Genomic DNA, 245,138 nt, shown 5'->3' with positions numbered 1-245,138 from the left:
CACAATAGTGAGTGAGTTGCCGAGCTCTGAGGAGTTCTTCACTGTGTTAGTTGTCATTCGTTGTCACTACCAGACGTACCCAGGAGGGGGATCAGTAGTCCCGACGTACACAGTTGTCACAATAGTGAGTGAGTTGCCGAGCTCTGAGGAGTTCTGTACTGTGTTAGTTGTCACTCGTTGTCGCTACCAGACGTACCCAGGAGGGGGATCAGTAGTCCCGACGTACACAGTTGTCACAATAGTGAGTGAGTTGCCGAGCTCTGAGGAGTTCTTCACTGTGTTAGTTGTCACTCGTTGTCACTACCAGACGTACCCAGGAGGGGGATCAGTAGTCCCGACATACACAGTTGTCACAATAGTGAGTGAGTTGCCGAGCTCTGAGGAGTTCTTCACTGTGTTAGTTGTCATTCGTTGTCACTACCAGACGTACCCAGGAGGGAGATCAGTAGTCCCGACGTACACAGTTCTCACAATAGTGAGTGAGTTGCCGAGCTCTGAGGAGTTCTTCACTGTGTTAGTTGTCATTCGTTGTCACTACCAGACGTACCCAGGAGGGAGATCAGTAGTCCCGACGTACACAGTTCTCACAATAGTGAGTGAGTTGCCGAGCTCTGAGGAGTTCTTCACTGTGTTAGTTGTCATTCGTTGTCACTACCAGGCGTACCGGTCTGGGCAATATGGCGACTACGCGTTAAAACGAACAGTTGCCAATTACGGTGAATTAACAAAACTTGCTCAATTTAACATGTGTTAATTACACATTACACTTTGTAATTAGTGATTTACAAAATATAGCAATTAAGCTCCATAATGTGGCCAATGCCGAATTTGGGGACCACACGGTCAAGAATAAAAGCTAAGATGGCAATTTAGCAACAAATTTGCCATTCATACTATTCTTAAATTTACATAGTACAATTACAATTACATTATACGTGTATCTATCTTGTACAAACAATCGGTTGTAATCGTATTACAAGTTTCTGAGTTATAAGTTTTCAAAATGGAGTTAGGTTAAAATTGCCAAAAAGCGATATTTTTCGTTGTTATCGATATAAAAACTGAAATTTGTTGTTAGTAAGTAGTTTTATTTTTAGAAATGCAGAAATAAACTAGCTCAATTTTAATCTCACTCCCATTGTTGTGGCTTTATGATGTGTGGGTCATCTTTCAAATTCAGATATCTGCACTTTTGCAATTCAAGTTTTAACTTTGGTCTTCCTTTGCGATTAACTTAAACTTAACTATTTTGTTCAATACTTTTTTAATTTTAATACTAAATTTTGTTTTATTCAAAAATACTTCTTATAAACTGTATTTATTACAGAAGATTTTCATTATCCCTGTATAAGCTTAATTGGTAGTAAAGTGGTGTGATGTAAATTGTATTCACTTTCACCTGATGTTTGCCCTCCTTTATTAGTTCATAAGTACCTTAATTAATAACTAACTTAAAATAATTTTAGGACCTACTATTAAAAGAAAACTTTTAAGTGTTTCGGACTTCCTCCAGAGAGGATTTCTGGGTGCGCCACTGAGGTTGCCAAAAGTAAGGAATAAGTGAATGCAACAAGAATCAAGAAGTGTCAAGAATTTTATTTGCAAAAAATATACACATTCTTGGCTCCCAACAATCTACAAATAATTTATCGTTGGGTACCCATGTTTACTGTAAATCTTATAAATAGAAATACTTACTAATTAACAAAAAGAAAAGCGAACACGCTTCTGGCGTAAGTGTCTGTAGCTATTAACAAAGGAAAGTAAAACTAGACTAGAGATCAAGCAATTTTAAAAAATTATATGAATTACAAAATAGTATTATATATATATATATATATATATATATATATATATATATAATATAGCACATGTATTATACATATATTATAGCACATGAACATATAGCAAAAGTCAATTCGACTTCAGAGCTAACAATTTTGTACATTCGTACCTCATCAGGATCACACTCAAACATATAATTCGACAATCATGCATCATTCATCCATTTGCCAATTCTCCACCTACAGAACCGAAGTCAATCAGTGATCTCCCAGTCAAATGCCAAAAACTCGGTAATATTATAAAATGTTTGTGAAGCTAAAGAGTGTTCCAAACAAGTTATTAGCACATAGGGTGTCACGGCATTCTTTGAAAAATTAGGCAGCTTGTTGATAAAATGAACACTTGCCTGTGAGGGTAGATGTTCATAAACCACCGTTATGTGTTTACGAGTCTGGTAGTTTCCTCGGCCTCTGGTTTCATACGAATGAATATCTGCTATAAGTATATATATAATATAATATATATAATATAATATAATATATATAATATGCTATAAGTAACATATTAAGAATAATATAGACATATTTGTACCATTATTGTACTGTAATCACAAAAGTTTCTTGAACAGGGAGTATTCCTGATGAGTTTAAAATTGCTGTAATTTTACGTGTGTATAAGAACGGGTATGACACTGATGTCCCATAATTAGCCCAATATCGCTTATCAATAACATAGCTAAGATATTTTATAATATTTTATATTTTAACTAAAGACTTTAACTTATTCTTTAACAATCAATTTGGTTTTTGACCTGGTACCGGTACTGACTTGGCATTAGAACAACATATAAGCTGCATCGTAAATTCAATCATTGCTCATAAATAAAATTCTTGTTATTTATTTAGAAAAAGGGAGCGGAAGGCTCAGGCCTTGTTGATTCTAATTTGAAATATGTATTAATATCATCGTTATATATCTAATATTATAATTTATATAATATATTTGGCCAAAACATGAAGGAAAATAAATTATTCTTTATTATACGAAACAATTTATGACAAGTGAATTTAGATGTCCAATTGTTTATGTCTTGGTTTGAGAGTAGAATGTGTTACGACATCATCCATTATAATGGCACCATATTATAACCTATGGTAATGTGTCAACGGCATTGCTTACTCATAATTTATAGTATTCGGCGTATAGATAGAGTAAACTATTTGACAATGATAATAGTATTACTTTATTCACATGTCTACTCATAATATTAGTCATTATTTACAATTTCAAGCAACGTAAAGTGTGTAAGGCTTAACTTTGTAACAATATTTAAATGTTAGTAATTCTTTAGGATTGATTAAATAATTTGGGAATAATGTAAATCAGTGAATTTTTCCCATAAGTATTACGAGGGAAATATTTTATAAACTCGTATAAAATCTTCGGAGTTTATATTTTTATTTTTCGAAATCTATATCATGTTTTTGAGTTTGCTAATTTAAAAGATTTAGATAAAAGGTATTAATTATGTTTGATATAAAAAGTTGTTTGGGATTAAAGGTATTTATTTATTTAGCAAAAGGCTATCGGAAATTTAGAAATTGTGTTGTAATTGAGAAAAAATGCCATTTGAGATTTCTTTGCAAACTATACATGAAAGCTGTACCCCCTAACTCAAGTCCGTACTACAGCAAAGATTATACATAATTAATATATAAGCAGAAGGATATTGCTTAAGTACTAGAGTTTGCTAATTATAACTTTTAAACTTTTACCCAGATCGTTTAAATTTAATCCTCATTTCAATTTGTGATCCATAGCGATACCCAAATAATTGGTTTATGTGGTCACTTTTAGACTTTGGCAAAAATAACTATCTTCATTGTGGTTAAATAATCAAACACAGTCTTAGCCCTCAACTACTGAACATCGATCAGGATGATAAATCAGTTGAAGTACATGTGGAATATATATGTCATGGAACGGAGAGACAGTGTAGAGTACTTGATTGCAATTTCTTTAAATGTTCGCAAACCTCACACATGGTATGGGAAGCTTTTCACTATGTCAGAGTTTACAATAATCAGTAATCTAATAGTCCATATTTAATATGAACATTTTTCATAATTTGTATTTTCATTACTTAAATCTAACTAGGACAATTGTGACGCGACATAAAATATGTGTAGCTTGTATGTGTATCTAAGAAAAACTAAGCATTTAAGTCATATTCTTATATAGAATTTTATTTATGTTTGGACTCTATGATTAGTCCTCTAAAATATCCAACTAGGTTTCAAAACAGTAGTTGTGCACTGTAGCTATAGTTTAGTACATAGTTTTGAATATAAAATTAAAATTAGAGCTCAGTAAAAAACATAACAAAAGTTTAATTACAATTCCTCATACAGAATCAGATGACATGGCTTCGTTGTTGGAGTGGTATACTCTCTGGTTCCGGGGTAGGTGCAGGGGGAGCCCAGCGCTGTCTCTCTCCTGAGGCGAATGCCCAGTAGAAGAGTGCCGCAAAGAGATGGACAGCGATGATTGTGTAGAAAGTGTACTGCCACTGCAACACACTCTACAATTAAGGAAACTGGGCCTAAACAAACCCTCGATATGTTATAATGAAAAATTGTCATTTAGAAGGAAACTGACGAAAGTTTTGATATTAAATTGGTGACAAGACATTTCAAGGATGAAAAAATATTGGAAGGCTGCTTATTTTGGTTATTTAGGCAAAAATAACAGTTTTTCTGTAAACACATACAAGGCAGTAAAAGGACCAGCAATGGGGTCCTGAACCCCAAATTTTTAATCATTTTGTTACTTTTTGCATACTATTGTTAATATTTCAATAATTCAGTATTGCTGAGATATACTGCTGAAAAATCCTTCTTAAAATTAAAACGGGTCAAGAACCTTTTATGAAACAAAATGGGGAATGAGCTGTTGACTGCACATACCTTACTTTCGATGTACTATGTGAAAATATCAGTCGTCTTTATCCCCCAAAATAATGTTTCCTAGCTATGTTCTTGAATATATGACAATAATTTTCCTTAGTCATTATTACTTCTTGACCAAATTTACCCTTAAAACAAATCCTTAGATACTGTATAACATTTGATTATTACATCCTATAATCAAGAAGCGGGCATATCAGATCACACAACCCTATTGACTACAGCACAATTTAAATACATGACATTCCCTCTATTCAACGAAAGTTCAAGAAAGACAACATTATGTTTATACATTGAAGGCACTGCTTGAAAATGAACATTAGAACGATTTATATGAAATCCAAAATGTAGATTTGCGTATAATACCTTCCTAGCAACACTCATAATGGCTATGAATTCTACTTGCGCCATGGTGAGTACATACTCAAATTCAAAGTCAAAACAAAACTCATTTATAGACAAACAAGCACTTGAGCTTAAGGCAGAATATCTCAAATGTCTGAATAAACACTAGCCTACAAGCACTCATCAAAATAAGGTAAAAATATTCAAAGCTAAAAAGGACTATGATCTTCGACTGAAAATGCTAAGGCAGCAGGGGTCAGCATATTGCACTTAAAAAATCTAATAATAAAAGTAAGTCCATTTGGCAGATAATAAATTCAAAAAAACATAACAATAAACAGCAGAAAACTCAACTAAATCCTGAAGTAAAAACAGGGAAATAACCAACCCAAGGAAAGTGGCAGGTCACTTCAACCATTTGAATTTGATTGCCTTAGGTATAACTTAAATTTTAACAAATTTGATAACCTGGGTATCAAGGGTCCTGGTCTAAACAACGCGGCCAATTGATCGAAGCCAAACATTATCGAAAGAGGACTAATTCATACTATAAGGTCCAAGCTACTTGCTTTAACCAGAGGTGTACCTCAAGGGTCTGTCCTTGGCCCTGTGATGTTTATTTTATTCAAAAACAATATGCCGCAATAGATGGACTCTGTCATACGCTTATGTATGCAGATGACACCCTTCTGTCTTCAGGGAATTCTGCTGGCCAACTGGCAGTAAGCTCATACATACAGTATACGATGTTGATGGAAAAACAACTTACCCCAAACAGCTGACCTCCATGACTACCGCACTAGACATGCTGCAGACTACCATCTAACAACACACCATCTCCAGCTGTCCCAAAAGAAACATTCATATGCAAGCCAGAAGCTGTTCAACCTACTACTGCCAGAAATGAAGATTCGCACGAGAAAAAAGCTAAAGAAACTTCTGAATGAATGGCTTACTCCCAGACTCTTCTACACAATGGAAGAATACCTGCACTGGAAAGAATAAAAGAAGAAAAAGCTTGCAGTTTAATTGTACAAACACAACTATATGTTATTTTGTGTAAAGATTATTATTGTAAGTATTAAAAATAGATATGAAATTATTGTAAAATGACGCTACATATCTCTCAAAGATATTATAGAGCTAATAATAAAAGAGATGATAATATGTTTTATATATGTATATATATATATATATATATATATATATATATTATCAATTGTCAAAGTATTAGTGGAGCTGAACACTTTAACCACCACCATTACTTTGAAGTTCTTTTATTATTTGATCCTATCTTCTTTATTTAAAGTTTAATCATCTTTCCTCATTATTTATACATTTCTTATTACTCTTGAATAATAGTTTGAAATTTTTGCAAATACTTCTGTTTTACACATAACACATCAGATGGGAAGGTTTGATATACTTGTACAGTATATTCAGTTTAACACCACTCTCTTAGTGCAGTGTTTGAAATCAGGAAGTCTAGTCTACGACAGCCTCATTTCAGACGCTGCACAAAAATGAAGGTAAACTGGAGCTAAGCTCAATATGCATACTTCTATTTTATCTAATTCTATTGCATTGGTTAGTTTTGTAACCTATGATCTACTACGGCCAAGATTTCACATACCCTGACATTTCGTATTCCTAATGTGACAAACTGGTGTAGATGTTGAACTTGTAGTTTTCCTCGTTTAGCAAATGTAACTTCCATGTAAATCGAAAGAATTAAGTGATAGTTATAAAAGAATTATAGTTATAACGTTATAAAAATGGTAAAACCTAAATTACACTAATGTTTTATTCTTGCTTCTGAACTTCTTAAATTTACATTTTATTGGTTTGGTCCTCTAAAGTTATATACACTATTTTATTTGTATTACAATAATGTATGCTTCAATAAAAATTATCATGAAAAAGGATATAGAGAGGATAACTAACCCCATCTCTTATGAAGTAGATAATAACGCTAGGACTCAGAAAGGCTAGAATGCTTGCAAATGTATTGGAAAATCCCATTAGAACACTGGCATGCTGAGGTGCTATGTCCAGGTGATTTACACTGAAACACAAGCACAACTATTAGATTTGTGAACAATAACCCACTAAGTTTTAAAAATATAATATCTTCTTGCTCTTCTTACAACTAAAAATAGAAAATAAGACTTTGGACAATACATTCCTCTATCATGGCCACATCTTACACTAAATGTATACTAGTAAGTTTAGTCTCTTACACTGGCTGAGATAGTACGTGAAGAGATAGAGTAGAATTATCAATCTTGATCAGAGTACCCTGTGATACAGTAACAGACAGAATCTGCTATCTATCTGTATCTGAAGAGACAAAACAGCTTCATTAATTAGATCCACTAAATTTTCGCAAAGAAACTAAGAACATAGCGCAGAGATGACTCTACACTACCTTAGCTATAGAGGTGGGAACAGTTACTGTAGAAATCCAAGAAAAATAGTTCTCTATTAGTATTCACGAAGAAAACCCCTCTCATGAATGGGAAATGTATGAGAACCGACCAACAGCTAACTTAGACTAACAAATGTGCAAATTGTATATCAATAAATGTATTTATTTTTTTACTGTCTACTGTCCCGAACATAATAATATCTACTTAGACAGAAAATCAGTGCTGATCCAGGTATCAGATTTCACTGACACGGATCTAACAATTGTACCTATGCTACCCGACAATGATAAACTTTCTATCTGGTCTTAGCTCCCCCCTTGCGATAGCTAGATTAAGCAAAGATGTAGATGTCTTAATTAGTAGTAAAGCTGTTTTGACATTTCTTTGTCTGTTTAGATACAGATAGACAACAGATTCCAGATGCCACGATGTACCCATATAAAAATTGAGACCTCTGTTAGAGTACCATCTCACCCAGCGTATAAGGTGACTAATCAAATCTTTAATTGCTCGTCACAATTACACATTGTATGGCAAACGTCAGAATTAATTATAAATTTAAAACTCGCATACCACATTACCACCACGTCCAAACTTACATAATTTTCATGCATTCCAGTCTCATTCATTCATCGCCAATCTCAACCCACTTTCAGCGCTGGAGTCAGTCATCGAATTGGGCGGTCTCCCAGTTAAACGCCATAAACTCGTCAACGCTGTAGAATGCATTTGACACCAGGAAGCGCTTAAGACGAGCTTTTGACGCCTTGGGCGTTTGGGCGTTTGTAATACAATTTGGCAAACTGTTGATGAAATGAACACCTGCCTGCGAAGGCAAGTGCTCATAAACCACCGTTCTGTGTCTTCCAGTACGGTAGTTATCTCTGCCTCTAGTCTCATACCCGTGTATGTCACGTCCCCTGGTTAGGGCACATTTAGACAAACAGAACCAAGATGTTTCTAAAATGTAGAGACTGGGCAAAGTCAACAGTTGCAAAGTTTTGAATGCTGTCCTGCACGACTCTCTGAAATTCAACTTTGCGATGATACGAATAGCTTTTTTTTGCAATTTGAACACCCTCAGGAAATTATTGCCTGTACAGGCCCCCCCACAACACCACTCCATAGGAAAGGTGAGAGTGAATTAGCCTATAATATGCCGCAATCAATACCTGACTGGGGCAGTACCGGGCCAAGGACCTCAAAACATATATTCCTGAGGACAGTTTGGCGCACACATGGTCAATGTGATTATTCCATGTCAACCCTCGATCGAGGAGTATTCCAAGGAATTTTGAGGAGTAGACTTCTTCCAATATGGAATCTGCCAACATGACGGCTGACCCACATTGGGAGTCCGTTGGACGCAGTGTGAAATTCAACACGTTGGATTTCGAAGAATTCGTTTGAAGGTTGAGGCTATTGAAATATTGCACACAATTGTTGATATCTACGAAGGATTGTAGCTCCAAACCTTCTTGTGTGTTATCTCTGAAACAGAGAGTCGTGTCATCAGCATACTGCACAATTTTACCATGCAGCAGCGATGAATGTACGTCGTTGACGTATATCAGGAAAAGGATTGGACTGAGTATAGAGCCCTGAGGGACTCCATAACTCAGTTGAATTGGTTTAGAAAATTGGTTTGAGATCTGAACCACTTGACTTCTCTGACTTAAAAATGATTTAAGCCATAAGAGCGGCACACCTCGGATGCCATGAGAATGTAATGTGTCAAGCAGTATTTCACGGTCAACGCAGTCGAATGCTTTAGAAAGGTCCAGGAACACACTTAATGTGTGATCCTGACGTTCTAGACCCTCTACAACCATATCAACCAGACTCACCACTGCGTCTATCGTCGATTTATTTTTCCTGAATCCAAATTGGTGTTCAGAAAGCTGGTTGTTTTTATTTAAGAAATAAAGCATTCTCGTTAGAAAGAGTTTTTCAAATATTTTGCTCAATACAGGCAAAATTGAGACGGGCCGATAGTTATTTATTGAACAGGAGTTTTCTTTCTTGAAAATTGGATGCACTTTTGCAATTTTTAGGAGAGAGGGAAAAACTCCTGAGTTAAAAGACAAATTGATCAATTGAGTCAGTGGTTTCACGATATACTTAGAGCATTGTTTTATTAACCACATGGATCTCGATTCTAGATCATTCGATTTTTTAGCTGGGAATTGTTGAATGATTTTATCGAGCTCTTCCTCAACTACAGGAGTCAGAGCCATTGAGGCTGTTGGACTCTGTCTACGCGTGGGATTCCCCTGTGGCAGCGATGGACGAGGGCCCCGTCCACAAGCAACAGACGCAAAAAATCCGTTAAACTCGTCGGCAACCCTAGAGGCATCGCTCACAAGGGTGTCCCCAATTTTGACTGTGATTTGCTTGGATTCTTGATGTTTATTGTTAATGATGCCCCATACAGTTTTAGAAACGTTTTTTGAAGAAGTAATTGATTTTGAGACATCATACGATTTTGCAGCTTGGATCACCTTCCTGTAAATTTTTTTATAATTTCGAAAAAAGATTTTGAACTGTTCATTGGCAGTTTTTCTGTTTATTTCGGAGAAAAACTTGAGTTTTTCTCTCGACACCAGAATGCCTTTAGTGACCCAAGTATTATTTACCTTCTTTGGACGAGGTTTGATCGTTTTTGTAGGGCAGCAGGTGTTGAGATGGAAATTCAAACATTCATTGAAAATTTGAAACTGCTGCTCTACTGGGTGTGAAGAATTTAGAAAATTCCACTTTTCTTTTGAAAGGGAAGCGTTGAGGAGAGCAATATTTTCTGGCCTCGTGTCTCTTATTGTTTTGGTAATTCTTGGTTCTCTCTCGATTTGTTTTCCACTAATGATAGCCTCTTGGCCATAGTGGTCTGAGATAGCTGTGTTGACCACCGATACTGTGACATTTTCAACGTTTGTGATGATGTTATCAATAGCCGACTGTGTTGTAGCCGTCACTCTCGTTGGAGTTTTGACCAACAGTTCAAGGCCAAATGACCTCAGCAGATCGACTAGTCGCTTGGTGGATGGATGGTTGCTGTCCATCGCATCCACGTTGAGATCGCCCATCAAGACGTAATCGTATTGATGGTTAGTCAGGTCAGTGAGTAACACTTCGAATTTTGAAAAAAACTTATCTTCATTTCCACTGGGAGACCTGTAAATCCCTATCACAATTAATGTTGACCTGTTAGTTTGTACTTTGATCCCAACTGCTTCGAAATCTTTCGCGGTCGTTTCTTTGATTGTAAATTTTGTAAAAACTAAATTTTGTCTCAGAAAAATTGCTACACCACCTCCTTTGGAGGTCTGGCGACAGTACGCTTCTGCCAAGTTGTAATTTGGAATTTTGCATAGTTCAAGGTTTTCGTTGTTAAAACCGTTCTCGGTTACAACGAGTATATCTGATTTCAGCTCCTCACACATCAGCTGAATTTCATCCAATTTGTTGGTTACGTACTGGGCGTTTTGGTGGAGTAGTCTTAGGGAACCTTGAACATGTAATTTTTGATTTGTCTGATTTTGCCGATTTTGGTCTGTCAATTTAGTCCTTTGCTGTAAAGTGGGCCCCCTAAAAAAACTGAATTTTCTTTTAAGTTAGTAGAGCCTCCTATGATCTGCAGAATGTCTGGATTGGGGGAGCGTCTCATGGCGTCCGCGTAGGAGACATCCTGTATGCTAGCTGGCCGTTGAGGGGTGGTCGCCGACTCTTCTCGGGCAGCAGCGGGCGTTGGCATGTTGGAGGTGGAAGCAGCCGCTGCGCGAGGATTCCCCCAGAGTCGCGGCTGCGCCTTCATTTTTGATTCTTGAGTGGCTGGACTCATCGCCGCCACGATCATCCCAGCCAGTAACTGCTTGCCCCGCCAGGAGAGATGTTGGCCGTGTCTCGTGAAATACCTACGGCTGATGTCATCGAAGTTTAACACTCTAATATTGTGTCTAACAGCCAGTTCCTCAATGTAGGCATTCACGAGAACGGTCTGATAGTGGACAGGGTGGGTCGGGTCCAGATCGTAACGATGCGGCAGTGTGGTGAGGATGATCTCGGTGCTGGAAGATCCAGCAGCGATGTACCTCTCCAGATGGCGGTAAATATTTCGCTGCCCGCCGACCGCCAGGTCGTTAGTGCCGGCGATCAGCACCTCGCAGCAGGGCCGGGGCTCAGATGCCGTTCGAGCTGGTCTCACAATATCCAGAAACCGGCCGCCGGGTACACAGACGTCGCTCACCGCGGTTGCAGGGCCGAGCTGTTTCCTCACAAGTCCAGCGATGTGGCGAGCGTGGCTGTCCCCTCGAACAGTTATGGACTTGAACTGTACGTTGCGTGTAGGGGTTTTTGGAGCTTGCCATGATTTTTTTGACGTTTTTGGAAAGTTAGTTGGGTAATTTTGATTTTTTTTCATTTTAGAAAAAGATTCACTTTTTTGTTGAGTTTCATTTTTGGTTGGGGGGCAAATAAATTTATTTTGAACCGGTACCGGGTATTTGGGCTTCCTCTTCTTCACTTCTGTCCAACTGTAGTTCTCTTTGAGATCAGCGCACTCACAAGTTTTCAGCTGCTGCTTGAGACTCTGGTTCTCCGCCTCCAAGACCTCTATTGTTGTCCTCAATCTGTCGAGAAGGTCAGCTCGCTCACACGTGGCAGCGGATGGCTGTTCCGGCAGGTCGCACTGCACTCCGAACTCCACAGAAACGGGTGGGCTGAGGAGCAGCTCGCACTGCACTCCGCGGTCCGAAGTCAAGGGAGCATGAGTCGTCTGGTCGTCGCGGGACGAGGTGTCGACAGGGAAAATCTGGTCCGTGAACTGCAGTAGGCGGGTGTCGGATTCAATAGTATGATCTAGGAGACCCTGGAACTCTTTGTTAAGGCGTTCTATCTCCTTTTTTAGTCTTGCGATCTCTGGTGCTGCATCCTCAGGTGTTGTTTCAGGGGTCGGTTCGGGTTCCGTAGAGACAGACGCAGGTGGAAAGGCGGTGAGTGAGGTGGCGGGGTCCGGGCCGGGCGTGGAGCAGGCGGGCGCGGGCGTCGTCCGTGTGTCGGGGGGACGCGGTGGACGCAATACGGGGCTTAAGTAAAGGCGAAGAGAGGGTTCGCATAGTGACTTGATGATCCCCACTGTGCTTTTCGTTACAAACCGTCACTCTCGTTATGTTCTCATCAGTTCTGATTGATGCTCCGCAACTTTTCCCTAGACACCGCCATGATATTTCGCCGTTTTTTAGAGTCCGTTGTTGCCTAAATTTGATATTGTTGTATACAATACAAGGTCTACCAGTTTTGGTTTTTTCGATTAAGAAAGACATTGTTGAAATGAATAAATAAATAAATTAGGTAATAAATAAAGAAGTTAATAATAAATACGTTAATAAATAAATTATTCAATAAAATAATGTAGTCAACAGATAAATTTGTCAATAACTAAATTATTAAAATAAATCAGTCAACAACAATAATAATAACAACAACAACTAGTAAACTCAATTCTAAACACATTTCTGGATAAGGAGATCTGAAGAAAAAACATATCTAGATCTCCTCATGAAGTAGTTTCTATGGATGGAAAAGTAAGAGAGTTACGTTAGCCAAATGCCTTCTGACAATACAACCCAATTATCCAATCGCTGTAAAAAAAAGAGCACATGTGATCAGGCTGTGCACTTTGTCATGTGTTCAGCCACCCTTAGCTTAGGCAATAAGGAGTCAGATATATACGTGTTTATTTTGAGCTTCTTGAAACTACAAATATAAAAATATACTGGAATATTAAATAAAATTTTTAAAATCTAATTATACCTATTTTAACAATGTTTTTTAATACAAGTAATGGTCACAATTCTTTATATTACTTTTTAAAATAAACTAGATCATAGTTAGGTGTTAGTTTAGGTATCAGCCTGAGAGAGGGATCATATTGTGCAGATTTTTAAACAAGCATTACTGATTTTTTTCGTATTACTGGACAATTAAAAATATACCAAAGATTGCTGTTATTTATTCTCTTAATTTGTCCTAGACAATATATTTTTGGTAGGATTTAGTGTTTATTTGAAACTCTTGGAATCCAGAATTTAGAAAGCTTATCTCACTTTGTAAACAACAAGAAACGACTCATTTATCTCAATATTAGTTTTTTTAATACTATTTACTTGCTTACTCTATCAATGACTGATAACAGTTGATGTTGTCCTAAAGAAATTGATATAGCTAGTCAGTAATTAGTTACCTGAAGGCAGCCCAGGCGAACGCTGACAGCCCTAAGGCCAGTATCAGACACACTAACGTACCGTTGACGGAGTTTAAGTTTCGTGCAAGCAAAATCAGTATCGCCTGACTTATGAAGGTACTACAGATGAAAGTTTTCCGCACCTATAACAAGAAGAAACCTATTATGTAGTCTTAATAGTAGAAATGAAAGATGGAGCTCCCAGGCCAATTTAACACTAACCCATGCATAAATATAAGCACAAGTTCATTTGAAAACACATACAATGTGGTGTAATATGTATAAGAAAAATAAACATCCACAAACCATCAAAATTGAACTTTTACCTAAATTTAAAATTTTATATAAAATTGAATAAAGTTGTGGGTGCTTGGCCAACCTTTTACGTATTCAAATAAACATTTAATTTGATTGAGATGGGTTACAATAACGGTCGATTAGCTAAGTCGAATAAGGCGTCCGAGGTTGTAATGACCTGGCCCGCTGTGCCACCCTATCATTGTGCTTTGTCTTCACTTGCAAATTTGTATCTCAAAATATTAACGTAATATGTAGAATGTATTCAACATATAACTCTGGTATATTGTGTGCATATGGATATGTTTTCATACTGCGTACTGTATGGAGACTGTTTGCAAACACTTTGAATAAAAGGTTGTCTGTGGTTCTGTAGACACAATACAATGTTATATGTTAACCAACCAATTAAAATAAATGGACACAATATACATCTCAACTCTGTGTTTGTGGAACTTTTGTAATATTACATATAGTTCATGGTTAAGTATAACTTACATTGCACTAAAAATATTAATAATGGAAAACAAAGAAATCAGAAAAACTGATTTTTTCCCAATGCGGAAAAATAAAATGATAAATATTTACATCACCAAAAAAAGATAACATTGTTTCATTAAAACCATCTTATCTCAAGAAAACAATTTTAAAAATTGCCAAATTTGTCATCTAAAATACAACATAAACATATTAAATATTGATATAGAAAAATCTTCGATCAAAATACCAAAACTTAGCAATAAATTGGCCCAGATACAGCTTCTTCTTGATGACCAAATATTCACTAAACCTTGCTCCTCAACGGTCAGCTTCCATTGGTAATAATGCTGTTCCTGCCTCTAACAGCTCTACACTCATCAGAAAATAATAAATTCAATGAACACTCGAATAAAAATTAAAAAAAGAAACCATTATAAAAATAATCAGTTAGTTTCTTTAGTAACAGCCATGGATGTAACACCTCCTTGTAAAAGAATCTGGCTCTATTCTTGCACAATAAAACCATGAATGGTACTCCTTTAGGTGAAACGGTGAAAGTATTAAAAAAAGAATCGGCAACAATAAGGACAATGACCACATTTTTATCATAGGATGTACAAACTATGTGTCTAGTTTTAGTAATGAGTGCGACTTAGTGACAGTGTCTCTGTCCCTGGTACCAACATTCTGATCTATACCATCCCAACCAGATTTTACTTTACTCCTTTTTCAAAAGAAAACAGTTTCATAGACGGTTCAATTTTAAAATATTAAGGTTTTTTAACTTAAAAAGATTTTAAAGGTCTAGACTTGGGTAAAAAAGATCCTAGAAGATTAAAAAAGGGAAAGCCTTAACTTGTAGAGAGATAAGATTCATGGTTAAATCATGGGTGAACCGAGAGCTCGATGGAGGTATCTCGGAACATGGGACTTTTGCCGGGACTTTGTCTAAGTGAGCACTGGACGTGATTGATCAAGCAGTTTATCTTTCAGTCAGTGGCTACTATGATTTATCATAATTTTGTGGTATTGCTTATAAAGTAAAATGTTCCCTTCTAGTGTTTCCCTTTAACGAATAATAGAATTCTTCTCTCAGAGGATTTAAACAGTAATATTCTTCAATCGTAACGAGACTCTTTTTCATTCCTTGAAATTTTGAAAAAGTTTGAAAAGAAGGATCTTGCCTGAATAATATTATCACCAATTTTCATTGCCCTTACTTCAAGCTATATTTTATCTTATGTTGCTCCTACAAGTTCTTCTGACCATGAAGATCAAATAACAACTTTTTTCACAGATGAGTTTAAATCTACTAAAAAAAAAAAAAACTCTTCTTACATGAAAATACACTAATAATAACAAAGCGATTCTTCAAAAGAAAACGTTTTTCTAGGAACATTAGTTGAGAAAAAATTTCTAAATTTAATGAGATGCTCATAAACTTTTTAATTTGCCATTTCTTATTGTAAATAAAATTCTGCATGGTCATGGGAGGCCATGGTGGTCATGCCACAAGTAATTATTTTACTTGAATAAAATCACAAGATATTTTCAGATTTCCAATTTCTCTTTAAAGGAGTCTTTCTCTGAACTCTATTATTCTCACTCATCTTTTTAATGGTTCTAAGTGAAGGGATATTTCAATCTGATCTAAAGCTGACCAATATCATACCTTTACCAAAAGTTCGTAAAACGTTAGTTCCAAATTCCTGCAGACCAATAACCATAATCCTACTATTGGATTTGAAAAGATCATGCATTGAAAAGTTTAAAATTTCCAGGAAATTAATAAAATGTTAACCCACACTGGGTACAGCAAAACCTAGTCTACTGCAGAGGACGACTTTTGGAGTTGGGGGATTCCCTAAGTGTTAATGGCAGTTCAGCCTAGACATAAGGGCGTAGTACCTCTGCCCGTTTTGACTGGATAGGCTGGTACAGAGCTGGCCTCCTCTTAGCCATCACGAATACCCTGTCACCACGTAAACAAGTGTAAAGATCCTTTTATGAGTATTGTAATGACAGGTTTCTCAGCTTCTTGCCAAAACAATCTTTAAAAACTTTTAATATTATATCGATTTTTACTATATCAGTTATATGTTATAATTTAAAATAGTTTATATATTTAAGGTTAAAAAATTCAAGTAACAAAAAGAATTAAATCTAAATTCTTTTATAATGTTATTCCTTATCTATAAATATGCATAATATATTTCAAGTTTCTCGAAACGTCGAAATTTCAACATTTTACAATTACTAGCAAATACTTGTGTGAATTTGAAAACAGAAGTATAACTTTTGAAGCTTCTTAATAGGATGAAGAATCAGTGACCTTTGAAATGAATTTTTGCCCAGTACGGTGTTGCAACAGTAGTCTGGCGGTTTGTATCTGAGAAATGAGCAGGCATCGGCCACGGTTAGTTAATAAAACCTTGTTTAATGAAATCTGTGTTAAAAATTAAACTTTTTAAATGGCGATTTACTAAATTACAATAAAAGATATCAACTTTAAGAGCTCCATTTAATGTGACCAAATCCGACTTTCTTGAACCGCTCAGTCAAGTGCACAAGTTAAGATGGTAATGTAACAACAAGCGCTTTAAAAGTATCAAACCACATTTCAAAAACAGTGCATTTTTACCTGTCTTGTACATTATGGAAATTTGGTCTTAATCTGATCTCAAGTTTCGGAGTTATGAATTTTTTGAGTTACAGTTTGGTTGTAAAATATTAAAAACCATTACCTTTTTGTTACTACTAACATAACTAAAAGTTATTATTTGTAAATAAATTGTTTTATATGTTTAAATGCAGAAATAAACAATATTAATTAAAATTAAATCCCGTAACTTCTTATAGTTATTTTGAGATGAACGTTCAAACACGAGTATCTGTACTTTTTGATCCGATAGTAAAGCGATTCGCGGTGAGACTAAATAAATTATGCTTAAACATTAGTTTTAACGCAACGACTCGACCTTCTATAATTTTTACGCCCCTACAATTTTTCCACCCGGGGCAAACGACCCTCTCCTACCCTCTAGCTGCGGCTCTGCCTACGGGACCGGCTAGTATTGGGCCTCAGGGACCATCGCATACAAAAGAGACTTTTGGAGAAGGAGAACATCACATATGATAAAGCTGTACAGCTCGCAACTTATATGAAGTTTGTGGATAAAATAGCAACAAAAATGGCAATAAACTGCGGAAGACGACTTCAGCACTTGCAGTTACACGCCTGGGATATCGCAGAGCAGCACAGCCCGACATTTGCAGCCAACAACGCGCAGGCAGTGACGTAATCACATGTTAGAGCTGTCAGTGGTGTGGGAACTATTCCAGCTTTCAATGTCAGTATCGTGAATAGAATCTTCATTGTTCCAATTAAAAAAGACATGTATAGAAAGCGAGCAGAACCGCAGCAGTTCAGTCCAGTTAATAACTTGTAAAACAATTGTTGTATAATCAATTTCCACAAGTATTCACTGATGATATAGACTGCTTTAAAGACAATCCGGTTTAACTTAAACTTAAACCTGACGCGGTATTATAAACCTACTAGCTGTTACCCGCGGCTTCGCACGCAATCTTAGAACCAAAGTCCTTATATAACTTAGTAAAAGCAATTATAATGTAATATGATGGGAGTCCTATAACAATTTTAAAACGTAAGTAGTCATACATCAGGTAGATATTATTTAAGTTCGTGGTAAATAGTATCAAAGTTTAACTTAATTATTATAGCATGTTTGGCACGTGTAGGAGCATTTCTGCCCCTAATTAATTATATACATAACGTCACAGTTGAATCTGTCTTGTCATCCCGATCAAGAAAACACAAATCTCAGATCACACAGGTCTCTGAATCTTACTTCGGTCAAAAAGCGTATATTTCCAGTCCTTGTCATATATTTCAGGTCTAAGATATTTCCTGTACTATAGTAGAGTTTGCCTTATTGTTCTGACGAAGAAGAAATGTATGTATATATATATATATATATATATATATATATATATATATATATATATACTTACGTAGGACCGAGATGCCTACTTCGGTTAAATAGTGCCTACTTAAGACCATTTAAACTCACTTACCTACTATGTCACAGGTTAGCTTGCCATATTGCCTCGATAAAATGTTATATACGTTCGATTATTTATTTCTCGGAAATCCACTTTGGTCAAAATCGTGTTGACATAGTTGAGTTTTTTTTGTCATGATGAATAAAATACACACATAAGTAGGACTGAAAAGCCTATCACGACCTAGGGGAGAGTCCTACCTACTTACTATGTACTTTCGGTATAAGAGGGAAATTCTTTTTAAGGTTTTGCAACTTTCCAAAATAATCGTTTTAAAGTTTTGCGTTACACTTGTTTTTTGGACTGTAGCCAGGGAAAGGATGAATCGTTGAGGCATATTAGTATTCATTTCTCTGTTTTTCCACATATTACATACCGTATATTATTACATGATATTACTATATTTTACATTGTTAAAATGTAATATCATAATGTCAAGGAAGCCCACTAATTTAAAGGAACTTATGTGAAAACATTCATAACTTTGTTCATTAAGATTAGTTTTATAACAGTATTTAATGCATTAGATGATTTTAATTCGTCACTGACGCAATCTGGAGTAAAATTAATGTTTTATTATGTTATATTAATGTTTTATTTATTATCTGCATTACACTACCGATCAAGCACTGTTTACTTATTATTGATAAAATTCAAATTTAAACAGATGTTTCAGAAAGTTTGTCGAACTATAGCTGTCAAAATAGGTTTCGTTCTTATCATAACATTCGAATGTAAACAAACTAAATTTTCAATTTTAATTCGACTCTATTTGTTGAAATGAATGCGTTATGGGTGGTAAAAAGCACTCTAAATGTTAATTCAGACCAAAAGCTATACCTGTTCCAAATTTCAGCGCAATCCGTATAGCAGTTTCAGCCTGATTCCAGAACAAACCTAGAAACATCCAAACATTCAAACTTTCGATTTTTAATGTTAGTGGGATAACCGAACTGGCGCGTTTATAACAAGTCAGTGTGTAGTAGAACTAACGGTCAGCTGAGATTATTTTTCGACTGTAAAGTCTCAATTAATTAATTTTTAGAGATGGACAGACATCATTTACCTAGGATTGAGGAATTTTTTCTAGTTTACAGACTGGTGAGAGATTTTCAAAAATATATCTCTCCCAAACTTATCAGCAGTTGAGGTTAGATGACCAATGTACACAGAATTGTACAATCAGTACTCAAAAAGATTTGTTTGTGTCCAACTGATTATGTTCAGGTATATAATCTGATCATAATATATTTCAATGAACCATTGAAAAAAACCCTAAAAGGAATACCTGGTTGTCTTTATATTTAAAACAGTTTTGAGGTGTTTAAATTTGATCGCAAGGTCAATAACACCGTTGCTGGTTGGTTTGTTATTGTTTGTATTTTAGCAGGGTGTGGTCATCGCGCTTGGCTCATCTCTGCCTTTTCCGTCACCGCTCGGAGTCGAGATAGCCTTTGCAACTCTGACCTTGTAGCAAGTTCTGTAGAAGGCGGTGTTGCCAGATCGCCCTTAAGCGCCACTGTTAGATTATTTTCAGACTAATGATATATCATCTAAGCCTACTGGATTCTGTAGTCTTATCAATTGGTCTACATGACGATTCCTTTTCAAACCAACAAAAACCTTAACAAAATTGCATATGTCGCTAGACTTAATTGTTGAATCACTCACTGTCACTACTACCTATTTTCCTTAACCCTAAAGCACTTATCTAAAATCAGATGGTCTAACATCAGAATGCTTTGTAACGCCACTATAATTTTACATTAGTTCGTTTTGGTTACACAATATTAATTTTCACGTTAGGTCTAATTAAATATGATCTAAATTTTAATGGTCTACCCAAAAACAGCTGTACTAAGGTTTTATTTGTTGTTTCATATAGTGGTTTCTATAAATGACTTCTGACAAAAATTAGCTAATACTAAATTTACGGTACTATATTGTAAAGCATGTATAAGCTTAAGCTTATCAGGTCTGACTGCTCTTTTTGAAAAACCATTCGATTTAGGTTGAGTATGGAGGGGATAGAGAATGCTTAATACCATTTTAGTGAAATGTTCTTAAATTCAAAACTAATAAATGGAGATTAGTTATTGCTCATATTATGGTCAACCAAGCCGAATCTAGCAAATATTACAGTGTTCACTATTATTTCCACAACCTTACTGTATACTACTCAATATGTATGGCACTATCTGGATATAATTTTACAGGATATAAAAAACATTTAAGAATAAATATTATTTCAAATGAACTGGAAATTTTAAAAACCATTTTTTTTTTATTCTTTGATACATAATAAATGAGATATAACTATTCCTTTTCCAAAACTTGAACAGTTACCGCCTTGAAATCATAGGACATCCAGAACTGTGACAATATTATTCATAATTACCTGTATCTAACATAATGTTTTTAAAACTTGTCATTCTGTATCTAATTTTAAAAATAATTGAGTTATTTTTTCACAAATGCAAATAGCTGATACTTTAAAACAGTCTTAATCAATAAACTTTCAAATTATACTACCATAAATATAATTATAACAACAAATTATCGAGCTTAACTAAAAAAACAATGTGCAAAATACAAAGTCCCCGTACAAAATTTAGTTCGGATCTATTACAAAACTTTTGGTTGTTATCGTGTTCACAATTATTTCCTCAATGTCGTTATATACTACTTAAAACCTTGTACAGCTGCAACATAAAACTCTCACAAAATCAAAAATAATAAAGAAAACTTAATTTATTATAAACAAACTACGAATTCTAGATCAGCTTTTGCTTTGCTATATTATTTCCAAACTAAGATGTAATATAAAGATATATATACAGAGTATAACTCAAATACATCGACAAACTTCAGAAGATTGTTCGTGAGGTCAAAACAAACCAAAATGTTTCTATAAACGTTCTATGTTCCTAAAATGCAATGTTTTCCATCCGTCCGTCTGTTTGTGTTTTTACATTAAAATGTTTTTCTAAACAACCAATAAAGGTAGAAAGTTAAAATTTTCAACATATGCTTATCTAGTAAAGATCATCAATTTTTTTAATTGAAAATTTTTAGTCAACAAAATTCAAAACGGCGTCTTGTTAAAATCTTTGATGATGCATTTCTTAAAAACTACTTCCTGTATAACAAATATACTAAAATTTAAAAATTATATAATTGTTATTCTAAAACAAACGGCACCTCATTTGGTGAAGTTGTTCAAAAGATAAATAAGTCATAGTATTTGTCTTAACCTAATAACATTCATATTTACAAGTTTCAGAAAATTCAAGTATTCTACAAAAGTTAAGAAAATTTAACAAAAATAGCTCACCATCAAAAAGAGTTTTAAGCTGTCATTACTATGAAATACGAAACACTTAACAGTACAGCAATTATTTCAAATCTTAGAGATCACTTTACAACAAATGTTCTACATGCCTTCCAATTGCTGCGATGCATGCATTAACACGTCTTGATTGCAGAGTTCTTTCGAGTATTCCTGGTGTATTCTTTACGGTGTTACAAGCTGCAGTGTTACGCTATAAAAGGTCATCGCTAGTGTTAACTGGTCGGTCTTTCATAAACTAGAACTTTCAAATGACCCCAAATAAAGAAATCGGTTGGATTCAGATCAGACGAAATTTTGAAGTTTTTTCCCAAGTTTCCAAGTATTTTTCTTTTTCCGAGAATTTGGGCAGTGAAAGAAAAGTTATTTTGGGTTAAAAAAATTACACACGATAATTATTATTATATTTGAAAAACTATATTGTAACAAACAATCTGCATGACTCAACTTTCATGGTTTAAACAAATGAATGTGCTTTCATGTTAAGATACAGCTGATTAGGACAGCAATGAAGTCAGATAAGCAAGTTATTTCCTTGTTTATTTTTTATAAGATCTCAATTGTTACTTTCACTTGTAGAAATATAATTATTCAATTGTTCAGCTTATTCTATTTAAGATGGCAGATTAGCCATCAAGCTGATATGACATTTATGTATGGAAAGGTTAACGGTAATAGTCGTCTAGCGTCCCGTCTGTATTACGAATAATTTCCAAATCGACAACAACCTACCCATTCAACATTTGCTGCTGTTTTCCACCGAATTCAGAAGACTGGAACTTTGTTACCTTCTACTGCAGACCGAGGTGTACAGAGACAGCACAGAATTCCTGATTTGGAAGAAAACGAGTAGAGAAAGATCAAGGTATAAGTACTAGGCAGTTAAGAGCAATATTTAACGTAGAACACATGACAGTATGGCGAGTTCTACATGAACATGTAATATCCGCACCATTATCAGCGTGTACAAGCTCTTTGCTCTGCTGACTTTCCATTACGTTTGCAGTTTTGCAAATAGTTTTATCAGCAAGCTAAAAACCTCGACTTTACATCATTAGGTTTGTACTCAGATAGAATAACCAAATACCACAATATGCATCAATGGGCTGATGAAAACCCACACGCCAATGAACAACAGCTTAGAATAATTGTTTGGGCGGGCATCATCGGAGGCTGTTTATCAGGTCATTTTGTATTAACTGACAGACTAAATGGTGAAAACTACATACATTTCTTACAACACGATTTGTCAGGAATTTTAGATGATGCTCCCTTGGGTGTGAAAAAGCACTGTTGGTTTATGCATGATGGAACTCCCTCGCATTTTAGACTCGATGTCACACACTTTCTGGACCAAACTTATGAGGAAAGATAGACAGGCAGAGGGGGGTCTGTTTTCTTCCTTTAGGATCATTTGAAAGCTATAGTATATTAAAGACCGGTTAACACTAGGGATGACCTTTACAGCGTATCACTGCATCCTATAACACTTTAAATATTACATCAGGTATACTCGAAAGAACTCGTCAATCAATGACCAGACGCGTTAATGCAAAATTTTAATGTAAAAATACAAACAGGCGGACAGAGGGAAAACAATGCATTTTAGGACATATATTTATAGAATCTTTTTTGTTTGTTTGGACTTATTGGACTTCGAAGACCTCCTGAAGTCAGTGTATTTCAGTTACGCTCTGTATAAATATCTTTTTGCTTATGGTGGGTAGTTTGGGGTTCTAGAGGCCTTGTATAAAATGCACAAAATATCTCCTGGAAATTAAATAATTAGGGTGATTAGAAATCATTTTTCAATAAAAACCTTCTCCATATATTGAACACTGAACTGTTTGTATGCAAGCATTGTCAAGGCTTAATATCTCTTCATAACAACATTCTTATGTTTATATGCTTACTCGAATCAAAAACTGATCATTTTTAAATTATCAATGTGATACAAAATAAATAAACTGCAGAAAGACAAATTATGTTTAATATTGTTGGGGCTTTCCCAAATTACGTAGGAACAATACTATATATCTGAATTTTCCTAAGCACTGAGGATTATTATATTTCCCACCAAATATTATAATTGTCAGATTAATTAAAAGAATTATATTCATTCTGGCTTTAACACTTTTATTTCAGCCTAAGGATAATTGGACCAAGCTTAAACCCTCGACTGCTTCAACTTTGACGACGGTATAAAATACTGTTCCAGAGTAAAACTTACAACAAAATACGAGCAACACAAACTTTCCAGTTACTTGTGTGGTAGTGAGCACTTCTGTGTTCCTCAACCAGTCAGCCAATGTTCCAGCGACCGGCATCAGGACAGCTATCAGTAGATAAGGCAGGGACGACAAGAATCCGGTTCTATCTAACCGGTAGTTGTATGTATCTGTAACCAAAAGCGTTGTCTACTTTATAAGTAATAAATTTCTCATTCACAATCACTATTCTAATGAAAAATATCATGATCATTAAACTATTACTACAATCACAACTTTGATAACAATATAGTTATCTCTAAGGCTCGAAGGTTGATATAAAGTTTAAGATCTCTTAAAAACAACATATAATACCTTTTTTTCATTTTACCCCAATAATGTTTATAGGTATTCTTAATTGTACTTATAAGTATGCAACTAGACAAGTACTGACAACAAGGAGACTGATTTGAACTCATTTCGGGTTTTTGTTTTGGAATTGCATTATATACTGTATGCATCTAATCATTTTGAATCTGTTTATATCTTGTTCTCTATATGACCTTCTTTTTAATGGATTACGTATTACAAATAATACTGCCCAATATGGCAACTTGTTCATATACCGTCTCATTTTTAATAATAATGCTAAATAACCGAAATCATTTTATACGTTAAACGTCTAAGTATAACACGAAAAGTATGAAGGTTTCGCAATTTTTCTAAAAAGATTATTTCAATAAAAAAACGCAATAAGAAAATGCATAGCACCGTGCACCCCATCGGGCGCACAACAGTTGTGAAAGATCGTGTATACTAGTGGTGAACGTGTTAAAAGAACCATATTTAATTACTTCTTTAATATTAATTTCTATTTAGGATCTAATTGAACAGCGCAGCCAACTACGATAATTTCTTTACTTGGGTCATTCAAGTCTAAGGTCAAGTCTAAGAAATTGCCAATCGGCCCTAGCTTTGTCTGTTTAAATAAATTAGTTTTTATTTCATTTAATGTACATCAGTAATACAACCTTGGTTGAAGGTTGTTTTTTTATAATAATTGTTCATAATAAATCGTTCAACTTGAATATAATTGTATAGTGAATACATTTACTAAATACAGCTAGTTAATAAAGTTGATACCTCTCATATACATCGGCAACACAATGGACAGTGAAATGAAGCCATAGCTCACGCAGGTGTGAGCCACAACTATGGCCCATACAGGCATCGACGTGACGAACTTGTCCCAAGGATAGATAATCTGTATAACAGTCAAATGTTGCTCTATTTCTTAGAAAATTCTGTAAGGGTCCATAAATATTTTACTAAACAAATAGTTGTTAGATATATATATACATTTACCTTGCTTTCTGACAGTAAGGTTTAGACCCAAGACCCTGTAATTCAATGCTTTGGAATTAAAAGTTGTTTCGGGATTATGAGTTTTAGAATAAACATCTCTCATTTAAAAACTGCTATTTTAAAAGTGCTTATGTACTTCTGTAGGAAGGTAATTTGTTAAAATACAACCATTAACAGACACAGTAGTGAGTTAGACATAGTAAAGATATAAACATCATGAGTAGCCATCTGAAGACATGTTGTTCTAGTATGTGTTGGACACACCGAGGGTCAGGTCTGAGGCGACAAATGCAATGTCAGGCTATACCTACATTTTCAATTTGGATCAGTGTGTTTGCAGATTTTAAAAACAACACTTTCTGTTCTTTATGGCACTGCATTCTAGTGACAATTGTATGATGTAATACATCAACTGCTGTCAAAATTTAGCATTGTTGTTGCCTCTTTTATTGAGGTTGCTAATATGTGCTGTGTGTTATGTGCTTTGTGTAAGGTGCAAACCTGTCACACAGGAGAATTGTACGTTCACAATATTCAATAATATTATAATTTTTAAACCAAAACAAATGTATGGACGGCATTAAAATTAGGTAGAAAATTCTCTAAAGAGGAAGACCTTACAAAAAGGTAAGCAAGCACCTGTGTTGCAACAGAAATGAGACGCCATTGTATTTTCTATGGTGCAAACCTGTCACACAGGAGAATTGTACGTTCACAATATTCAATAATATTATAATTTTTAAACCAAAACAAATGTATGGACGGCATTAAAATTAGGTAGAAAATTCTCTAAAGAGGAAGACCTTACAAAAAGGTAAGCAAGCACCTGTGTTGCAACAGAAATGAGACGCCATTGTATTTTCTATGGTGCAAACCTGTCACACAGGAGAATTGTACGTTCACAATATTCAATAATATTATAATTTTTAAACCAAAACAAATGTATGGACGGCATTAAAATTAGGTAGAAAATTCTCTAAAGAGGAAGACCTTACAAAAAGGTAAGCAAGCACCTGTCTTGGAACAGAAATGAGACGCCATAACAGTTTCTATTGTTGTATACCCTTTAATGCTGGCGACACACTTAAGATTAATACAAAAATTAATTGAAATTAACATTTTTAAAATTAACAAATAAATTACATGCAATTCACTAATTGGTAAATTGTAACAATTTGAGTGCTGGTTAATAAATTAAAAACAAGAAGCATTCCACAATAAAAGGATAAACAATAACAGGATTCGCGCAACAGTCATTGCTGTGATAGCATGCAAATTCCAAGTCTCTAAGAAATGTCATTCCTCAAATGTCCTGTGAACAGAGAGAGTCGGAATGACAAACAAACAGAAAAGAAATGTGATCAACTCCCCCTCCAAGCTATGTAGAAATGTGAACAACTCTCCCTCCAAGCTATGTAGAAATGTGAAAAACTCTCCCTCCAAGCACTGTAGAAATGTGAACAACTCTCCCTCCAAGCTATGTAGAAATGTGAACAACTCTCCCTCCAAGATATGTAGAAATGTGAACAACTCTCCCTACAAGCTATGTAGAAATGAAGAATAATGCAAAATTTAAAGTCTATAGATGATTGAGCTGTGTTTAAAATATCATACGGATAATTAAGTACATGTGCTACTATGTTACTTATTAAAGTGCCATACGATTTTACTTTATGTACTACGTTATTTATTATTCGAATTTCTCGTTGTTATCATGGTTACGTAAAGTCAATGTAAAAAGGTTCTCTAATGCTCAGCAAATTTACAGTAAAGACACACCACGTTTAAACTCGATGTAGAAGCTTCATGCAAAATTTCAAGTACATAGGTCAAATCGTTCTCAAGATATTATGCAAACAGACACATAGACAGAAATAAAACTTGTTCAATTCTTCAAGTGATTGTCTTCACCAATAAGAAACAATACCTACATGTTTAGGAATAGAGTCATTAGGTCCACAATCAAGATTATCTCTAAGGTACTTTAGTTCCTCTGTGGAGATGTGAGGGTCGTCTTCCGGTTTGTCCTTCACCACAGTCCACCAAACAGCAAACCATATAAACCCGAGTATACCTACAAACATTAAACATTATCATAAATAGGTATGAATAGTAATTTGAATAATATCATTCTAGTGTTTTAGAATCCTAATGTAAGACACTCTATAAACTAAGAATTATGGTAAATATGATCCGGTTAAAATTTTGTATGTTTATGATACATACTTTCAATAGAGTAGAATGTCGCCTCACTCAGACAAGTACATTTTTGGATATTTTTTTAATCAGCTATAAAGTCAATAATTTTGCTATTAATAAAATCTTACACTAGTTTTTAGTTGTGTATAACACTGTTACCTTGTTAAATGGCCATCTTAATTATGTCAAAATTCGAAATAAAATTTGAAATTATGTCCTAGATTTCTTGTTTGTCGCGATTTATCAACCTTCATGCTCAATTACAGGACCTCTCTTGTATCTATTATACAAGACAGATCTGAACATCGGCTACTTTCTCATACCAATGTGGCATGAGTGGAAGGACTATCTGGGTCCTTAAAACAACCAAAATTTTAGATTTCCTGGTTCACTGATACAAATTCATGTGGCTGAGCTAGAGAACCCTTTTAGTCAGCAATTCTCTGGATTTGCTTTGTTTCAGATTTTATATATGCAGGATTCCAAACCTACCCTTGAAATTGGTGGACTTAAAAACGAAAGGAATGTCAGTTGTTGAACTCACCTGTAATGTGAAAGATAATCGTCCAACCTAGGGTATTGGCGATTAGGCGGCAAACTGGGGGGTTGACTACGATACTAAAATAGCTGCCCGAGAAGGCGATGGTAACCAGGCGAGCCCGCTCCTGGGGAGGCGCCCATCGAGACCAGACGGCGATAATACTCGGATATGTGACACCCTGTCACAGGCAAGAAGATTAGTTCACAGGCGATTATAGAAACTCTTTATAAGAGACTAAAAACCAATTGAATGTGCAACTATGAAATAATATGAAAAATAAGGTATCTTAGTTTATTGTCTTATAAGCTTGTGAGGGGCGACCTGAAATGAGTGAATCAGAGCCCAAGCAGAGGAATTTCACTTGGTGATTGCTGAACTTACCGCACTTCTAGAATATTTTCTACAAGATTTCTAAGATTTTATAATTGGAGTGTTACAAATTAGCTGATAAAACATAGTATCGTATAACCTGACAGGACGTAACATCTTCAATTCTTTGCTATGTTATTGCCCTTAAAATCAATAAATGTATTACTAAAATAAGAGGAACCAATGTTCTAAGTTAAAAATCTCTAGAATGTTTCTATCAAGGATTATTGCACAGAAGGACAGACATACAATTACTCATTTTGTAAAAAATTCTATACAGCGAGAGTCAGACCACGATGATCTTTAGTGACTAATCTGAAAAAACCTACCTTGTTCGTTTTAACAAAACGCCTTATTACGACCTCAAAGAATTCAGGACTGTAATTTTTAGCACCAGCAAATATCCCAAAATAGGACTCTTTGGAGGGATAGAGCTCAATTTCTAAGAATTTTCAAATTAAAAGTAAGTCGAGAAGTACCTCATTTTAATTCAGTGCAAAAATAAGTTTTAAAAATTTACGTTCTTGTATGCAGGTTGGTTCAAAATGTCAAATTCGTACCGTTTCACTATGTTTTTTTCTACTGTTACCTCGTTAAAATTTTAGCAAATCCTGATTTTTAATCAAGGTACGGTACCAAAAAGTACTCTTTTTTAAATATTTTACAGTTTTGGGCCTTGATGCATAAACCGTGTTTTAACCTTCCTCACAGTATTAGTCCATGTACGTTAGCTGAGGGTCTAGGGGGATAGTTGTCGAGTCCATCTCTCTCAATAAATTTTAAGGATAATTCTCATCCAGAGTTTGCCGCACCGCTTCAGAGTAGTGAGCGATGCCCCATCGTGAATAAACCACATTTCTTGGATAGTTTGTTCAGGAATATTCAACGATAATTGATGAGGAAGTTGTATATACAGTTAAAGTGTCCTTAGAAAAAGGAACGGCAAAAAAATTTGTTACCAATAATAACGCATCAAGTATTGAAAGACCAATACCGTTGCTTGTGTACCTCTCAAAAAAGGAATTTTTTAGTTAAATATACTTTATATAAAATGTATTTCTTTCAGAATATTTTTATTATCCCTGTATAAGTTTCCTGGTGATTAACAGTAGAGTGGTTTTGCCCTCTTTTTATTAGTTCAGAAGTACTATAAAATGACCATTCTGAAACCTAATATTTCAACATTTTCTCAGGGGAGCCCGATTCTCCCTTATGATATCGGGGCTTTCCATACTTCTGACTCCCCGGGTGTTCTAAACACCCTCCAGGGAGGATTTCAACTAGGTTTATGTACACTAATATATGCCAAATTATGAAATTGTTAAGGGAAATGTTGGGGATTACACAACAGACATTACCAACAAACTAATAACAATCTTCAATACATGAAATGATCTATCCTGACGTACCATAAAGAGACCCTGAATGACTCTGCTGGCTATCACCCAGTTGGCCGTGCCTCCATGGACCACAATAGGCATAACAAGAGAAAACAGTGCTGTGAAGGCCACCCCCGCACCGAACACTCCACTGCCACCCAGACAGGCACCTAGCCACCCTCCTAGAATCTGAGAGGCGACATATCCGTAGAAGGAGGAGCTCACGACATGTGATACCACCTGCATTTCAAAGTCGAGGTTTCTTTTCTGAAAACATAAACACACAAAAGGAAAATGAAATGCGTTTCTGTATAACGTAGTACAGAATTGTGTCAACGCTTGGGTCATTATTGTTATGTAATAACTATAACACACATTAAATGGTTACTTTGTTGTACAGTTCTTCTCCAAAATTATTAAAACTATTAGAAAACTTACTAATTTAAATTGAATACGAATATTTAAATGATTTTTGTGCTACAATAATACGGAAACACGCGGTATTTTAATACATTTTCATCCTCACACACCCTCCATTGTTTCATCATTAATCAGACATAAAATAAATTTTGGATCGTTGCCGCATACGTTTTAAAAGTGAATTACAACACCGATAATAAACTTGTCTGTTAGCTGTCAGGAGAACCATTTTTATTGCAATAAGAAATGTTTTAATGCTCTTAAAGAGCCCTTTGGAATGAAACCTGAGTATCTGTCAAGAAACTAATATAAGTAGTGTACGGTTCTTTATATTAAACTAAAATGCGTACGGAAGATTAGAAAACTAACATTCTCGCAATATAAATCCGGGCATAAGATGACTAGATATCTTACCATTTATTTCTCAATCCAAATCTATCACAACAGCGATTTTCAGCAACTGTAATGCAACTTATATCTCGATCCAAAGCTGTATACGAAACTTGTATTTTGATCTAAGGCGAAGAATCCTATTCCACTCTGTTTTTCTTTATTTTTTTTTTCTTTAAACACAACATTGATATAACCGATTTTGATAATCGGTTATATCAATAACACAATAACTAATAAAATTAATAAAATCGGACAATCCATCCCCTATTTTTTACACTTTTGTTACCACACAACTAAACATGTAAAAAATAACAATAGCAATCTAACTTCGGCAGTCGTATTTTGTTTAAAAAGGCCATGAAACATAATATGAAAAGCTTATCGTTTAAAGATTTTCCTGGGGTTTGTATTTTTAAATATTTCTACCCTCCTCCTCAGATGTGATGGCTCATGGCTCACCTCCACAACTGTTCCGTTGTCTAGGGTAACTTTGTAGGGAGTTGTCATGGGATCAATAGCGTTGACGAAGGACCACCTGAGATTGTCCATGATGAAGATCCCAAGGAACGCGAGGACTGTCACTAGGTGACGTCTTCTGAAACCCGTAGGCCTGCAACACAATATAAGGACAAATCGTAAAAGTGAAGAATATTACTGCAGAATTGTTAGTTTCAATTTGACGATACTGCTCGTTCAGATAATGCAGTTATAGGAATATAACTTCAATATAAAATATAAATTTAATCACAAGCTTAGATGACTAAATGTTGGTATTTTCACTTTTCCAAAATACAGAGTTGTCATAAAATAATGGCGAGGTTTCAGTAATTCGTGGAAAGATAGGAAAACTTCTGGATGTTATTTTGGTATCTCTGGAAGCCTCCAACCCAATATTTTGTTCATAGGCTATTCTAACCTCAAAATTAGTCCCTGTATTGTTGTTCCATGAGATTGGTTAGTTACTACGTTTTCGGATAAAGATAAAGCAAGGTGTGTATTACTGTTGGCTGAATTTAAATCCGTAATTTTAGTTCAACGTGCGTTCTGGCTTGAATTTGGAAGAGATCCACCACACAAAAATATCATAACAGGTTGTTTTAAACAATTCGAATAAACTGGATCAGTTAAGAAACAGAATCAACTGGCATACAAGGTGTATCAGACGAAACGGTTGAACTACTAAACAATCGGCAATTAGAAGTCCTGGGCAGTTCATACCTCGTAAAGGCGTTTAGGTATTCCGAAAACAACAGTCCATAATGTTTTACATAAAAAAATTAAAATTACACGGTTATAATAGAATTATGTATCTTGTTTACCAAGTATTGCTTTCATAAGCTAGATTAACTCGAAAACACTCATCAATTTCATTTCCAACAAGATGGTGCTTCCCCACACTTCGGTTCATTGGTCACGGACGATTTGAACGAAACATTTGAATATCGATGGATATCCAGGCGTGACAAATTGTGATTTTTTTTCTTGAGGGGGTACATCAACAGCGTTGTTTTTTCACAAAAATTAGCGATCTGAACCATTTAAAACACAGGATTAATGAAGCAATAACAACCATAACCGAAGAAATGTTAACACATGTTTGGAGAGAAGTTTAGTACCAAGATGAATAAACAATATTAACTGTAAGTAATTCGGATTTTATATATACCATGTTCGAAACCACACTATTCTTTTATAATAATTTTTTACAGTAAGTAGTATCAATCCCCATTCATCGTGAATCGAAGATCAACCCTAGAAAACATGTGGACATACCTCCTCTGCTCTTAAGCAGCTCACGAACCCCGGATTAATGTTTGATAAGGATTGGCAGGCTTGATTTTAGGGTGGCAAAACTGTATTATTTTATATCCAAATCAAAAATTAACGAGGTAATAAAGTAATGATAATACGTTATATTATATTGCTCAAGAATCATGCCATTGCAGGGTTGTCTGAACGAGGGCGGCGCGCGCATTAAAACGTCAATAGATTTGTGTATGTTGTTCTAGATGTTCTAGCGCCGCATACCACGCTAATATTTTTGGATCACAAAGTATAGATATCCGAGTTTGCACAAAACTACGCACTAATTAATTAATGTACATTAACGGGAAGTTACATTAAAATTCAACTTGTTTATTTCTGTGTTAAGACGCACAAAGCAGAAAATGTAATAGGAATGAATTTCACTTTTTATTTTGATAACTGAGAAAAACGTTACCGATTTTTGGCGCTTTTCAACTAAAATCCAACTTTCAAATCTCATAACTCGGAACCTTGTGATTCGATTACAAGTATACAATTATTTAAAAATAGTTTAAAAGTGTAGTGTTTTTGTGTATGTAATTTTAAGATTTTAAAGCATACAAATACAAGCTGTTATCAAATTACTTTCTGAACTTCTGTATTCTTGACCGGGTGGTTAAAAAAATTCGGCGTTGGTCAAGTTATGGAGCTCTTAAAGTTACAGCTGGACCAGTACTCAGTATTTGCGAGGCCCGGAAAGGATATTCAACCGGACCCTCGTAAAATAAACTGAAAAACCGGTCAAACTGAGTCCATATATATTAAATTGAATTTACTTGAATGTTTTAACACTTACACGTTCTGTGTTTATACCGTTGCAAGTGTATTTGTTTCTTCGATAAACACTTAATCGTTATTCAATTTTCACATAACAACGTAATCTGAGTATATTCATATCTACTGAAAATGCTACCTTACCTCAATTCAAATACAGTTGGTAGCAAATACACTTTTGCTTATGGACTCTTTCATTTTTATTTACCTCGTTGAAAAAGTTACTTGAATCTTTAGCAGATAGCGTAGCTACACATTGCGTTTGGTTCCGATTTGGCTCTGATACGACCAGTGCTCACATATGCGGCCCCAGCATGGTACCACCTCACCTGCAAAACCGCAAGGAGGCAGTTGCTTGCTGTCCAGAGCGTGTGTCTCCGGCGGGCCACTGAGTCGCCTTGGTTCGTGAGGAACACCGTAGTCAGGGCTTCGTCTAACGTCCCTACCATCAGGAGCTTCGTAGAAGGCCTGACATCGAGCCTTGAGGAAGCTGCAGAGTCCTCATCGTGGGATCACATCCGTGAGCTTCGCGCCTAGGAGATCCCCCAACTGCGTCTTCCCATGGATGACTGATGACATCGACTACAACTTCGACTGCACCACGACACTTCACCCCACTGACAGGTAGCGAAAGCTACTAGGGCTTTGACCCTCGAGACACAAGGCAAAAGCCTAACCGGCAGAGGCCTTGAAAGATGTGGGGGATCCACCTCCCCACAGACACAGCGACTTGGACTTGGACTTGGTTCCGATTTACAATTTGTTCGTAACAGTTAATAGTATGTGTTTTTATCATTATGTCGTGACATAAACAGGATGATATCAGTATACGTACATACTGACAAGACAGTAAATAGCCCTCATAGGACACCTGAGTGTTAAGAAGGTAGTAAAGCATCTTCGTATCATTGTGAAGTTCTAGATTTTAATGTCAAGAGCGAGATCTCAGATGTAATAATAAAAAGGCAAAGAAAAAATGCACCAAACAAAAGCACATAAAGATAAACCTAAGTTTTCAAACTAACTCCGGAAGAATTAACTATTCTGGTATAAAATCTCAACACAGACAAGGTAACCCTTCGGAAAAATTATCTAGTCTACTATAATATCTCGGTCAAATTCATTTTGGATTTTTTTAAGTATTCACAGGTTGTAAATGTCACTTTGCCGACTAAAGCAAAAAACCGAAATGTAAAATCTAATGAACTCATTATTAATAGGTTCAAAACCAGAGATGGAAAGCAAATTGCAGCTCGCTTTAGTACGTTTTGTAGTAAATATATATAAAACGGTATTTTAATATTGAAACAATGATAAACGTGTAAAGCATTATTGTTACAAATTATAACTAACACAATTTTAAAAGTAATCATGTGTGGATAACTTTTTTAGTATTTTGTAAAAAATCTGGTGTTTGTAAAAAAAAATTATGGTTGCCTGTAAAGTCGGTTTTACGGGCGAAGATTTTACGTGACAACGTCTTTTTCTCGGTAGAATATTTATTGATATGAATATTATTAAATTGCACAATAGGAACAAGGAATTGAATGAAAATAAGAATTGCACAAATTTTAACTATAGAAATATATTTTGTTTACTAAAACATTGTACATAATTTGAAATTAATTAAAATTTTTTATTGTAAATGGTAAAGTTGAATAAAACATTTACTAAAATTGGAATTTGAAATTCTTGCTAAACACAGTTAAATTCTAACTCCGCGCGTGGTGATTGGTCGGTTTAGTTCGTTTGTTTGGTCGCACTGTTATGACAGGTTAGAGGTTATAATTTGTTATTTTAAATGTTTGACTAGCAATACGCGCTGTTTCTTCTCAATCGACTGAATTACGATTGATTGCAGAGTGATTTAAACTAATAATTTACTTAACACGATCAACATTTGTCAATAGTATGACATAACCTATAAACTCAGTTTCTCAACTTTTGTGTCAATCTAACAATTAATCAATCAATCATAGTTTACGATAATGAAATATCAGTGTACAATTATTTACCTTTATTGTTGTAGTTGTTGTAAATGACGAATCTAAGCACTCCACATTTTCACGAATAAACATAGTTATCTGCTTTATCCCGTGCGGCGGACCCACAGTTATATGCTTTATCCCGTGCGGATCCCGTGCGGCGGACCCACTGGACGGGCATCGTAACGTTACCGGGCGTTACACTTTTTCATGAGTGACTCCGAGCCGCAACCTAATTTAAGACGTTGTCACGTCAAAAATATGTTTCAAAAATATTTTATTGATTAAAAATAGTTAACCAAAGAACACTGAAAATAAAGATTTAAAACTCCTGTATCATCTATGCTTTTACACATTGTATTTTACATATTCCGGATGAAATTCTTGAATAAAATGTGTCTACCGGATGGTTCAAATAGTCGAAATCGAATATAACTTTTAAACGATTTTCTATAGTATTTAATTTTAATCGCCTTTAGCAAATTAATAATTTCTTATTCACACCATGTCTCTAAGAGCATAATTAATTTTATATTTTTCACTCCTTCAGAATTTTGATAAATATTACTACCCTTTTTGTATGAATTTTGAGATTTTATTCAAAAAGAAAAAATATCCCCTAATTAGTCAATACGTAGAGTTGCGGTGATTGAGGGAAATCTATTACCAAAGGCAGTGGTTACTGGTAAATTTATGTGGGATATTTGACAGGTAAAACTTAGCGGTTTTGGTACATGGACTTGATTATGGCTACAAATATTATAATAATGTGTGCAAACCTTAGTAATCAAGGCAGGTACATAATACATGAGATATACTTTTTAAACAATTATGCTGATTAAGATGGTTTTTAATACTATTTCACGCAAATCAACAAGCATTGTGTTTCCATTGAATAGACCTTTAAAATGACAAGTCAGAAGAGATGGGTTGCTATTTGAAATTTTAAAGCTGCCCCCTTCTACCCCTCTTTGAAAAGGAGAGTGAAATTTGTGTTACCCTCAGAAAAATCAAAAACATTAATTTAATAAGACTGTTAAAGGTTGTACATTGATATCTCAATCCGTTTGTAGTATATCCAGGCGTATCAGGACTTAATTTATACCCTTAGATGTAAGGGGTTGTTTGCACATAACTTTTGTCGTCCTAAAGATGTTTTGTTCATGTCATTGTGTTACTTTTTAATTTACCTTTCAAATGACATGTCACAAGATAGGGGTTGCAATTTAAAAATTCAAAGTGATCCCCCTCTACCCCCTTTTAAAAAGGGGAGGGAATATTTGTATCATTCAAAAATCAAAAAAGTATGTATAATGAAATTTTACATCGATATTTCGATTCGATTGGAATATAGCCAGTAGTATCAGGACATAATTTTCACCCTGTATATAAATGCATTGTTATAATATTAATTACACTATTTTCTACACTAAAAGCAAATTAGTTGTCAGGGATTCATTTTTCCCTCGCACAATGTAGTGTGTCAATACCCCAACTGGCCCCCGATGGTGCGACTAGTGTACAACTCTGGGCAATGTTTGCAACTGTTAATTTGAATAAACTTACGAGAAAGAATTTGAAATTTTTATGTATTTATGGTGATAAACACGAATCTAATGTTTATATATTTTGAAACCGAGAAGCGGGACTATTTTTATTGTGCGAGATATCATGCCTATTGTGATCTTTGCGTTACTGAAGTTGATAAGAACCATTACGGTTCACTAAATCCTTGAAAAATAACTTATGATGCCTCAACTCTATATGGACTCATGGTTGTATATTGTTGTTAACCCGAGGTTCTACATATAATTTCATATTGAAAATATATGTATCAGATTTATAAAAATATTCATTAACTTGTTTTTTCTTAGACCAATCTGTAATCATTTGAATATATACGCCTGAAATAGTAATATAATTTTGTAACCAGTTTCTGTAAGTTTCACAATATATGTATTTTATTAAAAATATTATCTACATTGTTGTAGAGTTATTTGGAGGTTGTCTCGTATAAGGATTTGAAGTAACACAAAATTTGCATAGTGTTATATTAAAATTAGGATTTTATATTTTGATAGGGGAGGCTTAGGCGGAAACAATTATTTTGAAATACTCACATAGAGAATTTGTACCATACCTGTTTATTTACAAACTATTGTATTTTTATATTATTGTAATTTACAAGTTATCAGTAAAATAACAAGTTCAATTGGTTCAGCTTGTAGAGTGAGGGTCATATCATAATAAATGTCACACTTATAAAGTTTAATTATGTCCACTTTGACTAGATATAGGTACAATTGCACTATTTTTCATGAGAAATACGTCAATTTTGTATATTTAATAAATATGTTCCCTGTTAGCACGTAAGACTGATAAGACAAACTTGTTCTCAGGTCTACCTAATAAAAAAGTATTTTTGTCATCTTTCGAGTTTGGATATTATACTTTAGAATACAATTCAGGTAAACTATAAATACATATAATTTACCCTGTACTAACTTGTTACGTCTAAAACAGACAATATGAAAAGGATGTATAGATTGGAGTGTTAATTCGCAATTTAAATGTAGAACATGGAAAATTACATTAAACTATTACTTGTATAACATATTTTATATTTTACTTCGATAAATTCAATGGGCCTGTTTGATTCATCAGGTCGTTTTCTTCTGGCTCATCACAGATTATTTCCAGCAATCCACAGGGAAGTTTCCTCACTTTGAGGCTGAACTGTGGTCTAATGTGAGTGATATAGAGGTCCGATAAGATCTGAATATCGTGTAATATGTTTTAGTTTGAAGTTACACGATTAATCTTGCAAGATCGCATATCTGAACTTCTACCTCCTTGTGCCCAGAGTGACCAAAGAAAACTCAAAAAGGATGAATTGTGGGGTGAAAAAGAAGGACAATAAACCAAAAAGGAGGACAGTATTAAATATTCTTGCTGAAACTTTTAATTTAAAATAATTAAACAAAACACGCTCATTACTAATTACAGTAGTACTGTATTCTTTGTAATGCAAATAACAAACAAATTTGTTTTTTTTTACATATAAATCGAAAAATAAAGGAATCTATATTATTAAAGTGTATAGAAGGATAAAAGTATTATTTGAGGATATAATTTTGTATGTGGCAAGAGTTTGAATTAATTATTGTTAGGATTTTCTTTAATTATTGTACCTGGTTTTAGCCCATAATTATATTAAAGACTTTGTGATATAATCGGACATAATTCGTTGCTGATTCATTACATTATTAGTAAGCTATACTAACATACATACATGAGAAATTATCACTGTAACATAAAAGTATATTACGTATTATAAAAATTAACCTATCATTAATAATACATCATTATAATATAAAGGGGTAATAGCCCCTTATGTAGCTGAGTGGATAGAAGCAACAGTGAGTGAGTGAAACTCTAGACAACACTCAACATACAATTGAATCTAACAGTAGTTCACATTCCATGGCATTACGTGTGCGCTAACAGTAGTTCACATTCCATGGCATTACGTGTGCGCTGCAATAACTTTCAATGGCCTATCTCAGAACTTAGAACATCGGAAGAAATTTGTTAATGTGATACTACTATTTTCGAAGATTTAAGCGTTTCCCAAAAACCGGACATTGTACATAATTTTCAAAAGCCGGAAGGACAAACATTAAAAAGAAGGACATGTCCTCCTAAAGTCGGACGTCCGGTCATCCGCTTGTGCCTTCTCTGATAAAGTTCCAGTGATAACTATGGAACTTTCTATTATTTTAGCTCAGTGAATCAATACTTTATACATGGTTGGAGTTATGTAGTACCAACCGGACAGATTAAGCAACAATTTAGATGTCTCTTTCGCATATTGTGCAATCTTCTATATTGTGCTCACCTTCTGGCCACAAGATTTTACTTGCGTTATCACTGCTTTTAGTTCTGCAGTTAATTTGAGCTTACTCAAACATTTTCTAACCGAATTTCCGTCATTGATTAGCATCGCCTTGATTCACAACTTTTTAACTCGGTTAAAAATGTTTCTGTACTTTTTTTTTATTTCTTCATTTGTTTTTAATCCTTTGTAGTTCCAGATCTTTTTTTCAAATCCATTTTGTATCAAACACGTAGAAGACACTAAAAATAGAGGATCTTTGCATGTAGTAGAAATATTCCGTACCTGAAGTACTCTTTGTTGGAGAGTTGTCTCCACTGGTTCCTAACTGTTCATTTTTTGATTAGGTGTTTCAGGTATAACAATATTTTTGATGAAGTATTCTGTAAGACAACATTACATATTTTCCCATCGGTCATTGTCATGTTTAATTCTTGGTTTATACGCATAGGCTGTGCTCGAGTTGGAGTCAGATTCCTAATTTCATCTTCTGTGCGTTTAATTTCTTTCTAAATTACGTCCGAATGTTCCTTGCAAAACGTGTACCTGACAAAAGAATTCCAAAGAGGAAGGTTGGGGTTCCCCATACAACAATTTATAAGCGGAATCAAATAGCACCATTTTGTCATAAATACTGCAGTATCATCTTCTATTGTACTTTGGATCGAGGAAGTAAATTGTTGCCTGTATATGATCTGATTAGAAGAACCAATGTATCCCAATTTAGTGATTAGTGCCAAGTCTTATCTTTTAACCGTAATTAGAAATTATTGAGAGTATTTTAGATCTAAACGTACTTAAAGGGAAATGCTTGCTTCCTTTTTCTCTATATGCATTTTTTGTCTGGGTAGCAATCTAATTTAGCTCTATGAATTTGATAGTATGAAGGAAAAATATATAAATCTTTTCCTCCAATGTTTTAGTTCCCAAAATATTATACTGTTACTTTGAGATGATGAGCAAGGAAATAGGGCCAAGACCTTTTCTTTTCATAACGCTAGTTCGCAGCACTTCTTATCCTAACCCTTCAAATTCACCATTGCCGCATAAAGCAACTCTTTCCCGAATTATTGCTTATAATATCCACCAATCACCTAAGTTTGTGTCTTTCACTACACATTCCTTGAAGTGGTTTAAGTTCTCGATCGTACGATCATAATGCCATCAGATTATCTTCAGGACAGAGGAATTACATTCCTAGTCAATCACGCCGTGTTTTCCTTAAATGAGAACAAACAGAATCTACTTCAGTATATCACCTTACTGACAGCAATAAAAGTTGGTCGTTCGTCGAATGGATCGGACAAGATTATTTATCAGCTATGAACGTGTTAATGCATTTATGACTCCAGAAATAAAATTTCATTCCGTTGAATAATTATTTCCTACTCAATTAACCTTAATAAATAGATGAATAATCATAAATGTTTGTACTTCGAGGACAAGTAATTTGTATTATGTATCTTAATAATAACCACAGTTACAAATTTTATAGGATTTTTATACATTCTTTCTAATAAAAAATTATAAATTAGGTGTTGCTTTATCACTTATATTTTCCATTTCTTAGAAACTATAGATCCCATTCTTACAGTTATTAGGATCAGATTTTACAACCTACGTCCGACGTTGACCTACTGATATTTTCTGTATACAAAAGTGTCCTTAACCAGTAAGACAAACTGTTTACCTATTATTAAGATGGATTAAATAATAGTAAATAGTAAAATAGTAGATTAAATTTTATGTTATAGCATTACAATTAGTTCTAATTCTAATATTATTTTAATATTCCATTTCCCTCAAAAATCTATTTCCTGCATGCTTATATCTCATTAATATTAAACTCCTAAAATGGACGCCTTAAGAAGTACTCTCTTTTCTATACTTAATTTGAATTGCACTTGTACTAATTACAAGATTTAATTAAAGAATCAACTTACCCGCGGCGCGGAAGGTTATCCATGGTGCGCGAACAGACACCGACTGACTTGTAGTCGGACGCTCAGAGATAGGCTGTGTGTAACTTATTAGTGTCAGTAACAGTGTTATCCAGTTGGAACCTATTAACCAGAGAACGTGCTATCAGGAACACCCTGTTATTTCATAACAGCTGGGCTCTACTGTTCAGCCGACAACGCACTGGAAATAGTCAAATTAATACGTTCTAACTGGAGTTTTCGTTTTTATAGCACTTTGTAACCAGTAACAAATAATAACCGAGGCGATTTCGTGCAAGCAATGAAGCTAAGAACGGACTAGTTCTGACCACGCCCTCTTAGTATTAGGTTACTGACAAACCAATAACGTGGAGGAGGGAGCAGATAATTAAATACACCGATTTATTTGTCATAATAAAAACCACATTGTACAACATTTTCTGAAGTTTTTGTGAAATAAGTTATGAAATAATTTTATGAAAAAATATCTTATTTCTAAAACAGTTAATATTATGTCATTAATAAAAATGAATTTACTTTGTGTTCTAGACTAATGGATGAAAAGGATTGTGTAGGTATTTAAGTCGCTTAATCATAAAAAGCCCTTTGTAAATATAAATAATGTATTTTGTAATATAGAAAACATTGCATATAATAATATATATTGTGCAATGATATAAAAAGAACTGATTGTTTATTTAAATTACAATTTCCAAATTCCAATTTAAAATGTTAAAAAATATTCATGAGGGGTTTTTTATTACATTTTCTTGAGTTTACGTCATCGTAAATTAATGTACAACTTTTTAACTTTTAATGCGGTTCATATTATATACCGTACTTAAAAAAACGTGTTTAGTTTGTGTTCTAAGTGAATATGTGTATGACCTCAAATATTTACATTTAATCTGAAGTAGTTTATTTTTGTAACTAATAGCATTAGTTCTTGGTCAGTTACTAACACCATGATTCTAATACTGAACAATATAACTGTGTTAAGTCTATCGATAAGTTATTGGTACATCAATGATAGCCTACTAGGCCTGCTTGTAACCTGCTATCATGGTAACAATATTACTAAAACCTAATACCAACTGACTACGTCATATTGGTTATAGGTTATTGAAAAGTAACGGTTTCTCGTCTCTTGGTCGCTTCACCGTCACTTGCGCATGCCGCTTACACGCCAAGGCCACGCCATACCGGGCCGTGCAGTGTCACCAGACGTACCCAGGAGGGGGATCAGTACACAGTTGTCACAATAGTGAGTGAGTTGCCGAGCTCTGAGGAGTTCTTCACTGTGTTAGTTGTCATTCGTTGTCACTACCAGACGTACCCAGGAGGGGGATCAGTAGTCCCGACGTACACAGTTGTCACAATAGTGAGTGAGTTGCCGAGCTCTGAGGAGTTCTTCACTGTGTTAGTTGTCATTCGTTGTCACTACCAGACGTACCCAGGAGGGGGATCAGTAGTCCCGACGTACACAGTTGTCACAATAGTGAGTGAGTTGCCGAGCTCTGAGGAGTTCTTCACTGTGTTAGTTGTCATTCGTTCTCACTACCAGACGTACCCAGGAGGGGGATCAGTAGTCCCGACGTACACAGTTGTCACAATAGTGAGTGAGTTGCCGAGCTCTGAGGAGTTCTTCACTGTGTTAGTTGTCATTCGTTGTCACTACCAGACGTACCCAGGAGGGGGATCAGTAGTCCCGACGTACACAGTTGTCACAATAGTGAGTGAGTTGCCGAGCTCTGAGGAGTTCTTCACTGTGTTAGTTGTCATTCGTTGTCACTACCAGACGTACCCAGGAGGGGGATCAGTAGTCCCGACGTACACAGTTGTCACAATAGTGAGTGAGTTGCCGAGCTCTGAGGAGTTCTTCACTGTGTTAGTTGTCATTCGTTGTCACTACCAGACGTACCCAGGAGGGGGATCAGTAGTCCCGACGTACACAGTTGTCACAATAGTGAGTGAGTTGCCGAGCTCTGAGGAGGTCTTCACTGTGTTAGTTGTCATTCGTTGTCACTACCAGACGTACCCAGGAGGGGGATCAGTAGTCCCGACGTACACAGTTGTCACAATAGTGAGTGAGTTGCCGAGCTTTGAGGAGTTCTTCACTGTGTTAGTTGTCACTTCAAGGCGTACAGTACCGTTCTGCGCAATATAATGAATACCCGTTAAAACGAACAGTTACCAATCGCGGTGAATTAACAAAACTTGCTCAATTTAATGTGTGTTAATTACACATTACACTTTGTAATTAGTGATTTACAAAATATAGTAATTAAGCTCCATAATGTGGCAAATACCGAATTTTGTGGATCACACAGTCAAGAATAAAAGCTAAGATGGCAATTTAGCAACAAATTTGCCATCCATACTATTCTTAAATTTACATAGCACAATTACAATTACATTATACGTGTATCTATCTTGTACAAACAATCGGTTGTAATCGGATTACAAGTTTCTCAGTTATAAGTTTTCAAAATGGAGTTAGGTTAAAAATGGCCAAAAACCTATATTTTTTCAATGTTACCGATATAAAAACTGAAATTTATTGTTAGTAAGTAGTTTTATATGTAGAAATGCAGAAATAAACTAGCTAAATTTTAACCTCACTCCCATTATTGTAGCTCTCTGAGGTTTGGGTCATGTATCAAATTCAGATATCTGTACTTTTGTAATTCGTTTTAACTTTGGTCTTCCTTTGCGATTTGAACTTAACTATTTTGTTCAATATTCTTTTAATGTTAATATAAAATTTTGTTTTTTTTTTTCAAATATACTTCATATACACTGTATTTATTATACTTCTGGATGCGCCACTGAGCGCCATAGTATTTAACAGTTTGAAACACATAAAGAATATAAAGTATATTGACATAATCTTCAGTCAGGAAACACGTTCATTAACTGATTCATCGAAATCCAAGTTTAAAATCACTCAAATCGCTAATTTATATTAGGTTGTCAAAAGCAAGGCATGAGTTAATGCATCAAGAATCAACAAGTGTTAAGAGTTTTATTTGGAAAAAAACATACACATCTTTGGCTCCCAACAATTCACAAATAATTTATCGTTGGGTACCCATCTTTACTGTACGTCTTCTAAATATAAATAATTACTAATTAACAATAAGAAAAGCGAACACGCTTCTGGCGTAAGTGTTTGTAACTATAAACAAAGGAAAGTACAACTAGACTAGAGATAAAAGAATTTTAAAAAATTGCGTGAATTACAAAATGGTATTATCTATCGTAAATATATAATAGCACAAGTATATATAGCAAAACTCAATTCGAATTCAGAGCTAAAACTTTGTACATTCTTACCACATCAAGATCACACTCAAACATATAATTCAACAATCATGCATCATTCATCCATTTGCCAATTCTCCACCTACAGCACCGAAGTCAATCGGTGATCTCCCAGTCAAATGACAAAAACATTATAAAATGTTTCTGAAGCTAAAGATCGTACCAAACGAGTTATTAGCACATAGGGTGGCACGGCATTCTTTGAAAAATTAGGCAGCTTGTTGATGAAATGAACACCTGCCTGTGAGTGAGATGTTCATAAACCACCGTTATGTGTTTACCAGTCCAGTAGTTTCCTCGGAAACTGGTCTCATACGAATGAATATCTTGGCCAGCTGTCATGGCACAATTAAACTTACAGAACAGAGTTGTTCCGAAAATGTAGAGACTTGGCAGAGTCAACAGCCGAAATGTTTTGAAGGTTTAGAAGAATGTCTAGAAAACTCTCTGATATTCAAATGAGCTATTATTCGAATCTCTTGTTTCTGCAATTTGAACACTCTCGTCAACTGGTTATTTGCAAAGGCACCTGACAATATCACTCCGTAGGTAAGGTGGAGGGTAAATCAATCCATAGTACGCCGTCATCAGAACCTGAGTTGGGCAATACTTAGCTTAAGACCTCAAGACATAAATGCTTGATGAGAATTTGGCGCAAACATCTACTGTAACATCTATTAGAATATTTACACACACACACACACACACACACACACACACACACACAACACACACACACACACACACACACACACACACACACACACACACACACACACACACAACGCGCAAACACACACATGTGCATGTGATTTAGTTGAAACAGATATTTATAGAATAGTACATATGGGAAAAATAAGAGTAGTTATGGATTGGATGCTATAGGTAACATATTAAGAATAATACAGATATATTTGTACCATTATTGTACTGTAATCACAAAAGTTTCTTGAACAGGGAGTATTTCCTGGTGAGTTTAAAATTGCTGTAGTTGTACGTGTGTATAAGAACGGGTATGACACTGATGTCCCATCATTAAGCCCAATATTGCTTATCAATAACATAGCAAAGATATTTTATATTTTAACTAAAGACTTTAACTTATTCTTTAACAACCAATTTGGTTTTTTACCTGGTAACGGAACTGACTTGAAATTAGAACAACATATAAGCTGCATCGTACATTCAATCATTGCTCATAAATAAAATTCTTGTTATTTATTTAGAAATAGGGAGCGGAAGGCTCAGGCCTTGTTGACTCTAATTTGAAATAGGTAATTAATTATATGATCATTATACATCTTATCTTATAATTTATATAAGATATTTGGCCAAAACATGAAGGAAAATAAATTATTCTTTATTATACGAAACAATAATGGCAAGTGAATTTAGATGTCCAATTATTTATGTCTTGGTTTGAGAGTACAATGTAATACGGCATCAGGCATTATGATGGCATCATATTACAACCTATGGTAATGTGTCAACGGCATGGCTTACTCATAATTTATAGTATTCGGCGTATGGATAGAGTAAACTATTTGACAATGATAATAATATTACTTTATTCACATGTCTACTCATAATATTAGTCATTATTTACAATTTCAAGCAACGTAAAGTGTGTAAGGCTTAACTTTGTAACAATTTTTAAATTTTTTTTTTGGATTTTATAATTTTTATTTTCAAATTTATAGCATGTTTTTAAATTTTCTGATTTTAAAGATTCAGATAAATGTTATTTATTAATTATTTTCAGTATAAAAAGTTGTTTGAAGTAACCCCCTAACTCAAGTCCGTACTACATCTAAGATTATAAATTACCTAGAGTGTTGAACAGGTAAGGGTATTTCTTAAGTACTAGAGCTTCCTAAATATAGCTTATAACCTTTTACCCAGATCGTTTATATGCAATCCCCATTTCAGTTTGTGATCCATAGTGATATCAAAATAATTTGTTTATGTAGCCACTTTTAGACTTTGGCAAACATATTCATTGTGGTTAAATAATCAAACACAGTCTTAGCCCTCAGCTACTGGTGGTCGATCAGGATGATAAATCAGTTGAAGCACATGTGGAATATATATGTCATGGAACGGAGGGACAGTGTGGAGTACTGGATTGCAATTTCTCTAAATATTCGTAAACCTCACTCATGGTATGGGAAGCTTTACACTTTGTCAGAGTTTACAGTATTCGGTAATCTATTATTCCATACGTAATGAACATTTTTCATATTTCATATTTTTATTATTTAAATCTAACTAGGACAATTATGACATGACATAAAATCTGTATAGCTTGTATGTGCATGTACGAAAAATTAAGCATTTTAGCATATTTTTATATAGTACTTTATTTATGTTTGGACTTTTTGTTCAGTTCTCTATTATATTCAACTAGGTTTCAAAACAGTAGTTGTGCACTGCAGCTATTGTTTTTTAGTACATAGTTTGGAATTATAATTCAGTAAAAAAATAACCAACAGTTTAATTACAACTCATCATACAGATTCAGACGATATGGCTTCTTTGTGGGCGTGATAGGCTCTCTGATTCTGGGGTAGGTGCAGGGGGAGCCCAGCGCTGTCTCTCTCCTGAAGCGAATGCCCAGTACAAGAGTGCCGCAATGAGATGGACAGCGATGATTATGTAGAACGTGTACTTCCACTGCAACACACTCTACAATTAAGGAAACTGGGCCTACACAAGCGCTCGATGTGTTCCTATGAAAAAATTACATTTAAAGTGAACTAAACAAATGTTTGACATGAAATTTGTGATGAGACATTTAAAGGATGAAGGAGTATTGGGAGGTTGTTTATTTAGGTTATTTGGGCAAGAATAACAGTTTATCTGTATATACGAGTACATACATGCAAGTCAACAAGGGGACCAGCAAGGGGGTCTTTAGTTCCCCAAACGTTTATTCTTTATCAATTACTTCTTAGCAAACTAAAATTAATATTTTAATAATTCAGTATAACTGAGATGTACTCCTGAAAGATCCTTCTCAAAATTAAAACGGGTCAAGAACTTTTTGAGATAAAAAATGGGGAATGAGCTGTTGACTGAACTTGCCTTACTTTCTGCCTGCTATGGGAAAATATCAATAGTCTTTATCCCCCCCCCCCCACAAAATAATGTGTCCCAGCTACGTTCTTGCATATATGAGAATCATTTCCTTTATCATTATTACCTCTTGACCAAGATTTTGTTGACTTCTTGTGAGAACTGTTTCCTGCTATTCCAACCCTTAGATATTGTTTGACATTTGATTATTACCTTCTATAATCCAAAATCGGGCATATCAGATCACACAGCCCAATTGACTACAGCACAGTTTTAAATACATGACATTCGCTCTATGAGTTATTTTCAACAACAGTTCAAGAAATAAAACATTACGGTTATACATTGAAGGCACTACTTGAAAATGAAGATTGGAACAATTTATAAGAAATCCAAAATGTTGATGATGTATATGATACCTTAATAGCAACACTGACGATGGCCATTGATGCTGCTGGCCCCATGGTGAGAACAAATTCAATCCAAGTCAAAACAGAACAAAATTTATAGACAAAGAAGCACTTTACCTTAATTCAAATGTCTGAATAAACATCAGCTTACTAGCACTGATCAAAATAAGGCAAAAACAATCAAAACCAAAAAGGACAATGATTTTCGACTGAAAATGCTAAGGCAGAAGGCGTTAGGGGATTCCACTAAAAAATCTTATAAATAAAAATGAAGGGCGAAATGTGTTGGTAAGCACTAATCTCGATAACGGCTGGACCAATTCGGTTAATTTTTTTTTGTAAAATGTCCAGTGAAATCCGAGGAAGGTTTTTATGAAGAAAAAGTTAAGAAAAGTTACCTGGAATGGTTTGGAATTCAGAGAAAATTTTAGTTTTTACGTTTTATAGTTCATATTAAACTGGCACTAAACAGTTATTGACAGCCATAGTTTGACAAACTTTCTGAAACATCTGTTTACATTTAAATTTTATCAATAAGAAGTAAACAGTGCTTGATCGGTAGTGTAATGCAGATAGTCAATAAAACATTAATTTATACATTTTACTCCAGATTGCGCCAGTGACGAATTAAAAATCATCTAATGCGTTAAATACTGTTATAACACTAACCTTAATGAACAAATTTATTAATGTTTTAATATAAGTTACTTTAAACTGGTGGGCTTCCTTGACATTATGATATTACATTTTAACAATGGCTTATGGAAAAACAGAGAAATGAATACTAACATTGTTTCATTCTTTCCCTGGCTACAGTCCCAAAAACAAGTGCAACACAAAAGTTTAATAACGATTATTTGGAATGTTGCATAACCTTAATAAGGATTTTCCTCTGATACCGAAAGTACATAAGAAGTAAGGAGGACTTCCCCCTAGGTCGTAATAGGCTTTTCAGTCCTACTTATGTGTGTATTTTCTTTATCAGGACAAGACAAACTCAACTATGTCAACACGATTTTGACCAAAATAGAATTCCGAGAACTAGATAATCTAACGTATATAGTATTTCCATCGAGGCAATGTGGCAAGCTAAACTGTGACATAGTAGGTAAGTGCATTAAACGGTCTGAAGTAGGCACTTTTTAACCGAAGTAGGCATCTCGGTCCTACGTAAGTATATATATTTTTTCTTCGTCATAACAACAAGGCAAACTCTACTATGATACTGGAAATATCTTAGACCTGAAATATATGACAAGGACTTGAAATATACGCCTTTTGACCGAAGTAAGTTTCCGAGACCTGTATGATCCGAGGTTTGTGTTTTCTTGATCGGGATGACAAGGCAGATTCAGCTTTGACGTTATCTATATAATTAATTAGACATGCTCCTACACGTGCCAATCATGATATAATAATGAAGTTAAACTCTAATAAAATTTACCATGAACTTAAATAATATCTACCTGATGTATAACTACTTACGTTTTAAAATTTTTATAGGACTCCCATCACATTACATCATAATTGCTTTTACTAAGTAATATAAGTATTTCGGTTCTCAAGATTTCGTGCGAAGCCGCGGGTAACAGCTAGTTTAATAATAAATGTATTGCTGTGTAGCAAATAATAAATTCTGAAAGAAAAACAATAAACAGCTGAAAACTCAACTAACTCTGGAAGTGGATAATAGGGAAATATGCAACCCAAGAGAAGTGGCAGAGCACTTCAACCATTTCTTCACTAACGAATCGGTTAATACATTTGCCAACAATACAAATCACATAAAAATAGCCATTAACATACAAGTACAAGCTATAAAAATTCACATCACACATCTGCCACACACTGACATAGAAGAAATTCAAAGTATAATCAAGAGCTTCAAGGCCGAAACCTCAACAGGAGTGAATAGAGTCTCATCAAAGTTATTAAAACAATGATATGAAACTCTTACATCAACTCTGATTTTCATAACCGATATGTTACTAATATCAGGAAAATCCCCAATGGCCTTTAAACTGGCTAAATTATATCCTAAGTTCAAAAGCGGAAGTCCAAAGCAAACCAATAACTACAAACCAATCTTAATCTTCTCCAAAGTGATTGAATGAGTTGTCTTTAAGAGATTGATGGATCATTTTGAGTGACATAAGTTACTGATGACAAGACAATATGCTTTCTTAAAAGGATGATCAAGTACTACTGCAATAATTGAACTTGCAGACTTTATAATTGACCACCTTGAGAAAGGAGAACTAGCTACAGGAATTATGTTTGATTTTAGTATTTTATTGCCTCGGCCATAACTTAATTTTAATCAAACTTTACAACCTGAGTATCAAAGGCCCTTACTCTAAACAACGCAGCATTGATCGAAGTCAAACATACAGAAAGAGGCCTAACTCATTAATACTATAAGATCCAAGTCAATTGCTATAAACAGAGGTGTACCTTAAGCATCTGTCCTTGGCCCTGTGATCTTTATTTTATTCAAAAACAACATGCCGCAATACCTGGATGGACTCTGTCATACGCTTATGTAAGCAGGTGACACCACCCTTATATCTTCAGGGAATTCTGCTGACCAACTTGCAGTAAGCTCATATCTGTATGACGCCCCATAGCTGGGATATTCAGAAGCAAGTGATGAGAATCCTAAAATTCCTGGGATCAAGAAACACCTGCAGGAATCTTTTACAGCCTTCGTAATTATAACGTTGATATCCTTCTATATCCAGGAAGTTATATCGGATGTTAATGGGAAAAAACATACCTCGAGCAGCTGACCTCCATGACTAACGCACTACACATGCTACATACTACCAGCACACCATCTCATTCTGTACCAAAAGAATGGTCATATGTAGGTCAGAAGCTGTTCAACCTACTACTACCAGAAATGAAGATTCTCATGAGAAATAATCTAAAGAAATCACTGAATGAATGGCTGACTTCCAGACTCTTCTACGCAATGGAAGAATACCTGCACTGGAAAGATTAAAAGAAGAAAAATCTTGCAGTTTAACTGTATAAACACAACTATATTTACTTTTGTGTAAAAATTATTATTGAAAATGTTACAAACAGATATGAAACAATTGTAAATTGACGCTACATATTTCTCAAAGATATTATATTAAAGAGGTGTTTCGAAAATGTAGACTTGGCAAAGTCAACAGCCGAAAATATTTGAAGACTTTTCTACAAAACTCTTTGAAATTCAAATGAGCTATTATTTGAATCACTTGCTTCTGCAATTTGAACACTCTCGTCAACTGGTTATTTGCACAGGCACCCCACAATATCACTCCGTAGGTAAGGTGGGGGGTTAATCAATCCATAGTACGCCGTCATCAGAACCTGAGTTGGGCAATACTTAGCTTAAGACCTCAAGATATAAATGCTTGAGGATAATTTGGTGAAAACATGGTATATATATAAAATCAATAGTCTAAGTAATAGTGGCGGTGAACACTTTAACCACTATCATAATTTAGGATTGACATAAGGAAAGTGATTTTAATTCTGGGCTTACATGACTGGTATCATGATTGCCATCTAGGTTTTACAGTTCTCACCACAATTAAAACATTTTTGTCATAGGGTAATTAAAATCTTGAAATATTTCAGCCTCCCTGTGGTGAACCAGTCCAGAGATATAAAAACAAAACTGACAGAATCACACATTTCCTTTTCATAGTTCGGTTGAAGGGCAGGGCTGTACCTTTATTAATTGAAGATTAAACAATAAAAAACAATATGAGAATACAGTGATCAGTGATCAACATTGTTTTTATCTCAGGTTATCAGTTTTTTTTATATTTGATGCTATCTTCTTTATTTACAGTTTAATCATCTTTCTTCATTATTTCACTTTTCTTATTACCCTTGAATAATAGTTGGAATTTTTGTAATTCTGTTTCACACATAACATATCTATGATGGGTGGTTTGATTTAATGTGAATATTGAGTTTAACACCGTTCTCTTAGTACAGTGTTTGAAATCAAACCAGAAGTCTAGTCTACGACAGCGTCATTTCAGACACTGCACTAAGAGGAAGGTAAACTGGAGCTAAACTCAACATCAATACTTCTTTTTTATCAAATTCTATTACATTAATTAGTTTTGTAACCTATATTCTACTATGGCCAAGATTTCACATACCCTGACGTTTCGAATTCCTAATAGGACAAACTGGTATAGATGTTGAACTTGTGGTTTTCCCCGTTTAGCAAATGTAACTAACATATAAATGGAAAAGTTTTAACTTTTCTATTTTAAAAGAATTACTTACGTTATAGCATTCTAAAAATGGTAAAACCTAAATTACACTTTTGTTTTATTTTTGCTTCTGTACTTGATATATTCACATTCTTCTATTGGTTTGGTCTACTAAATTTATATAAACCATTTTATATGCTTTACAATAATGTATGCTTAAATCAAAATAATCATGAAATATGATATATAGAGGATAACTAACCCCATTACGCATGAAGAAGATAACAAGACTGGGACCCAGAAAGCCTGCAACACTTGCAAATGTATTGGAAAATCCCATTAGAGCACTGGCATGCTGAGGCGCTATGTCCAGGTGATTTACACTGAAACGGAAGCACAACTATTAGATTTGAGAACAACTATCCACAAGTTAAAAAATATATAATATCTTCTTGCTCTTCTTACAACTAAAAATAAATAATAAGATTGTGGACACTATATTCCTCTATCATGGCCACATCTTACACTAAATTTACACTAGCAAGTTTAGTCTTCTACACTGGCTGAGATGGTACTGGAAGAGATAGAGCAGAACTATCAATCTTGATCAATACGCTGTAACACAGATGGAATCTGCTATCCATCTGTATCTGAAGAGACAAAACAGCTTCATTAGTTAGGTAAACCAAACTTTCGCAAAGGAACTAAGAACATAGCACAGAGATGACTCCTACACTGCCTTAGGTATAACTTAGGTGGGAACAGTTATGATTTTAAATGGGAACAATCACTGTAGAAAATAGTTAGATCTCTATTAGGGTTCAGGAAGAAAAACCCTCTAGTGAATGGAAAATGTTGGAGAACCGACCAACAGCTATCTTAGGATGACAACTGTGTAAATTGTATATCAACAAATGTATTCTCTATTTTCCTACTGTCTAATGTACGGAAAAAATCAGTGCTGATCCATATATGAGATTTCACTGACACGGATCTAACAATTGTACCTATGCTACCCGACATTGATTAACCTTCCATCTGGTCGTAGCTCCCTCTTGCAATAGCTTGATTGAACAAAGACGTAGATACTCCAAGTAGTGAAGCTGTTTAGACATTCGTTTGTTTCTTCAGATACAGATAGACAACAGATTACAGATGCCACGGTGTACCCAGATGAAAATTGAGACCTCTGTTCTTCGAGTGCCATCTCACCCAGCGCGAGTGACTAGTAAACTCAATTATAAACACATTTCTGGATAAGGAGATCTGAAGAAACAACATATCTAGATCTTCTCATGAAGTAGTTTCTATTAAAGGAAAGGTAAGAGAGTTACGTTAATTAAATGCCTTCTGACTACACAACCCAATTATCCAACCACTGTAAAAAAACACGTGTGATAAGGCTGTGCACTGTGTTGTGTGTTAAGCCACCCTTAGCCTAGGCAATAAGTAGTCAGATATATACGTGTTTATGTTGAGCTTCTTGAAGCTGCACATACGTAAATATACTGGAATATTAAATACTCCCGTAATAAAAGTTTTAAAAGGACTTATTATATTTTGATATTGTTATTTTAATAAAAGTCCAGAGTACTAGTCACAATTCATTGTATGATTCTTTTTATTAAGCTATATTGTAGTTAGGTATATCCACCTGAGGGAGGGATCAGATTGTGCAGATTTTGAAACGTAGCGTTACTACTTTTCCCGTATCACTGGACAATGGAAAATGTACCAAAAATTGCTGTTATCTTATCTCTTACTTTGCCGTAGACAATATATTTTTTGCAGCATTTAGTGTTTGGAATCCAGTGTTTTGGAACTCTTGGAATCCAGAATTTTTAAAGCCTATCTCACTGTGCAAACCACAAGAAACAACTCGTTTATCTCAATATGATAGAGGTATTCGTTTTTTTAATACTTATCATCATTTACGCTATCAATGACTGATGACAGTTGTTGTGCTAAAGAAGTAGACGCAGCTAGTCAATAATTAGTTACCTGCAGGCAGCCCAGACGAACGCTGACAGTCCTATGACCAGTACCAGACACACTAACGTACCGTTGACGGAGTTTATGTGGAATGCAAGCAAAATCAATATCGCCTGAATTATGAAGGTACTACAGATGAAAGTTTTCCGCACCTATAACAAGAAGAAACCTTTTATGTAGTCTTAATTGTAGTAGAAATGAAAGATGGAATTCCCAGGCCAATTTAACACTAACCTATGCATAAATATTAGCACAAGTTCATTTGAAAACACATACAATGTGGCGTACTATTTGTAATAAAAATAAACTTTCATAAACAATCAACATTAAACTTATATCTAAATTTAAAATCTTCTTTAAAATTGAATAAAGTTATCGGTGCTTGGCCAAACTTTTACTTATTAAACATAATTTGATTGAGATGAGTTACAATAACAGTCGATTAGTTAAGTCAAATAAGGCATCCAAGTTTGTAATGACCTGGCCTGCCGTGCCGCCGCCCTATCATTGTGCTTTGTCTTCACTTGCAAATTTGTATCTCATAATATTAACATAATATGTAGAATGTATTCAACACATTGGACTAAACAAAACTAATAATGGAAGAAAAAGCAATCAGGAAAAGTGATTTTTCTCTCAATGCGGAAAAATAAATTATACAACTTTATAACAACAAAAAATAAAGATAAAATTATTTGCAGCTTTTAATTTCTCCTGAGTTCAAGGCGTACTAAACTTCTAGTGCCGTCACAGTAATCTTATCCCTGAAAGTAAATCTAGACTGGCCTTGGAATTTATTTCTAATAGCAGTAAGCCTGTTAAGGCAACTTTGGAGATCATTAATAGCTAAAAACCTAAAATAAAGGTTTTCAAAGGGGTGTAAACCAAAGATTTAGAAAGAGATATATTACTGATCCTTTCCTGATTGTCTTCTATCTTAATAATACTTTCCTGCACTACGCATTCTCAACAACAACCCTCTGTCTTTTCAAATACATGCCAGTCTCTATATTTTAATGTTATCAACAATGACATCCCACAAGCAAAACAAATCAAAAGATATTTTCAGATTTCCAAGTTCTCTTTGAAAGGAGTTTTTCTCTGAACTCTCTCTTATTCTCACTCGCATTACACTTTGTAATGCATCTAAGTGAAGGGATATTTCAATCTGATCTAAAGCTAACCAAAATCATACCTTTAGCAAAAGGTCGTAAAAAGCTATATTCAAATTCCTGCAGACCAATAGCCCTAATCCTACTTTTTCCAGAGGTATTTGAAAAGATCATGCATTGAAGAGTATATAATTTCTTGAAAATTAATAAAATTTTAACCCACACTGGGTCCAGCAAAACCTGTCATTTAAATAAGGACAATTCTATGGATTTCCAGGAGCGGGAAAACATTGGGGAACAAGAGAAGATCGACCGGTCTAGTCTACTGCAGAGGATGGCTGTTGGAGTTGGAGGGATTCCTTAAGTGTTAAAGGCATTTAACAGCCTAGACATTACCTCTGCCCGTTTTGACTGGAACGGCTGGTACAGAGCTGGCCTCCTCTTAGCCATCACGAATATCCTGTCACCACGTAAGCAAGCGTAAAGATCCTTTTATGACTAATTGCAATTACAGGTTTCTCAGATTCTTGTCAAAAAAATCTAAAAAAATGTTAATATTATATCGATTTGTATTATATCAATTATATGGTATAATTTAAAATATTTTATATATTTAAGGTTAAAATCTTAAGTAACATAAAAAATTAAATCTGAATTTTTTTAAAATTTTATTCTTTATCTATAAATATGCATAAAATATATCAAGTTTCTCGAAATATCAACATTTTATCTTGATAGGATAAAGCATCAGTGAACTTTAAAATAAATTTGTGTTGTGTTATTTTTATTGCCCAGTGAGGTGTTGCAACAGTGTGGTCTGGCGGATTGTATCTTAAAAATGAGCAGGCACCTGCCTGTAATTAATAAAACCTTATTTAATGGTATCTGTGTTGAAAATTACACTTTTTAAATGGCGATTTACAAAATTACAAGCAAAATATATCGAGCTCCATTTAATGTGATCAAACCTGACTTTCTTGAACCGCTCAGTCAAGAGTACAAGTTAAGATGGTAATGTAACAACAAACGCTTTAATATAAGTATAAAACCACGTATTAAAACCAGTACATTTTTACCTATCTTGTACTGTATGGAAATTTGGTCTTAATCTGATCTCAAGTTTCCGAGTTATGAATTTTTGAAGTTACAGTTTTGTTGGGAAGTACTAAAAACCGTTACCTTTTCGTTATCACTGACATAACCAGAAGTTCAGAAATTCAGAAACAAACAATATAGTTAAAATTAACTTCCGTAAATTCTTCTGGTTATGTTGTGATGAACGTTCAAACACGGGTATCTGTACTTTTTGATCCGATAGTAAAAAACGTATTCGCGCGGAGACTAAATTATGCGAAAACGCAACGACTCGATCTTCTACAATTTTTCCGGCCATGGCGAACGACCCCCTTCTCCCCTCTAGCTGCGGCTCTACCTACGGGACCGGCTAGTATCGTGCCTCAGGGACCATCGCATACAAAAGAGACTTTTGGAGAAGGAGAACATCACATATAAAAAATCTGTGTAGCTCGCAACTTCTATGAAGTTTGTGGAGAAAGTAGCAACCCAATGACAATAAACTCCGGAAGACGACTTTAGCACCTGCAGTGTCTCACGCCTAGGACATCGCAGAGCAGCACAGCCCGACAATTGCAGCCAACAACGAGCAGGCAACGACGCAATCGCAATGTTAGAGCTGTCAGTGGTGTGGGAACTATTCCAGCTTTCAATGTCAGTATCGTGAATACAATCTTAATTATTCCAATTAAAAAGGGACATGTATAGAAAGTGAGCATAACCTCAGCAGATCAGTACAGTTAATAACTTAGTAAAACAATTGTATAATTAATTTCATTAATATTCACTGATGACATAGCCTGCTTTACAGGCGATCCAGTAAAACTTAAACTTAAACCTGACGCGTTATTTACGTATTATGAACTTAGAACTTTGCCTTTCTCTCTGAAAAGTAAGGTAGAAACCGAATTGGCACGTTTAGAACAAGTCAGTGGGCAGTAGAACTAACGGTCAGCTGAGATTATGTTTCGACTATACAGTCGCAATTAATTAATTTTTAGGGATAGACAGACATCCCTTACCTAGTATTGAGGATTTTTTTCTAGTTTACAGAACAGTGAAAGATTTTCAAAAATATATCTCTCCTAAGCTTATCAGCACTTGAGGTTATATAATCAAAGTAACCAGTATTGTACAATCAGTACTCACAAAGGTTTGTTTGTGTCCAACTGATTATCTTAAGGTATAACATCTGATCATGGTATATTTCAAAGAACCATTGAACAAACCCTAGAAGGAATACTTGGTGTGACAGTGTTCCTGGACGACTTTCTTGTAATAGAACAAAGTTATTCGGAGCATATGGGTAGATTAAAACAAGCTTGTAAGAGACTAGAGGATAGTGGATTTAGAATTATGACAAAAATGTAGATTTTTTGTGATAGCCTGGAGTATTTGGGTTTTGCAATTAGTAACAAGGCATAGAGACTTCGCCAGAGTCAAGGTAATATTGACTGCACAGAACCAAAAGATGAAACTCAGTTTAAGGGGTTCCTTGGTTTAGTTAATTACTACGCACCAAAATATCAACAATACTCAGAGCCATCTACATGTTGAATATGTAAGGAATTTAGCATGTAGTAAATCATTTGAAGAGGTAAAAAATCACTTTGTTCATATCAGGTACTAGATCATTTTGCACCTGATTCGAAGGTAATCTTGATCTAGCGCATTTGGTATTGCGACTGTGCTCAGCCAAATTCAAAAAGATTGGAAGGAAAGGTATATTACCTTTGACAGAGAGATGATGCTGAAAAATAATACTGACTAAAGGTAAAGAAGCTCTTGGCATTGTGTATGGTGTTAAAATGTTTAACCAATATTTATATAGCATCACTTTTTTGCTAAATACGACCATAAATCGTCCGTATCTTATAACCAAGCTTGTATCCTCGGTCAAACAAGGGCTACCAGCTTTCGATGGTAGTAGATTTTGCACTGCATTGGTTGTAGGGCTTAAATATATAGGCTACTCCGAATTAACTGATTTAATTAGCTTTGGGCGCGGGGACACCTGTGGTTACTGGATATCTGTAGTATCAGCCAACATCAACACACAGCATAATAAGCAGTTATTTATATTATAAGATAACACACTTAAAATATTTTATTACACCCTTAGAATATTTTGTAACCAAGGTGTATAAATTACTAAACACGTGTGGAACATATAATATAACAGCTATTATATGGAACAGTAAAACCATACATATACTTGTCATAAGTTGTTAAATACCTTGTTATCAAAAAGACTGGCTTGATTGTGGCTTTACAAAATTAGAATATTTTGTAATCAAGGTGTATGAATTACTAAACACGTGTGGAACATTTTAATATAACAGCTATTATATGGAACAGTGAAACCATACATATACTTGTCATAAGTTGTTAAATACCTTGTTATCAAAAAGACTGGCTTGATTATGGCTTTACAAAATTAGAATATTTTGTAATCAAGGTGTATGAATTACTAAACACGTATGGAACATATAATATAACAGCTATTATATGGAACAGTGAAACCATACATATACTTGTCATAAGTTGTTAATTACCTTGTTATCAAAAAGACTGGCTTGATTATGGCTTTACAAAATTAGAATATTTTGTAATCAAGGTGTATGAATTACTAAACACGTGTGGAACATATAATATAACAGCTATTATATGGAACAGTAAAACCATACATATACTTGTCATAAGTTGTTAATTACCTTGTTATCAAAAAGACTAGCTTGATTATGGCTCTGCAAAATCGTAAAGGGTAAACATCTTTTCGGAGTTGTCTGTATATTTAAAACAGTAGTGAGGTGTTTACATTTGATCGCAAGGTCAATGACAACGTTACTGGTTGGTTTGTTATTGTTTGTATTTAAGCAGGGTGTGGTCGTCGCGCTCGACTCATCTCGGCTATTTCCGTCACCTCTCGGAGTCCAGATAGCCTACGCGATTCTGACCTTGTAGCAAGTTTGGTAGAAGGCGGTGTTGCCAGATCGCCCTTAAGCGCCACTGTTAGATTATTTTCAGTCTGACTGACTAATGATATATCATCTAAGCCTACTGGATTTTGTAGTCTCTGTAGTCTACGTGACGGTTCCTTTTCAAACCAGACTTAACAAAATTGTATATGTCGCTAGACTTAATTGTTGAGTCACTCACTGTCACTTCTACCCATTTTTCCTTACCCCTAAAACATTTATCTAAAACCAAATGGTCTAACACCAAAATGCTTTGTAACACCACTATAATTTTACATTTTGTTTTTGTTTTTGTTTTTGTTACAAAATATTAATTTTTACGTAAGGTCTAATTATATAATATAATCTAAATTTTAATGATCTACCAAATACAGCTGTACTCGGGTTTCATTTATGGTTTCATATAGTGTGTTTCTATAATTGTGTTCTAAGAAAAATTAGCTAATACTAAATTTGCAGTACTTTGTCAGTTCTGACTGCTCTTTTAGCCAATCCATTCGATTTTGGTGAATATGGAGGGGATAGAGAATGCTTATTACCATTTTTTAGTGAAATGTTCTTGAATTCAAAACTAGTAATGGAGATCTAATATTGCTCATATTATGATCAACCAAACTGAATCTAGCAAATATTAGAGAGTTCACTATTATTTCCACAGTTTTACTATATACTACTCAATATGTATGGCCACTATATGAAAATTTTACAGTATATAAAAAAACGTTTAAGAATTAACATTATTGGCAATGAACTGGAAAGTCTAAAAAACTTTTTTGTTTTATTCTTTGATACGTAATAAATGAGATATAACCATTTCTTTTCCAAAATTTGAACAGTTACAGCCTTGAAATCTTAGGACATCAAGAACTGTGATAATTATATTCATAATTACCCGTATCTAACATAATCTTTTTTAAACTTGTCATTTTGTGTCTAATTTTAAATAAAATTGAGTTAATTTTTTCATAAATGCAAAGAGCTGATATTATAAAACAGTCTTAACCAATTAACTTTCAAATTATACTATCATAAATATATAAAATTATAACAACAAATTAACGAACTTAACTAAAATCAATGTGCAAAATACTGTCCCCGTACAAAGTTTAGTTCGGACCTATTACAAAACTTTTAGTTGTTCAACTTGTTCACAATTATTTCCTCAATGTCTTTATATACTACTTAAAACTTCATACTGCTGCAAAAATTAAAATTCTAGATCAGCTTTTTTCCTATATTATGCCAAACTAAGGTGTAATATAAAGATATATATACCTTCAGGAGGTTGTTCGTAAGGTTAAAACAAACCAAAAAGTTCTTATAAATGTATGTCCTAAAATGCATTGTTTTTCATCCGTCCGTCTGTTTGTGTTTGACATTAATTTTTTTCTAAACAACCATTAAAGGTAGAAAGTTAAAATTTCCAACATATGCTAATCTAAAAATCGTCAATTTAAAAAAAAAATTTAAAAAAGGAAGACTTGTAAAAATTTTTGATGTTTGAATTTCTTAAAAACTACTTCCTGTACACAAATGTACTAGAATCTTAAATATTATAAATTTTATTCTAAGACAAACGGTACCTCATTTGTTGAAATCGCCTAAAAGATAAAAACAGTTGTGGTTTGTATTAACCTTGTAACATTCATATTTACAAGTTTTTCCAAGTTTCAGAAAATTTATTCTACAAGTGTAAAGAAATTTTAACAAAAATATCTCACCATCAAAAAGAGTTTTAAGCTGCCATTACTAAAAAATACGAAAAAACTAAACAGTTCAGTAGTTGTTTCAAAACCTTAGGAATCTCTTTACAACAAATGTTTGACTTGCCTTCCATTTCTTGTGATGAATGCATTAACATGACTGGTCATTGATTGCGGAGTTTTTTCGGGTATTCCTGGTGTATTCCTTACACCAGTGTTACAGGCTGGAGTTATACGCTGTAAAAGTTCATCCCTGGTGTTAACTGGTCTTTCATAAACTAGGACTTTCAAAGGAAGAAATCGGTTGGATTCAGGCGAAGTTTTGAAGTTTTTCCAGTTTTAAACAATTAAAGTTTTTTCATGTTTCAAAAGTTGATGTAAGTATTTGGGCAGTAAAAAAAGTTATTTTGAGTTTAAACAAATTAAACACGATTATTATTATTACATTTGAAAAACGATATTGTAACAAACCATCTGCATGATTCAACTTTCATGATTTTAAACAACTGAATCTGCTTTCATGTTAAGACACAGCTGATTATAACAGCAATGAAGTCAGATAAGTAAGTTATTTCCTTGTTTATTTTTGACCAGATATCATCTGTTACAGCGTCTCATCATAACAACATTCTCATGTTTATATACTTACTCAAATCAAAAACTTAACATTTTAAAATCATCAATGAGATTTAAAATAAATGAAACGCAGACTTGTAGAAACATTAATTATTAGTCAATAGTGAAATTATTCTATTTAAGATGGCAGGTTATCCATTTAACCTTCAAGCTGACATGATATTTATTTATAGAAAGGCTAACGGTGATAGTCGTCTAGCATCCTGTTTGTATTACGAATCATTTCCGATTCGAAAACAACCTACCCATTCAACATTTGCTACTGTTTACTTCAAGGAGACTGGCACTTTGTTACTTTCTACTGCAGACCGAGGTGTAGAGATAGCGTAGAACTCCTGATTTGGAAGAGGGCATTTTACAGCGAGCAGAGTAAGATCAAGGTATAAGTACTAGACAGTTAGTTAGTAGCATTACTCAATGGAGAACACATATGCTATTTCCGTACCATTATCAGCGTGTACAAGCCCTTTGTCCTGCTGACGTTCCATTACGTTTGCAGTTTTGCCAATGGTTTTATCAGCAAGCTGACAACCCTGGCTTTACATCATTAATTTGTACTCAGGTGAAGCTTGTTTTAATCGACATTGAATAACCAACTACCACAATATGCATCAATGGGCTGATAAAAACCCACACGACATTCACGAAGGGAGACATTAACAGAAGTTTTAAGTAAATGTTTGGGAGGGCATCATTGGAGACTGCTTATCAGGCCCTTTTGTATTGTATTGTATTGTCCTGACAGACTAAATGGTGAAAACTACAGACATTTCAACAAAACGATTTTCCAGGATTTTTAGATGATGTTCCCTTGAGTGTGAAAAAGCACTATTGGTTTATGCATGATGGAGCTCCCCCGCATTTTAGACTGAATATCAGACACGTTCTGGACCAAACTTATGGGGAAAGATGGGCAGTGAGATCATGGCCGCCTCGGTCGCCTGATCTGAATCAAACCGATTTGTTCCTTTGGGGTCATTTGAAAGTTCTAGTTAATGAAAGACCAGTTAACACCAGGGATGAACTTTTACAGCGTATCACTCCAGCCTGTAACACTGGTGTAAGGAATACACCAGGAATACTCGAAAAAAACTCGGCAATCAATGACCAGTCATGTTAATGCATTCATCACAAGAAATGGAAGGCATGTCGAACATTTGTTGTAAAGTGATCACTAAGGTTTTGAAACAATTACTGTACTGTTAAGTTGTTCTGTATTTTTTAGTAATGACAGCTTAAAACTCTTTTTGATGGTGAGATATTTTTGTTAAAATTTCTTCACACTTGTAGAATATGTTAATTTTCTGAAACTTGGAAAAACTTGTAAATATCATATACTAGGTTAAGAAAAATGCCACAAATGTGTTATCTCTTGAGCGATTTCAACAAACCGTTTGTTTTAGAACAGAATTTAACTTTTTAATTTTATTATATTATAGAAGTTCATCATCAAATATTTTAACAAACCGAATTTTGTTGATTAAAATTTTCAATTTTTTAAATTGACATTCTTTACTAGATTGGCATGTGTTGAAAATTTAAACTTTCTACTTGTTGTTTAGAAAAAATAATTTAAAGTAAAAACACTAACAGACGGACAGACGGAAAACAATGCATTTTAGGACATACACTTTTGGTTTGTTTAGAGTTTTTGGACTTCAGGAACCTCTGGTGTATTTCAGATACATCCTGTATAAATATCTTTTTGTTTATGGTGGATGGTTTTAGGTTCTGGGAGCCTTGGAGAAAATACAAAAAATCTCCCAAAAATTCAATAATTACAGTGATTAGAAATAATTTTTCAATAAAAACATTCTCCATATACTGAACACACATTACGCAAGTGCTGACAAGGCTCAATGTCTCATCATAACAACATTCTCGTGTTTATATACTTACTCGAATCAAAAACTTAACATTTTAAAATCATCAATGAGATTAAAAATAAATGAAAGGTGGAAAGAGAAAGTATATTTAATATAATTGGGGTTTACCAAAACTACGTTGGAACAAAACTAGATAGCGGTATCTAAATTTTCCCACCAAATCTTATAATAGTCAGAGTAATTAAAAAAAATTAATATGACCATTCATTCTGTCTTTGACAGTTTTATTTCAGAGCCCAATAATATTTGGACCGAGCTTAAACCCTCTACTGCTTCAACTTTGACTACGGTATAAAATACTGTTTCAGAGTAAAACTTATAACAAAATACGAGCAACACAAAGTTTCCAGTTTACTTGTGTGGTAGTGAGCACTTCTGAGTTCCTCAACCAGTCAGCCAACGTTCCAGCGACCGGCATCAGGACAGCCAACACTAGATACGGCAGTAACGACATAAGTCCGGTTCTACTAGTATCTAACTGGTAGTTGTATGTATCTGTAACCAAAGGCGTTGTCAACTTTATAAGTAATAAATTTCTCATCACAATCACTATTCTATTGAAAAATATCATGATCATTAAAACTATTACTACAATCATAACTTTGATAACAATATAGTTATCTCCAAGGATCGAAGGTTGATATAAAGTTTAAGATCTCTTATAAACAACGTAATACCATACATTTTATACTTTTATCCTATAATGTGTATAGGTATTCTTAATTAATTGTACTTATAAGTATGCAACTAGGCAAGTTCTAACAAGCAGATTCATTTGAACTCATTTCGGTTTTTTGTTTTGGCATTGCATTAAATATGCATATAATTATTGTGAAATTGTGTCTATCTTGTTCTCCATATGACCTTTTTTTGGATTACGTATTACAATTAATTCTGCCCTATATGGCAATATGCTCTGATCCACAAACATGTGGGCTCCCATAAATTTATTTCCAGTTTTGCACAAGTATAATTGATTTCATCAAAATAATTTGTATTGATTCAAAACTTCAACAATAATATTATTGTATTGAAGTAGTATGTATTTACTCCTACATCTGTTTATGTTTGGAGCTTTTACAAAATTAATTTATCACAGTTAATATCAAATTCCAAATGTCCCTTCTGAAAATATAGGGTTTTGTATTTTAAAACGTTTACGACGATGGCTTATTTCTGGACTTTTTCATATACCGTCTCATTTTCAATAATAATAGCAAACAACCGTAATAATTTTATACATGAAACGTCTAAGTATGAAGGTATCGCAATTCTTCATAAAAGATTATTTCAATAAAAAACGCAATAAGAAACTGCATAGCAACGTGCACCCCATCGAGCGTACGACAGTTGTGAAAGATCACGTGTACTAGACGTGAACGTGTTAACAACCATATTTAATTATTGCTTGAATATTAATTCCTTCAGTCTTCTATTAAATTGTGTTTATATTTATAATTTTACAGGTTAAGTATGAGTAATTTCCATGTGGCTTTGTCTGTTTAAATAAATTCGTTTTTATTTCATTTAATGTACATCAGTAGTACAACCTTGGTTGAAGGTTGTGTTTTTTTTCTACTAAATCGTCCTACTTTAATAGTAATTATAGTAAGTTAAGTTACTAATTACAGCTAGTTAATAAAGTTGATACCTCTCAAGAACATTGGCACTCCAACAACCAGTGAAATGAAGCCAAAGCTCATGCAGGTGTGAGCCACAACTATGGAAAATACAGGCAACGATGTGACGAACTTGTCCCAAGGATATATGATCTGTATAACAGTCCAATTTTTCAGTCTATAGCTCTATTTTTATAATTTTTTTAAGGTGTCCATAAATATTTTACTAAACAATAGAAACAAATAGTTGTTAGATATATATACACTTTTTATAAATTTATCTTGTTTTCTGACAGAAAGGTTTAGTCCCAAGACACCGTAACTCAATGCTTCGGAATTAAAAGTAGCTTCGGGATGAGGTGTTTTAGCTTAAAAATCTTTATTTAAAAACTGCGACAAAATGCAATGTCAGGCCATACCTAAATTTTCTATTCGGCTCTGTGTGTTTGCAGGTTTTAAAAACTACACTTTCTGTTCCTTATGACACTGTATTCTAGTGACAATTGTATGATGTAATACATCAACTGCTGTCAAAATTTAGCATTGCTGTTGCCTCTTTTATTGAGGTTGCTAATATGTGCTGAGTGTTATGTGCTTTGTATAAGGTGCAAACCTGTTACACAGGAGAAATTTATGATCACAATATTCAATATTATTATAATTTTTAAACCAAAATAAAGGTACAGACTGCATTTAAAATGAGGCAGAAAATACTCTAATGAGGAAAACCTTAAACAAATGTACGCAAGCATCTGTGTTGCAACAGAAATGAGATGCCATAACAGTTTCTATTATTTTATACTATTTAATGCTAGCGACACATTTGAGATTAATACAAAATATAATTAAAAATTACATTTTTAATTACATTCAATTCACTATATTGTAAATTGGTACAACTTGAGTGCTGGTTAACAAATTTAAAAAAAGAAGCATGTGAGAAACAATACCACATGTAGCGCAACAGGCATTGCTGAGATTGCATGCAAGTTCAAAGTATATAGCAAATTTTATCACATGTTCTGTAAAACGATAGAGAGGGAAAGATAACCATACAGAAAAGAAATGTGTGGTTCTCCCTACAAGCTGTGTAGAAATGAAGTATCATGCAAAATGTAAATGATTTAGATGATTGAGATGTTTTTAAAATATCATACGGATAATTGAGCTACACGTGATACTTTGTTACTTCTTAAAATGCCATGTGATTATATTCTGTTTACTATTCATTATTCGATTTTCTCGTTATCACCCTCATTCCCATAAGACCAGTTTGAAAATGTTTATACTAATGCTCAGGCAAATCCCATGGATTGACATATATCAAGATTTATCTCGATGTAGAAGCTTCATGCAAAATTTCAAGTACATAGGTCAGTTTGTTCTTAAGATATTATGGAAACAGTTTCATAGACAGAAATAAAATTTATTCAGCTCTTCAAGTGATAGGCTTCACTAATAAGAAACAATACCATTACCTACATGTTTAGGAATAGAGTCGTTAGGTCCACAATCAAGATTGTCTCTAAGGTACTTTAGTTCCTCTGTGGAGATGTGAGGGTCGTCTTCAGGTTTGTCCTTCACCACAGTCCACCAAACAGCACACCATATTAACCCGAGTATACCTACAAACATTAAATATTATCATGAATACGTATGACTAGTAATTTGAATATCATTCTAGTGTTTTATAATCCTAATGTAAGACACTCTACTAAACTAATAATTATGGTAAATACAATGTACGGTCAGGTGCAAATGTAGTATGTTTGTGATACATACTTTGAATACAGTACGATTGTCTTCACTCAGACAAATACATTTTTTAATATATTTTTAACCAACTATTAAGTTAATACTTTTGCTATTAATAAAAACTTACACTGGTTTTTGGTTGTATATAACATTGAATCTTGTTAAATATTCATCTTAATTATGTCAAAATTTAAAAAATAAAAGTATAAATTATGTCCTAGATTTTTTTGTTTGTCATGATATATCAACCTTTAGTCTCAATTCCAGGACCTCTGTATCCATTATATATATATATATAAACTGTCTGCAATAACTATATTTTGACTTTGAATAAAACAAATCCACAACTATTATTCTTTGACAATATCTGAACATTGGGTAGTATCTCATAACAATGTGGCATGAGTGGAATCTGTCTCCTTACAACAACCAAAACTTCAGTCTTCCTGGTTCACTGAAACAAATTCATATGGCTGAGCCAGAGAACTCATTTAGTTAACAAGTCTCTGGATTTGTTTTGTTTCAGGTTTTAAATAGGTAGGATTCCAAACCTACCTTAGAAAATGGGTGGACTTAAAAAACGAAAGGAACGTAGTTGTTGAACTCACCTGTGGTATAGAAGATAAACGGCCAGCCAAGGGTATTGGCGATGAAGCGACAAACTGGGGGGCTGACTACGACACTAAAATAGCTGCCTGAGAAGGCGATGGTAACCAGCCGAGCCCGCTCCTGGGGAGGCGCCCATCGAGACCAGACGGCGATAATACTCGGGTAAGTGACACCCTGATACAAGCATGAAGATTAGTTCACAGGCGATTATAGAAACTCCTTTGAGAATAATTACAACTAATTGAATGTACAACTCTGAAATAATATAAAACAAACATGTGTTTATTGTCTTATACACCTTTTAGGGGCTGACTGGAATGAGTGAACCAGAGCCCAAGCAGGAGAATTTCACTTGGTGATTACTGAAATTATCGCACTTCCAGATTAGTTTCTACAAGATTTCTTAGTTTTTCTAATTGGAGTGTTTGAAAGACAAAATAAGGTGATACAACATAGGATCGTAGAACCTAACAGAACGTAATATTTTCACGACAGATCTTTGCAAGTTACTGCCCTTTGGCCTTAAAATCAATAAATTTCTTCCTTAAATAAGGGGAATATATATTAAGTTTAAAATCTCTAGAATGTTTCTATCAAGAATTACGGCACAGAGGAAGAGACGTGTAATTACACAATTTTAATAAACACATTTTGTAAAAAAATCTATACAGCTTGGGGCAGACCACGATGTTCTTTAGTGACTAATCTGAGAAACCTACCTTGTTCGGTTTAACAAAACCCCTTATTATGACCCCAAAGAATTCAGGACAGTAATTTCAAGTATTTTCAAATGTAAAAGTAAATCGAGACGTACCTCATTTTAATTCAGTGAAAAAATAAGTTTTGAAAATTTACGTTTTTGTATGCAGGGTGGTTCAAAATTTTAAATTTGTACCGTTTCGCCATTTTTTCTACTTTTACCTCGTTAAAAGTTTAGCAGATCCAAATTTCTAATGGAGGTTACTAAAAAAGTACTCTTTTTTAAATATGATACAGTTATATATGGACAATTTCCATGTTTAAAACTTACTTTTAACTATGGATATTTAAAACCCGTAAAATCTAGGAAACCAAATAATAACGTATGGTTTTCATTACGCCTATCAACCAATAGCTCTCATAAAAACTAACATTTTTATATTTAAATTTTCTCTTTATCTTGGAAGGTTGAGAAATGCCATCATAAATTCGAATTTTCATGACATCATGTTGCATTAACACGTTTTGAACTCCTATATTTGTCGTAGGTGAATTAATTTTGTAATTTTTCTTTTTTTTAATTTTTCTCCGTTAGATGCTGTAATTTAAGTATTTATTATTCCTATAGTTCACTAGGTTCTATTTCAGTGCAAAATTATGTTACTCAACTGGCCTTTACAGATGTTCGAACTGTAATCCATTGCTTTCCATCCATACTCCTGACTACCCGTATGTTTTAGACACCCTACATGAACTTCTGAGTGCGCTACTGAGCAAATGTGTGATTTATACACATTATTGGTGCCGATCTCGTAATACCCTCACTAGGTTTATATACACTGAGTTATGCCAAATTATGAAATTATTTAGGAACATTTTGGGGATTAAACTTCAAACTTTATCGACAAATTAATAACAGTTTTCAATACATAAACTAATATATCCTGACATACCTCAAAGAGACCCTGAATGACTCTGATGGCTATCAGTAGGTTGACCACGCCTGTGTTGACCACAAAAGGCATAACAAGAGAAAACAGTGCTGTGAAGGCCACCCCCACACCGAATACTCGACTGCCACCCAGACAGGCACCTAGCCACCCTCCTAGAATCTGAGTGGCGCCAAATCCGTAGAAGGAGGAACTCATGACATGTGATACCACCCGCATTTCAAAGTTGAAGCTTACTTTCTGAAATCATATCACACAAAAGGATATTTATAAGTTAGCACATAATAGTGTCAACGATTGGGTCGATATTGTTATGGAATGTTTCATAACAATATCACACATTAAATGGTTACTTTATTGAACAGTTCCTTCTACAAAATATTAAAAACTTTTAGAAAATTTACTAATTTAAATAGAATACAAATATTCCAACGATTTTTGTGATACAATAATGTGGAAACACACAGTACTTTAATAAATTTACATCCTTTCACCCTCCACTGTTGCATCATCTATCAGAAATAAAATCATGGATTGTTGCCACATAAGTTTTAAAATTTAATTACAATTTCAATAATAAACTTTTGTGTTAGCTGTCAGGAGAACCATTTTTATTGCAATAAGAAATGTTTTTCAATGCTCTTAAATAACCCTTTAGAATGAAACCTGAGTATCTCTCTCTAAGAGACCAGTACCTAGTGTACGGTCCTTTATATTAAACTAAAATGCGTAAGGAAGGTAATACATGTAGGTAATATATGCCAACTAACAATCCCGAAATATAAATCCGGATAAAAGAGGACCAGTGCCTATGTTACAATTTATTTCTTAATGTGAATATTATCCAGCAAACAATCTTGTACCGGTAATGTAAATCTGGAAAAATAGGTTCAGTGCCTTTCTTACATATATTTATATCTCAATATGAAGATTAGCCAATTAACAATCCCGCAATCTAAATCCATAGCTATCGCGGAACTTATATCTCGATCCAAACATGTATATGAAATTTGTATTTTGATCTAAGGCTCATACAGCGAAGATTCCTGTTCCACTTTTACTCTGTTTTTTTATTTATCATTAAACACCTATATTGATAAACCCGATTTTTATAAAGGACAAATCAGTAAAATCGGACATACCATCCCCTATTTTTTACACTTTTGTTACCACACAATTATGCATGTCAAAAATAACAATAGCAATCCAACTTTGGCAGTCCTATTTCGTTTAACAAGACCACGAAACATAATTTGAAATGTTTAACATTTAAAGATTTCCCTATGATTTGTATTTTTAAATATCTCTACCCTCCTCCTCCTCTTCTCTAAGAAAAGAATCATGTCACACACATTTAATTTCCTACTTCAACATAGGACACTACTAAATAGTATCTCCATCACTGGTTGTGATGCCAGATGGCTCACCTCCACAACTGTTCCGTTGTCCAGGGTGACATTGTAGGGAGTGGTCATGGGTTCAATAGCGTCGACGAAGTTCGACCTGAGACTGTTCAAGGTGAAGAACCCCAGGAACGCTAGGAATGTCACTAGGTGACGTCTTCTTAAACCCGTAGGCCTGCAACACAATATAAGGACAAATCGTAAAAGTGAAGAATATTACTGGAGAATTGTTAGTTTCAATTGGACGATACTACTCGTTCAGATAATGCAGTTATAGGAATATAACTTCAATATAAAATATAAATTTAATCACAAGCTTAGATGACTAAACGTTAGTATTTTCACTTTTCCAAAATACAGAGTTGCCATAAAATAATGGCGAGGTTTCAGTAATTCGTGGGAAGATAGGACTGGACGATACTGCTCGTTCAGTTAATGCAGTTAGAGTAAAATAACTTCGATATAAAAAAATAACTTCAATCAAATAAGCTTAGATGACTAAACGTTGGTATTTTCACTGTTCCAAAATACAGGGTTGTCATAATGAATGGCGAGGTTTCAGTAATTGTTATTCATAGGTAATAGGAAGAGAGTAGGGACATTTCTAGATGTTATATTGGTATCTCTGGGAGCCTCCAACCCAATAGCTTGTTTATAGGCTATTCTAACCTCAAAATTAGTTCTTGTATTGTTGTTGCTGTGAGTTTAGTGAGTGACTACGTTCTCGGATAAAGATAAAGCGAAGCGTGTTTTATTGTTAGCTGAATTAAAATCTGTTATTTTTTAGTTCAACATCTGCGTTCCGACGTGAATTTGGAAGAGATCCACCACACAAAAAACATTACAGGTTGGTTTAAACGATTCGAATAAACTGGATCTGTTAAGAAACAGAAATCAACTGGCATACGAGGTGTACCAGACGAAAAGGTTGAACTATTAAACAATAGGCAATTAGTGGTCCTGGGCAGTCCATCCCTCGTCGAAGCGTTGAATTACGTATTCCAAAAACAACAGTTCACAAACCGTTCATAAAAAAAACTCAAATTACACGCTTATAAAATCCAGATATTGCAGGTATTAAAACCCAATGATTGTGTGAATCATTACAATTTCGTTGTGGAAATGTTGGCTAGAATAAGTGGAAACTAATCATTTTTATATGATATAATTTGTACAGACAAGACTACTTTTCATGTGAATGGATGTGTTAACAGATACAATTTACGAATATGGGGCTCTTAAAACCCACGCGTAATTGTTGGGAAACAACGTGATTCGCCTAAAGTTAATGTTCGGTGTGGTGTGATGAAAAATCGCGTAATGGGGCCTTTCTTCTTAGCTGACATGTTAACCAATTATTGTTTTCCTCAGCTGCATGAACTCGAAAATATTCGTCAACTTCATTTCTAACAAGATGGTGCTTCTCCACACTTTAGTGCATTGGACACGGACGCTTTGAACGAAATATTTGAAGCTCGATGGATAGGCCGGCAAGGACCTATGCTGTGGCCTCCAAGGAGTCCAGATCTGACACCTTGTGATGTTTTCTCGTGGGGTTACATCAAAAGCGTCGTATATCCACAAAAATTCGCGACCTGAACCACTTAAAACACAGGATTAATGAAGCAATAACAACCATAACCGAATAAATGTTAACAAATGCTAGGAGAAAAGTTGCGTATCGTTTGGAAATTCGTCGAGCAACTAAGGGCGCACATATTGCAATTTATCAACTTTGTAAAAAAAACTGTTTGAGACTACAAATTAGATGAATAAACAACATTAACTGTAAGTAATTTGGATTTTCTACATACTATGTTCGAAACCGCACCATTCTTTTGTAATAAGCCTGTATATCAAGCAGTATCAATCCTCAAATCATCGTAAATCGAAGATCAACCCTAGAAAACATGGGGACATATCTCCTCCGCTCCTAAGCGGCTCACGAACCTTGGATTAACACTTGATCAGGATCAAAATAGGCATTCGCAAGCTTGATTTGGAGGGTGGCAAAAATTTATTATTTTATATCCATAATAAAATACTACAAAAGTGTTAAAATAATTATAATATGTTATGTTATATTACTCAAGAATGCCATTGCAAGGTTGTCTGAAAGAGGGCGGCGCGCTCATCTAAATGTAAATAGGTTTGTATATGTTGTTCTAGATGTTCTAGCGCCGGGGCCGCACACCTCTCTAATACTTTCGGATCACAAAGTGTAGATACCCGAGTTTGCACAGTAACTACGCACTAATTAGTGAATGTATATTAACAAGAAGTTACATTACAATTCAACTTGTTTATTTCTGTGTTAAGACGTACAAAGCATAAAATGTAAAAGGAATCACTTTCACTTTTTATTTCAATAACAGAGAAAAACGTTGCCGGTTTTTGGCGCTTTTCAACTAAAATGCAACTTTCAAAACCCATAACTTGGAACCTTTTGATTCGATTACGATTAAACTTTTATTAAAATAAAAGGTTAAAAGTGTAGTGTTTGTATGTATGTAATTTTAAGATTTTCAAGCATACGAATACAAGCTGTTATCAAATTACTTTCTGAACTTCTATTCTTGACTGGGTGGTCCAGAAAATTTAGCGTTGGTCAAGTTATGGAGCTCTTAAGGTTACAACCAGAGCCCTACTCAGCTTTGGCGAGGCCCAGTAAAGATATTCGGCCGGGCACCGTCATGTATTGTACCGCCACCCAAACCGTACAATTATGGCTCGGGGGCCCGTGCCCCGGTAAAATTATTCGAAAACCCAGTCAAACCGGGCCTGGTTACAGCTCTTATTTTGGTAGGCCAACGCTGCGGGTTTTTCATTGGTCCACATTTATTAAATTAAATTTACTTTAATTTTTAATTCTAACAAGTTCTGTGTTTATCCCGTTGAAACATTGAATTCTTTTCTTCGATGAACACTTAATCATTATTCAATCTTCACATAATGAGTATATTCATATCTACAGAAAAGGCTACCTAACCTCAATGTTTTCTACTGACCACACTATTGAAGAACTAGGACATAGATAGTGTGGTACCAAGAGGGACTGCTGTATGACATCTAACTCTCAGAGAAGTGGCAGGGTCGTTTGACCCCAATCAGGAGCTGGTCATGGTTCAATTACAACTGGCAGCGAATAGGCTTTTTAATTATGGACTCTTTAATTTGTATTTACCTCCTTTAAATAGTTACTCGAATCTCTGGCAGATAGCGTAGCTACATATTGCGTTTGGTTCCGTTTTACAATTTGTTCGTAACAGTTAATATTATGTGTTTTTATCCGTAAATGGTTATATAATTTGAAGAAATTCTGTGTGTGTTTTATTTTTTATTTGTCTGTTTATATAACTTAAAATTAATTCTGCAGTGTATTCATTAAATATGGTCTTTACCGTTGAAGAAACAAGATCGGGCAAACCGTGTATAGCTGTAGACCAATACAAATTTAGAGAATCAAATGTTACAATTCATGGAATGGGTAAAGGTGGACCTGTTGCGTAGCTATGTCTACCAAGGAACTGACAAGACAGTAAAATTAATAGCCCTGATAGGACACCTAAGTGTTATGAAGGTAGTAAAGCATCTTCAGAACATTGTGAAGTTTTAGATTTTAATGTCTAGAGAGAGAAAAAATGCACCAAACAAATGTACATAAAGGCAAACCTAAGTTTACAAGATAACTCTTCGGAAAACATCTAGTCTGGTATAATCTCTCTAACAGACTTCGCATTGTTTACAAGCAATAGTATAACTGTCCCGGAATCTTATATTTTGTTATCCCAAGCGCAAAGCCAACTCATCGAACTACAGGAACATCTAGAAAAGATTTGCACACCTCAATTGATTTGGAGGATAAATTCAATTAGAAAGTACCGATCAAAATCGCGCCAGCAAGAACAAGTAACCAAGAAATAAGTGCTGCGAGACAAAGGAACTCACTGGACCTGTTTGTCTACTTCTCTTGTTACAATATAACAAGGCATCTCGACCACAGGGCTGGTCTGAACTTGAGACCATCGATGCTCGGGATATACAAGAGCACTAGCCACGAGGCCCAACGACTATCTGTGCCCTCACGAACTCATGGAAACTGGGAGATACAGTGTTGTCAACAAACATCAAACGCTGAATGTGAAGGAAACAGGATTCTTCCGGACATTTGCCATCGTTCAGTAACATTAACAGTAATAGTAACAGTAATCAGTAACAGTATATCAGTGTTACTGATTTCTTGTTTCACTGAACGATGGCAAATGTCCGGAAAATCCTGTTGCCTTCACAATCCTTCCATCGTCAAAAATAACCTTTAAACAAAGATCTGAATTTGAGTTGTATATGCTGCACAACATGGCGCTTCTGTTACATTTAATTGGTAATAATTTCATTCCTTCATTTTATTTCAGAACAAATTCTATATTGACAAAATCTACAGAAAAAATCTATGGCGGGTATCAATTCCGGAATATGCACGAGTGCTGCGGGCGAGCGAACTTCCTGAAGCTGTTGGTCTACAGTCGTGAGGGTGACAGTCTATCATGGCGACACCTGGACTCTATGGCGGGTCTCAACTCGGGACATGCACGAGTGCTGCGGGTAAGGGAACGCCCTGAAGCTTAAAACTACAAAAATGGTGCTTGAGAACCATTTCAAAAGTGAACGGTAGAACTTTCTGTAAAAAACTATTCTCGGAGTTTATTTTTATAACGTTTCCTGGACCGTCTGTACGGGGTACGATTGCTATACGTGTTTCTAATCACATTACGAACTATTTTTCTAAAATGAAGGTTTTCACTTGTACCCTACAAGAGGGAGGAGGCAGCTTACAGTGACGGCTTACTACACACGTAGTTACGAAAAAAGGACCATTCAGTTATACCTATGCTTCAAAATTTTAATAAATTGTTAATTTTAATAACGGGATAAAATTGTATACGAACCACCTGATTTAAAAAAAAATACATTAAGTGACTATCTTATAAAGAAATGTCTTTTTGACATAAATATATTAAATTTGATGCCTTAACATTCCTCTTATATCACAAAGTTTATTATTATTTAGTTTGACATTTTACTGTTTCTGATTACTGAATTTTATTTAAAGTTATGCGAATTTTATTATACAAAACTATTATTGCCGTGTTCCATCGTACTTCGTGTAGTACATACTTTGCAATGAACGAATAAAAGATTATTAATTATTATTAAAGTCATTATTCTGGGCGTGAAATGTTATAAACTACTCTTATTTATTTAATTTTTAAAGCCTGTTTTATTAAACATATTTTGTTCATTTACCGTGACTCATTGACACACGCAAACCACGGCTGTGGTTAAACATTTAATACAATTAAAACAGGGCTGTGGTTATTAAAACATGGTGGAGTTGTAACGATACTGCTCAGCCCGCTTCCGCCTAGCATTGCAATAGGCCGTAATAATACTGTTGTTTTAATATATATGACAGTTTCTTTCGAGGGCTTAGGACCATCGGCAGGTTTAAAAACTAGTTTCTTGCTAATTCAATTATTTACAATATACACTTTTCATCTTTTCCTTTTGCAGTGCTCTGCATTAAATCAGTCTAAGTTTTGTTTAAGTAGTTCGCGATTTTGCACACAGGTAAGCTTAAGAAACGGCCTTTTAAATAAGCTAAAGGTCAAGTATTAAATTCAAGGGGAGGCTTTTTAAAACCAACATTTTTGTCACTGTAGTTATTGTTGTCTATAATCCTAGGGCAATAGATAATTCTTATTTTAAAATCCTGCTTTTTTATTTTTATACTTAATTGTGTAAAATTCAGAACTAAGAGATGATTTTATTGAAGAAATCTCATGATATTTAGTAGACAACCACGAAGTAAAACATATGTTAGTTATACTCGTATGATAAAGATAGCGAGGTACCTTTTGTATGATTTATATATTTATATCTGCCAGATAATACGGGGGTGGCTGGTGGATGATGGGAAGATGCGGATAGGGATGGGAGACGTATAAACTCTGAAGGCTCAGGGGCGCACAATTATTAAATGCGGGCATGTGTATTTGATCCTGACCACAGAAAACTACTTCACTAGATCGGTTCAGGATCAAATATAAATGGTTAAGGGATTATCCTTAGGATTATACATGACTTCACAAGTATATGACTAAGGTAGTCATGATCTAACAGTTGATTTCAGCAATTTGGCTTGAGGAAAGTGGGATAGTTTGGAAATAAACTCCGCCGAGTCTGCCTCATTTTCATTTTTAATTCCTGCCAAGATGACAGTGATGATAAACATGATTTTGGTACGAAATACAATGTATAAAACAGTGCTGGAGTAGTTGAGGGTTGGATTATTCGTTGTTTCTGTCTCTGTATAATGTATGTTAATAATAGCGTAACATTCGATAAAACTTTCACCTTTATGACAAAAGTGTAGGAAATTTATTTCTCGGATTAATTGTATTGCAAATAAAGACAAGTTTTACGGTGTATGTCTAAATAAGAGTTCCCGAGACCAAATCTTTAAATTTTAAAAGTAAACCTGTAATGTATGGTACATGTTTTAAAATCTCCTGTAAGAAGAACCATTTTGTGAATTTGTTGAACTTTGTGATTTTGTGTATTCAACCTTTCAAAAATATAAAAATACTAGGTTTTACAACAAATACACCATTTTCTACACCTTTGAAAACTAAATTTAACAGTAATATTATATTTATCAGAAATGAATTTCCTTTAGTGCCACACATTCATATACGTTACCAAAACTGTCCTGTATATACTGTATATATATTTTGAAAAAGTGGAAATTTATAACATCTAAAGAAATTTCAATAAAAGGGCGGTATCTCTTTTTACGCGTATCTCTTAAATTTTCAAAGGAAAGGATCGCATTTAAACTGTTTTTCATAAAATATATAAAACTTTATTTTAATATTGAAAAATATAAACGTTTACAGCATTATTGCTACAAATGATAACCAACACATTTTTTAAAGTAAGCCTAACTATGTGTGTCATGTGAACATGATTTTTTATGGACCAAAATATATTTAAAATAAGGGTTTCCTATATTCTCTGTGCTTTTTCGAATAATATAACAAAATATGAAACATGCCGCACGAACTTCTTATTAAAGTGTTTCTACCGGTTGGTAGCCCCCACAAACGTTGAAAAGGTTCAATTAGCCTTAAAATATAATTTCTAAATAATCTTCTATGGTATTTGATTTGAATTGTTCTTGAAAATAAGTATTTTCCCATTCTTACGACGTTTCTAAATGCATAATAATTCAATAGCTGTTTCACTGCTTCAGAAGTTAAAAAGAAATTGTTACCAAATTTGTATGAATTCCGCCATTTTCACTCAACAAAATAATGGCCTATCTAATTAGTCAAAGTTGCACTGATTGAGAAAAATTTACTGTCAAAGGCAGTGGCCGCTTATAAGTTATGTAGGATTTTTACGGGAAAAAACTTGATAATTAGGCAACAAATTTCGTAGACTTTGTATACATTGTTTATATATTTTATAAACCAAGAAAATTTGCAGATTTTGATTCATCACTGATGACTTCCACTCTTTGGAACCTACATAATCTATTCATACAGGTTTTGGGATCAGATTTTGAAACCTGATCAACGGCGTTGGCCTACTTACTGTGGCTCGACAGTTGCATCTTGTCTCACTCACATGTGGACTCATTGCCAACCTCACGAAAAGAAATTCCCTTGTTTTCCCGTATCAGTAAGTCAGGACTAAGATAGTTCCGAGATAAGATATTAAGGTTCTCTGATTTGGTCTCGAGCTCCTAAAGCTGATATTTAGTATGCGAATAGTTTTTTTTTCTCTGAAGTACCACAGGATTTACATTTTCTGTATAAAAAAGTTTCCTTATCCAGTAAGTCAAACTGTTTATATTAAGATGGATTAAGTAATAGTAAATATATAAAAGTGTTATTAAAGTTTACATTATGCCGTTACAATATGTTCTGATCCTAATATTATTGCAATATCCTATTACCATCAGAATATAATATTATTCCAGCACGATTGTCTCGTTAATATTAAATTTCTAGAATAGACGGGTTAAGAAATACTCTTCTTTCTATACTATGAGAGTTAAATTGCACTTATACAAATGAGAAGAACCAACTTACCCGCGGCGAGGAAGGTTATCCATGGCGCGCGAACAAACACCAACTGTACACTTGTTGTCGGTCGCTCAGAGATGGGCGGTGTGTTACGTATTGTGTCAGCAACAGGGTTATCCAGTGGTAACGTACTGCCCAGATAACGTGCTACCAGCAACACCCGCTTATTTCAGTAACAGGTAGGTTGTATTGTTCCGCCGATACCGCACTGGTAAAAGTCTAATTAAAACGTTCTAACTGGTTTTTAAATTATTGGGACATCAACGACACTGTCTGCTGGTACCTGCTATCATGGAACCAGACTACTGGAACCTAATACCAACTGACCACGTTATTTTGGTATGGGTTTATAGAATAGTAACGGTTTCTCATCGCATTTCGCATTTCTGTCACGTGCCCATGCTCCATAGACGCCAAGGCCACGACATACCGGGCCGTACTGCGCACGCCTCGCAGTGTTACCAGAGGTACGACAATCGTTGTAAGAGTACGACAATTCTATGCACCGGTACAATATTTAGATAGGACAAGTAATCTGCGAGCCGGCTGGCCGCCAGATAAGAGATTAAGCGAAGGAGAGGGGCGTATTTTCAAAGAACATCGGAGCTTGATTTATATTAAAACAAAAGTTGTTTCGATAGTTCAGTTCTTTTAAAATCAATCCAAGAATGACAACACGTAGGCGAGGTCACTGTCCCGTGGATGGCTAGTACAGCCTTGACCAAGCGTACAGAACGTTTGGCCTATCTGTACGATAGTCATTAGTTGACCATACCATTAGTCAATACATTATCACACCTTAAAGGTATTTTGTACCAATTTAAACAAAGAGTGAGGCACAAAGGTTGTTAAAACTGATGGAATCAGCAGTAGCAGTGCACTAACAGTGCAATAAAGTGTCGATGTAGATAATAGCAAGATATAGTTTAAACTACCTCTCTGTATTTCATTTAGTAATTTACTTGGTATTTTGTTAGTGCTTGTTCTGTAAATTAAACTGACATTGTTGCATCTTCTGCATCTGAATAAAAGAAACCAAAACGTAACGTAATTTATAATAAAAATATAACGTAGCTTTTCCTAAAATGTAAATGGTAGGATACTTTTATCCGAAAGTACGATATTTTCGCAGTTGGTAATGATCGAGTTTTGAAATTTGGCAACACTGCGCTGGCGCCACGCCGCGCTGGACTGTCGCTATGCGTACGCACGCACATCACTGCTGCCTGCGGCCGCCACGGCCACTCACTATCAATAGTTGAATAACACAGTTGAGTAATTAAAGCAAACTGGGAGATTATGTCTTGACGACGCAAGGACTATTAGCATATTCTTAGATGCTTTTAAAGACTTTTTAGAGCAAAAATCTTTTAAAGCATCTAAGAATATGTTAGTTCTGTTAGTAGCATAGAAAATTAGTAGTCGTTGTTGTAAGAAAAAGATAATGAACATTGTACTGACAGTAAGCCTATGACTAAGGTTTTTACCATTCCAACAGTAGCCTAATAATATATTTTTCTGAACATTGACCCTTCATTTGTTCAAACGTGGCAAAACTAACTCACAAGAGTAGATAATCTTTTGCAAGGTGGCATCGTTTTCACCATCTACTGTCATTTTCTCTTCTTGCCCCAAATACCTTCTTAGTTATGTTTAATTAAATAACTTTATGACTTCCAGATATCAGGTAAGTATTCAGATAGAAACATAATTTAAGTATGAGCACTCATACACAGAAGTAAAAGTCGCTCGTCGTCAGGATATAATATTTAATGAACTTAATTTTCTCCATTAGCGCTTGGCGGCAGGTGTCCAGAATATTAGGATGAGCTTCAGGAAAGGATTAATTGCAAGCAAAAAATGTCATTCTATCTATGCACATGAATTTTGACTCATGCTTGCACGGAGAACTTCTATAACATATCTCCTGGAAGACAAATTAGTACTTGGTGACAGAAAGCCAACGCCAAAAATATATCAGCCACACAATGTTATGAGAGATATACATAGGGAGGCAGATTATCCGTCCGCGATGTATAGCGGCACAACCGAGAAATCTACCTTCTTCGTTTTAACGAAAACCCCATATTTCGACCTCAAAGAATTCGGGAAGATAATGTTTACACCCAAAATACCCCAAAATGCACTTTGGAGTGGAGAGGTAGGGTCATTTTTGAAAGATTTGCAAATGTAAATGTATGCCGAGTCGTACCTCACTTTAATGGATGAAGAATGGCATCAAAAATACTAATTCTCATGACGTTTTGTTGCATTTAGTACGGTTTAGTAAGACCTTTGCCTAGGGCATTTCAAAGTGTCCACCACTTGTTTTTAAAACACTTTCCATATAATGAGAGATACCGTATTAACAAAATGCGAATTCCTGTCAAATTTAAACGTGATTACGATATATCTACTACCTGCAATGGAATTGTTTGATAAGAAACCAAATAGCAATGCCAGCTACGTTTTAACCTGCGCAATTAATGTAAACACGTGTTTTAAAGTTCACGGTACTGTATGGACAAACATATTTTCATATGTATATTTTATAGACAAATCGGTACTTTTGTATTATTCCGCGACCACTACTTTTGGAAGAGTTTTTGTTATCAGGGACCTAAAACCATACATTATTAGAAATAGCAGACTTTAATTGACTTAGTAGATAGGGACAGCGTGGAGGCTTCCTCGCCGACATCGCTTCCTTTTGGAAGGCAGAAAACAAGAAGAACCGATCGTCATCATGACATGTGATTTTCATAGTAGTCAAATAAAGTTTTTTCTTTCCAAAGTACTGACAAATCATATGAATTTTACTACTTTTAAAATCCATTTAGTTTGTCGACATATTTAAATATGTAATAAAATGAATTGACCCAAAAATTTGCCCTCCTTACTTTACCAAATTAAAATTGTTGATAGCCTTATTTGTTTACTATTCGAGGTGTCGGCGAGAGTGTGAGTATAGATCATTTGCTTTTCATAGAAGGCAATTAATTGTTTCTATCAGCTGACGCTGCTAGTCGTGATGTCTGGACTGTTAGCTTCAAGCAAATCAAGGGTCATTCAAGGGCGATACTGTTATTTTTGAACTATGTTAATTACATCCAAGCTAATTTTGCTGTTCACGTCACATAATGTATGATACAAATGTGATTTTGAGTGCGAGAATTTAATTTTCTAGAGGATCCCTTCGAGAGAGAATGGTAAACCGGCCTCAATGTTTTTAAATTTTATTTTGTGCATACTATAAGAACGGACAGGGACACATAAATAATTCGTTTTTTCTTGAATTGTTTCCAAAACATTTATTAAGAATATAAGAATTGTTTTTTTATTTCAATAGCAACATCAACAAATTTCTTGGGTTAATTCATTATTTAGTAGGTCTACGAGTACTTTTGCTATTTTGTGCAACCATATTTTAGGTAATTTAAATTTATGTCTCTGCTCCAACAGCAAAGTGTACTTTATCAATTAATTTGTTTTTATAATCTTAGGAAAGCATTTCATTGGTTCTGGTGACTCTAAAAATATCTTGACTTATTTTCTTTAATGGCTCCAAATAGGAGGATGTTATACATTTCAACATTTTTGTCTCTTTTTTATATATGTCCACAATTTGTTTTCCGAAACTACTGAACTTTATATATACACCGTACTTATTTAAGTACTTTTATGGATTTGTAGAAGGATAAAAAAATTTCCCTTTTCAAAGGGGAGTTGAAATTTTCAAATTGCAATACCTTGCAATATGCCCTTTAAGGTCAATTAAAAAGAAACACAATGACACTAAGAAAACATGTCTATGGGATTTCTATCAAAACTTATAGGCAAATAACGCTAACAAATAATAATCTTTAAGGACAATGCCCCTGTCTTGTGCATATAACAAGATAGGGGTTGCAATTTGAAAATTTAAGGTTAGTTAGTCCCTTTGAAAGGGGGGGGAATTTGTTTTCCCTCCAAAAAATCCAGAAAAGTGTTTTAGTAAGTATTGTGAAGATTGTACATTGATATTTCAATCTGTTTCGAATATATACAGGTATGTCAGGACTTAATTACACCCTGTAAATATTCAGATGGCTGCTCCAGAAACATGCGACTATAGTTTTGTAGGATTGAACAATTATCTGTCCAGTAAATCAATTTGGAAGCTTTTCTACATCTAAAACCTTATGGAGAAGCTAGACAAAGTAAATTGCAGACGTGACTGTTTTCAATTACCACAAATTACCTTAGAAATAGAAGGAAACATCACATTTTTGTGTTTGCCCTTGAGCGACAGGACAGGACAGGATTGAGTACAGGGATTGGAATTTTCCATATCACCATAAGTTACCTCGGAGTTGCTGTGGGAAGTTCCCTAGTCTACGTCTGTATACCAGAAAACGCCCCTCCTGGATCTCATTGAATTATAACATGGAGCTATGAGACAGAATAAGTTGCTGAGAAGTGCTTCTTTCAATAACTATTACCCACCTTACACATATATTCGAAGGAACATATGGTAGTTTGTAGTCACTGTCTGATGTAACGTGTCTTTTGGAGTCTATCCAGGAGCTTTGAGTGTGGAGATTTGAGCTCTTAAAATCACTAAAAATAACATCAGAGCTGGACACGGAGCAACATGGACCAACATGGAATATGTTGCCAAAGTGTGTTTTTCTAGCTATTAATTTTTGTTTTAATTGTATTCATAATATATACATGTACCCATTTAATACACTGAATATTGTCATACAAAGTATCATTTTATTAGCACATTTATTCCTACAATAAACAAAAGTTACAATGATTACCTCCTCACAACAAGAGTCTGAAATATCAACAGTCCTTCAGTGGTTAAAAAATAACTCGTCAATATTATAAATAAAAGCTCTTTTATAATACCTTTAACGGGTTTTTAATTCATGAAAATTTGATTCATGTTGAATGTTAAAGGCCACATTGGTATAAAACATCTCTAATGAAAAATGTATTTTTGACATACAATTCACGGTTATGTTTTTGCATGTATAATTTTGTATTTATTTCTTGAATAACCATACCATTATACATGGTTGTATACAATCTTTAAAATGTTTTTAAAGTTTTCTTTTACACACAGAATAGTTGAAACACATAAAGGCTACATAAAATATACAGGCATAATATTCAATCAAAAAAAAAAAAACTTTAACTGATACATTGAAATTCAGGTTTAAAATTACTGTACAATTTCATGTTTTTAGAATCTTAAAATTGAGTTCACATTTTTATTCTAGGTTGCCTTTGCCAAAAGCACGGAATAAGTGAATCCATGCAAAATAAACAGCTTGTATGCATCATTCATACTTCCGTACTAGATAATGCCTCCTATGTTAAGGCTCTTATCCAAGTTACAACAACAGATTTATATGCTGAGTAGGAATTTAATGTCATTGACTATGGTTGATTGACTACAGTAATGCTAGGCAAGAATTACGTTCTTTAATGTTTTCGAATGGCACTTGTTGAAGTTCATGAGAAATATATATTTGATTGAAACAGAGAACGGTATTAAATACAGAGATTGCAATTCCTTTATATGTTCATAAACCTCACACATGGCATGGGAAAGCTTTTCACTTTCTCACAGATTTAAATGTCAATCCATTAAACAATAATGTAGCCAGGAAATTTTTTTTTGGGGGGGGAGGTCAAGACAATTGTGTCCAAAGTGGACAGAAAGTAAGGCCTCATTTTGTTCCTTAAAAAGTTCTTGACTCGTAGCTGTGTTGAGAACGCTCTTTCAGCAGTACATGTCAGTAATACTGAATTATTTAAAAAATAGTAATCGTTTACATAAAAAGTTATTGAAACAATGAAAAATTGGGGGTTCTGGACCGCTTGGACCCCCTTGCTGGCTATACGTCCTTGCCATTAGAAACTCTGACATAACATGGACAACATTACGGAAAAAGTCAAAGTACATTGCCTTAACTAAATGAATCCCCCACTAAAAATTGGGATGTCCTCCTACTAAATAAAGTCACTAAACGTTAGGTTCTTGTTCCTGAATATCTTAAACTTAGGTTAATCTATTTTCCTAATTACAGGAGAGAGTAGGCCTACATTCAACATGGGCCACTAAAAATATAAAAAATAATAGTTTTTAATACAAGAGAGCCGATGGGCGAGTGGTCTCAGACGTTGGACTTTGAGTCTGAGTTAGAGATAGCGCAGGAATCCTGTCTGTGACGTTGCACTTTTTATCAGTACCATCGACCTTGTACTGTATTGACTCTCCCCCTTATTCTGTTTGATAAGATCCTCGCAGTTATATAAAGGTAGTTATAGATAAGTTAGTTATAGATAAGGTAGAAAGAAGTTATATAAAACAAGTTTAAAAGAATGTAGTTTTCTTAGAATATGGTCTTGTGAATTAATTGATGTAATTTAATCATTCGCTGACTAGACAAATTAAATACATGTAATTATAATTAATAATTTCATTGAGGGTTAAATTTCTTGTAGGTATATATAAACGTATTTTATAATAGTGAATTTAATTGTACATTCACTACATAATGGCTAACACAGTGTACCTATCAATATTCAACTAATTAATTTGTTATTGCTAGTTGTAAAGTATTAAATATTACACATTCATCTAGTAAGAATGCAAAATAGAAAATATCTATACTATGTATAGCTTTAAAATAGTTGTGAATTACATGCGTCTAAAAAATTGCATCACAAACTGGTTTTCTCAAATTAGAATTACTTAAACTTTATAGTTTTCTTGAGTTTATTACAGTTTTTTAGATTGATTTCAGTTTAATTTAAAATTTGTATTATTGTTGTTAAGTTATGATATTTGACATTCATGTTGTAAAATAAGAAACAACGTTTAATATTAGTTTACTAACTAGGACAATTTTATTTCATGACATAAAAAATGTATAGCTTGTGTGTGTGAGTGTGTGTGTATAAAAAACTAAGCGTTTGAGTCATATTTTTATACGGAGTTGGGCAAAATTGTGGGACCGGCTGTATATCCCTGGAATGGCATTCTCTTCAAATACCAAATCCAGTACACTATAACAACTAAAAAATTGCTTTTTTAGGTATCGAGTGATGGGGCGTACCATATGAAATTTTGGGGTTACCCCTATATCCCCCATTTTTAAAAAAAAAGGACAAAGTCCCAAAGGTAATTAAAAAGCATTTTTTGTTGTTATAGTGTGCTGAATTTGGTATTTGTAAAGAATGCCGTTCCAGGGATATGCAGTCGTTTCCACACTTTTGCCCAACCCTGTATAGTATTTTATATATGTTTGGACTCTAAGACCAGTCCTCTAAAATATCCAATTAGGATTCAAAAGAGCAATTGTGCACTATAGGTATTGTTTAGCACATAGTTTTGATTATAAAATAGGAATTAGAGTTCAGTAACAAACATATCCAACAGTTTAATTACAATTCATCATACAGAATCAAATGACATGGCTTCGTTGTGGGCGTGATAGAGTGTCAGCTGCAGGGAGGTCGACCTTGGCCCACTGCTGCCTCTCACCTGAAGCGAATATCCAGTAGAAGAGTGCCCCCACGAGGTAGACAACGATGGTCACGTTGAACACAAACTGCCACTGGTCCACACTCTACAGTATAACACACAATATTCTAAGAGTACAATTGGAGAAACTTGGACTCAATTCAGTCCTGATTTCTGAAGGAGGCCACCAAAAATCTTTTAAGTTTATCGTTATCATTACTGTAACTGGTAATTTTCCAATCCAAAAAAATAAAATGTTTGGAAAGAAATTTACTTATAGGCTCAATGTTTAATTCATAAAGTTGTTATTTTTGTATTTTACGGATACAACATAAGGTGATTAAGTTTTTTCTTATAAAAATATTCTTTTTCAAAATCTCAGAGGGATCATGGCCCCCATCCTCATCCTCACATCCTCAATTTGATCTTTTTTATTAAATGTCTCGTATATTTCACACTGTCGTAGTGTGCCGCAAAAGATAATATTTTTAATTAAAAATTAAATTTCCATTCCAATATAATATTTAATGTAATCCTCAGTTGTGATCAACCTGGATCAGGTGTTTTTACCGTCACTGCTGATAATGTTGTGTGCAGTGCAGAGGTGTACAGGGGAAAACCTGTAGGACCTGTGCACGTGTGGGAATACGAACTTTTAATATTTCTTTGTGAAATGAGTGCTTGTTTGTTGTACACTCATATTATGTGTGTTATATGATTTTAAATGCAAGAACAAAGCCATTCAGCAGATCCTATTTTATTCTGTAGTCTGATGATGGAATGATTTCGGAAACATGTAACTTTTGACGACACCTTATGGTTGTTTTTGGATTTCACTGAGGTAAGAATACCTAATTAATTGTCTACTTAATCCAAAAGGGACACTACCAGTGAATTCAAAATTCTGTTTTACACATTACGGAGATATGGTGGGAAGGGTTGATTCAATGTGAATGTTGAGTTTAGCTTCAGTTCACCGTTTTTGTAGTGCTGTGTCTGAAATTAGACCATAAATAAAGTCTGTGGCACCATCAGATTACAGACTCTACTATAAGAAGAAGGTGAATTAGAGCTAAACTCAACATTCATACTTCTGTTGCTTTATTGAATTCTATTGTGCATTTAGGTTTGTAATCTATGTTCTACTATGGCTGAGTTATCTCTTACATTAGACGTCTTGTATGCCTAATGTGACTAACAGGTGTAAATGCTGAGTGTGTAGTTTCCCAGTGTAGCAAATAAATGTAACTTCCCGTATAAATGGAAAAGTTTAAGTAATAGTTATATAAGAAGTACTTTTTATGTTAAAGCATCCTAAAAATGATAAAACCTAAATTATTCTTTTGTTTTATTCTTACATTCAAATTTTTGTGATTTGGTCTACAAAAGTTATATAAAATGTTTTATATGTTTTACAATAATACATGCTTAAATTATAATAATCATAAAGTAGTAGAGAGGATAACTAACCCCTTCTCTGATAATGTAGCTGATAAAATATGGACCCAGAAGACCTGTAACACATGCAAATGTGTTGGAAAGTCCCATTAGAACACTGGCATGCTGAGGCGCTATGTCCAGGTGGTTTACACTGAAACACAAGGACAACTATTAGTTTTGTGACCAACAATCCACAAGTTGAAAAATATAAGATCTACTCGCTCTTCTTACAATAAAAATAAATAATACCACTTCGGACACAACATTTGTCTCTCATAGGCACGAGTTACATTAAATTATAAAACTAATTCTCAAGGGAGGATGATAAACCTTCTGTCTGGTCTTATCTTCCTTGCGATAGCTTGATTGAACAAAGAGTAGATACTCAGTAAAGTTGTATATACATTGGTTCATCTCTTCAGATACAGTCTATCAGCAGATTTCAGTTATCACTTTGTCACAGTGTACCCAGGTGATATTGTGACCTCTACTCTTTCTTCGAGTACCATCTCACCCAGTGTAGAAAGTGAATAGAAAATCAATTACTCTCACACTTCTTCCCAAGTAGATCTGATAGACATACAACATATCTAAATCTCCTCATGAAGCAGTTACTTTTAAAGGAAAGGTAAGACAGTTACGTTATTCAAACACCTTCTGTTGATACAACCCAATTATCCAACCACTGTAAGAAAAGAACACATGCGATCAGGCTGTGCACTGTGTCATGTGTTTATCCACACTTAACGTAGGAAACAAGGGTTCAGAGGGAGGGGAAGGCTATCTACTTCACCACCACTCTGGTAGGCTACTAACACTTTTATATTGCATTGTTTTGGCCTTTTAGAAAATTGTGTAATATTTTACCATCTGGAATTGTTTACATTACTGAATGCTGAACATTATATAAATGGAGGTTGAAACAGTCACCACCTTCAAGTGAAAAAACTGTAAAATATTTAACAAATTAAATGATTTCTGATATGAAGGACATTGAACAATGTAGTTATTATGTAATAACTACAGCTTTGACAATGCTCTTAGAGGTACTGCCAGTACAACTAAGTATAGATGCTAAACTCTTCAAGTTGAGAATGGAATACATACTTACCTCTTTACAAAACTATATACAATACTGTTGTGGCCAAAATAATAATATTTTAATGTATCATTTCGAAAAGAACTAATGGTCAAAACAGTAAAATTTTCACTAAAAGAAAAAACTACTTATCTTAGCGGTTTTAAAAAGTCAATATGATTTTCTTTCTAATTTATTATACTATACATAGAATGAGGACTAATAGAGTCTTAAAATAAGGTTTTTTCTAAAGGTGTGCTATATTAATAACTCGTATTTATTTTTATTTTCTTGAAGCTCCTCCTATGTAAATATACTAGACTTTGAAATATACTCAAATAACATCCAAAAAACAAACAAATTCTATTTTGATATTATTACTTTCAGTACAGTCCAGAGTAAAGTCACAATTCTTTACTAATTTATTTATATTAGCCTAGATTGTAGTAGAAATATCCACCATGAAACTGCTTCAAAAATGTAGCCAATAGGGTGTTTGTTCAAATTGGTATCATCTTTTATAAATGTACGTCTCTGTCACTTGAAGAATATAGAAACATCACAATGTCGAGTAAGAGATGGGCCGGTGGTAAATGTGTTTCTCTTGACATTACATCTGGTCCTGAAAGAGAAACTGTGGAAATAAATGAAGATGTGGCTCAGGAACAGGAAACCCAAAGTGGGATAATAAAACCTTTGAATGAAGATCTAGGAAAAACCAATGAGGAAATAAGAAGAATCCAAAACCATATCATACAACTGAAAATTTACTACCAGTACTTAGAAACCCATGAGAGTGTTAGAACAGAAACTTTATAAACATAACACTACAATAAACAATAAGTCTTCTAACTGAACACTTCCAAACCAAACCAAGTTTACTTGAATCATACATTTCCTGCTATAAAGTCTATACCAAACTGCAATAGTACAATAATAGGAAACAAAAATGGAGCTTTGAAAAATGTAAAAATAATGATTGGACCTTTTCCCTGGCCGTGAAAGGGAAAAAACGCTGCAGCTTAAAACTTAACGATCATCATTAAAAGGCAAGTCAAATTTTATCACCTTACCATTTGAAGTACTCACAGTTGATGGATCTGAGGAATTACTCGTAAGTGAGACTCTAAGTGAAGTTGACTCAGACAATTCAGATAATGTGGGTAAAATACTTATCTGTGCAGATAGTCATGGGTGACACTTGGCTTGGTATTTAAATGCAACACCCATGAAGCTGTAGGTTTTGTTAGGCCAGGAGGATGGGCAAAAGAGGTCCTAAACTGTAAAATTATCGAGGGTGAAAATCTTCAGCAGGGTGATGTGTGGGACAAATAACGTGGCTAAACATGAAGCTCAACAGGTAATAGTCAATATATTTACTTTCAACAAGGTTAAAAAGGACATTATTTTGGTAGATCTGTTAAACAGGTATGACCTAATGGAGTGGTCTTGTGTGAACAAAGAAGTAAAAAAGACTAATTCACATCTCAAAGAACTTAGTGAAAAGTACTCTAATGTCACTGTGGTGGAATCAAGTAAAGCTGACAGACATTTGCATACTCGTCAGGGCGTACACTTCAACATGAGAGGGAAGAGGTGGCTTGCCAAACTCATAGCTGAGGCAGTCACTACCCATAAGGACTCACAACAGCCTCATAGTCTGAGCAATGAATAACCTTCTCCTCCAGGCACTGATTTTCCATCAGGAAACTTCTCACTCCAGACCTCCGGCCAACAGAAATAGAAAAATCAATAAAGCCTCTTCTTGGTATATTTACTTTGAATATCCAGTCCATTAGAAATAAATTTGATGTATTTTGTATTTTTAAGTAGTATTAAATGTGATATTTTGCCACTAAATGAGTATTTGCTCTACGAAGAAGAATATTCTATATATACCTACCACAGAATTATGTAATCACAAGGATTTACTGTAGGCAGAAATTAAAAAATATAGGTACTGTTATGTTCATAGAGAAATGTACTGAATTTAATTATAAAAATTTAGATCAATTTTTTTCTGACAGTGATTTTGAAGTTACAGCTGTTACCCTGCCTAAAATTAATTCAATAATTGCCATATTGTATTGTGCACCAAATTCCAATACATCTGTATTTACAATAGATTAGAAACTTTTTTATTGTATTTAAATGAAAAATACAATAACTTTCATTACGCAATCAAACCAGATTTTGACATAAATAGAGGACAAAATACAGGAGATACTCAATTATGTTTTAATCTGTTATGATCATTAAACACGCATTGGTTTTCTGAAGAGCCAACAAGAGGGATGCATGTTTAGATAACATAGTTACAAACATTGCTAGAGTTCAGCTGGACTGTCATATTATAATAGAGCCTCACACATCCGATCATGTAGGAGTATTTGTTAGGTTTCAAACATTTGTTTTTGATGATAGGTGAAAGATAACTAAAAATATGACATGGAAGTACTAGAGCAGTTTTAAATTGGAGAGAAAATACATCACAAATAAACTGGATGTAGCATAGTAAGTTCGCACTATAGAAGATGCAAATGACTTCTTAAATTTAATATTGATAAATTCTTTTGAAGAAAGCTGTAAAATTACGGAACTAAAATTAAGAAGTTCTAATAGATTGAATATAAAATGGTTCACTCCAGAGCTGAAAAGATTTAAAGAATATGTAATTACTTTATATATAGGTTTAATAACAATATAAATACAACTAATGACATTGATTATAGAAATGATTATTTATGGGCTAAAAGATTATATAGGAAGAGAATAACTCATGTTAATAAAATAGTAAATAATTACATTTCATTGATGTTCATAAAGAATTGGATATAAATAAAGTAAATGAAATATGGATGCCTTAGAACTGGTAAAAAACTATGTTTTAAATTGAAATATTAGCTTTAATAATATTATTTTCATGTAAAATGTAATTCAAACAAATGATATAATGAAATATGTATCTATATTTATCTTAGTTCATCTAAAAGCCAAGACTGCTATGGGTTTTCTAATTACGCTATTACAAGTATAATTGATTTAATTGTTGAAACACTAACATAATTATTTAATATGGTGTTAGATCAGGGGTTACATCCAAAAACACAGGTAACAAAAGTAACTCCAATCTACAAAAAAGATAATAAGTTAAGTCCATCTAACTACATACCTATATCCTTACTATCTATTTTGAGAAAAATAATGCTTTCTTTAAATTTTAAAATTTATAAAGATGTTAAAGAAGTTGTTAGGAATACATCTGGATAGTAAACTTGGTTGGGACCATCATACAGGTCATCATACCTGTATTGAACAATTATGTAAGATATTGTCAAGAGTTGTCTATCTATTACGTAAATTAAGAAATTACATTAACTTAGACATGCTAATTTCAAGATACATGCCCATGTATCTATGGGTAATGAGAAATGTACCACAGATTCTTGTTAAATTTTCTCTTACTTTGTTGAAGACAATATATATTTGGCAATATTTAGAGGTAATGATAATTAAAATCCAAAATTTTGATAGCCTCTCTCACAATCACAAGAAACAACTCAATGATCCCAATATGACAGAGTAATTAGTTTCATAAATACTATTTACTTGATTACGCTATCAATGAATGATTTCTAACAGTTGATGTTGTGCTAAGGATGTTGATACAGCTTGTCAGTAATTAGTTACCTGAAGGCAGCCCAGGCAAATGCTGACAGCCCTGTGGCCATTATCTGACACAATAATGCACCGTTAGCAGAGTGTAAGTGTCCTGCAAGGAACAGTAATATCGCCTGACTTATGAAGGCACCACAGTTGAAAACTTTCCGCACCTATAACAAGAAGAAACCTATTACGTAGTCTTAATAGAAGAAATGAAAAATGGAGTGCTCAGGCCAAGTTTTACACTGACCCATAAAGCAGACATAATATCACATTTTCATTATAAAATACACACAATTTTGCTTGCTGTGTATAAAAAACCTTCTAAAGCCATTAAAATTAAGCTTTTACTTAAATTTAAAATTTCCAGCAATATTTTAAAGTCAAAAGTATGAAATGTTTTAAGAAATACTGTATAAAAAGTATTACTCAGAGACAAAATATTCCTTCCATCTTAGTAGGAAGAAAGAAAGATTTACCATGGCTGTCATCTCAAAATGTCAAACCAAAGGAGCATTATTAGTTTAGACCTTTAATTCATATAACTCTGATGACACAATGCCTCTCAAGGTTGGCATGTAATATGTAAATATAATTAAAGTTGTTTGTAATTGCTTAATTACTCTATAGAAAGTGTCAATTTTGATTAACATTGTGAAATACTGATATAGAAATTTTGTGGAAATGTGAATAGCTGCAATCTTGAATCCTTCTATAGACTAGCTAACAAACCTATGCAAGCAATATGTAAGTACTATCTTGTATCAAACTTAATTTGATACCACTATAGTACATTACATATCATTGCAAGCCTGGTCGTATGGGCAGTTACCGCACCCCACTTCGCCCTTCACCTTGCAGTGTTGCCACATTGTCATATCAATTGTTCTCAGTATGAAGCATCACGACGATTTCTCGCTTCATTCTGGTTGTTTACATCTGATATGTTCTTGGTGTTCAATTATTTTATATGTTTTTGTTTTATTATTATTTATGCTCACATTCTGTGTAAGCATTAATTTTAATTGTGAAAGTAAAGGATTCAAGTAGATGAGAAATAAATATGAACTGTAACAATCAATTAATTGTTGAAATCAATTGATTATTCCATCATTAGCTAAGTTAATCTTTTGTTACAGCTGGCAACACCGCACCACAAGCCAGGCTTTCATTGATATGTCTCGTAATAGAAATTATGGCAATTACAGTGTTCACTATTATTTTTTCAATGTTACTATATACTACTCAAAATGTATGGTCATTATCTGAAAAGTTCACAAGTTATAAATATTCCTTTCCGCTCAGTCATAAAGGAACAATAACCCTCAATGTTGGCATGTTAATTTAATCATAACGATTCAAGACTAAAACCTTACAAGAAGTAAAACTTATAGTAAAATACGAGCAACACAAAGTTTCCAGTTTACTTGTGTAGTAGTGAGCACTTCTGTGTTCCTCAACCAGTCAGCCAATGTTCCAGCAACCGGCATGAGGACAGCCATCAACAGATGCGGCAGGAACGATATGAGCCCGGTTCTATCTATCTCGTAGTTGTAGGCATCTGTAAACAAAGGCATTGTCAACTATAACTAATCAGTCTCACATTTACAAACACTACTATTTACTATTTAAAAATTGTGTGGTCATTAAATTATCACTACAAATATAACTTTGGTAATGGTCTAGATATCTCCAAGGTTCAATCAAATATAAAACCATGGATAATACTATAAATAGTGCCACTTCACACCTATAATTTGTATAGGTATTCTTAATTTTATTGTACTTATAAGTATGCAACCAGAAAAAGTCCTGGCAACAAGCAGACTGATTTGAACTCTTTTTGGTTTTTTATTTTGGCAATTTTCATTAAATATACATCGAAAAGTTTCGAACTTGTTCTATCTTGGTCTCAATATGACCTTCTTTTTTTGGATGATGTATTACAAAATATACTGCCCAATATGGCAATATGCTCTTACCCTCAAACACGTTAGCTCCCTCTCAATTTTATTTCCAGTTTTGCAGGAGTGTAATTAATTTCTTCATTTAAAGAATTCATATTTATTAAAAAATTCAACAATGTTACTATTGTATTGGAGTAGTATGTATTTACTCTTACATGTGCGTATGTTTGGTGTTTTGATATATTAATTTGTCATAGCAAATATCCTTTATGAAAATATAGGGCTTTGTATTTTAAGAGAATCATATTTAATTATTTCTTTAATATTTATTTCTTTAGTCTTGTATCCAATTACAATAGCACCTCGATTATCTAACTTTGGATCATCCAACTCCCCAGGTCATCTGACCATTTCTATCTGCACTTTTAGCTGAGCGGCGTGCCAGTGTTATCTGTTGTTAGTTTGTTTTCCTGTCACAACAAACAGACATCTGCAGTCTTTTCCATTGTCAAGCCCCAAGTTTTTATATTTTGTTCAGCCAATGATGATGCTGCTAAAGAGATTGTTAAAGAGTTTGAAAATCTTCTGTCAGAAAATAAAATTGTAGCAGATTAACTCTCTACCATTGATAATTACTAAAAGACAGACAGGCCTGTGCTACAGGTAGCAACACCAGTGGTGATCTCAAAATGCTGTTGTTTGTCATCCGCAAGTCTAAAATGCCTAGTGCTTTTATAAACATTAATACATCAGAATTACCAGTTTACTGCTTGGATGGATTTTTATTTGTTCAAAATATTGTTTTTTACAAATTTTTACCAGCTGTAGTAAAGTACTTCAATTCAAAAAAATCTGAAAGTTTGTGATGCTTTGTTATTGGACAATGCACCAAGTCACCTCTCTGAGTCTCAACTTAATCGTAGTGACTTTAAAGCTATGATTTTGTCTCCCCACATGACTCCATTGATACAACCAAAGGACCGGGGTATTATTGAGTGTTTCAAAAGACTATACAGAAGGAAATATGTCAGTGAATTGTTAGAGAAAACAGAAGAGGGTTGTAATCCTTTTGAAGCAATGGCAAGCCAAAACATTAAGTATACAATTTATACAGTGCTCAAGCTGCTTGGGAAGATGTTAAGATAACCACTTTAAAAAAATCGTGGAAGAAGGTTTGTCCAAGTCCAAACTAGATACCAGAAACTGCAGACATTCCCTAGTCAGACACTACGCAATTTGTCCGTGATCTGAAATCCACTCAAAGTGATATCCAATCTTCTGACATTGACAAATGATTGGCTGATGCGGACATAACCAGTGTTACAAATTAAAATCTTGCAGATGAGCATATCATTGGCATCATAGTGCAACAAGTTAGTGCAGAAGAAGAGTCACAGAAGAAGAGAAAGAGGAAGACAAAAAGATTAGCCATACTGCAGGAATGCCTTCGAGACTGTCCCAAAGTATTAGGAACAACAACTGCCATGGACGTTATGTGGGCAAAGAAGGGGTGTGGTGCAGCACCCAAGGTTTAAAAATTCAAACAAAACAAATTTAAAACTTTTACAAGTAGTTTAGCATGATTTAAACAATTTTTAATTGTTTACTCATAACTTAAACACATTTTGATTCCTTATGCATATTCTTAAGTTACAGTACTGTATTTTTTATTTGAATACATTGTTTGTATCATTGTAAATGACTTATTCTCTCCTAAATATCCAACTATCTTGCAGACCATCCAGTAGATCATGGATAATCGAGGTGTGCTACTGTATGTTTCTATTTTTATTTCTACAGATTAAGTCTAAGAAATTGCCATGTGGCTCTAGCTTTACCTATTTAAATACAAAAATTTCATTTCATTGAGTTTACATCACTAATACAAACTTGGTTGAAGGTGTTTGTTATTTTCATCATTAAAAACTAAATTGTCTACTTTAATAATATTATTATAGTGAATCCATTTACTAAATACAGCTATTTAATAAAGGTGATACCTCTCATGAACATCGGCAGCTCAACGACCAGTATAATGAGGCTCCAACTCATGCAGATGTGAGCCACAACTATGGCCCATACAGGCATCGACATGACGAACTTGTCCCAAGGATAGATAATCTGCATAACAGTCAAATGTTCAATTCCTAAAAAAAATGTTTTTTAAGGAGTCCATAAACTATATTTTAATAAAAACATTTTAATTAGATCTTCATATTTTTATACACTTGTCTCGCTTTCTGATATTAAGGTTTAGATCCAACTCCCCTTAGTTCAATGCTTTGGAACTACGAGTAGTTTTGGGATGGGGAATTTTAGAATAAACATCTCTCATTTCAAAACTGTTGTTTAAAAGTGTTTATGGGCAACTATAGGAAGGAAATTTGTCAAAAGAAGAATGTCAGCAGCCTAGAGTGAGACATAGTAATGACATCAAACACATTATTCACATATCCTGCAAACAGGGAGAGACAGACCGACAACCATACAGAAAAGAAATGTGTACAACCCTCCCCCCATCCTATCTAGAAATGAAATATCATGCAAAATTTAAATTCTGTATATGACTGAATTGTTTTCAAAATATCTTACAAGAAATTAGGCTACATATGCTACTGTTTCATTTCGTAAAATGGCATATGATTGCACTCTGTGTACTAAGTTATCAATTCTTTTCATTGTCATCATGGTCACCTCTAAAACCAAACCAAACGAGACAAACCCGATGGAGTAACATGCACAATGTATTATTGAACTCGATGTAGAAGCTTCATGCCAAATTTCAAGTTTATAGATCAGTTTGTTCTCAAGATATTACGCAGAAAGACAGATAGGCAGAGAGAAATTAAATTTGTCCGGTTTCTCAAGTGATAGGCTTTACCAATAAGGAATTGTACCATTACCTACATGTTTAGGAATAAAGTCATTAGGTCCACAGTCAAGATTCTCTTTCAGGAACTTTAGTTCCTCAGGGGAGATGTGAGGATCGTCTTCCGGTTTGTCCTTCACCACAGTCCACCAAACAGCACACCATATTAAACCGATTATACCTACAAACATTAAACGTTATAATTAGATAGTATCTACGTGCAATCTAGTGTTTTAGATTCCAAATGTACAGTAATATATAAACTATAAACAGTTTGGGCATTTTTTTGGAAAAAAATCATCTATATAAACTTAATAATTTTGTTATTAAAAAAACTTACACTTTAAATTGTTTTGTGTATACCATTGTTTCCTTGTTAAATAGCCATCTTAATTATGTCTAAATTCAAAATAAAAGTATAAATTATGTCTTAGATTTCTTGTTTGTCGAGATTTATCTACCAGAACAATTCCAGGATCTCCGTTATATATAGCTATGTTTTGTTTTAAAGTAAAAATGAATCCACAACTATTTTTCTCTGGTTATATCATGAGTGGAAGGACTATCTGGCTGCATAGAACAATAAAACTTTGGTCTTCCTGGTTCACTGAATTCATATAGCTGGGCCAGAAGACCCTCATAGCCAGCAATTGTCTGTATTTGTTTTCTTTCAGGTTTTCAAAAACAATGAGTTTGTCAAACTCACCTGTGATGTAGAAGATGTACGGCCAGCCTAGGGTATTGGCGATGAGGCTGCAAACTTTGGAGGTGACTATGATACTAAAATAGTTGCCTGAGAAGGCGATGGAAACTAGCAGAGCTCGCTCCTGGGGAGGCGCCCACCGAGACCAGACGGCGATAATACTCGGATAAGTGACACCCTGACACAGGCATGAAGATTAGTTCACAGGGGGGAGACTTACAACTAAATAAATGTACAACTCTGAAATAATTTGAAACAATAACGTGTTTTTAGTTTATTTTCTTAAAGGCTTATGAGGGGCTGACTGGAATGAGTAAACAGAGCCCAAGCAGGATAATTTCACTTGGTGATTGCTGAACTTACTGCACTTACAGAATTGTTTCTACAAGATTTCTAAGTTTTTCTAATTGGAGTGTTCGAAAGACAAAATAAGCTGATACAACATAGTATCGTAGAACATGACAGAAAGTAACATCTTCATGGCACTTCTTTGCAATGTTACTGCCCCTTTGGCCTTATAATCAATAAGGGGATTGATTTTAAATACACACCTTACTTAAATAAGGGGAACCTATGTACTAAGTTTAAAATATCTAGAATGTTTCTATCAAGAATTATGGCACAGAGGGAGAGTGAACTAAATGACAGCCCAAGCAGGAGATTGCACTTGGTGATTGCTGAACTTACCCTACTTCAAGAATAGTTTCTACAAGATTTGTAATTTTTTTAAGTTACATTGGAGTGTTAGAAGGACAAAATAAGCTGATAAAACATAGTATCGTAGAACCAGAGAGAATGTTACATCTTCACTGCATGTCTTTGCAATTTTACCGCCCTTTGGCCTTAAAACAATAAATGTCTTCCTTACAATAAGAGCAACCTATGTACTAAATTGAAAATCTCTTGCATGTTTCTATCAACAAGTACTATAAAAGATTTTTGAGAGGAATGAAATGCAAAATGTAAGAGAATATACACAATTTTAGACGTATTTTATGTTAAAACAATGCTAATGGAAGTTAAAATTAAAAAATAATGAAAGTTTAAAATGGACTCCCAATACCGTGTCAGCCAATAAGAAACAACTTGACTAGCGCTGATATGTATGTTGCATCCAAGTAATCAGAAATCATAAATTCTTTATTTACAAAATCTTCAAGAAATGTAATGGAGCCAAGTTTACAACAAAATAGATCGAATTTGTTTTTTACAATGAGGGTGAAGAACTCTTGAATTGTGTAGACTTATCATCCCACAAGCCAAGTTGTACAGTTGTCTTCAAAACGTTGTTCCTTGTAGGCGTTTCATGTTCTCTGGTAGTGAGTTGTAGAATTTCCAGGTTTTTTTTAGTATTGAGTAGTATGATGAGGAGGAAAGTGACAGAAATTAAGGTTCTGTGAACTGTAGTTTCTTTTAAGGGAACTTGAATGTTTTTACTATTTTCCATTTTAAGGCAGATGCTGTAAACTAGACCTGTAGTAGTGTCCTGTTTGAAAAATGAGTAGAATTCTTTGAGCACAATCAACCAATGATAGTTAATAGTGACAATAGCAAGGCCCAATTCCTTTTTATCTAGGGATAAAAATCTGTTATCATCCTACACCATTTTAAATTTACGATAACATCACTAATGACAATGTATCAAACAGCCCATTAAGACGGTGCTTATGTATATTTGTAATAAATTTAAAATGCTCCTTTATATGTTTTATGATTTTTCATGAGTATTTGTAGGATTTTCATCGCATGTACCAGAAGAGTAATGTTTTTGTTTTGTCTGAGAAAATTACATACAAATCATACATTGGATCACTCTATAGTATATTAGAATTGGTTAGGGAGTAAACATTCAAAATAACACCTGCTATTAAGATAAGGTAAGACTTACTCACCTTGAAATAGCAGTGACGTTTATATTCACTGAGTTTATGCCAAATCATGAAATTATTTAAGTTTCGGAATTCAGTGACTTTTCTACTTCTCAAAGTTTATTAACAAACTGATAAAAGTTTACATAACAAAAGAAAAAAATGTCTATCTTGGCATACCTCAAAGAGACCTTGCATGAGTCTGATGGTTATCACCAAGTAGAAGCTGGTGTTGGCCATAAGAGGCGTGAGAAGAGTGAAGAGGGCTGTAAAGGCCACCCCTACACCGAACACTCGACTGCCACCCAGACAGGCACCTAGCCACCCTCCTAGAATCTGAGTGGTGACATATCCGAAGAAGAACGCACGCAAGATATTTGATTGATCCTGAATTTTCCAGCTGAAGTCTTGTTTCTAAAATCATAAGCACAAAAAAGGAGATTTATAACTACAAACAGAATCGTGTCAACATTTGGGTCAGTATTGTTATGGGATTGTTTAAATCACAGCATCATACATTAAAGTGTTGCCTAATTGTACAGTTAATTGACAAAATATATTAAGAAGTTTAGAAAACATACTAATTTAAATATAATAATAATATTTAAATGATTTTGGTGATACAATAATACGTAGTTTGCGGAAATACATGATTTTGTATACACATTATTTTAATACATCTACAGATGCTCCACTGTTGAATCATGCATCAGATATTAATTTAATTTTTTATCTTTGCCGCATATGTTTGAACATTTAATTACAATGTGAGCAATAAACTTTCTGTAAGTTGTCTGAAGATCCATATCCTATTGCCCAAAGAAATGTTTTTCAATGCTCTTAAAGAGTCCTTTGGAATGAAACCTGAGTATCTCTCTAAGAAACCAGTAGTAATATGGTCCTGTATATTAAACTAAAATGCGTACGGAAGATTAGCCAACTAACAATCCCGAAATGTAAATCCAGACAAAAGAGGATCCGGGCATTTTACCATTTATACCATAATCCAGTCCCACACAATGGAGGTTCTCAGTAACTGTCTTGCAACTTATATTTCGATCCAAAGCTATAGTATAGTGATATTAGCCAGTTCTTATCTCATAGCTTATATTTCGATATAAGGATATTACAGTGGAGATTTTCCATAGCTATCATGCAACTTATATCTTGATCTAAAGCTGTATACTAGCCAGTTCTAAACTTGTGTTTTTATCTAAGATGGATATATCGAAGAATCCTGTTCCATGTTTACTCAATTCTTTTGATTTTTCATTAACACTTACATTAATTTATGTTTTATAATGAACGAATTGATACAATCGGACATTTCATCTTGTAAATTTTACACTTTTGGTACCACAGTATAAAACATTAACAATACATTTTAAAAAAATAAACAAAAGTACCCAACTTTGGCAATCGTATATTGTTTAAAAAGACCAAGATGTACCATTTGAAAAGCTAACATTTAAAAATCATCCCGGGGCTTGTATTCTTAAATATCTCTAAATCCCCTCCTCTTCTCTAATAAAAGAATCCTGTCACACACACACACACACACACACACGTAATTTCATACTTCAACACAGAACACTACTAAATTGTATCTCCATCACTGGTTGTGATGGCTGATGGCTCACCTCCACAACTGTTCCGTTGTCCAGGGTGACATTGTGGTAAGAGGTCATGGGACCAAGAGCGTAGGAGAAGTTCGTCCTGAGGATGTTCACATTGAAGAACCCCAGGAATGCGAGGAATGTCACTAGATGACGTCTTCTCTTCCAGAACATCCATCTGTGCTCCATGTGCCTGCAACACAAGTTAAGGACGAATAATATAAGTTTCAGCTAGCTGCTTGTTCAGTTAATATAATAGCTCATCTTCATCACTAATACCACGTTTTCTCACAACATTGTCAATAATTGAACAATTGGTGTTATCAGATCGCCAATGAGTCCGGATCTCTTATCTTTGACGTCCAGCCTTATCTGATTGCAAGATTCGACCTGTCCAGCTGAGGTTATTACCTGCCGTTCTAGTTTTCTTTTATTTGTGACGCTTATTATTTTTATGATTTCAAAAAGTCAGAAATGTGTGAAAAGTGCGGTACAAACTTCGTTGTTTCTGATGTTGTGGCAAAGTGCGTTGAGTGTAAGCGCTGCTTTCACCGCGCGTGTTCACGTGACGGTATCACGCAAACTTATACGAAGGGCAAGCATAGGTCCTGGAAGTGTGGCAAATGTGTGGAGGAAACTGCCTCGGTTTCATATATTTGTACCAACGAGGATGCTGATATAAAAAAATCATTGCAGAACTTCTTTAGTCTTTCAAAAAAGATATCAACAAGAACACAGACGAAAAATATCAACACGGTTTTAGAATCTGTCAATTGTTTATCGGTAGAGGTGAAAAACTTGCAGTCCAGGGTGTTCGAGCTGCAAAATTCTTAGCAGAAGTTGGAAGCCCGCTGCAATGAATTAGAACAAATAAACAGAAAGCTAAATGAAGGTGCGAAGTTTAAACAATCAGCTGCAAAACATCGAGCAGCACTCGTCTCGGCCAACATCGAGATCGTCGGACTGCCAAGTACACATGGAGAGGATATTATGCTTTTGTCTTCAAAAAGTCGCTCACACCATCAATGTCCCATTCAGAAAAGAGGATTTCTCTATCGCTCACCGGCTGTGTCTCTTCTCCAAAAAGCACATCCATCCGCCAATAATTGCGCAGTTCATCTCCAGGAAGGTTAAAGAAGAATGGTTGACGGCTGCAAGGAGGAAGGACATCAACACCTCTGATATCGACCCAGCGCTGATCAACAGTCCGGTGTTTATTAATGAGCACTTAACAGCCCACAACAAGGCGATTCTCGGGCGAGCACGGAGACTCCAGCAAGAGAAGATCAGTTTCGCGGGGTTCTTCAACGTAAAGATTCTCGTCAAGGTGTCTGAGGCTGCTGAGACTGAAAGAATGACTTCTCTCGCCGACTTCGACAATTTTGACCAGTAAATAACTATATTCCACACAAGATACACATTTTAGTTATGTTTGTTAATTTAAATATCTGGCATACACAATTTTGTATTCTATTTGTTTTTATTAGCTTAAAGAAAGTTTTTATTTTATACAAGAAATTAACCGTTTATTTTGATAAGAATGTCATCAAATCTGTCTAAATAAGAGTATATTTTATGTTATTATTCCTTTATCAATAGTATAGTATAAAGAGTTTATTTAAGTAAATTTTTTTAACCCTGTGTTCATATAATTATGTTGTGTCCATCTTCCAGTTTAGATTGGCAAATTCTTAGTTTTAATAATTTCTATCAATCGTATTTGTTTAAACTACGTGAGTAAATAGCATATAAATAGAATATTGTTAATTTAAATTAATTTATTCCTTCAAATTAAATTAATCTCAAACGAAAAAACCGTTTTTTTGTTTTTTAATTTTTTCTTTTACAAAAATGGTTCGATTGAGCTGAAAGTTTGATCAAATATACTTTGTGCTATTCTAAAAATACTGTATTTTTTCATTAAGAAATATTCAGCCGTTATAATAAAATTTCATTTCACTTGAAAAAAATTTTGATAATTTTCAATCACCATTTTGAAATTTTTTTTATCAAAAAAGGTTCTCTGACGGCTCATTTTTTTCGTTTTTTTTTTGTCTATTTTGAAGAAATTAAATAAAAAATATGTAGTTTAATTGAAAAACTGCAGAAAAATTGAAAATAAACAAAATATTAACATTTTTCATTATACGTTGTATTATTTACGTGGATGTATTATAAAACATTTATTTATTTGACCATTTTTAACTGCTATTTCTCCTGGACTATAATGGATTATTTTTAATAATCATATTTAAAACATTCAAGTTCTTAGTCCAATTAAATTTATCTTTATGAACTACAGTTAAACCATATGACGCTATATTTGTAATCATAACACTATATAGACTACTATTAGATATATTATATTCCAGGACTAATGTTATAGAAAACTTGTCTTTTTAAATGTATTGATGATTACTTCATTCTTTATTTCATTGATATATTTGTCTGTAAAGGATGATGTGCAGTAGCGTAGCCAGAAATTTCGTTTGGGGGGGGGGGTCCGAAACCGGGGGATCCGGGGACGTTTTGTGTGTTATTTGCCAATGAATTCACTGGTAAAAGGTAAATACCAAAAACATGGAGCTTTAGTAACTACGCCTTATAGAAAGTGGAAATATGTTATAGGCAAATTACACTCTCACAGCAACTCTAGTACCACAAATTTTCTTGTATAGCTACAGAAACTTTACGAAGTTCGATTCTGGCCGGGTAGAAGGCACCAAAGTGATAATAAAGAAAAAGAACACAACAGAGCTTCACTCAAGCGTATAATTGACTCAACTATATTCTGTGGAGAAAATGAAATACCCCTTCGGGGACATTGGGCCACTGACGGCCGAAAACCCTTTAGAAAAGAAGGGCGATTTTCGAGCGTTGCTCGGGTACAGATCAAACTAACACAACGGTCGGAAAATGCACCGGAAAAACTATACTGATTAGAAGTTCGGCCACTTTGGATTTCACTGATTGGGGTATTTATGAATGAGTTATAATGACGATTTTTTGTACCATTACACTGTAGACGAGTATATAATTATCGGAAAAATCACTTTCGGTCGGAAATGAAATACACCTGAAAAACTAATGATCAGAACTTCAACTACTTCGGACTTTGGTTATTGAGGTAAACGTGGTATTTTTTATTGAGTTAGGACGACGATTTTTTTGTTATCATTAAACTGTACTCGACTACCTATATAATTATCGAGAAAAAAAAACACTTCCGGTCGGTAAATACCGAAGAAAAGCTCTCTACTGATTCGTTTTGACGATTTTGGATTTCACTGGTTGAGTGGTTGAGGTAAAAGTAGTACTTATAATTAATTATGTTAGGACATTGAATTTAGAGATTAATTCAACGCCGACTAATAAATATATAATTATCGAGAAAAAAAAAACAAAATAATCACTTCCGATCGGAATATACTAAGGAAAATAAAAAAATACCTCAGTCAGTGAAATCCAAAGTAGTCGGAACTTCTTATCAGTAGAGTTTTTCCGGTGTATTATCTGACCGGAAGCGATTTTTCAATTTTTCTTTGATAATTATAAAGATCTGTATTAGTCGGCGTTCAATTGATACCTAAAATCAATGTTCTAACATAATTCTAAGTACCACTTTTATCTCAACGACTCAACCAGTGAAATCCAAAATCGTCAAAATCTGAATCAGTAGAGCTTTTCCTCGGTATATTCCGAGGTATATTATTAGAGGTAATAATAATAATACTTTTTATTGTGTCAACAATAATAAAAATTGTGTACAATCGTCAAATTAAATTATTTAGAAATATGTATATCTATTTTAAATTGCCCCCATTCATACCCGTTCATACACAGTCCACACTCATTCCTAAGACTGATACATACTTACAGCCATACGTTTTAAAATCTTCTAAATTTTACCACCAGAAATAGAGGATGACCGAATTACTTTAAATTTCATCCCAGCGGCTCATCATAAACTCTTCCACTGAATAAAACACCCTCGACGCCAAAAAGTGTCTCAATTGAGCTTTAAATTTTGTTGGTTCATTCAAATTTTTGATTTCCTCAGGAAGCTTGTTGATCAGCTTAACACCAACCTCGGATGGCAAACGTTTGAATGCGGCTGTTCTGTGCGGATGTGACCGAAGGTTGTCCCTGCCTCTTGTCCCATATTGACAGACGTCCCTGCCCCGGACGAACTCGCACTTAAATCGGCAGTACAGGGCGACATCGAGGATGTAGAGACAGGGCAAAGTTAGAAATCCAAGCTCCCTAAAGGCATCTCTGCATGAATTTCGGGATTTCAATTTTGAAATGATGCGGACAGCTTTCTTTTGACTTCTAAATACTCGCTCAAATTTGTATTTAGAACAGCTGCCCCATAGCCTCAACTCGTACATTAGATGGGGGTGTACAAGGCCGAAGTAGGCCATTTTTAGTACATCCCGGGAGCAAAATTTGAAAAGGTTCCGTAGAACATAAATGCCTGAAGAAACCTTTGAGCAGGTACTTTCAATGTGATTGTCTCAATTCAGACTTCGATTAAGGTACATTCCGAGGAACTTGGTGGAATCAGTTTCCTCTATGAAGACATCGTCCGCCATCACAGCAGCGCGATCCTCAATCTCTCTTTGCCGCAAACAGAAATTTAGTGCATTTGATTTGAAGTTGTTGGTCCTCAGATTTAATTTAGAAAAAAACTGAATACATGAATTTAGTTCTAAAAAGGAAATGATTTCTAATTCATGTTTTGTTGGAGCTTTAATGCAGAGCGTTTGTATCGTCAACATACTGGACCATTTTCCCTCTCAGGAGCGATGAGTTCCGCCTGCTGATGTACACAAGGAACAAGACTGGTCCAAGTATAGATCCCTGTGGGACTCCATAGGAAAAAAGTCGCTAATTTAAAGTGATTTAATTGTTTTTTTCTCGATAATTATATATGTATTAGTCGGCGTTGAATTAATACCTAAAATCACCGTCCTAACATAATCCTAAGTACCACTTTTACCTCAACCACTCAACCAATGAAATCCAAAATTGTCAAAACTTGAATCTGTAGAGAGCTTTTCTTGGTATTTACCGACCGGAAGTGATTTTTTTCTCGATAATTATATAGGTACGGTGTACAGTTTAATGATAAAAAAATCGTCGTCCTAACTCAATCGAAAACCCCACGTTTACCTCAATCATTGAAGTTCAAATTAGTTGAAGTTCTAATCAGTAGAGTTTTCAAGTGTATTTTCCGTCCGAAAGTGATTTTTTTCAATAATTATATACAGGTTTACAGTTTAATGACACCTAAAATCAACGTCGTAACTTAATTCTAACCAGTCACTTTACGTCCCCACGACGAATTTGAACGAAGTGGTCGCTAATTTAAACTGTTCGTCGTGTTACGGTTCAGGTGACTTTGCGACGTCACGTGACCGCGCTCTATAGATATACCGTGATTACACTACACTATCCGAAAGGCCGAGCCCAAAAGTATCGTTTGATACTTTATGATGAAAGGACAATTATATTTTTAACAACGGTCACTTCAATCAGTGAAATCAATCAATTTAATGTTTGTAAACAAGAGTAATGATAACTGTCCTTCTTTCTCCTGCTCCATGCTTTATTTTTTAATATGTCTTAAAATTTCGGGGGGGGGTCCGGACCCCCTGGACCCCCTCCTTCGCTACGCCACTGATGATGTGTCCTCAGCTGAGTGGGTGGTTTGTGTCTGGGATCCTGCTCACAAATAGGGACGATGACAGCTTTTTTAAATTTTCACAAGTGCTTAGAAATTCTGGTATTCAACATTTGTCAAATTTTTTCTAGGCCAGGAGAGCTTTGAATACCTAAAAATATTTCATTGCAATATTAGGAGCTACTATAAAATTTTAACGAACTTCTACTTTATTTAAATGATATGCCATGCTTAGATATAATTGTATTGACCGGATGTTGATTATGGGAGGGGGCGTTATTGGATGGTTTTGACATTGTACTGACGGACAAGCAACGTAAAAGGAATGACGGTGTTATTGTTTACTGCAGTAAACGTTTACTAGCCACGTTAAACCAAATACTAGCCACTGTCCCACAAATAACACACGGTGGCGTTTACGGTACTTACATGGAATTTAATTACTACCATAAACACTTTTACATACTTGCACTTTATCGTACTTCTGACACTGATTTAAACTTGTTTTTACCTGAGTTGGAAACTTTTCGTAATCATTTAGATAAGAGAAAGATGGGAAAATATTGGGTGACATTAATATTGACTTGCTTAAAAGTACTGCAACGAGCAACAGATATTTAAATATTTTGCTGTGATCAGGATTTGTTCAGTGCATTGCAGTGTCATTGCAACAAAAGTGACTAACAACTGCTCGTCATGTCTGGATCACATATTTCAGCTGTATAGACCTGTGAGCAGACCATCACGAACCATTTTAAAAACTATATCAGAATTTTGTACTTTTTTGTACCAATCACTGAAAAAAGTTATTAACCTAAATGGCTACATATTTCTACGTTACTATGGCATGAACAAAGTACAATCAGCTGTGCTCCAGAATGGAGTGAGCAACTACTACAGACTTGTACTAACAGTACTGGCTTATCACTGCCGCTGTACCTCATGCTGACATCCTCGCTGGCGACTCCACTACGCAGTACTACACGGACATGCATTTACTCAGCCGTAACCTCGCTCACTTGAACTGGGAACCTGTCATGAGTTGCCAGGATTTCACCCGATTTGATAAAAATTAATTCGAATTAGAGAAAAAATAAGTAAAAGATGAAAAAGAACCTTTTAATAGCGATATTTATCAATTTTTACGCCCAGACAAAATTTAAGTCTCTTAAAAAATATAAAAAACAATATTACAGAACACTACTTGACAATTCTCATTCATATATTTTCTAAACCTCTTCTGCAATTAATAAAGTCATTTTCTAAATCTCAGGGGGATGGCCGTAAGGAATCGGTGGAAAACCTTAAATGTAAGCACAGGTGCATATCATTTGAAAGGTTTTACTTAGTAGAATATCATGCCGCAAATTAGACCATAATACCGTCAAGATACCATGATGAGTATTTAATTATGCCATGTAAATCAACAGTTCCTGATGTTTTACTGGAAACAGATGATGAAGATGAAGATAGAGCATCTGTTGAACATTAAACTGTGTTGTCCAACTTTTGTGTTACTGTCAAAACTTAATTATTGATTTGTTTATAAAATGTATTAAATTAATTCCTTTCAAAATAACAATACATTTCTACTAGACGTCATCACTTATGAGGTTTTATAAGAACAAAACATTAACTTAGAAGTAATATTTGTAAAGTATAATTTAAGCACAGTGGCTTAAAAAATGTTGATCTTCTGTAATGATCAAATTGTTGTATAAAATAGATAAATAAAATGATTTTGTGTTCTGAAAATGTGGTGGAAACATTAACCCAAACGGAATGTAGCAACATAATGAATACAATCACAAAGTCATTTTCTAAATATCAGGGGGGTTGGCCGTAAGGAATCGGTGGAAAACCTTAAATGTAAGCACAGGTGCATATCATTTGAAAGGTTTTACTTAGTAGAATATCATGCCGCAAATTAGACCTCAAAAGGTTAATCCTAAAAAATGGAGACGCTCGAAAGTTTCAATGCTGATCTTATGTGCAGTTTCAAAAATGACGTAATTTCGTTGTAACCGTATCAGATGAAGCTACAACACTTCACACATGATTACTGTACACATTCGCCTACTTTAAGATGTATTCAGTGTCCTGCTATTCTTCTATGGGAAAAGTCCACGAGGAGTCAGTCAGTAGAACACTTTAAATCGTTTTAAAGGCCTAGTCAAGCAAAGAAGTATGCCGCAAACCGTACTTCAAAAGCTTGGTGCCGTCTGATAATCCTTCAAAAGCCGTACACAAAATGGTGGCGGTTCAAAGATTTTAAAATTAAACTGTAAATTCAGCAGAAAATTTAGGAACTTGTTTTAATTAATTTAATTTCTTATTAACAATTTTAGTGGTTCGTAACAATAGCAACCCTGTAATATAGTATATATTCTTATTGTTATATTACAGAAATGGGCTATATATAATGTATTAGTGACAGTATCAGGGCTATTCAGTGGTAACCTATTACCGAAATAACGTGTTACCAATAACACGCTGTTATTTCAGTAACAGCTGGTTACCGAGTAACAGCCAGGGCGATAGAGTGCAAGCATTAAGGCTAGGAACTGACTTCTATTAACGCTTTCCTGATATTAGGTTACTGAGAAACCAATAACGTAGTGGAGTGAGCTGGATGGTGCGGGAGAGGCAGAGAACAATAGATCATAAAGATTGATTTATTATCATAATAGAAACTGAAGTATTGTATTCCTTTTGAGTATTGTGCCTTATTTTGTGATTTGTGGTTGATTATTTCATGTGTCATTCTAAGCGGTCTGTGGTTGTACCGTCATCCTGTGGAATTTTCTGTTGATTATGTTTTAATGCATGACACACATTTAAATCATGTGTCAGAATTAAATTCAGGAATTTTGAAATTGGTTATGAAAAACAGAAGAAAAAGGACAAACGTGAAATCATATGGAGTTAAAAAGGTCTTGCGTATTGTGGATAAGATACGCAAATAGATCGATCTATTCGAAGTACAAGTAATTATAGAGAAGTAAGTGATGATGTTTTTGCCGTCTGATAATCCTTCAGCACCTGATCCTCAATCTCTACTGTAGCTGAAGGATTCGTTTTTGACATTAACGATCCAGGTGCTTGGCCTGTTTCGTTTTCAACTTTAAATTCGATCAAATCAGATAAAAGAGCCCTTTGAAAAAGTAACTAATTTTAATTTTCCTAGAAGTGTCACAAAAGTAGCAGGTAAGCTTATCACTAGCCGTAGCACCTTACCTCAGTAGCGGACTCTTCAATCTCAAGAAAAGTAATTATCTGATTCCCCGTATTAATGAGTCATGACTAAGATGGTTCCAAGGTTAGATAATATCAAAATTATCTTATTTGGTCTCGAGCTCCTGAAGCCAAAATTTAGTCCGTGGATTTTTCCTCCTAATATACCCAAGGATTGATATTTTCTGTGTACAAAAGTATCCTTAGCCAATAAACAAATTTGTAATTTGTTAATATGAATTAAACAGTCGTAAATACATACAAATGTTATTAAAGTTTACATAACACTGCGAATGTATGAATTGTAAGTGTGAATGTGTATAAATGTCTATTTAGTACTATAATTATGTATTATAACGATTGCGATACAATGTTACATTGTCAAAAAATACAATAAAGATATGATTATTAATATGTCGTTACAATTGTTCTGATCCTAATGTTATTTTAATATCCCATTTCCATCAGAATCTATGTACATCATGTTTATGTCCTATTAATAGTAAATTCCTAGAATGACGCGGTAAGGAAATCGAACAATAATTTTCTTGTTCGATGTTTTCAATTTCGTATATTCACTTCACCTACATGACGTTTAAAGTAATTTTATTTTTGAAGAAAAGAACTACTTTTATTTAGTGTATATTCATAATTGTGCTAAAGTTTCAAGGGAAGGTTTGACCCCATATAATGAGAATGGAAATCAACTCAAAACAGAATCAACTTACCCGTGGTGAAGAGGGTTATCCATAGCGCGCGCACAGACACCAACTGCGCACTTTCCTTGTTGTCGGTCCGGCGCATCCTACGTCACTTGCGCATGCGTGTTGCCAAACCGGGCCGCGCCGGCCGGGCAGTGTTGCCAGAAGTACGATAAACATTGCAAAATTACGACAATTCCGTACACCGGTACGATATACGATAGTATTTTATACCAAATTATACAAGGAGTGAGGCAGAATGGTTGCTGGAACTGGAACGTAAGGTGAGTAAACGTAATTTATTAAATAAAAATAACGTAGTTTTTCCTAAAATGTAAGTGGTGGGACAATTTTATCCGAAAATACGATAATTTTTCGAAGTTGTTAATGATCGAGTTTTAAAATTTGGCAACTCTGCTCGCCGCTTCGGACTGAGTCACTACGCCAGGTATTATATTACTGGTGCCTGCGGCTGCCGTGGTCACTCAATAGCTCGTGGTCACAATAGCTGTATAACAAAGTTGCAAAGTTTTATCAAATACTTCACATAACTGAGCAATGAGAAATTAAGTCACAGGAATTATTAATATTTTTAAAACTCATCTAAGAATATGTTAGTAGCATAGGAAAGTAGTAGTCATTGTTGTAAGAAGACAGTAATGACTATTGTAATTACTGAGTAAGGCTGATGTTTTTATCATTTCAATAGTAATGATATATTTTTCTCAACATCCTGTCCCTTCATCCATTCAAACGTGGTAAACCAAACTCACAAGAGTAGATCATCTTTTGCATAGTGGCATCGTTTATACCGTCCACTGCGATTTTCTCTTACTGCCCCAAAATACTTTCTTAGTTATGTTTATATTTAATTAATCAACTTTATGACTGCGATATATCATATAAGTATTCAAAGAGAAATATCATTTAAGTGTGAGCACTCATATAGGCTACCGCATGTAATATTTAATGAACTCAATTTTCTGTATTAGCTTTTAGCGATAGGTGTGAGAATATTAGAATTAGCTTGAAAAGAGCTTGAATTTGAATAATTTTAAGCAAACTTTTTTTGCCATGTAATTGCATGGAGAACTTGTATAACATATATCCAGGAAGAAAGCATACGTGTGAAAATATATCAGCCTAAAATGTCATGATATATACATATATACCTCAAATATCCACGCTGGTTTTAGTATATCAGTGGCAGAATATTGTGTGTCGGTATAGCTAAAAAGTGATTATGTAAGAAGGTCGACGTCTAGCTAAATCATATTAAGAGAGTAAGTAATATATTGTAAGTAACACTTAACTCCACTGTGTGGCTTTTCAATCTAAGCTTTATCGAACGGCATAATGTTCTACGCTCCGCAGCACCGACTAGATAATATAAAAACATTAATTCGAATAAACTATGGACGATAAATCAAGATGTACCACACATCACATGAGTACGCCATCGGTCCTACTAGAACAGCTCTCGAAACGGGCAATGAATTAAGCTATATGAAAGAATGTTGAACAAGGTGTATCGCCAACAGAATCGAATTATATTCAAATATCCAACCCTACACACGGCTTTATTAGAGCAAATTTTCCACGTTCTATGTGGGCAAAAGTTAACCATATACGCAAAGACAGGACGAAGTAAATGCGTCGGGTCTCTCTCCGTGCTGAGAGCTTACAATGCGACTGTGGATCACCGAGACAATCACTGATATCGTGTCAAACTGAAAAAACCGAGTCTAACATGGATACATCTAAAACTTTTCAGACTGCTCTCCAAATGCAATTGAATAGCTAGCTGTACAACTTAATTGTCAATTTCTAGTTTATTAAATATATTAGTTTATAGATGTTGTGTTACGTTCGTACTCAATTTGATATATTTTACGACTTTCTTCTCGCTCACATTTTTAGTACTTACACATATAATTGTTTTGATATCATCTTATGAAGAATCCATAGCTAAATAATAATAATAGCGTGAGGGAGTGCGGTGGGTAGAAATGCTACTGTATCTTATTTCCTGTAAACAATAGAATTATCTAGGATGAAAGGAGACTGACAAAGATCAAATGACAAACATGTATCTATCTATGTTTGCTGCGAGCGTGTGTGCTGAAGCAACACAAACGGGTAAGTTTGACCATGGTACCACTAAGACCAGTCAACAGATTTTTCTAGCGCTACGCTAGTCCTTCCAATGGAATATCTTAATTTGACAGTCAGATCGCTCTGTGAGCAGTGTTCCTGTCAGACTTAGGTGTTCTAAATTTTCTGGGGTTTACACAAAGGGATGTGTTTGCCCTGATGTTTCACTGAGGTTAATAACTTGACCAATTACCAGAGTCCGCTAATGTTGCGCTAGTCCTTCCAATGGAATATCTTAATTTGACAGTCGGATCGCTCTGTCAGTAGTGTTCCTGTCAGACTTCGGTGTTCTACATCTTCTGGGGTTTACACAAAAGGATGGGTTTGCCCGGTGTCTCACTGAGGGTAGTAACTTGACCAATTAACAGAGTCCGCTAATGTTGCCCTAGTCCTTCCAATGGAAGTTCCTCAATTGACAGTCGGATCGCTCTGTGAGCAGTGTTCCTGTCAGACTTCGGTGTTCTACATTTTCTGGGGTTTACACAAAGGGATGGGTTTGCCCGGATGTCTCACTGAGGGTAGTAACTTAGACCAGTCAACAGAGTTCGCTAATGTTGCGCTAGTCCCTCCAATGGAAGTTCCTAATTTAACAGTCGGATCGCCCTGTGAGCAGTGAAGTTTCTGATGTTCACGTATTGCTTTGGTTTCCCTTTGGGTACTGCTAAACTTTTGATGAGCTGAGATTCAAACAGGCTATTTCCATAGATATATTGATTGATAAACCATATTAATTATAATGTTTTACTACTTTTAAATTCGTTATTTAGTTTGTTAACGTTGGTAGACGGTAATTCGAGGCACCATCGTGAGTGTGAGTATAGATCATCAGCTAACCTTAGTAGCCACGGACTACTGATTTATCAGCTGGCAGAAAGAGTTGTGATGGGACAAGATACCTTTACATCACTATTGCACACATGGCCGACGTAAACATGTTTGACATGTTTTCAAGTCAGAAGATAGTACGTTAAATTATTATGTGAAGTTTCCAGATATTTAGCATAACGTTTGAAATTACGTAAGTAAGTATAAGTAGTTCATGACTGAATTAATACTCTTATTTAGACATTCAATCATATATCTCTATTACCGGATACCAACAGTCAGTCTCTATCTGTGATTGTAGTGCCGTGTACTGAGTTTGTCTTATTTCAACGGAATCATATAATCACTATTTATGAGTTATTTATTGTTACTTGTAATCTAGAAGGTAATATCCACGTACTGCAATATTACATGGTACTTTCAGTGGAAATATTACAATAATGTTTATTTACCAGGCATTAATGCTCGATATTGACAATATAGAATCTGGAAATTATATTATAACAACCCCTAAAACAAAACAAAAATATATAAAAAAAGGTTTTCGTCAATATATGAAGCTTTGTAGCAATTTAAAGCAGGAAATTCGGTACAATTTTTAACAATATCCAAGTAAAAGCAGTCAAAAACTAAAAATGTGTTTTAATAAATGACATTTTTGAAAAGAAATCAAATTTAATAAGATCAAATGTTTTATATAAAATATTAATAAGAAATTTTCTCCAGGTCTCTTCGTATACATACTGTAGAAAATTCACATTAATTTTACCGTTTTTATTTGGGTCTTTCTTATAATATGTCCGAAAATTATATCCACAACTCTTCGAGGAAAATATGTTGTCTAAAAAAAGGTATCCTACACAGCTATAAAAATTTGGTAAACATATTATCCCGACCTAACACCGATTGACACTCACTGTCTTTCCGCTCATTAGTTGTGGCGTTGGAATTCAAGTTTTTCTCGGAGTACAGAATAACAGTGAGCAGTCCGCTGTACGCTGCTGTGTAGGCAGTCTAATTTATGTAATCTACAAAAATTTGGCATGTGCCAAATCTAAGAAAATTGTTTTACATAAATCACAAAATTTTAATTTATAATAAGTTTGAGATTTAATACAATTAGGTAACAGAAAAGTATTACTATAACTCGTACACTTACAGTAATTTAATTCTATGTAAATAGTTTTAACATATACTTCAACTTTAACCTATGTACTTACATTACAATGAAATGAGAAACTAATAACCACAAATTACAAAACGCCAGTATTTAATTCTTTATTGATGTAATTTTCTCTGTTATTTTAAGTAGCTAGTGGTCTTTATGAATGTGACATTGCTTTAAAACACATTATTGTATATCTTTAACAATGACAAAGACTGGTTTATTCGATTGTATTTTACTGGATATTTTAGAAGTATAGTGTATTGTGGATATAGGACTTTTATTTTGAACAAAACAACTTAAAAACGAGTATATTACTATAAAAAAAACGCACGTAGACTGCTTCTTAAGATAGGTTGCCCCTGTTCGTCTACTTCTGAACGGCAACCAGAGAAACTAGACCATCTACAAGGTACCAAAAGCTTTACCTATGTATTGGTTTACGTGCAGTGCCACTTTTTCTACAATCAGGGCTCCGGGTATTATAGCCTTAACTGTTCAACTCGTCAATTACATTTAAATAAGAAAACAAGCTAGGCCTACGTAAGTATAGTCTACAAGCCTACAGCCAATGTGCACTTTATAAGTTCATAACTGGGCTTTTCTTCAAATCGATAGAGAAATTTACCCCAAGAAATAAATCGATCTTAGTCAGCCACGCTAATTTGAGTCAGTCGCCAGAGGTCAAATTGGGAGGGTATAAAAGGGTTAAAAACATAAAATAATAATTTTGTCTTTGGTTATTGTTGTCCTAGCTTGATGCGTTAAAAGTCAATCGTAAGACACCTAAATATATGTTAAATTAGCTCACCATATAAAGGCCCTTAAAGTGTCGAATATCGGTCACTTTATCCAAACGGTGATACGTGTATACGCATTACATTTCTTTACGTGACTGACGTTTAGTTTTCAGTGTCATGCTAAAAATATATGATCTGAGAAAAAAACTATAATTTCATACTTTTATCTCTCTTGATAACCCCCCCCCCCCCAATTTTGACCTTCACTGAAACTACAGTGGGTGAGGGATGATCAGTTTCTTTCTTAGGGAAGATTACACTATCGGTTTCATGATTATGTACAGTTCACATTGGCTCTAGGCTCCTAGACTAATCTGGCTTGTATTATGGTGGCTCTGTCATAATCTTGTGCTTTTTTATGCAAAAAGATTTCGTTTTTTAATGCAAATTAATAGTTTTTGAAGTAGCACCATTAGTTTTTTCTACCTATGTTTAAATATAAGTGAAAATCGTTTCTTTCTTCAGAGCAAATGTAACGAAAAATTCCAAACTAAATAATAAAATTAATTTGGTTGTTAATAAAAACGATCTAATAACTAAACTATATAAATCATTTATGTATTACAAAGGCATTCAACTTGGAGGCACCATTAGTATACTAAACATAATTTTAGTATTGTTAATTTTTATATATTGAATTTGAGTTGGTCTAGATGACATTGAGACAGTCCTATAATACTATAAATACAAAAGTGAGTTTGTTGTTTGTTATGCTTTCACCCGTAAACTATTCAACCGATTGTACTGGATTTTACTTGGACATTTTTGGAGTCCCTGGTATAAGTATAGGACTATTCTTATTTCGATGATCCCTCCAAGCTATGGTCCACTTGTCTCTAAAGGAGCGAAAAATCCCATCTTTGCCTCTAAAGTTGCAAAACGTTAATTAAAAGAGCCTGTTAAATATAATCAACTTGTCTGTGTAAAAATAGTATTATGATACCACAACCATTTTTCACATTAGTTAATTTGTTAATAGTGACAACACTTCTTTTTTCGACCTTTTCTGCAACCGCTGTTGAGCAGAAAATTAAAATTTTTAGTAAAAATGTACTTTTAACTATACATGGTATCAAATATTATTTAAGTAGGCAGCGTTTGGTAAGTATTGCAATTCAAATATAATTGACAAAGTTGTTATTAACTGTTTCTATAAAATTAAAGACTGCTAAAACCCCATCTTAGTTGCCTTTTTACAGAGTAGGCTTCTCAGACCTGTGTATTTTTATTGATCGGGAAACAAGACCAAATCGACTATGGAACAAAAAATAATCAATCCGAAGTTAGTTACAATGGCCATAAATATACACTTATAACACATATGATTTTTAAGTGACCACAAAGTGTGATTGAGTTTATGTTTTGATGATATTTTTTATAATTTTCAGATAAACAACATCACTATGTGAAACATCAACAACTGAAGTAACCCATGGCCTGTTAATTCAAAAACCGACATGGAGAACTTTGAAAAATTTGGTTCATTAGGCAAAGGCTCACGGAATAGTAAACAAATATCGAATAATAACCAATCGCAGTACTCCTCACATACAGAGGGTGATAGTTCTTATATGTACACAGCTAAAGCACAAGATGCAAGTTTTTCATCACCACAATCAACAGATTTCGCTTCAGATGCGATCAGTTCGGGTCAGAGTGGAAGGATCTCTGCCCATAATACCCGGCGCATCGACAGACCTAATGAGAACATCAAGCTGATGCCGTTTAAAGTCAAAGATGTTATGCAAATGATCAACAACAATCCGGCGTACAGGGACAAATCTCCTGTGATGATCAACATGAAGGAACATGATATTGACCGTTTGATTGAACAGCAGCGAAATGGAAACCTCATGAGGTTGGGAGCGTCACCACAGCAGTCTTTGAAGGAGTCAATTCGAGAAAGTCCAATGTCAATGTCAATGAGACAATCTGAAGAAGAAAAATCTAGTCAAAAAAGTCCTGCCTCGTACGGAATAATATCGAATGATGAAGTCCTTCGGTCCTCAAGAACTTCGGCTAAACAAGCGCCCCAACCGAGAAAGCCTCCTCTGGGGGAAGCTCAGACACAGCAAGTATTCGCAATGACTGGAGAAGCTGTCGGCTCAAGAGGATTCAGAGTACAGAAGTCACATAAGAGAAAACCAAGAGCCAGATCAAGAAAAGTCACTCCTGTAAGAAGACCAAGATCGAGAAAACGTCCACGATCTAGGGTAAGAAGCAGATCGAGACGACGAAGATCGAGACCTACGAAGATTGTTCGAGCTCGTTCAAGAAGAAGGTCTCCTGTCGTGGTTAAAAAACGCAGGTATCTTCCTGCCATGGATTATTGTTGCAATCCCTATCCAATGTGTGACAACACCTGCACAGTGACATTTCCAACTGCTAGATCGTATAGGTCCCCACCCTATAGGTCCCCGCGACGTAGATCCCCGCGACGTAGATCTCCTCCCGCTAAATACATACAAAGTAGAGCAGCCTTGGGAAATCCAGTACCGTCTAGGAATAGAATATTTTTAAGGGACCAAAGTCGTTCTGAAAATAGACCAGTCATTATGAACCCAACATATTTGCCGAATGTGCTAGGGGTAACGCATTCAGGAATGTCAATTACTTGTGATTGTAATCTCTGTGAGGAAAAATTGCAGTTCATTCAGCCCGGGATATGTACAAAGAGGAAGGATATATGGACCAATGAGTACGCGATCATTCCAAAAAAACAAATTAATTTAATCGATCCCTGCGAAGAGTTGGATCCCTTGATTTATCCACGAGCAGACAATCCGTGTATCCGAGACGGTCATGGAAACCCCCTCACAGACTGTATAGGAAGACCTCTAAGAGATCCCGTTGGTAAAAAGTTTCTAAGTTTCTCTGCTGACGGTAGCGTACTGGATACTAGTGTTAGGGGAAACTTTTACACCGGGCAACCTCCACTTTGTGTGAAATGCCCACTTCCCACAAATACTTGTGCTCCGGACGCGACACACAATTGGTGGATGAGCTGCGGCTATCCCGTCCAGCCAGACATGAGCCCCTTTTACCGACAAGTTCTAGCGACAGACCATTTTCAACGGAGACTATAATAATAAAATTTATAATGTAAACTTGTACTAAAAATTAAACATATGTGCTTCAAAAGTTTCTTACTTATTGCCCAAGTCTCAATGCACACTATACTTATGCTACCTCTACTAATTTTAAGATAGAATATACACATCAAGTTTAATGAGTAGAATCCTCATTCTAAATGGAAGCATATACATTATATAACAGTACTACAACATTATCACTGGTATTGCATAACTATTCATTTCTTCTATAACTGTAACCTATTAATGAATCAGTAATAATAAATTATAAGTATTGAATTCCATGAAAATAAAAAAATGTCCATGATAACGTTTTTAAATTATGAAAGTACTGAACCATTGAAACATAATCTGCATCTTCACTGATGAAAACAAGTGTGATCGTACTCTCTTACATGGCAAACAAATAAAATTTCATGATCTTCATATATTATACTGTCTATCATAATCAATCAAAATTATAATGATCATACTTTATTATATCCTACATGGTTTTAATACTTCTAATATGCATAGTATTGCAATTAAACTTGATTGCCAATAATGTTCAGACATGTTGACATTAATTCAACAGAAACTAGAAACTAAGTAAGTTCAACGACTAAGTACTATCTAAATACGATTTTGTTACTCTACAGTCATTATTATAAAAACAAATTTATACAGGATGAGTCACTTAAGGTGGCTTAGATTTTTTTAGGAGAACGTTTAGAGCAAGGAAGAAACAAATTGCAACCCTCCTAAAATCACATACAGGAAATTTACGTAAAATATTTTCATCAAAGTTAAGGAACAGAATGTGCCCAAATTAGAAATCCCAGTTTCGATGTCAAATTTTTCAATTTCAATCTGTGGTATTCAGATGTTATTTTAAAGATATATTCAATAGAAGTAACTTTGTGAAGTTTGTTTAAAAAAGATTTCAAAATGGCGGATCAAAACATACGAGTATATAATATTTAATTGATTACATTGCCAGGGATGATAGCCTTTCTTGACCCATGGACGATCTTGACAAGTTTCAAGTGAGAAAACTCCTTTCTGAGCTTGCTAAAGTAACAGGTAGTCAGTAAAATTCTATACGCATTGCTTTGGGAAGTGGATTTTGAATCATGTTAATAAATCTAAAAATTCCCACAGCTGTTTCCACCTCAGCCGGTATGAGTACACGAAGAATCATCCTTTTCTTCTTCTTCAAAACTTAGAAACGATTCTAGGTCTTTACGTTTTTGAAATAATTTGTTTTCTTTTACTGCTTTTAGTTCTTTGATACAACATGATACAAAAATCCAAACATAGGATCGTAATTGGCAATTTGTTCAAACTTTATTTGCAAGAAACATGGTGCAGTGTCTCCAATAGCAAAAAAATACTTCACTTTAAACGTTGTTCGGAGCAGACTTATACTCTATTTGGAAGTAAACATGGAGTAATAATTTTACACAATTAATTGTTAAGTAATAGTAATTGTAAATGGACTCAAATTTTTAAAAGGAATGATTAAATGTTTGTAATGGCTCAAAAATGAGCCTGCAAGGTACATTCAAAACCCTTGTATCAGCGTTCACCAGGGTGGTAGATTACACCCTTAATGAACGATGTGGTGATTTATTGACGTCCCTCATAGGTTACACCAACATGATGATCAGATTTTGTTGAATAGTGGGTGTGTCCCACGTTGATGCAGCATTATGTTGATGATCTAATTTATTGATGAATATAGGCCTCACATTGTTGGTGTCAATTTGTTGATAATCTAATGTTGGGTTAACAATGTTTTAGCAGCCCCTCCCCCCCACTTTGGTAGGACAATTATGTAGTTTAAACATCAGGATTGATGTTGTAGTAATAACTTTCATCCAAAGTCGGTTAAGCCAATTTTGTGGTACAAATTTACGTTCAATCAATTGGAAACGTACCAACTTGATTTGTTATATGTAATAAATCTTGTAATAAAAATATGCTCAAGAAGTTGCTGTGGATGTATTATTGTGTAATAAAAGTATTTATATAGTTTATAATAATAAAACAAGTTGATATTATACTTAGTGTATAGTAATTCTCAAAGTTCTATGACTAAACTCATTTCTTCAACATCCCACCTTGGAGCTTATGTATGACGAAATAGCATTATTTAATTTTACTTTAGTTCACTTTCATGAGGAATATTTGATTCAGTTATTAAATTTTGATTACAAATTCTTCATTTTGTTAAGACGTTATCATGTTATTGCAATTAAAATACAAACACAACTTATGTTGTTAGCAGGTGTCCAGATTTTGAAAAGTATTATTTACAATGATTTATAGAACTTCTCCTGATTATCACCTCAATTTAAAATGTAGTGTTAACAAATAAATATAACTCTCACTCCTGATTGACTTTTTTAACAGGTAATTTTGAAAGTACATGTTTCTAAACCAATTTGTTTGTAACATTACATCCTTACTCGCCATGATCTTGTTATCAACTGTCTCCCTGGCTTACTTACATGACTCCCTTACCCCCACTCTCTAGAGGCCTGGTCTCATCATATTATGGGAGCAGATTTAGTTAATATAAGTTTTAATTAATATTTTCAATTGGTTTAAATGTTTTTTTTATTTTAACCCTTTCCGCTCGGAGCGGTAATGTTAGAATGTCCACAGAGATCGGATGGGCAGCAGTGTTGGCCACCGCCATTTCCTCTAGCGCGCGCATTTATTTTTAGAGTTGCCGTCCTCAGAGATCGGATGGTCAGCTGTGCTGTCCGTTGAATAATCCTACTAGCGCTTGGATGGACAGCAGCGTTGACCACAAGTTATAAACTTTTTTTTATTCTGACGTATTTTGTTTTAATACAACACATTAATATCAATCAGCTGTTTCATTACAAAGCTTGGAAATTGATCATCTGGTCAATATTGCATTCTAGGCTTTCGTTTTAGCGCACTTTTAACCACATTGTCACTAGTGAGTTAACCTACACGCATTATTAGAACGGATGGTTTATTATTCTTAGTATTGTGCAATTTTATTAAATATTAGTGTAAATGAAGTATTGTAGATATCAGTGTAAATATAACTGTAAATATAAGTTTAAATTTATCAGTATTAATACCTGGTTTTACTGGTATTATTATAAATTACTGGTATAAGAGCTTGTTGGCGATGTAAGGAATAGAAATAAAAAAGGAAGACCATCCCAATTGCAAGACATTTCCCAACTAAATGGGAAACTTCATCCACCATATCCTCTTGAAGGTAGAAAAGTGAAGGATTGCGTCGTGTGTAGCAGCAGAGCACAAGGCGGCACCAGGAAAAGAGTGAAGTTTCATTGCAAAACTTGTGAAAATGAGCCCGGTCTTCACATCGGTGTTTGTTTTGAAAAGTACCATTCATCTCAGATATTTCATCAAGATGACAACTAGCCTGCAGTTAAATTTATATTCGGAACAATAATAAGCAGTTCACAATTTTATTTTTTATCATGTTATAATTATTTACTGTCACATTATTAATACTCATTGTAACTCATGTTAGTTTATAGAAATATAACATTTCCATTGTAATACTTTTCGACTACATTATTATTTACCTTTGGACATTTAAATCCATTTAACTTTTTAAAAGGCACAGTATCAATGACGCGGCGAAAATAAATCCGAGCTGGTGGGGACGCAACAATGACATGGGTGCTGTGTGCACGCGGGCGCCATAGTGGACAGCACCGCTGCCCATCCGATCTGAGTGGACAGTACGCGCTAAAATAATACGAGCCTACGAGAAGCCATATTTGGTCAGCACTGCTGCCCATCCGAGCGGAAAGGGTTAACATTTAAAAAATATTTATTCAGATAGCATGATGCAATAGTGATTTCCGCTACCCAAATTCACGAATAGTTGATCAAAATATGTTTTAGAGTAGATGTGAACCCACTATTACACAATTTCCAATATATCGGAAGTTTGCCATATTTTCTACAATTGACCTCTGATAGATTATAGACGTTACTCTCAAAAGGTTTGAATGTCGTTAGTATAAAATTAATATGTTTCGTGTGATTAAAAACAATAAGGTATTAAAACAGAGGTTTGTTACTTTGATAAATAAATAAGCAAGCAACGAATTAGGGTGAATAAATATGATAACAATGTTTACAATACAGAGAAGACTTTATTTCTTTACACACGGTTTGTGAATTACACATAGTAACATCTTTTATACCTAACAGCTATCTAAATCTTCCAATAAAATAGAAAATGTTATGAACAATTTTCTTTTAACAAAAAATAAAATAATTCTTGAAAACATTCAAGTAAAGAACCTAGCCAACGTATCAAGCTAATATAAGAACAATATCAGATAAAATATATCTTAGATTAAGAATAATATTGTAATAAAATTAAAAATAGTAATTTTTGTATATAACACAGCTGGCAAATAAGATCCAATCACATTTATTTACTCTTTAGTAAGCCTATTTGTACATAGTTATTTTTCAAACATATACAGATATTATAATTACACATGAATAAGTTTTAGGATAGATGTTCTGTTTTCACCTTGATTTCTAAAAACATAACAGTTTATGTCAAAGTTAAAATTGTTGAGTGAAACTAAAATTTATGGAACCTGGCAGTGAGGGTTAGTCTGCAGTTCAGATAAATTACTGCACTATACAGCTTAACACCAAAGCTTTGAAAGAATTAAGCATTAAACTATATGAAAAGCTTTAGTTTTCCTATAAATACATCTTTAACATCTCTTCCATTGTCATTCCCTTTTTATCATTTGATAATTTTATTCAATAAAATACTTAATCCATTGCTGTAATTATATTCAGCGAGCATAGTTGAAGAAGAAAGGAAACAAAGTTAGTAAGTTTTTTTTTATTCAAAGCATTAAATTTAAGTAAATTCATTTAAGGAACAACCTACTTATATGATATACACAAAAGTTTAAAACTATTTCCATTTGCTGTTCTCCCTACGTATTGCAACATCTCAGGAGTGGGTAGTTCAGTTTTGCCATGTGCCATCAGCCAGGTACTTTCTCAGAGACAGTAAGACTCTTAATTCACAAATGCTGTGGGGGCAAGGAAGTTAAAAGCAAAAAATATACATGTTACTTCCTCTTTAAAAACAATGAAAAAAAATAAATTAATAACATTCTGTGACACAAAAATAAAGCATTCACTCCCTGACTTTCAATTTCTTTAATAATGCAAATGAAATCAAAAGCTTTGGAAGACATTCATATCTTTTTTAGCTCCTATTCCCAAGATGGCAGCGTTAGAACAAGGACTACTAAACTTAATATTTACAAATAGCAATCTCCATCAATCACACAGCAAGTAAATGAACCAACAAAGTAAAATGAGTAAACTTTTTTACAAAGTTTAAATCCATTTCCATATGAAATAGCAAATGTTAGAAATAAAACAAACTTTTTTATCAAAACGTATTTTTTTATCCAAACTACCACTAATTTTGAGTTAGTTGACAAATTGACAGGAAAAACAATTAGAATATGAATTTTAAAATACATTGTTTGCATGAAACTAAAGCGTGGAAAATAGCTTTACTTTTCAGTTATACATGCTAAGATGCAGAAAACAATATGTATATGAATATATATATATATAAAGATTTTGTATTACAAAGTATTTAAAAACAAATTTACTAATTGCAAACAAATGCAATAAAACTAAATAAACATTTTACATAATTTCAGATTATTATTAAGATATTTAGATATTTCAATACAATCCTCTGTATTAATTCTAACAACAAGCATTTGGAAAACTTTACAATAACAAAGAGCTGAAAAATTCGGATGCAAAGTTTAGCAATTGATTTTTTTAAGTTTTAGGGTCCATAAAAATACAGAAATTTATAAATAACAGGCTATCTTGATTCTTTCCCTTTTCAAGACTTAATTTAAAGAAAGTTAGGTGTTTGTTTGTAGCAATTTCCTCACATAATTAGCATTTGCTAGCAAAATTTGAACGTTTACACCCCCTTTCTATGTTTTTTCTCGCAACTTTGTCCGTTCTCATCACATTACTTTTCAAACTCACACATCTCAATATTTGTTTAATATATGCTTAAAAGAAAACAGAAACATCGTCTTAGGAATTATTCATCTTATATCACAATCAATACAAATATGTCTCGTGTAAGACCTAAATTACTATTTACAACTTCATTTCTTCAAATTTTCTTTTTAAATAAAACAATAACATTTATAAGTATTTCACCTTGTGTGCTACTACATAAAATTAAATTTTCACAGATAAAACTAATCACTGTAGAACACAATATATGTACACAAGCAACATTTGTATACAAAATAAAAACGCATTACAAGAGTAATGACAACTTCACAAGAATCTCTAGTAAATACTGTAAAACCCCAATAATCAGAACTTAAATTATCGAAAACCTGGGTTATTGAAAAAAGTAGTAAAACTATATCAGTAGCCTTGAATCGAGAAGAAATAAATCACTTGGGCAAGTGGCAACCACAATGAGCACAATATCCAACCTCCTCGCCAATGTTCGCAGAAAAGGACAACAGAACCCTCCCACCAACCCAGCTTTCACTACCCATGCGCCCAGACATAACTATACCGCCAGTAGATATGTCACCCCTTCCCACAGCACATATTTATTATAAATAAAAATAATAATTTCATTGATCTCGATTTTGTCAATAATTATTCATCAATCAGTTCAGAATAAGAATACACATTAAATAAAATTATAATACACAATACAGCATTGTATTTTTTCACACCACATTGCAATTCGTTAAGTAATCTCCAAAACCCTCCGACATACATGTTAAGATAATAGTGTGATATTGCAACTATAACGCGATACAAAAAAAAGTATAACTGAAGATTTCCGATTAAAAAAAAAAAAAAATTGATATTTACTTTATGGTAAAAGTTGTTAAATATTTCTTGTTCTGTAGATATTATAAAATAATACAATTATGTTTTAATTTGATTTCACCAACATTTATTTCCTGAAAGTTCGTTTTAACATAATCTCGTATTATCACAAAGTTTAGTTATTCGAAACGTGTTCAGTCCCTATTTCCGATAACTGAGGTTTTACTGTAGCATGAAAGAGGTATACATTCTAACAATCCAAAAAAATACTGTTTCTTGCTTGGCATATGTCAAATCGATAGTACTTGTGAACAGCTGATGCTACACTGCAATCAAGATACTCATGGCCATAGAGTGGATAAATAGGGGTATTTCCCATTTTCATCACTATTTAATAATTTTCAATATTTCCAAACTTAAGAAAATGAGACTTAACAATTCGGATGTGATTAAACTTAGCACATAAATAAAATCCAAGAGAAAAATAATGTATTTTAAACAGAATTATGTCTCATAAAATTAATCTGCAACTGTTTAAATTCTGTAGATAAATAATATTATTGCATTAAAAGCTGTAAACATTCTTAACTGTATTTTTAAGTGTATTTATTCACTGTTCATAAAACTTTCAAAGACTTCCTGAATTTTAAATTGATAAAACATTATCAATTTGAAATTCTCTAACAAACTTAAGTGAAAATTGTCTTAACAAATAAATAAATGATTATCATATGTTAAATTATTTTTCTTTTAACTCATTGTATGATTGTTAATATTTTACCAAAACAGTACAAAATGAATACTAGACAAACGATTTTAATTTACTGAAAAAGCATCATGAAAATTTTAAAATTACAATTAACAAACAAACTTGAGTAAATAAAGGTAGAATAAACCGTTATAAAACAACAATATTAAGGATTTGTAAAATGGTATATTACAATAGTCTTCATTCACTCCAGAAAGCAATAATAAAAATGAGAAGTATAAAATTTATTAACATACGTAGTAGCACATTTATCTCTTTATTTATATTGTAAATTCTTCTTGAAAGCTTCAGTTACTTTTCGAGAATCCTGCAACAAAAACAACATCAACATTGCATTTTTTTACAAGAATGAATAATAATACAAATAAACTGATACACTACAGAATTGAAGGACTGACAGAATGTAACGAAAAAAAGTTATACAACATGCGGACAGAGACAGACGGACTGCAGTTTTATGTTTTGACTTCGATATAGTGCTTTTTCTTGGACTAAGATTAACCTCTACATTTAATTTAATATACTACATTTAAATCTCTAGAACAACCAAGAGCTATCGTACAGGACAGACATCAGTTTAATGAGGACCTGGTGACTCCTTCATAATACATACCTGAAACTGTTTCTGTAGTAATTAAGACTTTTTATTTTAAAAGATTCCTATTTCAGGAGACGTTTACTTATCCGAAAACATTGTATACAATTTATTTTCATAAACCACTGGAAAAATGTTTTTTTATTTTATTTAGTCACAAGACCCATTTTGAATTGGGTTGTCAATCGAACCTTTTACTGCCATATCAATTTATCAATTCCTGTGCGAAAAGTGCCATGTCATTACAATGCAAAATGCAGTTTAGAAAAAAGTTTGCACTGTCTTTATTGTAAACATATTTTCTTCCGATTTTTACCATGTAAAGAATAAACTGAGCTTTAAATTAGATTGAAAACATATTTTTTATTGAAAAATGGTTTATTTGTATACTTGAAGTGGTGTTCAAGTGTATGCATAATTAAAAGTTACAGTAATAGGACGTGTCCATTTTTTTTAAGATTTTATGGAGAGTAAGGATGTCAAGCAGCTCTTAAGTGAAAAATAGTGTACAACTAAGTACAAACTAAATTTATAATCATAAATATATAATTTCTTTTACTTACAGTTTGAATAATATCTGTTTAAATACAGTAATATTTTGTGCACTAAGACACCACATGTTTTGGCTACAGAATAATTTTGCTTGAATCAAGTAATATTTCTGTCAAGAAAATCAAAATTAAAGAAACACTTAATGCACAGATATCTAGTATAATCAGTAATTGGGGACAATAAAATACTATAGATGTAGCATCGAAAAGTGTATGATAAATATATATACAACAATAAACCTTTTTAACACTTTTTGATCTTTTTTATTTCGTACAATGTACATTTCAAATTCTAGGAATTTATCTTCAGGTACTATTAGGTCAAGGTAAATTATGAAAAAAATGTATATGGCTAAAAAAATAAATAGTTTTCTATTACAAGCATATACCAAAAAGATTGAAGACATTATTATTACTAGGAAATAAGTTAAATACAAGAACAAAAACATTCATGGATATCCTTCTTGGCCAGCTATAATAAATGACATGCTGAGAACAAAATAAAAATTAAGTTGTTTAATGTTACTTTTTACAGTACAAATGAAACAGCAAAATGTAGACAAGCTAATATTTTCCCTTATAAGGAATTTTAAAATAAACTTGGAAATCCAAGAGAAAAAAATAAAAAATCAACTTAGCCCTAGAAGAAATAGAAAAAGCTATTAAATTAAGTGAGAATTCTACTCCTAAAAAGGCCTCAAAAACTAAAGTAATTTATAAAATATTAAACTCTGTTACAGAGGTTCAAAAGACTCCAGAAATGGGCCATCTGTCCATCAGTGTTCTGGACACTCCAAACAAAACATCTACTCCAAAAATGGCTCTACTCCACTGCTCCATATTGTCAGAAAACTCTCTTCCTAGGAATTACTCAGTAGATCTGTCTAATGTATCTACGGCAGATGTCAAATAATAACATGCCATTGACCACTTTAAATGAGAAATCAAGGAAACTGGAGCTCATATTCTAAACGCAGTTGTGAAAGAAAATATACCAATATCCCTTAAGGTAGTGGAGTGTGTTACAGATGATACAGTTGATGTTTATTGTAACATTTTGAATAATAAAGTACTCCATAAAGATTATTATTTCCTGAACCCTGTTGTCACACAGGCAATAAAGATAATTGATGACTATGACAGTATTATAAAACCCTTACAGCTACATAATACAAAAGTAATATTTTAGCCAGTCAATGACTCATCTGAATTTCAAAAAATTGGAGGCTCTGGATCCCACTGGAGTTTGTTGTTGTTGGGGGGGGGGGGGGTGGGGGGGGGGGGGGGTGGGGGGGGGGGGGGGTGGGGGGGGGGGGGGGTGGGGGGGGGGGGGGGTGGGGGGGGGGGGGGGTGGGGGCTTCTCGAATAAGCATAAAATCAGTGCAATGGACTAACAAATCATGTTCCTTATAGCAATGCTACATTTATTAGGCTTACTTGGTTCTTGTTTATTTATTTAGTAATAACGGCCTTAAAGGATGTGTTTTGATTTTTACTCAAGTTTAATAAATTAAAAAGTATGTAAATTCATGCAATAAATAGTTTAAAAAAACGATGTTTATCGATTATCTTTCAAGACACTATGCTCTTTCTTATGATAGGACAGATCATTCTGTTACCTTTATAGTAAAATCTGTATTTATAGTTTGAAGCTCGTTTGTACATATCTTTATTAATATGAAATATGTTTAACAGCAAATGTGCATCAATCAAAGCTGAAAATAAACAATAAAATTAGAAAATTAGTAATGATACTTGAAATTTTAAAACCTTACTAAGAATATTATACAATTATACAGGGTGTCCAAAAAGTACCGGGTCGGTTAAATATTTTTCAAAATATTTAAAATAGAGCTACAAAACCTTACACGAAGTTACTGGACATAAAAATCTATTTTATCACATATTCAGTGATCCGCTACTTCCTCTGGGGGGCGGCCCGCTAGGAGTCAGAAGAAAATCTTAAACGTAAGCATAGGTTGATATGTATATCAAATAAAAGTTCTTTATTAGTAGTGTACAGAGCCGCAAACCCGACCTCAAACGGATAACCGAGTCAAAAAATGACAGCCGTTCAAAGATGTGTATTTTTTACATTAACCTAAGTTGCAAACTCTAGCCATCTTTGAACGGCTGTCATTTTTGACTCGGTTATCCGTTTGAGGTCGGGTTTGCGGCTCTGTACTCTAATAATAAAGACCTTTTATTTGATATACATATCAACCTATGCTTACGTTTAAGATTTTCTTCTGACTCCTCGCGGGCCGCCCCCCTGAGGAAGTAGCGGATCACTGAATATGTGATAAAACAGATTTTTATGTCCAGTAACTTTGTGTAAGGTTTTGTAGCTCTATTTTAAATATTTAGAAAAATATTTAACTGACCCGGGACTTTTTGGACACCCTGTATATAAAATAAATACAAAATAAGCATTATTCCTACTTGAATATTAAATGTTAATTGACTAAGTAATAGCAAAGCCTATCACTTGGGCGGTATCCAAGAACAAATTGTATTGTAGATTTGAAATTTCACATGAAACTTCATTGAAACGTGTGCAAAATTGATAATGGTGCACGTCACTCCAAGGAATGTCTTTCATTCTATCCTTGGCGAACCAAGTGATGCGACAACGGGCCCGACATAAGTCTACGCTGTTTATTTTTACTACTTTAAATTATTTGCATAGCCTAAATACCTGCACTTTTACTAAATTAAATAATAGAAAGAAAAGTGCACTCTATTGAAAGATATGATTTTTGTTAAATATGAATAACCTGATTATAATTACAGGCACAGCCAGACATGGCTTGTTCTATACACTAAGGTTTTAAATTTGCTAATACAAATTGTTGACACAGCTATAACTGCAGCAAATAAAAATGGAAATCAAAATAAAAAAGGAAAAATAATAGTAACAGTTTACTTTTTAGAACATGAAAAAATATTTACTAACCTTATGCAGAAAATTCTTGTATCCCTTTTCAAATTCTATTTAACAGGAACCATACACAATTATATTTAAATTTAACAAAAGTTAAACAAAGTTAGAATGAATAAAAGTTATTTTAAATTTACATAAATTTGCACGTATTAACATGCCATGTTATAAAACAAACTCGCCTTAGGCTCGCTGGGGTCTACACTCCTCAATTTGGGAATAAGCAAAAGTATGTAAGTGAATTTAGAAATTAGGTTTTCCATTAATTTATCTGAACATACCACAGAGATTCCCCAAGAGGGGGGAAATATTACAGAATGTTAAAACGGCCAGGACGTTCTTTTCTGAAGGGTATTGTGTCTCCTTTGTGAATAAATTAACTTATCCTTTATCCTTTCCTTTTGTCCTTCCTTATCCTATCTTTATCAGCAGAATAACTTGATCAAGGGTTATAATTTACCCAGGAGATTATCTGACCATACCAAGAAGTACTGAAGGGTGTGGGGGAGAGGGCATTTAATGTTATGGGGTGTTAAAAAAAACATGGTTCTTTTCTGGAGATAGTTGTGTCTGTGCTATGAGAATAAACTAGACAGTATTGTCAGAATAAGATGATCAGGGGGTTTAATTCACCCTTGAGGTTATCTGACCATACCAGAGAGGTTCGGGGTTTGGTTTATTGTAACTAGAGGTTCAAAGACAAGGGGTTCTTTTCTGGAGGGTTTTGTATTCTGTTATAAGAATAAGTAAACCAGGAAGACAGATATTTCAGACAGACTTGTTCATCAAATTTACGAGCTGTTGAATAACAGGGGGAGGTCAAAACATTATCATTGGAATATATCTACCGGAGGTAGTATTGAATAAGATATTTCAATATTTTTATTGGATGTGCTTAATTAAGAAGGAAGTTTTTCCATTTAATATGTTCTACTCTTATATACTAATGTTATATCCATCAGATTTTAATTAGAGGGTTAAGTTTGTGAATGATTTGACATCTTTTATTAGTCTGTCTTATTAGTTTTTAGAGCATTAAGTCTTATAACTTCAATCATCTACCATCTTTAAACTTTATATAATAAATACAATATTAAATTTCTATTGATTTGAAAATGTAAGAAAAATAACTGGGCTAATTTTGAGTTTTTATCTTTACTTGTTTTTTAAATAAAAAACTAAAAACATACACATACAGACAGACAGTAAAACTAAGCATTTCTGACCTATGTTTATAGCCTACTACTTTTTTTTTGTTTTGGAAGAACAAATTCAAAAATATTTCTGGAGAGTTTGTAAACACCCTGTATAAGATATCCCTAAACTAACAATACAAATTCTCTAAACAGTTTGGTAGCCTAATACAAAAAAATCCAAAATGGTTTGAAGAAACAAGTTGAAATTTGCGAAACACTTCCATTTACACGACACTATATTAACAAACAAACTTTAATTTGAACGGAACTTGTGTTTGAAATTACAGCAGTTCCAAAGTCAATGTAATATTAGTGACAAGAAAAATTCCCAATCAACCCTCTAACAGTTTTGGAGTTATTAATTTTATTTAAAGAATATCAACAGACAGTTATATAGAAAATAAATTATGTATAACCATAAATTGAATCAATTGTTTTGATCATTTTGACATAGAAAAACCATTTGTATCAGTTTGTCCATGTAGCATCCTACGTACTATGGGGTCCTATTGAATGTTGTGATTTGGCCTTATGTGATTTTTATTATTCTGATTCTTATTATAGTCATGTCAACTTTAAAAGGAATGAGATTTGATACTATTTAGTCAGTAAAAGAAAAAATGACAGAAGTCATGAGTCGGAATATGGAACATGATCTGCAGTATTGTTACGCACAGCGGAACATTTGCATGGAGCAGTATAGAAACTGAGAAGAGGAATGCATTGAAGGGGATAATATAAAATTATAAACAAAACTTTCTTCCACTTAAGTCTGGTCTTTCACACCTTGTATGAGGTCATTCATCTTGTGTCAATCAACTAAGAAAGTAATCTGAACCTTCACCAAACAGGTCCCATAGACCACATTACGCTTAAATGGAAATCTTCACAATAGTTAATACAACAGAAAACCAATATTCATACATTTTTCACAAGACAAAACATTTATTCTCATGAGAATAGGCTAAATACCCCATACATCAATGGGCTAAGATGGGATATTTTTTGTTACCTATCTTCTCTTAGCTTGTTTGACTTCCTCTCTGACATGTACAGGGATTTGTTGATACACTTTAAATGACTCAATCTTTAATTAAAAATCATCACACTTTAAGAATAATGAAAAATATTTTTTTATAAAATCTGTCAAAAATAACTTTTTAAACAAAGAAAAATTGAGTTGTGTTTATTTTATAACTAGCAGTTACCCGCGGCTTTGGACCGTATGAGCACTTCCGGTTCAAGTGAATTATCAACAGTTTACTCCTGTCTTCGTATTTTTTGCTCCATAGTTGATTTTGCCTTGTTTCCTGATCAAGAAAAATATATATACATACACCAATCTGAGAAGCCTACTTCCGTAAAAAGACAACTAAGATGAGTTTTATAAACAATCTTTAAATTTACAGTAAAAGTTAAGATACTGTAGTAACTTTTTCTTTAATACTTGCATTACAGTACCAACCAAGCACTGCATACTTACTATTTGCCCAAAGGTACAGTCAAAAGTATATTTTTATTAAAACTTTTAATTTTCTTATCTGAATATTTTCTTGCTCTGTGCAAAACAGTGGTTGCAGAAGAGGTTTAAATATGAAGCGTTATTACTATCAATCTTACTCCATGCTTTCACACTACAACAAATGTAAAGAAGTTAAAAATAGTAAATAAATTAATTAAACATGTCATAAAATAATGATTGATTACACAGAACAGTTGGTTATAAGTAACTGGCTCTTTTAATTAATAATATTTACTGTAAAGCAACTTTAGAGACCAATATGTGATTCTTTGCAACTTTACAGAACACGAAAGAATTTACGAAGTAAGAATAGGCCTTTATCCTAACCAGGGACACTAAGAATGTCCATGTAAAATTTCAGTACAATTGGTTGAATAGTTTACAAGTGAAAGCGCAGCAAATAAACAAAAAAATCACTTTCTCATTATTTTATAATACTAGTTCAGATGTGATTATTGATTGTTTATTTTTAAACTATATAAGTTATTGTTTTTCTAATTATTCATTTATCATCCATTTATATCCAGGCCCACTAGACCCATACCTATGGGTTGCAAACAGAAAATTATATTAATAAGCAAATATAAAATCAAAATAAGCAAATTATAATTTCTGACTAGTTTCAACACAAATACAAAAATGCTCTCGGACATGAATTTTAACAACATTATTTGTGAATGTTCATTAAAAAGCACACAAGAAAATCATTGAGGTTTTCTGGTTCAAACCTTGATGAAAAATTGCAACACAAATCAAAAGTTGAAATAGTTTGACTTCACTGTGAAGAGCCATTCTCGGTCAACACTTGGAACAAAACTGTTATCAAAAATTTGTTGATTGTAGACGGCTGTAGGTACAAATTTTCATGATGTGGTTTATACTGAAAGACAGTGATAGTCATAACAGCAGCTGATTAAACCTAAGAATTTCTCGGGACTAGGAGTCCAATAAAGTTAAATCCTCCAATGATTATAGTTAAGTTTATGGTTATATATTACTGTTGAAGTACGCTGCAGTAATTAAACGTGATATTGTGACAATGCCTATTACGTTACGGTCGTCAGCAATTCACTTCTTGATTGTAAATGCACAACTGATAACACCATCACAACTTCACAGCCGCCACGATCACGATGTTCAACTTGCTAGTATTAAACCAAAGAGAAACGCTTGTACGCCGATTCTTTCCTCGCGCATGAGCTTAGTACAGAATAGTTGAGCGAAAACACAAACTGCAGTTGTTACAATCAGCTGTTATAAGCCATGTTCCCGCGTTGTTTCAGGAGACGAATGGACTGATTGTGTGAGAGAGAAAGAGCTATATTTTATGGGTTCCATTTGGAAACGTTTATAGTCGCACGTGCCGAGTCTCACATTCCACTCCTGCAGCTGTGTGCTGTTCGGCGACCAGCACGACACCAATTTGTATGTTGACTGTGGCGAGCGGTGGGATGAAGCAGTGCTTCAATAAATTCGAAATTATGTCAGGTATTTATAAGTTATGGCAGTATGTCTGTAAATAAATACATGAGTCCAATTAAGGAGTATTTCACATATTAAACATCGTAGGAAAATAATATAAATCATGGTAGTAGTGAGTGGCTTGGCGGCGAAATCCATGTCGATAAAATATGGACGATGCTAGTCCCTGTTGACTGCCGAGCACTACCGATCGTATTGCATAACCTAGACCGCTCTAACGTGATCCCGCTTACAAACCTTTCAAACATATTATAATTAATTTAATATTTTCTTAACGTCCGTGACTTGTGATAAAATATATGTTGACAATAGCATATCAGGTTGTTTTTTATTTACAATTGAATCAAGTATATTTAGAAAATGTAGTGTTTAATATTTGAAGAAATACACTTCCAGAATGGAGTGGTTTTTTTTCAAAATAATGTTTATTCATTCATTTGCACAAGTTTTTACATCGAATAGTGTACCAATTTCATGAAAAAGTAGTCAAATAACAATATATAATTGTAATGTAAAGTTTGTAATTTAATTTTTAACTGATACATAACAAGTATTAAAAATTATGCACTTAACATTACAAAATTTAATACTAAGGTCCTAAGGGAAAGTGTTCAAATTCTTCTAAAGAATATAAAGTTAATCCTAACAAAAACTCTTTTAACATTCTTTTAAAACAAGTAAATTTACCCTCACTTTTTTATATAATCAGGAATTTACTTAAAAATTTATTTCCTACATGTAATGTATTTTTTTTTAATATAATTCCAAACGATGACAAGGGGTCACAAATTTATTTTTATATCTGGTGGCATAGTGATGCACCTTACTGCTACTGATGGATGTGTGATTTTTAACAAACATGATGGCTTCAAAAATATAAAGTCCATAGTTAATATATTTAATTCTTTAAAACTTTCTTTCACAGATTCAAAAAAATTTAATTTTGAAATGGTTCTAACAGCTTTTTTTAACTTTTAGTATTGGATTGAGATTTTCTTTTTTAGTAGCTCCGTATACACACAGTCCATAATATGTCATGTGAGACTGAATGTGAGAAAAATATATACGTTTTAAGGTGTCAGTGCTGCATAAATCAGACATTCTTCTTATTGTGTACAAGCCAGAATTAATCTTATTTATAATAATTTTGGTGTGAGCATCCCATGATAAGTTATTGTCAACTGTTAGCCCCAAAAATTTAACTTCTTTAGCAAATACTATTTCTTTTCCTTTAATTTCAATGAGTGGAGTAATTGCTTGTTTATTTTGTTTTTTTCTTTAACTTAGGCGTTTTGTTTTGTTTTGTTTTATCCGTGTTTAGATATAAATTGTGACAGTTAAAAAATTGTTGTTAATTAGCCAATTCAGGATTTAATTTCTATGTGTTCTTTTGTTTTACTTCATATTTTTAAATTTGAATCATCTGCATATAGACATAGGCTTGTAGATGGCTCAAAGCTTAGACAGTTTTTTTAAAATTTTCAGGTAACAAAGGAAAAGAAGTGGTCCTAAAATAGATCCTTGGGGTACCCCTAGCTCAACTTTTGACAATTTTGATTTGTATTTCAATTTTAAGTTATTTTTCAATTTAATATTTATTTCTACAAATTGTTGCCTATTTGATAGGTATGATTTAAGCCACTGTAATGCTTTTTCACTCACATTCATTTCTTTCAACTTGAGCAACAATGGGGGATGATACTGTCAAAAGCTTTTGACATGTCCATAAATACTCCGGTTACCTTATTCTTATAAATAAATTCAATTATTGATTAAACAAAGCTTACTACAGCTGTTATGGTAGACCTTTGTTTTCGGAAGCCATGCTGTATATCTTCTAACTAATTGTTAAGACTCCAAAAAATCAATTAATTTATTATGCACTATTTCTTTATAAATTTTAGAGATTGAAGGTAACAATGATACTGGCCTGTAGTTACTTTTATTCGTAGGATCATTCTTTTTATGAATTGGAATAACTTTTGCAATTAGAGATTGAAGGTAACAATGATACTGGCCTGTAGTTACTTTTATTCTTAGGATCATTCTTTTTATGAATTGAAATAACTTTTGCAATCTTTAAAAAGTCTGGGAATTCACTACATATAAAAGAAGAATTTATCAAATGAACAAGCACTTTACCAATGTGTTGTTTTACCGATTTTATAAGTCATGAGAATATCATCATATCCACATGATTGCTTATTTAAAAAAATCAATTACCTTGAGAACATCATCCTCATTAGTTTCTGTGAGGTAAAAGAGTTTCAGTATACGAGTATTATAATTAACATTGTTAGGTAGGTTACTTGTCTATTACTTAAATATTTTATTATTTCATCTATTTAAGTAATAATAAAGTACCTACTTCCAATTTAATGTACCAAAATAGAGGTTAAAACAATTTTTTACTTACAATCTATATTTAAAATCCAAGTGAGTGCCATGTTCCCAAATGGGAAAACAGGAACTAAATTTAAAATTGGAGTAAAAAGTAGTTTATAATTTAATGTCTAGGAGGTAATTTTCCCAAACTTTTCTGTGGATTGGCCTCCATACCCATTAATTATTGAGGAATACGTTTTAATCTCCAGACTCCACAGCACCTCGCTCATTGGCTGAGCTTTAGCAAAGCCTATCACTTTCTATCTGTCCGCACAATATCTCAAAAACAAACTGATATATAAGCTTTAAATTGTACTTGAAGCTTCATTTACATATGAGGAACACTGAGTTAGATGATGGTACATGTCACTCCATGGGGTTTGGCTGAGCATCAATGAAAATTTTTATATTGGTCCATAATAGCAAAGGTGTGACACATTAACACATGTAGTCTGATTCCCAACACATACATCATTTTATAGTGACTTTGCGTATAGACTTTAATGATTTAAACACTGATATGAAACTAAATTTAACAAACCAAAATTTGAATGCATTATCTGGCAAGATATGTAGAGAAAGATTTTACATGTAGACTTGCATTTCTACAAGAATGACTTCTATGATGCGTAATTTTTAAATCACTCTTTTTTATGATTGTCTTATTAGTCGACAAGACACCTCAAAAATGAAATGAGCTATAGATTTGAAATTTTGCATGCAACCTTAAAAAAGTCTGTTACGACAAGTGGTATGAATTAATTTTTACCTTATTGTTATTGATGACAAAGCCAATTAACTATTCGCAACTTGCCTCTTCACCTAAATTGTATCGACCACACACAACTGATTTTGATACATCAAAGGATTCCGACTTCCAGTTATAGTGTCACCGAATCATAGCTGTGTGTCCCATATTTGGACATTTACTATAGAGACTTTTGCTTCAATTTAAGAGTATAATTTTCTATCTACTACAATCTTGTAAGAGAAAAAGAGAGAGAGAGATTAATAGTTTATAGCATAATTGTCATATAAGTGCAAGGCAGAATCAAAGTCACATCGATTTGAGAGTTTAACCATACTGCTGTTGATGTGCGGACAATCTGCCGATCTTGGTGTGTGCGAATTAGTGATTGGCTGATCATCCGCTGTTTTGAATAGGTTTGTAACTTTTACAGAACTCATACGGGACAAAAGATATTCCTTATACTCTTAGTCTGTTCTTTTCTTTTCTTTAGTATATATTATACAGGGTGTAAATTAAATCCTTATACACCTGGATATATTCCAAACAGATTGAGATATCAATATACAACCTTCATTTACTTATTAAATTACTTTTCTGGATTTTTTGAGGGTAAAATAAATTTTACCTCCCCTTTTCAAAGGGGGGTAAGAAGGGAGTCACTTTAAATTTTAAAATTGCAACCCCTATCTTGTGACATGTCATATTAAAGATCTATTCAATATAAACACAATAATATTGAGAAAACAACTCTAAGCCGTTTCTAGAAAAAGTTATGGACAAATTCTAGCAAAAACCAATGATATCAATCTGGGCAATCTTATGGATGTCCAGGAGCGGCACTAACCGCAAATGTAGAGGGGGTGCAAGGGTAGATCGATAGGTCTAGACTACTGTGGGGGGATGACTGTTGGAGTTGATGGATCTCTTTAATGGCAGTTGCTAGTATAGATATAAGAATGTGCCATCCCATGTCCTATTTGACTGGAGAGGCTGGTATAGATGTAGCCTTCCCTTCCTTCAAAAAGACATGACAGATTAATGCCCAAAATCCGTCCTTATGGATTTTGATAAAAGGCGGCCCTATCCTCAATCTTACCCGTCCAGAATATCCTGCCACTCCAGAAGCAGTGCACATAAAATCCTTTTAGGACTAAGTGCAATCTCACAGCTTCATGCCCTAAGAGAAAAAAACCGTTTTTCTTGAAGGGATTAAAATTTGAATCCAAACAAAAAGTCTTGTTAACGATATAGTAAACTTAGAATGTCATCTGATTGTGGGTTGATACACAGTACAAACAAAAACATCTGTAGTATTCCCATTAATAATAATGAATTATAATAAAACCTATCGACACTTGAAATAAAAATTTGACACTTACGTAAAACTAGCATGTCCATTACAGCTTCCATTGTTGAGGTTTAAACTTTAGGAATCTTTACGTTAGTCAACCCGTTCTCCAAAGCATCAGTAAAATCTATTATATCCATTGAAATAAGTCAAGTGAAATAGTCCATTGATACCATTTTCACACTCTAACCTCTCCCCACTATGCCAGGCTCCTAAGTTCAAACATGAATATTATCAAGCACCATTACATTCATCATTGCAATCAAATGTTTTCCATTTTCAATCCGTATTTTAAGCCTCAGCATTCAATATTTATGACGAGTGTTGATTAAGTGTAAGCAATATCACAGTTTTACACAAGTTCTCACGATTGGTTATAAAAGCATACAAAAAAGCCATCACAAGAGTACATGTGACTGATTATATGGAATCCTAATACTATTTTTATGTTGGAACACTTCTCTTGACGTTAAAAAGTTCATCGGTCAGCGATTATAATGAAAATGTAAATACAAAATATTAGCTATTCAATATGCATGAAAACAATGTAACTAGTCAAATTATTTAAGCTGTTTGAACTTAATTGTTTGAAAGCTTCAAAGTTTGTTTGTTATCAATATAGTATAGTTTTTGTACATTGAAAGTTTAAGAACTTTAAGATCCTACACTACACTGGATTTTTAATGTTTCTATTTTTGTTGATTTTTATCATTAGCTTTTATGAAGTGCTCATTTATTCCTTAGTATTCCTGGTTTTTTTCTCTAGTCCGTGTATGAACAGATTATCGGGTAAACTGATTCTGAAGCAGACTGAGAAGTAAATCTGATATTTGTTTCTTTTAAGATAAGATAATACTTTAAATGATTCATTTAAAACACTTAGAGCCAAATCAAACAATCTTGTTAACTATTAATAATACCAATACTAAATTAAATTAGGTTGATAAGTTTTTGAGTTTCCTCAGTGAACACTAATTTACAAGAGCTAAAGTTTTATGTATGAAGCCTCAATATTTATGTTTCAAAAAGATACAAACATTGCATTTTATGTTAACATGTTATTAACTTACCTTTTCATAGTTATAAAAGCCATACAAATTCTGTAAAATTAAAACTTTAGATAAGCTATATGCGATTATCTATTCAACTCATAATGTTATGTTTTCAGTATTTTAAAATTCATCAAAATGCCAACAAATAAGCTAAGAAAGTTTAACACTTTCTTCAGACTACTAAGATTGTATGTCGAAATTTTAAATATTATTTGTTAGTGATAGCTTATGTCCCAATTCATTTCAAAATACGATTATATTTTGAAGTGTAAGCTCCCAATAGTGGTGGAGGTTTTGTGATGTAATAAATGTGTCTTGTGGTTTTTCCGAGTTCTCGTGATATCATGAAGGCATGATAAAAAATAGTTTTGAATACAAATGTAAGATTCAGTTAGAATTCTCATTCCATTTTATATTTTGACACATCTGATGAAATATAAACTGTCGTTCACGGGATCATGGCTTTTCAAAAACTTCCACCAACAGTTTGGGAAATGTTTGAAATTGTTTCTTAGTGAGGAAGTATTACCCAAGGTTAAACTACTCTTTATACTTCAAGCCTCAATACCCAATTTATGAAGATATTGTGTTGAGTTAGACATGAGTACTATAAGGATTTCTATGAGTTCTCGCGATTGCGTAAAAAACATGCATAAAACTCATATTGAGCATGTCTATAGAATCATGTAGGAAATCAGAAATCAGAAATTCTTTATTCATAATCATCAAGATTAGAATACATGTCAAGTTTAAAGACAAAAAATATCTTCTTCCTCATGAGTTGGGTCTTCATGCATTGTCCCTCCAATTGAAGGAACTCTTCCCATGCTGTAGAAGGGTCTTTCCTGGAGCCAGGTCCGGAGTTCCTTCTTCAGGTTCTGTGGGCTGTTGGTCTTCAAGTCTTCAGGCAGTGTGTTATATATCTTGATTCCAGCATAAGATGGTTTTTTTTTGCATAGGTGGCTGTTCTGTGTGCCGGAAGGTGGAAGTTGCCTGCATGTCTTGTGTTGTGTCCATGCAGATCTCTATGCCTTGTTAGGTCTCTAGTAACACAAAAGAGAACAGTTTCCAATATGTAAATGGAAATAACTGTAAGAATCTTCAAATCCTTGAATGTATTTCTACAACTTTCTCTTGGGCCTTGACCAGTCATTATTCTGAGAGCCCTCTTTTGCAATTTCAGTAGGCGCTGCAGGTTGGCATTTGAAGTTCCCCCCAAACAACTATTCCATTATTGTAAGTGGCTTTGGAAAAGGGCATGGTATGCTATTTTTGAAGCTTCTGGTGAACTGACTGCTGAGGTTCTTTTTATGGCCAAATATGGCAGAGCTTAGTTTTTTGCACAGATTGTCTACATGATTTTTCCATGATAAATCACTATCAAGTGTTACACCTAGGTGTTTCAGCATGTTTACATTCTGAAGATCAGGGAGTGCTGTTGAGTCCTTTCTATTTCTTCCAAAATACATCTGTTTAGTTTTTATTTTGATTAAAAACAAGGTCATACTCATGCAGTATTGTTGTGCCATGTTGACAGATATGTATGTGTCAATTTCCAAATGTTCGTTATTATTACTGGCTAATAAGAGCACAGTGTCATCAGCATACATAATTGTTTCACTGTATGGTGTCATGTACTTTGGTAGGTCATTTGTAAATAAAATAAATAGTACTGGCCCTAAGACTGATCCTTGTGGTACGCCTCTTCTTGTTGGTATTGGGATCTGATCGCACAGTACTTGTTTGCCCATGTTCATTTTTCTTCACCTCTACTACTTGGGGTCCATCCTTTCAGGTAGCTTTCGAAACCATTTTAGGGCTGTTTTTATAATGCCTAGGCTTTTAATTTAACCAAAATGAGATCGTGACCAAGGCAATCAAATGCCTTACTCAGGTCTAAGTATACGCTGGAGATGGTGTTGCCGGGACTCTATGTTCTCTACTATGAAACTCTACCAGATCAGCAATTGCAGTTGTTGTTGACTTCCCTTTTGTAAAGCCATGTTGCTTGTCTGTCAAGAGGCCATTTTGTTGAAGGTTGTGTGAGTAGTCTGGCAAGAACTATTTTCTCAATAATTTTTGAAGTAGTAGGTAGGAGAGAGATGGGTCTATAGTTGGCTGGTTCATCTTTCTTTCCTTGTTTGTGTTTGGGATATATTTTAGCAATTTTAAGTCTGGAGGGAAAGATGCCTTGGTTAAGGGACCTGTTACAGATAGCTAAAATTGGAGTCAGAAGAGTTCTTCCACAGATTTTGATGATTTTTTAAGATATGTCATCAATACCTGCTGATGATTTTGGTTTAATGGAATTTATAATTGTCTGTATTTCTTCAGTTGTTGCAGGATGAAGGATAGATAGAGGGGTTGCAATTTTCAGTGTGGTTCTCCTGCGAGTAGTTATGCCTCACTTGGTTCCTAAGTTGTCTCTTCAGCAATTTTTGAAAAAAAGGAGTTAATATTATTTGCAATTTTTGTAGCATCTGTCACTTCCTGTTCACCAATTTTTAAGCATGTCATAGTTACTTCTGAAGTTTCATGTGTTGCTTTCCGTTCACTGTTTATGACATCCCATATTGCTTTGCTCTTGTTACTAGCCTGTGCAATGTGTTCAGTGCTTGCTTCACTTCTAAGTTGTTTAAGCTTCAAGTCATAGGTTTTCTTTTTCTAGCAGCTTCAGCTTTGTCTTCCTGGTTTCCTGTCAATCTATAATTTTCTTGAGCTTTAAGAAATTCATCTTTCAGGACCTTTGTTTCTTCATTGTAGACCATCTTTATATGTGACCGTCGCTGGGTAATCTGCGACTTTCTGTATGGGCATGTACAGTCAAAGCTCTTACAATGGTATTACTGAAGTTATTATATGCTTCGTCAACATTGTCAGTGTTTAAGACATTTTCCCAGTTTTCTGCAGCTACGAGATTTTTTAATTCAGAAAGATTTCTTTTTATTCAGATGTCTGCGTTTTGTGAACGATTTGACTGAACACCTTTCAGGTAGCTCTATGGTACAAAATTGTCCTGTGTGGTCTGATAGTCCAGTATGTGAAACATTTACAGTCACTTTGTTGGTCTCCAGGTTTGTACAGATAGCGTCTATTGAAGTCACAGAGTTGGCTGTTATGCGTGTTGGTGGGAGAGTCATTCTTGTTATGTTGTATGATGCTAGGAGTTCCGTTACCTCTTTTTGTTCTCTTGAGTCTTTCAGGGAGTCAATATTAAAGTCTCCCAGCAATTAATGATGTTTACACTGACAGGCGTCCATTTTGTCCAATATATCTCTGTCAAGCTATGATGAAAAAGTGTCTAAAGATCCATTTGGCGGTCTGTAAAACACCTAGGACACATAAATGTGTTTTCCTACTGAGTTTTATTTTTATTTGCAGATATTTCACACTCCATTTCTCGGCTGTAATTTTCAACATCCAGGCTATGGGTTTCTTTGGTAAACCTAGAGTGTTTGTATATGGCTACACCTCCTTTAATGTGTTTTCCCTACTGTAGGCAGTCACAAGTGTGTAGTTCATTAGCTTAGCATTTAAATTGTGTCCTGTTTAAGGCCATGTTCAGTTAGTACAACTACATCTGGACTGTTGGAGTGTAGTAGGTGATTTAGCATGTCAATTTTGTTCCCCATTCTATCTATATTTTGATGAAAAATGTTTATTCTCATAGATGTGGACTTTGTATTTTTCCTGGACTTAGTGTTTCTTTTTGGCCTAAAAAAGAATTGGGCTGGTGTACTTCTGCCTGCACAAGGGTCTGCATTCCAGGTTCCTGGGGAGATAGTGTGGGTATGGGTGGGTAAGACTTAGGATGTTCCCTGGACTGCTTGAAGTATTTCCTGTTCCAAACGTTCCCAAAAAAAACTGGTGAAAGCTGGGGCAGTGTCTCAGGAGGTGGGGGAAATTAGTGAGGCAATGTTTCTAGTGTAATTTTGATTTTGATTTATAATTTGAAGGTAGAATTCAATATTTTTTGTAAAAAACTCATCCACACTTTGATTTTTAGGCTTCAGTTTTGCAATACATCGGGGGTATTTTTGAGAGTTGTATTTTTTGTTTGTCTGACTTACACAACATTGATGAGCCAATAGAGAAAGTATGTTCTTTCTTTTTCAACCTTTCTTGATTCTTTGAGACTTGGAGGGAAATACTGAATATGTTCTTTTTCACACCCCGCCTAGAAGAAATATTTTTTGCATTGGAGGAAACTTTGTATTTTTCTTTACTCAGGTCATTGATTCAATTTTTTTTATAGTAGTATAACTGGCTATTCCTAGTCAAATCATGATTCAGTTTTTTTCTAGGAGTTTGGCTGGCTCTCCTGGTCGAGTCACAATTCAGTTTTTTCGTAGGAGTTTGGCTGGCTCTCCTGGTCAAGTCATGGATTCAGTTTTTTTGTAGGAGTTTGGCTGGCTCTCCTGGTCAGGTCATAAAATTCATGTGTGGAAGTCTGGCTTGCTCTTTCTGTCAAAATCAAGCATTAGGTTTGTCTGGCAATATGGTTTTTTCTGAATTGTCAATTTCTTTGATAGATGAGCTGACAGTGCTGGAGATGGGTTTACAGGCTTTTAAGAGAGCTTGAGATGTTCTCTTGCAGTTCGAGCCTGTTCACACAGCTTATCTGTCAGTTGGTCACAGTTTTTGTGATATTTTGTTAATCAAACTGTTTTTTTCTCCTAGTTCTTGTTCAAGAGATCTTGTACTTCTTATTAAAATATCATTTTGTTCCTGAAGTAAGTCAGTGCTACATGTTTTAGACCGAACTTGTTCCTCAAGTTTATTGATTTGGTCTTTAAAGGTCGATTTTCATGACAGCAGTTCCCTTATCTGCTCTAAAAAACTGTGTGTTTTTTCAGATTCAGCCTGATTAGTCATTTCATCTCTAAGCTTCTTTTCGTTGTTAAGTTTCTTGATTAAATGATTTATTTCAGTTTGTAGTTTTTTATTTTCATCTGTGATGTCCTTAATAAGGTCTTCTGCAGCAGCTACTTTGTCTTCTAATTCAAGGTGGTATTCAGATTTTTTATTTTTTTCCTGATGTAGTTTTTCCTTTAATATCTTATTTTTCACTTAGTAATGCATTCCCGACTTCTGCAGCTAGGGTTAGAGAGATGTTTCATGGTCCAGACTATTTCTTTGTGAGAGATTATGTATCTTACTCTCTAGATCTTCAATGTCGGTTTTGAGTAGTTTCTAAGTTTGGTTTGCATTTATCACATACCCAAGACATAGTTTCTTGAGTCGTTAGATTTTTAAATTTTTTGTCAGACCAGTTCAAACATCGTGAATGATGCCACCATATTGCAGGGCCCAGAGCAGCGTATAGCTTGGTATTTAACTCCAATATTACAAATACTACAGGGGTGCTTAGACATGATAACAATCTTTGTCAATTAATTGGTAGCCAGATGTGGTAGTCAGATGTGTTTTGTAATATGCTTGCAAAACAAACTGTTGTCAGACTAGAGCTGTAGTAATGCTGACACAAGGTGTGTAGGTCAGCGGCCTGACATCCATATGGCCAAGCAGCTGTGTTAGTCAACTGCTACCAGTTGTATTACAGCTTGGCAGTGAAGTGATATGCTATTCCACACACATATGGTTACGTAGTTGTTGTGACGTCAGTGCTTAGTGACGTAGGCTTCAAATTATAGTGCAACTTATTAAGAGTGTTTGACTGATTCTATTGTCAACTGGATGAAAGTGAGATTTTAGTGTCAATTAGGTTAAAAGTAGAGTTGGATACTATATTATGATGACAATATCCAAGGGTAGTAGAAGTACAGCAGCTGTGCTGTAGGTCAGCGCTGACAGTGCTGACACAGTGTCTGGGGTCAGTGGTCGGGTGTTCCAGTTACAGGTGGCAAAGCAGCTGTCTGCCAACGCTGTATGATGTGGAATGTAACAACACTGTGACGTCACTGTTAATGAATAGTTTTAAGGATATTAATCCATCAAGTGTTTTTATATCTTAGTCTTAAAAGCTCAAAAAATTTTATAAATTTATTTAATCTTGTGTAAAACATTTGCATAATCTTCTTGGTTTGTCTTAATCTTGAGAGTTTAGGAGAGTAGGAGTAATTTTAATGATTTAATAACTCTGAATGTGGAGCAAATTCTCAATGAAAATGTCACGGTTTATCACGGATTTCCGTGATTATACTATGACATTTTTAAACTCATTTCTTAGTAAGCACTTAAGAGAGGACATACATGAGTACAAAACTCTATGTAAATCCGTTCTGCAATTTAGGAGATTTTGTGACAAGTCAATAAGGAATATTTAGCTACTGTACATAGATAAGATGAAAATGTACGAAGAAAACAGTGACACATAGGCCTATTAGTTGGTAAAATATCTTTCAATATGAGATGCTCATAATTTCTGTGCTTATTCAGACAACAATAAAAATGTATTGTCATAAATAACTTGCTTCACAGTGTGGCAAAACACCACACAAATCGGCAAAAACATGACATTAATTATATATTTTTACTAGCTGTTACCCGCAGCTTTGCACGCAATCTTTAGAACCCTTATATTACTTAGTAAAAGCACTTATGATGTAAAATTATGTTCTATGAAACTTTTAAAAAGTAAGTAGGCATACATCAAATAAATATTATTTAAGTTCATGGTAAATATTATCAGAGTTTAATTTAATTAATATATCACGTTTTGTACGTGTAAGAGGATTTCTGGTTTAAATTAATTAATTATATTTGCAATATCACAGCTGAGCCTGCATTATTATTCTGATCAATAAAATACAAATACAAAAGTCTCGGAAACCTACTTAGGTCAAAAAGCGTCTATTCCTAGCCTTAATCACATATTTCAGGTCTAAGAATTTCCAGTACCATAGTAGAGTTTGCCTTGTCCTGACGAAGAAAAAATATATACTTACGTAGGACCGAGAAGCCTACTTCAGTTAAAAAAGTGCCTACTTCAGATCGTTTAAATTCACTTACTATGCCACATTTCAGCTTGCAATATTCCCTCGATCATTATTGCAAGGTCCTATTAAGGCCAAGGGGAAGTAATACCTACTTCCTATGTACTTTCAGTATAAGGGGAAATCCTTATTAAGGTTATGCAACATTCCAAAATAATCATTATTAAAGTTTTGTATTACACTTGTTTTTTGGACTGTAGCCAGGGAAAGAAAAATCGTTGAGACATTTTAGTGTTCATTTCTCTGTTTTTTTTCCAAAAGCCACTGTTAAAATGCCATATCACAATGTCAAAGAAGCCCACTAGTTTAAAGTAACTTATGTGAAAACATTCATAACTTTGTTCATTAAGGTTGGTTACATACCAGTGTTTAAATAGTATTTAAAATGCATTAGATGATTTAAATTCGTCACTGGTGCGATCTGGAGTAAAATTTTGATATTAACTTTTTATTTAATATCTGCATTGCAGTACTGACCAATCACTGTTTACTTAATATTTGATCAAATATAAATGTAAACAGATGTTTCAGCCAATTTGTTGACATAAAACTGAAGGTGTAAATAGCTGTTTAGTGCCAGTTTAATTTGGATTACGAAACGTAAAAACTACATTTTTTCTACATTCTAAAATATTTCAGGTAACTTTTCTTTTTTTTTAAGTGTAACTTATGTTTTTATGAAGCAAAACATATTTTGCTTCATAAAAACCTTACTCTAATTTCAATGAACATTTTACAAAAAGAATTAACCGAATTGGTCCAGCTGTTCTCGAGATTTGCACTTACCAACACATTTTGCGATTCATTTTTATTTATAAGATAATAATTCCCCATTGGAGAGATTATCAAGAATATTTAACTAGAATATCATTAATTAAAACTGAAGACAAAGACATTATGTGTTTAACACATGTTAGAACAACATTAACTTCATTAAAAAAGACAGTTGTAATGTTTAAAAGTTAATACAAGTTGAGTACTTAAGGTGTTTTATAATTTATACCTAATATAGTTTCTTTTGGAAAAGTGTATACTGAATATAAATTATAAACGATTAGTATTAACAGATAGTCTTATTTTATGATTTTTTAAACATAGTTTTTTTTAAACATTAGCTATATTTTAAAACTGGAGCCATAGATGTGCAGTTATTAACTAACTAGTATTCCCTCTTAATCGTTGGTGACTAACAAGTGTGAACATTGGGTGGGCTAATTATAAACAAACTAAGTACCATTATATGAAATTTTAATATGTGACGTGGTAATACTCATATATGTAGCCTAACCATCTGTAAGATATCTATAAAAAGAGTACTTTTGTAAGCTTTAAATTTTGCAAGAAACTAATTTTTAATAGATAATTTGAATAGATTTTAAATAGATAAGAATGAGTTTTTATGATGGTGCGTGTATATTGAAAGAATTTGCTGAGCAGCATCGAAGTTTGTCCCTTAGTAAGCTGTCACAATGTCTTCTTTCGTCTGTGAGGGGGATGTAAAACCTTTTCTACATGACAGTCTGCCTGTCCGTAGGACAATATCTCGTAAGGAATTAGCTATAGGCTTGAAACTTTGCACACAACCTCCGCAAAGCCTGTTAAGCAACAAGTGGTGAAGCATACTCCTACCTTGTTTTTCATAATACAGAGGAAAAATTTTAAAGTTAAGCAAGTAAGGACAATATAAGCCAATAGAATGACAAGTAAACATGTGCCTAAAGTGACATTAATTCTTTCTAACTTATATTTACGGTATAATTTTTATCCAAATCATGACATTCTGTAAATTATTACTTGTTAAAAGAACGGACCTCTTAATTTCAAATTTTTATGCAAATTTATAGATCTATTTCAATGCTAAATTTTAATATTGCAAGATAACCTAAATCATACCAAACTTTGGTATCTTGAATGAAGATACTGCAGACATTATAAGATAGCGGAGTAAAACTTAATGGTGTACATACAAAAAGAAAAAACAATAAACATTTGATTTAATAATTCAAATTTTTAAACATGGACTTTCAAACACCAAAGATACTAGAAAAGAAGACCAAGTGATATTTAATAACTGAGTTGAGCCGACAATCTTATCTGCTATAGACTGTTATATGGAGAGCCAAGTAATTCAGTCAATGGCTGTCTAAACTGATAACTTTAGTCCAACATTACACTTGTTGGTTCAAATCCCAGTAAAGACATATCTTTTTGCTGCTACTGGCATATAACCTCTGCTAGTCACTGCATCGTTTTTGATAGGTGAACTGTCACTGCCTACATTGTTGTACTTAATTAACACGTCAGAGATCCCAACTCCTTCCTGAACACGAGAGGTCCTGTGAAAGTAATTTGCTCACACTTGCTTTTATTATTTTTTTTTATTTTTCTTCTATATAATCTAGACTAACTTCACTTATCTTTATTGTAATTATTGACAAAATGAGTGTTGTATAGTATTATTGTTAATCAAATTAAAATGAAAATTCTTGACCATACTTGTGTTGTATTTACGATCAATGGCAATAAATGATTTGATTTGAATAACTGTGTTTACCGTTCCAGATGACAATTGTGTTATTTAGCATTTTAAAAACTATGGGATTATAAGTTTATTATTTTTAATTTCTAGGAAAATTTACCCAATGGCAGGGGAAGCCTGATGTGAAGTAGGCTTATCACCACTAGTTTGAAGCTGCTCTTCTAAAGGTGGATAAACTATCTATATCAAGTCCAAGAGATGTGTGGATCTACAATGATATTTTCAAACAGAATTAGCTGCCCATTTTTTTAAACATAACCTTGATTGTGGTGGATGCACTGGAGAAGATAACATGAAAATGAAGCCAACATAAAAAACCATAAAGAGAATTTTTTCATGTGCAAGTTAAATGAGGATTCATACATAAAATTAGCGGACCAACCGTTAAGTCAACCTGTTGAGATTACTCCACTTTGGCTATCATTATAAAAAAAAAATTAATTAGATAACCTAAACCTAAATGAATTGTAACTATAAAACGTCGAATATCAACTAAAAAAATTCGAACACACGCCATAATTTAAAGCCAAAAAATATGAGGTCAAAGGCTCTTTACTTCCCCTCTCAACCAACACCGCCATTGTGTTCGTTTATTTAAGTTAATCCCACATGAAGTTGAAGTTGCAGATTTGATTTTCCCCAGACCTTCTGCAGTAATGTAATGTGTGTGAACAGTTTGCATGTTCAGTACAGTGTTATAGTGTGTCCTTATGCTGATCATTCATACAGATATTTAGTATTTTTTTATGTACAGCTTTTTCTGTTATTAGGGTATATCTTCAATAGATCACTGCTATACTATCTTTTTACTTTTAAATTTGTTTGCTTGCTTAAACTTGTACTCTAAAGTTTTTTTATACCCAAAGAGGACACTAGACCCCAAACCTCGAAATATAGTTTTCTATTTTTGTTTTTTTTTTTTTTAATACGAGTATAATGATGACCAATATCTGGAACCCTGCTACCTTTTCATTAAACTATGATTGATGTGCAAAAGGCCCTCAAGGGTATAGTGTGTGATGATAAACCACTCCTTAGAAGTACAAGAAAAACTATGAGTGAGAACTTTTGTTTAGTTTACTCGTATTTACAATTCAATAAACTTTCACATATGTTTTATAGAACTCTTGTTCTTTTCCATGTAGGCAATCTTAGTTTTAAATAATAATTTAAATATTATTTTGACTGATAGCTAAATTTTAGAAATAAAACAAAAACTATTTCTTTATAACTCAATCATTCTAATTAACTCACAATTTATCTATCCTAATGGTACCCTAATCTTTAGATAAAATTTTATTTTTCACTGTAACATGCAAGGTGAGTAGGTTGAGTTGACATTACTTTTCAAATTCACTAACTGGAAAGCCAACATATGCTAAAATGAAACACTAGAATTGTAATATATGTCTGAGAAAAGGGTTGATAATTGCAAAATAAGTGGCTAATACTGTAAGTAAAAGATTAATGAGAAGACAAAAATTAAAATGGTACCTTACAATGGCCACAGGGCCAAATCAATATAAAAATAATATCTGTATCTACCAGTTACTGAATTTACAAAAATCAAACCAGCATCTTGAATGGAACTTGACACATACAAGAAAAGTACCCATAAACAACAAGTATCTCCCTTTGATGTCCGATTGCCTCAGACCTATTATGGGATACAGGGAGACCTTTCCAAGACCACTGACAGGCATTCTCTGCGCTCCGCACCTGTTGCTGCTACTGTGCTTGCGTCGCATAAATTTAAAAATGACCAAACATCTTGAGCAAAGAGTTTGCGTTAAGTTTTGTCAGAAACTTGACTTTAGAGATAACCTCTACAATACATAAAACTTTTGGTGACATGTCTATGATAAAGAATGATTCAAAGATAGCCACATTTCAGTGGAGAGTTATCTCTATTCTGGTAGCCTGCAACAGCCAGAAATCCTACAAACATTGAACACCATGTTTTTGCAAAAGTCAATGAAGACCGTTGGCTAACTGTTCAGGAGTTAAAGATCTTGGTATCTAAAAATCTGCAGTTTATAAAATATTTTCAAGAAAATTTTAAAATTATCAGTGTTTCAGCAAAAGTTTTTCCTCAGCTGTTGACAGATGATCAAGAGGCACGCAACTTTAAAATTCCACAGAACAATCTTGGTTTGTTAAATAATGACCAGAATATGTTTAAAAATTACTGTTGAAAGGCCCTGAAACCAAAGCTCTCAATCTTCAAAGTGGACGACTTGTGAAGAGCAATGACTAAAGAGGGCAAGACAAAGTACAGTGTTTTTCATCACAAATATGCTTCACAAAGTCAGTCAGTCAACAAGGAATATTATATTAATGTCCTAAGACGGGTACAAGATGCAGAGCAAAGGGAAGGTCTAAACTGTGGGTAGGTCATGAGTGGGTCCAGCATCACAGTGTGACAGCTTATTCATAAAATGTTATTCAACACTTTTTAGTAAAACACAATATCAGACAGTTTCGACTGCTTCCCTATAATCTTGACATAGTGCCATGTGATGTCTGACCATTCCAAAAACAAAATTCCTCTCAATAGGAAAAATTTTAAAATGTAGAACAAATCAGGCAAAATGCGATGAAGGAGTCATTCTAAAATATGAGTTCAAGAAATGTTTCCAGTAGTATGAGGAACGTTGGATGACAATTGTGGCTTGTTGAGAAAAGAATTTTGAAGGAGACCGGATTACTGTTTTCACTGAGTGACTTAAGTTATTGTCTTAAGTCAAGGTTGAACGCTTTTTGGACAAACCTCATACACATATAATAAAGAAGGAACTGTACCATCCTGCTATCATTTAAAATCATTTATCATCAATAATGAAGCTGTAGACTTGATATGGGCTATTGAGAGAAATCATTACCATAATTTAAAACCTTAAACTTTACAAAGTGTATTATTTGTATTAACTATGTTATGTTGTATTCATACAGAAAACAATGACGAAAATAAATTAATAATATACATATTAAAAATACCTGACAATAGTAAAACTAGCTTCTTTTTCTCGAAAGTGATATCATAGCAAGACTTTAATGGCCTATTTCTATTAATCAATTTTTTAGGTTTAGATTAGATAATGTTGAGAACTAAAGTGAGTTTTCAAGCTGTAGCCCTGTTTTAATTAATAAGTAAAATTATGTTAAATAAATTATTTCCTTTATTTTTACGTACATTTGATGTACATGACAACCATCACTTCTTGAACTAAAAGGTAGATAGGGGTTCAAGCAAGGTAAAAAGATTTAGTATGTTATTTTATAATTAAATAATTTTACTATCGTAACACAATGACTGGTCCATGTAATAATAAAGATTTTTCAGAATGTTCAAATGAATTTTTACAGATACACACATCTTTCAAACAATGTTTTATTTGTTGAAGACACATTTGAACTATCTTTAATTGTACAATAATACAGCTACACCATATATTTTTCTACCTTAAAAATGTTTTAAAATTAATTTTTGGGAACTTTAAAATAAATAGAATTTTGTTAGGAAAGTAACAGAATTAAAATAGTGAAAACACAGATTAAAAATAAGTCAAAAACTACTTTAACATTGATAGAATAATTATTTTAAGAAGCCACAAATATTAAGTAGCAAAGTAGTATTATTTTAAGCATGTACATTCAAACTGACAAATGCCAAAGTATGTATGTAACATAGTAAATTCAATTCACTAAATTTTACATAGGGTATAAATGTTGGTAGCACAGTAATTAACATTAAAAATAATACAACATAAAATAACGAAAATTCAGAAACTAAAGGCAATAGTTCATAAACACAAATGCTGTGCATGCAGTTCACTAACGACACACTCAGTGTCCCCATGGCAAATATCAGTTCACTAATGCACGTCTTCATTTAAGCACAAGATGTCTGTCTCATTATTTTTATGAGTGTAAAATAAAGAAAAGTAAAACTGAAGCAAACTGAAATTAAAATCCATTTCATACCAGCCTTTCATTCAGCAGCAAAACAAGGTAAATTTGACTATTAGATACATTAAAATGTCCTACCTTTCCAATATATTTCCTTTTCCTCGTCACTGTTGCTCGATGGTGATGTTGAATTTGAATTGTCACTACTTGAACTGAAGTTGTCCTGAGGTTGGGTTAAATCACTTAAGACTGATGAAGAACTTTCATCTGAAAGTACTTTTGGTGATTCAGTTTGAGTAGGAGAAAACTCATCAGAAGAAGTTACTTTTGGACTTGTAGAACATGAATCCCAATCAGAGAGTGAATTTGAGAAATCCGACTGTTTTCGTCCAAACACATAAGGGGGGTATAAGCAAGGGTGTTTCAAACCAAGATTAAAATTGCTATTATTAGAACCAAAGGAATGTTCACTACTATTGTTTGGTAAATATTTGTTAACACAGGGATATTTAGAAAGTTTAACTCTAAGAGGAGGTACTTTCAGCCTACTCTCAGATTCTGAGTCACTTGATAAACAAATTTCTTCGATATTGGCTCTTCTTTGTTCTTCTTTTGTTTTTGCATCCACTACAGCAATACATACCACATCGTTATCACTATCATCTTTTGAGTCTGTGATTGCACTTGCACTATTTTCAACAGTTGACACTTTCTCTGTAGATAAAATGTCATCCAAAATCGAAACAGCTGCCTTTGCAGCATTGTTTAGACTTAACACATCAGTTTTATCACTAACATCCAAATCTTTTGGGTTTTCAATCACTTTATTTTCACCATCATCGGCATAAAGCCTTTCATATGTAATTTTGTTGGGCGTTTCATCATCACTCATTACAGTTATCACTTCATATATTTTATTCTTTTTCTCTTCCTGCAGATCATAAACTACATCAAGTTCATCACTGCTCCAACCAGATGCTTCTTCTTTTTCTTTCTTTGTTTCTACCTCTTTTTCAATAGGCCTAGACTTTATTTGGTTATTACCCATAACAATCTTATTAGATGGTTTCGATAAATAATCAAAATCCATAATGTTATTACTTATTGGTAGCGTAGAAGATTTACAGTTTCTGGGAATAGATATTCTTCTACCTGACGAATCTACACTTTCACGTGCTCTTTTTGATTTTTGCACTGATTTTGAGCTTACCCTCTTCGGCATTGTACCAAATACATCAAGTTCACAAACTAAACAATCGTTTTTATTTGGAAAACGGGTTAATGATCCACATCTTCTCAGTAATGAACCTAAAAAATATTGAAAATTGATATATTCTTTCAAGGGTAGCTGAGTACTTTTATGATAAATACACTGTCCAATGTAAGATTGTATCTTATTACAAATTAATATTAACATTTAGGATACAGTTAAGTACAATGTCCATGCTGAATGTAAGATCACAAACCGTCTCTTAATGGTGTGAGTTCATCCCGTATGACACCTTCGGTTTCATTTAAAATGTATGCAATTCCCAATAGTCTGTGAACAAAAAACAAAGAATATCAAAACTCATATAAATTAATAATTGTGTTACTAATAAGGATTACAAGGCCTACTTGGAAAATAGTGATACAAATTTATGAAGAGTAGGATGAAGTCATAATCTAAAAGTTTGAAAATCTACTGCGTGAAGGATAGAATACTGCAGGAGTCAGGACACACTATGTGTGCCAAACAAATTAAGTTTTCCTTTGTTTCACTCTTGATATGATTCACTAGAAATTTCCTGAGCATTTTATATAACTGTAAAAAAAACTATTTTTGAAATCAACAACTTTGTTAAGACGGGTGCAGAGACTATTATTCTGTTTACATAACAATCCTGATGATTCATGCATATAATCCAGAATATAATCCATCAGAAAGTTAGTTAAAGAGATGTGAGTGATTTAATATGAACCAATCAGTACATGTCTTGTGGTTGGTTTTAAGCGTGTTAAAATAAGAAAAATACAATTGATGACACTATCATGTTACCATATTTTTAACCTTATGATTCTCTCCTATTTTGAACTATACCAAAATTAATACAGCTGACAATCCGGTTTCTTAGTAATAATTCTTCTACGGATTTCAAGAAAACACTAACAACACCTACTTGGAAGTTATTATGAATACTTGGCTAAGATGGAATTCTTAAGTGAACTCATAACTTATTAAAGATACACAAAATGTATTGAGGTTAATAATAATTATAACTACGTAGAAAAATTGTGATATATTACTAAAATCAAACTTCATGTGTATATTTGATCATTTAAAATATTTACCAACCCTTATAGATCTACTTTCCAAATATGCCTTTTATATATAAAAGGTTAATGTTGAATTTTCAGTTCTGACATAATAAAACATGCTAAACAAATACAGCCCCGAAATTATCGAATGTATATCTAATCAACTACAGTAACATTTATATTCTTACTTTTTGGAGTATGTTATAAAACATAGAAGCAACTTTGCCAAAAATACACTTTGAAAGTTTTTAGGTTTCTAGCTTTAAGTCAATATCCCATTTTATAAAAAATTTCTACAGATAACAACAAAACAAAAGACAGCTAACTACACAGGACAAAAACTCAAAAGTTTTAAAGAGATATATATTATATATATATATATATATATATATATATATATATATATATATATATATATCTCTCTTTAAAACTTTTGAGTTTTTGTCCTGTGTAGTTAGCTGTCTTTTGTTTTGTTGTTATCTGTAGACATTTTTTATAAAATGGGATACTGACTTAAAGCTAGAAACCTAAAAACTTTCAAAGTGTATTTTTGGCAAAGTTGCTTCTATGTTTTATAACATACTCCAAAAAGTAAGAATATAAATGTTACTGTAGTTGATTAGGTATACATTCGATAATTTCGGGGCTGTATTTGTTTAGCATGTTTTATTATATTATATATATATTATATATTATATATATATTATATATTATATATATATATATATATATATATATATATATATATAATTTCAATAAACATTGAATCACAAAAAGTACTTGCTCCGCCGGGAGTCGAACCCGGATCTCTCACTTGCCGGGTGAATGTGCTACCATTACACCACAGAGTACTTACTTTTTCCGATTCAATTATTTTGTATTTGGCCGTATCTGTCACATATGCGTTTTAAATAAGCAAACTAACATATGATCGGAAGACCAAATACCTGTCAAATGACTTTTAATTACGTTAAATTGTATAAATGGCAATAGCCTTATTTAATTTCAATAAACAATTATAATAAATATAATTGAGATCCGGGTTCGACTCCCGGCGGAGCAAGTACTTTTTGTGATTCAATGTTTATTGAAAATAAATAAGGCTATTGCCATTTATACAATTTAACGATAATAACACTTGGCTATAAATGCCCAACCCATGAAAAAAAGTCCATTTTCCATGGTCACGCTATTGTAAATAAATACCATCTCCTTCTTTAGCAAACAACGTTTTAAGTCATTTTTACCATTCTTCGTAGCTCACAGTCTGAAGAATCGAACTTTTGCTATAAATTCTTCCAATTCACTGTAGGCTAGTTCAAGTTAAGCCTAATTTTATTCTTTTCATGCTGTTTAGCAGCATCTTAACTTGATCCGGATTCCTCGATTCCTATACTGCAATGGTACTAGAGCAGGGACTCTTGTCTAACATTTCTTTGAGCATGTTTTTGACGGATAAATTGGTTGATTCCTTGTAGGTAATGTTATCCTTCATTTATTTTTACATCGTCTTCGACCACAGATAAATCAGGTTCAAATGTATTAATTTCCCTTGAATATTAATTATATTGTATTTCATGCCCACTATCTTTATTAGTATGCCCCTTGCTAATTAGCATCTTTAAGTTCATCCCAAGTTACCAAGGAGGAAAAGTTTGTGAGAGGCTCATTAATTTCATTCGCAGGGTCCTTGTATGGTGCACTATCCGAAATGCAGATGGACAGTCTTCATAGTTACAGTGTCACTGCTTGTTAACGTCACTAGCATAAGCATTTTAAGAATCTGAGGACATCAAAATCCAACGCTTCTGCCTTAAGGCTAGCACCAATTGTTTGAGTTCTGTGAATCTGAGTCCCCAAGTCTTAGAACAGTTATATCTCTACTGTAGTTTAATGTACACTTCAAGAATTTATTAAATGATAGAAAAATACAATTTTCTACACTTTAACAAAATTATTGTACAGTGTGTTAATGAAATAATCTAAGTAGCTGATAAACATTTGGGCATTTGTGACAGTATATTTCAGTGTTCTGTAGTCTCACATAGTCACATGCTCAAATATTTGTATCATAAATAACCTACCTCTTATAACAAAGTAGGCCTAACTACGTTTTAGCCTATTCTTTTTAATTGAATACTTAATTGCCAAGCAACATGTAGTATTCTTAAGTTATAATTTTTGATTGCAATAAACTATTTGAGTATTGAAACAAACCTGAGCATCAACAAAGGCATAAGACAATATTCGATATTATGTAGCAAAGAATAATCTTTTGATAAAAGTAAAAAATGTCTCAAAATATTTCTCACCTGATATATAATATGTTTCATTCTGATAATCCAAAACAATTAGTTGGGTAGGGTACGATAAGCGGACCCGGTTTTTATATTGAAAAATGTAATCATCGATACTTAATATTCGCATTTCAAATCCTAGACTATCAACCAATATAAAAGTATCTATAGTCCTCAATAACAATCATATATTTTAAATTAAAATATGAATTTAATATTTACAGTGATCAAACCAATTATTATAACCAAAATTAGGAAAACTGAAGACGACCATATATGCTCCTCTCACAATTACAGTTGTTTCTTTCCCACAAATTTCACATAATGGGTTTTTCGGTACGAGTCCCACATGTGGGAAGTCACAAAAAAAATGTCTTTTCATCTTTCAAAGCAATGTTGTGTAATTTTCTAAAACTGACTGCCATTTTTAATAATCAAATGTTACTTATATAAAATTGAAATATTACAATACAAGTATTATTTGAAAGTGTTTACAGCTGTTGATACAGATTATTAAAAGTTAATTGTTCGATTGATTATATCGATGATTATGATTAAGTAATGTCGTTTGCCAATTTCAATATAAAAAATCGGGTCCGCTTATGGTACCCTACTCCAATTAATTTTGCCACAGCGAAATTTGTTCCAAATCTGTATTTTTAACAAAAACAGCGGCAAATGGTTTACAACAAACAGCGGCATAAGTTGCTCAGGACCTCAACGATGCAGAGTTACAAAAACATGTTATAACATGTGACAAAACAAAGATTTATGGATATTATGTAGAAACAAAGGCTCAATCACCCCAGTGGAGGCATTCTGGATCTCCAAGACCAAAAAAGGCTTAACAAGTGCAGCTGAATGTGAAGATTTACGCTCACTGTGTTCTTCATTTTTAATAGCATAGGGCATTGTGGATTCTTGCCGAAAGTCAAATTGGTCAATACGGGTTTGCGTGAACAATTTGTGACATAACAATTCATTCATTCATTCCAACATCCGTTGACCGTGCTGCATGAGATGTGTTAATGCTTGAATAGTACTAGGGGCCTATTTTGAAATAAGTTAAAATATCTTAGAATGGCAAAAAAACTCCACCGTGGCAATAACGCAGGTGTTTGAAAACTCTCTTTGAAAATATTTATTTAGACTACCACATTATTATTGGATGAATAGCTACACCTAAATTTTGATAAGGTTAGGAAAAACACTTTTGTTTGCATATCCATCTTTTTTACATAGACTGGCCCTGAAATTAAACTCAATCAATGTATGACTTCATAAAGTAGTCAAATTTGTTGATGTATGACTAATTTAGCCTACTATACCTAACTTCAAATATAACCTAGTCTACTAAAAAAGGTAACATCTAGAAAGTAAATAAAATAAGAAAGCGCATTACAATTTTCATGTGAACTTCAACATCATGAGATTGTCATGTAAGTCCATGAGATAAACAATTAAATGTGTAATTTCATATATAAATATATCACTACAATAAACAATGCCTTATATCGACCAAATCTTACGTTTCAATGATCAGAGATATGAACATTACAGGAAGTCTTTAGTATATTATAATAAACTCGCAGACTTTGATCACAGCGTTCACAACACATTTGAGTTTACTGCTCAATCAGTTGCATTTTTAGATTTTCAATTTTCAATAACAAGAAAACCAAGAAGCTGTTCTACCAGTTTTTTTTTTTTTTTTTTTAGAGTACCTAACTACTGGTAGTGACTAGTCAGTGACCATTATCATAACCAATTCCTGTTCGATTCTGCCTCTATTCCATTCCTATGCTACACTTCGGAGTTAGACCATAGAGAAAGATATGGGTAGTCTGGCAGCTGGCAGTTAACCTTTTATTAATAAATAACAAATATAAACTTTATATTATTGGAGAGTTTGTTTAAATTAATATATCATTTCCAATAAGACAGGAGCTTCAAGAATGTAAATATAAAGGAGTCAAAGAAAAGTGGCTCGTGGCTATTTTAGGCCAGATGGCTGTACAGTATGACCCTATGAAACGAAATGGAACCAGAGGTCTCATTACTGGTTTTCTAGACAACTGATTTACCATAGCAAAAATATTATACATACAATGTATATACAAAATATTAATCCCATAATGTATTATAGAATCCATAATCTCATATCGTACTGTAAAATACTATAAACAATGTTCGTACAATAAGCATAGTTCGTTGGATCACATTCTCTATACCAAGCTGTATGTCTAAGACCTTAATAAAAAGGGTTCTCCTGACCTTCCATCACGATTGTTTACAGATAATAGCTAAGCGTAAACGTGTGAAAGCAAGGTTAAAATGTTCGCTTGATTCCCTTTTTACTCTTAGCTTCAGATTATCCTTAAAGCCAGTTAGACACCTTTTTAAGACTCGTTATAGAAATTACTGTTGGTGGAGAAAAAAGGATAAAATAAAAAAGAAACGGGATGTCATGTTTGAAATGGAGGACTTGCAAGACGAAGATATTTTCTAAAATAGCGTTACATGAGTCCATCTTTAAAAAATTTGAACAGCTTTAGTATCTTTTAAATAATTATTTTCAAATTTATTTCAATATTTTTAAATGTAAAGAAAGGTGTATTTAATGTGTATATTATTTATAATATAATAATATTTAACTTATTTGGCATTGTTCAATATTATAGTAGAGGGTTAGTGGACCATTACGCCGTCATATGTTTTTCAATGCCTATTTAGAAGATAAATAGTGTATAACGGGTGTGTCAGTTCGAAGCGTGGCGGTCCATAGGTTGAGAACAATGAAAAGGCTTGATTGGTTACCGATAACATTTCTCCCCCTCCCGACACAAAGCTGACAATTTAAGTGATTAAATATCAACGTTTAGTAATACTAACATAGTGTTATTTTTAATTTACCTGCTATAATAAAATTAAGAGAACAATTATTTGTAATTCAACGCGTTCCTTACTGTGATATCTGTGGTATATTATATGGTGCAGGACTATATCTATTCTTACAGTGTATGTAATATGTTGGCAATGGATATCGTATGAATAAATCCTATTGGCCAAGGGATGACGCTCCCCCCTCCTTGTCCGACCACCACCTCTATATACCTCAGTCATGAACCGAAACCTCGAGACTCCGGTCCAGTGTGTTATTCCTACGGCCGTTATTATATACTAAAAGTAGTTTCATTCACCCAGTTCCCGTTGAGTAGTACAAGATAGTACAAAGTGGCGACGAGACAATCGGAGTGTTTAGTGGTCAGTTCGGCAGTTATTGTTACAATTGCGATCTGCACCGTGTAAGCGTCGGTCGGGTTAGCGACCGCATGCATCTCAATGGCGTCAGTAAACAAAGTGAGTGTTTCAGCCTAGGAGGAAGGGAAGTGAATGTACGAATTCGATATTAGTTCGTTATTCAGTGACATTGCACCAAGAAAAATGACGGGAATTATTGGTAGCGTGGGTGAGTTCGACTCTAATGAAGAAACGTGGGACTCGTACATAGAGAGGTTTGAACTATTTTTAAGTTGTAATGATATCGATCATTCTAAGAAAGTGTGTACCTTGCTGACAGTGGTAGGAGTAAAAACGTTCAAGCTATTACGGGATTTGTGTACACCCGATAAGCCTTCTACAAAATCGTACGATGATTTAGTGAAGCTAATTAAGGACCATTTATATCCGACTCCATCTTTTGTTTGTGAAAGATATAAGTTCAGTTTACGTAACCAACATGACGGTGAAAGTGTAGCTCAGTACATTGCTCAATTAAAAAACTTATCTAAATACTGTGAGTTCGGTGCTAGTCTAAATGACTATTTGAGAGATCGTCTTATTTGTGGAATCCGTTCAGAATCTAGTAAACAAAGACTTTTGTCAGAAGCTAATTTGACCTTCGACAAGGCTGTTCAACTGACATCGCAGATTGAGATGGCAGAGAAAAGCGCGGCAACGTTGGCGTCAGGCAGCCATGACACGCCAGCCGTCTCTGTTCGCAGCGTCCATCGGCTAGCAACGTCATCGGCTAGGCGTCACTACAACGGACGTGAGTCAGCGCCGAGCGGGAGAGACAACGCTTCGCGCCACCACACCAACGCTTCGCGTCACCACGCCACGCCGAGTACCACACACGCACATCAGTCCAGCAGCACTAGTGTAGTGAAGTGTAACTGTTGTGGCGCCGTAGGTCACTTCAGTAAGCAGTGTAAATATTACGGTTGTGTTTGCCATAAATGCGGCAAACCAAATCATTTAAAGAAGGTATGCCGATCTCAGGCTAGGGGTAAGTCAGGCAACAATTATTCTTATTACAGCAATAAGGGTAAACATAATTTTGTCGAAAGTGTACTAGACAATAATGACGATGAAACAGATGTAGTAGAGTGTATTGGTAATTTGTTTGAATTAGCCAAAGTCTCTAGTAGGGTTGATCCCTTGAAAACTAAAGTAACTGTTGAAAATAAAGTAGTATCTTTTGAAATTGATACAGGTGCTTCTGTAAGCGTAATCAGTGAATCCTTTTATCACGAGAATCTAAAGTTCCTTAACTTGTTACCTACTGATGTAAAGCTTAGTTCTTACACTAATGTACCCATACTTCCAATAGGTAGGTTAGAAGTAAATGTTAAGTATGAAAGTCAAAATAAAGTCCTGAGTTTATTTGTAATTAAAAATGGTGCACATCCACTCATGGGAAGAGATTGGATCAAGGAGTTAGGGGTTGTAATTTCTTTCAAGAATAAAGAAGAGTTATTTGTAGCTAAAAATGACGATGATGTAAAATATAATAACTTAGTAAAGAAGTTAGTTTCAGAGTATCCAGAAGTGTTCTCTAAAGAGTTAGGTCAGTGTAATAATGATCCTATCAGACTGGTGCTGAAGGAAAATAGTAAACCCAAATATACTAGTCCTAGACCATTGCCTTTCACATTAAAAGCTAAGGTAGAGCAAGAGTTAGAGCGTCTAGTAAACGCTGATGTTTTGATGCCTGTAAGTAGTTCAGAGTATGGATCTCCTATAGTTCCAGTACCAAAGAAAGATGGCAGCATTAGAATTTGTGGCGACTTTCGTTATTTAAATTCTCAGCTAGAGATAGATCGTTATCCAATACCTAGAGTAGAGGATCTTTTCGCAGAAATGCAAAACGTTGAATTGTTCAGCAAAATCGATTTGAGTCAAGCATATATGCAATTGAGACTAGATGAGTTTTCACAGAAATTATATACAATTTCAACTCACAAGGGGTTGTTTGCCTATAAAAGACTTCCTTATGGAATAGCTAGTGCAGTAGGAATTTTTGAAAAAGTAATAGAGCAGACTTTACAAGGCTTACAAGATGTGAAGTGTTTTTTGGACGATATCATCATTTCCGGTCCAAATGATGAGACTCATTTTAGTAGACTAAGAGAAGTTTGTGAACGACTTCGAAGGGTCGGTTTTACAGTAAAACAAGACAAGTGTAAATTCTTTGTTCTAAAATAGAGTTCCTCGGATTTACAATTGACAAAACCGGACTACACACCTCGGAAGCCAAAATAAAAGCTATTGTAGAGGCTCCAGAACCTAAGAATGTAACAGAAGTAAAATCCGTTGTAGGATTAGTCAACTACTATGGCAAGTTTGTACCAAATATATCAACAGTTCTAAGACCATTGTACAATCTGTTAAGAAAAGATGTAGAATTTTCCTTTGGTAAAGAATGTGTAAAATCCTTTAAGCAAATCAAAGAGCTATTGTGTACAGCTCCAGTGTTAGCACACTATGATCCGCAAGCTCCAGTAATACTAACGACCGATGCTAGTGCATACGGTATAGGTGCTGTATTAAGTATTGTAGATAGCAATGGACAGGAAAGACCGGTAAGCTATGCTTCACGTACGTTAAATCAAGCAGAACTTAACTACTCTCAGATTGACAAAGAGGCATTGTCATGCGTCTTTGGTGTCAAACGTTTTCACCAGTATTTTTATGGACGACACTTTACGTTAAGAAGTGATCATAAACCATTAGTCAGTATTTTTGGACCTAAAAAGGGTTTGCCAGTGTTCGCAGCAAGTAGACTTCAACGTTACTCTTTGTACCTCAGTGGTTATGACTTTGACATAAAATATGTTAAATCAGATGACAACAGCGCAGATGCTCTGAGTAGATTACCATTGACAGTGTCAATATCAGAAGACAGTTCTAAATTGCTAGGGTTAGGGACCTATTTACATTTTGTAAAAGAGAGTTCTTTGCCAGTATCATGTGAACAAGTAAAACTTGAAACCCAGAAAGACCCAATACTAAGAAAAGTGTTAGGCTATGTATGTATGGATGGCCAAGCCATATTCCTAAAGACAATATAGAATTGTACCCGTTCTTTGTAAGGAGAGAGGAAATAGCTGTTGAGCAGAGTATCTTGATGTGGGGTTACAAAGTAATAACTCCAAATAGTTTACGTAATTATGTTTTAAACGAGCTCCATGCTTCTCATCTCGGTATAACAAAAATGAAAGCAGTAGCTAGAGCTTATCTGTGGTATCCAAATCTGGATAAAGATATTGAAAATCTTGCTAACAGTTGTTCATCCTGTCTTCTTGAAAGACCGAATCCAAGTAAAAGTGAGTTACACCATTGGCACTATTCTAGTAAACCATTCGAGAGAATACACGCAGATCATTTCTATTATAAGAATAAATTGTATTTAATTGTCATAGATGCGTACACAAAATGGTTGGAAGTTTTTGAGACAAGTTCAACTTCCGCTAGTCAGACTATTAGTCATTTTCGTGAGTTGTTTTCAAGGTTCGGAATACCAGTCACTTTGCATAGTGACAACGGTCCACCGTACAGTTCAATTGAGTTTAACAATTTTCTCAAACACAATGGTATCAAACATATAACTAGTGCCCTGTTTTACCCTAGAAGTAACGGCCAAGCAGAAAACTCAGTGGCTTATGCCAAGTCTAAACTGAAATGTGCTTTCAGAGAAAATGTAAATATTCAAGTAGCTTTAAGTAGGATATTATTTGACTATATAAATTCAATTCATATGACTACAAATGAATCACCAGCAATGTTAATGTTTGGTAGACCACTTAAAACCCGATTAGACATTTGAAGACCTAATTTATCTAAGGTTGTTGAAGAAAACCAAGGTAAACAAAAGTTCTATGCTAGAGGTAGTAAAACGCGTATTTTACCAATTAACCAAACTGTGTTAGTAAGAGATTACAGTAGATCTCAAGAGCGATGGGTAGAAGGATGTGTAGTAAAACAACTAGGTGCAACAATGTATTTAGTGAGGTTAGCGTCTGGTATTGTTTACAAGCGTCATGTTGACCAGCTCATAGCAGTCGACACTGCTCCAGTGACAGATCAAACAGCTGAGGTAATAACAGCTGAGAGCCAGCAGACAGCGCGCTCTAACTGTGCAGACGACAATCCAGTAGGCAGTAACCGCACAGCTGATGCGCCGCAGCATTCTATTTCTGTCCGCCCCAGTACAGCTATGTCACCCAACGCTTCTCATACTCACACTACCTACACCAGTCCTATTACTCAGCGTTCACCACTTGCTCGTTCCACTCCTGTTCGCAGGTATCCTCAACGAGAGCGAAAGCCAATTACAAGGCTAGATTTGTAATATTAGTTTAGAAGTGTATTACGGATAATGAATTTATAATGTGTTTTATTCCAATATTTTATTAATATAATTATTCCAATAGTTGATATAACAATATTCTTCTCATTTTGTATTAAAAAAATGGTATTCAGGTTATGTGCTTAAGAATGTATGTTCAATTTATGTAATTGTTTTTTAATGTAACAAAATTGTGTGTCTAATTAAAAAGGGAGGGATGTGATATATGTGGTATATTATATGGTGCAGGACTATATCTATTCTTACAGTGTATGTAATATGTTGGCAATGGATATCGTATGAATAAATCCTATTGGCCAAGGGATGACGCTCCCCCCTCCTTGTCCGACCACCACCTCTATATACCTCAGTCATGAACCGTAACCTCGAGACTCCGGTCCAGTGTGTTATTCCCACGGCCGTTATTATATACTAAAAGTAGTTTCATTCACCCAGTTCCCGTTGAGTAGTACAAGATAGTACACTTATGTGTCAACAACACTCGTTCTCTTGCACAGTAGCGATCGACTGAGGTGCTCCTGAGCACTGTGCGCCCACCGTTAAACGTTAGCATACCCTCGTTATTATGTACTATACTTAAGGTTATTTGTTTGTACATTATTTTAGAAAGAATGATAGGATTTAGGACATGTCCTATCGTTATATGTTACAAAATGTATAACAATATAAGTTTCGAAGATTTTTATCTGCCCTCTTCGTCAGGGTACGAACTTTAATGCATAGAAGTACTTTAAAACCTACAACTTATAGCAATATGAACTGCCAATAAAATTATTATACCTGGCAACAGCTTGAATTCCAGGCAGTAGAAGATGAACTCAAGCATTGTCGCTACGCAGGATGCTATTCATGAGCACAAGTCACGAGCACTATCACACGTGATAAAATGCGATTTCGCTGTTGCACAGGCGAAAGTGGATACTAGTAGAATAATATTATCCTTTCAAATAACCCATCGTCAATAACAAAACTTTAAACAAAGAATTATTTTACAGCAGGAAATATTGTCTACAAAGTGTATTCGAACCCTTTTCTACTAATACCACTAATTAAAATGTTACACAGCATATATATCTACATTTTAACAAAAAAACTAATAATTATTCTTTGATAATTTATTACAAATAATAACACTCAACATTTGCCATACAAACTTACTGGAGACTATTCTTAGAAAAGGGAAAATAGTTCGTTGTTTCAGAAACCACAGTAAATAGCTTAGAAATTTGGGGTTTTAAATGCGTGCAAAATTGCACTAAAAGTTAGGCAGGGGAAAGGCTCAAGAGTTAAAGGGAAACCTGTGACTTTTGTAAAAAATACATGTCTGATAGTAGAGAAAGTCTTTCGTTGACACAAGTCAACAATAAAAACCTGTTGACCAAGTACTGAAAATTTATACATCTCAAATAAACGCAGGAAAAAGAATATTACCAGATCGTCCCCGCAGTTTGTAAATTTCACGTGTAACTTACATACAGTGTAGAAAATCAGGTAGTATTTCTTCATTATAAGTTTTATTCATATATCTTAATAATTTTTTTATTCCATCTTGGTCAGTCTAAATATTTCTTTACTCCATGTTTCACTAAGTTAACTCAATATTTAGTACCACAAGTTTCCGAAAAATTCAATAGATGAAAAAGGAAAAGAAAAACAAACAAGTGGTTATAAAAGTGTTTTGTGTTCAATGAGGCTTTCTTGTTTTCATACCTTGCCTATGTCATTATAATGTTAGGAACAACAATAAGTTAAAATAATAAAAATGTAGTACTCGGGGAATAAGTGTTTGTAAATGACAAACCGGGTCAAGAAACACAACAGCCGCCAACATACATAAAAAGGCCTTAACAAATTTCCAGTTGACGTTACATGAAGTGTAGGCAATTTAGTAGTATTTATTCGTTCTGTTTCATTTATACTCTAAGATGAGGTACTATGAGCCTACTCTCAGATTCCGAGTCACTTGATAAACAAATTTCTTCAATATTGGCTCTCCTTTGTTCTTCTTTTGTTTTTGCATTCACTACAGCAATACATACCACATCGTTATCACTATCATCTTTTGAGTCTGTGATTGCACTCGCAATATTTTCAACAGTTGCCACTTTCTCTATAGATAAAATGTCATCCAAAATCGAAGCGAATACCTGTGCAGCATTGTTTACACTTAACACATCAGTTTTATCACTAATATCCAAGTCTTTTGGGTTTTCAATCACTTTATTTTCACCATCATCAGCATAAAGCCTTTCATATGTGATTTTGTTGGGTTTTCATCATCACTCATTACAGTTACCACTTCATATATTTTGTTCTTTTTCTCTTCCTGCAGATCATAAACTACATCAAGGTCATCACTGCTCCAACCAGATGCTTCTTCTATTTCTTTCTTGGTTTCAACCTCTTTTTCAATAGGCCTAGACTTTATTTGGTTATTACCCATAACAATCTTATTAGATGGTTTCGATAAATAATCAAAATCTATAATATTATTATTTATTGTTAGCGAAGAAGATTTACAGTTTCTGGGAATAGATGTGCTTCTACCTGACGAATCTGCTCCTTTTGATTTTTGCACTGATTTTGATCTTACCCTATTCGGCATTGTACCAAACACACCAAGTTTACAAACTAAATAATCGTTGTTATTTGGAAAACCGGTTAATGATTCACATAATCTCAGTAATGAACCTAAAAATATTGGAAATTGATGTATACTTTCAAGGGTAGGTAAGTACTGTTATGATAAATACACTGTCCAATTTAACATTGTATCTTATTACAAGTTGATATTAACATTTAGGACACAGTTTGGTACAATGCCCATGTTGAATGTAAGATCACAAACCGTCTTTTAATGGTATGAGTTCATCCCGTATGACACTTAGGTTTCATTTAAAATGTATGCAATTCCCAATAGTCTGTGAACAAAAAACAAAGCATATCAAAACTCAAATAAATGAATAATTGTGTTACTAATAAGGATTACAAGGCCTACTTGGAAAATAGTGATAAAAATGTTATGAAGAATAGGACGAAGTCATAATCTAAAAGTTTGAAAATCTACTGCGTGAAGGATAGAATACTGCAGGAGTCAGGACGCACTATGTCATCCTTTTTCTTTGCCAAACAAATTAAGTTTTCCTTTGTTTCGCTCTTGATAAGATTCACTAGAAGTTTCTGAGCTTTTATAAAACCAACACAATCCAAACACTTGTACCTTAAGGGGGACTTGAACGCTCCATATAAACCCATGTTAAATTAGGTACTTTTGTGTCCCATTATCTTAGAAAGTAATAAAGATACCAACCTGATATTTTTATCACTTACTATGTGGTCCTATACAAAGCTACTGATCTATTTTTTTTATGAACTTATAACTCTGTTTGGCCAAGTTATGATTTTTTTTTTATCTAGCGAGTTCAAAATAACCCTAAAATATAGACTATTTTTCAGTAAAATGAGGCCTAATAAGTCAATACTTGTTATAATTGTTTCTTTGTAGATCAGTAGCATCATAGATAAGTACTAAACATCCTGTAAAAATTTCAGCTTGTTATCTTTAGTACTTTCAGAGAAAACGGTGTCATTTGTGTGAAAAATCAAAACTTTCGGGAAAACGCAAAAAACAAAAAAATTTTGATAAAAAGTATATTTTTCACAATACTTGAGCTCTAAAACCCTCCAGGAACATAATGTTCATCATTCTCCTCTTTCCTCTCCAAGAGCTCTCCTTCTTTTCTTCACTCGACTTTCCTTGGTCATCACTACTACCTAATTTCTTCTCAGAAGAACTGGGTGGCACTACAACTTTTGGAGTAGTAGGCCGAGGCCTAACTGTTGAGTCCTTATCTGGTGAAACTGAAGGTAACCTTTTATAAAACCTATTACCTTTATTGGTACGTTTTTTTAAAGATTCCTTTAGGTCTAGTCATTATATTATCAGAGATCACTTTGAAATAAAAGTCTATAAACACTGAGTCAACTTCCAATAATAACAAAATATTGTCAGAACAACAAAGTTGCTAGGTTACAAACAATTGACAATAACAAAACAAGCAGACATCTGTCAAAACTGCTAAGGTCATAGAGAAACAAAACCAAAGAGTAAGTAAAATAATAAATCAGTAAAATCAGCACTATAAGAAAGCTCAACACTGGATACAGCCGTCAATGGCGTTGCAGAGGCAACTTCAAAAATTTATTTGAAGCATTTAGAAATTTTTGTGAGTGATAATATTAATATCATTGTATTCCGAAAATGTCAAAACTACAATAAAAAAAAAATAAAAAATATATGTTAAAAATAAATTTTTTTTGTCCAAGTCCCCTTAAGGCTAGCACCAATTGTTGGAGCTCTGTGAATCTGAGTCCTTAAGTCTTAGAACAGTTATGTCTCTACTGTAGTTTAATGTACTCTTCAAGAATTTATTAAATGATAAAAAATACAATTTTCTTCACTTTTACAAAACTATTGTATAAATAATATAAGTAGCTGATACATATTTAAGCATTTGTTACAGTATATTTCAGTGTTCTGTAACCTCACATAGCCACATGCTCAAATATTTGTATCATATAATCTACCTTATATAACAAAGTAGTCCTATGTTTTAGCCTATTCTTTTTAATCGAATACACAATTGCTCAGCAACATGTATTATTCCCAAGTTATAATATTAGTGTTTGATTGCAGTAAATTATTTAAATATTGAAACGAATTAGAGCATCAAAAAAGGCATGATATGATTTGAAACATTTTGTGGCAGCACAAATTTGTCCAAAATTGAATTTTTAACAAAAACAGCATCGAATGGAAGTTGCTTACGAGCTCAACGATGCAAAGTTGCACATACATGTTATTACAAGTGACGAAACATACATTAATGGATATGATCTAGAAACAAAGGCTCAATCACCCCAGTGGAGGCATTGTGGATCTCCAAGACCAAAAAAGGCTTAACGGGTGCAGCTGCACGTGAAGATTTACGCTCACTTTGTTCTTCATTTTTAATGGCATTAGGGATCGTGGATTCTTGCCGCAAAGTCAAATTGGTCAATACGGGTTTGCGTGAACCAATTTGTGACATAACAATTCATTCATTCACTCCAACATACGGTGACCGCGCTGCACGAGATGTGTTAATGCTTGAATAGTACTATTTTGAAATAACAAGTTAAAATATCTCAGAATGGCAAAAAAAAACTCCACCGTGGCAATAACGCAGGTGTTTGAAAACTCTGCCTGAAAAAATATTTAGACTAATACATTATTATTGGATGAATAGCTACACCTACTGTACATTCTTATAATATTAGGAAAAACACTTTTGTTTGCATATGCATATTTTCTTTCATAGACTGGCCCTGAAATTAAACTCAATCAATGAATGGCGGGTAAATTTGAAGAAGTCAATTTTTTTTGATGAAGTATGAATGTAGCCTATTATACCTAACTTCAAAATATAACCTAGTCTATAATATAGTAGTAAATAAAATTTAAGAAAGCGCATTACAATTTTCAAGTGCACTTCAACATCATGAGGATGTAATTTGAGTCCATGAGATAAAAAATTAAATGTGTAATATCATATATAAATATATGACTACAATAAACAATGCCTTATATCGACCACATCTTACGTTTCAATGATCAGAGATATGGACATTACAGGAAGTATTTAGTATATTATAATAAACTAACTCTCAGTCTTTGATCATAGCGTTCACAACACATTTGAGTTTACTACTTAATCATTTGCATTTTGACATTTTAAATTTTCAATAACAAGACAAACCAAGAAGCTGTTCTACCAGTTTTTTTTTTTCAAGAATACCTAACTACTGGTAGTGACTAGTCAGTGACCATTATCATAACCAATTCCTGTTCGATTCTGCCTCTATTCCATTCCTATGCTACACTTCGGAGTTAGACCATAGAGAAAGATATGGGTAGTCTGGCAGCTGGAAGTTAACCTTTTATTAATATATAAGAAATATAAAGGAATCAAAGAAACGTGGCTTGTAGCAATTTTAGGTCAGATGGCTGTACAGTATGACCATATGTAACGAAATAGAACCCCTAGGTCTCAATACTGGTTGTCTAGACAACTAATTTATCATAGTAAAAATATTATGCATACAATGTATATGCATAATATTAGTCCCATAATGTATTATAGAATCCATAATCTCATATCGTACTGTAAAATACTATAAACAATGTTATAGGAAATAAGCATAGTTCGTTGGATCCTATTATCTATACCAAGCTATATGTCTAAGACCTTAATAAAAAAAGTTCTCCTGACCTTCCATCAGATTTTTTTTATAATAGCTAAGCGACAACGGATGAAAACATGGTTAAAATGTTCGCTTTATTCTCTTTTTCTAATTACATTTATCCTTAAATTATCCTTAAAGCTAGTTAGACGCCAGTAGAAGGGGCTGCTACATCTTCATTGTCCCCAAGCTGTTGTTTCTGAGTTAACAGTTTACGATGAGTAAACACTTTATTAAATTGCTAACAATAGAGTTTTTGTAGATTAGTCACAGCATCATTGATAATTATACATTCACCTATGTGCACTAGATTGAAGATATAACAAGATTTGTTAATAATTTTGTTTCTATGATTTATCAAAGAGCTCACGAGATAAGTCTACTACAGGGCATGAAGAAGAGGCCATTACTGAGAGACAAGGCCTTACTAGAAACTAACCAGGTCTTCCCAAGTCATAGACCTGCGTATCTAACAACAGAACCAAAACTCCGTTAGTCATCAACTGTCTCTTCCTTGTATCTGAAAGAGCTCTAGATCTTCCAGATTTCAATATTTAGTACCACAAGTTTCCGAACAATTCAATAGAAGAAAAATGAATAGAAAAACAAACAAGTGTTTAGTGTTAAATGAGACTTTTTTTGTTTTCATACCTTGCCTATGTCATTATAATATTAGGATCAACAATAAGTTAAAAATAATAAAAAATATAGTACTCGGTGAATAAGTGTTTGTCATTTGTTGACCGGGTCAAGAAACACAACACCCGGCAACATACATTAAAAGGCCTTAACAATTTCCAGTTGACTTATAATTAACACGAAGTGTAGGAAATTCGGTAGTATTTATTTGCTCTATGTTTTATTCATATAGGTATCTCATTATTTAGTGTAGTTCAACAATTATCCGTCAGAAGGCCAGTGATATGCATAACAACAACAACCACTTAATTTTGTCGGTCCGACTACAAATTTACGCACAGTTTAGACAACCTTGTATTATTCCCTCTTTGCACGTTTCACTGAGATAATATATCAATATTTAGTACGCGTTCAACGCGTTATTAACCTGGGTCAACAAAATACTCAGACCCATGATAGTGTTCTACATTTGACTGTCTTATTATGTACACTCAAAGGTTCTATTATATGTGAAAATTAAACAAAAATCAGCTTGTAGGGAAATCGCTTTTAGAATATTTCGAGACGTTTTCATTCGTGGCCTGGGCTAACAACAACAGTAGAACTAGGACTAGGACAACCAACGAACTATACTAGTGGAACGCGCACTGCCCATAAGCCACATGTTGTGTTTTTCCGGTCGCACACAGCTGTGCGTTGCGGGTGTATCCATGGACTTGCAGGCACTTAAAGTGGGCAAGAACTCACCGAGTTTGTGCGGCGATCAACGGGACGATACGGCATAACGCCTTTTCATGCCGAAACACAGATCATTGTTGTTATTTGCGTTGTTGGCAACTCTTCCTGTTCATTACGTCAAGACGTCTGATCTGAGCATCTCAACTAGTTTGTTTTCTTTTTATTTGTCAAGGTTAGTAATGTTTGTTATTTCGTGACATGGTGAAGAGTTACTCTGCGTACAACTGCACGTCCAGATGGACTAAAGGCAGCCACATCTCTTTTCACAAGTAAGTTCTTACTATATTAACCATGTCAATATTTAATTGCAACTTTCAAAATAGTAATTTTCACCAATATTATTTTCTGTGTTGCAAAATTGGGTTACCCAATAATTAAAAATACGGTAAAACATGCTTATCACTCAATTATTTCATCCGCATTAATCCAAGATATCATTGTTGGTCGTTATAGCACTTATAAATGGATAAACTTATATATCATTGCTAAAAACAATACCTACTGGCTTACTCTACTTTATAATTATTGGATCTTTGTGATTTTCAGCTACCTGTATTTTATTATCTGTTAATTTGTTTGTTTTAGCTTTCCGTTGAATTATGACAATTTACTAAACAAGAGGATTACTGCGACAAAGAGAAAAAAACTTTAAGCCAACAAAACATACTGTTTTATGCAGTAAACATTTTACCGAACATGATTACCATTTAATTTTGCCAGACACACTAAGAATATGTCTCAAAAATGAAGCTGTTCCAACAATTTTTTATTTTCCATCTCATACGCAACAGCTATTAGAGAAACAAAGGAGGATTATTGTCAGAAAGAAGGCATCCATTGAGCTACCTAATGCTGATAAGTGTGATTTGGATTTGTCTTTGGATGATGAAATTGAGAGTGCCATGTATATCATGGAACATTATGATAGTTCTAGTTTTAAGGATGAAACTTTATACTATATTTGTGGCGTCATTGTAAGACGTATTGAAAAATGTATTAAATGTAACGATTGTAGTTCTGTACTCCATGCCAATGATTCTGTTCTTATAACACATTAATTTTTTATTGATTTTAAATCTCAGGGTAAATTAAGTTGATAAGGTGATGATATATTAAAAATTGTAAAATATTGTTATTTGCTCAAGTTATCTCAAACAAATGCGATCACTTCTGAATTTACATCGAGAGTTTTACTGGTAGTGTTTTCAAGGGGCATTTAACTTATGACGAATTCACTGGAAGCCACGAGTTATTTTTAATTAAAACTGTGACTAAATTATTTTTTTAAATAATATCTCATCACATCGCAAAACTTTTGACATTACAAAAATCCAACCTAGGAATAAGGCAAAAATTTGTAAAAATATTTTTTTTCTAACACGTAGATTAAGTTTGTCATGTTTGTACATTTTACGTAGTTCACTGTGAAATAAAATACTGTAAATAAAAAAGTTGTTTTTTTTTCGCCTGGGAAATATTTTAATGTTACAGACAACTTCGTTTCCGACTTTATAAGTAATATACCAAATCAAACTCTCAGTTATTTTGATATTGTACAAACATCTGTTTTTAATTAAAAATAGAAATCCACGGTAAAAAAAACAGTTATTAACATTTGTAATAATAAATAAATTGTGGTATCTAACAATATTATTAAGTCTAGAATGCGTTTTAAAGTGATGTTAGATCATTACTCATTACTATAATACCTGCCATATGGGCGGAGTGAGTTCTTGCCCATTTACAGCGCCTGCAGACTCGGAACGCAGCCCAGTATTTCAGCTCGGTTTCTCAGGCCCAGAGCGCGTTCCATTATTATAATTCGTTGAGGACAACACACTGATCACAGACCACCGTGAAGTTAGCGTCACTTTATCGTCCGTTTGTATTCCGTGCAACAATGTTGCAGTCAACAATCAGAAGGCGCTAACAAACATTCAAAATCTAAAATAATAATATAAAACGAATTAGTAAAATACGATTTTTCACAAAATCTACACAGTTTTTCGTATTTATTATTTACCACAAAGAATTCCCGATAAATTTATAATAAATAAAAACCCAAATATAATAACTAAAATGTAAAAATGTATCCTTAAAAGGGCGTTCTCTACTTAAAAACCACTCCTGAGACTAAACCAAACAAGTGCCCGCAATGAAACTTTGTACACAGATGCTCTGTAAGCTGAAATTAAATATACCAACGTCAAAAAGATGGTGTCGGCCGTCAGAGGTCCTATCGTCTAAATTAAATGCACCGTTGGACGGGCGTTCTCGTACAAAAGCCACTCCTGAGACTAAACCAAACAAGTGCCCGTAATGAAACTTTGTATACAGGTGCCCTGTATGGTGTACTTTAATATACAAACGTCAAAAAGGTGGTGTCGGCCGTCAGAGATGCTATCGTCTAAATTAAATGCACCGTTGGACGGGCGTTCTCGTATAAAAGTCACTCCTGAGACTAAACCAAAGAAGTGTCCGCAATGAAAATTTGTACACAGGTGCCCTGTATGCTGAACTTTAATATACCAACGTCAAAAAGGTAATGTCGGCCGTCAGAGGTGCTATCGTCTAAATTAAATGCACCGTTGGACGGGCGTTCTCGTATAAAAGTCACTCCTGAGACTTAACCAAACAAGTGCCCGCAATGACAATTTGTACACAGGTGCCCTGTATGCTGAACTTTAATATACCAACGTCAAAAAGGTAATGTCGGCCGTCAGAGGTGCTATCGTCTAAATTAAATGCACCGTTGGACGGGCGTTCTCGTACAAAAGCCACTCCTGAGACTAAACCAAACAAGTGCCCAAGTGCCCGTAATGAAACTTTGTATACAGGTGCCCTGTATGGTGTACTTTAATATACAAACGTCAAAAAGGTGGTGTCGGCCGTCAGAGATGCTATCGTCTAAATTAAATGCACCGTTGGACGGGCGTTCTCGTATAAAAGTCACTCCTGAGACTAAACCAAACAAGTGTCCGCAATGAAAATTTGTACACAGGTGCCCTGTATGCTGAACTTTAATATACCAACGTCAAAAAGTAATGTCGGCCGTCAGAGGTGCTATCGTCTAAATTAAATGCACCGTTGGACGGGCGTTCTCGTATAAAAGTCACTCCTGAGACTTAACTAAACAAGTGCCCGCAATGACAATTTGTACACAGGTGCCCTGTATGCTGAACTTTAATATACCAACGTCAAAAAGGTGGTGTCGGCCATCAGAGGTCCTATCGTCTAAATTAAATGCACCGTTGGACGGGACGTTCTCGTATAAAAGCCACTCCTGAGACTAAACCAAAGAAGTGCCCACAATGAAAATTTGTACACAGGTGCCCTGTATGCTGAACTTTAATATACCAACGTCAAAAAGGTGATGTCGGCCGTCAGAGGTCCTATCGTCTAAATTAAATGCACCGTTGGACGGGCGTTCTCGTATAAAAGCCACTCCTGAGACTAAACCAAAGAAGTGCCCGCAATGAAAATTTGTACACAGGTGCCCTGTATGCTGAACTTTAATATACCAACGTCAAAAAGGTGGTGTCGGCCGTCAGAGGTCCTATCGTCTAAATTAAATGCACCGTTGGACGGGCGTTCTCGTATAAAAGCCACTCCTGAGACTAAACCAAACAAGTGCCCGCAATGAAAATTTGTACACAGGTGCCCTGTATGCTGAACTTTAATATACCAACGTCAAAAAGGTGGTGTCGGCCGTCAGAGGTGCTATCGTCTAAATTAAATGCACCGTTAGACGGGAGTTTTCGTATAAAAGTCACTCCTGAGACTAAACCAAGCAAGTGCCCGTAATGAAACTTTGTACACAGGTGCCCTTTATGGTGTACTTTAATATACAAACGTCAAAAAGGTAATGTCGGCCGTCAGAGGTCCTATCGTCTAAATTAAATGCACCGTTGGACGGGCGTTCTGGTATAAAAGTGTTTCCTGAGACTAAACCAAACAAGTGTCCGCAATGAAAATTTGTACACAGGTGCCCTGTATGCTGAACTTTATTATACCAACGTCAAAATGGTGGTGTCGGCCGTCAGAGGTGCTATCGTCTAAATTAAATGCACCGTTGGACGGGAGTTTTCGTATAAAAGTCACTCCTGAGACTAAACCAAAGAAGTGCCCGCAATGAAAATTTGTATACAGGTGCCCTGTATGGTGTACTTTAATATACAAACGTCAAAAAGGTGGTGTCGGCCGTCAGAGATGCTATCGTCTAAATTAAATGCACCGTTGGACGGGCGTTCTCGTATAAAAGTCACTCCTGAGACTTAATAAGTGCCCGCAATGAAAATTTGTACACAGGTGCCCTGTATGCTGAACTTTAATATACCAACGTCAAAAAGGTAATGTCGGCCGTCAGAGGTGCTATCGTCTAAATTAAATGCACCGTTGGACGGGCGTTCTCGTATAAAAGCCACTCCTGAGACTAAACCAAACAAGTGCCCGCAATGAAAATTTGTACACAGGTGCCCTGTATGCTGAACTTTAATATACCAACGTCAAAAAGGTGGTGTCGGCCGTCAGAGATGCTATCGTCTAAATTAAATGCACCGTTGGACGGGCGTTCTCGTATAAAAGTCACTCCTGAGACTTAATCAAACAAGTGCCCGCAATGAAAATTTGTACACAGGTGCCCTGTATGCTGAACTTTAATATACCAACGTCAAAAAGGTGGTGTCGTCCGTCTGAGGTGCTATCGTCTAAATTAAATGCACCGTTGGACGGGAGTTTTCGTATAAAAGTCACTCCTGAGACTAAACCAAACAAGTGCCCGCAATGAAAATTTGTACACAGGTGCCCTGTATGCTGAACTTTAATATACCAACGTCAAAAAGGTGGTGTCGGCCGTCAGAGGTGCTATCGTCTAAATTAAATGCACCGTTAGACGGGAGTTTTCGTATAAAAGTCACTCCTGAGACTAAACCAAACAAGTGCCCTTAATGAAACTTTGTACACAGGTGCCCTTTATGGTGTACTTTAATATACTAACGTCAAAAAGGTAATGTCGGCCGTCAGAGGTCCTATCGTCTAAATTAAATGCACCGTTGGACGGGTGTTCCGGTATAAAAGTGTTTCCTGAGACTAAACCAAACAAGTGCTCGCAATGAAAATTTGTACATAGGTGCCCTGTATGCTGAACTTTAATATACCAACGTCAAAAAGGTGGTGTCGGCCGTCAGAGGTCCTATCGTCTAAATTAAATGCACCGTTGGACGGGCGTTCTCGTATTGAAAGTAAATAAAAATAAATCAAGTGTGTTTTGTTACTAAATGGATTATTTATCTCAGTAAGTGCTGATTATATTCAACTGCAGTGCTACAAGCTTTTTAGGAGTTTTACAAGCATGTATTGAAAGTAAATAAAAATTAATATATTATATATTATTATACACTTTATTATAAGTAAAGTGCAATATAATATACATATTTTTTAGCAAATGCTACAGAATAAGGAAATAATAATTACAATTACTAATTGTTGCCTGTTGAAAAGTTAACGGTTTTAATTTTTTGTTAATATCTTTTACATTTAGTATAGCCCTTACTAAACTCACTCAAATAAAATTACAGAATAAAGACAAATTTATTGCAGATAAAAAAATATATACAACTTGGTCATTAGTTTTTAGCAAAAAACAGGATCAAAAAAATTATGGTTGCCTGTAAAGTCGGTTTTACGGGCGAAGATTTTACGTGACAACGTCTTTTTCTCGGTAGAATATTTATTGATATGAATATTATTAAATTGCACAATAGGAACAAGGAATTGAATGAAAATAAGAATTGCACAAATTTTAACTATAGAAATATATTTTTTTTACTAAAACATTGTACATAATTTGAAATTAATTAAAATTTGTTATTGTAAATGGTAAAGTTGAATAAAAAATTTACTAAAATTGGAATTTGAAATTCTTGCTAAACACAGTTAAATTCTAACTCCGCGCGTGGTGATTGGTCGGTTTAGTTCGTTTGTTTGGTCGCACTGTTATGACAGGTTAGAGGTTATAATTTGTTATTTTAAATGTTTGACTAGCAATACGCGCTGTTTCTTCTCAATCGACTGAATTACGATTGATTGCAGAGTGATTTAAACTAATAATTTACTTAACACTATCAACATTTGTCAATAGTATGACATAACCTATAAACTCAGTTTCTCAACTTTTGTGTCAATCTAACAATTAATCAATCAATCATAGTTTACAATAATGAAATATCAGTGTACAATTATTTACCTTTATTGTTGTAGTTGTTGTAAATGACGAATCTAAGCACTCCACATTTTCACGAATAAACATAGTTATCTGCTTTATCCCGTGCGGCGGACCCACAGTTATCTGCTTTATCCCGTGCGGATCCCGTGCGGCGGACCCACTGGACGGGCATCGTAACGTTACCGGGCGTTACACTTTTTCATGAGTGACTCCGAGCCGCAACCTAATTTAAGACGTTGTCACGTCAAAAAGTGTGTTGTTTGCTTTTCCTAAAACTCTGGCATATTTGAACAATTATTTTAACAGATGAGTTTTATAGCAACCAAAAAGAATCGTTGGTCTATTTAGGTATATTTTCATGATTTAAAAAGCTAAAAATCTTTAACACCAAAAAAATAACTTGCGTAAAGAGTGACTCCCATAAGAAACATTGATTCCAGCTGACGATATGCATATATAAAATTATCTGTAGTCTAGCCACACTCTAGTTAAGATGGTATTAAAATTCAAAATAATCTTTATTTATAGATTGTACATCAATACAAAGAATGATATCATATGTCAAATGCTAATCTAAAAGAACTAAATATACTACACATTTAATAAGATAGCATTTAATTTTGTCAGAAAATTATTTGCATTGGAACAAGGTGAACGGTAGATACCAGCGAGTACAAACTGGAAAGAGTCCAATTTACATTCAGCCAGACAACATTCAAATTCTTTTTCAGTATTAAGACTATTAATTGAAAGTGTATTTAATCCTTCAACCGTTACATTGTACTTTGATAATATGATAACTCCACTACTACTATAATCCTTTTGTGAAAAAAATTATCTTAAATAGTATCTAGAAATATTGAGCCGTTCTAATTCAATACTTGTCATTTTGTGTTCTCAAAGGACAACTATATCAGGGTTAATTTCTTGGAGTGTCACTTCTAATGCTTCAATTCTAGTTGGTAAATTCTGGATATTTTGATGGAATATTTTCAAAAAAGAACTTTTTTCAACTTTGGCTTGCTCTTTGGCTTATGCTGTATGTTGTGATACTGGTTCCCCTTGGTTTGTTGGTTATTTGCATGTTGTATTTTTATGTAATTTTATATGTGTTTGTAAATGTTATTAGTCATATCCTTCTATATCTCTCTCTACTGTGTATAATTGAGTGTAGAGTATGTAGTTTCTTTAAAATGTGACACCCTGAAAGAAAGTTTTTAAACTAGCTGTGACTTTTGAGTTTTGGATACAATTAAAGTTGAATAGCATACTGGTGAATTGTCATTTTATAGCTTCCTAATGAAGTATTCTTGATCCTCCAATATTTGGTGGATAACTATAGAACTTATTTTATGAAAGTACATATACTATGAAATTAATCATAATGTTTACAGGCTATACAATTCTGTCTACTGGAGACATTGTCAATACTAAATGTAACTTTTAAACTGTTTTCTGTGTAGGCACCCAGTTTGGTACCGTGGTCACGCTGTTCGTAGCCGGGTATCTGACTGCAGGTCCATGGGGTTGGCCCAGTATCTTTTACAGCACTGGACTGTGTGGTGTGTTGTGGGCAGTGGCCTGGCTATTTTTAGGTGCCAATTCCCCGGACACCCATCCTTCCATCAGTGACAGCGAGCGGGAATACATCAAGGCAGCCTTTGTTAGCAGCTCAGATCAAAGCAGTGTAAGTAATTCAAATATATTTTTTCTGTCTACTTAAAGCTCAATATGTACATAAAGTATCGCCAAATTATTCTCTACACTATTACCCTGTTGTCAGTTTGGGAAAATCCAAAACTGAAGAACATGTGCATCAGTGACAAATTTGGTCGCCCAGATTTGTTTTTGCTATACCCAGTATAGATTCTACTGGCAGGCAAGCTAGGAGTGTACCCTACTGGGGTATCACGTTGGGTTTAGTAAAAGACAAAGCTACATGCAGACCAAAAGTCCAAGAGGTTACATAGCCCAAGGTCCTTCTCATGAAAGGCTGAATGGAAGACCACACATGTTATGTCAAGGCAACAAAAGGGCTCAAGACAATATTTATTTTGCAAGGAGAATGGAGTAACAAAAGGAACCATCTAAAGTACTGGACAGTGACTCCACCGTCCCAAACTAGTGATTGCTTTGAGGCTAACAACACCCAGCTCAATTTCTAGAATTTGCTTTTCTAGAAATGATGCTGTACCATTCACATTGCTATTATTAACTGTAACATGTATGGGGGCTATTTGGAAAGTATCCTATGTTCGATGATTACTCCTTATCTACAACCGCTATTGTTGTCAGATTCAGCATTTACTATCTTTATATACTTCTACTTGCTCTGAGAATAGCTTCCATTCATACCTTTAATAAATTGGTTGTTAGTCAGTGTTCAGTCTGCAGTTTCTCTAGCCTTCATCAGATTTAAAAAAAACAAGATGGAACTTGAAGATTAGCATCGTTTTGGTTCAAACCCAGGAGGATGTGTGCATAGACCAGTCAAATGATCTAGCAAGCCTTTCAGGGGAAAGGCATGACTCCAACTTCCATAAATTACTGGATCATCCATTTAAAAAATGCCCATGTTTTGGTTGAAAGTGATCTACCAGCTACGTTCGGGTTAACCTTCCTTAACGCTAACCCACAAAATAATCAAACGTGTGAGGTTTGTGATAAAACCGGACAATCGCTTAGCAGTGCATGATATGGAGGAAGATTGGGATGTATGAGATCCTGAATTCTGTCTGAGGAATTACGTTTGAAATGAGTGAATGTAAATTTCATCCCAAAATTGCTCATAAAAAAAAGGAAATTGCACAAGACATGTATGAAACCATAACAAATGACTCTGACATCTAACTGTTCCTGAAATTGAAGGCAGAACTTGTAAAATCCCGAGGGTAGATTTTACAACTTATTTTTCAAAGTGAAAGGTTCGTTTGAAGAAGTGCATTATGTCTAATGGAAATTACTTTGAGGAAGACTAAAGTTTGGTTGTGATTGGTAAGCTAGTTTTCTGAAATATCAGACTTGTCAACTTGTGTCCCCCATTTTCCCACACGGTAACTTGCTAATATTGTGTTTTTCATTTATCATGATAAGCTTATAGATTTTTTCCTTTATAAACACTACGTACACCACATTCTGATCTAATTTAATGGCATAACTCATCCTAACCCAAGCTGGCTTAGCTATTGTTATCAATAAAATTTAGGTTAGGTAGTGTCTATAAAATTCAAAAGTGGTAGTCTATACATATAACAGAAAATATCCATGCTTTTTACAAGCACTAGACTTACTAATTTTGTACATGTGTGCCACAGGAAATAACAACAAAGGCTGCTTGGCGTTTCTTACAAAACTTTTGCAATTTATTTGCACAGTATAGCTAATAATCTCTAATATAGAACAATTTATTGAAACAAATTTAAATCAAAGCTTTTTTCCTGGCTTTCAGCTTTGCAAACTTGTTTATAATGTCAGAAAAGTCTGTACCGAAAGTTAAGTTGTTTTCACAACACAACAATATTAGAGAATTTAGTTTCTCTTGTAAAATAGTTTTTCTCTTCACATTCTTGACACAGGGTTAACAGAAAACCCTCTTTCTGCAGTCCAGTTAGTGATGGGTAAAAATCCTGAAGGACACTTCAAGATTGGAAAATCTAGTTTACAGATAATTTTTTGAAATACAATCATATAACATCATCAATATGATAAAAAAAACTGTTTGAACGTTTAATATAAGTATATCAGTCCCTTGGACGCAACCCTCATATTATAAATAACTTATACTAAATAGTAAATTAGTTTAATTAAATTAACCGATTTTAGTTTTTTCTATCTGAAACTGTTTTAAATTTAGCATGCGACGCTAGATTCTTTGATAACCTTATATTATAATGTAAACAAAAATTCTGTATAAGTTCATAATAATAAATAAAATATAATAATAATTATGTATTCAAATGATTGAAAGGCCAAAAATTTTTAAAACTTCTGTAAAAAATATTTAGAATCTGTTTATTTTGTAGAAGTTGTAAATATTGTTGATTTTTTGTGAGTGGATAATGTAATGATGTGGACATCACTCAATCTTTTTGTCATTAAATCAAAGACAAAAATTGTTATCTTTCACAAATAAATTAATCACTTCAAATTTCCAAGGACTCAACCTTTAAAAAAACGCATCGTGACAATATTAATTAATGATTGAAGTCGACTGTTTTAAGAGTTGTTTATTTTCTTGAAGATGTGTTTTACAATTTACACAGTTTTACCATACATGAACTCATTTGTTTAAAAAAAACATTTGTAAATTTGTCACTTTTTCAAACACTGATCACTAAATACTGTTCATTTAATACGTAATTTAAGTAAACTAGTAATCATTATTATTTGGATAGGAGAATCATCAGGCTTACCTTGAAAACTTTCTTCTCGGGTTCACTGATTTGAAAGGAACATATGGATCTAACTATTGATACTATATTTGAGTAGTATGTTATAGTACTATACCTTGTACGAATAATATTATAAACAATACTTTACCTAATACAGATATATAGTACTAAATTGTAGCATCAACAGTGTCCAGAAAAAGTAAATTGGCTACCCTACTACCTACCTTGATTCTGAAACTTAAACTGAACTGGTTGAGATAGATTGCTGTGCAATGAAACATTTCTAAATATGTCTTTATGTGTTTCTTCCAAATCAGTGGCCCCAGAAGGATATTTTTAAGGTAAGTCTGATGATTCTCTTATCCATTACTAATATTCATTGGTTTTCAACCCTAATAATTCAGTCCTAGACTAATAATAATTAAGTGAAGTTTCGACTTTATAAGCATATTATGTTCACCCATTATCTGATCAGACCATATTCCATTGATGAAAAAATATATTTCTTACCAACCTAAGTTTCATATATAAAAAAAAATGTAAAATATGAGGATTTATCCAATAATAAGCAGAATAGCACTGTTGGGGGTTGCAGTCTTCTGTCAGACATGTATAGCACAAGCTCATAATTTTTGTTGACGAATACATATTTTTAAAATATTCTGGTTCTTTTGGGTGCCCTCTTGCAATATTTAGTATCCTAGTCTGAGGAAAATAGATGACAAAGAAGTATTTTATGTTATTTAATAGTTTTTAGTACGAGACATAACAATGCAAGCCTGGGTTGTGGCGTGGTGTTGCCAGCTTTAACGGAAGAATAACTAGTGATCAGATAATTGATTGAATTCAACAGGCGAGTGTTACTGCTCATCGTTACTGCTCATCTATCTTCGAGAAACCTTTACTGTAATTATTTACACTATGACACAGATTGTGAGTAAGAAATAATAATAAAATTAATGCGAAATAATTGAATGCTGAAGAGCAAAACAGATAAACACAACCGGAATGAAGCAAGACATCGTCGTGTCGCCTCATACTGAGAATCAGCTGATGTAACAATGTGGTAACGCTGCAGGTTACATGGGAAGTGAAGAGTGGTAACTGCACATACAGCCAGGCTTGCAATAATGTGCCTCGTACTACATTAAGATCTGATACAATAGAAGGCATAACCATTGTGTAAGAATGAATGTAATAGCCTAGTTTTAATTAAAGACTAGATTATTAGACGTAAGTGCAATATCTTTGTACCTGATTGACTGAAAAATACCTGGATTAGCCATTACAATTAGAAAGAATAAAAGTAAAATTAATCATTCAAAATAGTTTCACTACCGTTTCTTCTGTAATATCAAAACACTCAAAACTAAATCTAAAAATTGAAATATTTTTGTACGATATCTAGACGTTTGTAAGTAGTTAACTTTATGCACATATTTGTACGAGTATTCAATTAACTCAGAGAAGGTTTGATTGTTTTTAGCAAAATTATGAAAAGATTTATCCAAAATGTTATAAATTTTAAACATTTTACCAAATACCATGATAGTTTGTGCACATGTAATATAATTGGTGGTTAGTAACAGTTTGTATATTTTTTTTATTTCAAAAGCATATATCCCATTGGGATCTTTAATTTTTATAAAGTAATTAAGTTCATAGGGGCCAAAACACTTTTAAAGAGCTAATTTTAAGATTGCATCTCAGTTTTGTATAGTTTTTTGGAAATCTTGTCAAATTTCATGTAAATAAGTCGAACCATCTCTGAGTTAATTATGTAAAAGTGTAACTCTTGAGGCATATCCTATTACTCAAATAAAGTTATGTTGTATTAAAAATCATATTTGAGTGTTAAGAGATTGCACAATAAACTAAAAAATTAACACATTTTATAACTAAACCAGGAAATGTTTCATAATTTATATAGATTTTACCATTGTTAAAAATTTACAAATTTTATATAATGTTGTTCCATGCACAGTATTACCATAATTTTACTATAAGTTTGTTATTGAAATGTACATTTATAATAAATATTTTAAACACAATATGCTTATCACAATGTTTATTCCGTGTCTTAGTTTACACATTAGAAAATATATCTATCCATAGTCCCATAATTTATAACTGAACCTCACATTAAGTAAAATAATACAGATTTTGACGGATATCTTTAGAAATGTAGTTTTAATATCCATTAGTTTTGAATCTTAAAAAATTTGTTGGTAAAGTATCACACTCACATGGCTTTGTACACAAAACACGTAGAAGCATTAATTAATTGTTCTCTTTCGCCTCATTCGGAAAACGTAGATAGGTTTTGCGACAGCTTAAACATTAGTAATTTATTTTCATAGGATTTACAAGTACTCAATATCTTGAAAACTGTTTGAAGATACTAAAAAATGTTTATGACAAAAAGTTTAGGAAATGTTATAAGCATACAGAACAGTTTTTGTTTTTTCCTCTAGGTTCATAAATAATGGAGATGTGAATTCTTAAAAGGTAAAACGGCTATTTTAATGGAAAGGCATGGAGTACCAATCTGGTCAAGAAACTTAAATCAATGTATTTAAAAGGTCAATATTTGTACCGAGTTTGAACTTGTTTCAACATTCCTACCACCAGTTCTTTGTGGTAGAAAAGTTCTTATGGGATTTACGTTTAATCAGTATATCGAAAACCATTTGAGATACAAAAAGCCTGACTTATTACCATATTTTTAGTAAACTTTATAAATATTCCAGAACACTTTTTGTTTTTTCTCCAAGTTCTTAAATAACGAAGTTGTGAATTTTTAGTTTAAAGGCAGCCATGTATTGAAACGAAATGGTGACAAAGTAGTTAGTGATTGTACCACGTACAATTTTGAACGGGGTGGATTTGGGCTCTAGAGATCATTTTCAATGAAGTTATGTAGAAATATTTGGTAAGTGCTACCGTGAGGGTGATTACAATAGGCTGATTTTGTAAAGAAAATCTCACCTTAAAAATTTACACATTACAACTCTTTATTCCAAATTTAGACAACTGAAAGCCTAGACATGCCAGACAATGAGAACCTGTGTGTATACCACAAGCACACTCGCAGCACACACCAAAGTTTGTTACTTGTTCAAAATTCAAATCCCACAATTGCTATTATTCTATTTTTAGTTATTTATTATTTATGATTTATTAGTACATATAACTATATGTATGTATCCTTCGTACTTGGGTGAAGATTGGCAAAATATGTTTTTGGAATGGGACAACATTTTGTGAAAAAAACATGTTTTTTTAACTATAAAACTTATTGTGTAATAGTAAGTTTGCACCAACTAATATTTTTACCATTAAAAAGTCATGCTGATGTATCTGCCTCTGGTTCTTACTTGACGATAATATTAGCAAATATCCATCTGTTATCATTAGTAAATTCTTTGTGAATAATACTTTTATGTTACCTACTCAATGGATAAGAATAAAAGCAATTAATTTGAGTGAAAAACTATTGCTTTTAATAAGATAATATGAGCTAATAAACACACAAGGTGTACAAGAAATCATTATGAATATACCATAACAAACAATATATCATACTCAAAGTTCATTGTTTGAGAAAGTTTTGATATACCCTCCTTTGACAGCTGGGACCACCAAGTGACTGCAGTATTACCAATTGAAAACACATTTATCTTACAAATAGTCTTTAAAGTAAGGCTTTGGTAGTTTTTGTGAACATTTTTGTAAATTATTTCCAATAAATGCAGTTTCAAATGGAAAATATACTAGTATAGTTTGTGGATGATACGTGTAACATATGTGAAAAATCTAATCTTCAACGTATGTATCAGCAAATTGTCTGCTTCAAGGAAAGTCATTAGCGGATGTGCTTGTATCCATCCGTGAAGGATAAATACAAGCAATAATTTAATGCGGGTTCTAAGTAGGCAAAGGAAGCACTTAACAATTTCCATACATTCTGTTTAAGATCCTCAATTAATTATGTTGAAGTTTCCAACGTTTATTATAGTTATGTTCATCTAGGACAACAAGATGAGAATATCTCTCATAACATTTAATCGTAAAAGACTCTTTGCTCTCCTTCTGGATATTCAGGATGGGTAAGGAGATTTGTTGAGATCTCATGATGAGGGATAACGAGCACTTTCTCAATCTTAACACCTTGGAGGAAGAGGAGGTTAGTTCTGTTCCAGCCTCTCCCATTCAAAGTGAGTAGGTGAACCAACATTAAGGGAGTCCATCCGTTCCAACAGTCATCCTCTGCAATGGACCAGACCTATTGATGACTTCCAACCCCCCTCCCCCCATAAATCTTGTCATTCACAGTTCGCGAATTGCCACTCCTGGACATCTATTGGGTAGCCTAGATTTAAGTGATACTGGTTATTGTTGTACCCAGCTAGCCAATGCTAAATAGCTGGTAGTGCCAATTGCCAATAGTGTAGGTCCTGGCAGATATAAGCCATCCAGAAGTGAGCTCTCCTGGAAACCTTTTTTATTGTGCTATGAGTAACAAAGAGCAGAGGATATGAAGAGTTCAACAAATTTTGACACGCCTAGCTATGGTTTACTTTTTGTATAAATCAAACTATTAGTCTAGAAGTTGAAAGCTAATTTGCACTATGTAGAACATTCAGCCGATTGTTTGTGAAATTGGCAGAGGATTTTCCGCTAAAGTTGTCATCTATTATAGTTTTCATGGAGGTTGAAATGGAAGAATGTCAAAAGTCTTAAAGTATATCGAAATGATAATATTTTACTCTGTTCATATTTTGTTTTTAGTTTGACTTACTTAAATCTAATAATTATCAGACATGCAATAAAGTTATGTCATCAGCCAACTTCCACGAAAACTGATGACTCATTTCTTTCTTAGGGAAAAATCATCTGTCGATTTCACAAAACACTCGGCTGTAAGCCAATATAATAAAAGTTAGCCCTCAGCTCCTAGACTAATAGTTTGAATTAATTGTTCCAAAAGCAAAAATTAGCACTATTGGCTCGCAGAGTACACCAATAACCGATGTGTTACTAAGAGTTGTCAGAAAATGCTGAATTTTAGTCGGTCTCCGTATTTTTGGCTGATTCTGATTTAACTTTTCTTTATATCTCTGTTTTAATTGTCTTAAACTAAAACCAATTGACTCAGGAAAAAACTGTTCGATATCCTATTTCTATTCCCATCAGAATTAGCGTGACAATGTCTAAGAGAAAATTCCTCTATCTATCAATTTTATGAAAAGCTACATTGTGTGCTAATGCAATGCAATTTGGCTCTTGGCTCATGGACTACAGTATCTTCTTCTGTAAGGTACAATATTTTGAAGAACTAATTCCAAGCAAATCTTTAGTTCATTTTTATCCATAGTTCACTAAAGATATTTCATATATATTTAAAAAAACAATCAAAGAACACTGAACACAAATTTACACACTTACCATAAACATGCACTATGTACGTAAGTTTAAATTTCGTTCCTCAAACACTTATATTACAAACATCTTACTATATATGTATACGTACAAAATTTTACAATTTTGTTTAAAAAAAACTAACATAAAGCATTGAAGGCATCATATGAGGGTGTATGACATGTGCTCGGAATTGACTTGTAAAGAATTATAACTTTATTTAACTAAACCAAAGGATATATATTATTTTTTTAATATTCTCCCACCCTTAAAATAATTTTATTTCTATATAATTGGAAGCTTTTTTTTTATTCCATCGTAAAGATTTAGTTTCGTCACAAGAAAAAATGTAATTCAAAAAGGCATCATTTTGTTGAAATGGTTTGAAGAGCCGCTTCAAAAACATCCAATTGATGTCACTTGTCATCCTGCGATAACAGATGTGGAGCTCACCAAGAAGACACATTGTGATATCCCAAGTATTCTATCACGATCTCTTGGACACTACTGTAACTGATTCTGAGTTCTTCAACATTTTAAAAACAAGTTATGCGCTGATCTTCCTCAATGAGATTTTGGACTTCCTCAATGTTGATCTCGGTTTTCACTCGTCCTTGGGCGACAATTGTGGCACTCATTCTCAACCCTTTCACATCCCTCAAAAATTTGTTTGTGCCAAGTAAACACACATGTTTTTCGCAAGATATTGTCCCTGAACTTTTTTCATCACATTACAAAATTTCGGTTAGGCTTACTCTTTCCTGAGCCAAGACTTAATAATGAATTTGAGAGTTGCGGTTGTTTCTTTCTGTCCCCAACAGTATATAAGCTACGTACACATCAAGCAATTTTAGGTCAATGACTCATTCGGAATTTTTTAGATAACCAGTCTCGTTTATAGTTTACTTATTCTTGTAGTAACCTTTAAGGTGGTCAGTTGGAATAAATTTTTTTGATTCCAAAGAACTGGTTGCTCTTAGCCCTTTAAATACTACTTCTGAGGAGAGGAACATATAGAAAAATTGTTTTCTTACATGAGGAGTGTTAGGAATTTGATATAAAAATTTGGGGCTTATTCAGACTCAAGGAAAAATGGTTTAAGATAAGGATATAAACTGTTTACAGTATGTACATGAGAAGTGACTGAACTTTATGAAATATTACTATTTCCATAATAAATACTATTTAAAAACCAATTTTAAACTTAAATTTAATAATAGGAAATAATTATCATGAAACCTTGAGTTAAAAGAAAATAATTCACTAAAGCCAAATTAACTATTAGTTAAATAAAATTGTTATTACTGTATAACCCTCAGTGGCAAAATAAATGCACAAGTTGGCAACATAGACTATTATTAAAAATTTAAGCTTAGCAGCCAATCACAGTAAAAATTCTGATTAAAGCCCTTCTAAAAGTTCATAACAATATGCAACAAGTCTGATTTTGGAAAATGCATCAAGATTTCTTTATGTATTTTTCTCTGTAGACAACAGATATACTTTACCTTACAGTGGTCACTAGAGTAGCCAATCATGTTCCGTGATGTAATGAAATAGGGCTAGTTATAATTATTATATTCATCACAATAATGATCACTGACTTCAGAAATGCTATTTTTGGATATCTACTCATACTGAAGACCTGTCTTTGGCCTGTGCACAAGGATCATCCCAGTTATCATCAATATTACCTAGAATTCCTGGTGGGATATGTTTTGAAATAAGGTCTCTTCTCAACTCACTGTAACTCCTTTACATCGCTGTCTCCACACTACCTTTCAAATTGTATTGTTGGATGGAATTATTAACATGAGAAGATTTCTTCTAATAACTTCAGAGGTTGACTGTCACTGCTGAAAAAATGTTTTGATGTAGTAGAGATTACATTTTCTAGGTGTAAAAACCGATATTTGTAATTATTTGTCAAAAATCTGGCATTTTAAGAGCTGCTTAAAAATCTTTTAGATTACAGTTTACAATTATGTCCTGTATAAAGATTACATAATGTTAATAGGGTATCAATTATTAATCATAAGCATATTATAAACCACCCCTACACTGTGAGTTGATAGCAAAGGAAAGAGGTTTAATCGTTATTCTTCATCAATTTTGTTTTTTATATAATCTAGACAAGTAAATAGTGAGATTTAAGAGAAAGTTTTTTATTGTTACATTAGAAATTACACGATTGAATGAATGACAAAAATTACAAATATGAAGATGTGGAGAGGAAATACATCACAACTAAATCCATTTATCAGCAACCCCAGTGACTTGTGTTTAAATGAAAAATGTAAGAAATAGTGGTGAGCAAACAGCCAATAGCTTACAACGTGAATTTTAGCAACTGGTGCGTATCCACAACGTGCCTTCAGATTGGATGAACATTGTGCAGCTGCAGCAAACGGGAATTTAGATACCTGGCGATTATCCACAACGTGACTTCAGATTGGATGAACATTGTGCGGCTGCATCAAACGGGCATTTAGGTACCTGGCGATTATCCACAACATGACTTCAGATTGGATGAACATTGTGCAGCTACAGCAAACGGGAATTTAGGTACCTGGCGATTATCCACAACGTGACTTCAGATTGGATGAACATTGTGCGGCTGCATCAAACGGGCATTTAGGTACCTGGCGATTATCCACAACGTGACTTCAGATTGGATGAACATTGTGCAGCTGCAGCAAACGGGAATTTAGGTACCTGGCGATTATCCACAACGTGACTTCAGATTGGATGAACATTGTGCGGCTGCAGCAAACGGGAATTTAGGTACCTGGCGATTATCCACAACGTGACTTCAGATTGGATGAACATTGTGCAGCTGCAGCAAACAGGAATTTAGGTACCTGGCGATTATCCACAACGTGCCTTCAGATTGGATGAACATTGTGCAGCTGCAGCAAACAGGAATTTAGGTACCTGGTGATTATCCACAACGTGCCTTCAGATTGGATGAACATTGTGCAGCTGCAGCAAACAGGAATTTAGGTACCTGGTGATTATCCACAACATGTCTTCAGATTGGATGAATAGTGCAGCGGCTACAAACAGGAATTTAGGTACCTGGTATGTATCCACAACATGTCTTCAGATTGGATGAATAGTGCAGCGGCTGCAAACAAGAATTTAGGTACCTGGTATGTATCCACATGTCGTCTGATTGGATGAATAGTGCAGCGGCTGCAAACAGGAATTTAGGTACCTGGTATGTATCCACAACATGTCTTCAGATTGGATGAATAGTGCTGCAGCTGCAAACAGGAATTTAGGTACCTGGTGCATATCCACCATGTGGTGGTAAGATCCTTGGTATGTGTTCTTTACTGTATTGTATATCAGTAGTCTAGGGGCTATCAAGCAGGATTTTAGAATGTTGGATCCTCTGTTGAACTGTGATGGGTGTAGATGTTTGTTGTTTGACTGTTTTATCATTGTCCCTGGGGTTTTGATTCATTATTTTGTATCTCCACTTGTCTCTTCATATTAATGTACAGTTTGAAGGAGACGCAAATTTTCAAAACTCTGCCGTTATTACAGTTAATGGCTGTTGGAATTTATTCACATCTTGCACATCAAATTTTAAGCACAACAGGATTTTCTACTAGATTGTAACAGAAATGTTATCTACTCATGTTTATGTCACTTCCACAATTTAAATGAGTTTTTATAAATCATCTCTATAGTTACAATACAAAATTGTCCAATTGTTCAATAGAAAAGACTTAATTTGAGATCTGAATGAATACTATTAATTTGTTAAAAGTTTGGTTGGTAGTGTTGATTCAGAATATATTTTTAAAATTATCATGTCCCAAATACTATTTTTAGTAACACAAAAGATTAGATTTAGTTAAATAACATACTAAATGTTTATGTATATTTCTATGCAAGAGTTTTTAATACTTTGACTGTGTCAGACACCTTACGGCATAGAATCAGAGTGATAGTATTAAAGTTTACTCAGTATAGAGCCACAATAAAGGTGTTAAACATTAAATGTTCTATTTAAATAGTCCATTTACTGGATAAACTATGCAAGAGTTTTTAATACTTTGACTGTGTCAGACACCTTACGGCATAGAATCAGAGTGATAGTATTAAAGTTTACTCAGTATAGAGCCACAATAAAGGTGTTAAACATTAAATGTTCTATTTAAATAGTCCATTTACTGGATAAACTATGCAAGAGTTTTTAATACTTTGACTGTGTCAGACACCTTACGGCATAGAATCAGAGTGATAGTATTAAAGTTTACTCAGTATAGAGCCACAATAAAGGTGTTAAACATTAAATGTTCTATTTAAATAGTCCATTTACTGGATAAACTATGCAAGAGTTTTTAATACTTTGACTGTGTCAGACACCTTACGGCATAGAATCAGAGTGATAGTATTAAAGTTTACTCAGTATAGAGCCACAATAAAGGTGTTAAACATTAAATGTTCTATTTAAATAGTCCATTTACTGGATAAACTATGCAAGAGTTTTTTTAATACTTTGACTGTGTCAGACACCTTACCGGCATAGAATCAGAGTGATAGTATTAAAGTTTACTCAGTATAGAGCCACAATAAAGGTGTTAAACATTAAATGTTCTATTTAAATAGTCCATTTACTGGATAAACTATGCAAGAGTTTTTAATACTTTGACTGTGTCAGACACCTTACCGCATAGAATCAGAGTGATAGTATTAAAGTTTACTCAGTATAGAGCCACAATAAAGGTGTTAAACATTAAATGTTCTATTTAAATAGTCCATTTACTAAGACTTGGCCTTTCATTCTCAAACCATCATTTGGAACAACTCTCTTATGGTTTGTAAAAATACGATTAAACTTTGAATCTCATATGTAATATTTTGGCAGTAAAAGTTTATCTCTTAAAAATTACGGATTGTATAAATTAATTATTTCAATTGTTCATAACTACTGAAACTAACACGCAGATTAACTTCCAAATATCACAAAGGAATTTGTTGAGTGAAAAAATAGTTTTTTTTACTACTTAACCCAAGTCCATCCTGAACCCTTACCTCGCAGCCTTATCTTGTCCATTTGAAAGTGCTGGTGCTATTTGCTTTCCCCACACATCCACTGATGTCTTTGATATCTTTATCGTCTATATACTTTTTTACAGGCACTTAACTGGTCAGATTATATGTTTAGCTAAGTTACTTTATAGCCATGCAATTGCTCAATGCAGGAGCCAACCGCAAAATCTTTAGTGACCTGCAGAAAAGACAACATTATTTTCTTATTTATTTTTTTGTTAAGAGAGGCCGATCTCCTTTTAAGCCCTGTTCTGCCGTCCTCATGGACGGATCTTATCAAAAAGAATAAGAAGGAGAGTCGATACAGTATAATGTAATTAATTATTACTTACTGATAAAAAGTGGAGGCTACAGAGAGGCCACTAGTTTTCCTGCGCTATTTTTCTCAGATCCAAAATTCGACGTTTAAACCGCTCGCCATCGCGCTTGTAATTTATTAGTACTTACTTACTTACTGCCGGGGCGTAGTAAGTAAGTAAGTACTAATAAATAGTAAATAGTAAATAGTAAAAAATAGTAATTTATTAGTTCCAATATAAATTAAGTCACAGAATTTTGAATCATTTAAATTCACGGCATTTACATTTTTAACTGTAAAAGCATTCTGTATACATTTTACTTAGGAATAAGCGGTCACTATAATAGTTCACAAAGTATGTATGTCCAGTTACCGTTCGTCTCTTATTATATGGCAGCGTATTGATGACGTCACGCTAAAGCCATATTTTCTAAGGCGACAAAGTGAGAGCTCCACCATACTGGTATTTTAAGGTTAATTTTTGAATTATCATTGTCCTTTATTTTGTTACCGCTGGGTTAATCAAAATAGATGTAAAGTTTAAATCCTTTTAATATTTGAACGTTTACTCCCGGACTCCGAGGTGCTTAGTCACTGAACTCATATCCTCTGTAATTTAATTCAAAATCTGAGTCTTACAGAAACCTACTGTCGTTATATACGGTTTGCAGTTTAGAAAAGACAGCTAAGGCTAATAAGGGACTCTTACCGCATTTAAAATTATACATGGTGTAACAAAAACGGGATTGGGGATGAGGATGATTCCCGAACGATTACAGGTATAAATTACTGCACCTATAAATCTACTTTTAGAAGTAACTACCATTTTTTGTCATCTCGGGAGACGACCTGAAAAGAGTCAGAAGGAAATCTTACATTGAAGGATAGGTCGAGTAGTACATAACATTAAAGTTCTCTATTATTAGAATACAATGCCGCAAATATAACCTGAAAAGGTTCATTCTTTAAAAATTACGCTGGTTCAAAGTTTGAAACATTTACAATGTAGGTCCTTTTCTAAGTGGTTCCTCTAAAGTGTTCCGAATATATTCGTTTTTGTTTTACCAGGCGTGACTGCCTTAAAATTACATATTTTGCCAAGTTCTTTCAGTTTCCACAAATGCTGGTCGATATTTTCACCAAGTCCTTGCCTTCTAGTCGCCAACAAACTGGTGACGGAACTATATCGTATTAGTTGGTTTTATAAAAAGTTTGTCGAGGATAGTTATAGGTTCAGGATACGAATCAGCTCCTGATAGTAGTTCATGGATGCTGAAGTTGACAAAGTTTATAAGAAGCTTTAACTTGCTTTCCTCAGCAGCGCATATTGCTTCAGTAAAGTTTTCAAATGTTGCTTTCCAGTGGTACCAATGGCCATCAGCATGATGTTTATTTGGGTCAGGCATAAGCGTTCTGAAGATTCTTGGAGCAATTGGAAAATTCTTTAAATATTTAAATATAAGCGTTCTGGCTTAAAGAATTGTTCAATTAATGCCCTTAATGTGAAAATCACTTGTAATATGATTAATACAATTAAGTTGAATAAAATTGTTATGAAATGGATTAAAGTTTAACCAAACTTAAATGGTATTATTCAACTTATTACATTAGATAATAGACTTACAGAAAGTAAACAGTAAACATAACTATTGGGAATTGATAAACAGCATAATAGGCTACTACAATACCACACACAATAACATACACCATTATATATGATAAAGAAAATAATGAAATGCTTCTCTAATCTAGTAAAATGTTTTACAATGATTTGTTTTCTAACTGTTAACCACATTTTTGACGTTGGTATATTAAAGTTCAGCTTACAAAGCATCTGTGTACAAAGTTTCATTGCGGGCACTTGTTTGGTTAAGTCTCAGGAGTGACTTTTATTCGAGAACGCCCGTCTAACGGTGCATTTAATTTAGACGATAGGACCTCTGATGGCCGACACCACATTTTTGACGTTGGTATATTAAAGTTCAGCTTACAGAGCATCTGTGTACAAAGTTTCATTGCGGGCACTTGTTTGGTTAAGTCTCAGGAGTGACTTTTATATGAGAACGCCCGTCCAACGGTGCATTTAATTTAGACGATAGGACCTCTGACGGCCGACACCACATTTTTGACGTTGGTATATTAAAGTTCAGTTTACAGAGCATCTGTGTACAAAGTTTCATTGCGGGCACTTGTTTGGTTTAGACTCAGGAGTGACTTTTATACGAGAACGCCCGTCCAACGGTGCATTTAATTTAGACGATAGGACCTCTGACGGCCGACACCACATTTTTGACTTTGGTATATTAAAGTTCAGCTTACAGAGCATCTGTGTACAAAGTTTCATTGCGGGCACTTGTTTGGTTAAGTCTCAGGAGTGACTTTTATACGAGAACGCCCGTCTAACGGTGCATTTAATTTAGACGATAGGACCTCTGACGGGCGACACCACATTTTTTGACGTTGGTATATTAAAGTTCAGCTTACAGAGCATCTGTGTACAAAGTTTCATTGCGGGCACTTGTTTGGTTAAGTCTCAGGAGTGACTTTTATACGAGAACGCCTGTCCAACGGTGCATTTAATTTAGACGATAGCATCTCTGACGGCCGACACCACCTTTTTGACGTTGGTATATTAAAGTTCAGCTTACAGAGCATCTGTGTACAAAGTTTAATTGCGGGCACTTGTTTGTTTTAATCTCAGGAGTGGCTTTTATTAGAGGACGTCCATTTTACGATACATTCCTACGGTTTACTTAGGTATTATATTTGGGATTTTTATTTATTACACATTTAATGGGAAACCTTTGTGGAAAGTAATAAATAGAAAAAACTGTGTTGATTTTATAAAAGATCGTTTTTATAATTAGTATTATACAATTTATCTCAGTTTTTGAATTTTTGTTAACGCCTTCAGATTGATGACTGCAACATTGATGCACTAGACTGTCTGGACGATAAAGTGACGCTAACTTCACGGTGGTGATCACAGCTGTACTGTAGCATGTGATGTGAGTGACTGCTGATATAATTACTCAAGCCGGCTTTTAGCAAATAAAAAAAAAAAAATCCACCAACACTAACTAGTGGAAATGATTCGGAAAGGGGAATGGATTTGAGGTTATGTTATTAGGCAATCTAAAGTTTAGATATATTTTTCGTGTATTTAAATAAAATTAATTACCTACTGTAATTCAACTATTAAGTGAGTTTTATTTTCGTGACTGTCACTAAATATTAGGTAAAATGACTGTGCTTATAAATTGAGACAAGTGGTAGGATACAAACCACAGATACAAAATATGGTATCAATTTACAATAACGTGACCATGGAAAGGTATGTTCATTTTTTTCCCTGAAAACTACAATTTTTCCTGAAAACAATAGTGAAGAAAAAATTCGTCGGCAACGAAAATCAAAGGAGTTACGATTTTTTGAAATCCTCTAAAAAACTCTGTTTTTGACAGTACCTCTGGCAATTTTACTGAAATGATGCTGACTAGTACGTTAATCCTGTCAACGATGCCTGCCCGCTGCGCAGTGCTGCGCACTGCTTGCTCTTTTAGAAAAAAAATTAAAGCTTGCAAAAGTCGAATCCCAGATCACGTGATGCCCCTGCTCCTTAACCCTCCAAGTGTTGTTCGACAAAATTTTGTCGGTTATTTTCCATCCTTAACGCAATAATGCCCGAAAGGCATCAATATAATACAATAATATACTTTCCCCCCAGTTTATATGCACCTGTGATAATAATACTTGGCTATAAATGCCCAACCTATCCATTTTCCATGGTCACGCTATTGTAAATAAATACCCAAAATATGTAGCAACCTTTTTGACGCCAGTATTCAATTCATCTTAGTTTAGTTAACACAGCCGAACTAACCTTATATTTTATGCTAATTAGAAATTTTCACATAAATTCTTATAAATCAAGTAAATAAAAAAATATGTTTTCGTGTGTAAGAAATAAATTAAGCTATATAAAATTTTTTTTATGCCATTTTCTAGCATGCTTGCAAAATCATAAGTTCTACAGACTTGTATGCCACTCTTTATATACATTCAAAATACCACATACCATAACACATAATTTTATTTTTGTTATAACAAACGGGTAGGGTACGATAAGCGGACCCGGTTTTTTATATCGAAATTGGCAAACGATATTACTAAATCATAACCATCGATATTGATTAATTATTTTTAACGATTAATTAAATAATCTATATCAATAGCTGTAAACGCTTTCAAATAATACTCTTAACCCATTGCGGATCGTCAAAACGGCGCGCGCGCGGGCCTTAGAGTACGAATTAATCCGTATTACAACGCAGCACCCGCAGTGTTTGCACGCCTACCTGCCTGCTTAGCGCGCTCGCTAATTATACATGTTTTGTTTGTTTATGTTGTTATTTATGTTATATAAACATTATACAGATCATATTAGACAAGTATATTATACTAGAAGTATATTCATAAATATCCTCGGAAGCACTACTTTGAGCGTTTTTATTGATATTGAAATGATGTTGAAATAGACTTTCCACATCCGGTGGTGTCCCAGGAACAATGTCTAAAATAGTCTGAACATCTGAATCATGGTCACTAGCCCGCTCGTCACTGTCAACATTAGTATCCGCGTAATTATGAACACGTGGACAAATACGCGTGATAAAACCGTCTCCATCCTCAATATCACTATCGATATCACTTTCATCACTTCCACTTTCTAATAATAGTCTATCTAATTCAGATGATCGTAAATTGGCACCCATTTTATTTACGTACACGCACACAAGGCAAAGGAAAATCGAACGCCACGACTGTATGCCTCAGACAAACAATTTTTCGCAAATAATAACGTTATTGACCGATAACGAGGGGAGTATTTGTGGACGAGTACCAGAGATAAGATAGGAAGCCAGTCCTGGAAAACTGACTATAAATATCTCCGAGGCTTATAACAGCGATAAGCGTTCAAAACAAATGAGTCATCCGTACCACGTCATCCGCGTGAGGGTCACGTCATTGTGCCTTTGGTCCACGCCTCGCTCCGCGTCACCCTCACGTCGTTGATCCGCAATGGGTTAATGTAATATTTCAATTTTATATAAGTAACATTTGATTAATAAAATGACAGTCAATTTTAGAAAACTACGCGACATTGCTTTGGAAGAAGACATTGCTTTCATGACGTCTTCAACATGTTGGACTAGTGCGGAAAAATCCATATGTGAAATTTGTGGGAAAGAAACAACTGTAACTGTGAGAGGAGCAAACATGGTCTTCTTCAGTTTTCCGAATTTTGATTATAATAATTTGTTTGATCACTGTATATCACTATTCATATTTTAATTTAAAACATATTTTTGTTATTGAGATTATAGATACTTTATATCGATTGATAGTCTAGGATTTGAGATGCGAATATTAGGTATCGATTATTACATTCTTTGATATAAAAAACCGGGTCCGCTTATCGTACCTTACCCTAACAACCATCATCAATGTATCTACACAAATGTTGGTTTACCAACCCTTTCAGTGCCAGGTGCATTTTTTTCGTATTCTAGTCAATTTCTAAGGTACGTTTAGAGGTGTTATCCAAAAATACTATAATTTTTAACAATTTATTTAGTAATTACAAATTTAGATATTTATTGACCAATTACTGATTTTTCTGGTTTTGTGCCAAAATATTTGGAGCAGACTTTTATTAATGGTGATTTTCTGTACTGCTGTGAAGTGGACATGTCTGGGGAGAAACCTTTCTCTTATTTCACTAACTGCTACCTGAGCAAACTGTAAAGTTTCTCTGATATGTAGTCTAGGTCTTTAATGTAATTGATAAATTTATTTGATTTAAAATTGTAAATTATTTTTGTTAAACATTAATGCATTATAATTTTTGTTGCATATGATTAGTATATAATATCGAAGTTGCATGATATGTCGAATCGTTCAATAGTAACAACCATCTTAACGAGTGTAGTCCACTTATTAAAGTCTCTCCAATATTTTGTATTAATATTTTATATACCCAAAACCTTCTTACTATATAAGAAAAATAAAAACAATTAACCAAAACCTTACCTTGGTTTTTTATGACCTATCAGGAGAGAAATTTAGCCCACAAATAAAAATATCTCTCACTCTATGAGGTAGCCAAAATAAAAGAAGGCTACCTTATTTTCAATACATCAACCAAATTTATCAACAAATTTTTAAATTAAAAAGTGAATGATTTTTGTTTTTAAACATTTACATCCAGCTTATGTTGATTATTGATTGTTATCATTACTACTAATTTATCAGCTGTTTTGTACAGTTTGTATCATGTTTAGCAGGAAGAACATTATTTATTTTTAATGTTAAATGGTATTTAGGCATATATAAAATTGTATATTTAGGGTAGACTTTAATAAGTGGCCTACAATCGTTATTCAGTTGTGTTTATTGAATGTATCAATTGTTTCTATCAAATTAATAATTCTGTATTAAAATTTATTTAACTTAACATATGACCTCAACGTATTGATAAATTATAATAATGTCTAAAAACGTAAACAATAAACAATGAGTAATATCTAATTTTTGGAGATTTCAAAAATGGCGATGATTATGAGATTGAATGTTCTTGGCGAGTGGTCATAGAAGTTGGGGAGTGGAATAAAGGCAGACTGTCTAGCAGACTATCTTCGTGAAGGCGAGAAGTGCGCCTGTCGGGTAAGATTTCTTTCCTCCATTTCACAAAAGTAGTGCCTCACAGCTATCCGGGCAAGCTGTAAGTATTGTAAAGTATCTCTAACATGTGGTCCAGGTTAAAGTTGGTTTTGTTATATGCGACTGTAAAGCTATTTTGTTGTTGTAATGTGTTATTCATGTTGTTAATGCATAATAATTCTTGTACGATTATTACATAATATCGAAGTTGGGTAATATATCGAATCGTTCGATGATGGCGATCAAAAAACGAGTGTAGGCTGCTTATTAAAGTCTCGTCTATTTTAATAATATTTAGGCTATTATTTTTTATTAAACACCCAGGAAACCAAATGTTGCATTTTATGCATGTTTCAAGGATTATGACTGAAAATAGTTAACCCTGGATATTGCAGTTAAAACTCCTGTAATGGCTGGCACTATTTTGCTAGTTGTGCACATCATCATTAAAATCTTTGTAGAATGTTTATTATTGAAGTAAAGTATACAACGATATTAGACAGTCAAAAGCTCATAGAGGGCCGTGAGATGAAATAAAAAAAAGGCGTACCAGGCGACCTGCTTGAACTCTCCCAGTTTTCGGGCTGTGATAATTACCGATTCGTCCCAGAACTTTGCTTTAACTTGTCTGCTTTTTAGGAGGGCTAATATCCACTTGATAGCATCCGAGGGAACACCAAACAGTTCGAAAGCTGCCCCCATGGATTAATATGTTACTCGGTTGAAAGCTCCTTCAATATCCATGCATACGCTGACTAGGGTTTCCTTTCAAGTCAAAACACTGCCTGGAAAGTGTGTATCCAAAAGCAGTTCTAAAGTCTCCTTTTTGTACACTGTAAGGCCCCCATTGGCCTTTGCTAGGGACTCCACAGGGCTAAGAGTGATCTGTTTGGAGAGTTTTATGAAGCCTGGTAACCTCTGATAAGCTATTGATGTTTTTGTAAAAATTCTTCCAGGTTCTTCTTTTATTGTTTCTATTTTTTTTTATATTCATTTAGGGGATACAGATAAGGGATTCAGTTATTTGTCCTTTTTGCCCATTTTAATCATTTTCAGGTTTTTGTCTTGAAGTTTTTCTAACCTTTTAGTCCACCAAGGCACATCTTCTTTAGCCTGTTTTGTCTGAGGGGACAGTTTTTCTCATAGGCTTGTTCAACTAATTGAACTGACCTTTTTAATTCAAGTTCATTTTTTTGGTAGCGTTCTATTTCCTCCAACTTTTTTGCTAGGGACACTCGGTATCCCCTCCAGTTGATGGATTTTGGATCCCTATGGGTCACGTTCACCTCAACTCCTGCCTCTATGTCGAACCTAATGGGGCAATAGTAAGGTAATAAGGCTTCCTGTGAAACCTGGCACCTTTCTATGCTTATGTTTTTGAGTCCTTTAGTTAAAGTAATATCCAGAACTTCTCGTCTTGCACCAGAAATAAATGTGGTGCTCAAATAGTCAATAGCATTGATTATTTGAGCACATTGTAATATAATAGTACCCTAGAAGGCTAAAGAATTGTTGTTAAATATTTATAAGTTAATATGTTACCTACCAACAGTTTTGTACAATTCTGTAAATTCTTTAAATGAATAAAATAAAGTATTCAATAGAAAGATTTATTGTAATAATATACATTTTGATTAAATAATGTATTTTAATGTAGTATAGTAATTTATAAATAATAAGTAAATTGTATTTTACTTATACAATTTACGGCGGTGAGGCGCTGTTGTTGTCACCTTACACCTAAATTACCGGACCAAAGCTCTGTTAATTAATTATTGTTGCATGACTATTTGTTATTAACTTCATCTTTGCATAAAACTTGGCACCTGTCAATTTCAATTTAATTAATGTAGCAACTAATTTTCATACGTGGACCTGCTTTTGTTTGTTAGACAAGTTGTTTGTATTAGTTGTAACCCTTTCTTTTCAGAGTTGTTAGTATTTTAGGTTATACTTTTAAAGACATTTAATTTTTATTCTGTCATTAATATAGCTTTTATGTAATGCTATGTAAATATAATAAAAAACTCTTCTCAGCACTGTGACCGGGGAAATTCCATACTAATAATAAGCTTTGTTTTTCTTGTATATTCTAAGTATGTGGAATAAAGTGATTTGATTTGATTTTACTTTCCAGTTTAAATATGATACTTCCAGAAGGATTCAAAGATTTTACAGAATACTTTGAGAAACTTATATTATTTTTGGAAACATATTCTTGGCTGTATAAAGATCCTGTCACTAATCTTCTAACTTCTGATGTATTCTCCAAAATTCCTGATGAATGGATAATAAGTCTGTTGGACTTGACAAATGAAGAGTTAAATAATGTTCCAACAGGATTAATTAAGGTACGTTTTGTTTACATAAAATACATTTTTGTGGTACGATTAGTAGTTTTTCTTGAACCTTAACAGTATTGTTTCATTTAATTATAGTTTAGCTCTTATTTAATATCATTATAAAAAAGTATGATAAGATACTATTGTATTATTGGTTGAGTGTTACCATGGGCTTTCACTTGGAGAAGTGGTAAAATTTTTCGTCTGTCTGCAGGATATCTTGAGCATGAATACGAATTGAGCTATAGACTTGAAATTTTAAAGGGAGGTTCATTTTTGTATAGGATACATAAATTTTGATGATAGTGCTGTCCTTCTATGGGATTTGGCTGAGCGTTGGGGAAGCTTAACTGCCAGAAATGTTGTATATAAATCATTTCAAAAAATATCTTCACTGCCCTTAGCATAATCTTAAAAATTATTAGAGTTGCAGATTTTAAATTTTTCATATGTATTTTGTTATTTCTCAGAGGGAGTGGCAAACTTTCTCTTCTGTATGCTTTTTTGTATGTATGTCTGTAGTCCTCAAGGTATTTCAAGAACTAATTGAAGTATACACTTAAAATTTTGCATAGATTTCATTTCTTTGTAGGCAACTCAGGTCTAATGGTGGTGCATTTCTCTCCTTGGGTTTACTGAGTAAGTTTAATACAAGATTGTTGAGATCTGAATGGGTATAAAAAAAACAGTATTGAATATATAAAGAATAAAGAATAATAAAGAATAAAGAATGATTTATTTTCTCATTTTCTTACAGGCTACATACATACATCAATACATAACGGTAAATTAATATAATGGAGTTATAATTTCCTAAATCTTGCCAGGTCTGACTGCACCATTACAAAAGACGGGAAATAAAAAATTACTTCTTCAAAATACCTATAAACTAAATTTATAGTTAAAATATAACCTACATCTAAATGCGCTTAGGGCTATACTTTACAATAAATGAGAAAATATAGGGCCTCCAACGCTAAGCCTGTTTGGAGGTTCCTTATTATATTTTAACACATAAAAAACATCAGCAAACAACTTAATTTAACAATTTAGATCTCTCTTGAGGATATAAATTAATATATTATTTAATCAAAACATAATATAATAATAGTTGTAATCAACCTGCTTATTTGAGTTAGATTAGATTTTTCAAATTATTTGAAAATATATATATATGGGCCGTGAGGTAAAAAACCAGTTACTATGTCTGAATATATAAAACTGAATTTATATCCTCTAGTACAAACAACCACCTTCCCAATTTTTTTAAAAATACTAATTTGTTATTTGAGTTTTTTACATTGCTTGTTGTTTATTAAAAATCCACGGTGACATAAAAATGAATGATTTAGTAAAAAAGTATTGTTTGGTTTTGGAACTCTTATATTTCCTGAATTTCTTAGTTTTAAGCTGTATTCATTTGCTTCTAAGTTGGTAGTATTTATCAAATCATAGTATTGTTTTAATACTTTATATATAAATAACATCTTGATAGGGAAAATCTTAAGCTGATTAAATAATGGTCGTGAGTGTTCAAATATATGACTGTGGGTTATTAATCTGACAAAGTGCTTTTGCTGCATAAGTAATGAATTTAAATTTGAATCATACGCACTTCCCCAAAGAAATATGCTGTATTCAATTCGACTTTGTACGAGCGCAAAATATAACATTCTAAGTATTTTTAAATTGCAAATGTTTCTTAAAAAATAAAAAATTCTTATAATATTATTGAGTTTTTTTGTAATTTTCGATATGTGAATTTTCCAATTAAATTCACTATCCATATGAATTCCCAAATATTTTATAATATCCGATTTTTGTATCGTTGAACAATCCATTGTTAAGCAATTATTGATTTGGCTTGATTTCAAAATACAGTCAGCACATCTATAGAAAACAGGTTCAAATATAATGTCATTTTTTCTGAGACTGAAATTGACATATTTTGTTTTTTCCGTACTTAAAAGCATATGGTTCATTGTGAACCACCACTGAATTATTTCTAGATCTTTGCTCATAGCAACGTGGATATCAGTCCAGCTATCTTTGACATAGCTAAGGGCTGTATCATCAGCAAATGATGTTAGTGTTCCTTGAAATCTGGCATCGCATAGATCATTTATATATATAATGAAAAGGATTGCTCCCAATACTGACCCTTGGGGCACGCCATATAAGATTTTACCCATTTCACTGTATGTGGAGTGCATTCTGACACACTGATACCTATCCCGTAAATAACTTTCAAACCAAGAATAAGCTATTCCTCGAATACCACACCTATAAAGTTTTTTTAATAAAATTGTATGATCTACAGTGTCAAATGCTTTTTTTATATCTAAGAATAAACCACTTATACATTTACTTGTATTTATATATTAGGCCATTGTATACATTTTTGGTAAAATTAAATAGAGCGCTTTCGGTATTCATATTTTCTCTGAAGCCAGCCAAATTGATTTTTACTAAAAATATCGGTCTTATTTAAAAAATTAACAATTTTCTTTTTCATGAGTTTTTCATAGATTTTTGAGAAACAAGAAAGCAATGAGATTGGGCGATAGCTATTACACGTACTGCTTAGTCCACCTTTATATATAGGAATTACAACGGCTGTTTTTAATTGTGTTGGAAAAATTCCTTTTTGAAAACTAAAATTGATCAAATATGAGAGAATAGTGACTATTTCTGGTGCGACAGTTTTTATAGTGTATGAACTAATTTCATCTATACCTGGAGAAGTATTATTTTTCAATAAATTAATTATACCAAGGATTTATTCCTCACATACAGTTTCTAAAAATATAGTTCTTTGTTGGTGTTTATCTATAAAGTAATTTCTTATGTTTAATTTAGAAAAATCAGATGGAACATTATCGGACAATTTTAATCAACTTACTACATTAAGAAAATACTGATTAAATTCATTTGCTACATACTCTGAATCATATTCAAGTTTGCCATTTACATCTAAGACTATGGTTTTGCTATTTTTTGTTCTTTGGTTTGTAATGTCATTCAAGACTTTCCAAGTGTTTTTAGTATTGCCTTCACACCTTTCTAATTTATTTTTATAATAATCATTTTTCAATATCCTAATTTCCTCTAATAGCTTATTTCTAAAACGTATATAATGATTTTTCAATTGAATGTTTTGAGGATGATTTTTGACTAATTTGAATAATGAATTTTTTTTTTAAATCTTGTAACAGATTGTATCATTAATCCAAGGTTTTAGTTTCTTGAATTTATTTTTTTGTAATATTGATTCTCTGCTACAACTTATACAATTTTTAAATGTTTTAATAAATGAATCAAAAGCTGACGACGGATCAAGTTTATTGTAAACACAAGACCAATCCTCAGCGGCTAACAGCTAATATTTTAAGCAATTTGTCAGAAGATGCTAAAGAGGTTGTCAGTTTTTATGTTCTCTCCAGGCTGTAGAATGATTTCACCAGCAAGCAGGTGGTCAGTATCTTCTTGAGCAGGTTTTGGCCAGTACTCTTGAGTGTTTCTGGCAGGTTGTTGAAGAATTTTGCGTATATTTACGAATATTTACAATATATCCAGTAGAATAGGTATTCAGTAGAATACTCCTTGTTATCGTTAAAATAATTTAGGGCATTCCTATACCAAAATCAGTACTGGTGAGCTTATCCAAGTGACCGTTGAACCTATCATCTGATTTAACCACATCTCTTATTGGTGGACACATTGTGTGGTCCCATTTGTCTGTCTGTCTGCCATCCAGGAGCATCCCTTACATGCTTGAATATACAGTTGAGCCGTTCTGGAGATGTGGTCCGGCCATGGTCACTCCAAAGTCTCACACTATGTTTTCTCTTGGGCAAAGTAGTGCCGTCTTGGGTCTCTATGCCCTATTTTCTCGTACTCGTTATCAGTGTCTAGTTGTACAGTAGGAGCCGTTCTGAAGACATGGTCTGGTTGTAATCAATCATCCTTTTGTTCTCGCGGTAGTGGATGTATCGCCCTGGGTCTCTATGCCCTCTCTTCTCGTATTCATTGTGTAGTGTCTCGAAGCTCTCGTCGGAGGTGACATGGTCCGATTGGTGTCGGTTACCTCTTGAAGGTACCAAGATGTCTTGGCAGGTCTTGAGAAAGAGACATACATTGATGTCTGCAGGATATGGAATGAGTGTTCAATGAGAATTCCTAAGTCTTTAACGCTTGTCTACAGCCATCTCTTGTGGCCAGGTCTGATATTACTCTTACAGTTTTCTTTTGTAGGATCAAATACGTGCTGCATATTTATTGCTGTTGAGCCTCTCCATAGTATAATGCCATACCATAGGTTTGCCTCAAATAGTGCATGGGTTTATTAGCTACTTGAGTGCTTATTATCCTAATCCTCTTTAACAAAGATAGCTAAAATCAATTTTTGACCAGATGAAAAGGTTCTTTGAAATGAATTATGTGGAAAATTATATATGGTTATATATATGGAAGAAAGTTCATTTTTGCAGAATTTCAGTAGTTTGACTGATACTTCATATTTCCTGCCAAGGTTTTGGGTTTTAGAAAGTCAATAGTCTTCTGGACTTCTTTGAGATTAGTTGGCTATAATGACATGATTTGTAGGCTCATAATATTATTCTTGTCTGGAGATAATTCAAATATCACATAGTTTTGCTTAAGCGTCTCATTAGCAATATTCACGAAGTATATGTTCATGTGGTCAGCAATTTCTTTGGGGTCATTTACCGATTTCCCTCTGATTCGTAGCTGCATGTTCGATAACTGTACACTTTTTGGTCTTCTCTTATTATCTATAATGCCCCACAAGGCTTTGCTCGTATTGTTTGCTCGTTTACTTTTCACTAGCCAGACATCGAAGGGCTCTGAAGATCGTAAGTCTCTTTCTTTCCTAGAGCAGCTTTTTTGTCCTCGTCTCTGCCAGATTGATTATATTTTTCCAATGCAGTTTGGAAAGTTTTTTTCTTTATGGCTATGGCTTCAGTGTTATTTACCACTCCTGCTTGAGAGTTGTGCCTCGCTCGAGATCTTTTATATAGGCATGTTTTGTTTTGGTGCAGAGACCATAGTATTGGAAAAGTTGGTATAGGTTTTCTCCACACTGCTTATGAAGCCACATTTTCCCAATTCTGAGTTGATAAGTACTGCTTGAGGTTTTCAAATTTTTGTTTTTAAGATGCCTGCGATTAGAGGTCAGCAACTTTCTTGCCTGTGTTGATATATCAATGTTACATTAATGTCCAGTATGGTCTGAGAAGCATGTGTGAACAACCTCTATATTAATGTTATCTTGTGATATTGAGTATGCAATGTTATGTGTAATTCTTGTTGCAAAGAGTGTCAGTCTGTGCAGGTTATAGGTAGCAAGGAGTTCGTTGAGTTTGGTTTTTTCATTATATTCTCTCAGAGAGTCGACATTTATATCACCCATAATTAGTACTGGGTTGTTTTGTGTCGGAAGATTGTCTAGCAAGTCAGTCAGCATAGCTATAGTTGTGTTAAGGTGGCTACTTGTTCTGTACATACCGAGGATAAACACTTTTATTTTGTTACGTTAAGAGTAAAAATGCTATCTCTCATGACAGTACGATACTATAGTCTTCAACGCTAAGGTTTGAAATATTATTCCTCAGTGGTCATCATTTTTATAGATAGCGACTCCTCCTGTTTGGTGACTTGACTGCTAAAGCCACTTACTAGAGAGTATAATCATACATTTTCGCAGAGAATAAACGGTCTTTATTCATCGGTAAGGATAACAATATCTGGTTTTGTTTGCTAGTGCCAATCTCGTGGTTTATTTCTTATGTTTTGTTCAACTTCCTGCAACGTTCTGATGGGAAACTGATAGTGCCTTTTATGTTTCTTAGTTTTGAGATTGTTATTTAGTGTGGTCCTGTCGGTCAGCTGATACTTAAAGTTTTCCCTCATAACTTCTTTATTAGCTCCTGTATTTCTTAAAGTTGTCTTGTAGTGTTCTATATTTCTGTCAAAGAATTCCATATATGTTTCATTATGTGCTAGGAGTTCAGCAGTGCACGGAGGTTACTGTGTTTTGGGTTATTAAGGGATTCTTCTCTTTGTAAGACGCTACTTCTGCTTCAAGTCACTTCAAAATCCTCTTCTTTATGTATTTAGCTTCTATAACAATTTTGTGGCTTTCTAAACTAGGATTTTAGGGGACTTGTGTTAGTTTTTTGTTCTGTTCCTTTCAGAAGTGTATTTATTCTGTACTTAGTGGAAGCTTCGCTTTGTTGTGTTAAACTTTGGAGGTCTTTCACAATCTTTATAGTTTGGGTGATTGTCATGTGTTCTGAGTTTCTATACTGTATGTTTATCCATCTGCAGTGAGACAATGAAGCAGTTCTTTTTTCCTTCTTAGATGAAGTAAGATTTTTATCTGGTTAGCTCAATGTCCCGAGTTGCTTTGTGGTTTCGTGTTGTGCTCATTGTTTGATTTTCTGAGGTACCATGTGCTTTGGTGTGTGTATTTTGAATTTGACTTATCAGATCCTTAACTGCATGCTCCACTTGCTATCTTGCCTTGCTTTGCCTTTACTAGTGCAAGTTCCACCAGCAAGTTTGAGGGGCAGCTTGCAGGCTGGGGTGTGTAGTGTATGAATTTTTCAGTTTGAGTTTTGTTATCCATAAATATAAGCAGCTCTGGTTTTTGTTGCTTGAGGTTTGATTATCTTTTCAAGATTTACAATTGTGTTCCTTAAATTAGCAATCATCATTACATAGTCATCAACAAGTTAGCCTTTTTTGTTGTCTAAGTGAAGTTTCTTTTCTTTTTCAGGCTGAGCTTGCATTTCAGAAATATTCTGTAGTAAATTTTCTTTGTACTTGTTTTCTTCGCTTTCAATTTTCTTTCCTCCATTGTTTCTAATGCAGCTTTTATTCAAATATTTTTCTCTTTCAAGAAATTATTTTCCTCTAGAAGAGCTCCTATTTTGTGGCCATTTTCAGTTTTTCATCACCATTCTCCAAATTATTTAGAAGGCTGCTGTATCTCGGACTGCATTCTAGTTCATCTATTGAGATACAGGACATCTATGCTCTTGGAAGGGCTAGGCAACACTTTATAAACCACTTCTGCTTGAGTACTGACTTTGTTAACTTTTCTGTTTTTGAAATTTTCTGTCATTGGATGTAGTCCGTGGATGTGAATATTAGTGGAATATAAAGGCAGGATTCTCTCACTGTGGCTGTTGTGCAATCACAAAAAAACTTTAACAGAAAATGTTTCTGCTTTGTATCGTGTTAATTGGCAGGCCAGTGAAGTATTCCCTTTAGTTTACAAAAAACTATGTCTGCTTCTAAGAATTATTGTTTATTACAAGTCATATCTGTGCAAAGATGTTGATTCCAGAAGGGATAAAATCAGGATTCTCCCTCTTAGAGAAACTTTAATTGAGTCAGTTTCTGCAGTACTATGTCATTACTATACACTGTTACTCAACTAGTCGCATTCTTAGATGATGGCACTGATAGATGATGTTAATCCTATATTGGCTCAGTCCTCTTGGTAAATAATAATAGTAGTTGGTGATTTAAGAGATTTGGCAATATTCTCGGGCTCCATACACTGGCACTCTTTACACAAGCAAGATCAAGTTTAATAATGGTACATGTTACTCTAATAAATGTCCTAGGTTGTTGTCAAGGATACACCTTTAGCCTTGTAACAATGGGGGTCCAGGGAGACGGCTGTACTCATGACTGCTGCTGCTGTTACAAATAACTTTCAGTACTGTTTGGTGGTAGTCAAGGCAGCTATTGCAGGCAATGGAATGAACCATATCACTTCAGAATGCTATACAATGTGTCTCATAGCTCATGGCTCATGTGGTCTTAAAGCTTTAGCGAATCCTGTTACATGACATATGGTCTGGTGTACTACTAGCTTAGTAGGATATTCAAATTTGTATTTTTATTCCTTTAAAAAGGTAATAATCCTAAAACAAACTGTTTTTATGATTAGATTATAGATTACATAACATTAATATATCATGTAAATGAAATTTGCTTATCACACACTAAGGTAAACAATGCAGGTAATTTTGGAATCTTGAATTTCCTTATAATTAGAATTCCCATTAAATTAGAATTCTTGACAAGCACATTTTATGGAATTTTGTACCAGTAAATTGTGTTGTTACAAACTTTTCCTATTTACATATTAGATATTGTATTTAATCATTTTACTCTGTTACGCTGTTCTAGAAGATCTGAATAGGTCAAGGTATTTTCATTCCTATAATGTCAGCTGTATTTATATACAAAATCAATAATCTTTTCTAACAAAATGTTTGTACATATATGATTTATAGATACATTTTTTTAACTTTATTCATTTATCTAAACTTTTACATTATTTAATCAAAATAACTTCAGCTTTTTTTAGTTTAAATTTTGATTTTAAGACCTGGACAACTTAATGTTTTGACTTATTAGAAAGATGGATCCCTTTAACCTAATTATAAGTGTTACTTTCAATTAACGACAATTGCAGCTAAGGGCATCGGCAGATCCAGGGAAGAGACCATGGTTCCCTTTCCATGATTTTTTAAAACTTACCCTTGTATTATAACCCTTAAAAGGTAGACTTAACTTAATGAACTAAACTTTGAGTATGAGTAAACTTCTTTCTAAACATGTTTTTCTATGTAAATGCAAAAATCATTCATTACATTAAAGATAATGGTGAATCAAAACCAGGAGGGTCCCCCCGCCAAAATCGGTATCGAATCCGCCCTTTGACTAAGGCAGTTTTGTATAATTTTTAACAGTACAAGACAATACCAAAGTTAGTTATGATCTGGATCAAATAATGCAAGTAGCAAGTTATTACTGAAATAAAAAAATTGCTTAACTTTTTAAGGAAATTAGTAAAATTAAATAATGTTTTATATTGAATTATTTTAGCTTGCACCATTTAAATAATATAAGAAAAGTGTTCATTTAGAAAATAAGGCGTTTAACTAACTGCACGGGAATAACCGTTTTGCATCTAAGCTTTTGTAATGGGAAGTAAGCGGGTTTGCACCAAAATAAATGTTACAACACATTTTGTTCATCAGAATTTGTTAATTTTTGTTATTGATTAATATTAAAACTAATATGGTGAATACAAAAGTAACTGAAATGGAAATTCAAAACTCTATGGAAAAATTGTAACCATATGGTAACAGTGCACTTTTTAATGCTACCATTCACTTCATTCAGCTGGATATTGGTTGGTTGGAAGTAAGACAGTGTATAAGGTCTTTCATAGCCTCTATTCTAAAATTTAACCAATGAGCCCATTTTTGTGCTGTCCAATACTGTACCGCCTTATTTCTTTTATGAGACCTATTGTATCACTATTTCTTATGTGATGATTGCAGGATGATTGGCCTGAGAGCCTAAAACAGTTCTCCCTGGATTGTAAAAGATTCACACTTCCAGTGCTGACATCCAAAGAACCACTCTACAAACCCTCTGATCTCAGCAGTTTGCTGCAGGCCGTTCCTCGAGAGATATGGAGGGGAATGAGTCCTAAGAAAAAGGATGAGGTAGAGATTATGTCAGAGTTTGTCCATCAGGAGTGTAAACGTCTGAGCATCGGCAAAATCTTAGATCTTGGCTCAGGTCTGGTGAGTTATATTAATATATAATTGGTAGGCATTTATTAAAACATTTGGTGAATAGTAATTAGTAATCTTTATGTTTTCATGCAGGGCTACATTGACCGGTTGTTGCTCCTGAGAGGCTACAGAATACTAGGAATTGAATCTCAAACAAAACTCGTAGCGTTTTCAATAATGCAAAAAGAGAACTTTTTTCCTCCGTGTTTGGCCAGAAATTTGGATTACCACAACATGAGGATCTGTGGCAGTTTGATCTCTGAAGTGAAAAATGCTGTTGTGAATATTTTGTGCAAGCCAAGTGGAGACTCGCTGTGTACATCTCGAAAGGTCAATAACAACGTTAACAAGTATGACTGGGACAGATTGATACCTCTCTGTAGGGATATGGCTGACAACACTAATTCAGATAAGGTATGACTGATTCAGTGGTTGGTAAATTAAGTCACTATTTTGGTAATTTAACAGTTTAATAGAATATAAGAAGTAATACTATCATCCTTATTAGTATCTGTTTTGGAGGGGGGCTTAGGTGAAATGGAAGTATAGGTAATATAGAAGAAAGCCAAGGTGCTGAAATGGTAATCGTAGAAATGTTTGAAGTAGAATAATTGTACAATGTTTGAAGTCATATTGATGTTTTACTCAACTGATAATTACTTTATAATTGAAATTTAATTTAATCCAATTGTTTTACTTATTTTGGAAATCAGTTTGGTTCTTTCAATAATCTCTCAAAATCATTCACTGAACCGAATAATAAAATATTAAAAATATTTTCAGTAAAATTGAAAAGCACAGAATTGATTCTCAATAAAGCAATATTATTTTGGTACAGCAGTTAACATTTAATACTGTTGGCTAATAGTCACATTTAGTTATTGTGTTCAAATCCATCACTCTAATGTGAGGGTTAATATTGTCATTTCACTTGTAGATTTGCATGATTGGGCTGCATTCCTGCGGAGATCTGGCAGTGACTGGGATCAAGATGTTCATGAGTCTGGCGGAAGTGTCGGCCCTAGTGCTGATCCCGTGTTGCTACCACAAGATGTCACTGAGACACAACTGCCGTAGTCAAGTAGAGTCTGAGTTTGCTCTGGAGGAAGCCCTGTGTGACACGGACACTGAGAGTGGAGAAGAGACATTCCATCATTTCCCTCTTAGCAGAGCCCTCATCTCTCAGAGCGTGGGGGCCAAGTTTGTTTGCAGGCCATTCCTGCGGTTAGCCAACCAAGCCACTAACACCAGTTGGCAGGGCTGGACGGAGGGGGATCACCACAGGCATGCTTTCAATGTTCTCTCAAGAGCTGTCATCGAACTAGTCGCTCAACAACGTAAGTCAAGTCGATCAAATGGGCCAGTATATATATATATATATATATATATATATATATATATTTTTATCTGTAGAAAATTAACTATACATTTGATTAACCAACCAACCTTAGATCTGCCCATGTATTTTCTCTCTGCTGGTAGCCAATTTTCAAGTATCTGTTTGAATGAACTACTGTAAGTCATTTAGTTTGTAACTGAAATTATACTTAGAAAAACATTATTATAATTTACATTAGGATGTATTAGAATAATCAAAGTAGCTTGAGTGATGTAATAAATTAATAAAAATTATTATTATGAATATCAATAGATTTATTGTCTTGAAATATGAATTAGCTTATGATTGACTTGAGTTTCAACACATTCTCTGTTGTGGCAATCCTTGTGATATCTATCAAAATTAAAGCTAGGAATTGTTTTTGGGCTCTATATTCTATCTAAACTTTGCTATAAATGAAGTTTTTACAGAATTCACTCTCCAATTATTATTATTTACATACTTCTTTCATTTTACAGAAGGTGCGACTTTTAAAAAGTGTTTTAGACGAGTGGTGAGGAAAACTTCTCTGAAGGGGAAGGACTTTTTAAGCTATGTCGAGGAATCACTTAGTCGGTGTGAGTTCATCAATCAGAAGCAATCGTCTACATTTGAGCAGAATAAAAACAATATACGCAACAGCTTGCTGGAAACGTAAGTACAGTAATAAAATGAAGTAAAGCCGACTTAATTTTGTACAGTTAAGTTTTTTTTTCAGCTTTAACAATTGCAGAGGTTTAATAATTGTCATTTAACACACAGAGCTTTTAACAATTTTTATTAGCCTAATGAATCTTGATTATTACAATAGGTGAAAACTTGATTTTCAACAATTCGGCTGACTATTCTTTTGTGTTGTTTAGTTTATATCTGAAGACAGAAAAAAATAAGTAATTATTTTACTTAAAATTGTAAACACAAAATGAAAGCTGTCTTCGTTTTTATTTTCAAATGGGAAGCATCACATTTTAATTTAAAGTAAAAAAAATTATGTTTTTGGAAATTTAATGTTGGTTATAATTTTAATACATTCACTGCTAACGTCTCCAATCGGAGACCTTTGGCCATTTTTTTCTTTATACACTAACATTTGTTAGCATCCAAAATGGGTTTTAACCCTTTCAGGTCGCAAATTTTTTATCCTTGATTTCAGCCAGGTCGCGACTGTTTTTAGTGATTTTAGCATGCATACATTTCTAGTTGTTTAAAACAACTGTAGATGTTTAATTTGCCAAACAAAAATATATCTTTTTGTTAGGACTGTTAAAATTATTAAAATATAAATGAAATACAGTTTTTTATCAAACTGGTAATTTTTTTATTGTTAAAAAATATATATCTAAAATTCAAATATGTATACAAAATTTTACATAACTTGATATTAGTTTATCATTACCTTCTAAAAATTAAACACATAACCTATTTATAACTTTTTATGAATGTTTTATGATAGTTTCTTACCTTTTTATGAAGATCTTTTGAAGGTTGAATACATACGCATTGTATAATAAAAAACTATTTATAACACTAAATATGTCACTTTATCGAATTCATTTGGAACACAAACCAAAAAATTTTTTTGGTACTAAATAATTTACACTATGGAAACAATTAGATTACATATTTACAATAAAAGGCTATAAAGTTTCTAAACTGTGAAAAATCAAATTTTCTATAATTATTTATATGTTTTGAGAGTGTGATACTTCTCAAACACTCTGTAGGACACAAACTTGGTTTTCTGGGTGCAGGTGGCGCAATAAAACATTTGTCTCTTTCCTCTTAATTTTTCTGTTGCTGCACACTTTACAGTCTTTTTTCTTATTTTCAAAGCTTCTTAGGAAGTGCTGTTTACCATCAAGACGTTCAGGGTTGTCGGTGGTGGACTTGCGCTTGCGAGTTTGCTGAGCTCCGAACGTTTCCAAACAAGCTCAGTTACTAACAACTCCCTAAACTTTCGGTGTTCAATTTGTTTGGAAGATTTATTCAACTGTTCCATATTATATAGAAGGTAACTGTTAACAACTGAGACCTCTAGAAGCCAGAAAAATAATTTTCTCCACCACTTTACAGTTTTTCTCATAAATTTGTAATGATGAAAGGTAGTGGTCAATGAGATCAACACCTCCCATGAATTTATTATATTCACAAATAACTGTTGGCTTCTCAATGTCTGTTGTAGCACCATTTTTTCCTTTCCTTTTGACAATTGTTTTATCATTGTTATATAAAGTACTAAGCATAAGGACATCACGTTTATCACGCCAAGCGGAAAGTAAAACATCTTTATTGTGTCGAAATGCTTTTGTTTTGTGTTGTTGCAATTTTAAATTTTTTTTCTTTATACCATCAGTAACCCTTTTCTGTTTTGGTTAATTGTGCCAGTCAGATGTATATTTAGATTTTTTAATTCTAAAGCCAATTCTAAGCCAGTGTAATACCGATCTGTAAACAAATGAAAGCCACAACCAGGATGGTTTTCACTCAACTTTGTAGCAAGGTGTACCACAATTCTGGCAGTAAATGGTAAATCAGGTCGAATGAGAGATTCTGTGGTTGTTTTCCCAAAATAAGGTTCAAAGTTATACACATAACCAGATCTAGAATCGCTCAAAACAAACACTTTGAGCCCCCATTTGTTAGGCTTGAGCGCATTATATGTTTTAAAATTTACTCGACCTTTGAAGGCAACAGTACTTTCGTCAATACTATTTTCAAAAAAGTGGTACAAAATATTCCATAAATTTTTGTTTGTAAATAATTTACAACAGATTTGATTTTGTCACTTCTTGACCTAACATTTGGATTGGTCACTGGAGCAGGTAAGTGTAAAACACCAAAATATTTGGAAAAATCTCGTGCGAGAAAAAACAGAATGGAAAAATGATTGCTCAAAAAGCCAATTGTTTGAGAAGTAGTCTTTTAGTGAAGGTTTTGGAGAGAGAGAGCCATAGCCAGAATTACACCAATAAAAGCTTTTAGTTCTTCCAAAGTAACATCAATCCATGAGTGCCAGATTGACCTAGGCTTTAGAGGTTGGGCTAAATGAATTTTTTCTGATGCAAATCGGTTGGTCTCTTTGACTATATTTGACAGTAGCTCTGATGTAAAAAACAATTGAAAAAACTGTAAAACACTTACAGGTTTGTTTGTAGATGGTGGTTTGTAGCCCCCCCACTTGCATTTGTGTATGAATATTGAACAAAGTCTGGCCCGTTGTAAGCACACCAATCAGTAGAGGGCCTATTAGATTGAGAAGGTCCTTGTCCTAAATTGCCTTCATCACTGTCATCACTATCTTCATCAGATAAATTTTCTAACGTTGGTAAAATCACTTCTTCATCACTGTCACTACTGAATCCTGATAGTTCTTCATCTAGGCCTAGTTCATCTGCAATTGCAGTGTCACTAAGAGCACTTGTAGAAGGCCTTGGGTTATCCATTTTATTATAATCACTGGATAAATGTCATAAAATATAACTGTTCATTGAAAAACTAAAAGATAATATTGTTTAGTCTGTAACTAAATAAAAACTAATTTTCAGCTGAGGCTAGTAGCTCAAAACTTACAACTATACACTTGTCTTCAAACTCCTTATTGCAGACGAATAATTTATTTAAATTTAAAAAAGACACATTCCTGAACACATTATTACTGTATAACTACTTCTAACAACACCTACTCATTTATAAAACAAATATCTAAAAACATTACGTTAACCTCAACAACACTCACGATCGAACTCAGTGAGAAGTAAACACTGGCTAGCATTCGCATAGCAACAGACGCACGTGGCCGTGAGTCACGCCGGAAACAGCTGTCAACAGAAAAGAAAACCTCTAGAAGTTCGAAAAATCGGCCACTAGAGCGCAACAGTTCAACGGGCTTGCATAATGGCGCGGTACCGCGCCATACGCGCGATGTTGAAATATTTTATTGGCGCCGTACTGCGCCATACGACCGGAAAGGGTTAATATATTTGTTAGCAGTTAAAGCACATTTTAAAAATATCAAACTAATAAAAAGAAATGTAATTTTTATACTTCTTAAGTGATGAAATTTTTGAAATTTAATAGTTGTGAACACCTTTTTTTAATTGATTTATTCCTGTTTAATTATTTACCTATATATTTTTGAAATAAATATTTAATTTTATAATTGCTGAAGAGGAAATTAAAACCACACTTAACCATCCTGTGCATGTGTAATGAAAATAAAATAAACTATGAGAGAATGTGATAAAACTCCAATATTTAATTTTCAAATTTATATAACACATATCATGGAGGCATGATATTTATCAGTGTCACAGTATCAACATTTATAATAATCAATCTGTAATCATTTTTGAGATTGATAAAGGTACAAGTATATTTACAGTTGTTATATATTATGAAAAACCAAATTACAAAATTTTAATTAATTCTGCTATAAATGTAACATTATTTAATAAAACTATTTTGAGGGCTGATGCCCTACAAGTATAGTTTTACATTATTACTTTGATATCTTCCATTGAATGCACAGGAAAATTGATACACTTCCTATATTAATCAACATATAAAACAATACAGATGTTCCGAAAAATACCAATTTTAAGTTCTACTAGTAAAAATGACACTAAAAACATGTTTATTAATGTGAAAGACAAAATTAAAAGGTATCGTGATACCACTATTGTGTGTGTTAGGTGGGAGCAGCACAAGGACAAGTCACGACTGGTCGAGGCAGTGACAGGACTGCAGATGTGTCTGGAGCCAGTAGCAGAGAGTTTGGTGGTGGCAGACCGAGCCTGCTATCTGTGGGAGGGAGGACGATCTGATGTCAGAGTGGTTCGGATGATCGACAACAAGCTATCGCCTAGGTGTCTAGCTTATGTCGCCTCTAAAGTGTAACTCACTTTTGCCAATCCTTCAGTTTGCTTTGAATCACAGAGAATGATCACACACAGAATACTCACTGGACCAACTGATCAAAGTGTAGTCCTATGGTCAGACCAAGTGACTACATTTACAGGACATAGCGCAACACTAGCAAATTCCTGCAATGAGACGTTTAGGTTTAGATTGTCTTTGCTCTGAATATTTTGACTGATATAATTTTTTTTTCATTTAAAATCACAGAATGTGTTCCATAAGTTGGAAAATATAATGTTTAGTCAAGTTAAATATGCAACACCATGTAGTGCATATCTTATAATGAAACTTAATGTAGACTCCCTCCCGTCTGGCATCAATTACATTGATTGTCAGATGGTTTTGACCGTCTCAAAGACACACTGACCAGTCAAATATACAAGCTTCTTGTTTAATGTATTGTTTTTTTAAATGCAATACGTGGGGCAATTAAAATTAATATATTTTAAGGGGCCTATACACTTAGACTTTGCATTGTTTTAAATAATGTGTGCTACACTGTTTATTGGGACATAATCTTTGAATAAATATATTTAAGAGCAATAATGCATTGCAAATGTTAGTAAAGATTTCTTTTGAGTATAATTTTGATAATCCACAAACATTAATACATACATAAAAAAACCATTCATTCATCAGTCAACTATTGCATTTTGCATCAGACAGGATGTTTTCTATGCCAATCAATTTTCCTAGCAATCATCCAAGACCCCAAGACCTCTTCCACAGAGTAATATGCATTCAACACCAACAGATGTTTCAGATTAATGTAATTAAGGTTTGGTGATTGTTTGACACATTCACTGTGGGTGACGAGCATGCTCGTCATGTGAAAATGGCGAGCCGGGCGTTGGATGAGCGAGCTCAGTATACGGCAGCTGCTTTCATATTGCCTCAGTGTGAGCTGAGCAGTTGCCCGGATAGGCTGTAACACTCATAGCGAGGTGTGCCTATTTCGGTGAATCAGTTCGGTGCGATTCGTCGCCGGTTCGCCATTTTCGTTTGTTGTAGGTATATGATTTGCGATATTGTGTGAGTGGATTATAGAGTCTGTTGACTGTGTAAGTGTATGTACTCATAATGGAGGAAGACGATAATGTTATTGATGATAATTTTTCATCTGATGAAGACAATGAGTCGAATTCGAACAGTTGTAGGGACAGTGAAGGCGGCGTCCCCCACCCCCAGTGGGCCACCCCACACCATTACGTGTAATTGATGTACTATCTACGTGTAATTGATGTACTATCTACGTGTAATTGATGTACTATCTACGTGTCATTCATGTACTATATTCGTGTAACTCGCGAGTGTTTGTGCCGAAACCTCGAGCGCTGCGAGCACATACAACACAGGGACCAGCACCTGGTGTGGATGATGAGCAGACTCGGCACGGACATGACGTCACCCGTTCCGACCAACGAAGCTTCCGGGATACCTTGGACAACCCTTTTGGCTATCCTGACTCCGTTTTGGGTAAGTAAAAAAAAAAATTCGCGCATTTTCTGTCGCCGGTAATTTTGTCATCCGCAGTGAATGTGTTAATATCATCTGGTGGCCTGTATATCAACTTCACTCCAGTATGTAATGAAATTATCAGAAGTTCTGGGTTGCATAACACAATAATTATTTCTGTGTCTTGTCCCATTAGTTACGACTTTGTAACAGACACTTTCTATGTATTCATTCTGTCAGGCCTAAGTCAATGTACATACCTAAGAATTTGATGGAATCTGATTTATCTATGACTTTGTTATCCATCATGATAGCAGGTTGATTTTCATTTCCCCACTCTCTGAGAAAGAAATTAATTACAATGGCTTTTGAACGGTTTGCCTTAAAATTCAACTTTGAAAATACTTGAAAGCAGACTAAAAGAAAAGATTTTATTTCCAAGTCTTGATTTGTTGTCTGAATAGTGGTAATCAAAAAAGTTTGGTTAATTTTTTGAAAGTATTCAGAGAGAAATTAAATCAGTGCACTAGGTTTTGAATGAATAAAAAATACATTTTCAAGTTATTTTACTAACTAAAATGACCAAAAAGCTAAAATTGATTATGTTTCACACAATCAATGTAAATATTATTTTTAGTGAGATACAGTATTATAAACAGTTCTATAGAGCGTAGATATTCAAAATTAATTCTCATAAGACCCCTTCTCGTTTATTCAACTATAATAATATACCATTTTATTATAATAACATAAAATATACAGTAATGATACTATAAATAACCATAAACTAGATGGTAAACGTTTTCAAAATAAAATAAATTGATACAGCAATTTGAAATCAAACTTTTGGGTACAGAAGTGGAACTGATGAATACAACCATTGTTATAGTTTTAATTATGTATAACAATAATTCAGTGCATACGAAGAAAACAGTTGTGCAACTGACTCTACAGAGACGGTAGGGTAGTAAGTAGGCTAAAAACGTATGTCCCACATACACCTACCTTTAGTGCACAGTGCAGATCTTAAGTGAACAGTTATATGCATACTTTAAACTAATATCTACTTAATAGGATTTATTCATCAGAATCTAATCCGAATAGTTGACATCCGAATTATTAATGCTTTGGTATGTGTAAGTAAATAAATTATGTTATTGAATATTAGAGAAGAGAATAAATAAATAAAATCAATATACAGTCCTCAATAGTCAAATTATAAAAATATAAAGTTATAACTGAATATTCACATCTCTTTGGTGTGATAAGGTAAATCTGCTGGAAGATGAGAAGTTTTGCCTCGGAATCGTAAACATAATATCAGTAGGTGCAAAATTATCATGTTTTTTTTATAGCAAAGTCCCAGTTCTTAGGATGCTTATACATCTGCATGTGATGAAAGCAGCTTGACATAACCTTCCGAATATCACTATCATTCTTATCCAGAATATTTCTTGTTGAAGATGCATTGTATTGAATGACAAATTACACTTGCATTGACTCATGCCCCAGTTATGGGGTGGGGAACAAAGGTTTTTATTTGTGCAATTCCTCTTGCCCATTTCATTACAATAGATTCAATTGTTAGGATTAATTGTTGTTTTGTTGGGTTTCTGTGGGAGAGGGCTTGAAAGCCCAACCTCCACGTCTTTAATAAAGGCATTTTTCATTTTAATCAATGAAAAATGGGTATGATAATTTGTGTTAGGGCTAGACTGGTGGTTTGGTTGTATGAAACCTCTTGTATCCAAGTTGACTAGTATATGGGCCCCTTTTGTCTTTCTTGGCGACTGGATGAGAGGAGGGGGTCTACACTGCTCTTGTGAAAATTGTTTCAAAGTTACGTAACTGAGCAATAGGACGAGATTAGGTCAGTAGTTTCATTAAAGCTGTTTTTGATAATGAAACCAAATGCTCAGTTATATAACACAAGGGGCTCTCCTAGTTTTTATATATTTTTGTTAATCAATGTGAAAAGTAGTTAAGATCAATTATGTGGTGTATTTATATATTTTCTAAATAATTTTTACAGCTTAGCAAATTTTATATAGACATTTATTAAACATATAAGTCAAATGTTAGGTGATTTCAAAAATATATTTTAAAAGAAAAGTTACAGAAAAGTCTTGCTAGAGCATTTGAAGTTTTCTGTTGACATTAGCAAACTGCCATTAGTTTTATTTTTCAACTGCCATTAGTTTTGAATTGAATATCAAGATGTGTAAAAAAGGAAACGCAGCTGACAATCGTGTACGAGGTTTGGCTAAAAATTTACTGAGATTGAAGGAAACAACATAGAAACACTTCAACATATTTTGCATAAGCATGGTACACAAGAAAGCTGATCAAATGGTGCTTGAAAAAAGTTTGAACAAAAATATTTGTGCAGTTATTCTAAAATGCATCAAAAGATTTCTAAATTTCTGTTAAATAATAACATGTGATGAATTGTGATTTTTTTTTCATTCATGATCCGGAAACTAATCATCAGTCAGTGCAATGGTAGAAACTCATTTCATCGAGATTGAAGAGGGCTAAAATGTCAAAATCAAAATTCCTTAACAATGACAATATGGGCTTTGTAATCTATGTGATTGTGTATCTGAATTGGGTGCCTGAAGTTTGAACAATGTATAATCTGTTATTTCGAAATCACACATACACTTTCTCAATGAGTAAACAGAAAAGCTTTGTATGACATTGTTTGTCAAGTTGTCTGTTTTTTTTGTTAAACATGGTATACCTGATTCGGTATACCACTCCATTCTGCCTGCTCCATGTGGCCTTTTTCTGTCTTCAAATAGAAAAGACAACAGAGAAGAAGTACTGCGCTCAGAAAATAACTTCAATTGAAATACTGTTTTGATATATGACCAACACTGGAAAATTCATATGGGGCGATGCCAAATAATTCTAGAGGTATAGGGGTATATTGAAGCGGATAAACAAGAGGAAAAATAAAGAATGATGAAACTCTAATCTGGTAATCTTTTAGCCAAACCTCATTAATAGTACAGAGATATTTTAACATTTTCAGACAGCATCCCTTAATTTTCTATCCTTATTTCAATAACTGTTAAATGTTAAACTTGCAGATTAACAGTTACATAATCTGGTTAAATCAATTTGGATGTTTGTGAAATGATTAGTAGTTGTATTAAAATAACGTCATTACATACTGACATCGTGTTATGTAATATTAAGGATTTAGAACAATCATGTAATAGTTACATAAATCTATTTTAAATGTATAGGGTTATTAGTTTTTTAAGGACTGTTATACTTATGAGATCTATATTTTTATAGAAGGTTTTTCGCACTTGTTGATTTTGATATATATATATACATAATTTTTTATATCTTATTTTGATATTAATGTTTTAGTTGGCCAATTTTTACAAGTCAAAGGGTAGTATAGTCATAATTCAAATATATTCTGTTTTGTTAATACTCATTTTTCTACATTCATATTACAATCGTTTAGGCGTATAAATATTAGATCAGAACGGCTCAAACAGTTTTGATTTCTACATTAGACTAACACCATCAACAATAATTAGTCCAATAATTATTGTTGAACACATTTAGTGTTCTCTTCACACACATAGTTTCATCACATTGAATATTAACTAGATTCAGTCTAGTACCATAATTTATTATTTTAAGAATAAATAAAATAATCTCTTAATTCTTTACAAGAAAAGGTTGTAATCCAAACCAGCTAAATATGGATGGGACACACAATTGATATAGTGTTGGTTTGGATGTTTTTACATTTGTTTGTACCAAAGTTATTTTGTAAATAAAGACAAATTAATAGAATTTAAGTAGGTATTTAAGAACTTATAATTATTGATTTATAACATATTAATCATCAGAAGCCAAATGCTGTGAATACAGTAGGTAGTGATTGCCACATAAAAAGTGAATTATTTCAACAGGCTTAAAACTGTGAACAGCCAACAGAGATTTTCCAAATTAGTATGAAGATTATCAACAAATAATTGTATCAAAGTAAAATCCACAAGTTGCTATGAAAACCTTTTGCACTGCTGTGCTTGTATTTATCTGTCTGTACATGTTGGGTTATTTTCAAGTGGAATTTTCAGAAATAATCCAAACCAGTAATGAAGGGTAATCAGTTATTCCTGTGCTCACCATGTTGCAGTCATACAGATAACATTAATCTGTTATAAATACATTAGCAATGAGTAATCGATTTCAGATTTAAAGTAACAAACAATGTTGTTTATTCTTATTTTACTTGACAAAATGTCATACACTTAAAATTAGATAGACTATAAATTATTATTTGAACTTCATGTACATAGTGATGTGAACCTTCAAAAATTAACTTTATCAGTATATTTAAAAAGAGCTTAAGAGAGCATGCCAGTAAGCTATCAGCTAACAATCTGAGGTTCCACTCTTAAGATGGAGCTAAAGTTTAAAAGCGTGTTACAAATAGGAACTCATCTGTAATCCATAAATGTTTCACTATATAAACATGGATTTTAGTTTCTCAATGTTAATGCAAAGTACAATATTACAGTTAGAATATTTAACATCTGAAAGTGTAACACTGTAAACAATAAATAATAGAGTATGACAAAATTTGTAACAAGAGAGTCATCATTGAACTTAAAGAGAAAAAAAATGCAAAAATAAAGAAAAAACTGAAGTACAAGGAAAACATGGCATGGTCTCCTAAAGGCTACACACGAAACATCAATACACACTCAAGCACTACAGGTGAAGAGATGAGCCAAGAGAACGAAGATGATGGCTACAGTGATGTGAGTTTACTCTTGAAAGGAGGTGTATATAAATTGAAATATAGATAAATTCAATATATAATTTTTCCATAAGAAACTATATATTTAATATATATTACAATCCATTAGTATTGACAGATAATCATGTTCTTTTTAATGTGCATCAAGACACTAAAATTTAAGTTTATATAATGAAAGATTTATGGATTTGAAACAATTCTTATCTTTAAACGAGTTTTAAATTTTTACTCAATGTTATTTACACTTAATGAATGAATAATTTCACAGAGTGGACAAGTGAGTCTTTTAAACATTTAATATTGTAAGTTGGAGATTCAAGGAATATTTCTTGGGTTAAAGTTACTGCAAAATGGAGGACATAAAAGTAAAGAAAATATGCATACTATAATTAAGATGCCCTTTACTACATTGTTTTAGTAATAAAAGGTAATTAAATGCCATTGTAAAAAGTTAAAACTTAGGAATAAAATTTGCAAATTGATAAATGGAATTGAGTGTCATCTTGATTTCATGACTATATTTAAGGTTGGTAGCTCTCTTTATGCAATGTGATCAATGAGAGTGTTTAGAGTTTGAAAATAAGTAATTGCCTTTTTAATTAATTTGTAACACTATTTTTTAAGTCACTGTATTCTCCATTTAACTTACACATTCCATGCATTACAGTAAAACAATGCATTTCATTAGGAATTTTAATTTTCTAAGTAGATTTCATTACTATGTGATCCACTATTTTTAATGTTAATGGGAAGTTTTTTTAATTATTTTTTGTATTCAATAAATATGTGTTCATTATTTAATGTGAAGAAATGTTGTTAGTTTTGTGGATTCTAGTGGTATTTATTATCACATTAGAGTTCTCTCTTAATATTTAAAGTTATTGTTGGACATAATATTATGTTACAGTGTTTTGTATTTCTTAATATTCTCAATTGTTGTAAGTCTTATTGATTTGATGAATGTGATTGTTTTATTTTAATATTGTTTGTGCAATAAAATGTGTTTGTTTACTACATAAACAGTTGTAATTGTATATTCTTGTCCCAATTTTGTATATACTTTACTGGTGTTTATAATATCTTGGAAATATTTCCAAGGTTTTATGAGGTATCATTCAGTATTAATAAGTGAGTAGAATTCATGCTTTATTTCTCCAAGAAAACAGAGCAGTTACTTATAGTGCAGTCATTGAAGCAAAAAATACGGTCTAACCTCCGAATTTTTTTACTGTGAACCGATTTGCATGAAATTTTGGAATTAGGCTCATCTTACCCTTAACTTCAAAAGTGAAAATGATCTGAACTCCGCCTATTATTTTTAAGGGGTGTAAACAACCCCTTAACAGAAAAATTTACATTGAGCCATTTTATCGCTAGAAAACATGTCTAATAGTAAGTGGTGAAATTGTAAAGTGTTTTCTAACACAATTACCTCATATTAAAATCATTTTCAACCCCTTGAAAATCTTACAACCCTTACAACAACCCCTAAATTGAAAAAATCACAAAGAAATACTTTGGTATGACATAAAAAGATGTAAGTATAGAGTAAGTAATATTTTATATTCTCTATAATAATTATCATCAAATTTTTACCCCCTTTCAACCCTTGAAAACTACCCCTTGATAAAAAATTGTTAAAAAATGTTTTTTTGATAAAATGAAAAGGATTTAAATATTATTCCACACTCTCGAAATAAAATATCATATTCTTAAGCTTTTCTACCCTTAAAACTACCCCTAAATTAAAACATTAAATATATATGATTACATATTTAAAAATCATTTAATTTAAAGTAATAAATTGCCATTTATTGAATTAAATATTTACAAATTATATAAAATTGTGCTATTATTATTAAAATATTATATTATTATTCATGACTCAATGTCGGAATCGCTATCACATTCAACATCTTCTGGCTGAATTGGAGGGCTATTTTGGCAGTTATCTCCACTGCACGTTCCACATTTACTATTACAAAACAGACCAACTTTTCTGCATCCGCAACACGCTCCACATCCTTTTTTGCAGTTGCAAAAAATCATTTTCAGGAGTTCTTGTGGTGCGGGTGGATCTACAGACTTAAGTGGATGTAATAAACCGTCATTCATGACCCATCCCCAATCCGTTGGACGAATGTTTTTGTTGCCAAGCCAAATCTGGGTTTGAAGATAAACCCTCTTAGTATGTTCATTTATGGCACCAACGGTTGGAACTAAGGATGATAATTTTACGGCAGTGTTTTTCGTAGCAGCTTTGAGAAAACTTTCATATCGTATCTTTTCGAGATATTCTGATAAGCTTTCTACTCGACTTAGCTTATTTTGTTGTGTATCTTTAGCAAGACCATAAAAACATACCATGCAATATCTACCTGCCTCTAAAATATCTTCGAGTTCAGATGTATTGTTCAAAAATGTTTCTGCCTTACTTCTCAAATCTTGCCTTCGTTCCAAAAGATCCATGAATTTTTGTTTGCCTTTATTATATGCCGCCGAAGTTGAGTCACACCCAGTAAATGAATGTGCAAAAAGAATAAATTTCGAACTATTTGGGTATTTTATTTCCAAACTTTTCGATGAATATATTACTGTTTGCACTCTTTGTTTGCCTAATTTAAAAAATAAAATTTCTTCGTCTTCTGTAGCCCGGGCAGTTAAAATCACTAAAATGTCAACATCTTCTGCAACAATTATTTTTGTCAAGTCAGTACTAAATGACACTGCTGTATCAACAATTAGTTCGTCAGCTTCACCTTCACCTTGGCAGCATTTAATAGATTTTTTTTCCAATTCTTCCATAAGAAATTTAATAAAACGTCTTTTGTTTTTATAATTCGATAAGAATTTATCTTGGCTAATATTGACTGGCATATCTTTGGTAAATTGGTATTCCTTTGAAGCAACTTTCAGTGCTCGACGATTTCTCTCTGATGCTTTATTACTTTCTCCATCATAACAATCAAAAACTACCTTAATATTATTGCCAAAATGATTTTTTAAATATGAAATATAACTGTCAAAAACGTCTGAATAATTACAATTCGAAGGCCATTTTACTCTATATAATAACATTCCTCCATCAATAAAGTACACTGATGCTTCCTTGTTGATCACAGTGTCCTGGGTTTCGAATAATGAGTATAAGATAGATTTGTTTGTCTTTCGCATCCCAATATCGTCAAATAATGAAAGTGGATATGGTGCCAGTTCATATTTCAGGTACGTCTCCAACTCTTCGTCACTCTTTTTCGTGATACAAATACGTTGAAATAATAGTAGTGGATCTATATGCAAAATTTTATCGCCAATTTTTACTTTGCTATTGACACCAATTAATGAGATAACTTTATCTTTTTTGGACAATTTTATGTCATTAAAAGTCATATCATCGATGCTCTTCATGGCTTGGATGCCAATCGCCAGAGCGTTGTAGCAATTTATCTCATCAGTGCCGATCAACCCTGTTACAATGTTTTGTAGGTGATCAATGTCTTCAAATGGATTGTGCTCCAACAAAAATGTTTTTAAAACCAACACGTCTTTCTTATCTTTTTTGATTCTCGCATCTCTCGCGTCGACCTGTTGGTAGCTTTTATTAAATGCGATATCACAAAATTTCTCTAATGCTTCAATTACATCCTTCGTGTATATGATACCTTTAATCCATTTGAACACAGTGCTTTCCGTAGTGCCTCGTTTGAACGGTCCACCCTCTACGCTCATTGCTTTCATCAGAGTTTATTTAATGGTTTGGTCGGAGAAAATACCAGCATAAAACTCATTAGACCTCCGGGAAGTAAAAAATCCTTCCTCGGTAAATTTTTTAAACTCACGTGGATCCATAGTTAATTTCAAAAGTCTCATTTTTTGAAGATAAAGTCGAGCGAGCAGATTTTGCATAGTTGAAATGCCCAGCGGCGTGGAAAAAAGGTATCATAAGCTCAATACAATTCAGATGCGCTTCCCAGTCACCCATTCTTTCAGCTGCAAGAAATTTTATAAGTAAAGATACCATTTTATAGTATAATATCCACAGTTTGCATGATTTTCCTCTGTTTCCAATTTCATCCAGTTTCGATTGAAATATTTCATTCAGTTTTTTTAAGTGCTCATTAGACTTCAATTGATCAAAATTCATTTCGTAAGTAAAATACTCTTCATTATCAAGTAATTCTTGAAACTCAACGTTGTTTTCTCTTTTTAATTCATCAAATATTAGAAGCGATAATGTCTGCTGCAGAATAAAATGAGCTCGCACTGCACGAGCATACGAATGCCCATTCAGAATTTGATCAACTGATCCTTCTGCAAAGATGAGCGAAAATATTTCCTTAATTCCACTTCCTTCCATAATAGTGCCAATGCATCCCATAAAAGACATTAAGAGATGAAAACCTCCGAGTCGCACAACTATTAACACGTCATCGAAAACCAAAGTCTCGGCAATATCACAAGCCTTAATATATAAAGGCTGGTCAAATGTTACGATGCAGGTTTTCATGCCATCTTTTGAAACTATTGCAGCAGCATTGTTCAAAGCTGTGAATAAGGTATTGTAATCACTTGGGGGTCCATTAATAAATGGCAAGAAATTTATTTTAGACACTTTATAATTAGTGTTTTCAGCACATAGCATAGACATGAATCCATTCCAACCCAAGAAGTCGAGATCTCTTACATACTTAAAATAACTCCATAAGACATTTAGCACATCGATTATGGTTATTGTAAATTTCGGTTCAGGACTAATTTTTTGAACTTTAATGGTACCCAAACCACTTCCTGGTTTTTTAGTATATAATTGAATATCTATTCGGTTTTTCTCCACCAATTCTGATTCAAGAGGAACTTCTGAACTACGCAAACGTTTAATGGGTTTTCTTGCTTGTAAACATTCTGCAGGAGTAATTATTTCAATCGATCCTAAATTGTGAAAAGTTACTCGTCCATCTATTGTGCAAACATTAAAATCACTATTATCTGAAACGATTTGAAGGAATGGTTCTATTAGAAGTCTCTCGTCTTGGCATGCAGCTGAAATTTCGTACAATTTAACTTCAGCATAGCTGCACGAAAATCCAAGATTATAACATAATTCAATCATCTTTTTCGAACCAAATTTTCTGTAGAGCGTAGCACCTGTAGCAAGTTGAAATGGAGAAATAAAACTTTTAGGTCGAGCGGAGGACATTATTGCATGAGCAATAGATGTAATATTTTTTGAATACCAATTAAAATTTTGTTCATTTTGTTGCTTATCTTTATAAATAATATGTTCTAAAAATCTGAGCAATTGAGGCGGAATGCTCTCGTTAACATTAATTAATATTTTATCACTTGGTGAATACTGATTGACATCGTATATGACGGTTATAATTTTTCTACGTATGAGCTCGGCAGCAGAGTCAATGAGTGCATTTTCTTCCTCTTCGATAGTTTTTGATTTTTGCTTTCGCCATGAGTCGGTCAATATATCTTACAATTTAGTTGAAAAGCATACGTATGTTACACCACCTATTCTGATAGAAATAACTATTTGATTTCCAAACCTTTTTTTAAATGATTTTTTATAGTATCTTCATGTGGAATTACATCACATATCTGTACAGCTTCGATTAGTTGAGTCATAGTAAATTGACACTCTTCACTAGAGAGCATGAAATCCTAAATTTCTTCCATTGCTTCGCTGATTTTGTCAAAGTAAGGGGTTTGCGAACCTCTCGTAAAAAGTTTATATTCATTTTTTAATTTTAGAACGCAATCCTCGTGGTATTTGCCCTCTGTTAGAATGACATGATTTTCCGCGCTGTGAATGCGCTTCAAAATCTCTCGATGTTCGTCGTCTTTCAATATAATAAGCATTTTTGCTAAATTTTGTATAAAATCTAAAGACCGAACTTTCAAAGTTTTCTTTTTCATTGCAGACGCTTTTTTCTTTTCTTGTAGGGTATTTATCTCATTATCACAGATAAAACAATTTTTATCCCAGTCAAAAAGAGTAGCACTTACATCACTTGCTGAACCAACACTTGAACTTGAGGATCTTCTCAATTTTTTCTTTATTGGACTCAATATGTTTTTTACAGCAGCTCTTTTTGCACTTGCTGCAATATTTCCCTTGTGTACATAATTACTTCTGCACGTATGATGAACATACACAGTTTTTGAATTATCAACATTTGAAAACAATTTATCACGCCTTTCTTTTGAAGCTGCTTTTAAACCTTCTTTGCCCTTTAAAGTCACCAGCACAAGTCTTTCTGACGTATTTAAAAGGCAAATTTCACAGAATTTTTCTTCAGTATCATTGCTACTGCTTGTACTAGGTTCGTCCATGTTCATTTAAAATAAAAATTTAAGAAAAAGTTCTGAAACAGAAATGAAGGAACTTATTCAATATTTGTTGTTTTTCGCTTATTCGATAATTTATTTTAACAGTTAAAATAAACTTACCAATACAGATACGCAATTAGTGAAAAGCTATTGGAAAAAAATCGCCTCCACAAGTATTCTTTTGAAGATGCTTTTAAACCCTCTTCATCGTGTGAAGTAAGGTTAATTTTAATTTTCTTAACCTCCTCAGACCTGGCGTACACTATAATGTACATACTTTTTTTAATAAGTTGTGACCTGATTTATGAAAAACTGTTGGAAAAATATGCCACTACCTAAATAATGTTATTTAGGTTCTAAAATGTATATTTTATAGGGAGCAGACAGTTTATACTTCTTATCAGCTGTGTTATCAAATGTACATTATAGTGTACACTAGGCCACACTTGTGTCAGAATAGGTCATAAATGAATAGAGTTTATTTGAATGAAACTAGACATTATTTACAAAATAACGTGTAATGTAAGTCAAGTAAATTGAAAAATAAGTGTTTTGTTAATATAGGCAAATAAACAACATAACCTCTTTTACAAGTAATGTTGTTGACTTTATAGTTTATTAGTCTAGTTGTACACTATACTGTGCACGACAGTTTTGCTTCATTTTTTTTACTTGTTTATAAGGATTTCAAGCTCTAAACATGCACTAATATGTAGCTTAAGTCTTTATCTTAAGATAACAACTAATATAAACAACATAAAGCTTACCTTTAAGCCGCGTTTACACCGGAGTTAATAACAAAAAGTTGGTAACTTTTAGTTATTAACAAGGTTACAGTAACTAAAGTTAATAACTAAAAGTTACAGTGTCACCAGTTTGAGTGTAACATTTGTTATTAACTTTATGAACGCCCCGCCCCGCCACAGCCTCAGTCTTGGAGATGTCGAGTGTAGAGGACGTGGTTCTTGCTGCAGCTGCATGCGTCATTCTGTCAAAACAAACTATATTGGATAAAACCATCATTAAGGGCAAGATCAGTGTACAGTGGCAGTGATATGTTGAATGACCTGCAAGAGGATGACATTGACCCCCTATCAGGTGAATTGCGGTGTGATGGAAGCATCAAGAACTTTTTGTGCATGGCCAGTAGTGACTTTGAACATTTAATAGTTATGTTAGGACATGTAATTGGCAAGCAAGACACAAATTATAGAAAAGCAATCCCAGTACAAGAAAATCTAGCAGTGACCTTACGTGTCTTGGATAAATAGCAAAGCGTCAAAAGCGTACCACTTGCTCCCGATAGCCCCGGAACCACTTTTCCCTTTTTTAGACTCTCTTTGAAACCTCCGATCTTGACAGTTTCATTGTAAGGGCTATTTCAGTCCAAGCACTGTTCTTCAAATCTTATCCTTAAATTCTCGGCAAGTAGGGTCCCACAAAACAGTTTGTTCGCGGTACAGTTCTATAAGTTTGAAAACTCGTTCATCGGCCATTCCGCTTCACTTAACAAGTTTTCCATATTGAGAACAAAACAGTGCAACAGTAAAAACAAATAAAAAAAACAGTTATAACGTCTGGTACACCAAAAACACTTCAACAAGTCGGTGTGCGCACAATCACTCCTGTCTTGCAACTGAGAAACTCACAACTAGTCCGGTAGTGTCCGCGCGGTCATGTTACCAACAAAAGTTACAACGCCCGTGGCGACTGTAACATGTGTTATTAACAAAAGTTACACCCTTCCTTTGATCTTTACCGACACTCGGTGGATAACAAAAATCGTGTTATTAACATGGGTTTTGGCGTGTTATTAACAAATGTTACAGTGAATTTTTGAACTCTTTTAAAATGTTATTAACTTTTTGTTGGTAACACGTGTTATTAACTCCGGTGTAAACGCGGCTTTACACTTCAAACTTCGTAAAACAAATCAGATGATCTGGCACTTGTTCGTGATTGTTGAAGTCTGGTAGGATAACTGTCAGTGTTGTAGTTCTAACTTAGTCCAGCAGGTAGCAGCACTGCAGAGGCCCATCCCAAACGTACACCACAGCGTACAAATAGGCCATTAGAGTTTGAAATCAATTATTTATATTTCTTTCAGAGTAAAAAAAATTATGTACACCATAGTATATAATCGGCCAAATGTGAATAAACATTCTAAAACAATTCAGGTCTGAGGAGGTTAATTAAATTGTATGAATTATAGTATATTAAAAACTTGATAGAAACGAGTTCCACTGTTTAAAATATTTTTTATGTAGGGCAGAACTAATTAGTAATATATATTTATGTAGCAAATAGCTCTAAAAATGTGTCTAATTAAAAATTGCACTATACATAATCTATCAGTTAATTTTATTATCGATTAATTTGGTGACAATTTTATCGATTTCTCACCTTAATTTTATAATTCAATGATAAGTTTTTGGACCATAACTCCTTCAATTTTCATGCTATCACAATTTATAAAAAACCATTGTAAAGGTAATTAAGAGAGCTACAACATCCTTTATTGCAATATATAGTAAAACACCTTTTTCTAAAACTGTGAAGGGTTAAATGGCTTAAGAGAGGCTGTGATTGCGTTGCCACGTGCTCTTTAAACAATCATATCTCCGTCAATTTTTGTTTGAAAGAAAAAACAAAAGAACCAAAGTTTTTGTCGGAAAAATACCTAAATTTTTCATCCCTACACTTTTATACGTATATGTCGTCATTTTTGGGATATTATGAAAAAAGGGTGGTTTTTGTTTTAATTTGAAATTTTTTTTTTTATCGTGAAGTTTTTGAAAAATATGTGTCCTGAAGCAGCCAAACTGATACAATCTTTCAAACTCTTCATAATAAAGTTAATTCTAGGCGGAATACGATTAATTTTAATTTTGGTGGAAATGGCACTTATGAAACCCATTGATTTAAAAGGAAAAAATATTAGGTGCTCTTCTTATTTGCAATACAGCTCACTTATTTCACGTGCAAAAGACTTTTAATAGTGCTCATTTTAAAGCTTATTTCAAGCACTACAAAACCCTTTTTTATTAAAATGCCTAAAATGCATCTGCTCGCCGCTAGATGGCATTGACCACATCGATTAAATTTCAGACAAAATAAAAAAACGGCTTTGATCTTTAATATCTAGCTTAATATTGCACTTAGAATACTTTATAAAAAACCAAATTGTTCATTGTTTACCTTGCCACAACTAGCTTAAGCTCAGGAAAACAAGTTCATCAGTTATTTAGATTTGTTCTTAGAATTGAAATTGGCAGTTATTTCGATCTTCCATGTTTGTATTCCACCAAGTGCACCCAAACTCTAAGACTAGGTGTATCAAGTTTTGTTCTACATATAATAGAAAGCTTAGAGAAAAAATCAAACCAGATATTGAGCTCATTGTTTTGCCAACCTTAGTTGTATCAGTGATTAATCATAAAAAAAAGATAAATAACATATTGCTTGTCTTTATTCATATGAGACTGTTACCATCTTGGTTAGATATCTAGGTATATATATCTAATACTAAATAGTGACAGTGCAATTTTGTTTTAACACTTAGACAACAGCAAATTGGGGGGGGGGGACAATACTAATGTAATGTTTGGTAGCAAACTTGTCAAACTTACCTTCATCAATGTAGTATACTAATGGATAATCTTAACCAACTTAATAATTTCTTTAAATTAAATGGTCTTTTCTTATAATGTAGCATGTGAACTTACTAATTTGGCCCAGAGATTGTAAATCAGCTACAACACTCAAAATCTCTAAAAATACAAGTTACTCATGATCTCGTACTTTTAATGTCTGCTTATATTACCAAACTTATATTTTACTTTCAATGGTATAATTTTAGAACCACCTTAGATTTTTTTCTACATTTTCTGGTTTTAATTACAGTACATGAAATTAAGCATTAGTCTATCAAGAGATTCTGTGGCTGCGCTAAGTCCTCTGACTAATAACATTTTGGTTAGAGGTAGGGTGAGTTGAAATCCTGAGCAGACCAGTGAATTTCTTATTAGTACTGACCTCCTTGTACTGTAGTCTCTCTCTTATTCTGCTTTTTAAGTTTCTGCACAGTTAGGAACTTGGCATTATTTTATAGTATTTCAATAATAAATAGAATATAATTAAAAGGAGAATGGCCTCTTCTTTTTTGTTAAAAACAATAAACTTTCTTAGATTTGGCAATGTAAAAAAATACATTATTTTGTTACACAAAAAATATTTTAAGTCTACATAAGAAATTATATAAGCATAATAGAATTTGTCTTAAGAATACATCTGAAATATAATCTGACTATAGGAAGAGCTATTTAATATACCATTTTAGAATTTTTTTAATCGTATACTTAACATGTTTCTAATAAATTTTGTGGTACATTGACAACATTACTTTGAAAAGAGTTTTACAAAAGATGGGCCAAATAAATAAGTTTGAAGTTTATTTAATTACTTTAAATTTGTTTAACTTTTGTCAGTGTAAACGCAAATCAACATCTAATGATATGAACATTTGGAAAGATCTATTTTTGATATTAAAAATTATGTACTGTAATATTTATAATAAAATAAAAGGTTTTAAAGATATTGTAGTAAAATGCATGAAGTAATAGGATGTAACATATGTTGTATAATAATTAAACATAAAATGTAGTACGAGAAATTAAATTGGAAAGACAGAACTTACAGTCGAAAACGGATCAAAATGTTCTATACTTGAATCACCGTATTCCAAAAAATGAATATATGAAGAGATATTTCTTGTCTGGTAGCTCTGGTTAACTCTGTTTTGTTAACTAACCATCTTTCATATATTTAGACATTACATTTATAGACTAATCAAGATCCTTATGACATGTGAATATCTATGATATGAAAATGATTGTAGACATGTCTTTACGATTATTTGGCTACAGAATCACTCTGGAGGTACTCATTATTGATTTACACACTAGAGTTACCCCTCCTTCTCCTGCATATCACAAATTGTTTAGTGAAAGCACAAGCATCAATTGTTTCCCTTTGAATTACAAACCAATTTAATCTGTATATTCCTTGACAACAATTAAAATTTTTTTTAATAAATACAAAAAGATAATACATTTTATTTAATAGATTTTTTTTTAAACAAACATTACTAAAGGTCACTTAGATTTATTCTCAAGGTGTCAGAATGTAAAATATTAACAAGAACATTAAACAACAATATTCACCAACCTTTACTAAATTCAAAACAACCTTATTTATTCAGTATATACGCATATGTACATAAATAGTGTTAGAATTTTAAATTTAGTTATAAACACAATTGTCGTTTTTTATTATTTTTTTTTAATATTAGCGTGATATAATTTACACTCTTTTCTTATTTTAGAATATTAGGTAATATGAAAGTAATTAGGTGATTTATCATTAGTATTGAACATTTAATTACAAAGATTATATTGAATAATTTTCTCTGAAAAAGAACTGAACTGAAAAAAGATTATATATGATTACATGGAGTTTTGAGTACCATATTTATTTATATAATCGCTAAATAATCTACAGTGGAAAATAACAGTGTTTTGTGGTAACATGTTATTCTATTGTCTTATTTTCTGAAGGCTGGCCTAGTCAGTTAACCTTGAGTTGGTTCCTGCTAAATTATATTTTGTCAAATGATGTACAAATTCAGTTAGATGATAAGTGTATTAGAAGCACTTCAAGCACCATCTAACTAAAATAGTAAGATTATTTTTAAAATATGTTAAATTAAATTTGATTTGTTTTTATGAAAAACATGTAAATTGTATGACTAAATTGTTTTTCAGTTAAAAACACATTTAGGAACCATGAACCCATAGAATTATTCATTCATCCATAATTTCTCAAATGATTTTTTTATTGTATATACTTAGTCCATACAACTTTAGAAACAACAAGGAAAGGAATCGGTTGACAATTTCCAAGCGAATGAACCCTGTGACTCCCATATCTGTCCAGCCTTCACACAATCAACCAATACCTTATTTTATCAACAATGTTACACATCATAAAATAATATTGTATATTAGTGTGTACTTACTGTTCCAAGTATATTTTTTTAAATTTAATGTAAGTTTAATCTGAGATTTGTAACATTATTTGTCAATATTGAATAACACTAAATATAAATTTAATAATGAAACTTATAATCTTGACTTCTTACCTTAAACAACTAGTCAGATGTTGTTATAGTGAGCGATAAGTAAAGAACAGACTTCTTACATGCTCTGGCATCAATCACTCTCAAGGTCTACAATTAACCATCCTTTCATGTTAGTTTTAATTTTGCACTGTCTAAGATTCGAATAATTAGTTACAGTCACGACCAATGCCTATCAGTAGTTAGTTGTTATGTCAGCCAAAAACAAAATACTTAAATGTTAAAACAAACTTAGCAATCATTTCTCCATGGTTTTGAGAAAAGAGGAGGACAGACATATCGTCTCCCAGGACTTCCCAGGCAATCCATGCTACACCTCTCCTGCTTTGGTATAAACACCACCCTGGATACTCTCCAGGATATAGGAACATACCTGGGGGCCACTGAAATCTTGAATAGCCTACACAATTGAGGAAGGAGAAAATTCAACACCACTTACAAGCAAATCAGTCTCAGCCTGTTCCCCAAATAGAGATGTGTAAGCGATAATCCAGCTGATCGTCCACTGAATCCTTCTGAAGATTATTACACGACACGCCAAACTTCATTATGAGTGATTAGCACCCTATGTACCTACGTCTCCTTCCACAGTTAATTAGTTGATCCTTGGCATGTATGATAATATAGTGTTACAATAATAAATTTCAGAACTCTGTCAGGTTCAATAATATATCTGTCTCAATTGTCCTTGAGACCACCAAGTGGTTAGATGGAATTTTTTAATAGCTTCTGAAACCTTGTACAACCCTACACATTATTGATGTCAGAACAGATTTTCTTTTACGCTAATCTCTTTGGCATATGAACCTTGTGGTTGTACAGTGCAAGAGCCTCTTGGTAAATCTCCCAAGTACCCCAAACGTTTACTGCCCTGAATAAAGCCCTGACTCTATTCCTCAATGAGGCCTGTTCAACACTCCACTAGAGAACTTTGTTAATGATAGGACAATTGAGATCAAATGAAGCCGTAATCACAGAAGTCGGCAGATTTGTTCAGCTGGGCTGTATTGTAAATATGTTTCCGGCTGCTACCATCAGATTCCAGTTGCACCCTTAGCTTTTCCTTGTGAAGAAGAAATATACTTAGTAGATGTTCAGGACTTTTAAAAAGTCATCGACAATCATGTCGCCAAGGCTTTTAATTTTAAATTAATTGAGATTATTTGGATACTGCTAAAAATAGATAATTGAAATTAGATAGTAGATCCTTGGTAACCTAAATATTACTTAAATGCCTAAAATTCTCCGTATTATATCATAAGAAATTATATCTTCAGGAATGGTATCTAAAAGGACTGTGGCTATAATGGATTTTTAAAAGTTTAAAAAGTTACCCAAACAAACGCTGATTGCATTAGCTCAATAAAGCGATCACAGACAGCTTGATGAGTAAGTGGCACCCACTCTTATTTACTTTTAACCAGCATTAGGATCACCAAGTAAAAAAATTGTTTTTGGAGATGTTCTGTCTTTATGACGTATATGTGAATGAAAAAGTATTGGCCTGATCAGAGGAATGAAGAGAATATACCAGAATCTGGCTGGCACGCTAATGTAGTTAGCAAATACAATGTGGGCTTCTCATTCGAATGAAAGTTAAATCTAAACCCTATAAAGCTATTAATTTGGTCAAGGATTTCTTACAACACTCTGCATATATATATTATGTTCAAAGAATTTTATAAAACTACTTTCAACCCCCAAATATAAGGAGTAGTTTTTGAGGATCGGAGTTTCTTGGGACATTTTTCAATGTATAGTTGTCTTGTTGTACCTCATTTAAAAGTCTCTTGAATAAATCATTTAAAAAGATGTTTTCATTTGATCTTTCTGTCTAATATACAGAAAGTTCAAAATCTAAAAAACCATGCTTTTACAGGTTTTTTGTTGTTGCTTAATTGAAAAACCTATGGAACTTAAAATATCACAAAAATAGCTGAGGCTTACCCTTCCAAAAATACGAGAAAATTAAATTCATAAAAATGTCAATATACAAATAGTTCTCCCGGCTCAGTTGGAAGAAGTAGATAGATTTTATGACAACTGAAGTATTATTAATGTATTCTGATAGACATATAGTTAATATCTTGAAAACCGTTCTATGTAAAAAAAAAACCAGTCAAGTACGAGTTGGTTATTTTTTGCTACAGAATAAGTGTCCGTAGCAAAATGTTTAGCAAATTTTATACATTTTTATAGTTAAAACATGTTATAACTAAAAGTATTAAATAAAAACGTACTGTTTGCATTGCAACAAATTAAAGGTAGTAAAAACAATATTGATTGTATTTTTAAGCTTTGGCTTTATATCTAGTGGTTAGATTATGTAGGCAAAAATAATAATGTCAATTGATATGCCGCATTCTATTCCTGCAAACTTAGGTGTATCCAGAGGGGGTGTTTGCGGATTAAACCCACTCTCCCCCCCCCCCCCCAATGATACAAATATTTAAAGTATATTTTAATTTGCATTAAACTGAAAGTATACACTCGTAGTCGAACAATGTATCATAGTTCAGTCTTGTTTTTGTTTGTTTTGATATCTTAACTATAACAGCTGACGTATAGTAATCACAAGACTCATTCTTTGTAATTTTCGGAATGACGAGTCCCGTCTGCGACCCGTAGTGGTTGACAAATACAATACAGACAGTCGCTTCCACACTTCTCGCGCTTTGGGCGAGACAGCGAGTAATGACCATGAACGCCTACAGGTCATCTCTTTGAACGGCTAATTTGTAATGGTTGTAACATTATAGTTCTCATAGCTTTCGTTATTGGCGCTAGTCGTGTATTAGTGACTTGTAGTATTAATGAATATCGATAGTGGTAGTAGCAACAAAAAAAGTTAAAGTACAAAACGTCTAGTTTACTGATTTACTATTTAAAATATTTTATTTCTTAAAAGTTACTAAATTAAAAGCTATTACTGTTACACTTTTCCGATATTGTTTCAACCAAAATTGTTTAAGACATATACCAAATTTAGATGCTTATCAAAACCTGTTTTATAGTTAACATACCTATAAAAATCAAATAATGTAACTTCATCCCTTCGGTGGTGAACTTGATATATTTGAAGTTATGAACTAACCAATTTCATTTATTTTATAACATGTTACAATCAAATGTTCACAAAAACCGTACCAAGGTAAAGAAATATCGTGGTTATTTCAATAATATCTGACGAAGTTCGTATTTACTTTAATATTTTATTTTGCTCACCAGAACTCGTTTTGTTTACATACATTCCAAGAATAAAATATAAATAAATATTAATAACCCAACATTATTAGAAACGTAATGTTAAGCCCATATTAAAATAACTCGAGAACTTCATGGAAACAGCCTTTACGATCAGATAACTCCTAGTTTTGAGGAGCTAAATAATTTAGGACCAAAGTATAAGTAACTGAATTTTTATAAATTTGTAACTTAAATTTCTCTACCTTAAACAAATTTTAGTGTCGATTGCTGGAGCTATGCTATTAAATGTTAAACATCCTGTTGTTCTTCAAAACTAAATCAATACAATGATAAATCGTTAGAGGAGCGTTAAGACGCTATCTGACGGTAAATAATCTGAAACTCTCTCATGGCCCGAGACGCCAGAGGACCAGCAAGTTCTGAAGAAAATAAATTTCAGCCTAGACTCAAGTAGTCCATCTTAAGCCACCTTGAGAGTCTCGTATTCGGCAACATCATAAGCCTTATTTAAATCGGAAAAGAGAGTAAATTTTTGCTTATTTGACTTAACGATAGACACTGTTTTTCGAATAAATAAACGGCGGAACTTGTAGAGACATTCGGATGGAACTGAGATTGAGATTATATTATATTATTGGTTTAAAGAAAGTAGTACAGTACGGCAATAAACTTAAGTAATGTAGAGTAGTGCAGTAATGCACAGTAGATTTTGCGCTATGCATAAATGTGCCGTTGTCTCAATATTAAAAAAATTGAGTAGTCGATATTGGCCTTAATCTATCAAGGTTAAAATTTAAATTCTTTATGATTAGGAAAGCTTTAATAATCTTAAAATTAAGTTGGCTAAACCCTCTAATGTTTGATGATTTTAACAAAACGGTCAAACCCAAAAACATATTGTTTAACTAGTTAGGAACTCACAAACATCAGTTGTACTCTCAATACTCTTTTTAAGAGAACTGAATGCATCCAGAGATTCAAATAACTGGGTTTGTGTGGAAATAACATTTAATTTAATATATTAATAATGCGATAGTAATGGGAAAGTTTAAAGATTTAGATTGAACACTGACCTGTTTACTAGAATAAAAGGGTTATAATTTTAATGTAGTAGAGTTGTCGATAAAGTTCGTATTTAAAACTATAGAAATTTCTTGGAGATCGTGTGTGATAATCCCGTTGAGTGATTCACCCATCTTACGTCTAGATAACAAGAGATTATAAATTAGAATTTGTGATAATTTTTCAGGTTGTCCTCAAAGGGTTACCACAGGCAACAATCAAACCGCTGGCATGGTCAAATTTTACTCTACAATACGTTTTATGCTCAAACTTCTTCAATTGATAATAACTACTAGCAGTTACCCGCCGTTTCGCATGCAATTTCGAAAGTTTTGCACCTGTGTGAGCAGTTTTGATTAGAGTTAACTATATTTCCGGCGCTACTATTGAACTTTACCCTCTTTGCCAAGAAAATACGTGAGAGAGAGAGAGAGAGAGAGAGAGAGAGAGAGAGAGAGAGAGAGAGAGAGAGAGAGAGAGAGAGAGAGAGAGAGAGGGGGAGACAGAGAGAGAGAGAGAGAGGGGGAGGGGGTAGGGAGATGGGGAGGGGGAGGGAGAGGGAGAGGGAGAGGGGACGGGGACGGGGAGAGAGAGAGAGAGAGAGAGAGAGAGAGAGAGAGAGAGAGAGAGAGAGAGAGAGAGAGAGAGAGAGAGAGAGAGAGAGAGAGCCGTGTGTGTGTGTGTGTTCAGGAAAATATATATCACAGATCTGAGAAGCCCATCCATTTCCATTAAAAGACCACTAAGATGGGTTTTATAACAGTCTTTACATTTATAGTCAATTATTATTTACATTTATAATTAAGTAAACCCATCTTATGTTTTAGGGCATTTTCTAAGGTACTTACCTAATTGCTGAAATCTAAGAACGGTATTAAAAACTAATAGTTACTCCGTAGAGAATTTTATCACTAAAAAATGTAAACAAACAGAAAATAGTGGCTAAATTAATTAAACGTATGGTTGTGCTGTTATAAAAACAATCGTTACACAGAACAGTGGATTACATTTACAGGTCCTTTCAGTTAATATTTCTCAACTTTAGAGATCAAGATGGAATGTTTAGTTTACTTTGAAGACCGGGGCTTAGTCCGGCGGGATTTTCAAAATAAGAATAGGCATATAGGCTATTCATAACAAGGACCGCAAGAAGGCCATGTAAAATCCTAGTATAGCCGGGTTTATACAAATCCTTGATCTGTAAAATATAACCATCTTGAATTTCTTATTCTGTTAATTTCAATTTAGTGTATTACACAACTAAGGCTTCTTATGAACTGATATTGTTTAGTGAATTAAAGGGAACGATTCGTTTGAATAGTCTCTAATAGTGTCTCTAAAATAAATGGCAATTTCAACATTTCTTTCATTAGACACTCTATTCCAATTTTCGTGTTGCAATGTTTTTCGAATGTTCTCTTACAAACAATTTCTAGTTTTATTTTTTCAGGTTCTGCGTGCTTGCTTCTAAGAAACTGCTAAATAAAAAGGTCAATGTGGTATGTTAAAGGTTAACAAAATGTTTATACTGTGCCCCTCCTATTATAGGCTATCTCAGGTTAATGCCTATAGTAGTTTGTCTAAACTGTAGCGTATTAACAAATAATATATAATATGGAATTGGAGTCTTTGTTATGACTAGAAGGATTGATATTAAAATCGTCAACAAACAAAATAAATATACGTTTCGTTGGTTTATATTTTGTGTACGTTAATTCATTATTACGATAGTTATTTACC

The 245,138-nt window shown here is 33.7% G+C and overlaps 6 protein-coding genes and 1 long non-coding RNA gene across 16 annotated transcripts; 2 read left to right on the top strand and 5 right to left on the bottom strand.

Moving 5' to 3' along the window:
- Positions 1 to 1,576: 1,576 nt before the first annotated feature.
- Positions 1,577 to 41,321, bottom strand: LOC124356955 (vesicular glutamate transporter 2.1-like). Of its 2 annotated transcripts, XR_006921909.1 has the most exons (11): positions 41,252 to 41,321; positions 31,308 to 31,458; positions 30,066 to 30,302; positions 28,291 to 28,465; positions 27,479 to 27,621; positions 25,326 to 25,446; positions 24,240 to 24,373; positions 13,764 to 13,906; positions 7,041 to 7,161; positions 5,866 to 6,088; positions 4,152 to 4,354 (listed from the first exon to the last, which is right to left on the bottom strand). XR_006921909.1 is itself a non-coding variant. In XM_046808288.1 (10 exons), the coding sequence occupies exons 1-10, from the start codon at positions 41,272 to 41,274 to the stop codon at positions 4,199 to 4,201; spliced, it is 1,404 nt and encodes a 467-aa protein (XP_046664244.1). In that variant the 5' UTR covers positions 41,275 to 41,320; the 3' UTR covers positions 1,577 to 4,198. The 2 variants fall into 2 exon arrangements, 1 of the variants encoding a protein (XP_046664244.1); XM_046808288.1 differs by lacking the exon at positions 5,866 to 6,088 and having other exon boundaries at positions 1,577 to 4,354; positions 41,252 to 41,320.
- Positions 41,322 to 44,259: 2,938 nt separating this feature from the next.
- Positions 44,260 to 79,276, bottom strand: LOC124356954 (vesicular glutamate transporter 2.1-like). Its single transcript, XM_046808287.1, has 10 exons — positions 78,856 to 79,276; positions 70,724 to 70,874; positions 69,300 to 69,536; positions 67,647 to 67,821; positions 66,766 to 66,908; positions 65,316 to 65,436; positions 64,020 to 64,159; positions 54,285 to 54,427; positions 52,546 to 52,666; positions 44,260 to 47,245 (listed from the first exon to the last, which is right to left on the bottom strand). Exons 1-10 carry the CDS (start codon positions 78,876 to 78,878, stop codon positions 47,090 to 47,092), a joined length of 1,410 nt encoding a protein of 469 aa, XP_046664243.1. The 5' UTR covers positions 78,879 to 79,276; the 3' UTR covers positions 44,260 to 47,089.
- A 6,987-nt stretch (positions 79,277 to 86,263) lies between these two features.
- Positions 86,264 to 111,249, bottom strand: LOC124356952 (vesicular glutamate transporter 1-like). 2 transcript variants are annotated; one of them, XM_046808285.1, is made up of 10 exons: positions 111,164 to 111,249; positions 101,540 to 101,708; positions 100,080 to 100,313; positions 98,035 to 98,209; positions 97,367 to 97,509; positions 96,460 to 96,580; positions 93,980 to 94,113; positions 92,580 to 92,722; positions 87,842 to 87,962; positions 86,264 to 86,477 (listed from the first exon to the last, which is right to left on the bottom strand). In XM_046808285.1, the coding sequence occupies exons 1-10, from the start codon at positions 111,184 to 111,186 to the stop codon at positions 86,313 to 86,315; spliced, it is 1,428 nt and encodes a 475-aa protein (XP_046664241.1). In that variant the 5' UTR covers positions 111,187 to 111,249; the 3' UTR covers positions 86,264 to 86,312. The 2 variants fall into 2 exon arrangements, with proteins under 2 accessions (XP_046664241.1, XP_046664242.1); XM_046808286.1 differs by lacking the exon at positions 100,080 to 100,313.
- A 2,916-nt stretch (positions 111,250 to 114,165) lies between these two features.
- LOC124356951 lies at positions 114,166 to 119,221 on the top strand. 2 transcript variants are annotated; one of them, XM_046808284.1, is made up of 2 exons: positions 114,166 to 114,308; positions 117,469 to 119,221. In XM_046808284.1, the coding sequence occupies exon 2, from the start codon at positions 117,538 to 117,540 to the stop codon at positions 119,164 to 119,166; it is 1,629 nt and encodes a 542-aa protein (XP_046664240.1). In that variant the 5' UTR covers positions 114,166 to 114,308; positions 117,469 to 117,537; the 3' UTR covers positions 119,167 to 119,221. The 2 variants fall into 2 exon arrangements, with proteins under 2 accessions (XP_046664240.1, XP_046664239.1); XM_046808283.1 differs by having other exon boundaries at positions 114,166 to 114,312.
- Positions 119,222 to 129,332: 10,111 nt separating this feature from the next.
- On the bottom strand, positions 129,333 to 160,424 carry LOC124356950. Of its 6 annotated transcripts, XR_006921908.1 has the most exons (4): positions 160,175 to 160,424; positions 155,517 to 155,590; positions 133,590 to 133,740; positions 129,333 to 129,684 (listed from the first exon to the last, which is right to left on the bottom strand). XR_006921908.1 is itself a non-coding variant. In XM_046808282.1 (3 exons), the coding sequence occupies exons 1-3, from the start codon at positions 160,198 to 160,200 to the stop codon at positions 129,542 to 129,544; spliced, it is 243 nt and encodes an 80-aa protein (XP_046664238.1). In that variant the 5' UTR covers positions 160,201 to 160,422; the 3' UTR covers positions 129,333 to 129,541. The 6 variants fall into 6 exon arrangements, 5 of the variants coding, with proteins under 5 accessions (XP_046664238.1, XP_046664236.1, XP_046664237.1 ...); XM_046808282.1 differs by lacking the exon at positions 133,590 to 133,740 and having other exon boundaries at positions 160,175 to 160,422; XM_046808280.1 differs by lacking the exons at positions 129,333 to 129,684; positions 133,590 to 133,740 and adding an exon at positions 153,517 to 155,358 and having other exon boundaries at positions 160,175 to 160,381.
- Positions 160,425 to 167,396: 6,972 nt separating this feature from the next.
- LOC124356949 lies at positions 167,397 to 201,643 on the bottom strand. The gene is made up of 2 exons (XR_006921907.1): positions 201,449 to 201,643; positions 167,397 to 169,217 (listed from the first exon to the last, which is right to left on the bottom strand). It is a non-coding gene; the product is annotated as an uncharacterized LOC124356949 (long non-coding RNA).
- On the top strand, positions 198,441 to 227,614 carry LOC124356948. Of its 2 annotated transcripts, none has more exons than XM_046808276.1 (7): positions 198,441 to 198,557; positions 204,216 to 204,429; positions 213,810 to 214,058; positions 214,143 to 214,463; positions 214,987 to 215,386; positions 215,907 to 216,081; positions 220,119 to 227,614. In XM_046808276.1, the coding sequence occupies exons 2-7, from the start codon at positions 204,223 to 204,225 to the stop codon at positions 220,321 to 220,323; spliced, it is 1,557 nt and encodes a 518-aa protein (XP_046664232.1). In that variant the 5' UTR covers positions 198,441 to 198,557; positions 204,216 to 204,222; the 3' UTR covers positions 220,324 to 227,614. The 2 variants fall into 2 exon arrangements, with proteins under 2 accessions (XP_046664232.1, XP_046664231.1); XM_046808275.1 differs by lacking the exon at positions 198,441 to 198,557 and adding an exon at positions 201,621 to 202,081.
- The last annotated feature ends 17,524 nt before the right edge of the window (positions 227,615 to 245,138 follow it).

This window comes from Homalodisca vitripennis, chromosome 3 (genome assembly GCF_021130785.1).
Source record: "Homalodisca vitripennis isolate AUS2020 chromosome 3, UT_GWSS_2.1, whole genome shotgun sequence".
Classification (NCBI taxonomy): domain Eukaryota; kingdom Metazoa; phylum Arthropoda; class Insecta; order Hemiptera; family Cicadellidae; genus Homalodisca; species Homalodisca vitripennis.
Note: the sequence above shows the minus strand (reverse complement) of the source record. Positions and strands in the feature narration are given on the sequence as shown.

Bases quoted from the DNA above. Each gene is read 5' to 3' on its own strand.
- LOC124356955 (XM_046808288.1), bottom strand. From the start codon at position 41,274: ATGGATAACCTTCCGCGCCGCGG. The intron at 31,459-41,251 runs GTAAGTTGATTC...ATTGTGTTGCAG, and splicing joins GATAACCTTCCGCGCCGCGG to GCCTACGGGTTTCAGAAGAC. The intron at 7,162-13,763 runs GTAACTAATTAC...CTTGTGTTTCAG, and splicing joins TTCGCCTGGGCTGCCTTCAG to TGTAAATCACCTGGACATAG.
- LOC124356954 (XM_046808287.1), bottom strand. From the start codon at position 78,878: ATGGATAACCTTCCTCGCCGCGG. The intron at 67,822-69,299 runs GTATGTCAGGAT...TGCTTGTATCAG, and splicing joins TCATTCAGGGTCTCTTTGAG to GGTGTCACTTACCCGAGTAT. The intron at 65,437-66,765 runs GTAGGTAATGGT...ACTGTTATACAG, and splicing joins ACGACTCTATTCCTAAACAT to ATCATATATCCTTGGGACAA.
- LOC124356952 (XM_046808285.1), bottom strand. From the start codon at position 111,186: ATGGATAACCCTCTTCACCACGG. The intron at 100,314-101,539 runs GTGAGCCATCAG...TTATGATTTTAG, and splicing joins ACAACGGAACAGTTGTGGAG to AAACAAGACTTCAGCTGGAA. The intron at 86,478-87,841 runs GTTAGTTATCCT...GTTATACTGTAG, and splicing joins GCTACATTATCAGAGAAGGG to AGTGTGGACCAGTGGCAGTT.
- LOC124356951 (XM_046808284.1), top strand. From the start codon at position 117,538: ATGGAGAACTTTGAAAAATTTGGTTCATTAGGCAAAGGCTCACGGAAT.
- LOC124356950 (XM_046808278.1), bottom strand. From the start codon at position 155,467: ATGTTAATATTAATTTGTAATAAGATACAATCTTACATTGGACAGTGT.
- LOC124356948 (XM_046808276.1), top strand. From the start codon at position 204,223: ATGATACTTCCAGAAGGATTCAAAGATTTTACAGAATACTTTGAGAAA. The intron at 204,430-213,809 runs GTACGTTTTGTT...TGATGATTGCAG, and splicing joins TTCCAACAGGATTAATTAAG to GATGATTGGCCTGAGAGCCT. The intron at 214,059-214,142 runs GTGAGTTATATT...GTTTTCATGCAG, and splicing joins TAGATCTTGGCTCAGGTCTG to GGCTACATTGACCGGTTGTT.